The sequence below is a fragment of the Anguilla anguilla genome, chromosome 3 (genome assembly GCF_013347855.1).
Source record: "Anguilla anguilla isolate fAngAng1 chromosome 3, fAngAng1.pri, whole genome shotgun sequence".
Lineage (NCBI taxonomy): Eukaryota > Metazoa > Chordata > Actinopteri > Anguilliformes > Anguillidae > Anguilla > Anguilla anguilla.
Window position 1 is genome coordinate 53,457,464 of NC_049203.1, and position 237,022 is coordinate 53,694,485.

A 237,022-nucleotide genomic window follows, 5' to 3' on the forward strand; every position below is an offset into this window, starting at 1 on the left:
ATTCGTCGGTAAAACCACATTGGAACTTTTGCGTGCAAATGCTGGAATGTGATACATTGTACACATCTGGAGGGATGATCTGTTTAATTGCGCAGTCCTTCTACTCATTAGAGGCTCAAAGACTAGCTTGTTCCAGGGACCCCCCTCCCCCCCCCCTTCTTCAAAGATCTGCCTTATGAAAGGGAGGGATACGCATCAATTGAAATGCACTGGATTAAGTGAATCCTGCAAGGGAAAAGGCTCACCTGGAGGAGCTTCACAACGAGGGCACAGTATGAACCACCATCTTGAGATCCCTTGCCCGGTCCCACAGGCATCCCGTGAAAAGAGCATGGTGTACTTTTTCATCGAAAGCTGACACAATTATGTAGCAGATTCTAAAACAATGGTTCAAGCTAAAATTGTCAAAAAGTCAAAAATGACGAGAGAGAGTGGGAAATCCTCAAATCCTTCAAATCCGAAACCTCAAACCATCACGCTGCCCAGTTTACAACTGTGGGCCCATTTGTGAAATTGCATGAAACTAGTTGGAATGGAAGGGACAGATGCTGCATTCCAAAGTGCGAACAAACTGCATGCATTTGGTGAGCATAAGCTTCTGACTTCCACATTGATAAATAGTAAACAAACTGTTGCACCAGGTTCTGGGGAAGCACACACACTGCAAAGGCCACTTAGTAGCTTAAAGCTTCCGCATGGCCAAGTGACAGTCTAGACTCCCTGAGGATGAAGCAGCTCCCAGTCTACGTTGCACATGAAAGACATACAGGGGGCGCCAAGGCATTCCTGCTCAATGATTCAGTTTGCGTTTTATTCTCAACGCCACGCACCATACTCATCCATTCACATCCAGCTGCCTGCCACCACTACGGTCTCTGCCATATTGACACAGAGGCACATTGCCTGTCTCCCCCACCAAGCAGGGGTGACAGGGTGGCTTTTGACACCCAACCAATCAAACGCCGCTCGAAGCGGTGGAACAATGACGTCTACCCATCTTCTGGAGCCAACTACGCGATTAGCATTCTGTAAAACTCCCTGCGGACTTCCAAACAATAAATATGTAAATCTGAACATAGCAGCAGAGCTTTTTTGCCCATTGCCATCAACTATATTGTGAGTCAAGTATCACTTCAGCATAAATAGAGTGATAGTGAACAGATTGCCATGCCTTTTACTGACAGTGCCATGTAATTTCAACTATTGCTTTATCTGTAACCGCAATGAACAATCATTTTCTTGTCAATAGTGCAGTTATTCTTTCCATTCAATGTACTGCACTGTTACAAACAAGACTGTTGCAGTCACACATATGGAGTACAGGCAAAGCATTTGTGGAAACAGAATAAAGCATACTAAAACTCTCAAAGCATGTCTACATCAAAATATCTTAAAAATGCTTGTAAATATGAGCTGCAGATTTAAAAATTTTCTTTTTTTTCTCTTCTCTCTTATGCCACCAGAACATAATACAGTATTCAGCTTGTGGTTGAAATGCTTTTTTCCCCCTCTGTTGGATCACATCCTTATTTAAAATTCAGCCAGCTTCCTTTGAAGACTACCTTCAACCTTTATGTGCCTGAAGTGGAGTTTTTTCTTCCTACAAAATATGTCAATGATTTTTCTTCTTTCAGAAAACCCCTCAATAACATGACATGTTACGTTGTTACCATTCCGGATTGTCAATATTTTGCACAAAAAGTGACATTTTTCTTCTCTTGGATATCAGAGAGACTGGTATATCTATCCTTCAAAAATTAAACCGCACCTCTTCTCCAACACCGCTTCAATAAAACCCTCTCATGGAAAAACCAGCCTGAAAATGTAGCCTGTTCAATGGTATGCGTAAATAAAAAGAATCATATTTTCAACATATGTGCTTAACATATGCTGCATTAGGGAATTGGGGGGGGGGGAGGCGGGGCGGGACATAAAAACTGCTTCTGTATCTGTGTACTGTATCTACTATATCTATGTACTGTATACACATATAATTACACTATATATCAACTTAAGTGGTACTGATGAATTCACATTTGGCAATGAAACCCAGGGAGACACAACACGAGACACCATACCAGAAAAATGATAATGACAAGGAGGATTTATGAATGCTTGTACATTTACCCAAAGGCTTTCCAAGATTTTTTATTTTCTCAAAGTACAACATGAAAGTTCATTGTAATGCTGCATCTTACCCTCCATGCTGCATTTAACCTTCTAGTAGGCAACCTGGGCACAAATTCAATATAACCACATTGTGCTTTTTTTAAATTTTATTTTGACAAAGAATTGCAAGAATCTTTTAACACTATAATAGCTTGAGTTATTGAAATAAGCATCAACACAGAAATTATTTGAAAGAATTAAGGACATAATGTATAAAGAAATATATAATTTATCGTTCAAATTAAATGACAAAGGATATTTACACTAGACTGAATAAGGGCCTACAGTATGTTGCAGCCTATGAAAATACTATACATAGAAAATCCACAGTTGCCTTCTTTAGATGAAATAACACACAAAAGTGTGACTTCTCACCCTTCTTCTGTTTGTGAATAGGCTAGTCTATGTGTTGCCTGACGTACCATTTTATAGCAGAAGTGAACACCAAGGACCACTCACTGTTTGTGAATCTTGGCAAAAATGTGTACATTCAGAGTGATATTCCAGCTCCATGATACCATTTCTGAAAACAGACATATTACATAAATGTATCCATAGAAGTTAAAGGTTTATGAATCTATAGACCCCACTCATGGCTATCAAAAACAAGTTTGCTCCAGGATATAAATACTCCACCAAGCAATAAACCCTTATGCTATTTAAAAGCACCTCATACACTGTCTGTTGCCCTGAATCCAAATGAAAACCTTTTGAACCAGAATTTCCATCCACATCATGATAACACCAGCTATCAAACTGGAAGACATGATGAAGAGTAACTGATGTTCCATTTGAATTCCAGGGACTTATGTGGACATAACATTAATGTACTAGTCTCTAGATCTTGGGTTTTCAACAGGGAATCCTTGAAGGTAATGTAGGAGGTTGCAGGCCAGACTTGATATGTAATCAGTATATATTGAGAAAATATTTGACTATAGCCTATATTTGAGAAAATATTTTAAAACATGAAATCACATGAAAGGAATTAAAAAAAAATAATAATAATAATATTTTTTAACTAATGATGGTGATCCCCTGGGTGCATTTTGGGGCAGGGTGGGTGTCCCTGGATCAGAAAAGGTAGAAAACCCCTGCTCTGTATTATAAATTAAAATAATAAATACTGAACAATAGAGAATGCAAGTTATATCAAGGAAACACTACCACCAACCAGTAGGCTACTGTAATGCATGATGGCTCTATTTGTATCAAAATATATTTCAGTTCACCAAGTCGAAATATGAAGAATTATTTTCTTTGCAGAGAGACAAACTGGAAAAGACAACAAAAACATATTAATTCAGAATCAAATTGAATGTTAAATTAAATTCCTGTAAACCCTGAATAAATCAGTTCACGCACCAGGGAGAGCGAGACAAAAATGTTTGCTTCACAGCAATTTAGTGTTTTTAATAAACCTTTTTCATATTGAAATCCAATTTCACAGGAATGTGAGTGGTAAGATCTGAACAATGGTCTGAGTCATGCATTTGAATACCAGTGAGAGTACCATTAATGTATTAATTGAGTGTAAAGTCAGAACTAGGTTTTTATCTGATTCGAACTACTTCTTTTACAGAAAGTATGATTCACCTGGGGAAATACCAGAAAACAAAAATACATTTCGCGACATTCTTACCTATGTTGTCATATTGCCTTGGGCTGGGAGACAGGCTATTGAAACATATTGATTAATCTTTTGATGAAAGAATAAGGAAAATACGAGAAATCTATATATGCACTGCATTTTAACATGTGAACCATTTTTCTGTAGAACCAGCGAGAGTGAGATCTAGCTACCGCAAATGAGGAATCCACGCATATTAAGTGTAAAATTAATTTCCGTTCATTTTCTAGCAGGCGCGGAGATCCAATGTCCTTGACGTTCCAAATGATTATATATCCATTTGACATGGTGATCTCTGAAATGTGATACGCTATAAAATACTGGAACAAAAATAACCACTGAATGAAATAGACCTCATATTCACGCTGTAGCAAAATAAACGCATGCTGCCTTTACTCAACGTAATTGGGTTAGCCTAACAGTAATATGTCTGTGTAAAAATGAATAGCATACTGGGTAATTTTAACACGACTCAGTTACGACCCACACCAAGCCCCTTAAAAACCAACGGAATATCTCTTGAGCTTGAAAACAGTAGCTAAGCTATATTGCCGCCCCCTCATTTTAAAAAAAGAAAACTTCATTGGGTATCCCTACAGTATGATGTGGACATAAAACGAAACTGTTATAATGTTATTTGTGTGTTACTTATGATAGAAAGTGGACAGAAACGAGCACTGAAATTAATTATTTCTGTTTAAAACCGTCAGCCGCAGAATTCCTCGCTCAAATTCTTCAATGCAGACTGCAAGTGTAACTGCTTGTACCCTTGGTTGCCTAGGAACGCGCGTCTCCTTCGGCGCTCCCGACAGTAACAGCCGTGTCTGCGCTGCGCGTACACACGAAGAGATCTCACGAATGGGCAAGATACGAGCATCGAAACGGATGATAGTATCCGGGGATAAAATCGAAGGAAAAACGTGAAAATGTGAATGGAGTAAGAGTATTAAAGGATATCTTCATAGACGAACATCAAACGAAACGGCAGCACAACCAGTTAAAGGGAATTCAAGGGGGAGAAAAAATACGATTTAACATTCCTAAAACAATAACGTGGCTTTAAAGGAAAAGACCAGGAATGGGGGATTTGATACTTCGCCAAGGCAGGTAAGTCTCATGTCTGTGATGACATTATATCGGGTATGAAATACTCGGTGAAAATTAGATCAGCCATGATGTCAGTTAAAACATTGACGTAGAAATATTCATAAATTTGTCTACATAGCCGAATCTTGCCGATGTAGATTTTATTTTCCAGTGGGGTAATTCGTGATTAGCCTAAGCAATCTTTGATTTGAGATGCTGTCAGTAGATTGCTTACAATTAAACTAGTACATGTACGAGCTGGGGTTTAGGTTGATTATGGTCCATAAGCAGCACTTAAATTTGGAGAGTTTAAGGAATATCATGTTCTTTAAAGTTAGCTTAATAATATTGCTACGCGGTGCCCATCTTAACCGTTGTGTCCCTTTGCCGGTAAAATAGGACTCGCTCTTCATTGCCTCAGGGAGAAATAAATAAATAAATAAAACCGTAGATGGCTTTCCTCTTACAAATCCTCAAACTGATCACTTGTAAATCGCCGATGGGTCGCATATTTCGGATGTATTCCAACAGAAGCATGGTCCACAGGGGCATTGCAGTGATTAGCTGTTTAGTCCTCGCATGAAGCTAAAGCTCAAATACGATGTCTTAAAATGAATCCCCGCAACAGTAGCTAAATCGTGCGAAAAGTGTGCGGCTTCCTAATACTGATGTTGGTTAAACCTGTAGAGACTGTATTGTCCTTGACCTAAGTAGGATTTAGAGAGAATTGATGCTTCGGTTTACAGTAAACTCTAGCGACTGCGTGACGGTTCTGATACTAAGTTAATAAAAACCAGCTACTTTCCTTGAATAAAACGCTGCGCAGTTTTAATCCGGTGCGTGGTTTGGTACGTTTTCAAATATGGAATCGACACACAATATTGTATTATTATTATTATTATTATTATTAGCGGTGGTAGTAGTAGTACTAGTAATGGTAGTAGTAGTAGTAGTAGTAGTAGGCTAGTAGTGTAATAGTAGCAGTAGTTGTATGAACGGTAGTGATAATATAATAGGCTACTATAATAATAATAATAATAATAATAATAATAATAATAATACTCAGTAGCATATAGTCCCCATTCCGAAATCATTGCAAGTTTTCCCGTCTCCATTAATCACTTCGAATAAGTAAATCCTAAAATGTAGCTAGGACCTTAAACGCTTTTTTCGCCGTCTCTGGCGCGGGTGCTCAGCAGCACAATCTAGCAATGACTGCACTGCTAAAATCTTTACAAGGATAATTAAAATTATGGTCATGTACATGCCGAGTGATAGCCCTACCTTTTCAATTAAGACACATGAAGTGTTACATGTAACCATAATCGTAATGTAGACAAACACTTGTTGTAAATTGACGTTATCTTTTTGAGTAATATATAAATACTTGTGCATGAGCCAGTACAGCTCATATAATGTAGTCAATTTATTTTTTGTAAAATACTTGATGTAGGAGTCTGCGGTCTATGAGATACATGCATTCAGACAAGCTTCAAATGAATTTCCTCCTAATGGCATGATTTGCAACCATCATTCTATTAAAAAATCAAGAAGTCGGCGCTGTCCCGGGATCCAAGCGGTTACATTGTCATTTAGAGAGAGGGGGTGGGAGAATTAAAAGGAAGAATTGAATTGCAAAGGAAAGAGGGGAGAAAAATGTCAGCCTCGGAGTTGTCATGGTGATTTTGTGAATACGCAATTGTGCCTGTTGAACTAAAACATTAAAGAGAAATTCTTCACATCACTATCAATGAGAATACTATCTTTTGCAACATAAAGCGGTTTTCGAATTTAAGAGCTTTTCATGTACTCAACAGGAAATAACCACCAGTTTAATTATGGCTCTGTGAGCAGAACGATAATGGCAAAAATAAGTTTGTTATGAATGCTGCAACCCCCCCTCCCCCCCATCAAAAAATAAATAATAATACAACGTGCTTTAAAAAGACTAAGATTCATACTACACTACCCTGTGATTCCATTGTGGAGACGTCTGTATTACTAATGAAGTGTGCTCATTAAGCATTTTGTTAAGATTTTTCACGGGTTTGAGCTGAGATTTTTTTTTCTTCCTTTTTTTGGTGTCTATTCTTATTCTTGTCTCGTAGACTGGTCTGGTAGAGGGCCCCTGTCACTCCAAATCCAATTCAGTTCTCGGGCAATATACAATGTTTCACTTTGTGGTGCTTTCCTAACTTGTTATACTCACATTTTAAGAAATAATTTACCAGTTTAAAAAAAACTGTTTTCTTAGGGGTTTTCTGCCCTGTTGTGTACCATTCATTGAAGGGTACATTCCATTCAAAAACAGTACATTAAATCACATACTTCTATGGTTGGATTGGATGAGTTAGCTTCTCAAATATTTTGCCTGGGTGTCAAGTGTGTTATGCATCATATTAAGTACATTCACCAATTAGCACCCCTCGACCAGCTTTTGTTTGCATGTTGGAAGATTAAGTAAGTTTCAGTTGTCCTGGTATTTCTTGCAAATGTCATGCGTGCTGTAGATCAAAGTATGACCTACATGTTTTACATGAAGTTCTGTTTCAACAGTGTCTGTTGCTTTCAGTTTGACTCCAATTTAAACAATTACAACTAATGATATTCATTACATACACTGCTGTACTCATGAAGAGTACACTACAGTGCTGTGTTTTAACTTTACAAGGGATGCTGAAAGTGTGCCATTCATATGGTGTAAATGTGGCAACATTTGTAATTAACATTAAAGATTTATTTTTTTAAATGGCTGCACCGTAAAACATTTAAGAAGTGATATTTCAGAGTTTACACAGTTAAAGTCTTGTGAAACCAGATATGGAAAGACTCATCCCATAGAACTTGGGCACAGTGCATGTCAATAGGGTTAAATCTTATTGAATGGATCGTCTTAAGGCTTTACCACAAAAAGCCTGCTATCACATTTGTCAGAAGTATCTGCTTTCCAAATAATTTTCATTCTGACTGTAGCACATCATTATTGTGTGAATACTGGTTTTAGTCTCATCTAAAGAGAACACTGAGACCTCCTGTTAATTCAACTCTAGCAGAGTATATTTGGTCCCACTCTGGACCACAATCGGACTAAATGTACACCGTTAGAGTTGGGTTCAGTTGGATTCAGACTGGTTGAAAGACCTGATCACTCAAGAATTTTCCTGTTTTTAGCCTTTAAAAACACTTCAGAATGAATTCTGCTGAAGCTTTCAGCAGTTACATCATCAATGAAGTCAAATGAGGCAGTACCTGTGGCAGGCATACATGCCCAAACCAAAAAAACGGCCACCACCATGTTTCATAGATGAGGACAGGTACATTGGATCTTGGGCAGTTCATTTTGGCCTCCACACTTTTCTCTTGCCATCACTCTGATAAATTGAATCTTGGTCTCATCTGTCCACAAGAACTTTTTTTTCCAGAATTCTGCAACTATTTTAGGTAAGTCTTAGCAAACTGTAAACTTGCCATCCTGTTTTTGGTGGCTAACTAGTGTAGCAAACTGTAACCTTGTCATCCTGTTTTTGGTGGCTTGCAGTGTAGCCTCTTGAAGTCTTCTGTGGACAGTAGTCACTGACACATCCATACCTGCCTCCTGAAGAGTGTTTCTGATCTGTCGGACAGGTGTTTGAGGGTTTTTCTTCATTATAGTGAAAATTCTTTGGTCAATAACTGTAGAGTTCTTCCTTGGCCGACAGGCCCATTGCAATTACTGGGCTTACCAGTGCTGTCTTTCTTCTTAATGATGTTCCAAAGAGTAGATTTTGGTATGCCTACAGTTTGGCCTGTGTCTCTGACTGTTTTTATTTTTTTTATTTTCTCAGTCTCATAATTGCTTTCTTGATGTTCAGAGGCACAGCTTTAGTCGTCATGTTGACAAATGGCAATAACAAACTCCAAAGGCATCCAAAAGCGTATAGGCTAATCCAGACTGGATGCTGAAAGCTGTCTTATACCTGCACTAAGTAAGCAATTGAACACACCTGACTAACCAGAAACACCTGTGAAGCCTGATGCCCCAAAAGTTACAGTGCCATAAAATGGGGGAACTGTATATATAAAGTGCTGTAATTTCTACCTGGTGAAACCAAAATGTATGCAAATACCCTTTAATAATAGGTGGGAATATGCACTTTAACAACATGTGAATTGATTGTTTACAAATCTAAAATTGTAGAGTACAGAGGCAAATCAAGAAAAAATATATTATACAAATATTTTGTCCAAAATATTATGGAGCTCACTGTATGTACTGCATATGCATACATATATATATATATATATATATATATATATATATATATATATATATATATATATATATATATATATCCTATACATACATATTTAAGGTCTATATTTACATTTCATGGAGGCAAGGAGGAGGAACAAAACAGAATGTCCAGGTGAATGCAGGTCATGGAGCAGAGAGGGCAGAGGGCTCAGTCAGGGGGGTGGGGTTTCATGATGGACTGAAGGTCTGAGGGAGCCATGCCCTTGACTGCTTTGTTGGCAAGGAACAGTGCCTTGAATTCAATTTTAGCCGTAGTCGGAAGCTAGTGAGGGGAGACAAGGAGTAGTGAGGCATGGCAAACTACAGTTGGAGGTCGACGGCCAGCCGACTAGTGGCAGTCTCAATGAGTGGAAGTGGTCTGGTGGCTTAGGCAGGGAGGCCTGGCCAATAGGGAGTTGCAATAGTCAAGGAGAGAAATGGGAGGGCCTCGACCAAGATCGGGGATGAGTAGGTTGTGAGAAGCACTTAGATTCTCATGCATTCAGCAGAATAATCTGCATTGTGATAATGAAAAAGGATTTTATTTACCATTATTTGTGTACTCAGCATAACCCGAATGAATGGAATGAGAAAATATAAGTAAAAAAGCTATTTAATTAAGACATGTTTTACTAATGTTATATCACTGAACAAAGACATGCTTCTTTCTAAAATCATGTTTTACTAAATACAGTGGTACTATACTATTCAGTATGATAATTGCATCAATTAGCCTATTAGGAGTGAGTATTTTCTGAGGAACCGCAATACATATTTTGCTAAACGCATGTGACATTGTGGCACCCTCCGCTCAACTCTAACAGAAAATGAATGCATTTTATATAGATGTTGGTTGTTGAAAGTATTTTGCTGAATTTCGAACTTATTGTAAATATGTGGCAAAAATCATTGCCAAATGAGCTTTTGAAACACAATGAATTGTATGATTCGCATAACGTAATTCCGACTTAACACCATTACTCTTCGATAACCTTGGCAAGTGTAAAAGACAATTCCTTCCTGTTTTTTAATGTCCAAACCGGCTGTGCCAGTTCACATTCATTTTCTGTCTCTCTTATTTCACGATTTTGTACCTGTTTTGAGATTTTAGATGTAAATTTAGGGTTGTTTTGATACTCAGCACCTTTACTTTTCATTTCCATTTACAGTCATATTATTGATGTAGGCAACATTTTTCACAAGCTTTCTATTAGCCGCTTTGCTGTAGAACAGACATTTGTTTCCTGTGATCTTGTTTACCTAAACATTTTACCTGAGGCCACAAGATATTGGGCAGGTTACCCAGGAGGATACACAGATTTCCTATGAAAATGCCTTTTACTGTTCATTTCTTGTTCTTGTGAAATGTAAAGGAAAAATAAATCATTACCTTGGCAATGAAGCAGTTGCGTAAAATATGCCTTCTATCAGAACCGATAAGAATGATGGAAAATGCTACAGAAATAAGACCCAGGTTGAATTATCCTTTGATTATTTATGCATTCTGTGACTACATCTTACAAGCAGGGTCCCCTGTATATTCTGTAGATTTGTTCTATATAGTTGACAATGTTTTAGTAACAAGGGATCCAGGCTTAAAACCTGCTCCTATCCAGAAAAGAGGGATGACTTTAAATGTTTTTTTTTTTTTTACATTAATTTCATTGACTGATGAGCAGATTTGTTTGTTTTTTATTTGTTATGATCACTCCTGAGAGTAGTAGTTAAAAAGCCATGCAGTGGATTACATGACTTTTATTATCATTGTATGGAAGTAACAAGACTCACTCCTGGAATCAGTCAATATTTGACTATACTTCAACTTTGACAGTAAATGAAAGTTTTTTTTTTTCGTGACAGTGAAAGTATGTCGTGTTTTGCATTATGCTTAGTGCTTACGTACTATGACACGAACCATACAAATGATCATATTTTACAATACTCATGAAATCAGCCAATTAGAGAAATTGTCGATACTCCAGCAAGTGTCACAGAATAATATATTAAATAGACGTCCATTTTATATGGCTTTAATACTGTATGTAAAATCAAGCAATAGTGGCACTGCTATAGTAGTAATGTGCCAGCAGAATTTGTGATCTAAGTGCTGTATGGCAGGATGTAACACATGGGAGTGGCCTGAATGGAGTGAGCTGGCTCTGCGAAGACAGGGAAACAATTGTCAAGACCCCTCTAGTGTTAATTCTACAGTGCGCATGCCTGTCCTTTGCTGGATTTTAAAAAAGCCAAAAGAACCTGACTTATTACTAGCCACTTTAAATCTATATCATGGGTGGACAGGGATTTTTAAAAGAGAAGCCCTTTTTGAAGGTGCACGTTAGAAATTTTATGAAATGGAACAACACAGCATGCAGTACCTTCATTAAACTGTTTCCTGCTGTCATAGGGTTGCCAGATCCATGGTGCTGCTTTTGGAGTTTGAAATGCCATCCAAGGACGGATTTCTGACTTGATGCTTGCATGTCCTTGTCATATTCAAGCGTTTTGGCTGCAGCACCCACTTAAATATGAACACTACATGGGCATTATCATAGAAGATTGTCACCAGCTAATATGCAAACTCGCAGCCAGCCTAATTGTCAGTGGTGATGACAGTTACGTCAGTTTTGTCTGTACATTTTCTGTTTTGAAAAGTATTGCTTAGTCATGCAACATTGTTTCGACTGAATTTTCACAACATATCCTCCCAACTTTAATAAGGTTGTCACATCCTTATTACGGCATCTACCGCATATCAGAATAATAACAAAACCGCTAGGAACATGTACGGTTCTGCATGTAAACAAGGCAGATTTTTACTCTTGATTCATCGTGTCTGATATTATTTGTGGCATGTTTTTGCTGCCGTAGCAAAATGCATAGTTTGGGCTGCATTATTTTTATGTGTGGTCAAATAAGTTTGTGATATCTTGATTATAGACTCACTGGATGTGCATCACTGATCATACAGAGTTTGCTAAACCAGATACAGTTCATTCATTCTGTGGCTGAAAGGTCAGACTCACACTCAGAAGGTCATTGTATAAGAACTGGAACAGACTGTTTCAAGCTGAAGTAACATGTGGCATGTTGCAGTGGAGGTTTCCTTATTGTAAGGGCGAACCCGATTACTTGCCAACACTGGCACATCACCCCTATTGACCTCTGCTATTGAGCAATTTTGAAACTGTCCTTTTTCCTACCTTTGGGTATTTTTGAAGCTGGTCCTTCATCTGTTGTATTGATTTTTTGAGTGATTTTTGGCTGATGAGCTTGAAAGTGATTTACTGACTCTTCTTTCAGCCTGAAGTTCACTAAAGTAAGGACCTGAATTTGGGGATGGTAAATTACCATATTTTGTATGGTAATTTGTAGTAAAAAAAAGATGGGTTTCTTAGAAATTTTAATTATTTACATATACAGTTCAACTGAAAATAATTAATAAAGGACAAATCTGGTATATTATGCATGGGTACTGTACATAGCTACAGTATTTTAATAAAAAAAAAAAAAAAAACATTTTCATCTGTACTGCCATTGAAAAGGCGACAGGCTCTATTTTTGAATGAATGTTTATGCTGTTCTTTTTCCAAAATTGAGATGAACTAGATTAACAAAAAGGTAATTTCCTCAGCATGTCACATCTACATAGTATCAGAGAATGGCATCATCAACATGGATGCAAGTGTGATTTATTCTGATTCAAGGCAAGAGAACAATTAGGAATTGAAAAACATCTTGAACATCAAACATAATGTTTTGCAAAGGGATGCCTGTTTTAATCTATCTCTCTTACTCTGCCTCGCTCGAGATCTGTATTTTCTAATATATGGTAGCAAGGACTGAGGAGCAAAAAATGCTAAAGTTGCTGTGTATTATCTGCTCCTCAGTGTTGCTGCAGGGAAACTCCTGAGGTACAACATTACCAGGAAAGGTGAGCTTTGGCTAGGGCCTTAGTTAACATGGACATAACATGCTTTATTTATTGCAGCTTATGACGTAAGGATACTGAACATAAGCAACAAAATGAAAGATAAAAATGGAAAAAAATTCTATAGTATTCTTGCGGATGTCACAAGGAAGCAGTGGTGATGGAATTCAGATTTCCCCTGGCAGCATTTCCCTGACCTTGTCTGAAAACATCCCTTATACTTACGTAAACCACCCCTGATCTTCACTCTTCCCAAAGGACAAGGCTGCCATTATGATCACGGTTGTAAAGACGAGGTAGCTGGATTTATGATCTGTACACCAGCTACACATCCCAGCATTCCTGATTTCACCTTGTATCATTGACTACAAAGGATGCAGCTGTCATCTCGCTGTCCTCAGCCAATACAGTTCCACAAACGGAATTTTAAACCGTACAGGTAAAGGGATGTGTGGATGACCCATCCAAATGAAAAATGGCCTGTTTGTTCGGAGATGGAAAAAAGTTTTAATAATTTAACAGGGAGGGGGGGAAAATCTTTAAAAAAGAAATTGCAATCGAACCATTTGTACTGACATCTTCATGAGAGGTCTTGATGCAGAATGGCAATTGCAACAGAGAAGACGGCAACTTTCAATAATCATTTTTTTATATACATGGGCATATTCTTGGAGAGAGCAAAACCATTTGAAGGAATTCAATCTTAAGTTGTTAGCACTTAAAATGTAAATGATCTCAACTCCTTTGGATTTTAAATTGGTTTCTTGACAATAGTGGTGTAAAGTTGCTGTGTAGGCTGACAAAGCAAAAAAGTCCAATCTTTTTAACTCCAAGTCAGACTGGTCTATGTCAAGAGACACTATGTGAGCAAAAGCTCATTGTCTGGTGTGCATCGATATGCAATTTAATACAAAAAGATGGAACATTGCATGTATTCTGAAGTTTCTTTTTGCATTATTCAAAAAAGACAGCACGTGTTCTGAAAACATTGCTCTACATTTATTTTATATTATAAGAGTGTTTTGGGAAATTGCCGATATTTAAGGAAAACGTATTATGTAACAAACAAAACAAAAACAAAAAGGACAAACAGAAAACAAACAAAAAGACTAAATATAAAAGAAGATTAATGCTCTTGCGTAGTTACGTTTATAGATTCTTCCCCTGAAATAGTGCTAATTCCAATAATCCAGTAAACATTCTGAGAAAATATTTAAGCTTTTCACATCATAAAAATATAGAAGTGTGAACTCAAAATGGATAAGGTTAAATGGAGTATACTTTTTTATCTCCATTTCATTAAGCATAGGGGTGGGACTAACCTGTCATATATATGGGTCAGAGGCATGATGAGAAATAGGACATCATGTCTAGAATAACACAAAGAGGGACTGAGTCCATTTTGAAGGCACGATATGTTACTTTAATACTGATAATGTCACTTGTCACTATTCATTAAATTATTATTTTCATGAATTAGGCCTCAGTTAATGTCTCTGCTTGGGTTCTCTGGTGGCTCCCCCATGGCTGCTCATATACAGTAGGTGCACCGTATTAATAGTTTCACAAGCCACTTTTTCCAAACGGGGCTACCACGATAAGCATGAGACCCAATGAAATCACACATTAGACCAACAAGCTTAGATTAAAGGTGTTGCTGGTTGGCTTGTTTGTGAAAGCAATGCTCTAGTACATGGATGGACCTCACAGTCTGGTATCAAATCTGGACCATGTTAGTGTTGACTAGACCGTAACACTGAAAGGGAGGGATGTCAAAAATATTGATATATCAAATATTGATTGGTACACTGTCATATCGAGACATTTTTCAGGCATCGGTATATTACAATTTCAGTACAGAGGGTCCTTGCTATATATCACAGTTGCTGTACTTTCCAAAAACCGATGATGTTGTATAAAACAACATATCGAGGGGGATTTTCTCTGGGAAGAATACACGTTAGAGGGATTGTGCTCCAGTGTGTTGTTTTATGTCCTCTTGGGCCAGATAACGAGTCATTTAATTAGAATCAATGGGAAAAAGAAGAGAGATTCTACATTGTCCTTTAAGCAAACCAGTGAACACTAGCCTAGCCTAAGCTCATGATGCAGTAGGCTATTCCCAACACACATGCACATGATAAGCCCTCACATCCAGCTCTTTCACTCCATGTTTCTTACTGTATCCTTCATCGCAAGCACTTTTTTAAATGACGTTTTTGTAGCCTAGTCTAGGTTCTTGCACATTAAACAACAGTACATAATTATTCTTAATCACTGTGTCTACATATTTTTTACAGTCTTACCATGGTACATTTAACAGTAATTACTGTATTCCTAAGCACCTTTTTATAGTCATACCTTGACACATTAAACTACAATACAGAATTATTTTTAAACACTTTTTCTCTCTTTATGTGTTTTTATGGTATTACCTTAACACATTAAACAACAATAAATACTGTAGTCGTAAACACATTTTTATGTTTTTATGTTTGCGGTCAACATCGATTGGTTGCAGTTGGAACGAAGTGCAGGGACTGATTTGACGTAAAACCAAAAATGGTCCTATATAGCTTCTCAACATAAGTATAGCGAGGACCTCCTGGAAAACCAAATTTTTGGTGTTCTGTTTTTCTATATAATTGCTTTTGCAATGTAGCCTAATAGGCCTATATTGGGTGGCCACGTGAAGGTAACGTAACACACCACCACCACCAGCGCACCCCTCCTGTACCACCCCATTTTAGTTGTCAGTTTGACAGAATTTGATTGATACAGTGCTATAATATGATTAGACTAGGCTATAAATCTTTCTTGACTTGTACAATAGTTGCTTTTGGGCTGTGGGCCTAACGAAAGTTGTATTTTGAATCGAATTTGATTCAAGTACTTTCTGTTTCCTTATCCTTCTCCGATTATATTTATTTGAGAAAATGTGTGGTTGAATCCAACGGAGATGTTATGTCCCTTCTTTTCTATGCATGAGTAAGTTTCACCTAAATTTCGCCAAAACATTTAATTATATGAGATTTTGTTTCCTTTCTTCTTATTATGAGCAATATTACTATAATTAACTAGACTATTTTACAAATGTATAAGCTGGTCTACAGACAGTATTGTCATTTGAAATTTTCCGATATACATCAATATTTGGAAATTGTTGCTTGAAAGAGTCATCAATGCCAAGTCTACTGCAATTGGAACAGTGGGCTCCAGCCTCTCCCAGGGATGGGAGGTTTGCAGTCGGCTGGGAGGACAGTATCTCATTGTAGGCACCCACAAGTTTGCCTGCTGTGCTGCATGTGAAGTCTCTTCCTCTGATTCCTGTCTGTGTGAGCCTAACTTGTGAGCTCGCATTTGGGAGGAGGGCATGTGCTTGTCTGGACTCTCATGAATTGCAGTGGAGGCAGAGAGGAGCATTGCAATGTAAGCTTGATTGGGCATTCAAATGTGATACAGAAAGGGGGAAAACACAAAAAAGAACAGTTATTTGAAAGCAGAACTGCAACTCAGTGGGAGGATGATACATATTTCTAGAATTTTGAACTATGTCATTAAAACAAAAGGTAAAGATGCACTTTGAAGATTAATATGAGTATTGCTTGCTTTTTGTACACAACGAGGAAAGATTTATTGATTGATTCATTTTTTATGGAGAGTAGTATTTTACAGGCTGACATACAGTATAGTTGGATTTAGTTTCTTTAGTTTGCTACACAATGATGCATTTGAAAACAGTACATGAAATGAAGGTACAATAGAATCTAACTGAAAGTGTTGCTCTCAAAATCGCAACTTGATATCCATGGTTTTCAAGGTCATTCATAATGATAACATAGCTAGTAACCTCAAAACATTGGGTGCATTATGATATTTTCTGACAAAGCCCTGAGATAACACATTATGTTGTCTCATAATCCCAAGATAACATATCAAGTGCACTTGACACAACCATTACTTGGCCATGATGGAACCCTGACATTATTAGCTATCATATAATCTTAAGATAAGGAATACCCAAAAATGTAATCTTATATAGGCTTTAATTAATTTACAGTGAAAGCTTATACAGCTGCGTACGGAAAATGAACCACAATGCACAAGTTTCGAAAAGACATTTCAAGTACATAATGCAAACCCTTTTAGCAAACATAAAGTGCTACAGAGGATAAAGGACGCATAGTTAAAATGCTGAAGCAGTTTCCTCTCAGATCATAGGGTGTCTGCACCTCTGCAATTGTCATTTCAGATCAAATTTATACCAGGCAGTGAGACTACAGTATGGCTGGTGAATGAGGGATGAGGCATTAAAAGGATGCAGCCTTATTCACGGCATGTGTTCGGTGGTAGTTTTGATTATTTTCCATTTAAAGAGAAGTAAATGGGTTTTTATTCATTATTTGTAGAAAGGGGAGATAAGACGGCAGAAAAGATGTCACTGGGTGCAGAACTCAACAATGTAGATTACTGCACACAATCCAGCTGAGTGGACAGGAGGTAACGTTTATACCTTTCTGTGATTGGGATACCCGGACCTCCATCACTTTATCATTTTTAATATAAGTGTAGATGGAGAAAAAAGGGCAGTATAGAACACAGCTGTTTTTAATTGGAGAATTATTCAAGAATAAAGGGAACGATTACAACAAAGGCGGCTGTCATGTTATTGTTGTTTCGGCAGGCACTGAGAAGCATGTTTGTCCTTGTTGCATGTTGATAACAAGCACACGCACACACACACACACACACAAATAACACACTAAATAAAATGAAAATATAAATGGAAAATGCAGTGTCTATTCAAAGGTTGGGGGGTGTGGAGGTTGTGATTTTCTGGATACAGAACAGCCCTTAGAACAGACAGGGACTTTACCACATTTCTAAAAGGTCTAGGGAACCTAATAAGGCTGCAGTGGGGTGCTACCAGGCTCTTTCCACGTGATGTCACACCCTGCCTGCTTGGTGGCAGATGTAATCGTTACACTGTCGTCCCCTTAATTCAACATGTCCCTGCATTACTGGTGGACTGTCCTACAAGATCCCTGTAGCAACAAGCTGGGCACACCTCACCACCACAGCCGGTCCCACTTCTAACAGGAGATGGGGACTGGGTTGATCTGCTTTGAATCAAACCACCACTACAGGCATTGGCTGTACCTAAGGGTCCAAGAGAGGCCTAGAGATAAGCAGAGAGATATTCTAATAAGGTATTCATAAAGACCGGAACACCTGTTTGGATATGATTGTAATTTATTATTATTTTTATTTTCTGACTCTCAGGCCTAGAAATCGATACTAAATTATCATCTCAACACCAGCGCATTCTTCCTGTTGCTTCCAAATTAATTTTTTTTTTACAAACTAAAAAGCATCCGACCATGAATTATAAGTGAGCAGTTAATCTTTGTGGAATCAACATACCGACATATTTGTTAACCAGCTTTATAAGATTCAACAAATTTCCTCTGTTGTCTTCTAAATCTGGTAAATCTGAAGAGCTAAAAATTTGAAATGTCATTTAGCTCAGATTCTAAAATATTGATACAGCAAAAATATTACCCATATAAGGAAATATGTTTTCTTTACAATGTTAAATGGGAAACATATATAAATGTGTTTGAGCAATAACAACAAGATAATAATCATTGGGAGCAATACCATTCTGCAGTCATGCCATAGGATTGTAATACATTTTCTGTCACATAGATTAGATTGTAACTGTCATTTCCTGCGACCATGTTAACATTGAACCTGATTATAGATGTGTTCACACAAAATACCAAGAAAACATTAATGACTACTTGGATTTTGAATTGATCTGGCTTGCAAGCAAGGCCGGACGTTAATGCATCATTTAGTCTGTCATTTGTCAGACTTGTACAGTGATATCTTTAAGATGATTAGAGCCATGCATCACCATTCCGTTTCACTGTTTCACCATTATGGAAATGGGCTGCATGATATTGCCGAACACAGATAATTCATTAAGTCTTATTATTTATCAATGTGTCATAATATCCCGGTGCAGATTTTGAACAATCAATCAAACAGTATTGCACGTGTACCATTCATAGTATTACAGGTCCTTCAAGCTGTGGTTTGTTTCTGGTTTCCACTTTATCTCTACAAAGAGTCCAAAGGAGGTGTGGACCACTCCTGAGGTTTCATTTCCAGTTTCAGTTCGCAGTGAGATGGTGGCTGGGGGAAAAGACCATTTTTACAGTTGCAGGTGTGTGACAAACCCTGGCTGTTTTTTTTTTTGACAGAATAACCTCATTCGGCTGTCAGAAGGATGAAAGGAAAGCCACCTTTGAAATGCTGCTGTCCCCGACCTGTCCTTACTGCCCCTGCAGCAGGGCCCTTTGATGAGCCGACCCCTCTGCTCACATTTTGATTATTTCGCACGTGGAATGCTACATGCCGAGGAGCGAGGCTCCAAGAAACGACAGTGGCGTCCATTTTCTGCGGGACCCTTTTTTTTTTCCTCTCTCTACGTGAAATAATGAGATTTCTCACTTTGAGTTTTAGAACACGTGTGACATCTTTGAGGGCACCGAGTGGCATTAATGGTTTTGGGCTAAATTAGCAGAGATGAGGCCTGTTACCTCAGAGCTAACAGCTTTCCCGCGGGTCAGCCTTTTAAGCAGCTTACTGAAAGCTGGCAGCATAAAGACGTGGCAGGAAACCCCTGTAAATGGGATACAGCTGACTGAATTCCACTGACCTGCATATGGGTTATTACCATCAAGGTCTTTATAAAATTCTTTATTAAAATGCTTTTTGCTCCTTACAAATTGTAAGGACATAAACAATTTGCAGTATAACATATTATTTATTTATGCATATATATGTATATTTATTCTTAGCATTATTATTATCATTCAGAGTGCTGGTTTTCTGGTAGTCTGATCTGTGTCTGTCAAGTTATAATCCCAGATGAGCATGGTTTAGTCATTTCCTGTTGTATAGAGCCACTGGTGAGCACATACTACTAGTGCTGCTAGTCTTTTCTCTCTCTCTCTCTCTCTCTTTCTGCAGTGTCTACACACAAGCACTATTTTTTGATTACTTCCTAATAGGTGGTGACAGTTATTTAATATATGCAATGTGTTGCATATATGTATGTAAATACAGCTTTTGCAGAGTTCCTGTCTCACACTACACCTCCATTTTGTGTGACACTGGAGAGCAACACACTTCAGAGTTGTAATTTCTTTGTTGTAATTTCTCCCTCCCTCAAGCATGTTTGACTCTAGACTCCTGTAACACAGGCCCAAGCAAGCTGTTAAGAACATGAACAGTAGCAAACCCTAAAGTCTTGTCAGACAATGAGAGGAAAGAAATGGGTCAGGGCAGTGTGACATGTCAGAGCATGTGGAATGGAAAGTAGGGTGACAAATGGGATGCTGGTGTCATCAGTATGAGTTAACTTCGTAATGCTGACGGATTGCGGATTTAAATATTTAAAATCTCAAATACTGCATGTTCATAGTGACGAACAGAAAGCAAACGAGTGTAGTCTTGCAGCAGATTTACAGTTCCTTCTCTCCAATGGCTGTTGCACATTCACGGGGCCATAGACATCGTTGCAAGGCCTATTTATTGCGCTGATTCAATAGTAGTAGGCTAAATACTACATCTCCGTTCAGTCCATTCGGTTCAAAACTCGTAGCACGTCTACCCCATTACGCATGCACCATTTATGTTTTTTTTACTAAAACAGGTCAGTTAAAAATAAGAAGCAGCTCATTAAAATGGCAGCAGGTCTACATTAGTCCAATTATAGATGCATTTCTCTTTTGTAATTTGATGCCTACAAAACTAACAAAATCATTATTAATTTTTACTTTCCAGTTGTAATGATGAAACAAACAAAATGTACAAATGATTTCTGATCTTCAGTCAGTCTTGCCAAAGTCATGAAACACGGTGACAATGTGCTATAATTAAAGAACATAGCTATAAATATTCTCAGTCTATTTTCTTACCCTAGAAATTGCCTTGAGTACTCAATAACAAACTTCTTCATTGGTATTTTCATGTTACTCTCTGACTTTTTCTTCCTGCTTTCCCTTTAATGTCCATAATAAAATCCCTGGTATTGACTTAAACAAAGCTATGCATCATCATCGAGGATTGCCTTAACAACGCACAGCAGTCATTTTATGCCCAAAAACTCACCACACATCAGCAGTGGAGGTGGACGGAGAGGGAATTTTTAAGCCAATTAAACGGAAGAATGATTAGGCGGCCAGGTTCAGAGAGCCAGGTTGGGAATTTGCCAAGACACACAGTGAAGTCCCTACTTCTTGCAATAAGTACCATGGGATCTTTAATGACCACGGTGAGCCAGGACCTCGGTTTAACGTCTCTTGCAGGGGATGGTGTCTCCTATATCACAGTGCTTCTCTTGGTACAGTAGGAAGACTGCTGGCCCACTGGAACCACTTCTAGTTGTAACTTTTTTTCCCAGGAGGATGTCTCTTATTCAAGTATTAACCAAGTCTAAGCCCCACAAGCCTCTCAGGGAATTCAGGGAATCAGGAACATGGTTGTGTGGCTGCTGGCCATTATAACAGTCGATATAAACCCCATGACTTCGAGCTGTTGTACTTTTTAATCCTAAGTGCACAAACAAACTGACTGGCAGTGTTTGGCGCACAAATGGTGTTAAGAGCAGTGGTTTGTGTAAAGGATAGAGGATTTTGTCTGGGTGTGGATCTGAAAACGCAAAGGTCAGAGGACTCAACCTTGCTTCCGTATGGTGCCACAGCCCTGAACATCAACATTTTCCCTCTTGAATTACATCCTTGGTCCTAGAGCCTGTGCGGTGACTCTCCATTGGAGATGACGCGTGAATTTGGTTATTTTTAAAATAACCAAATTCGCATAATTAAGCTCATTATGTTGTAATGGGCTGTAAAACCATTTCATAAAGCTGTTTGCTAAGTGCGATAAACACCACAAGCACCATTAGCAGCACTACAGGGACATTTCAGGTAATGAAGTGCAAGGATTGACATGATAACACGCCTGGAAAGACAAGTATCAAATACTGCAATGCTGTGACGTATTTTCAAATGTGCCTCCTCTGGCATTTATTTGAGTCCTGAGTTGTTCCTCAGAACGTCCATCACCAGTAGCAGTCTTCATAATACTTATTGCGGTTTGTTTCTATTTTTGTAGGCCTATAATAAATAACAGAAAAGAAGAAAGAAAATAAAAAACTAAAACAGGTGACAAATACAAATTATATCGCAGATGAGAGAGAAGCACATTAAGAGGTAGGGGAGGGAAGTGGGTTAAAATAAAACTAAATTCAATCTTTTAATCAACTGAAAGTGGAGAGGGAGGGAGGGAGAGAGAGAGAGATACAGAGAGAGAGAGAGAGAGAGAGAGAGGAAGAGAGAATGTCATGCTATGTGGTGTACCGCTTCTGACCTTCCCCATTATTAGAATCAATACTAATGTCCAGCAAGACTGGCCCTATCTCTGTAGGCTGCAAGTGATTGAGAGAGCCAAGAGAAGGTCTTCTGCCGCATGACTGATATGGCAGCGGTTCTCCTCACATCTCCCCACTGTCATCCCATAAATAAAACCGCTGCTGCCTCTCTTAAGCTGCCCCTTTCCTTCTGCTAAACCTGTGAGCGGGTGAGAGATTTCACACAGTTATTATTAGCAAAGTGTCATTTCTTATTTTAAAGATTAGCACTGCAGATGTGAACCGATACGGTATGGAGACTGTGTTCTGTTTGATAGATATTCGCTCCTGTCAATCTCTCCAAGGTAGAGATTCTGAGGGACTTTTCATTATTGTCAAATTTATATGGAAAAAAAAGACTGTGATATTGGAGTTTATTCCACGGTGATTTCTGCCTGTCATGCTTGGTAGGCACAGGTTTCCATTATGCTTTTAAACCCTCAAAATACCTTCAACAAGAATACAGTCAAATTACCAAGAATAGCTGTAGATTTCAAACAACGGCAATTAAGGTACTGGGGTAGAGCAAAAACAAGTGGATGTGAAGACCCTTTGGGGCCTTATTTGTGAATACTTTCAGAATACTTTTCAGATTCTACTTCCAGTCCCAGTAGTCTGCAAATTCTGCAGGCAAAACATTTGCAGTCAAGTCCACTGGAAGACACTAGTGAATCATCTTTTGTCCATAATTTACCCATCATTTGGGAGGCCATGTGGCATAGTTTTAGAGTGCATTATGTAAATATATTTTAAACTAAAATGTGTGTTTTTTTATTTTTATTTTTTTTTACATTTTTCATTCCCTAGTTTGTTTGTAGAATTTGAATAAGGCTATCTTTTTCGCTGACTTGTTTTTTCAGTCAGTGTATTCATTACAGTAAATAATGTCAATTTCTCGTGAAAATTATTCAAAATTAATTTTATTTTGCCCTTGTAAATGCCTGGCGTTAAAGAAAGCACGTAGTGATTCCTCAGTGAGAGCGTTAGGTAGTTACTCAACCATGGGGTAATAGCAGTCTCATTGGGAAATTGCTGCAACAGAATGAGACCTGCTTCCCCCTTCCACAGTAAACTGCGCAGGAAGACGTAACAGAAACAGTGTAGCGTGAGTGTGAGCTACAAACACATAACTATAACCATTTCCCCCCCCAAAAAGCAATGGGTTCCTTAATTATTTGGATTGCTCCTAAAATTAGCATTATGTAATTCGCCATTAAATGTCAACAAGTTTCAACAAGGTTATACTGGTTCATGCCGCTTTTTCTTTTAATTTTTCCTCATATAGTTTTCACATGTTCATGTTCAATTAAGTTAGTTTATTGTAATTATGTACACAGGACTCTACTGGCAGCCTTGATTAAAATGGAGAAAAAGGCTATATAAAATAACACAGGTAATAAACTATATTGTATACTCACAAAAATGAGAAAATTATATCCTGTTATGACAATACGGTTGATTATTTAAGTAATTATTTTATTTTCCAAAGTCATGGGTGTTAAAATTATTGGCACCCCTGTTTTCAGTACTTTGTCTACCCTCATTCACAAGGATTGCACTACAATTGCATTGGGCCTGGATGTTATGGTAAGATGAGACCAAAAAGTAACACCTGCACAATTTTTACACTTATCGTTTTGGAAAAATAAAATTAGTACTTCTTAAAAAATGTTTCTCTGAACAGTTGTATTAGCAAAAAAGAATGTAGCCATCCTGTTCTTTTAAACCATACAGTACAGCTCATCATCAGTGTTATTTTATACCGCCTTCTTTGGTCATTTTCAGTCAATGGTGCCAATTATCGGCAGTCTATAATGTATCATTTATTAAGCTTCACACAAGGAGGGAGATATCAATTCCTGTCCTAGAGCAAATGTATGACAGATTAATAACAATATTCAGAATCTAGATGTATGTACAGTCTTCTGGGTGCATTGTTATAGGCTCCTTCATGCTGCATATGGAAATTCAATTGCTCTTTTTGCCATTGTTTATCATAAGACCATGCTTAACTGTGTTGTCAGTGTCTATGACTCACAATTCCATTTGATTTTTTTGTATGCTTTCCTCCCTTTTTTCCCCAATTTGAAATACGCAGCAATGCTCATGTCCTTTTCCAAGGAGCTTATACGGATTACTTTGTCTACACTGAAAAAAAGGAGAAAAACAAAGAAATCTTATTTAATTAATTGGTGTAATTAAGAATAAACAAGGCTTTCTCTCAGCTACAGCCATAGAGGTTGGCTGGCCATGTGAACACACACACACGCACACAGCCCTTCACACTGTTTCTTCTTTTCCTGAAAATAATTGATTTTACTGACATACACACAGTTCACTGATACCATTCGTAAGAGAAATAATAAAGCATGTTTCTCATTGCTTTACATCCAGTGCAAATATTCTGCTCTTCCTAGTTCAGATTTTTGTCAGTAATGCCTTCTCCGTGTGTCTAACATTCTGTTCAATTGGTACGTGCTTGTGCAAACTAGTAGAATGGACGTAACAAAGCTTTACATAAAAATGAGAAAATACCAGTATGGTTTGACCAAATGCATATTCCATTATATCTTATGATTAACTGTTATGGCCTAAGATAGTAGCCAACTATACAATCAGTTTGTTTGTGACTCCATTAATAATTCCCACCTCGTGACAGTTTTATTGTATGTATTTATTTCATAAAAAGCTTTCTCTGCTACAAACATTGTAACAATGCAATGAAGTGACATGAATCAATACTGTATGTATGTGTTAGAAATGAGCTAATATGATGCCTATACCTGAAAAAAGTAAAAAAAAGTTTGTGTCCATGTGCATTCATGCGCTATCATATAAAGTATAATGCAACAATAAAGCTGATAAATGAGTACCAATTTTTTGAATGCCTGCAAAAGAGTTTGAATATGTAAGAATTATTCTACATTTCTACACACACACACACACACATATATATATATATATATATAATTCATTACCATGTTTGTTACTGAAGACTTTTTACATAGACTTTCATTTACCAGAAAATATTGGCACATCACTTATCTGGCTGCTGCTTCAACAGCCCCCATTGGAAAGGCAAATCAAAGATTATTTGTAAATATATAATTTCTTATTTTATTTCCATAATTGTCACTTACCAGACGTGTCATGAACTATTTCACTATTTCACCATTACACAGATTTGATGTTAAGTCATTCAAATTTGTATGCATTCGGCATGTTGAGTCTCAAATTCTCCTATTACGCAGGATGAAGGAAGCAGACTCTTTCAGTCTAATCCCATCTAAAGATCTTTCTGCTTGTGCGCTGTTTTTCAATATTGGCATTTTGGAGTAAAATCTAGTACCTCGAATGGAAACATAGCCACTGCATCAAATGAAAGGTCACAAGCGTATTGTATAGCATGTTGCAATTTTAAGACCAGGTGCGTAGCAATAGCATTGTTTCTTGTTCCACAGTTCCAAACTTTGAAATAAAAGCCCTTTTACAGCACGGGGTCCTGTAAAATATATCAGAGGCCATAACTGGATGAACTAGAATTGATTTTATTTTTATATATACGGCTGCAAACAGAATGTGTTTTTTTTTCCCTCTTGCCCTTTAGGAAAGAGATACCGTGCATGCAATGTGTATACTCCGGGTCTTTGCTAATCGCCGATGATTTTTTCCGCCATGAAATAAAATAGTGGTCAGTGTCAGTAGGCTCAAAACAGTATCCCCAGTGATTCTGTCGTTAGCTCTCATATCAAGGACCATGTCAGCACTTCACATGCAAGGGCAGGTATGCTTTAAAATGACTGCAATTGGCAGAGCATGATTGCTGAGTTCAGAGGAATGCCCCCTTCTCATTAGACCCGTGTGACTCACCTTCTAAGGGGGTGAAATGTTTACAAAATGCGGTAACATTCCAATGTGTGTACAGTAATGGAAAGGTCTTGTAGCCACTGTGGCTGGTCTTGATCTCATTGAAGAGACAGACAAATAAGCTGGCTTCCTATTAAGTGAATGCAATCCAAATGAGGCCCAACCCCCCCCCCCCCCTTCTCTCTCTCTCCCTCTCTCTCTCTCTCTGAATTGCTTGCAGCTGCTTTTGTAACAGGAAATGGAAGGACATGGAATTTTTGTGTTATGACAAAAGATGGAGGGAATGTGACACATATCTAGGGGGAGAGCATAGTGGCCCACTTTCTCAGATATGCCTTCCTAGCAGCCGATAAAGGATATTGAAGCTGTGAATGATTTTCCAGAATGTGCAAAAGAGAAGTAATACGGTTGTTGGTTTTGTTCTATCTATATTAAGGTTGTTCTCATATTTAATCCCCTATAAAAACTTGAAATGAGAAAGAACTTGATATGTAAATGCATGAAAAGTTTTAGCAAAACATGGTTGAAAGGATTTCATTATTTCCTTTTTTTATTTTCCAGAAAGACAGAGCTGTTATTGGTTAATTGCATAGCCGATTCACATTTTACATTTATGAATCCATCAGTACATTTCCTGAAACAATTCTGACATACATATAATGAATAAAGAATTTTGTGTCAGAGACAGTTGTAAGAACATTTTGTTTCATGACTTTATCAGGGCACAAATGCTCTGAAACAAGAATATACTGATTTGGACCTATTAGCTGAAACATACAATCGGTAGGGTTCTAGTTTGATCAATAAATAAATAACCTTATGGCGGCGTTGTCTAGCATTGCCAGGTTGTTTTGCGCTAATGAATAAAGAATTTTGTGTCAGAGACAGTTGTAAGAACATTTTGTTTCATGACTTTATCAGGGCACAAATGCTCTGAAACAAGAATATACTGATTTGGACCTATTAGCTGAAACATACAATAGGTAGGGTTCTAGTTTGATCAATAAATAAATAACCTTATGGCGGCGTTGTCTAGCATTGCCAGGTTGTTTTGCGCTTGCTAGAAATATCCCTTCTTAGCATCACATCTGACGATGCTGCCTGCAGTGATGCCGTGGTAGATGACTGGACTTTTCTTACTCTTACTGCTGTCTCAGAGGGAAGTCCAAGGACAGGAGCACATTTTCTTAATATGTGGTTGAGCCTGAAATTTGAGACACGCAATACGGTTATAAAGCAAAGCTCACACCATTTGTCTGGAGAGCCCACACAACTGCTGTCCCAGATTTACAGCCTAGAGGCCCCAGTGGCACCAAATCTTCTGGCAGTCGTTGGCAGAGATATTGATAGGACAATGTGCGACTGAATACACCAGAGGCTGCCACACGGGTATAACTTAGTAAAAATGTATTACACATTTGGAACAAAAAAAGGCATTTCCTTTGAAATATGAGTAACGCATTTTCAATTTACAGTATGAATTCTGAATCATTCAGTTGCATAACACTTCAGTAATCTAAAGTATTTTTCACGTGAGATCCAGTAAGTACGGTAGCATAAATTCTCAGTCTGTACATTGTTTCACTGCTCATGTAGGCTTTTGCTGCAGTATCCTCCAGAGGGTGAGAGAAAGAGAGAGAACTGAAGCAGTTAATGGGAATGTGTTTCATTTGGAATCCGATTTAGTTGGCAACTGGGGACTATCAACTTTGTAGAAATTTCTATTTACATGTGATAGTCATTGAGCAGTTTAAAAAATGTTTCTAAATTTACCTCGCCTTTTTTCTCAATTCATACTATGACTCATGAACACAAAGCACAAACAAACACACACACCCTCGCGCACACACGCGCACACACACACACACATGCACGCACACACACTGAGCCTATCATTTTTTCTTGCTTGTGTTTTGGCATACCGGAGGGGAAGATCACAGGAATATGTGTCATGCTGATTGACATTGATGGTTTACCTTCTGCTTTCTGACCACAAGAGAAAACCCAAGGGGTATTGGGGGTGCTTGTAAGAAACCAAGCTACAATTAATCTTCTTCTATCACCGCAGTGCAGTGGTGCTGTCAGTGCCCACAAAGGTATGCAAGTGCCAAACTTGCATCTGCTGCGTGTGAATACCATTAGATTGTTGAGGCAGTTTTAATCCATGATTGCTATTAATTTTGATTTATTACTTCTTAAAAAAAATAATTTAGTAAACTTGGCTTCTGGAAGTCTTCCTATTCTTATTCATGAAATATCATGGAACATTTCTGCTCAGAAATATGTGTAGGTGTCCTTGAATGCACTGCATATTTGAGATCTCCCCAATAATACCGAAGTCTGGGCACTATGATGGCCATTCCAAAACCTCCATCTTTCTTTCCTCTAAGTGATTCAGGGTTGATGTTGAGGTGTGCTGCAGATCATTATCTTACTGAAAGATCCATTTGTGGCCAGGTTTCAGCTTCCTGAGGGAAGTTTGAAATGAAAGGGGCATCCTCTAAGCATAAAACAAAGGCTCTTGGACGTTTCCATATGTATAATAGTGAAAGACCTCCTGCCCCACCCCCATCTAATATGATCACTAATCTCACAAAATACTCCAGGAGGTTTACAGGGCTGCCAATTATTTTGACACCTAGCCTATAATTTTGTGGAAGAAAATTCTAGTTAAATACTTTTTTTTAAATATTTCTCTGAACAGTTGTAATGAACAGTGGGCAACAATACTATATAGTTAATTAACTGCATTGTTTTTATGCAACCGGTTTTATTCATTTTATGCAGTTATCAAGGGTGTCTGTCGCAACTCGCAACCCTGGGAGGATTCCTCATGGCTGCCGGGCAGAAATAATAAACTAAACATTTGTTCGACTGATAGAAGTATCCGTGTTTCTATTTGTATTCAGACCTGAAGTGGCCGTGGTTTACTGTACTGTAATAGAACTGTAATAGAACCGGGTTCGCGGGTGGTGAGTGCTGCCACCACCTTTGGTTTCCCAGTGAGCTCTCGGTAAAAGAGGGCTTGGGCTGGGAGGCTAAAGGTAGGAAGGAACTTCCTTGTATAAGTAAGGTGTAGCAAGATTAATAAATTCTTATTTTTTGAAAATAATGGAGAGTAACTATGTATTAAAACACTGAGAAGGTTTCAACTCAATGAGAGAGAGGTTAGCTCAATCAGCTACACTTCTTACAATTCAAGTAGATTGTGCAATACAACTTTCCGCACAAGGTGAAAGCACCTATCATATGATTCACATCTTAAATATTTAGTACTGCCCTCACAATTCCTATAAATATGTAAGTTAATCTATTGTTCATAGCACACAACTCTCTGCACTGCAAGCCTTAGGCTACAAAAGCAAGCATGAGTAAAAAAAACAACGGATTTTAAAATATCCTAAAAATAGCTGCAACTGACTATAGAATCTCCCCCTCCCCAGCATTTCACAGACCCACTTAAACAATATTTTAATGTAATACAGAGTAGTGTAATGTAGGGGGAGCAATGCTAATTCTGTGCAGCTAATGTAGATTAATATTGAAGTTAAGTGTGGTATCGTCGGGGTAGCAATACAACTCTACAAAGAGCCTGTGTTTAAAAAGATGTGTTTGAGTGTGTGTATTTGTAATGTGAAAGGGGTATGAATGTCAAAATGTGTTAAAGGTACTTCTGGATGCATGTGTTTGGCCTAAGGGAGATGTGCTCTGGTGTAAATTCATAGGCAACACATATATCATAGTATAATCACGAAAGGAAAATGTCCACCGATTCACATATAAAATAAATCTCATGTGACCAGATGATGTGGAATTTGCATTATGTTGTTGTTGTCTGTCAATATGAAGACCAACAAGTGTCAATGTCAGTAAAACAAGCCATCATGGGGTGAACAAATCAGAATAAATCAACCAGAAACATAGCCACAACATTGGATGTATCAAAATCAACTATTTGGTACATTGTTAAGAAGCAAAAACAGACTGGTGAGCTCATCAGTAGCAAATAGATCAGGAACACTGTTCAGGATGTATGCATGTATGTATCAGAGTCTAACATAAACAGAAGACTACTCCAGAACAACCTTAGAGGGTTCACTGCAAGATGCAAACCACAGGTGAACCACAAGAATAGAACAGCCAGGTTAGAGTTTGCTAATAAGCATGTTTAAAAACTAGAGAGTTCTGGAACAAACTCTTTTGGACAGATGAGATGAGTATTAACCTGTACCAAAAGTGATGGAAAGAGAAGTGTGGAGAATCGTTCAGAAAGGTTCAAAGCACCCTCTTCATATTTGAAACATGGTGAAGGTAGTATTATGCCTTGGGCATGTATGGCTGCCGCTAGAACTGGCTCAGCTGTCTTCATTGATAATGTGATGGCAGCAGTAGGATAAATTCTTAAATCTACAGAAACATTTTATATGCTCAGATCCAACCAACTGCCTCAGTGGAAAGTACTTTACCTTGCAGCAGGACAATGACCCCAAACACACTGCTAAGCAACCCTGGAGTTTGTCAGGGCCAAAAAGTGGAATGTTCTTGATTGGCCTAGTCAATCACCTGTCCTGAATCCAGTTGAACATGTGTTTCTCTTGCTGAAGACAAGTCTAAAGGCGAATGCCTCAGAAACAAACAGGAGCTGAAGATGGCTGCAGTACAGACCCTGCAGAGTGTCACCAGGAAAGATACCCAGCATCTGGTGATGTCTATGGGTCACAGACTTCAGGTAGTCATGGAATGCGAAGGATTTGCAACTAAGTACAAAAAACGATGACTTTATTACAGATTGTCTATTTGTCCAATAAATCTTGCTCCTGTAAAATTAGGGGGGTTGGGGGGTGGGTGGCTGTAATTTGTACAGAGATTGTACATGAACCTAATATGGATACAAATACAAATACTCTCAAATTAAAGGTGATAGTCTGCACTTTAACGTCATTGTTTCGTTTCAAATTCCACATGCTGGAATGCAAAGCCAAAACAATAAAAATATGTCACTGTCCAAATACTGCACAAAATATTGAACTATATTAGAACAATGTCATTTGATGAGTCAAGCCCCCCTATTTCATGTCAGAATACATATTGGGACAAAGTAAATTTTGACAAATTGACAAATGACATGCAAGGTCAATATTTTGTTGCATACATTTGAAGACTGCTTTGAGTCTGAGACTCTTGGACATCATTAGCTTCATGAAGTGATCCTTTGTGATGCTCTGCCTCTTTCAGTTCCTAGTGTTTCAGACTTAATTTTCCTCTTAGGTAAATCAAAAGCATGTTCAATTGAATATAAATATGGTGACTGACTTGGCCATGTAAAACACTTCCGCCCTTTCTTCCTAATAAGTTCCTTTGTTATGTTTACTGTGTTTTTGGTCGGTGACTTGCTACATGATAAACTTCTGTCCAATGAGTTTGGTGGCATTTCTCTGAATATGTTCATGTATCTTTAAGCTGCCATTCTGTTGCTGGTTACCTCATCAATCAAGAGCACTGAATCAGTTCCAGATGCAGCCATACAGGCCCAAGCCATCATACTGCCTCTACCTTGATGGAACATCAAGGACCACGATGAAAATAAGTCCAGGACTTTTTTTTTGTTGTTATCCTTGACAATTTCTTCACATGCAAGTCTTTTGATACATGTGTTTTAATTTTGTCAAATAAACTAAACTGAACAAAACACCATGCTTGACAAATGAAATAGTGTGTCGAGGGACCAGAATAGTCCACACTTTCACCTTTCATCACTCTGCTAAGGGTTTTTTGTCTTTGTCTTATCTGTCCATAAAACTTTCCAAAACAGATATAAACTTCTTATCAGCACCTGTATCCTCTGTAATTTGCCCCTCTCAGTCTTCTGCGCACAGCATAATACTTTCACCCCCCAACTGTATAGAGATCATTAGCAATTACTTAAGCTGACAATTTAGGATTTTTTTTTCAGTTTTTAATCATCCTGTACTCACTTTCTTGTCTTCTATGGACGCCCTGATTGATGGTGATTCGTAAGTCCACCGGTAGTTAGTTTCTTCTTTGGGACATTCCATACTTTGGAATACACAACATTTTGGAATAGCTCTAATTGATTTTTTCTTTTTTTCATCTTTACAATAGCTTTCTTGGTTGTCATACTCAGTTCTCTTGTCTATAGTTTTCTTGTCTTGTATCTTTTAGCTTATAAGCTAGACTCTACAAATCTTCCAAAGGATATAACACATGCCCTGACACTCAAAGCTTTCAATTCATAAATAATTACAGTATGGTACATTATGGTAAACCTGTGGAATTTGGAACAACTGATTTTCCAGATCCTTATGCTGACTTGGAATAGGGGGTCTTGACTCATTGAATAAAATTGCTGTAACATAGTTCAATGTCTGTTTAAAAAACACTTAAAATGAATGCAGAAATTGTGACGTTTGTATCAATAGGGTGGCTTTTGCTTTGTGGTTGGGGTGATGCAAGCATTCAATGGCGTTAAAGGATAACAGAAGACAGCAGTGTCTTCTTCAGCTATAAACTATGCCTACGTGTTAATGTGAACGCTATGTGGGGATGGGGGGGCGGGGTGTTCACCCATTTTATGTTTTGTATTTTACAGGGTGTGATGCAAATTACTAGCTTGGGACATGTACTGATGGCTAAACCTAGAAGATTGCTCCTAATGGGTAGAAATGGCACCCGGGGGAAATCAGTCTTGTTAGTTTTTGATTATGGCCTACTTTTTTGGTTGGGATTGCTTCTTTTTTGCTATTCTTCTGGGATCCGTTTTATTATTAAGGAATATCACTTCTATTTATGCTTCATTCTCTCTCCCACGAATTGTCCTGAGAGTTTGCTCTAGTGTTGCTGACTGGATATATTTTATATGGTGAGGGAAGTGAGGTGGTTTTGGCAATGAGTTTATGCCTCTCAAAGTCGCCGTTCTCACCCTCTGTGCTTTTAAATCAGTTGCCACCAGGATTGCTGTGCCAAAGCTGTATGTCATCAACATCCTAAAGTGTCCCCTATAACGTTATTACTGGAGATTATTAATGTTCATTGATTAATGCGGTGTTGGAAGTGTAAATCAGGTACTGTGTGTATACATTTAAGAGTTATTATCTGGAAAGTCATACAATAGCATAAATAATAAAAATAGAGCAAATAAGTAAAAATCTAACATGATCCTACCCTCATTTATTTTTGTATGTTGCAAACATTGATTGGCTACACCTGTAATATGTACTTGAAAAACTATAGATTATTGCTCACTTTCTATCTCTGTATTGAGTAAATCTTTTAGCATTAGGCTACAGCAATCTTTTTTAGGTCACATAAATATTTTTAGTCCACAGGAAGATATGGAGGTAACATACAGAATAATAATTGATGAATGAATTTGAATGCAATTAAACTCTTCCACTAAAACAATTCTTATTCTTCTTCTTCTTCTTTTATTATTATTATATAAACAGCATCATCATAGTCAAAATTTTAAAACGCAAGGATTTCCTGGACAGATTTCAATAATACAGTTGATAAGTTAGAAACTAAGTCATCCTTTATTAAACAGTTTTGGTAAGAACTACAGAGGGTCAGCTACTCCTTAGAAATATAAATTTAGCTTTTCTGTTTTTATTTACAGCATAGTAGTCCAGGCTTTAAATTATATTTCCACTATTCTTACAGTATGTTGCACCACTGTACATATTACTCTGTTTTTATATATGTAATTATATATAGCCTAATATATGTCATTAAATCTTGGGCAGTTACTTTTGGCCTACACACTGCTTGCCATCACTCTGATATGAGTGAGTCCTGGTCTCATCTGTCCACAAGACCTTTTTTCCAGAACTCTGCAGACTGTTTTAGGTAATTCTTAGCAAACTGTACCCTGGCCATCCTGTTTTTGCAGCTAATTGGAGTTTGCTATATATATATATATATATATATATACATACATTTTCCTGTTGAACTCAATGGAAAAAAATATTCAGGAGAAACAATGTTTGTAGTATCTACTGCATATCTGGCAGCAGCACGGTGGTTTGTGGCTGATTTGATACCTTGGACCCTTGATGACTTAAAGCCATTTAGCCAACAAATGTGTTCCATACTGTATCAGCATAATTTACCGCTGAATCTAGTCCCACCCCCCAATTCCCATAGAGATCCATTCAAATGCAAAGAGTTTTTGTATCGCTTGTAGGAAAACCTGAAAATAAGATATCCAGACTCTGATGATGTTGATAGGTCACAGACATCAGGAAGTCATGGCATGCAAATGATATGCAACAAAATACAAAACATGACTGTTTTATTTGACATGTTCATTCGTCTAAAAACACTGAAATGGGGGACTACATATAAAAAGTGCTGTGATTACTACATGGTGAAACCAAAACGTATAAGAATACCCTTTAATAAAAGCTCTGAGTCTGCACTTTGACCAGGTGTGAATTGTTTAATTACAGAGAAAATAAAATATTAAATCAGAAAAATTCAGGCGGTTTTAATGCTGTGGCTGTACGGTGTATGTATATATAGCCTATATATAGAGAGCAAGCTCCATACTGTTTGGGACAAAGAGATATTTTTCTTCATTTGGCTGTACTCCACATACATATATTAATATACTGTATATTAAATTATGTTATATATATAATTAGTTAATTAAATTAGTTTTATAAAACCAGTGATTTTCTGAGTAGACACTACTAAGGTAATGTTTCAAGTTGAGCATTTTCCCATATTTTAGGTTCTAGCACACAACCTCTCATTAAGAGAATTTCAAGGCAATTAAAAAAGAAGTAATTATACGCTCAGGGACACTCAGCCATCTACAGAACGGCATTCCCCAGTCTCACTTTAATTGTTAATATGGAAAAGAGGATTATTGCGGGCTGCCATTCAGGAGTTTCTTATTAACAGCTACTCATTGAATTTAAACATGCATTACCGCTAATAACTGCCATTGTCAGCTTCCAACTTCTGTTCCCTAAAATAATTTCCAGATATCAGTGAGTGCGGTCCAAACGGTTAAATCATCATGAGGAAGTGTAGTCTGTAGTAGTGATGGAAAAGCAAGGTTTCATGATCTCCATAATGGGTGGAGCTTCAATGAGCTGTCAGTCACTGACTCTGTTATTCAAAGATATTGCCCTCCACAGCAGAAAACAATGATTGGTTCACCTCAGTGAGCACATAGCTCCTCCCATTCTAGGTTTTATGTAACCTTACTCCTCCATTACTGGTCTATAGCACTGAAGTCATTCTTGAGCTAGTCTCCTGTCCTAATGCTTTCGTTCAGGGCCCTATCCTTGAGGGTCATGCAGGTATGGTTCAACATGAGAGCCAATTAACAATGAGATACTGCACGTTGGCTGGATTAGGCTGTGATGCCGCCCACTATGTGGCGCCTGAGAGCTTGACCTTGGTTACCATGGCACACCCATGGGGTTTCTGGTGCATTGCTTTAGCTTTACTGTGATCAACATGCCGACTGCGAGTTTGAATAATGACCTGCAGAAGATGCGCTTAAGTGCTTTTCCCAAGACCCAGGAGTCAGCAGTAATGACAATCCGGCCTCTATCTCTCTCAACGTAGGACACCACCGCCTCTGTCTCTCTTTTTTGTACTTTCATCCACTATCCAAATGTCACACCATTCATCACTCACCCCTGTCAAGAAGCTCAACAGTGCACTAGTTCTCCTATACTGTATATGCTATATATATATATATATATATATAGTGTAAGCAGATCCTAACTTTATCAAACACAGCCACATTTGGTAAGCAAGGCATTGCCATGCCAAGTGTTCTTATGTTATGGTTTTGAAACATGCATTAATGTTTGGTGCATCTGCAATGTGCAAGAATTGTCCCAAACTAAAAAATGTGTGGACTGACTAAGGGATCAACATGTTGCATAAGAGACAAGCACATTTGGTGCAGCTGGTGTTTTAAAGGGATTTAACAAAGATTTTGTGATGAATAGAAAGGTGATGGGAATGCTGAAGAGGCATCGCATTGAACTCTACTGGGAGGTGAGACAAGCAGCTAAATGTTAGGTGTATCATTTGAGGCTAGGACACTAGATTAAATCATCTAGCTACATTCTAACTGTGTAGTTGTGCAAACCATGAAATTTGACGTTGTTCAATGTTTAGTGTTAAACCACCGGCCGGTCACCATGTGTTGCTAGGATGCTAGAAGTTACATGGCTGTTATTGGTGGTCTGTCTGCTATTAACTGTATAGTGTTGCACCCCTCAACCCCCACGATTTTCACATGTCCCTTACGATTTGTTTCTGGCACCCCCTGGGCTTGCCACATACAGAGAGCTATTATAGACATTCCATTACACTACAATAGGGGTTCATTTAATGTCGAAGAGTCGACTCCAGCAGCCCTCAGTGTTGGAGGCGGAGTCATACATCACCGCTAACAACGCCCTTTAGCCATGAGTATATTCACAATATAGCAAGGCCTATTGTGCCTTATTGCTTAATTATAGCGTAGAAGGTGCATGACGTAGAAGGTGCACAGGCCAGATGCCAAGCAATCTGGGGTAGGGGGGGTTCAAACTTTGCCCTCAGGCACCGTTAAAGCTAGGGTGAACCATTTAGTTTTCAGTTTGCTGGGAAATTTTGAAAATATATTTTGCTATATTCTTGAGGGATTTGTATTTGAGATCAAAAAAGGAATAGGAGATAAAAGTACAGACACTCTGCTCTTATTTCTTTGTATCTACAGTACATGTGCACCATGTTTTCCATTTTACAGAAATAGATGTTTACTGGATATTATGACTAATTTCCATTAAATTTTCATTTGCTGAACTTAGAACTTTTACCTACCAAAGTCCGGCAATTGGCGACACACTGCCACATTTTTTTTTTCTTTTTAACTTAGAACTGTGAGGATGTAATCACTGGTCTCTATGAAATATATACACAAAGCATAAAGAGTACTGTTGGCCAGTTCATGTCACTTCATATAGGGGAAAATATTGTTTAAGATGTCCGGTTACACGTCCTCCAAATTGAGAAAAATAAAATAAAATTCTACCTGCCCTGTGACAGAGGATGCATTACCTAATAGATTTGGCAGAAATACCGAGGTCAGGGCTGTCTGATTAAGAGGTTTGCAGTACTTTAATCAATCACCGAGACCTCAAACCAGTTTTGGAGATAGTCTGACATCAGGATGGGTTTTCAGAAAGGATTAGAAAAACTGTACAGATTTTAAACATTTGCCCAGGTCTACCAGAGTGGCGGGCAATTGGAATTGTCCACCGGATGCAAAGTCGAGGTCCTCAACCTCCCCAAAGACAGAGCTTCTATGACTGCGGCCCTCTGTATCTCTGTGTCTCATAATAATTCAGCAGCGTGCCTCCTTTCTCCCGTCTCCCTTCCCACAACTACAGATAAGCATTTCACTTCAGGTTTTCCCAGTTCTAGATAACGCGATTTATCACAACAGCAGCTGCTCCCTCCTTCTTGGGGAATGGGGCCAAGTCATTATGGATACTCATTTGAGCTTTTCTTTGGGCACGCCCCCACCATCTCGGTCTATAGAGCCTGCATGGCACAGGTAGCAAGAGATCCGCATGTTACACAGAAGCTCCTCTTGAGAGCCCAACGTTGGATGAGTGGAGAGAAAGCATGTTTACTGTGAAAATATGAGTGTACAAGCCACAGTGACAGGTCGGATTTTGGAATCCGCCCCCCACCAACACCACCCCACCCCCCCACCCCATTTTCCGAAGCCCACGAGCTGCTGTAGACACAGATGCCCTTCCACATTAATTTCAGATGAACCTTTTGAAAGCTTTAGGGAAATCCTAAGCATAATCACAGCTTGTTACCAGGCAGGAACCAATGTGGAGAGCAGCCACTGCATCTGATAAATTTAAAAAAGGTGTTGGATCAACTGTGGAGGTTGTCTTGGTCCAGTAATCTGTCTGCTTCTCATCTAAATACATTTAATTAACAATGGTTTTGTTAGGCATTTGATAAGATTTAGTTTTAAGTGGTAAGTAACATCTTCTGTTAGCATAGCACCAGTCAGGTAAAAATATATTATTAATTTAATTCAAAGACAAGCAGGTTTCCAACCATATATTTCAGAATAGAATTAATGCTTTTTATTTTTATTGCTTGTGTTCTAGGAGTACTTAAGGTCAAAAGCCAGCTGAAATTAAATAGTGGCATTTTTCATGCCTATCAGTTCTTCTATGCACCACTGTTACATAAGCATACTTTTTATTTGCTTGTTTATGAAGTGAATTAAATGCCAAAAATGAAAAAAAGAAATGATGTTATTGCTCTAAGTTTTAAAATTACCAATAGTAGATAACGTTGTAAAGGGCTAAGAGAATTTAGCTAGTCAGCTTCTCTGGTCAGGAATGGGGATCGCTGCAGTATGGATTTAGAGTACTTGGTCTTTGTCTTTTACTGGCATAGAATTGTAGCATTCTATTTATGAACTGTAAAAAAAGATGTGGGGAGAAAAGGTAATCAAAGCTATCTAGCCATGACTGCTCACTGTTACAAGTTAGCTGAGAGAGAGGGACATATCGCTAAAAAGTTTAATGAGATTACATTATCACATTACATTGTCATAAAGTGAGGGTTAGACACCTAAGTATACAGACTGCATTAACTGATAATGACTCTAAAACTTTTATGGCAAATTAACACTGCGGATCTTAATGTGTAATACTTTTAAAACCGCAAGTGTAACATTTTCAGACTCTGTATCTACCCGGAAGCATCAAAGAAATTCATACCAAGATAAACATAGATAACTGTAATGCTGTACTACTCCTACTTTAACTTATATTTCTGTTGGGTTCCTAAAGGGGAAAGTGCTACTAGTAACTTATAAGGAAATATGAAAAGATTCAGGACAGAGAAGAAGCTGGTAGTTAAGTGTACAGTATATCTGCAAGTGCTTGTTAAAAGAATAGAGGATTTTACATTGGTATTGGATGTGTGCCTTTTGATAGTTATTTCCTGGTTCAGTCTTTAATAGCAAAAATTACTTGGAATTAAGTATTATCTATTATTAACCAGCAGGCAGTACAGTGATTCACATTTCATAGGAAAACTTTGGAAATTAATTAATTTTAATTTTTTTTTGCAGTGCTTGAAGAGAAAAAGTATTCATTGCCACTTTGTTTTTGCTCATTACCAGTTTTCTTTTAAAATTCCTTGAACCTGTTCAGTTATATCAGAAATTCAAAACTGTAAGAGCGATGTTGAAAATGCGTTCTATCAGAAAATGACATTTTTATTGTGTTTGCTCTATACTGACGAGATACACACTTACAAATTCCAATCCTCCCTCATCCTCCTGTCTTGGGTTTTTATATATAAACACTTGAAATGTCCTTGTATGCCCCTCTTTTTTATACAGCAGTATCAGCTATCAGCATATTTACAGTAATATATGTACTGTACTACTTTTTTCATTGGGCCGCAAAGCCAAAGAAGACATTTTCTAAGCTGGACAAGGAACACATACGCTCTTGTGAAATGTTTTGTAATTTGAATGCAATTCCTAAATTCAATTTCAAAGGAGCTAATTAGGTTTTGGTTTGTGTGTAGTCATGTTTCCCATCAAACAAAAGGGTTATTGTAGCCACAATAATGCTAATTACGCTCATTATTCCAGAATACTGCATTGTTTTGAGATGTTCTTCACTTGCTGGTTTACAGTCACAGTTTCACATGACCTACCTTCAAAGAACTGTAATTGGCTGAAATGTAAGCCAGTTGGACCTCTTTGGAATGTATCCTTGAGAGGGTGCTGTACTGTTGATCAAGCCTGTTCTTTAAACACTCAGCTTATTTTGCCTTCCTACTATGCATGGCATTAATGGCAAGGCTGTGTTTCAATATGGAATATTATTCTGTCAGCATATTAATGTAGTCATGGTAGGTCAAGCACATATGCCAAGATGCATGCCGCTATTAATAGCTCTCTAATTTTACAGTTAACATCTGGGTCATGTTTTTTTTCAACACCAGTTATTGAGAGGAGTTAGAGCAGACTCCTTTCATATGTTTCTGAGCAGCCATTTCCAGCTATTCTTGTGAAAATGAAATGCCATTATACAAAATATGAAAAACCATGGATTACAAATTAGAATTATTAAATCTTTCTATGTTCACCTATGTTTTTACATTGTATATATTTGTTTGAAAAGATGTTTTATCATTAAAAATAGAATTACATAGGCTACATCAATTGATATTATGCCAACATTTATATTGTAGGAACTATAATTTACATATGCTGTAATTGCTATAGCTTTGGGGGGAGGTTGTAAATATGTGCTTTGTCATTTGCAATATCATCATCAGGCCTCGCCTGTGTGACAGAATCTGAACATTAAATAGAAATAAATGTGGTTATTAAATGCATATCTGTATAGATTTTGCCAATGAAATATATGAAATGTCATGTGGCAACAGCATAAACAATCTGAGATTCGATCTTAACCAAATGGCGTGACATGTAGTATTTGTTCTCAGTGTCATATGTATGAATTACAAATAAGTTGAAGTTGTCATTTGCGGTCACTGTATTTACAGATACTTCTTTAAAATCATTATTTTTTTGTATTTAGATTCTTTTGTATTTTGTCTTTCTTTAAAAGGCCAGTTATTCTTTTATTCCTAAAAGGCACCATGTCTCAAAGGGTTGTGATTTTGAACTGCATACCTCTGCACACTGCATTTCATTGGGTTTTAAAGCTCTTTTCAGGAGGAGGAATCATTTTCATAGCGCTTAGTCAGTGGACACAGTGCAAATGTCTGTGCCCATACTCCCTTTCTCATTGCATACTTGATTCTGTAAATCCTCTCTCATTCTGTCAGAGCTCAGCCCTTTACCCTTCTGAGATCCACAGTGGTGGAGTTTACAACCTAACCCAACATCTGAGCATCTTTGCCTTCCTCTACTCTGATCCTTCTTAATTTGTGTTCCTATGACAACCAGAGTGATTATCAAATGGCCGTGTTGCTAAGGAACATTGAATACTCAATGAAAAATTTTTTCTGGCCCATCGAGCCAGAAAAAAACCTGAAATAAAGAAATAATGATATTAACAATGACTGGCATGTATTTGCGTAGTGCCGATCATCCAGGACTACGAACGTGCTTTACAGTGAGGGATACCATAGCTCTCCCTGCATATGAACACTGTAATGCCTAACAGGGCGGCATTAAAATTCTAAATTCATACAAACTTTTATTTGGATAAAGAACTGTGGAGCCAGAACACATAAAGGTGCCGCATGCGTTTGGAAATTCTCAGAAAGCTGGACACGTGATTGGGCACTTAACCCAGACGCTTCCCCAGATGATGGCTGTGTACAGTAGCGGAGCGTACAGTGTGAAATCCGGGCCTATCTAATGAGCATGTCATTTGTAATACCTTAATGTGTTTACATACCGGCGGATTACGGAGAGGCCTGGAAGTTGCCCCTATGGTTTTTGAAAGGGTCCCTGGAGTTATCTCCAGCGATTAGCTGCTTTGAATATTCTTGTGCGCATTGTCAAGTGGGAACCACTCTGCTGCAGATCAATAGAAGCATTAGGATGATGAGCTGTTGGAGAGTTTTTTTCTCTATCAGTTTTTTATTATTTATTTATTTATTTGCAGATATAAGCCTCCTCTATCTTTTTTTTTTTTTTTTTTGCAGTTCAGCCAGAGACTCCCAACGATTAAATTCTCTGCACCTTCCTGTTTTACATATCAATGCGCTCCTTGTAATGTGAAACAAAAAGGAGAAACAGGAAGGAAGTGTGTGCTGAAGCAGGGCTGGAGAAACTCCCTCTGATCCCCAGGCCTTCCACTATCAATACCCCGGCTACACTGGGATTAAGCGAGATGTTATTGTGCAGAACATCCTATTTGCATGTAATAGTGAAAGCATGGGCTGGGAGGATGAACCAACATCCTGTTGACTGCATGTGGCAGTATTCAAAAGTATGGGGGCATGGGAGTGTTGGACTGGAATCTGCCTGTAGTGTTATGATCAAACATTAGTTTTATGAACCAGGATGTTGCACGTGTACAATGTACAGTATCAGTGACTATTATTATTATTATTTTTGTGTCATTAGGATCTATGAAATGGCTTGGTTAAGAAAAGCTGAATCTGCTGGCAGACTACACAGGGCTTTTTCTGTGTTACTGTGCTAAGTCCCTTATAGCTATTTATATAAATAAACCGTGGAAAATGGCTGGCAGTAGGACAGCCTTATTATATAGAATCTATTGGTACACTCTGGCTGAAAACAAATGAATGGTTAAGTTGCTTGATGGTATGTGTCTGGTCTGTGAGGTGAGAATACAGTTATTTGCATTATTTCTTAAAGACTAAATTGGGTTATTGACCCATGTTTCCTGACGCTTGATCAAGAGTAGATGGCATTTACCAGACAGTCAATAAACAGCCTTCATTCTGGGAAGCTATTCGCTTTTTGGAACAGTAACACAATTCTACATGGCTAGAATTAAATCTGAGCCTGTGCCCTCTACGAGTTAATGACCTAATTATGGGATATTTATAGAAGTCCATTAAAGATCCTGTTTCCATAACCATTTTGAAATTTCTACCTCCCTGCTTCCCAACTAAGATGGATAGATAATAAATAATTATTTTCTCAAATGAAACAAAAATATTCAAAGCTAACCTTTATAAAAGTATATTTGGTGCCATCTGCCAAAAAGCAGACAGAAAAACAAAACAGAAGGAAACACTGCCCCCCCCCCCCCCCATCTCCCTACATCCACTTCTACCTCCTTTGGTCCTAAGTCACGTTGGTGCTGTACGTTGAACTGTACAGCTTTTTTTGTTATATAGACAATGTGGTGTCATTTGAAATATGCTGAAATTTAATCCTGACACAAATTGTTTCCTTTTATTTTTTCTAATTATTTTCCTATTGTGGCTTTCTTACAATTATTTCCAAGCAACTGATTCTCTGATTAGCGTATCTGCTGTCAGGCAGGCGAAAATTAATGATACTGAACATTTTTAATCTGCAACAGCAAACTGTGGCACCTATAAAACGTATTTATAGCAAAAAAAGGTGTAAGCTTAGTTTTCTGTTGCCTGAATATAAAACACAGAAAATAAAACCGGTTAATTCAGTTCAGCAGTTTCCACTGTTACACATAAACACCACACGAACACATCATTCGGAAGTTGTCCAATTTTGACCAGTTAACATATATCTAGTGCAAATACCCTGGATATCTGAAGGTGTTGCCAACATTACAGTCATCTCAGTGTGTGTTTGTGGGTGAAAACACAAGCATGGCCCATTCCAGCAGGGCCACTGAAACACGCACTTCATCCCCATCACTGGATTTGTGTAAATGTCTGGAAATGTCAGATTCCCCACTCTGCTCTCCCCTTCTAAATCTGAGGCTAATTAAAGCTGTGCTGCTCTCTTGCTGTAACCCCCCTGTCACTAATCCCCCAGCACTTTAGCTGCCTGATGCTTTAGCCCACAATCACATCGACAACATTGAAACTCACATTGTTGCCCGAGTGGAAACCGGCAATTAACTCCTTTTGTGGTTGAGGAAAAGGTCACTATCTGTGAGTAAATGCAAGAAAAAAGGCACAGAATATAGCACTTCATGACCTTTCACTTTAATGGATGCACAAGAGAAAAGAAAGCCACACTTACACACTGCCGAGGAAATGAATAATCATAGACAGCACTGGCATATCACAGCTAGTACTGGCATTTCATTTTCCTGCATGGAACATGGTTAGTCTGCCATGTTGTTGACTTGTACTAAGTAGACCCATACAGTAGTGGTGTTGATATCAAATCTGACTAATTGTAATTGTAAACAGAAACACACTATTATTTGGTCTGTATAGAATATCTTTGTAAGCTTACATTAAACTTCCAATGAATTCATTTGCTGATGAGACTTCTCTGGATTTTGTGCTGACCTCATGATGTTTACATTACTCATATGATGCAACATTTCTGCATTTCCAGAACATGCAACTGAGTCAGAAAGCATGGGTCTTAGTTCATTGTACTCAGTGCATTTGAAAATAGTTATTGTTGGAATAAATAGGCTAGCTGTTGTTTTATGCCCTTTTGTCTTTATGTCCTTATTTGTACTAGTTACCACTTAACATTGTAACATTGTGTTCAAGAATGTATACCAGTTAAACATAGATAATAGACTGAGAATATTTTAAAAGATAATGCTATTTTCATAAATAGCCCACAATTCATTTTTAATTAACCCTAATTTAAACTGAAAGCCAATTTTCATTTATTTTGCTGAAAAAAACTAAAATTATCCCATTAAGCACAATAACTGAGATTTGCAAAAAAATTGTTGCAAATTGAGGAGCACAAATCTAAAGAAGAAGAATTAACAGATGCAGTTCCCTCACGAGAACATGATTTTTGTTTTAGACCTGCAGTGGTAAGAGTGTATTTTTGTATTTGTTCTGAAACATTTTGAAAGCAAAACAAACAGGGAGCACATACAGGGGATATACTTCAGAGGAAGCTTAACCCAGGGATTCTTTACATATGCTGGCTTGACAAAACCTAACAGCCGCAATCAGGCTTATCTGGTATTATGAAGGTGGTTATCAACTTGCTGAACACAAGCTTTATCTGCAACAATGAGCCAATAGAGGCGTGGTAGTCATGTGACTAGATTTGTTTACACTGCCAAGTTAGCAGTAAAGGGTTACTGATATTTGGAAGACTAAATATAAGTGTCCCATACCATGTTCCTAGCGGTACTTTTTATGATGATCGAAAACACAGAATTGGAGAAAGTTTCCGATGTGCAATATCCCAATATTTTTTAACTAGCCTACCTAATAGAACTTTCCCTTCACATACTCCTGTGATTCTTTATAGGCTTACAAAAGCCTGGAAGGCTACACGTGGGCAAAGGCTGGATTTGTCCTGAATATTCAGCTGTGGAGAAGGCTTTTATTTCTATAAACCACACTGTTATTACTGAAAGAGTTAGCAATGGAAAGAATAAAGGCTTTATCCGCCAATAAGTGCTAGCTTGATTTTAAAGGATAAACCCTCCATAACTTTACACGAAACCTACAATGAATTTATCCTACCAACAGGTATTGTCCATATAACCAATGTCAGATATAGCCAATACCCTGTTAGTCATAGAACTCCATGGTTGTCCAAAAAACTATTAAACCAAGTCAAAGAGACTGTTGCTTTGGTCAGCATAATTAATTATTAATCATTATGATGAACCTTGTGGTTTGTTACTGAAACACCTTCATGAAGTGGCAGCTATTGCTTTTTCGATATGTGAAAAATAGTTCCATTTTCACACTGACTTATAGTTCCCATCGAATTGAACAATTTGCTCCCTTCTGAAGTAGGCTAAATTTGGTTAAAACTACTCTGGCTATGTTTTTCATGATAATAGGTTGCATTTTCTGAAAATGAAAATATATATTTCTGAGCTGTATTTCATTATTTTATCACATAATTTGAATCAGTGGTTTCCTGGTCAAGCGCTAAATAGAATGTCAGACAGTCAGAGAGTTGGTCTGAAGCATTCAGGTTTAATAGTATATCTTGCCAATAATAAACATGAAAAAAAATATGCTGGCCTTATCCTTTAATGTTAGTGCTATCACAAGCTCTGTCTTCAGTTAAACTTGGGTAAAACACAGGTCATTGATGTAAAAGGGTTCATGCCAGAAATCCATTTATTTAGCCTTACAGGATCTTTTTGGATACAAAAAAATCTCCCTTTTCCTTCCCTCTTCTTCTTCTGACATCCTGGGGCATGGCAACTATCTACCAGTTTAAAAATAAAGTGACGATTAAACTCAGTTGAGAATCTATATCTTTCTTATAACGTGTCCTTGGAGAAAACCAGAAGATTCATTTTGTCTCTAACTAATATCACCCCCGTGAAGACCCCCAAGCTCTACAGGATCCTCCAGGAATGGAGACTCCATTTTCCAAGGTGTTGATTGTTCAAAGCCTGTTGCTTTTATATATTTTGACCCAATAACTTGAACATGCCCCAGACCAGGTTAGCCTTGTGTTTACTTCTATGCTTTTCCCCCTCTTCATTCCTCTGTCACAAACTCAATTTTCATTGGCCATTGAAGATTCCTGTCGTGATTTGAGTCTTTGACGAACACAGACCATAGGATTATGCAAAGATCCACCCCGACATAATCAGATTTTGTGGCGTTGTCGACTGGGATTGTGTGAGAGTGAGTTGAGTCTTTCACTCCCACACACATAATAATTACAGCTGCAGCGCGACTACCCTGGACTACCACAGAGGGACTCTGCCTAGTGTCAAATCATTGCCAAATTGGGCTTAAAAATTGTGTAATGTATCCCTAGCTTTATGGCTTCCATACATTAGAAGACTTTTAGACAACTACAGTCTGACAGACTCTTACGTTTAACAAGAATCTGTCATAAGTCATGGGTTTTTAGTCCTAGCGGTGCAAGACTGGGACTCATGAAGCTTCCCACATTATAAGACAAATTAAATTTTTTTGAGATTCTTTTAGCCCTGCTCTTCCTGTTGAAAACTCACATCAATAAGAAAAAGAAGAAGACAGTGTAAACCAAATGGGCAACAGAGTGGCAGCAGCAACAGCTTTTGGCCACCGCTGCACTTGTGTGTGCAATGGTCTGTGCTAAATTGGCCAAAAAGATGCTTTCCCGTTGGCATTGCTCTGTTACAGCCATGTAACTACTGGTGTGCTGATGTCAGACAAAGACAGCCTACCTATTGGCTGTTTACAGTGTTGGATTATAAATTGCATAGTTGACCTTTGGAGCCAAGACTAGATTTATGATAATGAACGTTGATTTTGTAGACAACAAAAAAGACTGTATTAAGACAGCTCCAACTCCAACTGAGTTTGCGTCCATCTCACACTAATCGTATGTGGTAATGCTGGGCTTTGATTAGACAATATTTTAAGTGATTCCACAGTCTTACTGCACCTTGTAAGACAAGGTCTAATCAAAGACCAGCATTACTTACACACAACTTACACACACACACACACGCACATGCATGTACGCACGCATGCACACACACTAATACCTTCATGGCAATTGTCTAAGTTTTTCTAAAAAGAAATAAAGGTACTTATATCAAAAGACAATTGCATTGATTCAGTAAGCACTTCATAAATGTCTCACATAATTAGAGTACTTTGCTATATTAAATGTTTTCGCTCCGGCAAACCGATGCTGGATAATCACAGCATGAGGTATATGAATATTATACAGTGAAAATAATTAACTAGTTCTGCTGATTTTGGGAGTGTACAGCCACCCATGCTGAAGCCTGTGCATGGCTTCCTTCCTTCCACAAAAAGATAATGTTTTGATGATGATAAAACAATTAGATTACATGCACAGATTTGAGATGTGCCAAACATAAATAACAGCCAAATGAGTGCTGCAGTGGGACCTCAATGAACCTTGATTGACTTAAACCTATCTCCCCAAGCCAGGGCTTAAATTTGTAACTATAGGGCCTTGCCTGTACTTCTGTCATGGGAAAAAAATTGATAACAATTGAAATAACATGACTAGAAATATGAAGGACAATGCAGAGGCTTGAGAGAGCACTCAAGATATAACATCTGGCAAATTTATTCAACACACATGTAACTTGGGCACAACTTTAGAGCAGAACATTGAGTGCGGTGCTGGCAGAAAGCAATAGTAAAGGTTGGCCATAGCATCAGTAATCCAGTTATATAACTCAGACATGAACATATGCATAATAAGAAGGAATACACGCAATATAATATTGGATAGCATGGATTACCCCCTGACATTTAAAGAAGCTGCTACATTATTAAATGAAAATGATATGATAACAGGTAGGTTTCCTTAATTACTGATCATTGAATGTTCAATTGTGTCAGTTACCCACAAATATGTTTCATAATGCAACCAATATAATAACAGGAAATATGAAGACAATACAGTTTGGCCAATATACCTAGTAATGCTACTGCTCTGTTTACAAGCAGGATTTCATTTTTACCTGACATGGATAGTGCTGGTATGGAAAAAAAACAATAACTAATATAGCCTAAACAAACACAAAACAATCTGCACCAATCTCTGTTCTGTAAGACTACATCTAACACTGCTACTACCCTCCCTACTGCGATTGCCACTGAATCAATCAAGCTGCGAATGATAGCAAACCCTGGGGATTTAGGCCTAAATCCACATTTTCACTGAGGGTGGAACACAGCCATTTTTTACTGAATATGTGCCCAAGCGGCCAGTATCAAATGTATCCCACATTCATTCAATCTGCAAAAATAGGGGAGAAATTGATTCTTGTGTCTGGGCGCCCAGCTCTATACAACTTGTCTTTGGGCACATATGGAGAGCTGAATCTAAACATGCTGCTTGGAGAAGGGTCAGTAAAACAAAATATGTGTTTATTAGGACATAATTGTTAATTGATTGCATGCTAATGGGGTACAGTCTGAACACTTGCAATGACAAACAAGCTTGCTAAATTGACATAACTAGCTAATATGGATGATAGAGCAGGCTAGACTGGAAATTATAGCACAAGCCAGTTTTACAAATTTCCTGATTTTTAAAGCCTCGTTGCCAGATTTTTTATCAGTATAGCTAGATTGCTTAAAAGTTTTTGTATGTGCCAGTTCTACTTATTGCCAGGTTTTTAGTAACAATACATTATAGTTAGATAGCAGGATTTTGCACGTGTTAGTTTTAGTAATTGCCAGGTTTTTACCAAAACAATTGCAGAATTACCATATGTTAGCCAGCTATATTTCATGTGTTCATTAATTAAATATGATTATCATTCATGTCTCCTATGAGTGTATCAATTCTCAGTCAAAATAACGTGTTAACCAATATCTTTATACTCCAGTCTGTCCACATTACACTGTATCAGTCAATAAGACAAAAACATTTTTGATTTTTAATTTTATTCCACTGCTAAAAGAAACAAAAAAAAAAACCAATAAAGTATGAAATTCTTAAATGACCAAGTAACCTTTCTCTTATTTATGATATATTTTTTTTATAAAAGCGTGGCAAGCCTTTTTACAAATAGCTGCAGCCTGGATGTCATGTTGCAACTATCCATTGAAATAAATGACATCCGGGCAACTGTAACTCTATTCAGCATTCAATAAATGTTGTTAGCAAACATTTACATTACAAGTGATTCACTATTTCAGTGATGCACACACTTAATGAAGAGGTTTGGTATAACAAACATGCTGTTCATTCAAAGCAGATATGCAAATGTGAATTCCATAGCACCTTGTTCTGATTGGGCAGAAAGTTAGGATGATTTGCTCATCAACAAACAGGTGCGGGTGCAGGTGCAGTTCTGGTGGTAAAAGATGAGCTAAAACTAGAACTGTTCTAATCCTGCTGACAATTACTCAGCTTAATGTCCTGCATTCTCGGCTACCATTGGTCCCTTTACGTAATGAGGTATGTCAAATACCCTATGACAGCAAGTTGTTATAAGCCTGTCATAATATTATGTGTCTATGATATGATATGGTGGCACGTAACCTTTTAGAGAGTAGGTCCTCACACAAATAATTATTTATCCTGGTAGTGCCATTCAGAATAAGTGTAAGAACAACATACAAACTTGAAAGCCAACAAGTTTAAACAGCTATTCTGGTGCATATTACACTCTAAAATGTATCATTGTAATGTGACCCTGTAAAATGAATATAATTAGGCTAGTCTTAACTGTCTTAATAAATTCATAATACAGGATAGTCTGTTTTACTATTAAATGTGGTTACTTGCCTATTTAATTTAATTTTTAGTTCACCTTACTTTATCAGTCAGATTGCGATTGGTTTTTGTGTAAATTTGTCACAGAAATGGCTGGATGACTGAACAGACTCATGAAAGCAATGTTACCTCAACCTTTTTGACAGTCAAATGTGTACCGAGTTGGTCTTCATTTTTGTTCAAACTGGTATGTTGAGCAAACATCCAATACTGTCCAATCCTGCCACTCTCAGATGCTGAGAAAGTAGGAAAAGTCTCTTGTATCTTGGATCATAAAAAGTATTTGGCTTGTAACATGTACAGTACACATTAGTGGTGGCAAATAGGTCATTATTATTCATAGCCTTAGAAACAACTGACTTGAATTGCTTGGGATGCCCCATGCGTTTATTTAGCTGTGCTTCAGAATGCTTTTGGTCTTTGTGGCCTCTGTCAGTTTGGAAGACATCTGCTGTTTGTTATACAATGCAGGGGTGTGAGCAGGTGTGGGTGACATGGGGATTGCAGTGAGGTAAAATTCAAATGGCTATACTAATACTGCAGACCATTAATCATGGTCTTCCTGGTTCTGAGAAGGAATCCTAGTTTGCAGTTTGAGTTTAAAACAAAATGTTTTATGATGTCACTATAGAAGATTGTTGGTCAAATTTAGTCTATGGTCACCATTCAGGACTTAGGATGTAGCCACCATTTGCATGGCTTTCGATCCAATCAGTTCAGGTAGTCCTTTATGTCACTAGAAAAGCATCTGAATACATTTGTTGTTGGGCTTGAGGCTCCAGCATAAGACAGTTTTCATAGGCTTTTTCAAAAATCTGGTGTATTTCAAAAGAATGCATATCCTTTTGTGTTTTGGTGTCTTTGGAGTGCCTGTCTCCTTTGGATTTTGGATTGTTCCTTTGATATTTCAGTGACTGTTTTGTTAAGCATGCCAATCTTTTTGATTTAATATTTCACTGCAGTGTTTGTCAAACCTTGGAGCTTAAACAGCGAGTGCCTTAGAGAGTGTTTTGTGTACAGTGCATACCCCCAGTTCACAGGCTTTGAATGAGATCTCCTGCATGTAGATGTCTTCTCCGTAATGTACTCTTGGTTTTAAAATTGACGTGCTTAAACTGTCTATTTGCAAATGATAATGGTAAGGTACTGATGCATTTAGCTCATAAGGTGGTGTTTTATGATCCATCTAAAGGCATACGCGCTATGAATTTGGATTGTATGGATGAAGAGTGTGAGTGTTTTGTTTCGTATAGGTGCAATATGTAAGATTTTAGGCTTGTTTCAGTATTTACTAAACGGGTACATTTTTTCTTATTCATTTATTGTTGACTATTGTTGACGTGTGCTCCCATTTGTTTTCAACTCAAAAGATAGCAGTTCCCCTGTAGTCACAGTCAAACTACTGCCATACAGGCATATGAGGACCCACTGAGAACATGGTAGCCCTTGGAAGATGTGGCTGGAAAATCACCTGCAAAAATGACAATTTATTTTCTTTTTTTTAGTTGGGAGCTGCGAACACCACATGGACAAACTAGAGTCAGAAGACAGTTACAGTTATAGTATCTTTTGTAGCTGTTATGGTTTATGATGGAAAAAAATATAAAAAAAATATTTTTAGGTGAAACAAAAAAAAAAAGAAAACTGATTTAGATGAGCGTGAAAGCCCAATATTCTAAAGTTATTAGGCTTTGTAATAATTTTGTATTCATAACCTGTATTATCTTACTACAGTATATATAGTGTGGTGGCAAGGAAATTAGAGCTGTTGGGAAAAGGTTACAGTACAGGGGTAATTAATACTGATAAGGCTATTGTCAAAATACCAAGTGATGATTTCAGTTCTAACATCGTAAGCTAATTAACGTCCTTCAACAAGCCCCAAGTTCATAGAACCAGACCAGTGAAAGTAGCTGTGTGTTCACAATCCATATCTTTGATTGTTTATTATTTAATTATTTTTTATATTGGGTAACTGAGTACAGTCAGCACACAGTATTGCAACTCCAAACCAGATTAAGCACTTTAATTATTTTTCACAGATCACATTTATCTTGTATTGAATAACAGAACTTTCTTGAAGGATGAAAAACCATGTGAATTCAGTTACCACTATTTCTGATATTATCTCTTTTAGCTCAAAACTAAGTTAACAATGTACAAGGGGGGGAATGACAGGGAAGTTAATTTTGCGAAATGCATGGAATATTTATTTCTTCCACTTCAATTAATATACATGAATATAAATGTAAACACATATTTGCCTAATAATGACAATTTATTTTCACATATGCTTGGATGAAAAAACAGATATACTTGAGTTATAAAAGCATGGCTTTAGTGGCAATACATATAAATCAACCCAGCAAATGTATTCCTTACTTAAATTGTAAGCCCTGTCATTGCCATTTTCTTTTTATTTAAAAATTATTTGGTGTGTCCTACTGTATGTGTACATTTTAACTGAATCATTTTCATAGCTCACAAAAAAGAATATTATTGCCCTTTGGCCTGCCTGTCACATTGCAATTTGGAAGGGTGTAGATACCATGTAAGAACATTAGAACTGATTTTTTTATTCTTCATAATTTTGATGTTGCATTCGCCTTCGAGTGATTTACAATGTAGGAGAACACAAGTGCGTTCACCTGATTTACAGTATATGAGCAATGTTGTCTGACATTCCCACTCACCCGTGAATATAGATGCAACAACACTGAATCACTAATGCAACAAAGACTGGCGAGAAGGCAGTTGCAGTAGTTCAGATGTGACAGTACCAGGATCTGGACTAAGTGTGAAGAGTAGGTGGTGTGGAAGAGGATGGTTCCTTGGATGTTGTATGGAACAAATCTGCACACAGAAGTCACTGCTGCTACAGGGAAGAGTTAGTCGTGCAGTATTACCCTTGGCCTATTGCAGTAGAAGCACTATGAATGAGCTCTTCTGTACTGTCTGCATTTAGGAGAGATCATGCGGTGGTGAGGACCTGGACAGAATGTAGATCACCTCAGTCTTAGCCAGGTTGAGCTTTAGACAACAGTCTGCCGTTCAATGCCAGATGTCCGTCAGTCAAGCTGAAATTCAAAGTGAGAGCCATATCGAATGGAGGAAAACAGGAAAGACTTGAGTATCATCAGCATATAATTGATATGGGGAACCATGGCGGGATATGACAGACCCAAGAGATTGCATGTAAGGGGGAAAAAAATGGGGGCTAATTACAGAACCTTGTGGGACTCCCTTAGGATGGTCATGGGCATGAAACAAGCCATCATCCTAGAAGACCTTTGAGGATTGTCCACAGATGATTGCTGTAGCAGTAGTGCTTTCATCATTCCCTCCTGAGGCATACAGTATATCCACTACAAAAAACATTGATTGCAGTATGTTCTGCTTATTACACAACATTTGACAAATTATATCCCTTATTAATGAATTATTAATTCATATTCATGAATCATTAATAAATGTATTGATGTGAATTAAGTAACAGTAGAACCATGTGGAAACAAGTGAGAACAATGTTAGGGAGGAAGAGAAATGTCAAGTTTTCTGCACAGAAGGTGAATATTTTGGTGATGTTGGTGAATAACAAATTGGCAAGATTAAGAAATTTACAAATTTACAAAAAATCTCAGATATGGAACTCAGTTACGCATAATATCCGCACTGTTGGTATTACTAATTCAACAGTATTTTTGGAAACTTGCCTGCCACTTTACAAGGAATTCAATTTAATTTGGCACACTCTGGAGCAAGATAAATGACAATAAAAGGAACCATAGAGCTTTCTTGGAAAGACTACTCACTTTGAATTACTGAAAGACAAAACATTTTTTATCTGTTAACCAAAAGATGGACACCCTTGAAAAGTATTTCTGCTTTTTATATACCTGTACATGTTGGTGTGTCTTAGTCTTGCAGTTATGACAGCTGTCATATAAAGTAGTTAGTGTCCTGTCTATACATTGCACCACTTTTAAATAGAGTACGGCTAATTACCGCCAGGTGTCAGGTGTCAAAAATCCATTCCAATCGTGAGTAGTAATTTGCGATTATCGTTGTGAACTGGACATGACCCGTGTGGAGCGCTATTTTCAAAACAATCAGTTTGGTGCTGAAATGTATGTGGGTAACAGTTGGAATGTGCGTGACCCGTAGTGCACCGTGTCGCTTTTTCTGGTAGTACAGTCGCCTGTGCTTTCCACCCACACTGGGTGCTTTGTGAGGTACATTTATTTTATATTATTCTGGCACCTGCAGTAGTTTAACAAGCAAAATATTACAAATCTTTTTTTTTTTTTGATTCCCTCCTTGGATGTAATTGCAGTAATTTAGTGCTAATTCTATGTTAATCTATAAGAGTTGTCAGTACTCTGGACAGTTATCACCCACACCTTCTCAAAAGCAGTTCGTGTCTGCAGTGCGCCATGCATTTATTGTATAATATTTTAAACAAATATGAAAGGTCTCATTAAAAAAAAAAAAAAAAAAATATATATATATATATATATATATATATATATAAAATAACACCCTCATATAAGCATCTCATGAACATCCAGAAATACTTATTGGAACTGCCTTAGTTTATGCTACAGTTCGGTTTGTCATTATCCATTGCAAAATTGGTTTACTGTTTCGGTACATGTACACTGTCTTCATAGCATTGGTTATGATGTGTACAGTGCGTAGTACACCCTGAGACAATCTATGAGCTTGAGAAAGAATTTATGAATGTTTATGCTATGTTACACCATTATGCATTGCAAGTACTCCTGGTAACCTCAAAAAAAGGATCAGATGCAAGAAATACATGTTCTTATTTATTTATTTGTTTTACAGAAAATGTATTTACGTCAACACATTCTTTCTCCCATGAACCAAATGTTGATTAGGTTAGATACTCCATTTTCATTTGATTTTTCATTTGTTCAAAGAACGGTGTGAGTCCAGCCATGAAATGTGCACTAGTTTGAACTGTAATTAGTTTGTAAAGGGCACTTACGTACATGCTTTTATATCTAGTGTGGGAGCATCCAGACCATGTAGGGTTGGGTTCCACATATTCACTTACAGTAAATTGAGTTTTATTTGCATAGCACTTTTCTCAGAGGACCAATATCTAAAAGCACTTTTTAGTCCTTCTGGGCCCAGACCCTCAAAAGCAAGCCAAGGGTGACAGTGGCAAAGAAAAAACACCCTTGGGGAAATAGAAAGGTACCTAGGGTGCAACCCAACTGTAAAATGTGCTTAAACAAGTAAAAAAGTAAAATCATTTGGTGTAAACAAATGTTTCATTCAGCCACAAAATGAGTTGCTCTTGATTACACTGACTGATAACAGACAATTGTTAAATGTATTTAAACAATTTGCACAGAGAAGCCTCCAAGAAGAACACTCATTCATAGGCGATGGGAGAAAATATATCAATATATTATAGTCTCAAATACTTTTTCCAGGTAGCAAATATACATTGCTTGGTAACAGGGAAACAATTTGTCAATTTCTCATGGTAGTACAGTTGTGGTAGCTAGCTGGAATACAGACATTGGCACTGTGTAGCATAGGCAATTTGAAATTAATTTAATAATGAGATGTTATCAAGTAACATAGTAAACTGTAATTGTTCACATAATCAGAAACTTAAGTGTGTGTGTGTGTGTGTGTGTGTGTGCGTGTGCCTGTTTTATATAACAGAAAGATTACTGGCATTGGCCTGGTACATATAATGGGGCGAACTAGCAAACACACACAACACTCAAGTGAACTTAAATATTGTTTTATCAATTATTTTCTTTTCCCCCTGTGAAAACAAGTGAGACATTGTGGGTGTTCATATCTGAATTGTCGAGGGCTTCCTGCTTTATACTAGCTACAGAGCATTGATCAACGTTATCGGGGGCACCATTCTTTCTGAAATGAGACATATCTGCTTAGTTCTCTCACACTATTGGCTATACTTGTAAAAAGAACTGAAAACTACACGCTCTGATGGACATCTTGACAATCCATTCTTATACTGCAGGCTATTTAAATCAAGGGAAAGACTTACCCATTTCGGAGAAAATCTGCCTTCCTCTGAAAAACTGTGTAGTTTTCCCTTTATTTAATAAATCTTGATTTAATTAATATACTTAAGGAAGACTTCTAGCAAGTTATTGAGCATGTGTTAGCTACTTTCTGTGGGAAAAATTGGGAAACACTGTCTTAGTTTCATCTCTCTTGGCCTTTTACCTCCTACCTCACCTCTCTCTCATTAAAAGTTGGAGGCTGCTTAAACACATCTTGTTTAAATTTGGAGAGCGAAGATGAACAGAGATCTCTTAGTTAACTCCTGCCAAAGTTACCCATCCCTGGACAAAGACCAGAGATGCCAGCGACCCAGTGCAGAACCTGGATGATGCATCACCTCCTGGGCCCTGTGTTATACGCTGCCAACAAGAGAGTGAACCTTCCTCGCCTACAAAGACAGACACACAGACTTGTTTCTTCACAGACGTTTTTCTGTCACCAGATAGCAGATACCCATGCGTGACTTTGGCATCTGGGCATAGCTGTTTAATGATCGATGTATACATCACAATGAGTGTGATTTTATGCATTTCCTTTGTAGATGAGCTGAAAGAAAATTGCTGTGGTTATACTGCGCTAGCTACGTAGATATATATTCCCTACAGCACCAACCTTCTGTCTCCTTTGTCTGCTGTACATGAAGCCCCACCTACTAATCTAACATACGTAGCAACTAATCTAGTTGGCTAATGCCAGGTAGCATCGATAGGCTACTAACCAGTTACAATAGTTAGTTTGATCCATAATGTTGACACAGCATATTTTTTCTTAATACAATGTGAGGTACTTTTATCATCTTTGATACCATAGTTTGGATAAATACTGTACTTAACCAATGCTAACATGCATTTTGACATAATTCAGAGTTAAATAAAACATTTCTCCCTTTTCATTTTGACTGCTTACTTTAACAATACTGGTGGCCTTGGCTGTTTGCTAACGTGATATATACTGAACTTTACCAAATACTGTATTTTGCAGATATACATTTGTGATTATTGTTACATGATAACTACTTTTGTTGCAAATGTTTTAATGTTTATTTATTGTAAGTAGTATAAATGGAACAAACCATTCCAGCTCGTGCATTCCCTGGATATATATATACTTCTGCGGTAGAAGCTTCCAGCCTTGATCCGCATTACCACCCCAGACATGCATGTAATATCCAGAGAATGCATGGCATTTGGATTCTTCCTTACATAAAGCACGGCTGTCTGCAAATCAGAGTCAAGTATTAATCAAAATCTTGATATACATATACATTAATATTACATTAGTGCTACTGGTACAGTTATTATCTCACTTGCCCATGTACAAATTTTCCCTATGGCAGTGGAGATTTTGAGTGTCATTCTGTTTCTATTCCAGCTTTGTGTCTTATTTGGTATTTATCTTAAAAGGACATCAATGCACTCTAATGGTTCGGCACACAACATGCAGGCCATGATACTTTAAAATGGCAGACATTAGCAACTGTGGTGGCAGTGCTGCGGTGAGCGCGACTCTTTCTCTGCTTGGGGAGGCTTGTTTTAACATGAAAGGACTCATTCCCAGAGAGGAGTAATGCAGTCTCTAAGTGCCAAGCTTCTGTCGCAGAGGGAATGATAGCTGATGAGAACCAAGGGCCGCCACCCTTTTAGAGCATTCATTTTCCGCCGTTCTGTCAATGGGGCAAGTTCAGTATGTACAGAAAGCAGATTGCCTCACAGATTCATGCTTGTCATTGAAAAAGCGGGCGATGCTTTACTGCAGCAGGACACAAAAAGGTGAATGCAATGTTTATGTGACTGTACAGAACCTATTTGTATTGTGTTTTTCCCCCCCCTTTCTTCTTACTCATATCCAATATCGATTGATATATTTAGTGGCAGCAGGCTGTCCGTGGTCTTGGTGAAGGGTGATAAATGAGAATTCCCCCACCTGCATTAAACCCGCTCAATTAATCTGATCTCAGTGGCACAAGGAGGTGGCCATTGGACAGAATGTACATGCAGGAGTGCAGCCCCGCATTAGGCACTAATAACCCCTCTTAGAGTCAGCAGTGTGTCTTTCTGTTGTACTTTATTACTGGCTGCAAGGCCAAAGAGATGGGAGGATCGATACATGGGGGGTTAGACGTGGATGACAGGAGAACGAATGCAATCCCTCTTCATTCCTTCCCTAGTGACTCTCCTGCAGGTCACCAAGACCAGAACTTGACCCCCGTCACCCTTACTTACCCATGTGACTTTAGCAGACGTTTCATCGGAGCAATTATAGCTGCACATTGCACTGTCTCTGCCGTATCCCTGCTCTAGGGTGTGTAATATACAGCTCTGTTCACACTATAACACTCATGGACAGGATTTCAGTACATCCAAAGCAGCAGTACACAAATTGTGTGTTCTGACATATATTTTGGTCTTTACAACGGTGTCAGGATGATTGTGATCTTATGATATATTGCTAAAACAATCATCATACAAAGCAATTACCTTACTCACAGCTCCTGTAGTTGTCAAAGTGCTTTTTTAGTCTTCAGTCACCGAGCCATTCTCAGACGGCAACAGCAAAACATATACTGCCTGCAGTTTTATTTCAAAGCAGGAAAAATAGCGCATTTTAGCACACACAATGCTCTGCTACCTAATATAGTTATGTGGTTATCCTGATGCTTATAAAAGTGGAAAAAATATTAACCTGATTGAAGGTCTACTCCTGCATGCCCTGAAAGGATGTGAGTGGTGCTTGCATCCCTAACAGCACACAGCCTGGGGAAAGGACTGGCCTTTCAAATTCAACTGAATAGCTAGTATTCTGAGCGATACTAGCACTTGAGAGATATTGGATTGACTGCCTAGAGAAACATATACAACGCACTAGAACAGTCAACATTTATTGTGCACATACATCAAAGCAAATTAATAGTTTAAAAATAATTTTTATGTTTTCAAGAATTCCTTTAAGTGGTAAAAAAAAAAAAAACACTTTCATGCTGAAACTGCAAAATCTGTTGCTATGACCTTTACATTGGCGAGTATGTTTGCAAATGTATTTGATATGTGGTGTGTGTGTGTGTGTGTGCGAACAGCAACAGAATGCTATAGACACAAAATATGAAGAGTTCCATGGCTAAGCCACGTATTCCTAAGTCAGTAGCTTTACTAGGTAGTGAAAGAATACATGATAATATATCGGACTTACTGTCCTGCCAAAGCTAAAGCTACAATACAGTGGTAAAAAGGTAATGTTGGTGCTTCTTTCAGGAAAATACAATAATTATTCCATACAGAGAAGATGCTTAGTCCATGGAAGTAAACAGGCTTGTCAAATAAACTAAAGGACAGCACTCTTCTTAGGAGATATTGTTAAATCCAGGGAAAGTTACTTATGCATTTCGGAGAAAAGCTCCCTTCCTCTGACAAACTTTCTAGTTTTCCCTTGATTTAATTAATATACTTAAGGAAGAATGCTGTCCCTTAGTATTTCATCAAGCTACAATACAGTGAATCTGTGTCTAAATCTTGCAAACTGTTATCTCTAGTCTTTTCACATGGAAAATGATTTATGTCAACATATGCCACATCACTTCATCTAAAGATTACATCGTTCCACCTATTTGGATGACATTATTTGTAGTAATAAAACTGAATTTAAAAAAAAATATATATATAGTGGAATAATGGCACAGTTTTTGGAAGATAACTGTTTCAAGCTTGAACGGTGTGCTTAATATCTTACTTAATACTTAATACTTCAACAAGTCATATATTAACAGAAAAATGTTCAGGTGATGCAGTTAAAGAAAAAACTGTTCACTTATCAAATCTATATAGAGATTAGTTTATGTTATATGGAATTATATAATTACATTAATTATATATCACAAAATAATGTGTGTTGTGGCACTGCTTCCACACGCTTTTAGAATGGCTAAAGGCTAAATGTTTTAAAAATAATTTTATTTAATACACCAATGTCAATCATTTTCAGTATGCTCATCTTCAGTTATCGTAAATGTCATCAATCTATTAAATAGTGCGTTTGAAATAATTGTAATAAATGGTAGAAACGAAAAGGCAGAGTGGTAACAGGAATAAGCCAGAATTGTGATTTGGAAACGAAGCAAGATGCACTTCACCGACAGTCATAAAGCACATAAACCCATGTAAAAGTGAGGCTAGAAGTGCGTTTCTGGTAGCAGGGGGGCAGAGAGGGAAACGGAGAGTGCTCTAAGCCTTCCTCTCACTGAAAATAGCGCAGTAGCTCAACAATCAGTCCGCCATCATTTCTTGTGGCGTGCTGCTCTGTCTCAATTTATTTTCTCTCATGTGTCCCCTGGTATCACGCCTCCCACTCTTTGGCTGAGCCATGGGCAACACTGTCTTTGTCGACAAAAGAAAAATAATAATTTATTTTTCATTCCTGGGATAGAGGGTGATATTTGCCATTTGGGACAGAAGATATTAGGTGGGGACACACAACTTGGGACTGCACTTAAACAATAGGGCTCCAAACATTTTGCAGAAGTGTCATATAGGTAGATCAGTCAGTAAAGGTAGATCATTGACAGTCTAATCGTATGTGTATATATGATGTGGTAAATCTGGGGAAATCATTTTCAGAGAATTAGTTTTAAGTTTTGTTTTTAATGATCCTCTTGTTTGATGTAATTTAATTATTGTATTTCCCCCCCCACCCCATTTTTTATTGGTGTTGTTTTGTTATGTTTTGTGTTAATATTGTATGCGGTTATCCCTTATGTTGTATGACCATTGCGGGGCATTGTATGCTGTCCTAGGGACTACGCCAGAAACAAATTAAACCATGAATGCATAATTCAGTACAAATAATTGCTTTCTTCTCTCACAGTGTTTGAACATATTTCCACCTTTGTACAAATTTCTCATCTGAAAAATAAGCTTCCTTTTACTGAAGCTAAAATGATAAACGCTACATTTCAGAATCATGTGATTAAGAACGTGGACTAGTCTTGTTGTCATTTTCTGCGGTAACCAAAACATAATTATTACAGAAAGGTACATCTGTTATTTAACATCTCCTATGACTTGTAGTCTGAATGGTTGGCCACACATTATAGTGGTTATTAGCTTTTTTAGACTGCCTCAGTGTAATATCTAGAAGATGATATTGCCTCGTATTCATTCATGTGAGATTTATAAAGTTTTTCAAATACTTCATTCTGCTGTATTACAGTCATTTATAAATTGATATTTTCATAGTCAGCTGTTAGTACAGCTGTGACCTCATCACACGTGAAGCTCTCAGCGATGTACATTCTACGTATTCAGTACTTATGCGGGTGTTCAGCAGAATTAGCTCGGAAATGAGACTTTCCGAGGACTTCGGTATGTCATCCAATTTCTTAAATCAATTTAACCAATTTATTATTCTCTTGTCTTGTCATAAAATCGTCTTTAATGTACTTTTTAGAGTTACTTCTTCCTTCTAAAATTTTTTTTATGGATTTTATTCACTGTGGGGACCTATTACCCAGCTTGTTCTGTTTTGGAATGTGTCTATGATCAAAACTGACACCAGTTTCATTTTAGTGCTCTGCTATAAAAGAGTGCTGCCAATCTGTTATGGGTTAAATTACATCCCCATCTTGTATGAGTGATGAAATATAAATGTCAAATACCAATATCATTATTCAATTATATTTGTTTTGCATTATTTGATATTTACAGAATATATGCACAACAAAAACAACAAGAATAATCAATTATATTTGTTTTACATTATTTGATATTTACAGAATATATGCACAACCAAAACAACAAGAATAATCAAATAAACAGATCTTTGCGGAGATTTGTGTAAACTCGCTCTCGACTTCTTTAAGATTTTATTATCTATTCCAAATATGCGTCTCTTATACAGTATATGTGTGTGCATTGAGGAAGGCAACAGTATTATGTATGTCAGTATTATGTATGTCTTTTCTGAGGATTGCAGAACATGAACTTAATGCTACAAAATTAAAACTGTAAGGGGAAAAATGCACTTTGAACTACTTGCATTAAGTCTTTTTTCTTGGATATTTCAGTTTATAGCTTAAAATAAATACAAATACAGAAAAATAAAAATAATAGTGGAAAATAGATGCCTGATTTGTATTGCAGTTTTCTGATGTTTTTAATGTCCACCTCATTGACACAGTGCTTTGCTCAAAATCTCTTTGAGGTTTGCTCATTGTATAAAATGGAAATGGAAGTTAAACAAATGAACTGACAAATGAATATGCGGATGAAATGCTGGTTTTGATTTTATTTGTTTCTTGCTGACACGCCCTAATTTTTTTTTCTATTTCGGGTTAAAAAACCTATTTCAAAATGTTTGGAAATTTAAGTGTTTTAATTTTGAGCTATATCGCCTTGAGCTCATGTTTTCAAATGGTGATATTGCTGGCCTCTAGTATATTCCAACCAAGAGATAATTTCAATTTTCAATCCAGTAAATTTATCTGGATATCCAGACATTAGGGTCAGACATTAAGATCATTCACACCAATTTCTGCATATTACCTTTAAGGTAGAAGGCAACTTTTCTTTTTCTTGTTTTTACCCCTTTTATATCTATGTCTAGTTACGTTTTATTAATGCCGATCCTCCTGTTTTAGTGAATCACTTATAAGATAGCTTCTTTGTTCACACAAGCCCTCACATACGTTACTTATGCCGCTGGTTTTCAGTTCAGACCCTTCAGTGAGTATTACCCGCTGTGCGTTTATCCCTCTCTGCCCGTGTGCTGTGCTGTACTCTGTGAAGTGCCAAACGCGAGCAGAACGGAAACAAAGCGGCTGGTTTTCGAGGTGCCGGCACTGCTTCGGCCGCCTCTCGCCGCGTGAGTGTGTGTTGCGCTCCGTGCCAGTTCGGGAGCGGCGCCGTATCAGACGAGAGCAGGGGGGAGCGGGGGGGTGGGGGGGGGTCAACCTGCCGGGGCTCGCGCACCTGCGCCCTCCGTCTGTCTCCGTCTAGATCACCTGTGCCGCGATTTCCGTGCCTTGTGAGCTAGTGAGCGTCAGAGCGAGCATCCGACCGGGGCGGGGGGAGGCTGTTAGCATTTCGGGGGAATTATAAGCGTGTATTTATGATAAGGGAACTCGCATTTATGGGGAAGAGGTAGTTACCGGTGGGCTTTGGTGGAGTTGGGGCGCAGTGGGCGGTGTGTGCTGTGGAGTGATAACTGCACCCTCAGGAACATTAATATTGCGTTTCCGAGGGTTCTGCGAGTGAGACACCACAAGATGATGATACATTATAAATCATTCACAGAGTCATTTTTGGAATGCAATATCCACGGCTAAACCCTGGCTTTTCTTTCCTTTGTTGCTCAAATGCATCAGATTGCCGTGGCGGGCTTGAGATCCCGAAGCCATAAAAAATTGAAAATTGATCAGTTTGCGTGACCGAGGTGATACGCTCCCACACCTGGGAAACCTCCTTTCGATGTGCCCTAGTGATTAGCATTCGCTGGGCTGTCATACTCTGCCCTTTATAATGTGTAGCATTTGTGAATTTGATCTTTAAAAGAAAAACTGACAAGAGAGAGCTCATTGCAAATGCATTACTTCACATATTTGAATCTCTATGGAGGGGAGAAACAATCAATACGCTAGAGCTGAGAAGCTAACTGTGGGTATATATTAACATATTCCTGGTGGAAGATAGTGTACATGGTGCTTGTATCTCTGAGTGACTGAATGTGAATCATAAAAGGGCTTTATTCTTCAGTATGTTCTCTAAAATAGTCCATTCTCAAAGCAGAGTTACAAACTGATTTTACTGTTGGACTTACTGATGTATTTGTTTTACTGTACACTTGAACCATATAGAATCCATGATAAATACACAGCCCTAACAGACATATGAGCAACTTTGCATTCAGAGGTTTACAGATGTATTATTATTAAAAATGTTGAGAAAAAAAGTTAAATCATGTGATTTACATAGCTAGATGCTGCGTATGCATAACTCATGGGACCATTCCTAGTAAGTCTTTGAGTCAGTGATTGTACTGATTGATGGCAACGCTGAAAAAACTGTCATATTTATGTGTTGTGTTTTATGTCACTAGAGAAAAGGGACTCTCCAAGTCAATAAAAATATGAGTGTGAAAGAAGACAGAGAGTGAGCTGGTTGGCAGTTGCGGGAGTGGTAATTAATTTACCTGTCTCCTCCTTTTGCAGCACAGGATAAGAGACCTGGCAGGACCGGACCGTGAACGAAGACGAGACCTCATCCCGATTGAGATTTTTGGCCCAGTTTTGTGAACCCCACCCCACCCCCTCACCTCCCCCTTAACAACAGCCAATGACAGGATTAGTAAAGCCCTGACTCCATGACTGAGAGCCTACAGCATTAGCAGAGGGGGCCCTCGTGTGTGTGCTGGTGTCTTACAGCGGCAGTCATTCGTACGGACCATGTGGTTTGCACCGAGGGGAAACCATCTTCTTGCACACCTCCGGGACTGTAGCGGAGCCAGGACGAGCACTAGCTGCGGCGCCGCCCTGTGGATAGCGAGTTTCTGCTGGTGCCTCACTGTGGTCGGAGGCCAGAACTTCCACCCTACAGTGAACACACAATATGGGAAGCTTAGGGGTGTGAGGGTCCCACTCCCTAGTGAGATCCTGGGACCAGTCGATCAATACCTGGGAGTCCCGTACGCCGCCTCTCCAGTGGGTGAGAAGCGCTTCATGCCACCTGAGCCGCCCTCCTCCTGGTCAGGGATCAAGAATGCCACCCACTTTGCACCCGTCTGCCCTCAGAATATTCATAATGCCGTGCCAGAAATAATGATGCCCATATGGTTCACCTTCAACCTGGATATAGTTGCCACGTACATACAGGATCAGAATGAGGATTGCTTATATTTAAACATCTATGTTCCAACTGAGGATGGTGAGTCTGTTGGGTACCCTGGATAAAGCCAAAAGCCTACAGTCAGACTTCCTGTCACCTTGGTATCGTGTTTGAAGCATGAGCTATTGTTTGGTGCATGCATCTGTGTCTGTGTCTCATGTTGATCTCTTCCATCTTGACTTGATCTTCTCATGAAATTTTTTTTCATCAACTACCCCTACACTCATGCCACTGTTATGGGTTCCTCTTTTGTTTACAATTGCAGAAAAGAAAGAGAAAAAAAATTAGTCGAGCACAAAAAATGATGAATCAAAAACGCAGAGAAGCATCAGGCAAAAAAAAAAAGTAGGCAAAAACAAAACACAAATTGGACTTGATAGCCTTGTTGCATCTTCTTCGTACTGTCTGGAATGTTCTGGGGGTAACCGTTAGCCTGCTCAGAGGAGGATGCTTTTTTAGGGTTGGTGAAATATTCTGTCTGGTTCATGGGAGGCCTGTGGCATCAGTTTACACAATGTAAGACCCCTTACTGTCCTGTTGGTACAGTGTCTATACCAAAAACGCCTGAACCGTTTCTTACATGCAGAAAGAGATTTAGTGTGTTGAAGTATGTTAACACCATGGTGCTGTACCCTGCATTGAACATTCCAAGAATCAATGTAGACATTTTGTAGAACCACCACCAGGACTCAAATAGGTAGGATTACCCCTAACATTACCAAATTTATTCAAAGAAAAATATTAAATAGATAATTGTTTCACAAGTTTGTTCTGTCTTCAGCTCCAAAGTCATGCTCATTTTACATCATTTATTTCCTACATTTATGATAGCACATAACTATACTGCAAGAACAAATATACTTTGTATCTACATTTCTGTATATCCTACTATTGTAAGTACTGTAGATGAAGTCTACCAGAGGGAGATTGAAAGACTGTCTCATCTGTATGGTCCTAGTTGTTTCTCCTGCCGCCTTAATGCCCAAGTTATTTTCTGAAGACTTTTAACATAATATACATTTTATGACAAAAGCAGCCTTTTGAGAAAGTGCTGGTCACATTTCCCTGGCGTCTTCAGTGGAAATTACACCTATGACCTATAGTCACCTACCAGAGCTGCAGGTGTTTCATTAGATATGACAATGTGTGAAGTCAGCCACATATGATTGAGTGAAATGTTAAAAGCAGCATCTGGTGATATTTCATCATACAGTGATCCAATGAAATCTAAGGCGATTGATGTATAAAGTCAAACAAACTCTAAAATACACAAAAGTTTTTGAAAATTGAAAATACAAATAACCAAAAATATTTCTCCTTATGTAAATGAAAAAAAAAAAAAAAAACAGACATCATACACTAGAAACTGGGATTATGTGCAGTTCCATGACTTACTCACATATTTGAATTGTTGCACATTGTATTGTACTACATACATGAACAATGTCCTGGATTTTTGTTGCCATGAACATTTATTGCTGTTAATATGGCCATTTTGAATTTATTATATACATGATGGTAATGGGTCTTACATAGAAGTGCATGTGAAAGCAGGCTTCTTGTGTCCCAAGGTGCAGAAAGTGTTCTTTGTCACCATTTCTTTTGGAATATTTCTGCAACCAACACCCCCGTTACTCTCTTGACAGGTGTTCTGTTGTTTTTGTTGACTGAGGTTGACAGGGTGGGGTTGTTGGGTGAGTTGTGGTGGTGGTAGTGGTGGTGGGGGGTGGGGTGGGTCAGTTAAGTTGTTTGCATGTGTCATCTGTTTTTTCCAGAGCCTCCTGTTATTTTGTAGTCTTTTATTCGTTTTACAGTCAAAAGAATATCCAAGGAATGTGCCAGAAAACCCAACAAGAAAATATGTAGAAAAGGAGGTATGTAAGCAAGCCGAAATGGAGCGAAACAGAGAGGAGAGAGCGACTGGTACGTCCTCTCAAAAGAACGGCAAGAAATCTCCATCAATCAACTCTGAAATTAACGTGCTGAATGGGATGAGCAGAGCCGCGCAGTTCAGATGAATTGGTTCTGTTTGTATTTGTGTGTGTGCGCGTGTACATGTGTGTGCGTGTGTGTGTATGTGTGTGTGCGTGTGTGTGCGTGTGTGTACGTGTGTGTGTGTGTGCGTGCGTGTACATGTGTGCGTGTATGTGTGTGTGTGTCTGTCTGCCTGTCTATCTTTTTGTGCATACAGTAAGTGTGTGTCCATGTGGGACAGTGATACATTGTTCGTTCTGATTCACTATGTCAAATTTAGGTTTTAATTCACTCTCAATTAAAAAAAAATAAAAATAATAAAACAAAATTTGATTTTGACTGTTACATTTAGAAACAAAGCATGGTAGCCAGTGGAAAAACCCACTTCGCGCAACTTCACATTTTATAATTTTCCATTTTCAAACTGGCTGCATCAAATTAAATATAACGTTTTGCTCTTGCAAAAGTCTGGTTTGTATGTAGCTTGCATGTTCATTGCACATGCAGTTTTTTACACAACATTATGCAGCATAATTAGATTTAATACTTTCAGTACATATTTATAAAGATGAATGCCGTAGAGATTTCTCTGAGAATACAGTTAAAAGTTAAATAACTTTCAATTGTGTGTTATTTTCAGAAAATAATTTAAAAAAATAAATACGGGTGTTATTCATAATACATAATATGCTTTGGATGTTTAAACATACAGCATTTTGCATTAAAGCATTTTGCATTTGAAATGGCTAAATTGCAAGTACACATCCACCATTTCTTTAAAAAGAATTTTCACACACTACAGTAAGTAATATATGTGTGTGTGCGTGTTGTTCTTTATTATTTATTTAGCTAGTGTTGAATTGTTTGCACTGAGAGACAAACTTCAGCAAATTTTTGTAGGTGGTTTTTTGTTGTTGTTTTTTAGCTTTATGAGTATGATGAATTTTGAGGACATACTGGGGAAGGCTGAAGTTTCAAAAACCTGTGACAGTGACCTTGATATTGTGAGAAACAGTTAAACCTGACTCCATCACTGGAATCCACCTTCCCCTGGTTCAGTGATCCACACATTCTGGGTTTTGTAAACCAATTTCCATCTGAGACAGACTGGTGCTGAAGGCAGTTTTGCCTTTGACTTTATTCCAATTGCAGGACATTTTTTGCAGAAAGTTTTCCTTAGATTCCCCCACAGTTGATTATGCTTAAAATAGATCAGCTGTTTATATTGAGTAAATGAATCAAGTCAATATAATTTGACGTGTGTCTACCATGCTTAGTTTCTGAGATTAAACATATACAATTTTGTATCTTAATATTGGTTGTGCCTGTGAGAGTGTTCCTGTTTAAGTGTCAGTATTTCTCTTTTTTGCCTTTATTTGAATTGCACTACTTGAGTTTTTTTTTTTTTTTAATTAATAACCAAAACCTTCATCTATATAGAAAAAATGTTATTTTTATTAAAGTAGGCTATTTCAAATATCCCTATGTACAAGCACAGAAAATTGATATCGAAGGTCATTTTTTGTCATTTTGAATTGGCATTACTTTCTCAAACTGGTTTTGTTGCTTAGAAACCATGTTCACCGCTTTCTGGTTCTGTATTAAAAGCATTTGAGCTTTCACTTCCTCGGACATTATGAGAATGATAATGGTTGGTAGGGACTGAGACCTGTACAGTTTGCCCATGAATCCGGTATTGTTCAGCATTGCAGCTGGTTAGCATCCTCTGCTTCAGTTTCCTCTATATTGGACTCTAGCAATTTTATAGAAAGCCTGAGAGCCTTACTGGAAGGTTCCAGGCATAACACTGACTCCGTCAGAGGCACTGTAAATCATTCTTATTCTGATAGTATCATTAGATGTGATGCAGTAGCTCCAGTCTTCGAGCTCAGGGCCGTGTGGAGAACAGGGCTTTGAGTGCTGTCGACACATCGAGGGAGTGCACTGGTTCTTCTCTCTGTCTCTGTCTATTTACGGTGTCAAAATAAAAGAGGTTTGATGTAAACAACCATTGCTGATCAGGCCGTATCTCTGTTCAGTGTTTTCTGTGACAGCTGGCTTCCCTCATAAAACTTTATTAACTGCGCCAGTCCATTGCAAAACACTATACTTCTCGGAAATCTCCCCATGGGTTTGGGTTATAGTTAATTCAGTGCACATTGAGACTGAGATTCTCAGAAATATAAGCCAGTGAAGATTAGTGCACTTCTCTGTTTGGGTCAGTTACTGGAAGAATGACTTTTTTGCCTCAATCTAGATTATGTGCTACATTCTAAAAATCAATTATATGCCTCTACTCAAACAATTTCTACCAGTAATGCTATGAGCCCATCAATTTTCAGACTAACATAGCTAGTTTAAGAACAATCAATGTTGGTTTCCTCCATATTTAAAAACTTTGTTTAACCTACTTAAATATTCATGTTCATATTCACTGAGATGAACTAACTAATCATTAGAAATAAAGGTGCAGTATATACATTTGGTGAAACGAACAAGATAAATCTAAAATGTTCCATCCCTTCCCCTCAGCTCTCTGTCCAAAGCCCCACCCTCCAAACACATGCACACATGCTGCCTGACACTGAGTATTAGAGAGAGGGGAAATATGTGACCACTTCTATCATAATCAAAAAACAATGTCAAAAATGTTTATTTCAGCAAAATAATATCTTGGCTTTCACAAACTGTATGTCCTAATGCCAAAAAATATAGTTTTGAAGCTTTTAAATGTAAGATGACAGCACCAAGGTTTTGCATCATTTGGAAACTTTAGTCGCCTTATTTTGTCATCAGTCACACAATCACCTCGGCAGCTTTCACAGCTACAAGCTAATGGATTTCATCCTGTTTTACTTGAAAATGTCTTTGCTTTCATTATCTGTGTGTCTTAATGTCAAATTCAGAGTAAAAAAAAAATATTTTTAAAGGTTTTAAACATATTGCATCGTTTGGAGGTCTATCTTTAGCACTGCCTCTGCAGTAACGTTAGCTACATCTGGTCTGTTCTAGTCTGTGTAGCCCCGCCTTCCCTGTCTGCTCAGTGCTCTGACGGTGCTGTGACCACACAGCGGGATAATTGACCAGGTTGTTCAGATGCTGGCGTAATGAAATTTGGAGTGGCTTATTTCAGAGCCTGGGGCAGTCAAAGAGATTGGATATTTCTCTTAGACCTTTTTAATTTATTGATATTTGGTGGGATGTGAAGGAAATTTAACAAAATATGAACAAAAGTGTTCTACTACAAACTTTACTGCACATTTAGTTGAATCATCAAGTAATCTTTTTAATTTATTTCTACTCAAATCTTTTGCAAATGGTTGCTTGAATATTTTTGTATAAATTTCACTTCTGGGAAATCAAGAAAAAAAGAAATGATTTAGATGATTTCTCCTTTTTATTTTTAATTGGTCAACTTTGGAGGTCTGTGATATGTGGTTCCACATCTCAAGTTGGTGACAACATACATCTAGCTAATGAACTCGGCAGGGAGCCGGCAGGAACTGAACTCGCTTCTCCTGGGTGAGAAGCAGCTGTGCTAGCTAACCACCACACTAAAGATGAATTTACTGTCAGCGCAGTGGCTAGCCAGCACACTGAGCGTATCGCTACACTACTCCCCACCTAATCAAAGCAGGATTTCTATTTGGGCCTTGATGAATTTATCTTAAGCTCAGTGGCTAGCACAGCCACCTATTACCCAGATAGAACTAAGTTAAATTCCTGTCTGTTCCTTACAGTGTTAATTAACTGCATGTATATGTAACTCAAGATCTGTTGTAGTGTGTCATGGACCTACAAAGACCAATATAAAATAAGAAAGGTGAAATCCAATAAATGACTACTTCTTTCTTGATTTCTCAGAAAATGGACATTTGTACAAAAAAATAAAAAATATTGAAGCAAGAATTAGAAAAAAATTGAGTAGAAAAAAATACTAGTTGAACCGACTTTTTTAAATTTTTTTTATTTTTTATGAGTGGTTACCTTAATATGAGAATAAATATAAACATATTTAGGTTGGTTCAACGTAATTGAACTTTTAAATATGGAGAAACACCTCATTAGTTGTAATCTCAATGTAAACTAACTGTGTTAGTTGGCATTTAATTTGTAGACATGTCAACGTTGACTTAATTACTGAAATTACTGAAAAACCTCAATGCAAATCCTTGCCTTATTTTTTGAGTACAGTGAATTATTTTTACAGTGCATCTAATAAACAAAGGGCTCTTGTTATTGTCATTTTTTTCAGTGACTTTGTTCAGTGATTCAGTCAAACTGCACTCTTAAATCCAGGCATAATTTCATGACTTGTTAGTCTTGATTCTTACAGTCCCCGGATACATACAAAATGTAATTTCTTTTTGAAGACAGAACAAATAAAGGGAAAGTCCAGCAGCTAGTCACTGAGAAAAAAAAAACTGACTTTTTGCATATTTTTTGTTAAGCAAAGTAACCAATGTGGAAAAGAATGTGCGCTTAGCAATGGTGGTTAAGCAGAAAGTTTGGATGCATTTATTTGCACTGAATCTAATGAAGAAAACCATATTGAGGGTGTTTTGTCACATGCTGTTTATACACTCAGAAAATAGTATTCCTTCAAATTAATATTGTGGAACACAATAGAAACAAAACAATAGATAATTGCATTCAGCATTTTTTAGTTTTCTCCTGTGTGTGTGGACTCCTTTTGCCTGTAAATTGCATCCTCTGTCTATGCATTGACATTTTTATTGGAAAATAACATGGTAGATGAGTCTGGGAATTCCCAAGCAGCAAATCCATTAATTCAGTTGTTCACAGTTACTGCTACTCCTGTCTTTCTACTGGTGAATATTGGATAATGCTGCACGATTCCCCAATTGCTCTTTCTAAATTGGTTGTTGTTCTTTATTTATTGCATTTTATATTTAAACAAACTCAAAAACAAACAGCAGAGTCTCACAGGTAAAACCCTGCAGAAACCGTGAAACGTTTTATTGATGCTATACTAATCCTACATGATTATTGACATGGATTGCAATGAGGTTGAAATCAATGCAACTGCATTCACATCACGTTGCAATGATCATGATCATTTTTAAATGAGACTTGTTAAAATCTGAAGTGTGACCCTTTTTTTAGGTTGGTAATACATTTACATTTGAGCTTTGTTACTTCTGAATGCCATTTGCTTTCACTTCAGAATGCTCTGTTGGAATGCTATATGGAAATTAGAACATGTGAATTACATCTACATCTATAATTATACATCTCAGAGATATTATACTCTTAGAGATAGTGCCAGATCATATACTGTATGCTATGCAATGGCAGAATAAGTTATTATGCTGTATGTGATGTGCAAATGCATGCAGTCCACAGTAATTGCATTAGCTATTATTAACATCACTACTGCTATCCGTTTGTGTTTCAGATGCTGAGTATGAAGTGTGGGGCATTTTGCAGACTTAATACCTTGCTTTGCATACTTGCTTTGCAGAGAGAAAATATAACAGTGAATTTTTAAATGGCCTTAAAATGATAACATGCATTAGTAAAATGTAATTATGAAAAGATAAATCATGATGTATGATGTTGCATATTGAAAAGTGTGCTATGGTAAAACTGAACAAGAATTTCAGTTGGAAATATATAAAATATCTATAAAAATATAAATATTTCCCGTTTCAAGAACCTTGAATGGTGTCACCATGAGGAACCACGTTTGCAGAATTTTTTTAATGTAACCCCATGAACAGAATACTAGTTAACTGTATGCTACTTTATTCATATTTCTCACTGCAATGCCTGTCACTCTGCATTGCATGTGTAGCCTGAACTACAGTAGTTCTGTCTGTGAAGATTATGAAACACTTTTCCTCGTTGCACTCTACCTGAGCACCAAAAAGTACCCAAGGTGCCCCCCTGACATCTCAAGCTTAGCTGCTATTCTGGCTACTCGAGACAAAATCCAAGGGCATAAGAAAGTATAACACAGTAATCCCAGAGCAATGGGGTGGAGCTTAGTTTCCTTAGAAGTCAAGGCATGCTGGTTGAGCTTGATAAGTCCTTGTTCGTTTTTAACACAGCTATGAGAGTACCTGAACCATAGACCTGTCCTTTTCTTTTATCCTTTCCCCTGAATTTAGGCCAGCTGTATGAGTGGGTGCACCATTTAATCGAGAAGTGTAATTTTTCTGTTCTGTTTATTAGAAATTATTCTTCTTTAAAAAAAAAACAATAAAAAAAAAACAAGTAATGAATCGTGGTTTCAGGGGAAACTTTTAAATTCCTTTCCATCACCTAATCTGGATACCCTGAAATGGCAGTGAGCTGCAGGCCATTGCGCCTTAGATGGTTTTAGTGACAGTAAGAGTTGACAATGCAGAAATGTCTGAGAAATTCTAATGGCTTGACAGTGTTTTCCAACACACACAAGTTAATGCCAATGATATGAACTCAAAATTAAGAGATGGTTAACTAACCATTGCAGTTGCAGTTATCATCTCAGTCTTCAGACTTGAATTTGATTGCTCATTTTTGGGTTGTATTCAGGAGTTCATTCCTTAAGTGTTGTCCAAAGGATATGAATGATCTTGAGCTAAGCTAACCATATTAAGTTTTTGCAAATATACGATATGTAGGAATGGCTAAATAGGGATTTAGAATGTAGCAGTATATGCACATGAGCAAGAAAAGACAGTTCTCTCAGAAAACAGGTTGTTCGCTGTTCCTACTTTTCTGCCATGGAGAAAAAAAAATACTGAGGGCTAGAATTTTGTTAGCCTTTGATTGCACTCTATGAGGCCTAGCCAAGTCAAGTCAAACTTTATTTATATAGCACATTTCATGCACAGGCAACTGAGTGTGCTTCACAGAATAGTGAAAAACACACAGGAAAAAAAAGACAGAAAATACAGTACACAGAATACAATGAATGTGCTTCACAGAATGATAATAAAAGAAAATAAAATGTATTAATTAAAATGATGATAATGATAAAATAATAAAACAATAATAGGCCAATATACACTAAATAGATATGCAGACTCTAATTAAATGCTCTGGAAAAAATAAAGGTTTAGACTTACACCACACCTCAGGTCAAGAGGTAGCCTGTTCCAACAACTGGAAGCAGAGTGACTAAATGCCATATTTTGATTTTATCTTAGGAACAACTAGGAGGTGTGATGACCCAAGAGGCCTAGCTGTCTTATATTAAACAAGGAATTGTGAAATGTATAATGGAACTAGGCCATTTAGTGCCTTACAAACAAGTAACAAAATGCTTGATCGTACAGAAAGCTAGTACGATGTTTTAAGAACAGGTGTAATGTGTTCTGCCTTTCTTGTGCGCATTAAAGCTCTAGCTAATGCCTAGTTAGCATTAGCTAACAGCACCAGTCCGTTAAAATGTTTTATTTTTTCCCATTATTTCTGTAACCGTATGTTCAATGTGATGCTAAAAATTTCAATCACATCCCTGATAAACATCAAAAGTATAGAATGGAATGATTGCGCATGATTCTGAGTGATCTGAGTCAGTCAGAATTCACTGATCTAACATAAGCCAACTGCCAGACACGAGCACGTAAAGTCATGAAAGAAAAGGCTTGCAGAACAATGTTCCAGAGCCCAATAAGTCTGAATAATGGAATACTTGCCAATGGCTACACTTATTTTTAGAGGGCATTCGGGGGTATGTGAAGTATATTTTATAAAGGAAGAAAATACACTTCAAGTAACTCCAAAGCAACTTGTAGAGCGACATTGTGTCTCTACAGGATATACACATGTATATTATACAATAATCTGTTATCTGTTTTAGCTTAGCCTAGATTTGGTGTTTGACATTAGATGATAGATAACCAGCAACTGAGCATTTTAGCCTCCGCTAAAACATGTTTGACAGTTAACTAATGGTAGTTAGAAAGCAAATGGCTTATTATACCATTTATGTTTGTCAGTATGGTTGATTCTGTTCAAGTGGGGAAGTTCTGTGAGAAAAGGCCCACAGAAATAGTTTTAGGCAAAATCCTACCAAGCCAGCTCCAGTTTTGATAATATGGATGCAAGATAAATGCAAAGAAAATCAAATGACACACAGGGGACAGCATGCATTTTCCCTCAATTTGTAGCTTAGCTTTGAGTAGAAAAATTCTTACCGGCACAGACAGAATGTAGTTTGCAAAATTTCCACGCAATTTTACCTATTCTTCCTGAGAAAGCATACCTCTCAAAATAGCCTGTAGGCCTAGTAGCATATTTAAACTTGCTACTTTTGTCAGCCATTAAAACAAATACTGTACAAAAATCTGTCAGCTTATTTGAGCTTGCAAACCTAAAAGTAAGTTACAAATAAGTTGGTAGGATTGCAGGGCAGTGGAATAAATTAAATAGTATATTTGAAATATTTATCATTGTCTATTGCCAGTGTGCTGTATATTAAATTGTCTGTTTACCCAGATGCTTTACTCTTTGCAAATGTAATATAAAAATACATGCTGTGTATTGTGATTACGTTTTCTGTAATGGATTTTTCTATGATAGTTACTGCAGTAACCAGGTATCTGCATGGTACCTTCACAGTGCATTCATTTATTTTCTCATAATCACCACAATGAAGTATTCTGTTATTGCTAGTGTGCCCTGCATTAGCACAAAGTCCAACGTTTTGAGGTCAGATTTTGCAAACCATTAAAATACTACTGTGCCCTAGTAAGTACCAGTCTGCACCCCAGATGACCCATCCAGCTCCCTTTACCTCTATTCAGTACAAGCACTTAAACCATACAGAGGAAAATAACAACCTTGGAATAACTGCATTTTTTAATGAAGTAGCATTAGCTTTAAAAAGCAGTGTATGTAACTGCATTCCCATCTGCATTCATGGATATTGCAACATTTAAGTTAAACCATCTTATTTTCCTGCTCAATTGTAATTTCCAGTGACTAATTATAATATAGCAGACACACACACTGCACATTGGCAATTGCATGAAGAGGAGAAAATTGATATCACTGTAGATCTTGGCTGTACTGAATGGGTAACACAATTGAAAGACAATGTAAATGCACTTTTGGATATGGAGTTGCAGTTGTGTGGCTAAAGTCCTAGTCACCCTTGGAACTACAGTATAATAATAGCTACAACGATAAAACATTTTGAAATTGTTTCAGTTATAATGAACAAAGACAGTCACACAAGAAATTCTGATGCAGTGTTTGTACATAATTTTCTGCATTATTTGTAGCATTTGTTTCAATGAGAAGTACTGGCAATGAATAAATAATTGTTTTGAAATTGAGGCAATCCCACAGTTGTATTAATCAAACAGAAGGTGCGCGATTTAACATTAGGAGAGGAAAAACGGAAAGTGTATGTTATAGAAATAAATCTTGCTGCAAGTTGCTTAGACAAAAGGGACTTATGAGAAGCAATAGGCAATCTCCTGGTAATTAGTGGTTAGCAGCTTGTTGGTTCAGTCTTTACAGATATCTGTAGTTAGAAGGCATGCTGAAACCTAGAGGGGACACTATCTTTCTAACTGTTCAGTTTGTAGGCACAGAAGGAACTTATCCTTTTTTTATTAATTCTCTCTGTCCTATGTGGCTCTCTGCTTGCTTTCCCTCTTGAAAGAGAGTGCCCAAAAAACGGATTTGATTGGCAGGTGTGTCGAATGATAACATTCTCTGGTGACTGTATTGAAACATATTATGTTTATGGATATTATTTCTGTTCCAAATGTGACCAGGGCTTAAGTGAGGGAATTAGCTTCAGCTATTGAATACAGGATTCTTGTTTATGTGGCTACTTGTGTGCTGGTAGTGATGGAACTTGCATAAATAACAATGCAGTCTATCTCTGGAAGAAGACTAGATTTAAGGAGAGCTAGTATCTGATGAAAAATGCGGCATCTCTGGGCCAGTTTTATAATTTAAAACACAGCTGAATTGAATTGATTAATTATTGGTAAGGGGGTGAAATTATTTCAGGTGAATATGCAATTGCGTAATAAGTAAAGCAAAATATATTATACATATTATATCTATATTTTAAATTGTCAATACAGTATATGTTTGTTATGGTATGTAGATGGTCGAAGTTTGGATGTTATGTTTTGAAAGGAAGTCATTGTGTTACATGGACATCAAGTATGCATAAAAGTAAAAAAAAAAAAAAAATGCATTTTTAAAAATAACTGGTTTTTATCATCAAATCGCCACCAGTGCTGATGGTAAGGTTTACATATTGTCAGTACGTATAATCTTGGAGGTTTTGATGGATAACATTCATAATCATATTTCATATCTGCGAGATTAGATCTGATGGTACTTTGTTACACAGATATTTTTTGAAATGGTTGTGTTTTCATGCTACAAACATATCTCATCTGAACTTAAATTACAAGTGCATTTAAATGATCATTTTGTATGGGAGTTGATTTTACTTTAATGAGGTAAGACTGATGTCTAATCATGTTTTTTTTATTTATTTGAAGACAGTAATAAACAAACTGCAGTTTGCAGTACTTTTTAATACTACCTTATCAGGTGGTGAATTCCTCCTTAATTTTATGCAAATCATGCTTGCAAAAATACTGATTTATGCAACTGCAATTAAAATCTCTCTTTTTTTTTGGTAGGGACATTTACACCGGGAACATATTGCTTTATGCTTAAACATGTTGGTTTATACTTGTTTACTGCATGAATCCTTGTTCCTGCATTATTATATATTATTATTATTATTATTATTATTATTATTATTATTCAATTAGATTTTTGCCTACAGATGAGTGAAGTTGTTTAAATCTTTTTCAGCGGTACTACAACATGTTGGATGCTTTCAGTCCCAGTTAATTTAGTTCCAACTCCGAACAATCCACCAGCAGATAACTAATGAGCTGTTTTATGAACACTGATTTTTATTTTGTTTTCGTGACCAGATATTATATTAGAACGCTACCACTTTGGTTTGTCAAAACTCCAGAACCCCATTTTCCGAAACCATTTAGATCACCATTAGTACCCTAAGATCAATCACTATTAGACTATGTATTTCCCAAACCCTAACATTGCATGTGTTTTTAAATCCCTCCCAAGTCAATAACTGAGACAATGACTCAAACACATAAGAAATGTCTTGATCCTTGAATGATGGCTAGTATTGTAGCTTCTTCAGCGATTGATTTAGAAATTGCAAATGCGCAATTTAGATGTAATTCAGTTAAATTCAGTAACGCTCATTCATATTTTCAAGTTAGCTACGATCGCACAGCTACCCATCATGAAAGCATAGATTCCTTCGTTATCTGGAAACAGGGTCCATTCCCGTTTCTTTGGTCTTCCTGAAGCTCACCAAAAATGAGTGTGCTTCATTTTACTCGGATAGCATCTGGTTTCCACATTATTCCTGGCTTTGTTTAGAAGGTGAGAGGTGATTTTCATTCTCTCCCTTGTGTAATATACCTTTGCGTTCCCATTCAGATGGGTCAGTTAATTTGATGAATTCATTATTCATATTTTACGGTGCCAGCACAAGAAGATGGAAATGCTTTGAGACTCAAACCACAGACGAAACATGTAATCCTATATGAATAAGAATTCATTTTAGGTTGCACTGATATCATGTTGCTGTTATGATTTGAATTTGAAACTTCATTTGAAATGCTTCCATAATATTTATGAAGTGTTATTTACAATCTAATCTTTAGATACAAAATAATGTACAAAAATTAAAGAGTTTGTTTTTGGTACAGTGCAATGGAATAACATTTATTTATTTATTTTCATCACAGAGGCCCAAATTCAAAATGACATGTTGAGCCTTACACTGTATATTGCACACCATCTATTCATACAGCTGGATATTTACTGATCCAGTTGAGGTAAAATACCAATGAGACAGGTTCATGGGATTTGAACCTGAACCTTTTGTTTTTTTTAATCCAGTTCTCTGGTGCTACTAACAGCTATTGGCATTTACACTATGAGCAACAATCGAAACATGTCGATTTAAAGTCTTTCATGTTATGATGGTGGGCATTCAGTATAGTTTTGTTGACCGCTCCATGAATAGAGGATGTGAGTTTAGCATCTGGCCCTGAGTTGCAACTGTAGTATTTTACTCGGTGGACACAAATACACAATCAGAGTGGAGGGCGGGGTGAGTAATCATGGAATATTCCCACCTTACTCTTATTACGCTTCAATTCAGATACCATTTATGCCACTTCAAGGGAAATACAATCACATCTATGGATGTGTTGAATTAAATTTTGTGGGAGTAGTACTGATAATCTCATACAGTTCACATGCAGTGCTCTTCAATAAATGCAGCCTATTTCTAAAGGGAATTCCCACCTGCAGTTGAGTGAGATGGAATAATATATTTTTAATGTACTGATATATTTGCCCGTATGGCAATGCAGGATGTCTGTGACGTGAGGGCAAATACAGTTGGTTAGCACAAGGCTTGGTATTTTGGAGTGGACAAAATGGGGGCTGGATCAGTCATCTCAGGTGATTTTCATTGGTGCAAATGTATGGCACTTTAGGGCTTTAATGGTCTTAAGATTGATGCATAGAAAACCTGTTCTTTACACAATCTGAAATATGTACTGACTACACCACAATACTTCATATAGGTGAATATGACATGATTTATAGATGCATCTACAGTAATAGCTACTTTTACAATATCACGTACAAATCTGATCAAAATATACAATGTGTTCAATATGCTTGTTCTACAAGTGTTCTGTGGTATATTTGCGACGGTAAAAAGTATATTGGTAAATGCAATATTTCAAACTGCACATAAACAACATGTAATAATTAAAAATCAAACCTCACAATGTGCGCAATCACGCAAGCAATGTGTATATAGGCAGATCAATAAGTTAATAGCAGTGCCCATTTCACAGAGAGGGTTCCTTAGTCCAAGTGATGATTCAAGATGCATTTTATGTCCGGTGACACAAGAGCAAACAATTCCATCTTGAAGAAACACTCTTTTAACAGTTTTCCAATTCTGTCATTTTTTATCTGTGCTAGTACTTTTGTTTGCCAACTCCGTGTCCTTAAACTAAGGCCCATAAACTCTTGTGTCCCTGCAATGCTTTCTATGACAGAAAAAGGGCAGATTGTTCAATTAGACTCAAAATACGGCCACATTTTTAAGGGGAATCGCCTCTTTGTGCCAGAGCCAGGAAAACGACTTTGCCATCCCAGTCTGTTAGGCACTGTCTAAGCAGTGTGGAAATGGCTTTAGACAGCTGACTATGTCCAGCCCTGGCTGGTGTTGGGTCTATGGAACTGTGAGAGGAAAAGTGGTGCACCGAAGAGCTGCGGCCAGACCACAAACAAGCTGCGCCCGTATCAAGCGGGTAGGGTACAAAGACAAGGTCCCTTGTTTTTGATAAAGAGCTGTTTTGTACAACATGCCATGGATGGCAGTGCTAGTGACAGCAAACCACAGCCAGTGGAAGCTAATGCTTCATAAGAAAAAGCAAGATCTTACTTATCCGGGAAAGATGTCCCACTACACTCAGAGCTCAGTTTACATGAATGTATCCCTTGATTTTACCTGATGATGCAATTAAGATTTTGCCCTGGATAAGGCTTTTGCGCAGCGAAACTGCAAAGTATTGTGGCATCAGCTGACAGAGAAAAACAGGAAAAGTGTTCCTCCGGGGTACTTGAGTGGCATATTAAGACTCTGCTGTCTTGATTACATTTATACTACTAAAGATTGCCAATTATCTAGCAGTTTTGTCTCATATTGAAGTCAGCTTTAGTGGAAAAAAATAACATATATTTTCTTCTGAGAGATCTGTTCTGTGTTTTCCAAAGTAATCCCCATGTTATTACTTACTGAAACTGCTTGCTCGGCCAGTGTACCTCAGCCTGTGGTTCTGTATGGAGACTCGGAGAAGGGGCTTTGGAAAGGGGCTCTGACTTTGTGATAGAGCCATTTTTATTTGCCTGTCAGCTTGTGCTCTTGCTGTATCCCATTTCTGTAGTCTTGCTTTTGATGACGGAACAAATGGAGGAGGGGGCTTGATTTGATTGCTCCATTGCTGCTCCATCACTGTGTAAGAGCTGTCCTTTTTCTTCTCATAAAAAAAAAAAAACTATAATAACATTGGCTGCAAGACATTTTATGCTTGGGCAGCTGAGGCTCTGTGAGTTTTGGCTGTCCTTTACCAAAGGATTACAGTCTCCTGAACCTTCTTAGTAGTATTTTCAGTCATTCTTCCAATGTGTCCTCTGTAAGCTGTTTGTTAACCTCACCTCTGTTGAACATGGATGGATAGAAATTAATTGGAATTGCAGCATTTTCAATGTCAGAGAAAATGCAAGAGTGAAGGCAATAGAAAACATGGACTAGAGGTGCATGCAAGAATGTCTCAGTTGGTTGTGTTGTTAAATATTAAGCATATTTAACAACACAACCCTGTTGACTCTTCTGACCTGCGTATTATTTAACTTTGTCATCTTATTGCCGCCCTGAGTCATTTTCGGACTGAATCAAAAATACTTGATATTCAGTGAACACAGCCACTGTCCACACAGATGATTCTTGTGTATTTACAGCATTTAAACGACATTCTGTCAGAGGGTCAATGCAGCACATTTAATAATTTCCATACAATATGGCTTTCCTACTACACCCACACACCCAACCCCACTCCACCCAACATACACTGGCTCTGTGTCTCAGGTCCACACAAGGGCACAAGCCTCTTATGTGGCCACTTGTTTTACAGGTTGAAAGAGGGGTGAAAGTTCAAATGTATTTTGGACAGTACTTGGGACCAATGCAAGAAAAAACATGAATGAATAATAAATAAATAAATAAATAAATAAATAATGTACAGAGAGAAAAAAGTGCTGTAAGTCGCAAACACATCCAAAGGCAAAACAGACCCACACAGAAACGCTCTCCATTTGACTTCCCTTTTGATGCTTGCTGTTTCTCATGAATGCAAATGTTTCAAATTCCCTATGTAACAAGGATTCTTCTCAAAGGGTTGTAGTATTTTTTTCAAAGTGATACAATAGGTTAAATAAGGCCATTGTATTTGTTTTGTTGTCAAGAAACAGCAATAAAAGAAGTTGTACATGAATACAGTAAAAAGTTTCAGGCACCAGATAATATTTCACTATCTTACATTTTGTCAGCAGTTGCTACTTCTGAAAATGTACTTTGTCATATAAAATTTGATATTATTTGAAACTGTCACTGATAGTCTGTGATTCAGAGCGTTAGCGGATATTGTATGTGAGCATTTTCGATTAAAATAACAACATGCAATACAGATCCAAATTTATATTAATATGAAATGACAGTGCAGCTCAGCGTGAATTAGCAGACATGCTAGCTGTATCAGACCTGTCTGCAGCAGTTCCACATTTAGGAATTGCCATTGTCATTCACAATGCTAAAATGGCATTGTGGATACCATTGTGAATACCTCGATTTTGGATCAAGATGGTAAGAGGGAAAGATCTAAGTGACTTGAAAGAGGGTTCATTATTGGGGCACGGATGGCAGGAGCTTCAGTCACAAAGACTGCTTAACTGGCCAGTGTTTCGATATCGGAACATTGACGAAAGTGACATCTGCATTTAGTTCTATGGGAAAGACATCAGTTAATGGGGTCGGAAATTGTGGTCGAAAGCACATATTCGATGACCATAATGCTTGTGCATTAGTGCGATATGTTAGGAAAAACAGAAGGGCAACTCTTCCTCAGGTGACTGAGAATGTCAATGCAGGACATGATCAGACTGTGTCAGTAAGAACAGTCTGTCGACAACTACAGAGAGAGGGATATTATAGTAGGGTTGCAGTACATAGACCTGCATTACAAAGAAAGTTAAAATTAAAGAATGGGTGGGTCCGGTGGCTCTGTTATGCTGTGGGGGGCATTTTCCTGACATGGTTTGGGTCCACTTGTCATCTTAGAGAGAAGGGTCACTGTAAAAACCAGTACAAAGTTAGTCAAACGTTAGTTATCTTATGATGAAATGTTTCTATCCTGACTGGAGCGGACTCTTCCAGGGTGACAATGCCCCTATCCATAGGGCACGAGGGGTCACTGAATGGTTTGATTAGTATGAAAATGATGTGAATCATATGTTATGGCCACTTCTCAACACCTATGGGAGATTTTGGATTGGCGTGAGACAGCACTCCTTGCCACCAACATCAAAACACCAAATGAGGCAATATGGTGTTGGTGTTCCATCCTTCCAGTAGTTCCAGGGGCTTGTAGAATCTATGCCAAGGTGCATTGAAGCTGTTCTGGTGGCTCGTGGTGGCCCAGAACTTTACTAAGACACTTTATTATGTTGGTTTTCTCTTTAATACCTCATAGTCAGGATTGAGAGGAGGTGTCAGAATCCCAGTCATGGGACCTAACATGAAAATAATGAGCCATTTTAGACCCCCTGCATTAAGGTACCTGCTAAACAACTTAAAATAAAAGGAATCAAATTAGAAAAAAGCATTCCAACAGGCATTTGTACTGTAGATAAAGTTATTCATCCAAATGAACATAGAAGGTGCTCAAATGAAAAAGTTTTACCATCATTATCTAATACCATTTTCAAATGTTAATATGCTCATTTAATGTTTTTTTTTCTATACTATTCAAGCATTCTTGAGTAAGTGAATTGGTTTCAGGAGCTTTAGTTCATATAAATATTTAACCAACAATATTTTGAATATTCTTTAAAGATGAAATTTAGTTTAGTTTATTTATTTATTTATTTTTTTACTTTGGGTTTTTAATGTCAGGCAATGCTAATTTTAAGATTCATGTTTAATGTCTTCCTTGTTCTATACTGACATAACCTGGGACATATTTACTCAGATGTTATTCTAATATTATATGTATTAGCATGAATAGAAACCTATTTAATTAACTTGACAAAAAAAAAGAAGTGGTTTTGGGTTTCATCAGAAGTGTTGCAAGCATTGGTATCTTTTATTTGAAATAATTCAACTTGCTGTGCTGCTGGGTTTACGGTTTCCAACAATATGTGCTTTTCAACTTTTCTAGTGTAGAACATGTAATATTAATATCAACCCAGAGATGATCTTATCTAATGTGGCATTTAATAAATATTGTATTACTGTGATTACACCCACGTGTAAACAATCAATGTATGAAAAGTTCAAATCAAAGATGCCAGTACAACATATTTATTTATTTGTTTAATATATATTTAAGCTGTATAAGTGTGTAAATATTTTCGTTTAATGTACTGGTATGAATATATATTTGAGGAAGATTTTTTATTATTTTTTTTTTTTATGGAATTGCTTAGTTTCTGTTATATTTAATTATGGTATATGCATATGTTGACTTTAATATAAAGTACTTTGTGCATACATTTGTAGGTACAGAACTGTTATGTCAATACACAATGGCCTACTGTGACAGCTTTCTCTCTCTTGTGGTGTAATTTAATTTGAGGCTGCAGTATCCTGCTGTACTTTGGTATTTCTTCTCTTCCCACTCTTTTTGTTATCAATCATGCTATTTTGAATTTTCTTGTGTTCTTTTGTGTCTTCCCTTCTTCCAATTGTAGGGGCCCATGCCAAAAAACAGGGCGAGGATTTGTCTGATAACGATGGTGATGAAGATGAAGGTATTTTCCGCGGTGGTTTAAGGCTTGCATGTCTTTATTTTAAATGCTGACTTTTATTTCTTGAATTTTATTTATTCTCAAGCTGTTTTCTTGAATGTCTGGTTGTTTAGATTTTCTGATTTTGAAGGCACCACATCTTGCATTTTTTTCAAATTGTTCCTATTCCATCAATGAATGCAGTCATCGGGCTAATTCATGAGTGTGATTGGTGTTTGTCGCAGAAAATAGAACATCCACGTGCCATATGAAAAGTATGAAATATTTTCTTTTGGTTTTGAATATAGAAAGTGCTGTTCTCTAAACTGAGCTCAAGTCAGCTCAGCCTTATTGTTTTATTCGGGAGATACTGGGACACAAAATTGGATGTGTAGATGCTTTTGGGGAGGTCATGTATCTGATATTTTTCTTTTTTTGCATTAAAACATTTTGCAGGTATCAAGCCACATAATCAGATGCTGTAAAAGTAGCCTGAAAGTTTCTGAAAGTGCATATAGGGATAGTCCTGGAGGGGAAACGGCCATGTTTGATTAATGGGGTTGCACCAGTGTTTCACAAGAAAGAAGGACTTGGCAGTAAACTTCTGACTACCTCCTAAGTCCCTGAATGTGCTCGAATCTGCAGTAAATTAGCTCCCATACCCCTAAGCAGCAGGTATGTAGTTATTTATTTATTTATTGCTAAAACCCACACTATATTGATCACACACAATGGGATCTAATAAAAGGATGCTGCACAGAAAGGATTTTTTTTAAGGGAAAGCCTTCTCAAATTAGGCTAGGTGAGAGCCAGTGTCTTGGAAAATTGGGCAATGTCTACTGGGTAACTTACTGTATTGTAAGCCGCTGCTCTGAAGAAAATCTCCCGGATTGTTCATTTTTATTGTTTTCTGAATATTCAGTAATGTAGAATATCATGACATTAACTTTCAGTACCTTATACAAAATACATGTGCACCTATTGATTTTGTGTAATTTAATATGAGAATTCCTGGTAAATAATGAAACTATTGTGTTGTTCTTTACTACAACAGGCTCATACTATATTGCGTGTTTTTTAGAACCACATATTTAAACATTGACTCATGTAATAAGCCTAAAGGGTGCCTAAACTTAAAATTTAGAATTTAACATGATAGTTAGCAAATATGTAACTAGCTAAATAACTTTTATCATTTCAATAGCTGTCTGTGCTTTCAGAAAAGAAAATAAAAAACTGTGACTATACTCTCGGATGGTCGATTTCCGAGGTGTAATGTTTCCCTGATGATGGGCACGTCAGTTGTTCTTTCCTGTGTTTCCCTTTGCACAGTTTTAAATTATTTATCTTTTTTTCCCATTTGCTACAAGGGGAAACACTGTGCTTATGTATACATTTATACTGAACAGAGGAGGCTGCACAGTTGGGCATTGTAAAATATAACTACTGGAGGAGATTTGCTGACAGTCTCTGGCATTAGGCTGGGTTGAAGCTGTACAGGAGATGACTGAATAGGAAGAATATAATACGGTATTTTGTGCACACATTTCAGAATTAACTGAAGTGTTTTTCATAAATGATGCAGCTATCTGAACTTACATGAAACAATGAACATGAGTGATACATTAAAATGTGAGTGTGGAGGCACGCATTTGCATGTTCATACTGTACACTACCTGCAAAAGTGAAAAGTGATACTCATTTTCCATCCTTGGCTAGCTAAATTATATAGACTAACTTTCAACAGTAATGCATAGCTATTCATATTAATATTAAATTACTAGATGTGTGTGATTAAGTAATTGTTTTTACATTGAAATATATATTTTTTCATTTATTTAGGGAATTTAGCAGAGAGGGAAGTTAATTTCATCTGTAGTCTCTAGGCAGGCGAAAACCAATAACATGACAAAGTCAGCAGTAATTCCAGAAGCTATCATACAATAAAATGTAAAAAATGAAGAAAAAAAAATCTATATGACCCATATTGCATTTTATTATAAGACGAATGAAATGAAAAAATGTATGCTTATTTATTTATGTCTGGTTGAAAAGGGACAGTGATACCTATGGATACTTGGAGAAAACAATCCATAAAAATGAAATTTTATGTAGACAGCATTGATTTTTGAGACATATTTTCAGCTTATTTTTAACAGGATGATAACTGGCACAGTTCCCTAGGCCCACAGGGAGTGTGGTCCAAAAATGACAAGCTTCTGTTGCAAATACACTCTAGCTACATTTGCTTTGCCTGAAGGTCACTACACAGTCACCTGCTGTGGTCACCCTTGTTGTCCATTTACTTTTTTATTTCTGCTTAATGAACGCTTACTGGAGGAGGGCCAAGCCATGCAATATTTTTAAGATCAATAAACCATCTGTGCAATGTCAGAATCTCGTCAGACTCAGGTAAAAATTGCAAACAATTACAATTTGGTCATTTAGCACATGACTTTACATTACAGGCATCTTACCCAGAGTGACTTACACAACTTGCATTTTACATGCAATCCATTTATACAGCTGGATATATACTGAAGCAATTCAGAAGTACCTTGATCAAGTGTCCAACCTCAAGAATCAAATCAGCAATGTTTAGTTTTAACCCCATGCTAAACAAACACCGCAAGAGCTAGAGATTACAATAGAAATCCCTCTGGCAAGGTTCCTGCCTCAAGACCAGTGAGATAAAGGAGAGGAGGATTCATTTTTTGTTAAATAAAAACATTGAGGTGTAGTTTGAAAAGGTGCGTTTTTATGTATTTGTGGGAAACAGCCAGTGAACCTCCCTTCCTGATTGATTGGGGAAGATCTTTCCACAGGGCAGAGAGAAGAGAGGAGTCAGGGCCATGAGCAATGGCTGCTGGGAGATGGGACAGCCTGCTGCTGAGAATATGCCGAATAGAGAGGTCTAGTTTGGAGTGTGCGGTGTAGTCATTGTCTGAAGGGGCGTTATCTGAAAGGGAAATATTATTTGCAGCTTGGTCTGTCACTGTGAGATAACTGATTTGAATACAGGCAGCCACAAGTGACCAGGTATAGGGTGCTTGAAAGTGACGTGGCATGTGTGAATTTAGGCAGGTTTAAGGCCAGGTGGGTAGCAGCATTCTAGACCAGTTGCAGCTGCCTGATGGAACTGGCCAGTCAGGCACTACAGTACTGTAAATGAAAGATTACAAGGTAATGCACTAGCAACTGAGTAGTCTCTTGGATAAGGAAGGGGTGGATTCTCCCAACGTTGTGCAGGAGAAAACATTGTGACATTAATGTTACATTGATGGTGATGTTTGAGACTTGCTATCTAAAATGTGTGTGTACAAATAGGCCTGAATTCTGTTGCAGCGGTTTGAAACCAGCTTGTCCGGCAATAGATAACTACTTATTAGATAATCGATGGACGAAAGTTTGCTGAATCATTTGTTAAATAGCATCTTATAAGCCTAACATTTCCAGTCGATGCGATTTGCGATCACTTTAATATCATGTTTGTTTGTTTGTTTTATTAGAATCTAAAATAATGCCATGGTACCTCAAAGCAGACACCAACTTAAGTTTCCCCCTTTCCTGTAGAAATTGCTGATGCTTCAGTTAATCATTTTGGAAAGAACATGCTTAATTTTATAACTTATAATCTATATATAACGTGCATTCCAATGAAGACATGGTAGGGTCATCCAGTTAGGTGCAAGGGCCATACCTGCTGTCAGTGCATTTCCTAGTTCTTGTCAGTTCTTTGGAAGTGCATAAAGAACTGTGTCATCAGCCCACATTTGTGTCTAAGCAGAACGGCAAGCAAGAGGCAAAGAATTAATATTATAAGCTAAATACCAATTGGTATAATTTTGATTCTTGTAGAACCAACATTTGTACAGTTGAATGCACCTAATGTCTATTGCAAATACAAACCCTTGGCTTTCTATTTGTTCTAAATTTGTCAGGTCTGATGTCATCCACAGAGAAGTAAAAATTTGAGAAATTTTTTTTATGTATTGTAAGCTTTGTTATGCCGAAACAAAAAGTCCTATATTTAGAGTTGATATTACAAAAATTGTAATATCAATTTAAATGAAATTATAATTGATCAGCAACCAGTTTCTGCAGTTTTAGACACAATTGACTGTGCAAGTATTTCACTCCTAAGTATACAGTTGCTTGATAATGTGGAATCTCCACATTTAAATATAGGTTACATACGAGATAATTTTATAAACCCTTGATGAATTGATAAATCAATCATGAGTAATTGGGCAGTTTATTGAACATTTATCATTTTGCATCTACACCATGAATATCATTTGCTCTCTAATTGTTTGAGGGAACCAAGCATTCTATTTACTGTTTAGATTTAAAATGTACTGACAAAGGTCAAATAATGGCAATATGTCAAGATGATACAGTGCCCTCCAAAATTATTCACATCCTTTGTGTGACAAAAAATGTGACTAGATAAACTTGTTTTAAATGTTAGCTACCAGCTACTGTAAACATATCTAACAAGTCAATAGCAACTTTACCTACTGCTGGCTAGCTCTTGGAAAACTTGCCATGAGATTGAGAGCAAGACAGAACAAGTAACTAGCTAATTAGAGCACAGTCTCCGTCCAAAGATAAGATATATTAAAGCAGGTAACAATAAACATGTTGCCAGTTTTCCAAAGTATGCAACATTGGGTATTTCCAAACACTGAAGTTCCTACTTGCATGTCGCTTTGGAAATGCACCTGGGCTAGTTAGCAGACTAGCCAGCCTACAGATTATACCTTACTGGTTGCACAGCAGGAAGGTGTGGTGCAACTGCTGCTTCTGTTACTTGCCTGCCATTGGTGCATAAGTGGTGCTGTGGCTAACAGTTACCTTAACCTGTACCAAGCTGATGCTATCCCATGACAGTGCTTTAAAAGCTATAAATTGAATTCTTTTTGAAAGATGGGTACCTCCCATCCTTTTATTTCTTTAGTTTCTATTGTGCTGCTCTAATTGGTCGATCCATTGCTAAGCAAGGCAAGCAAGTTAAGGCTAATTTAATCCTAGTGGTCACTTGCACTCACTTGCTACCTGCCACTAATGACTTCTTTTTTTATTTAGAATGTTTTATTTATTTAGATTATTTGCAAACAAATATAAATTCATGTTTTGTTGAATTATACTGTCATTACTGTAATAGAAAATGTGCATGAGAGGTTAAAAAACCCAAGAGGGCTAGTGCAATGACCTCCCCTACAGAGAGCATCATACAACTCAATAATTAAAACAGAATGAGCAATATGAGAGAATATAAAAATAGTGATAATAATAGAAATATAAACAAATAAGCATTCACTTATACAGAAGTGTATAGAATGTGCTAAATATTCGTCTGTCCAGGAAGATTTTTTTAAGTTATTGGCCACTTCATATCACTCACCACAAAACAATAATACTTTTTTATTCAAATGAGAATTATTGTGTACTGTCATTGATGTATAATTATTTAATTTTATTGAGTTCCTTTTTGTGTGTGCCCCAATAGGCTCATGTTATTCTGGCCCTGCTCGCATGTGAGGAACAAATATCTTGCAAAATCAAAAATGGTGGATGTGACTTGTTAGTAACTAATGTCATTTCAAAATGGGACCAGATCTCCGTATCAGTCAATTGAGCAGTTTCAACTCTCCTAGTTAAACCCCAGCATTCAGTATTATCATATCTGTAACATTTCTGAAGAATCATAACTAGTAACAAAGGTCCTCCCAGTACTCGGCTCCAGAGCCATTGGGTCCGATGGTCTGACCACTTCTCACAAGAATGCATGAACATGATTTTTAGAGTGCATTTTCATGGAAATACTCTGATGTCATCATCAAGATTGCCTACCTCTGACAGATTTGACAAAGTAGCATAACCAATAGACAGTGACAGTGACTTCAATTGCTGTTCATGTGGCCTAACCTCACAGTAACAGAGACTACTATATTCTACAAAACTCTCAACCTCCCTGAAATAGCTGTAATTTAGTAGTACTTTGCCTCTGAAGAAGGGATCTCACTTCACAGGGGATCAGCCCATGTTAAAAATAAAAAAAAATAGGGAGCGGTTAGGGGATGGCTTACTGTGCATGCTGACATATCGCGACAGAAAATCACAGAAACAGAAATTCCCAAAGGCCAAAGATGGAGAATTAGCTCTTCTGATCACAAGATGAACAGTGATACTGTGAAAGTGTTAGTATATCAACAGATCAGAGGAAGGGCGATCTCTTCTTATTTATTTTATTGATTTATTATTTCTTTTAAGTACCCCAAAAAGAAATGTGATCAAAGTGTTGTGTTAGACAAGGGAATGAATTTGCCATGTTAAACAGTTTTTATTTAGTTTTAAACAGATTTAATTTACAGTTCTGGGTTAAGCAAATGCTTGTAAAATACCACTGCATCCAATGCATGAGCCGAAGCTCATAAATGCTCTGTTTACTTATTGATAAGTTTGCATATAGCCGATGCTGATACCTCTCTCCCACCACCCTCAACAGCGCACACACATACACACACATGCGTACACACACACATGCACATGCACAGATATGCACACACACACACACACTCACACAGGGAAAATCCACATGAGTTCAACCTTCTCAGAAGCACATAAATCCATTTCAATAGTTTCATCTCCTGCTGGGTTTAAAATGAAAGGAATTGTCACTTAAGTAAAAGGGAAGACTGTAAAACATATGTTTTTGCTCATATTTTGGACAAGGTGTTCTGGCTGTTGATAAGATGCTCCTTTGTAAGTCTCCAAATCTGAGGAGTCCTGGTGATGGAGCTTTAAGTTCAACAGTGCAGGGACAGCACTTTAATGTAAATAACAGTGAACCCCCACATACACACCTCAATCTTCTTACTACTGGTGTATTCTCTGATGATGCCCTCCTTGCACTGTGAGGTGTCTCATGTTTGTACCTCATGCTGGAGTGAAGAGTTCAGTGCTTTATAAACAGTGGTTCTTTCAATTTCTAGCCAAGCCATTGGAAACTATTTCGACCTCATGGAAAACACTTTGTCATGCAACATCCATATAAGACATTCCAGCTTTGTCAGCAACACCTTGCTTTATTTTGAAGTATACTTTGGATCATTGTCTCCCTGAAAGATCCATTTGTGATTACATTTGAACTTCCTGGAGGAGGACAGTTTTTATTTTTATCTTTTAAAAATGTTTTGGTAATTGCTGGAGTTTATGATTCCATTGACCATAGCTAGAGTTCTAGGACCTGTGGGGCAAAACACGCCCATACCAACAATCATGCGCCACCATATTTAACCCCAAGTATGTGTTCCTTTCAACATAATTGTCTCACCTCATACACTGAACCCACTGATGTGCTTGGCCAAAGTGTTGCATTTTTGTTTTTGTGTTTTCCTTGTATTTAAAACATTTTTCTATGTTTTGAAATTGAAAACCATTTTAATTATGGGTTCCTTTCAGCAAATAAAAATTGTGATTATTCACTGGAAACCCTGTGATTAACTAGATGATTGCGTTTTAATCATATGATACCTCTTGTATTTACACAAATGTTGACCAAGTCAAAATTTCTAGGGGACATTATTGAGTGGTGCCCCTTGGTAGGGGGTTTATCCCAAAGTGCCCCATTGCTGCTCCACTTAAATTTTCCAATAAAGATCTTACATGATAACATTTAAATTTAATATCAAATTGTCTATTCTGTCAGACTTATCACTACTATTGTACGTATGCAAGCTAGTTGCCACATGTTAACTGTACTGTACATTGTTACCAAGTGATGTATATTTGCTACCTGGAAAAAGCATTGGAGCCCTGATTTTGTTGTCTTTGATAGGTTTTTGTTTTCAACTATTTAAATGCATAGTAAAAAGTAGTAAGGCAACTGTAAGATACTGTAAGGCAGCAGATATGTACCACCCTTTTCACCCTGCATAGTCTCATGTTCTGCACTTACATATACATTTGTAAGATGTATTTTATGTGCTAAAAGTTAAATAAATTAGGTATTTAAATTGCTATCAGTCAGAATAACATTTGAAATCCTTGTGTAACTGCAATCAGGTTACACCAAATTACAATTTTCCTTATTTAATCAAATATAACAGCCAATTGTTTTGGTACCTATTTCAAGTCATTACCTTGAATTAAAGTATGTTCAATAAGCATGTCTGAAAAATTAAAGGTTTTAAAATTTAAGTTAAATATTTCAAATGATGCGTAGCTTTGTGTAAAGTATACCGAGGCTGGGAAATGGCATTTTTCAATTTTTTCTTTAGAGAGACTTGTTAGAATTTGTGAGAACTAGCAGTGAGGCACTTTGGCATAGATCCCAAGAGTCCATGAATGGAATGGACAACAAAAAATGTAATAAACATTCCGTATACTGAATTAAAATGAGGTGTAGCCATGTAAGTGGAAAAACACTGTAGTCACCAGTTGTGAATATGTGGCAGTTTAAGACAGACAATAATCACTGCCTCCAGCAACCTGCAAGAACAACCAGTAGCAACTGATAACCTCCCAAAAACAAGCTTAGTGGATATCAGCCACGAGGCACGGGGAATATATAGATCCCTTAACAGGACAACTAGCAGCTTAATCTGACAACAGAGGGCAGGCCAGTATTGAAGGGCACAGCAAGACAGGAGCCACCATCCAACAAGCATGAACACGATTAACAGAATTGATTAATGATGTCCACACATGCTGAATATCTTCTCCAAGTCTAGTCGGCTTTTTAGTTCAACTTCACAGTGTGGAACACGCTGATAACCATTAGCTTTTCTTGGTGATAAGTAATGTTCTTTTGTGATTTCCTCTGGCATTATAATCCACTGATATTGAATACCCTTTTGTCAGCCATCTGAAGTGAGCCTTTGTGAACTCGATACTGAAAGGTATTTAAATTTACTCTCATACCTTCTCATTTAAATAATTTCAGAGTTCTGAAGTGTTTCCATAGTGATTTACTGTATCCATGTGTTAGAGATCTATGGTAACTAGGGTTTATTCTCGTCATTAAATTGTGTTCAGCATAAATAATGATTTTACTTTTAACATTGGTCAGATGTTTATTTTTTAATTAATTACCATTGGAGTATGCATCACAGTCACTGTTTCATTATTGTTAATGGAGTTCCAAACTGATTTATTCATTATTTATTCATACAGTATAACAGTGTATGAATAAATGTTATGGATGTGTATAAATGTTATGGATAGTTGTGGAATGGTTTTGTAAGAATCAAACTATACATATGAATTACTGTATTGGGGTTTCATAGAAACATTTAGAAGAGCCATGTTTGGAAAGACCTTGGTCTTTGGAAGTTGTTGTTGGCCTAGGTCTCTTCCTGTGTTTCAGTGCTTATATCATAAGAAATTGCTTCCTAGGACAATGTTTACCCTCCTCTAATGTCACAAACCTTGACATTCACACTATAGAAACAAATGAAATGTTCTGCTTTTTCTGCAGCATTTCAACAAAACAAGAAATAGAGACTTTATTTCAAGGAAAAGTGCTGATCCTATAAAATATTGTTACATTATGCAATAACTTAAGATAACGGAAACATGCATAAACTTGTTGCCTATCATACATAACACGTTTTCCTTATATTTTAACTGAATTTTGCACGTCTAATATATTGGCTCTTCCTGTTATAATGATTCTCATCCCAGTCACCAGTTTGGATTCTTTTCCATTCTTTACATGCATTAACCGATGACCTTTTGTCAGGACTCATATCTTGTTCTTTTTTCAAAAACATTTCTATTGATATCATTACTTGTATTTCTTTTTTGTGAATCTGCCCCATATTTTTGGTTCTCCATCTATTTTGTTTACCATTTTCTTCTTACTTTGTCTCTCATACTTAATTGATTTCAATGCAGGGAATCACTCTGTTCGTGTCATTTGAGGCTCTAGCATCCTTCTGCTTGATTCTCTTCTTACTTTGCTGATAAAGTGCTCCTGAGAAAATGATACCACGCTCTCTGCTGGGGTACCCCATGGCTCTCTTTAGGACCCACTTCTGATTTCTACTGACTCTTTACAGCTCTTTAGTTTCTATCCAGAATTTGAACTGCATTCCCATATTTTTGGAGTCCATCTCAGACTTCTTTCTTCACCTTATTTTTGCACCAATGTTACAGTTTGCTGGTGCAATACACATAAAGCTTAAAAACATGTGTTCTCATTGGACTTCTCCATAGTGTGTTACTTTACTAATTAACAGAGGTAATTAGATATAGAGTAATATAAAGAGTCTGCTACTTGGACAAAAATAACATAGTCATTACCTGACCGTTGCATAGCTACATTTTCAATTCAAATGTGTAACCATAAGGGTAGGCTATTCCAAAACTGCTCACATTGCACACCAGGCTGATGAATTGCTACTGTTCATTTTCTAATCATGGTTGCACCAGACATAGAGATGACCTTATAAAAGGTGACTTAAGTACACATTATGTATCCAGTGGACCTGATCTGTAATAAATAAAGAAAATGCCAGAATTAATGCTAAATTAAGACATTGCTCATGAGAGAAAGCAGGAAGTCAGTCAGTCTGTTGACATGTAAGGCTACTGTAAATGGACATACAACCTGTATATATATAGTTTTGAGGAAATGAGATAATCAACCAAAAAATGCCAAAAAAGTTTTCCATCCCAGTGTCCTGTGCAAAATCACAATTTACACAGGGTATCACCAGATATATGTCCGTCAGACACTACATATAAAGCAGGGAATGGGAGCTCATGGCATAGGAATGGCATCAAGTTGTGAGAAAAAAAGATGGTCTGAAGTTGGCCAGATTTGTTGACAATGTCTGTATATTGCTGCAGCTGCCATGTACAGAGGTATAGACCATCACACATTGCATTAGCTTCAAACAGGCAGTCAAATTTGCACTAATATTATGTTTGTGTTTTTTCTGTTTGTTTTTTTTTTGTTGTTTCTTTTAATTATCCCAAACCAGTTTTTTGGAGGCTGTCTATGGCCAACACACCATCCAGAAACTATTTTACCATTTTAACCAAACAGCAAAGAACTACCTTTAAATACTGTTGAAATAGAACACTTTGAAAGTTGAATATTGCTTTTATTTTCCTGCCTTTTCTTTAAACTACCTACAAAGATGGAAATGAGTATTTTCCTTCTATTGTTGTGGACCTCAGAAGTTTAGGCTGTTATATGCATTTTATAGATGTGAGGGTCAAATCAGAATATTCAGCATATTAAGTTAATGTGTTAAACAGCATACGTGAAACACAGTGTTAATATTGGGTGGTCAGTGGAATAGGTCTTCCACTGACTATTGGGGTTGTTTTTCTGCAGGTGGTTTGAGGGGAGGCTGGTACTCTTTCTTGGAGGTTGGGTGTGGGCTGGCATCCAATGGTTTTCTTCCAAAAAATGTGTGTACATGTGTATGTAGGAATGGGGGGGACCATTCAGCCAACAGCAAAGAAGTGCCACTGTAGTACATGATGACTCAGACTTCATTGGCTGCTAATCAGAGAGACTGCCTCTGTGCTTCTCTTCTTGTCTGCACAGTGTTGGGGAGCTCTGGTTCACCTACTTGGGGGCTGGATTTCATTCCACTCTGTGTCCCTCCCAGGGGATCTGTCCACTTCAGGCTTCTGCTGCCACCACTCAGATGGCCTAAGGTTTTGAATCAACAAGAGAGTGATTCACATGTACTCATTCACTTTTGCATTCCCTCTGATGTGAATAGAAAGGGGCTAATTATGCCCATTGAAGTCAATTTGTACTGGGCTATTTGGGACTTTATTATTTAGACTCTTTAAAGATAAGCCTCCACATCTGGTATAGAAGTTCCAGGAGCGCATTCTTTGAACTCTCCAAAGGGGGTACAGAATGCTGCTCAGCATCTGCCACATTACGTACATCATCAGTTCATTAGCATTCAAAGAAACAAAAAATTACACTCGATGCACATTTTAGAAAACGTGCAATTTCAGGAATCAGGATGTGATCCACGTGTTTAATCTCCAAGAAGTGTATGCCAGATTGTATTTTCAGCTAACACAAACTGTTTCCAGAATGTTTGGGAAACTTTACCAGTCTTACAATATTTTCTTGTTCTACATAAAAATGTTCCAGGCATATTGTATAACAAACTTACTTGCAACATTCCCTAGTGGTTATCACTTACTTATGAAGAACATCATGGCGGACATGTGTCCTCAAGGGGGAACCAAAATCCCAACCCAAAGCATGACACCGCCTCACTAGTTGCACTCAATGGAAACTTGTCCCCGCAAGTGGTTGCCAGGTTCTCTCACAACCTGTGTGTTTGTGCATGGTGTTGGCACAACGCCGAATGTAGTGTTGTAGTATCCAAAATGTCAGGCGACAAGTCATTCAAGTAATTAATCACAGACGTAATCTGCTTATCTGCATTCTGTACAACACAACTGCTGTTCCAAGAGCTCCATGTTAGGCTACATGTGATGTTTTATTCACTGAAAAAACTAGCTACTACACACAAGTACTATGTAGCTCTAAAGTTGTAATTTTGCAAAATACAGCAAATGTTCAGATGTTAGCCTGTCAAGGTTTTATCTGACTAATGAGATCATTGATATCGCTAGGCTACAGAAAGCAAAATGTTATATTACAATTACATAATAGGCAATACCTTTATACCTCGAGCCAACAGAATGAATATGTTCACATTATGACGATGTGAGCAAAAATGTTAACTATAACTAGACTATAGCCTACATTTTAATCACACACATGGCTTACAGACAGTAAAACTTATTTGAACTTACAAATTCATAAGCAATATTTTTTTTTTTTGTGGAAAAGCAATACTTTTACTCTTTCTAGTCTGTTTGTGTCTTATAAAAATTTTTAAAAAAAAGATTTGCGTGTGTTAAAATGTTAGATATAGCACCTTTTAAAATAATGTTCACGGAAGGTCCAGGAAAAATGTGCTGAGATGTTCCAACTTTCCAAGTCTTTTCTGAGAGCTAGAAATTGTACACTACTGCGAGCATGATATTATGCAGGTAGACTGAGGTGTCCTAAACTGTGATTCGGGACAGCATTTGAGTCCAATCTTTGTGGTATCCCAGAAGGATGCAGTCTGCTTTGGCTTTCTCTATGCAGCTGTCCCCCCTGTCCCCAGGAGTACAGCTTCAAAGAGCAAATCACACCACCTGTCTGTGCTGTTATCACCATCATATTTCATGCACAAACAGGGTGGCCAGTGCTGGAAAAAGTCACCTTCTTCAAAGGTCACTCTTCCTGAACTATGCTCAGTTTGAAACCTGAGGAAACTGGAGGATCCACACACTGGATGAGAGTACAGTTTAGCACGCAGAAGAGGAAAGTTGGGTTTTGTGCAAGTTCCTTGAAATACAGGAATGTGTACAAATGCACTATGATACAAAAGAGAAGCCCTGTTGTTGCAATTACAGTTCTTTTCCTAGACCATTGATGTCTCTGTTACTTCCATTCCATCTTTTTTCACCCCATATTTTACCCTGTGCCATGCTGTATATAGATTTACTTAAAATTGTGCTTTTGAAATTAACATTATTACGTATTCTGTTTCGATCCTGTGCAGTTTTCTTACAGAGCACAGCATAGCACTGTCATTAAAACTCTTTTGAAAAAATAATATTTCCCCCCATGGTGTTTAAAAGAACAGAACATAACTGAAACTGTATAATTTATCATTTTTGGAAAATGTGGCTACAAATATATAATTAAAGAATGTTTCAGAATCAATGCACTTCATTGCAGTTGTAATGAAAATGTTGATAGTATTACATTTTGAGATTTTAATAATTTAATCACCACACCTCACTTTTTGGGAAGGTCTAATCTAAAACTGCTTTACATGCTGGAATTTAAAATTAGGTTCAGATGACGCATTAAAGCACAATTTCCATTTAACCAGTAATGATAATAAATTAGTTGTACAAGAATTCATCTTAACATCCCTTATTTTAATGTATGTAAGCATTTATATATGCATACTGTGCATAATGATGCATATGATTTAATTTGGATAATTGAACTCACAGGAGACAGGAGCTTTGTCAGTATACAATATATGTGAAATGCACTTAAAGCCACAAGATCTCCAGGTATCATGTGATAACAAATAGAAATATGAAATTTAATTTTATATTTTGTATAATATGCATTGATTTTATTTAATGTTGACACTATATTCTAAGGGCTTTAGATTATTAGTCATCCCTCTCTATAAAAATATCAAAGCTCACTTATATTATATGATCATACTTATTTCTTTATGGTTTATATTATCTTCTGTATTTCCATATATTTTGGTACATGAAGGTTTTTTTTTTTTCAATTAGATTTCAAGTGAAAAAAAATTCAATTAAAATGGCTTACATATACTATATAGTGGGATCACAATACCCAGTGTTGGTTTGAACCTCATGTCAATGTCTGAATAAAAAATATTGCGTTTAGTAAAGAGGGAAGACTGCCCATACTGACCTATAACAACACACCCAACAGCAACTTACTTTAGACTCATCTCTTCAGACTATACCTAGACTAACCACCACCACGCTGTATATTTCACTCTTTAAACCCCCCCCCCCCCCCCTTTTTTCATGTCACTTGTTACATGTTGCCCCATCCCAGCACTTCTTGGTAATTTGTACTTGTCCTAATACTGTAGCTTATTCTTCTGCATAGTTGAATTTTCAGAGGTTAGGCCAGAACAGTGTTCACTGTGTTCTCAGCTAGAAATAGCTGTACAAAATAAGTACTGTACCTTACTGAACCCGTGTTCAGCAGTTGTCTATGACCATGAAATGCACTTTTTGTACGTCGCTTTGGATAAAAGCGTCTGCCAAATGAATGTAATGTAAATGTAAATGTAATGTAATGTAAGACACAGAGTGGTATGGCTGCTGATGTTTCTGAAGAATTTCCACCTAGCTCACTGAACAGAAGAAAGCCAGCTTTAATGCTTATGGTATTATAAGACAATCAATAATAATTTGCCAATACCACACAAGTATTTGAAACAATGAAAAGCGATTAGACTATGCTTCTCTCTGGACTATAATGTCCTAACACTGAACACCTGCTATTGGCTAAGAATGTATGGTCCGACATGGTGAGGCATAATGTCTCAATGGCCTCTTTTTAAGGATGCAATAAGGGCTAATATGTAATTGAAGGAGGAAAGTGTGTCCTCTCTATCTGTTAATAGCCACAAAAGACATTTTAAGAGTAGGCTGTAACAGATGCACATGATCCACAGTATTTCCGGCTGTCAAATAGAAGTAGAATGGAAAAGAAATAGATGTAGAATAGGAAATGAATCAGGCCCTGAATAATGTTTGAGTTCCATAGATCTGGAAGAACATGGGAGTTGAAGTGGCTATATGTAGCATCCAGGTGCAGAAAATGTGAAACAGGAAAAAAGATAAGAAACGGGGGACCTGTTGACCCTTATGTAATAAGTGGTTGAAAGCAGGAGTGTGACAGATTTACAGTTTCATATTTCATCCCACACCCATGGTGACATGTAGGAACCTCAGCAGAAAATTATGGCAGCACGGCTCTGGATAAAAAAAAAACGTTATGCTCTACAGGGTTCTAACCATGAGAAATGTTTAAAGGATAATGAATATGTATTTAAATCAAATATTGAGATTTGCGTGTGTCTGATTCTGACACACTGAGTCATACTATAATTTTGGGTTCTAGAAGCAAAAAACCCGGGCTACCCGTATTACATGGCCTACATATAAGACTGTACATTATTCTCTGGTTCCTGTCAAATGTCGTCTCTTTTTTTCAATCCAAACAGCTGTATCCGTTAATGTCACATGCACGTAGCCTAAAGTTAAAGTTGAGTTAAATATACTTGCAAAGATCTGGTCTGAGTTGAACACATAGTCTACTGACAACAAGCTGTGAATCTGAATTTTTGTATTTTCAACATATCAAAAACCTCCCTGGGGACCCCTGTCAGTGGTTCTCTTTCAATTTCTCATTTTTTGTGAACAAATACAGATGATTGTTGATTGTTTGAGCTATCGATTCTGCATTGTGTAGCTAAATGTCTTGTATTTATAATTAATCCTTGAAATTGGCTATTTTGTGCACTGTATTGTCTGTAGATCAGGATGGGAAATTAACACCAGCAAACGTCACTCATCACAGATTTTCAAATCTTAAATCAAAATACAGCTGATTCCTTTGTCTAATAACTGGATGAAATGCAGTTCCAATATTTAGATATCACATGGTTTAATGACAAGTTTAGTGTAAAGACCTCTTTTTTTTTTTTTTTACTTTTGACACAAAAAATTGATGTTTGCTTCACAAAAAAGGGAGTACTTTTTCAGATGTTTTAACATGATACATGACTGCAGTTCAAGAAAACAAATAATTTAATGTAACATATTTTGTATCTGTGACCTTCAAAGGACAAAATATTGCTGTGCGCTAACCAACCCCTGTTCCAATCATCCCCACTCTCCTCTAGTTGCATACTCTAGTACTTTCGGTCACTTGCAGCATGAATGAAACACCCTGTTAGGGGGGTGTCTGCACTTCTGCCTGGCTAGAAATTTCAATAATTCTGCACATTTACCCTGAAATATGTCATTCAGTGCAACCACCTAAAAAGTCCATGTTAAATGTTGTTCCATGTTACATTTGGCCCCACTCTCCCCTACTATTGTACGGTAGGAATTTTTGTGGAAGTGCAGGTTGGCAGCTGTGTGAGACAAGGAATGTGCGGTAGGTTTGTATGCAGTAATAGGTTTCAAAAAAGCAAATCCTTTCAGGTTTTTGTAGGAGCAGATCTCAAATGATGGAGCCCATCCATTGTGGATGCAGTGAGACTCATTTTTCTCAAAGACTTTGGTCTCTTAATTTTACAACGTTTCAACAGTGAGAAAGGACAACAGTAGATATGTACTAAATTTAAGATGGCTCAGTCTCATACTGCAACAATACCTCCACAGTCTCTGCTTTCAGAGTTAAAAGCCACACATATGAATTTTGTTATTAAGTTAGTCACCTAAGAAACGTTACTTAAGAAACTGAGAATTTTTTGCCTCAATGTGCAATGTGAAAATCCAGAAGGGCAAGAAAAGAAACATGTATCAGAGGACTATAATGAATTTTAAGGACTCATTATTTATGAGTCCTTAAAATTCATTACAGAAGCATTTATGTGCCAATAACTGATCAAAAAGGCTCATTGGTAATTGGTTTAATAAATGCCACCATCACAAGTACGTGAATAATGTTGCCACCACTGAATCACCTGGTTTTTTTTTTTTAATAAGCGAAAAAATTCAATATTTGTCTGTGAATTGTATCTTTTTTATTTAATTACTCATATAAAATGAGGGGCTGGGTCCCAGAGCCTGACACATATCCTTTGGGCAAAAGAAGTGTTGGCTATAATCAAATTAAATAGGCACAGAGGAGATTGCAGTTAATTTACAAGTTCCATGGCATTAGGGTTGACAAACATGTAGACAATGTACTGTGGGACTTTTCTATTTATAAAATATTCAGAATTTAGCAGCACCTTAGAATATTTAGCATGATTACCAATTAATATTATTAAATATGATATTAAGAAGGCAGTCGTGGTTTCCTACACTGTATTACAATCAGTAATTCGTAATCACTTGTCAGTACTTTTGCTTCGGTACAAGTACTCCCTCCCAACCTATACCCACTATCATTTGTAATACTGTGGGGATGGTAGGGAGTAAAGTGGTCATCGTTTCACACCTGAGTACATTGCAGGAGAGATCATGCTGTAGTGCTACTAGCACAAGTGTAGGCACAACAATAATATCTGAAGAGTAACTGTCGCCAATTCCAAATTAGGTCTAAAAAGAAAGAAATGTGGAAAATTATTTCAAGACATGCTCCCATGCCACCAGTGTATATTATAACACTTCATGGTGTACTGAATCCAGCCACCCTGGACATCTGCTAACATTTATTCATATTGACTAACAATCAACAATGTATTTTTAAGTGAGGTATAATGTATTATTGATAACTCATTAGGCATTTGTAACTACACAAGATTATAAAGATTGTTTCGGCCCTGTAGCACAAATAATGACGTGGTCTAACAAGATTGCAGAACAGAAATTATTGTTTTAATAGTTTTCAGAGTTGACAAATTCATTGACTGCTTGTACTTCCAGCAGAGAATTAATTTCAGTCATTCAGATTAATGCGTTGTATTTGGAAGTTGTCAGTATAACACCTACTGTAAATTAGATGAACTGTAAATACAGCTCGCAGCTATGCCTAACTCATGAGCTGACGTGCGCCCCTCACTCTCTTGAAGTCTATGGAACTGCTCCCCTGAGCATTGTACTCACTACAGGTGAAGTGCTCGGACGATGACTTCCGCTACGTACGGATCAGTTACTTCCATTGTCGCCGGGTGCACTTCAGATAAGAGCCAACGAGACGGGAAGCAACGTGCGCGCTCAGTCGTGACGTTCGGCTCACGGGGCCCCTGCGTCTCGTGCGTCCACGGCGATGCGTGTTGACACTAAACGTGCCTTCGTCCGAGCGGCGACAGCGGTGATGCTGGGTGGCACTCGTCTCCTCCTCCATTGTCCAGTTTCCGCGGAGTGGCAGGGGTGACACGATGCAAAGCGCCTCCGTGAGATTTATGGCTGGCTTCCGGAGAGCCTGACGTGCCCTCAGCGCTAAACTTTACTGACGGCGCTCGGACGGCTCGCACCTGCGACGTTTGAGTTATTTCGCGATGTAACACTTCAATCAGGAGAGGGCCTCGGTGATGAGAATGCAAAGTGACCCCGGTTTTATGAAGATGAACGCAATGATTCATGGTCACCAGCTGACAGTCCTGAGTGCACTGCATGCATGTGTGTGCCTTCACGTGTTTCACTGTAAAACATAATATTCATCCTTTAAATTTAAAAACGCGTGTACAATAATGCTCATGAGAATTTGTGCACCTATTCAATAATCTAGGAGAACTGATTGCGCTGTGGCATGTGTTTGATTTGAATGGAAGCATGGTTAAGCATACAAATAATTACTGTATGTCACCTCCCCATATCACCTATCAGCACACATTTGCATGTGTATCTACGTGTTATTTATTTGCTAATTATGTTGTCAACTTCATCCTCCAAGAATGCCATGGTATTGTTTACAATTGTTTCAAGTTCATGTTAATGAAATGTGGTATAAAATGTATTTTAATCTTTGAAACTCTGTTTTGCTCCCAGTACAAAATCAGTAGGAATTCTTTGAGAAATGTTTCGCCTTATAATTCTTTGTCTGCTCCAAACCCCCTACCCCCCACCCCTGCAGGTGGTGAGACAGGTTTTAGAGGCACAACCTGCCTTTGGTGCAAACCAGTTACTTGTGTTGCTGCCTTCTCTTAAATGTGACCATAGACTAGATTAAATAGAGGAAGCTTTTGGGACCATGAACACCTACTCTAGTACTTCCCTCAGATAAGCTGAGGCTGTTGTCATAGTAACCTACCACCAGAATCAACAAAAGAGGCAGCTGATAACGATGACCGTGACATGACTAATCTGTGTTCTTATTTCTCTTTCCTTCTCTTTCATTTCTTCTTTTTTACATTCGGATCCATTCGTTTTCATGTGTCAAGGTTTTTGGTGTAGGAAATATTTAGTTTTCATTTCTTTTTGTCCCTCTCATGCATTTCCACACTGTGTCGTGCCTTAGTGAAAAAGATGATCAGTGCTTTGCAGAGAACTGTCTGGCCGTGTCTTATCTCCGCCCACTCAGATACCAGATAAAATGGCAAAAAAAAAAAGTACAGAACACCTACAAATTGCATATGCCACGCTACAAGTAATTCCAACCGCATTTGTCCTTGCTTTTTGACAATGAAAACCTCACATGCTCACAATTCCAATTAAGGTCATTTATGAATGCACATACATATTAAGACCCTTATGCATTTGAAACCCACAACGGCAGACAAAGCCTCACTGCTGCTCTCTTTATGAAACACTTCCGCATAAATATGCTCTCATCCCGAGCATGCAAATAAGGAGTGGGGGGGGGGGGGGCATGTGCAAACAGAAGCGCAGCTTGCAGATGGACGCAGACTCGTCATCCAGGCTGTTGTTTGTGATTAGCTGTTTGTTCTTGAGGATTTTGAATTTCAGGCCCTGGTAACCATGGCAACCGGAACACAATATGGGTTTTTGAATCAGAGCCCGGTAGCTATCTTTCCGCTCTCAAGGCTGAGTAATACAGAGCCACTGTGCCTGAGAGAGAGAGAGAGGGAGAGGGAGAGGGAGAGGGTCTTAGTACTCACCCCAGACCACTCAAACAGTAACCCCCTTGCACATTTTTTTCTACTTTATTCTATCTCGCAAAATATAAGTGCCACCTCAGGGAGGCAAGAAACCCTCTGCTCAAAAACTGAATGTTTTAGACTGACATATTCAGTTATACATCTAGGAGTTTTAGGGGAAAATAAACGTCGGTTCTGTTGCAGTACATATTTAGAAATGGCATCAGGATTATTTATTGTAATGGTGAGTTAATTTGACAACAAGCATTCAAGCTCTTATGCAGTTTTTTGTTTTTTTTAGTTTTCATTTGGATAGAGACAAATTTAGCCCTAAATCCTTCAGTTTGCTGTTCTATCTGCAGAAATAGGCAAGGGACTGAAGACTGCAATTCTTCATTTTGCGAACCATCAATCAACACTTAATGAGTTTTCCCACCTTCAAAGTACATACTATTAATAAGGAAAGGAAAACAAAAGAAACTACTTTTCCCATCACTTTATTGCGATGGTACAGTTTCTGGTATCTGGGCAGGCTTGCCCCCCCCCCCCCCCCCTCCCCTCCCCTCTTATGTTACGCTGCATTGTGTTGAGCCACTGCCTGCTGAAATACTGCTGGTGAACGTGTCAATGGTGGCCACTCTTGCAGACATCCGAGACACCGGCGCCAAGCCCGTGATGGTCTATATCCATGGGGGGTCCTACATGGAGGGGACGGGGAACGTGATTGACGGCAGCGTGCTGGCCAGCTACGGGAACGTCATCGTCATCACCCTCAACTACAGGGTCGGCGTGCTCGGTAAGCGCAGTCTCACAGGCGATCTCAAAGACGCCCAAGCATGTTGCTTTTGGAGAACTGTGGGGTGTTGTAAAAGTGAGGGGTGCATTTCTTCACGCACAGTGCTGGGATTTCCCATGGGGCATTTCTCCCTAGGCCCGTAGAGTGGTGTTGCTCCACTCATTGTGTGTGCCTCACATTTGACTGTTTTATAGCTAGATTCTAGTAGCTAAATCTGGTATTCAAATGGAAAGGACTTGTATCCTTCTGTCATGTGTGAATTTAGAACATGCGTGCATCAGTAACTTTCAGTCAACCCACCAATTAGGTTAAGCTCCATCAACAGATTGTATTGCGTGCACTCTTAGCACTTAGAGAAGGAAATACTACAGAATCATCCATTTTAAAATGAAAATACAAATAAATGAATTCCTCAATAATATTATATACACAAATAAGAAATGGAAACTTTGGCTGTGTGTAATTATGGCCTCAATTTTTCCCTTCATGCATAAAATTGATGCCCATTTGGAGCAGAATTTTCTAATTTATTGCTAGTTTTGTTTGTCGTTCTGCTCATTGGCACAAATTGCTCTCTGATGATTGAGCATAATAGATTAATTGATTGAAAATAATTTCTGCATGCATGTGATAATTAATACATTGTGTCTTTAGGATTAACTTTAATGTCATTTAATGTCCTGTTGCACTCAATAACTTGGGACACATATGTTTTTATATCATAAAAATGTTATGAACAACGGATTAGTGTGTGTGTGTGTGTGTGTGTGTGAGAGAGAGAGAGAGAGACAGAAAGAGAAGAAAACAGAGACAAGAGTGAAGCCAAGCTTTACTCACAGCAGAATCTTTTCACAAAATACCATGGAAACTGCTCCAGAAAATCAAAGCAGAGATGAGTGCATCTTTGCATTCACCACTGCCCCTCTACTGACTAAATGAATCAGTCATGCTTTTTACGTTCAATTATGACAATTGCTTCTCTGTATTTCCCTGAAGGCTGTAAATGTCTAAACAAGTTATATAATGGGTGAAAAATTGTTTGTGGTGTGATATGATATGATTAGAAAACAAACCAGTTTCCCAGTGGCCATAAACCAGATGCCCTAACACTTAACCCCATAGTCATTTCCCCCTAATGTCAGACTCTTTACCTTAAGTTGGACACGATCAAGTTTAATTACTGTAACAGCATCGGAGACGGCTATCTTCATTAGTCCATGATTAATGACAGGCCCTGTGTTCTTGATGGACAGAAAAAAGGAAAAAAAACAGGGTGTACCTACTTGGTTGGGTGGAATAGTTTGAATGTGTTGGGCGTAGGAGTCAAAGTAGGATACGATTGCATTGTGACTTTTACGAAGGCAAAACAACTTTAAATCAGAGCAAGTGTGGCCATGCATGTAGGCCAGAGGTATGAACAGCCATTATCATGATCCTATACCGATTTGAACTGTTCCCATTGTGCTGTTCCTGGTGTTGCTACACATTGTTATGTCAGATGAAAGCAGGAGGCTGAGAACCTTGAGCATATTGCCATCTGTATTAGTTACGTTTATAATATAACAGTATATAATGCGTTTAAATAATACATATAAAATTCTTATATAAAATTGTGACAATTTATGCATTTTTTCTGGTTTATAACTTGCAGTTGCACTGAATAGAGTCTATTGTACAGATATTTCACTGCCGGAGAACAGGCTTTGAGCATTGATGGACACTGTTCCTTAGAACAGGTCATTCATTTTAAAGAAAGTACTGATACACTGTGTACATGAGATGCAAAATTATACATTGAGATACCAGAATGTAGTGCTTGGAGAGCTGAGGTCGTAACCGGAAGATTGCAGGCTCAAATCTGAGAGCTAAGATGGTTCAAAAAATGTTTTAAATATCTATGCAAAGTGTAGGAATAACGGTTTACACAACTGACAGTGCTGACCAAAGGTGATGGAGAAAGCCAAAGCCAATAATAAAACAATGACCTCTGCCATATTGTGTCTCTTGCCGTGCTTGGAACTTTATTGCTTGAAATAATGACATACGTTTTGGACATCTCAACATTGTTCTGTGGGATAGAAAAACTAAAATGTCCTTCAAAAGGCAGAGACCTTGACTCACTATTAAAAAATGTGAGGTCTTTTGGATACTGTAGTTACAGTACAAACATTAACATCGAAAGGATTAATGATTAATTACTTGTAAATGTCATGCTTATTATTATTAAGAATTATATTATATATATATATATATATATATTGTGAGTTCCATAGTGTTTGGAACAAAGACATATTTTCTTGATCTGGTTCTGTGCTCCACAATTTTAGATTTCAAACAATTCACATGTGGTTAAAGTGCAGATTCTCAATTTTTTTTATTTAAGGGTACTTTTACACACTTTGGTTTCCCCATGTAGAAATGACAGCAGTTTATATACATAGAGTAGCCCACCCCCCCACCCCATTTCAAGGCTCTATAATGTGTCCCAAAAAATGAATTCCAAGACTCTGATGAAGAACGAGTTGAGATGAGATGTCCTAAACAAGTCATTATTTCAAGCAAGTTGAAAGCACAGCAACAGACACAGTGCTGAGTTTAAATTAAATTAATGTATTATTGTTATTATTATTATTATTATTATTAATAATAATAATAATAATAATAATAATAATGTGTATAGGTAGTATCTTATGTATTATAAGCATTAATAATATGTTTAACTGAATAATATTATGGAAACACGCTAATGCCTTGTTTTCTAAATGTTATAAATCTAAAAATGCAACAACAACAACATTGAAAGGACAGCTTTTACATTGGCCGGGAGCATTTCCATCTCTTGCCTTGCCTTGTACTTGTATTTTAATTGTACTGTGCTTTATCTTGGCTAATTATATCATGAGCATAAATATATACAGTTGTCTTCCTTACACAAGACACCCACTCTTTATGTTGGAGCTTCCTTAAAGATCCCAGAAACACACAGCAATACGCGTTGCATCTCAGTGAAAAAGCCCTTCAGTCAAGTAGCCCTGTGTGTGAAACATCTGTGAGGCTCAGAGAGTGCCACGTTCTCTCCTCGGCTCTTAGACCCGCTTCTGTTTAAGTGTCTTCTAGGCCTTAAAGAACAAACCAATTAACCAACGGAAATCCACTCCAACCAGCCCCTACTCTCACCCGTACAGAAACAGAAACTCTGCACCCACTGACAGGCCCAGTGCTCTGTCGGACCGGTGCCTAATTGTAATTTATACAGTGTCCTTTCTCCTGAAAGAAAACATAATTAGTTAGATGCTCTATCTTCTGCTGTGTTGTCCTCGTGCACAGAAAGACAGTCTCCTTTATAGGAATGTACTCTGAGGATAACAAAATAAATTAATTAACATAATTCCATTACTGTCAAGCCGCAAAAGAAAGGAATGCATTGTTGTATAATAATGTTCCTTGCAATGGTGCAATTTTAATGCTTTCCCTTCAGGCCTGCCTGGTTTCACTTTTAAGACGGAAAATTGAGGGTACCCAAAACAGGCCAAATAAATTGCGGAGTAAAATAAATGACACATGCCAGCAGTCAAAGAAAGAACTGCTTCACGTATACAGAGATGTATGCTTAAAACCGAGCCATGATTTTGGATCAGAGCTGAACAATGGCACTGGGATGCTTCCCAGAGTGATTGCGGGCATAAAAAATTGTAATGGCATTAGACAAAAAAAATAAAATGGAGGATTACATGACAGCATAACTTCTGACTTTGTTGACAGCGCGAAGGCTGGTGAAAGTTTAGCGCTTTCGGTATGAGAAAAGCGTGTTATAAATAAAATTCATCAGAGCGCGGGTTGAAGACAAGGGAATAGCGGTTAACCATTCCAGCTACTCAGCTAAGTGCCCATGGAGAATCTCTTTGGCCAAATCATGCCCAGCAGATATATGCTGCCTCAAACATTGAATGGCACAACAAGCCAAGGGAAATAAAGTGGAATATATAAGACAGAAATAAATGCTTCTTTAAGACATGCGGTGTCATGCATGGTATCCTAGTCCAGTTTCTCATATCTCTGGCATCCATTATTTATGTTCTGTTCTTCTGCTTAAGCCGACATTTTGCAAATAAATTTAAATCGCGTAATATTCCCTCGGTAAGGACACTCTGAGGTAGTGATGTCATTACAGATATATAATTATAAGTTGAAGCTCGAGGTATATTTGTTTGTTGTAGTAAACTAAGCAGGTGTGAGATATCTAGTGAAATGCTAAGGGGTGCGTCTGGAGTGGATCGAGCTTGTGTAACAACATGCGCAACTAAAAAAAAAATGAATTTTTTTATTTTTTTATTGCCATTTATCAACAACCAGTTTACTGTGTACCATGTTCTTACTGCACTGTACTGCTTATAATATGAGAATATTCATAAAAGACACCTTGTTCTGTGAAAAGGCAAAACCCAAGGAAGGTACTTGACTGATTTAAGAATTCTTACACTTTGCATGACATGCATGGCTACATTAACTCTCCACAGTACAGTGGTGCTAATGCATAAGCATTGGAATCCCGTTTTGATGCTCACACATGCCACAGAATTTAAAAGTGCAAGGGCAAATGCCTCACTACGTCTAAATTCTAGACACAAACACAAATCTCAGCAATGCACCCATGCTGACAACCAGAGGTGGCAAAACGTTATTGTATGCGACACAAAGATAGGACACTGGATATTTTTGGAAGAACAGACTACAACTCTCGGCATCCTCCTCGCCTTGATCAGATATAATTGCCATTGCTTTGCATGTACAAAACTGCTAGCGCAGAGCAGTTTGTTGATTGGGTTTTTTTCCCCCCACTGCAGACAATGAATGCTTGCTTCCTCCTTTACCCCTGTAGGATCTTGCGGGAATCTCTTAATTGGTATACAGTCAGCTGCAGGACAACTGATTTAAATTCAAAGCCAAAAGAACACTTTCCAGCAGAAAAAGGAAGGTAAATAAATAAATAAATAAATAAACAATACTAATGAAAAAACCGCAGTCTTTTAATTAGCCGGCTTAAAAGGATGAGGAGAAATAATTGAGGTTGAGCGAATTAGGCTAGCTAATTAATATACAGCAAAAACAGACAACTCTAGCCATGCTCACTAATACAGGTCCCCCTTTTCCCTGGCCAATCATAACAATGCATTAATAATAGAACCAAAACGGAGACACGCAGCCATTGTAATATTCAGGGCCTTTTTCAACTTTGTTAATGCTAATAATGAATACTAGAGATGTTTCCTTTCTCCATAAAGAAAGGGTGTTCTGAGCAAACAAGGTTAGAGACTTTTGAAAAGAAAGGGATGCACTGCACACTGTAAATGTGAAGTTTTTTTTCTTTTTTCCCCTGAAAGTTGGAAAATGTCATTGCACTTCGCAATGATGGAACTGCGTAGAAGACGTCTTGCATCTAATCAACAGACTAAACCATCTTAACAGAACCTTGTAATGGAGAACACAATTAAACCCCAATTAAAGAAATTCCTTCAATGTCTCTGCGGAATTCTGCATGCTGGGTGTGTATTTTCATCTGACAGTTTCATTCCAACAGTAACAGTAATTATTGCTTCGAAGTGCGGGCTCCCATCCTCCCGGGGCTCCGTTTAGAAAGTTTCACAAACGAACTTGGGCAATTTCTCCGTATTCAAATGAATGAGAATTCATTACAGGTTTGATATGTAATTAGAAGTGGGGAAAGACCAGAATGTCTCAGAGAGAGAGAGAGAGCATTCTGAATGGGAAGTGATTACAGCAGTCATGTGATTTCCTGCTCCATGATGTACGACCAGTTAGGTTGGGCGACCTGAGGAGCGGGGTTTGTTTTCAAAACGCCAATCTTGTTTACCCCCAGCCCATCGATCCATATGTGCATGAAATGGGTGAGAGTGGGTCTAGGCTACTGTGTCTCTTTAATGATGTGTAATGAGTCACTGGCAGAGGGGTGTATCTTGTATCACTGCTCTTTACAAATATAATTACTCATTCACTCTCTGGAGCACGTCAATTTCCTGTTCCTATGGGGAAGACTTAATTACTGCTTCCAACTGCATTAAAAATTAACAAAGCCTGCCTCTCTCGCCAAAAACCAAGGTGAGGCTTTTCATATCAGCCAGCTGTTATCTAGTTAAACCAGCGTTGGTCCTGTGAAAGCATAAGAGAAAAAAAGCAATTAGGCTCTCCTGTCAGCCCACGATTTCAGCTCTTCTCTGAAATCATTTTACAGTTGCCTCCATCGGTTTCACTGCTTCGTATCCCATTGCAGGGGAGAAGAAGCAGAAGGAGACATCCGTGGCTCAATCCCAAACCCGTTACCTTGCATGCCCCTCTAAACCCTATTGGCTGTAATTTTCGAGACTGGCCCAGTTCTGTGCCTGTAGATCAAGTGGGGCGGGAGAGCATTGCCTGACGTCCATCGCCCCCTTGGACAGAATCTTCATGCGCGGCCACTTTACGGAACGGATATGATGCCGGTATCTACAGTCACCAGCTCTCTCCCTCATGTGCAGTGAACCAGGGAGAACAATAGGAAATATTTGCAATTGTTTGCCAGCAGAACCGAACTAGCGACAACCTTGGTCATCAGCCATGATAATTGATCATGACCCCACCCACCCCTTCGCTGTCTTGTTTCTGCTGCACAAGGCAAGACTCAGAGTGGTGGAACAGAAAAAAAGGGTTAAAGGAAAGGCAGTCAGCTGTCAGAATTATCCGCAGGCTGGGTCTAGCACCGTGTCCTGCTGCCATGTAAGACACTGAGCCAGAGATTTTCTTGGCTCCACTGGCGCTTGGATGAATTCATCCAAATTAAGCAGTGGAGAAGAAAAACATTTATTCATCCCATTAATGTCAGCGAGCAAATGATTGAAGTAATGTTTTGTTTTTGTATTTTTCTTTTATTCGGGGAGTGCTCCTCCATGCCTTGGGCATGTGTTAGCATACTGCTAAATCACATTCTGGAATTCAGGGATGCTTGTACGAGGCCTTGGACAGGTGCCGTCCTCCCTGCACTCACAGGATTTGGAAGACTTGCTGTTGCTGTATGAAAGTGAATTGCGTGTCCGAGTCATATTAACAAAGGCCCTTTCAGTGCATTTCTGAAGTCTCTATTTGACTTTGATCATAACTGCCTGAGCAGTAGCCAGTCCTTTCTCTTTTTTCCCTCATGATTTTTTCTTCACAATGTTCTGTATTAATATGACCTTGAAAAAACCTTATTACTCAAATAATACTATACTAATAATACCATGTTGACTGTTGTGATTGTTGTAGGAAAAATGACTTATTTTTCATTTCCTGCGTTTCATTATGTAGGTGTGTTGGCATCTTGATCAATCAACCTATATTCTTTAATAGCCTCCCTTATTTATTTGCACAAACACACATATCCAGGGAGCCTTTACACGTTTAACCTTTCTTTCGACATATACATTCTCTTGAGCCTTACATGCTAAGCAGTTTTATGAAATTTAGCTTTAGCTCACCTCAATTTTGTGTGTTATCCTTTGCTTACTTGCTTAGTTTCTCATCCACCAAATTTCTATACTGCTCATGTCTGTCTGATACTCACAGAATGCCTTAGTTTCTGTGGTCAAGCACACTAGGTATAAACCATAGACATGCATATTTAACTAGACAAGCAAGCACTCCTTCAGCTAATTTAAGCTTGTGAAGCCCTTGAAGTAAGCCTATATTGTGCATTTTGAGGGTAAGCTCCCATTAAAATGAACCCTAAAGAAGCATGCTCTCCCCAAGGCACGGTTAGCCAAGTAATCCAAAAGCAACAAATAACCCATTACTAAGTGGTAGGTTGGTTTAGCATATGGTAGTCTTTAAAAAAAATAAAAAGTGCATGAACAAGACTAAACTAAAACTACCAAACCTGCTCTTAAAACTAAATAGAGCTAAACTGAAATTGAAGTCAAAAGCTAGTGAATAATTACAAGTTATTCAGATAGGGTTAGGTAATGTAGTTAATATTGATACAGAAATCATATTAATATAATAATTGTATTGATAAACACTTGCCAATATGGGTTCTGTAACTACTTAAAATGACTCTGCATGAATAATAAAGCATTCTAAATAGAAACAACTTTGGCATATGCCTTTATGCATGTTTCCAAACACACATATTTTTATCTTACCAAAGAACAAATGCACAAAGAAATAATCATAAATGCCGAAAAGTTTGTGGAAATGCTTGTAAGCACAGTTAACCATGATTGATCTAATACATGTTTTTGTGAATGAGGCCCAATAAAGACATGTGTGTGGCGGCCACTTACTCATAGTACTTGTTAAGTTACTGTAGGTATTCACAGAGATCTTGTCCATTTTATATTACAGTAGTATATGTTAGTGTTATCTTTCTCCCTACTGTTGGTAGTAATTCTTAAACCTACATTTCCCTCGTGGGGGGATTACGTGTAAAACTGTGTTTTCATTCTGGTTTTTCTTGTGAAATAAACGGAGAGCCATTGTCTCTCTTTAATGCCAAAAATGTGTGGTCTCGCTACTACTACACATGCATGTTTTTGGCAACAAAACAAACTTGGAAAACAGGCAACGCAAATAATCATGAGATGCAACTGAACTTCCAAGATTGGGCAAGTTATCTAGTGAACTTGCCTCACCAAGCGAAAAAAATCATATCCCTACGATATAACCAAGATATCACGAAGTGGGTTAGTGGCCAGTTATGCGCTTGTATTCAATTAATAAACCTAGCATATACACGTATACAGCAATAAATACAAAAGACTGACATTTTCTGTATTTAAGATGTCGGATGGACAAACTCTTCCTGGCAGACCAGTCTCTGAAATATCAAAGCATATACATCTGTTGTCAAAATGCACATGCATGTTTTTTGTGACTAGTCCGCAAAGGCGTTTATTAGTCTCTCTGAGCTTGTTCCAATTGCTTATTTTATCCGTCCTCGTCCCCATCTCCTGACCTGGAATTTTTTTGTAGCCGTACGTGCAGAGCCTGTTAGAGAAGAGCTCATTTGTATTCCCAGAGCTCATTCCAATCACTTATTTTGAATTCTTGCATACCTTCCCCGTGTCCTTTCCCGGCTCCTTACAGTACTTCCACCCAGTGGAGGACACAAGTAAAGGATGCGAGAAAAAGATGCAAGGACAAAGGAAGCAAGGAAACATGCATTAGACAAATGGAATGTCCTTGCTCGGTCAAGCATCGGTTTGAAGTCTGGTCGATTACAGATGTGGAGAGGTGGATCCACAGTTCGATCATTTATACATGTTCCAAGTACGTCCATTCATGCTCAAGCATACGCAAATGTTATCCCAAATGCTCAAACAGCAGCAAATGCTATTTGCGAAACACTTTACAAAAAACTCACAATTACGTGGTATATTGAATTTATGTGTAAATTCCGCTTCAAACCTTTAAAGACCAATGGCCATGTTTTAAGAACGGAAACCTCTATGGAAAAAAATCCCTGTCACCGTCTTTGGTAGTGCCTGAGGCTCTGCCTCATTTCATATAGCTACTGTGTGCATACGTAAATTACAGGGCTACTTACAGCTGGTTCCCTCTCTCCCCTTCCCCTGACAGTTGAGCACAAGTAGGTCAGAGAGCACAGCAAGGAAACCAGGTGGTTTGTGTGTGTGATACGCAACCATTATGAATGGGTTTGGGTACAGAAGCTCTCCAAAAGGACACCTTTTGGCTGAAATACAGACTTAGCCAAATAGAAGAAATGTGGTTTGTGTATTTCCAGAGGGTACTACCCATGACAGTATTACCTACTGGAAGTGGAAGTGCATCGTCTGTCTGACCAGGGCATCATCCGTCTGCTTTATGTATATCTCCCACACTCCAGTGCTGCTAAGTAAACACTAACAGAATGGCAAATCCATTGTTTCTTCTTCTTCACAAAACAACACCTAAAATAACAGGTGTCAGCCACACATATGTGACTCTGACTATGACATGATTGGCTCAGGCATATAAATTAAACGGGTTGCTTCCAAGGTGTAGTTTTATGTCCTCTTGGGGTAGAAAATGACCCATTTATTATCATAAGAATCTATGGGGAAAAGGAGAGGGAGGCTCTATGTCATCCCTCATGCCAACCAGTGAACACTAGCCTTGCCTAATCTCATGATACAGTGCACAATTCTCAACATACATACATATACACACCTTCACATCCAGCCATTCCACTACATTTTCTTATTGTATTCTTCATCATACTATTCATTTTAATTAACACACCAGCTTTTAGTCATGCATTTGGCCGAGCTAAGTCAGTGATTGAGCAAACCTTTGGAATGTTACAAATGTATTTCAGATGTTTGAATGTGTTGGGTGGTACATTAAAATGCAGACATCAGAAAGTCAGTGCATTCTTTATGGCGTGTGTTCTGCGCTACATAGCCATACACCTCGGATGTGACAAAGACCTAACAGCGAACACATTACATGACTATCATACGGAGAGAGGCAGAGTTGCATTGTGCCCATTGCAATGGAGATTTCAGAAGCACAGAGTGCACGAGAGCCTGGACTTATTGGCAGTGCTAGGTTTGTGGCATGTGTTCCCAAGTGGTGTCTGTTTCCTTAGTGTGTGTACATCCATCTTAGAAAGTGCATGTCTGAAATTAATTCAACTTAGTTTAAATGGTGATTATTTTATATATGGTATAAAACAAAAAATCAACAGCAAAGACAAAAAAAAAAGATAATTAAATCAAACTATTGTCTTATTTTCCGTCCTCTGGCTCGCAACTGTGGTGCCAGCCACCATTTTGAAACAGTAGCGGCAGCAGCAGAATGGAGTGGCTGACTGGAGGGTGTCTCTGCCAGCTCCCTCTTGCTCCTGGCCAGTCTGGGAATATTCACCCTGCGGAATTGTTCACGGGAGCCATTTATTATCATATTTTTAGCGCATGTAAATGGAAAACGCAGGCCTACATAATGTTTGAAGGGGAAAATACATATTGAAATTAAAACTGTTCAGTTCCATGTTTCTTTTGATATCACTAGTAATGGCCATGACGAAATTAGCTGTTGACCGTGTGGCCACTGCATTGCTTTTCAAGGAAAATAAATGGGGCAAGCTGATTGGAGATAATGATAACAAACCCCCCACCACATCCCCGGTTTAGTTATTCTTATCGAACCAGCCTCTTTTACAACTGCAGCACAGAGCCTGGAGTCACAAAATTACAGAAATTTACACTGCATGAAAAACAGTTTCGGGAAGATATCTGACCTGTTAAATTTCAGTGAAATTTGGGTGTGTCAGTTGTGAGTGGCAGTTTCCCCGTGAAACATGTATTTCCAGAAACGACTGCACACTCACAGGCCATGTCTGTGATTGGGGACTTCTGGACTTGGATATTCCTGATTAATTCATGGACTGTGCCCTCACTGGTATTTCATGGTGTGTCTTGAGACGTGGACAGCCACGTCCAGGAAATTTATGTTCAGTGTCTGGACAAGAACACCTCAGTGCACAAAATTATGTCCATTTCTGACACAGAACATTGACACATGCGGCACACTGCAGGAAATATGTCCGTTTTAGGATTTGTGTCCGCCTCGTAAATGCACCTTTTCACGCAGTGTTAGTTAGTCGCATATGACCTAATTTGCCAGTGCATTGAGTTACCGCTAGCATTTGACAATTCTGCCTTAATTGTGAAAATAGGGCCCTTAGATAGCATGTGTAAATATAGTTTCCTCATGTGGTGGTAAAGAAGGCATATTTATACTCAGTGACCACTTTATTAGATACATCTGCTGTTTAACATAAATAGGCTGCTCCTCAAAATATTTAAATCAGGTGGCTGCATTTCAATATATTAAGCGTGAAGACATTTAGTTTTTGTTCAAACAAAAATTAGAATGGGCAAGATGCGTTACCTAAAGGACTTTGACCGTAGTATGATTGCTGGGGCCAGATGTGGCGGTTCCAGTATCTCAGTTCCACGAACATGACAGTAACTTCAGTTTACTCCAATGGCTTGCACTGTCCCCAGACCTGAATCCAATAGAGCACCTTTGGGATGAGGTGGACTGGGAGGTTTGCAGCATGAATGTGTGGCCGAAAAATCTGCCAGAACTGCCTGATGCTATTGAGTCAGCATAGACAAAAATCCCAGGATTCAGGCTGTTTTGGAAGCAAAAGAGGGTCCTACCCTGTTGGTGGCCACTGAGTATATATCACAGGGAGTAAAAAAACAAACCTGGACTACAAATTAAACCTGGTTAGTATACCTGGCTTTTGTCTCAGTTCGTGAAAAAATTAATAATTATCAGTATGGAGGTTTAATTTTTAAATGTGCACAGAGCCATACCACAGCTTCTGAGACATCAAAAGGCCCAGATGGAGGCCAATCAGTCCCCAAGGGCTTCAAGTGCAATGCATACATAACGCGAAATGCTTCATTGAGAGTGGCTATCGGGTAAGCCGGAAACTGGTTCAACTGAATCAGTGTCTCTATTTCTGCATTTATTTTGAAATGTAAGGTAAAACTCCCCACCCTCTCCCCATTATTTATAGTTTAAAATTTTCCAGAAAAAAATAATAAACGCTTCAAAATGAGTGGTATTTTCTTGATCCATTGTTGTTGCTGCTGCTTTGTCATATTCCGTTTAATCTTTATTTATCACCAGTTAGCCTTCTCAGGCACTTTGCAGTTACCTGACAGTGAGGCCACTGAAAATGAATTTTCCCAGTGCTTGGCATTTGTCAGTTGTGACAAGTTTTAAGAGACATATACCACATCATTTTTAAAGTGTAGCATACATCTACAGACTATTGTGAAATCTTTGTGCCTCATCTGATTTTGTGGACATGTGTTACTTGCATATACTTCTTATACATACAAGCTGCTCTCAGTTGAGAATGAGAGTAGGCTGAAAATGGACACTGTAATAGACTGCCCTGAGTCCTGGTCATATCTTTTTCTGTCACGATACATCATGAATTATTTCACAGGATTCTGAGAAATCCATTTTCACTTCACCGCACAAAAAATTGCTACATCTGATTACAGAGGCAGGATTCCACAGTTATCAGTTGTGCCTTCAGAGAGAGTGATCACTGTATGTGATGTGATGTGGCATCGCCAACTAATAATCCCAGCATCCCTGAGAGAAGATTTGATGGTGCCAAGAAAAAGGGTTATTCTTGAATGCACCTTCAAAGTATCATTGTTCTGACATTTTTGTCTTCACATTTGCCAGTGAATGGATCAACTACCATACTGGTAATGGCATTGCACTGTAGCATTGGTGACAATGAACATGTCGTTATTTCCTAGTATTTAATTTGACAAAAAAGTGGTATTGTCAGGAATTCATGTAAATGGGCCAGGATAAAATATGGTTTAACCAGGGCAAAATGTTAATAATGTGCCCCCATATTCCATAAACAAGGCTGTGTAATGATATTGTAGATGTTAATCTTGCAGGATTTAGTTTCTAATAAGGTGGTGATATATTTAACCTTATTAACTGTTTGTATGAGACACATACTATAGATAATATTAGAGTTAGACCATAACTGGTTCAGAAATTAGTTTCTATGGCATCCCCAGTGCAATATATGGTATATAAAAAAGTAGTGGATATCTGAGCCTTGTTCAAGCAAGAGTGAAACTGGATACATCCAATGAGCTATTTAAAACATAGTTCATAGGTGGTTGAAGAATTTGAAGAAATTACCTTTGAAAACAAAGAATATGGGTAGTGCCTACTTTAATGCATTGTCCAAGCAGTCAAAGTGGTCTGAATGCAAAGTCATAATTTCATCCTCAGGAGCTATTTCAGCTTTTTGTTCAATCTTCCTCTGCCATTACTCTAAAGGTTTGGATCAGAATGATCCATATGATGGCATTGCCAACTTGTGTATTTCTTTTTTACAAAACTGTGATCTTTGGTTGTTTCATAATGTGTAAGGTTGTTTTCTATCCCAAACTATATTTAGTGGGCAGCTGTTTTGACCTGAGCTCTCAATATTTTCAAATTATAGCTCTTTTCTTGGCAAATACTATGGCCAATGATTTACTCTATTCATCACCATGCTGTAATAGCAACAGGGTGATGAGAACAACTTAATACAGCACAGACTTCAGGTCGAAGTGTTTGTGCTTTAAATGCATTTTGTGTGTAACTGTATTGATGATTTGTTTGTCCCATAAAATGAATGCTGGATGTGGCAGTGTGTGTGTTTGTGTGAGTGTATGTGTGTGGGTGAGAGCAAGCGCGAGAGCGAGAGAGAGAGAGAGAGAGAGAGAGAGAGGTGGGAGAACGGCAGCGGCACATTTGTTGATGCTGATGACTTGAGAATTCATCATCGAGGTGAATATTCCCCACCTCTGCGGCGCAAGATTCAGAGCGCCGATGACACCTGTGAGGGGTGCCTCATTACGCTGTGGAGATTTAGGAACAGCATGTCTCTTTCCTGAAGACTGGTCCCCGGAGCACCACAACCCAGTTCTAAATCCTTCATCCAACCTCGACATTGCACCCCCCCATGCCCCAAACCCCCCACCACCACCCCCCCACCCCAAAGAAACTGAGCAGGCCTTGGCTCCCTCCAGCGGACACCTGCCCTATCCAATTTCTTCCATCTCATTAAAACCTGAGGTCCTTTTTGGAAGGAGCTAAAACCATTAAAAAGAGAAAAGGTCAGGATATCCAAGCTAGTGGGGTGCATTAAACAAGATATATGTATGTTTCTGCATGCTTTTGAAGATGTCTTTTTTATTTTCATTTTTTGACTTCACTCCACTACAGTTTGTTTTTGGAGTTTTATGGTGAATCACAGCAAGGTTATCTTGGTTTGAGTTTTTGTTCTTAAAAGCAGAGACTTTTTCAGCAGAGACCGAGTCATAGGAAATTTATACCTGCATGTGCCCATTTACAGTAATGCATCTCTGCTGTTAAATCCATATTAATTCTGCAAGGCTATTTGCAGGCACTGGGTTTCATTTCTGCTAATGGCCAATAATGCATAATGACATAATACTATGTCCATTTGTTTATATCTGTGTTTATGTACTGTGCTGTTTGCCCTAATACAACTGAGGTCAGGAGAGTCTGCTACAGAGGGGGATATCAACCCCATTGGGTCATGTCAAGTATATGATTTGTTCCCTTAGTTATGGACCTTGTTCTTTAGGTTGATACGCTTTATGTGGATTATCTTGATGTGGAGTGTGGACACCAAGGCCAGACATTAAAAGTAGCATCAGAAAATCACAAGGACTCATAGCAGATGGTTTGCAAATTTAAGATTTGCAGACCAAAAAATTGGGAATCGCACATGACTATTTACAACAACAACTTTTTTACAATAACAACATTTTTAACACACATTCACTAAATATAAATAGCTATTATTAAGAGGCACTTACCCAAAGTTTGCAAAAGAAAAAGCAAGCTCTGGTTTTCAAGGCCAACACCATAACCACTACACAACTACTTTGCCACTTACAATGTAATACACTGACAGTAAATGCATTGTATATATGCAAGTGTGTTTTTTTTTATTTTTTAGAGAGGCTGAGTAGCTTTTTGCTTTTCCTGTGAAAAAAATAAATAAATTAGAATTTATTTGTGAATTGCTTGTATAATGACCCCGCCTGCAAGCTTCTCTACCCTGAGGAAAGCATTTGAATTTTTAAAAGTGTTTTAAACTTTGATTTCAGCCCCCCTTACGTTTTCAGCTTTTTGTTTAACGTTGCTTGAAATATTAATCTGATGACTTATTTTTTTGTTTTGGCTCAAAAACTTTCCACAAAGAATGATTTAAAAAATAAATAAATAACGTAACAAAACACTGTAGATTGTTTTTCCCCACAGCTTAAATGCTCAGTAGTTTAGTCCTTGAGGACCCTTTAACTTCAGAATAGAACTGCACAGTAGTGTGCATGCATTCCTTGGAGCAAATGTACAAACAGGTGGAGCAGCCTTATCGTACAGGAAACATAATGGCCCACTGCAAAAAAAGAAGCAAAGAGCACAATGCAAAATGTACAGATATTCTGAAGGGAAAAGGGGACTCGCGTTGCAGACGAGTGTGAATTTCTCTCTGCGTTGTTCATTTCTCTTTGAAGGGGAGACAGAAGGAGGTGGAGGGTATGTCAATCATCAGATGTGGGTGTTTATTTATTTATTTATTTTTGGTCAAAGAGGTAATTTTTTTTTTCTCTTCCTGACTGAGGAGATTTATATTGGCCTGGCAACCCAGTCCTGTTGCTTGTCTTGCTGAGAGATTAATAATGGTTGAGCCGTACAGAGGGGCCAAGGTCAGCGAACCGCGTGTGTGTGGGAGTCCGCGGCCGCCACAATCCACTGCTTCAAATGAGGAGGGTGGGAGGGGGGTGGAGATGGGTGTAAATAGGGGGAGGGGGGGGGGGGTGGGCGTAAGGTTGGAGGCGGGAGTGAGATTCACTTGCGCTCTCTCATCATCTCTGCACAAGGCTAGAGAGAAAATGGTGAAATAAATATAAAATGTGGTTGAGTAGGTGTTTTAATCATGAAGATAACAGGATGCTGAAAATTCAGTCCAGGCAGGCTGGAACACTTACGAGATTCACAGGGAAAAATTAGACAAAAGCTTTTTTTTTCCTTTCAGATAAACTGAGAGTGGTCAATCCTGTTGCTATATTATTATTATTATATCATAGTTGTTGTTTTTTTTTTGTTGATGCTGTTGTAAGAGAGCTATTATCCACCGCAACACAATAAGTATATGTTAATGCGTACCGCAGTGCAAAAAAAAAAAAAAAAAAGAAGCTAACTCCAAAGTGCAATTTCAGAGAGGAGTATTATCCAGAATTACCAAAACAATCTCATTAATACCAGTAATACCCTACAGCTAATAATGCAATTCAAGCCAGTCACATGTGAGTGCACAGGAAAGTGCTGATTCCATAGTGCAGTTTCAGAATCTCAGCCTGAGCACACCGGTTCAGTACAGCTCCAGGTTAGGTGAGCTTGGATACAGCCAGTAAAGGTGAATTCTCAGCAGGTGATGGATTACTGTGTGTGACTGCTGTTCTGGGGGCAATGACCAGCTCATTCCAGCACTAAGCTTCCAGAGAGATGAGAATGAGCGGGCCCTTCCGAAAAAGGCACAGGAAGCACTGCGGCCTTTTTTGACCTCATCGGACTTATACAGCATTTTAGCCAAGTTTACTCACAGAAATGGATGATTTTTGTTAATCCAAGTGTAAAATATGATGGATTCATTTCTGTTCATCATTACAGAAGTCCCTCCCCCCCTCCTCCCCTCCCATACATACATACACACACATACACACACATACAACAGTTTAAACTTGGAGGACTACAGTGTGAGGAAAAAAAAATTTTGGTTGAGGAAAGCTTGCGTAAATATATAGAGTATGCAGTGGTTGGAGTGTCTGAGAACAGGGAAACGCAGTGTCACAGTTTTTGAAACAGATCCTTCTTTTACATTCTACTGTGCTATTTCAAGAGCAAAAGGCAGGCTAATATTGGAGAATGATTTGAAAGCAGTGAAGTGGTGGAAAAAAATAATAAATAGTGTCTGCATCCCTATATATCATAGGCCAACCCAAAGATTTCAGCAACAACGGTGACGACGGCAAAAGCTATGAAATGTACGATTTGCTGCCTGTGCTTTGTTTAATCTGAATAAGGAAAGAGAATCATGGCAGGGCAAGTCAAGATTAATACTTATCCCAGAAAAGTCCTTCTGGCAAGATGGATTGATCATTAATCTTCTCTTTTCCCTTTCCTTATCTGTTTATTGAACACGTACCTGCCTGAGCTGTATATTGCTGTCTTGGAAGAAATGCTATCTGTTGGCTGTAACACAATGTTACTGGGGATAGGAGCTGCTTAGCTATATATGAGATTCAAAAAAAAAAAAAAAAAAAATTCAACTCACATTTTCAATTCTTTGTACTCTCTGGTGACCTCAGCTGTGCTGCTGGCATATTGCGGTTCTGAGCAGTTTTACAGGTACATGATTGCTGGTAAACTCTGCCCCTGGTTTCATTTGTTCCCTGTTGTTATTAGGGTTCGGACCATGTTGAACATGATGTAAATGTCCTAAAGAGGCCCTCAGACTTTCTTGCAAATCAGCGAAAACACACGGAACCTGTTTGTTGAATGTGCCAAGCATTTATTAGTCAGAGTTGCAGGACCCATTTTTCTGTGTCGTTGGGATTCTCAACTGAAACTTGGGATCTGTTTTTAAAAAATGTATTCCTAAAGCTTAACGTTGATATACAAGCTTAATGATTCATAGCAATATTGCACTATGCCCAAGATTCAATCAAATTCACTTATCTAGTTTAAGGGAATATTAAATTCAGCCAAACCAGACTTTTTTTTTTTTTGATTAAATCAAGCACACCTTAAAGACAGACTATGCAGGATTTTTTTCATGAAAATATTGCAAAATAACTATGCTAAGGTATGTCTGTGATGCACTGGCAATCTATATCTTAACTTAGTTTCGCCAAATTCGTGCACCTTTTACCTGCATTTGTTATTCTCTTTTCTGTGTGGGGAGGAGTGGGTGTGGCTACAGAGTCTGTGGTTTGGGATCAGATTCCAGAAGTGTTTGTTGCTTGTGAGCTGCGACAATGACGGATGCCTAGATACAACTCAGCAAAAAGACAAGGCGACAGGGCTCATTCAATAACTAGAGTCAACCATGGACTAGCTTTTCTTCAGTGGTGTCAGTTGAAGTTTGCCAAGGGGATGAAAAGTGATGCAGCTAGCTAGCTAGCTAGTTACGTTAGGCAGCTATATGTCCGAGGGTGTTGGAACAACTACAGAACACATGCCAGATAAGGTAGCTACAATTTACCTAATGTACAATTACCCATAGCCATAAACATATACAGTACATATTTGAGAAAATAAATAGGCTAATATTTGAATAGGATATGGATAACTGAAAAAGTCGTTCACTTACCACGTGTATTAGTTATCTATAATGTACCAATGGACTCTAATGTTACTTCTTCCACACACAATTCCATGTTTACATCCCAATTCTAACTAAATGTCCAGAACAGCTAAATACCAAACAAGGAAAAACACAAAATAGCTGGACTACGGAGCATGTTCTCACATGCTAAGGGGTGCACTCAGTGTAAAGATTGTTACAACATTTCTGTATTTCTGACCACCTCACAACCTCACCTATGTGCTTGACATTTTGCTTGTAGGTTGCTCAAGGGTGTGTCCAAAATGTATGTGGTGTTTTGTGGGTGTTTGGAGGTTTTTATTCATTATGGTGAAAACTCTTTGGTCATCAACTGTAGAGGTCTTCCTTAGTCTACCAGACCCTTTGCGATTACGGCATTCACCAGTGTTTTCTTCTTAATGATGTTCCAAACAGTTGATTTTGGTCATTTAAAAAATATGTTTTCTGTTTACTCAGGTTCCATTCAGACTTGAACCTGATTAAAATGGTTAGCATTACAGTCGACCATACAGAAATGTTTCTGTATAGGCCACTCTACTTCACTGTACGTTGCTTTTGCGATCAGTTGTTTGTGAACAATGATCTGTGGTGCCACATAATGATAATCCTTTTTCACAAAATATAGGGTGTTCGCTTCATTTTTATATAGCACTAAAGCAGGGCAGACCATAAAATTCAATGACCTTGGACCAGCAATTACTAGATTGTTGAAATATAATTTAATATCAGTTTCCAGATAGCACTGCAAGGAAAGGGCTCCCTCAAGACACAGTTTTTCCTGCTAAGTTAATTTTGTAGGAACAAAACAGAAATCTCGATATGCAGTTTCATCTAGTGTACATAGAGATTAAAAACAGTTGTAAAAACAATGCCAGCTACTGCTATAGGAATACCATATGTAACTACGTTATCTAAATTTGTGTCTGTTGATACTCTTTTAATATTGTGCACCTCCAAGTAAGCCTTGCTTTTATGGGTCCATGTACAGGCCAGTCATTAAAAAAGTGGCAACTAAAACCATTTAAATAAAGAGGTATAGTCATTAAATACCAATACAAATATTTGTTGATATAGGATCATAACAGAAGAGTGTCAGAACATTTATAGTGAGCACAAACAGAATGGACCTTGTCCTGTTGATGTTTTATGAAATAAAATGAAACCAAATGGTTTCACTAGCATTAATTCATTTTTATCTGCTTTCATTTTTTGATACTGCCTCCACAACTGTACTTTTTCATTACCACAGGACAAACGGATTCACAAACTGTAAATCTATTCCTTAATTCATTAAGATTAAGTTTGTTTTTTCATTATCGGGACAGAAAAAATCTTTTTCAAGAAGTGACAGTATATTGTCACATGGTTTAATTTCATTCTTATGCTACCTTACACAGATATAAAGCAGTGAGCATGCTAGAAGTGACACGTGAAGCATGACAGACGCCCTAAGCAGGAATAAGCAGATCTCTTTACTGGTGTATGACCAATCAGTCACAAGCCTAGGTGTCAATCACTCAAAAAACTCATTTTCATTGGAAAGAACCTCTCACTTCCACCACTCTATCACAATATGACAAGTCAAGCAGACTTTTTTTTTTTTTTGCCTTGAGGAAACTGCATTTTTCCTTAATGTCACTTTCTGTATTTTTTATTTTTATTATTTTATTTGTATTATTCATTCATTGGAGTATACTTCATTAATTGGATCAGTCAATTTGTGGGTGTCATGGACATTATGTTAGATACATACAAATGTCTGTAGTTTCAAGCAAGAAAAAAAGTAACTGAAAAGCGGAGTGTATGGTGATGATACAGTGAGCTCCATGGTGTTTGTTTCCAGAGGCTGTACATATGAACACATTAATTTTATTGCATTTATTCACAATTATAAACATACATATTCATTTTAATATTGTGTCAGAACTTATTTCCTTGAGCACAACAGTCTCAGGTTGGATATGCCATAGGAAACATATAAAGCAAGATTAAATGTCTGAAGAAAAATAATAAGGTTATGTGTGAATGTACAACCTCTGGAAGCATAACTTCATAATATAAGCTTCTTTTCAGTTTTCTTAAGTTGATTTCTTTAAACCACAAATTCACAAATGCCCCTTATGCCAGCCATATAACACCTGCAGGTCCTCAGAAATATCTGTATCTAAAGTATCCTTCATTGCACATTCAAACATACACTAAAAATGAAATGATATGCATGAACTCCAGAAAGTGACATATCCCTTTAAACAGACTGTTATCAGTTATACTGTTTTAAAGGCAATCCAACCAAGCCCTCCCAAATTAATGCACTGCCATCTCATAAGGTCTGTTTTGTTCACTGTATGATGATAAAACAGCAAAATGTAGAGGTATGTGGCAATTAAAATGAGTTTTCATCAACTAATTGACAGTGTAGATTCTCATTGGTCAGTTAACAGATGTCAGTACTGCATTTTTATTCTTTAGCATGTTGTTTGGGTTGCAAATTTCCAGCATGCTAAATTCAGCTCAATATTCTCTGTGGAATAAAGGAATTTTTTTTTCTGATTGGTTTTATTTTCTTACATAAAACATGGCCAGGGCATGGTGACAAAATAGCCTAATGTTTAAATCTACCATGGCTGATAGGAAGATTTATAGCCTATCTGGATTTAATTGCTACAACTTGTGCAGTTGTAAAAAGTGGGAAATGTCTACATTAGTTAATTGCTTGATTCCTAAAATGTTACATGCTGTGAATCAAGTATGATGATATTGCCCTGTTCACTAAATAGTTTTTTACACTTCCTTGCTTGATTATACTTTATGAAATGTATTAAAACAGTGGGGATTATAAAGGTTGGAAGTGAAAACTCACTTGATCTTTAAAAAATGCTGCTGCCTCCAGCGCAGGCACCCCTGATTTCAGGCCACAACTTTTCTCTTTCTAGATTTTTCTAGATTTCTTTATAGTCTGTTTGATTGGACCCAAAATTAAACAAAGTGCACTTGACCGGTTACAACTGTATGACCTTTTAGAAAAAACCTTTCAATACAGATTTACTACAAATATAAGCCAGTTTACTTTGTTTTCAGCCGTTCGTGAGTCCTTGGCCTAGAGTGTAGTACACAGTAGTATCTGTGTACAAAACAAATGAAACCCCAAAGCGTAATCATAGACAAAGCAGGAAGGTTCAGAGAAGAGATAGATCAAAACAGGAAATACAGAAGATTAACTGTTTTCAACTGACCCCCCCCCTAGCTGATAACTGACCTGCAATCATAAATGCAAAATGCATTTAAGTGGAAAGCAGGAAGTCTACAATATTTACATTGGTTATTATTTAGACAGAAATTGAGATTTCACAGTCCTCTTTCTAAGAACACAAAAATGTTGTACATACAAACATTTAAGGCACTTGTGTTTATTATACATATATATTTTTTTTTTTTATGAAAGGAGATGAATGCTTATTTCACAACAATCTCCTGAGAAAATACCTCTGTAAAAAAACTTTGGTCATTTTCTTTAAAGATGGAAAAGCATTTCAATAAAATATGATGGCTTCAATGGACATTCAATTATAAATGACATCTTCTATTAGGGTGATAGTTGCTCTGCTGATATCCATGTCAGGTCAGAACATATAGTTTATTTATGCAGTGGTGTGTACTGCTGTGAACGCCGATGTGATGGGATATTTTGGACTTGGCTGCATTTCCTGCCTTAAAGCAGAAATCATTGGTCACCTCGAACCCTCAACCGCAGTCGTAGAGACAGCAGAGCCCCCAGCCCATCAGTAGTGAGGAACCCTCAGTGAGGTTACATCACTTTGCCCACATGGTGTATTTTCAGAGACAGATGTGGGCTTGGTTGAGATTCAGGACTGATGCATCCTGGGACTTGAATCTGTGATTAGACAGCAGGATGTTGAGCTGCAGGGGAGTGGTGGTGGTGGGTGGGGGGGAGTGGGGGGGGGGGGTGCTTGGAGATCTCCGTGGCAACCATGGGAGTCCCAGCTGTGAGTGTTGCGGGATGTGGCCAAAGCAGAAGGAGGGAATGGAGCAGTGATGTGTAATGTCATGTGAGTAATACGAGAGGCACCATCGAGGGAGGACCATGGGCAGCCTTCTCCCAAAGTAGAGGACAGAACTGGGATCAGAACAGCAGCCCAGGGGACCACCAGTGGAGACAGTGGGGCTGCAGAAGGATTATGGCAGGCCCCAGATCTCGAGAGCAACAGGAGATGAGTGGGGTTTTTTTCCTCATGAATTTATTTGCATATGATTAATAGCATAAAAACATTTCTTCTTATTTATTTATTTATTATTGAAATATGATAAATAAGAAGTAATACATGAATCTATTTATTTACCAGTTGCTTTTGTTCAAAGTGACTTACAAGGCCATTATGGCAAACAACACCAAGGGCTCTATTTTGAGGATGTAAAAAGCATCTTGCTAACCTAAATGCAGCTGTCACAAAGGAAGACTGATATTTTTGGGGGCGGCACAAAGAAATGCAAGAACATCTGTATATAGGTTTGCATTGCTCAGTGGAATGTTAGCGGGTTTGGGGGGTCTATTTCTAGCAATAGAAATTTAGAATTAGAACAGGCTACCATGCACTGACAATACCACAATCCCTGGGAGGGGGCTATTATGAAAATTTGCAGAATCTGTTGTGGGGAGGATCAATACATCAAGGCTACAAGAGCAATAATATCATATCAAAATAATGAAAAACCCCTCTTTCTTTCGAAGGATTAGTATTGACCCTTAATAAACCAAAGGTATCACAGTTAACCTTTGAAGGCCAGTGTATGCATCTGTGATCCATGTATAAGCACATTTCAATATAATGTGCCTATATTCAATAAACTCCCTAAAAACTTAAATTCTGACATAATGTACCTAGTATTGTATTGTTGAATTCTCTTACCTGTTGGCATAAAAATGGCTGCATGTGCAAATGACAAAAAAGCTTATTTTGGAACTTGAAAGGAGTCTTTAATTGAAAATCGAGAGTTGGGGTCAAGACCATATCTAGACCAAGAGCACATACCTCAAGACCAGACCCAGACCAAGAACAGACCCATAAAGACTAAGACTAAGACTAATGTCATTTTAAACCTGGGCTTTCCTAAATTTTAACAATGTTTACATTGAAACCAGACTAATTAAATAAATCTGGCGACACCAAACAGTATTTTATTTATGTTAGCTAGCTAATTCTCGTAATCTAAAACATCATTTAGAAGCTCTTTAGAGGTTGAATGTATGTATAGGGGAAAAAACACAGGCTGGTTATGCCTTATTACATTGTCTAACTAAAAGTCCCAAGTGAGCTATCGTGAAAGCTGAACGAATGAAGCGGGGTGATTTCATGCAGACCGGGGGATGAAACTGACACTTTTGAGAACAGTGACAAGAACAGTCAAGTTCAATGTTGGCCAGCAATGACTAATCACATTGTGGGTTTAATTAGACCACCTAACTGCTTAACATATCTTGTTAACAAGCCCAATAGCTGGGAAATATCCTGTTCAAGTAACGTTAAAGTTTGTAAACTTACCTTGTGAAAGTGGATGTTGTACCTTGCAATTCGCTGAATCTCTTAACAATTTAGCAAGTTGTTCCCCATATCTTGTTTGCACAATCCTCTTCTAAGTTTTTGATGGTGAATTTCACAATGACCAACTCCATTATTTCAACAGCAAACTAAAACAAAATCCAATCTATCGTAAATGGTATGTTTGTAGCAGACAGCTAAACGAGATACAAGCAATTTGACTTGCAATTTTCCAGTTCAAGAGAAATCAAAGAACTAGAATATGAGTCAATCAAGCAGGCTAGTTTAAAGACTTTGCAAAGGATATCATATTTAGAAATATAACTTACACCAACAGTAAGAAAGCTACAGTAAGAACAGAAAGAGCTATTGATCTATTGAAGACATTTGGAATATTGCTTGCCGCTTTAGTTTGCATCAATGTTAGCTTTGGTGACATGTATTCTTATCTATAGCTGGCCAGCTATGATAATATAGCTATCATGTTTCATCTGCAATTCATGATTGTATTTAGCTAAATTTATGGTTAGCAGACAGGTATTAATTGAATTTACTTGAGTTACTTGTGTTTCGTTATTGTACAATCAAGCCTTTTGTCACTATGTAACAAACAGCCTGATACTCAGGCCTAGTCACTAATACATCCAGAGAGCCACTGTATAAAACCATGGGGTGTGAGGACACTGCTTAACAAATCACCAACACAGTATATAGATACCCATGAAAATAATGTATTTTTGAAAATGTGCACCCACTATATACAACCAAACACTATACAGTACCATATAATGCATATGCATATACTTATACACAATTGAAACATGAAAAGTCCTTTAGAAAGTTACATGCACAAAAAGGTTTCCACTGGGTGGCAAGGTAAGTCTCAAGGAAAAAACAATCCAACAAAAAAAAGGAAAAAACAATGAGGAGAGAAAAAAAATGGAAGGAAAGATCTCACCTGGCTTGGAGATTTCCCTGGTACTTTCCCGGCCAATAGCTTTGTATTAATATGTGCATGGGGTCTTTTCCTTCCAACAGAAGTAACTTAACATATCACCCCACTTTTAGTCCCAGACAGGCCTTGAGGATGCATGTAGAACCCCCCAGTTTGTTCACAAACTTTACACCATGCCAAACACATTCAAAATGTCATAGGCCCCTCCCCCTCCTTCTTCCCTACCTTTATTACTTTACTTCCTGCACATCACTTCCTCTCAGGGAGCCATTTTGGAGGGTAACCGCTACTTAAAGGGACCAACGCTTATTTAAAAGTTTGCCTGGTGCAGCAGTAAAATGTATCCTGTCTACATCCCAGTATTGGATTCAGACATATCTTTCTGTGGTTCACAATGACTCATTTACCCGTACAAAGATCATTTGTTCTAAGGGAAAATCCACTATAATAAAACAAAATAAAATATTTAGACTGTAACTGTGGCAGTGTCACAACTACTCAAAAATAGTTTATTATTTTGCAAAAATATGCATTAAAATGTTTGAGATCACATATTATTTGATATCAAAACTCTTTGCTTTGCAAACAAAATATATATATTGAGAACAAAAAAAAATTGCACAGCAATAATTTGAGTGTGGGTGCCAGACTGTGTAAAGTTGTTGACGCATGCACAGTAAATGTACTCTCACTGCAGGGACACTGCTCAACTGCTGGGTGTTTTCCTCAAACTGAATGTCTCTCCTAAACGGAGTGGCAACCTTATGGCTCAGACTAGTGGTTGAGTGTAGTGATTATTATCTTGAGCATGCTGAAGAGAAAGACCTTGGCCGAGACCACAGTCTTTCCCAAAGACCATATGCCCAACACCCAGACCAAGACTTTGAGGGTCGAGACCAAGATCCAGACCAAGATCTCTTGATACCAAAATCAAGACTCCATCTCTGCAATATACATAATAAAAATAATTAGAAGTATTATGATGATGATAGTGATTATTATTACTATTAGCAGTAGTATTATGTATTGGCAGATTAGAATATCTCAGTGTATAACATTATCGGTTAAATTAAGCATTTATTTTAATCAAAAATAAATAAACAACCTTTACCTGTAGTTATTTTACTTGAAACACTAAAACATTCTTTTTATCATAAAGGAGAGTCTGTCAGGGCAGAGAGCATGCACTTCACAAACAAAGAGTAACAAGGAAACTTGGTGCCAATGTTAAATTAAAGGGAATATGAAAGGCATCCTGATTGGCTATTTAACAGTCACATTCATACGCTGCAGCACCTTCAGCTCATTACAAACTGAGATGCTGCCTTCATATGCTGTGTGCTGGCTTGCTCCACTTCTGCTAGTGTGCTTAAAATATCCAAACTGATTTGGAAACACCTCTTTTTTTCCCCTGTGTTTGCCCTAGTGACTGGTTTTGTGTCCTCAAAATAGAGCCCTGAGTGTTGCTCAGCCAGCACACAAGTTATCTGAGCAAGGCATAGTGTGAATAGAAGAGTAAGAACGGAAAAAAAATGCTTCTTATCTAGGGTGACTTTCATAGCTTACATTTAAATGGCATCCATGGGTACCATACAGCTGGGTGTTTATTGAAGCAATTCCAGTTAAGTGCTTTGCTTTGTTCCCCACCTGGGATTCAAAATTGTAGCTTTAAGACTGCAAGCCCTGCTCTTTAACCACTACACCATGCTGCCTCCCAGCGCACACAGTACTGCCATTGTCTAATTAACCATACCCTTGAAATGGGATACTTTATTTGTGGCAGCTTTGCACCGAGGCCACTTGCATTAGAACATTTCCTTTAGGTGCTATTTTATAGCCCCTGTGAGGAGCCGTCCCGCTCATTTTGCTGAACACCGCTCCTCTGGAGTCTGGATGAACATCTTGAAAAGAGCATCTGTTGCACTTTCTTAATGGCGTTGTTGTTTGGTGAAGCAGTGTGCCCATTTGACTTTATTTATTGTAAACGGCGTCTGCCTACCTCTCCCTGGTTGTGGGTTTCATCACAGTATGGGACTCGCAGAGGGGATGTCATACTGACCTACTTCCATGACTTCCATCTTGTAGCTTGGAAAATGAGCAGCTTCATTAGAGCATCCCATTTGTATTTTCTTTCCGAATGACTCATCCTCCCCTGTGAAAAAAGGGTTGAGTGCTCATTCTGCCGATGCCAGTTATGAGACTCAAGGTTTAGGGAGGACTTTGAGGACAACCTCCCGCAAATGTAGATGAGGTGAGCCGAGGATTATGGGAACAGAAGGGCTTGATGTATTGGCCTGACGCAGTGTGCTTCCTGACCTCATGCCACCTGCCCTTTACTCTCTGTGACTGCATGCTGATGTCGTGACCTTCGCGCATTAACCCCACTGTGCACGCTTCTGTCATTTGAAGTATATAGATTATGCTTAGGCTCCCACTGGAATAAGGAGACTATATAAAGAGCAATTAGTGAGCGATGCATTATGTTCTGCATAATTACACCTGGAAAACTGTAGAACCATTGAAAAATGAAGCAAAAGAAACATTCCTGTGCCATTTGTATAAATTACTTAATTATTTATATGTATTTTGTTTGCGCATTATTTATATGTATTTTGTTGTATTTGAACCTTACTTTGTGAGAATCAATGCAGAATTGGTCGGGTAAATTAGGTCAAAGAAAGCTTGCCCAGTAGGAGGAAATGGTTGAATTATTTTGTCTTCTACCATGAGTAAAAACGCATTGGGTAGAACTGCCTCTCAAACCATAGGAAGTGCATCCACTTGCAGAGAAAAAGCCCCCCCCCCCCCCCCCCCCGCCCCAACACTGTACCCCATCACCACCCCACTCACACCCCCATTCATACCCCCACATGCAACTCCCCCATCCACCTGTGCTTCCTCTTTTCCTCTCTTCTCTCTCCCTCACACTCACACAATGCACAAATGCCATTACATTGAATATGCTAATTGAAAACAGAACAAAAAGAAACTTCAGTTACTTGAAGGAGAATAAAAGCTGCGGCCCATCTCAGAAATTTCACAGGGCTTTCTTAGCATGTCCAAAACTGAGGCTGGGCAACGAGTTACTGTAAAATTCCTAAAATGCACAGTAATGGAAGGTTTGCGTCGATGCAAAGAGGCATTCTATTATGTCTGTGTCAGAATCTGCCACACATTATATAACTCAGTGATATCTGCTTTGAGGATGGTCATAACCTGGACAACAGTGTAGATTCCATTTTACATGGTATAGCCCATTTATCCAGTGGCATATTTACTTAAAGAATTTAGGTCTAAGTGTCTTCCTCAGTATTACCTCAACATCCTGAGAAATTCTTACCCAATGTCAAGTTTTCATGTAGCAGCTGTACACGGTTAATACATGCTGCACGAAAATAACTGCAGCACATGGCATTCCAAGTGATTGTGTAGTAATGTGCATTATTACGGTGCTACATTAGCACATTTTGGTTGTAAACTGTAAATAGAAAAACAATTAAATACATTTTGGCCATGATAGTGTACTTTCAAAGTAGATTTGTGGCAGAAATCCCAAGAAGACACAGCCAAACCTGCAAGGAAGTATGAAGTTTTTGGCAGCAACTAGAGACGATTCAGTGTTTCTCATGAACTTCACAATAGTCTTGCTATGTGTAAATAAAGTGGAAAACTGACTGTGGCAGCCCTATACAGAAAGAGCGAACAAACATTAAGTGGATATTTTCACACTCATTTTAGGGTGATAATAGAGTGCAAACAAACAGAAAACTTTAACAAAAAGTAAAGGTTAAGGACACTGTACACACTGTTCTTTTTAGAAGAGTATCCACCAAGGAGTGAAATAATGGGGGGAGGGGGATTGCCCTGCCACTGCTTGACAAATTTTCATCCCAGGCAAGGATGCTCATTCTCATGAATATGTGTTCTAATAAATCCCAAACAACATAACATTCACTTTTTTAAGCTATTTATACCAAGAAACATACAATCATTTACATTAGAGGGAGGAAGGGGGTAATTAATAAATAAATACAGAAAAAAAAGACAAATACCAAAGACTTTTGCATGCACTAGGATAGCCAATATTGTTTGTTGGAACTTGGCCTCGTTTTGATGTCAATACATTTAATCGCAGGCCTAGATCTTGTAAGTTTCAATACGTTTCGATACGATTGTTCTTGCACCATTTATTGTTATTCACAGTCCACAATCCAAACCCCCCAACCCCCCCCCCCCCCCCCCCCCCCCACACAGCCCATGATAGCTTCTGCAACATACCCCCCATCCCAACCCCATGATTGTTTCTTTCCTTACCCGTCCCAACCTCCACACAGGTAAATCAAGTAAAAACATAAGGGTGTTCCCCAGGCTGCATTTCAATTTGTATTTGCACATACATTCTTGTATTCCCTGTAAAAATGGATGTGTGGTGGATCATCTGGGCCACTGTGAGTTTACATGTTAGTGGTCATTATGTAATTTATCACCACAACCCCAAACTTCCACACTTCAAAGTACCTAGCATACAAATGCAACACATTCATAATAAAAACAGTGACTGTTTGAAATGTGTAGCATAATTATGCTATTAAATCTCTCTTACCAGGTCATAAGCCCAGCTTATACTGCATCTAAATGTGATAAGTGCCTGATGGAGTTCTGTATAAGTTCAAGAGCTCAATTTGTTTTAAAACAAGTCAATTCTTGGCGCGCACGCACCTTTGGTGTTATTGACGATGAGCTTTTCCTCCTGTGCATCCATTATGTCTTTATCACAACCATTTTCATCATCAGCTAGAGCTGACACTTTGGCTTCCCACTAACATGGCTTATGAGCCATCCAGTCAGCACTCTTCAACAAAAACTCTCATCTCGGTATCTGCCACGTACCATAATGTACTCCTCAATACTTTTAATTGTGTAACCAAGTGGGGAGAAAGAGAGAGAGTGCATGCACAACTGTGTGAACATGCATGAGAATGTGTGTATCTATCTTGGTTTCCTGTGCAGTGGAGAGCTTGCCCCTACATTTTTGCAAGGGAGAAATGTAGTTTTAGAGTAAGAATATGGTTTATCAATGAGCATTTATTTCTGCATGAATTTATCTTGTATGTGCAGTACTTGTACAGCTATGTCTTTTCAACAAATAAAGATTCTTACAAAATTATTCACTTACAAATGTGTTCAAAGCATTAATTAAGATCAACAAAAAACACCTCAATATTTAATTGGCCACAGTGTCCTGGGAGATCCAATCAATGGAGTACTCCACTATCTCATCACATAATAGCTACCACTCTGGTTGATTGAGGACCTGTTGTCTAGGAGCAGTTTACCTGCACAAGCTGTGCAGGGATTGAAGTTGCCTGTTGTCAGTGACTGTGCAGCTTAGCCTGTGGACTGTAGTCCAAATAAATAATAGCTAGCTGTACATGTATCAGAGGACGTGCATGCTTGCCTTCCTGAATTTCTAGAAGATGCTACAGCAACAGGACATGCTTAAATATGATTGGCCATTACAAACTGGAGAATCACCTTTGGTAGGTTATTTATGTTTTGCATTATGCTTGTCATAAATATTTAGAATAGGATTCCCTTCCTGGACACTCTTCCAACACAAAAAACATATTTTTTACAATATGAAATAAATCATAAATGAGCAAGCAATAATCTGCATATGCTGAGAAATGCATAGTGACTCACTAAGCTAATGTACACAAAACCAATGTAGCAATGCATGTCAGTAATTATGCTTCAAATGTTCTTATCAATAGAGCACTTTAGACATTTCACTTAGGGAAGAGATGATACCTTGGGTATTTGTAAGTGTATGTATGTAGGTATGTATATCTTCGTAACTGTGGAAATGTTAAGAAATTAACAACATCTGAAAATATGTCAGTTCGTCCCCTGGGACATTGGGTTTAAATGTAGTGCAACGATTTGCAATATAGATTTTTTTAAATTGGTGCCGCTGGGTATTGATTTGGCATTAAATACATTTGAATGCGAGTGTTGATGCATTATTACAAACATTAATCTTATTTTGTGTGTGTGTGTGTGTGTGTGTGTGTTTCTAAACCAATCTCTACTCATGTTTGTGATAGAACAGGAAGCTGTTTGTGTGTTCCATTTGGGTCCATATGGGTGTAATATCAATATAACTTATGAAGTATTTATGAACTATTGAACAAACATTTTGGATCATTATTACGAATGAACATATTCAGTAATCACCCAAAGTCTAGAGTGAAAACCCATCTTAAAAAGAGAAGTCCCACACAGAGATGGGTGTGAGAGAAAACATGACAAAGGCATCTCGTCCTTCACAATTTTTCCATCATTAAAGATGGAACAATAGAATGGCATTCAGATTACAAAACATATAAATTCAAAATGCTTTTTTTTTTTTTTGCCTGTCTGAATCAATTGAGCAAACTGGCACATTATTGGACAGCCTCGTAGCCCCAATTATTGGGACAATATTATGGCTTGGGTGGGTGGGTGGGGGAGGGGGGTGGGGGGGGGGGGGGGGACTCCTATGGAATTCCAATATCTTCGTGAGGCTATTCACATTGCTGACAGTCCTTCAGGGTCCCAGCAAGGGCAAGCAGCTCAACAACTCAATTTTTAACAATTAGCCCCTGTCATGTCATACTGAACACAGAGATATAGGGCTCTTGCAGCATAATCTTCCCAAGGCTCAGAGATTAGTTCTGTAACATTTTTGGTGCTTGGTCCTTCTTTATTAGAATGAGAGACACCAGGAGAGTGAGGGACAGACTGGATATACAGAGACACATGAATAACTATAGTTATAGGGAGCTTTTAGAATCAGTGTACATGTTGGTACTCTTGCAGATTTTGAGATTGATGGCTGTTTTTTGTACCACTGTGCGTTAAATGTTTGGGTGTGATTAGGACCACAATTGAGGGTGAGCTGAAAACAATGGCCCTATTCAGCTTTCCAGGTGTCACGCGTCATTAATTAAAACATTTCCACTGTTTTTTCTTCTTTTCTCTGCAACCATAAAGACATGCAAATGTATACATGTGTTTAATGATTCTGCGGCATCATTACACTAATGTATTCCTCTTTAGTCAACTTGGTCAGGCTAAAGAGACTGGCCTCCTCTTGATGGTCCCTAGTTTCCCCCACATGCCTGTGCTGACGTGCACAGACCGATCAAACTGCGGAACGACCTTGGGCGATGACCGACCTTGTCGCCTCAGAGTAGCCTGATGTTATTAGATTCCTCAGGATTTTAAACAGGTTGAAAAACAGTGCACTCCATTGCATCTCCATTTTTATCCCGTTTCTGTTCCTGCCACAGGCACAAACAAATGGCATTTTGTGAAGTCACACAGAAAGAACTGACAATGGGGAAGGGAGTGAATTCTTTGTATGGATTCACCAGGCAGGAGCTTTGACAGGCACGGATTCACCTCCATGGCGGAAGGGTGGCTGGCTATTTTCCTTTCCACACAGAGGAAAATAGAACTTGTGAGGCAGTCTCTACTAGCTAAAACAGAACACCCAATTATGGCTCACCAGAGACAAGTAAAAGCCATTTTGCATCACTATAACAGTCAGAAAAGCTGTTTTCTCCCTATTTAATGGTCACTACCATACATTTGTTGTGCCAAAATTGGAAGTATTATTACGATGAGAAAAAAAAATTATACTAAACAGACACACATCTGGTTCAATTTTTGGTTTATTTCAAAATCTATCAAATCAAACAGTTTGATTTTTTTTTACAGATTTTTTTTTGATTTGCAATAGAAAGGACATTTAAATAAGAACTAACTTCCTGTGATTTCCTGTACAAAAGCCAAATTTTAAAGACTGAAAAGATACTGCTGAACACTTCTCCTTCTCTGTGCCAGCCTTGAGCTTCTACCATTGCACAGCTTGGTCTGCCATTTTGGCCCTGATTCTTCTCATATCAATGCACATTCATCTCCTAGTCTGCCATGCATAACACTTGCTTAGAATTCACGTATTTGCCTCTGGCATTTGTTGGCAGCCTTTGCTTTGATACATAGAATTGAGAGGCATACAGGAATGCTGTGATTCCAAAGGTCATGTCTTCAGTCGCATCTGCAAATCTGTTGTCACGCTGCGTTTCAGTATCTTATTTGAGTCAGTGATCAGAGATTTGATTTGTGAGTTATTCACACACAGTATTTACACTGGTGCTTTTCAAAAGGGGTTGACAATATTACACCGTGCTTTGATACATTGTGCAGATAGGCCACACTCCTGCGGTGCTCTTGAAAATGCATAGTGATTTTGAATTGCAGGCTGTTGTGAAAAGGGGAAGAAGGCAATGGCATGATTTAAATGCATGAGCGAGGTTCAGTCACCTGGATGGAAACATTTTGGGATCGCTAACAAAATAAGTCAGCCGTTCTGCTAGTTCTGTGCAAGGACCTGTGTGATAACCATCGACCGGCTTGCCTAAGGAAGTCCACTGTATATCTTTTATGTCACAAGCTGGTGGGCTCTGTACAGAGGCCGATCCAGGAAGACATCTGACCGTTAAACCGTGGTAGGCCCAAATTGATCATTGAAGAGCACACAGATGCAGAAAAATACTATGAGGTATCTGCAACGTGGACCCTTTTTTTTTGCTTACAGGTGCTTGCAACCTTTGCAGGCCTTTTGGCCACAGGTTGACCTTTTCATTGAGAAATTACTAGAAGCAAAAGTGCAATCTCCACCAGATTCAGTGTTCCAGTCACTGTGGCCATGTCTATGAAGAACGCGCTCCATGCAATGTCAGTTAAAACAACCGAGATAGTATCAAAACAAACAAGACTACAGTACTTGTGATCCTACTGCTATTTAGTTGCATCACAGGCAACCTTTACCCCGGGTAACTTTTTAAGGTTACACTTGGCCTGTTGTCCCATTATCTGGCCAGATGGCTTACTGAAGGATTTAAGTTATTTTCATTGTTCAAGGGTAACGGCCCCCATGTGGCAATCAAACCTGCGGTCTTCCAGGTAGCAAGCCCCCCGTTCCTTAACCACCTCGCCGGCGCGCTGCCGGGAACGCGCCAAATTAAATGAGTGACGGGCTCGCTGATCCATATCATGTTGCCTGTCATCTAATAAAGGCAAGATGCCCTTGGAAGGCTGGCTTTAATACCGGGCGAGGCTTTATCCGTGAGCTCAGCAGAGTGTGGAGGAGAGCCTCGTCAGGACACGGGTCATGTAAGAGCGCGGTGACAATTTCTCCTGACAACGTCCCGTCTCTTTCTGCTGCGTCAGCACGCACTTAAACCACCGTTGTCGTATTTAATTGTATTACCTGCAGAGAGCTGCAGTTCTTTTATTAATTTATAGGAGGGAGGAGGGGGGGGGGGGGGGGGGGGGGGGGGTAAAAAAAAGTGCTGGGATGAGCTTTTGAGGGTGAGGGTGTGTGTTTGTGCTCTCAGGAATCCATATAAGCTTAAACTTAAATTAACGCAAAGCTGCAGCAGCTAGTGCCCCAGTGCTCTGCTGTGAGAGGACCAGTTGTCTGCTCTCCTTGCTCATTAGAGGATTTCTGAAAGGAAATTATCTGTGGCTTAGGGACAAAGATTGGATTGCAGCTCTAGGCTGGTTATAGGATTTCCTTTTATATTCATCGTGAAGTCAAGATTATAAAGTCCTGAAAAGGGCAATTGTAATTAATGTAACACACACACACACACACACACACACACACACACACACATACCAACACATTTCTATTTTGTTGATTATGTAGTACAATGTTTGGGCATCAATTTTCTCTTGTACTGTTTTTGCTCAAAATATCAGTGCTTGCTGAACAGTTTTTTTTTATTTTTTAAAATTATTTTTATGTTTATGGATGAACCTCAATGTGAAAGATTCTGAAGCACATGCTTGGTCCCAGAATTACACATTGTTTCGAGGAAGGTTGAATAGAGATCTTCAGGTCAGTGGGAGTAGCACAGGTAATGTTCATCAGTTCACCCAAGCCCCTCCACACCCCCCTCTCTCTCCCTCCCTCTCTCTCTTTCTCTCTCCCTCTTGCCCCCCTTTTCCCTCTCCTCCTCTCTCCCTCTCTCTCTCTCCCTCTCTGTTTCTCACTTGTTCTTTCTCTCCCTCCCCCCCTCTCTGCTTCTCTCTCCCTCTTTCTCTCCCTCCCTCCCATCTCTTTCTCTCTCTGTCCTCCCCCCACCCCCCCCAAGGCATGAGCTTTCAGGTGTGCGATGTGCTTGGGCGGCCAGTGTGGAACAAACCCGCGATGGCATTTCGTCCGACGGCGACTCCTGCGGGGGAAGGAACTGTCAGGCAGATCTTTCTGAGACAAACAGGGGAAGGGAGCCAAACAAACAGATCCCTGGCAAAAGCTCCCACCGCCAGGCAGACAAGCCGAGCGCAGAGAGCGGTCTCAGGGGGGATGGCAGGAGGCAGAGATGAAACAGAAAAGGGAGATCTAACCCCTTCCTGGGGGAACGGGCTTCTTTTAGTGTCGCAGATTAAAAGGGAACAGCAGAGTGAAATATTAAAAAGGAATCACCTCCACTGTTTATTTGCTGCAGTTCCCAGCGGGAATGAGGCTTCAATATCCATCAAGATTGAGAAAAATAGGGGAAGCTTTGCTCACCCATGCTTCCTCCTTTGTAGCGCCTCGTACAAATGGCAGGCGCGCTTTTGTAAAGGAATGCCGTTACACTCCGAAGCCCTTCATGACTCCGTGTGTTGGACTCCCAGTGCAATACAAGAGATACAGTAAACTAACAGAGAGTGCATGAAAAGCTTTCATTTTCATGTCGCTGGTTTATTTTCCCTGTGTACTGTAGCTCAGGCATAGGCCTGGGTCCAACAACAGCGGCGTAACTATCAGCGATGTCAGGCAGGTGCAGATCCTTAATCAGATCAGAGAGCATGCAAACAGGGGGAAGAGCTCCTGCGATGTCTGTGGGGATAATGGAATAAATGGAAGAGCTTTTCCCCCAATTCCAATTGAAGGGGAGAGGAAAGAAAGAAGACAACAGCTCATATGGTTCAAGCAGCTGTCTCATTGCCTAAATTAGATTTTTGAATGGGGAAACTTGGGAAGCTGAAGACAGAAAGTGGTGTTCCCCAGGCTTGTAGACCACAGTCTTTACCATTATCACAATGCCCCAGGGCACCAGGTTGAAGGTCGATTTATAAAATTTTATCCTTTCTATCTGTGACGCGCCACTTCTGTGCTGGATCTCCATTGTGGTTAAAAAGTTCACGCCCGGTGGACTGCCACTATCACTGACGTACATCATGTGCTGCTCTTCCAGGTACTGTACAGTAACTAATTCCCCAGTCCACATTGTGTAGGAATACAGACAGCTGTAGAGGTTATAAAACAGCCATGTAGAAAATCACTGATCTTTAGAGCCACTGCATAAATCCTGAAGCTCAAACCGTGCTCCATGCAACTATCAAATGCTCTGATGGGTTAGTGAGATGGCTTTTTTCCCCCTCTCTACTCTGAGTGCTTTGAGAGCAATATATACCACGGTGATTCGCTCTTAAGAGGATGGGTCAGTGCATTGAGAACTGGCCTATGAACTGAGCTTGTGGCAGTATCTGGGTTACAGGTATGATTTTTATCTCTAGGGGAATCATATTATGTAATCCTAATGCATGAAATGCATTAATTCATCTCAGCAAGAGAGCAGTTTGATGATAGAGTGATACAGTACAATCGGGTCACAGATCCTTTCTCATCTGATAAATCTTAGCATACACAACGGACCTGCACAACATTCCTACACAACTTGATGACACAATTGGCTTACACGACTGTATTACAACATAACAGGGTAGGACAATAGTAATAATAATACAACAACAATAACAACAACAACAACAATACTACTACTACTACTAATAATAATAACAATAATAATAATAATAATAATTATTATTATTATTATTATTGCTGTTGTTGTTATGTATGCATTGTATATCAGGAATGGGCTGTGAGCAACCCATGGTGCAGCAGTGCAGTGGGTCAGGTGAAACAGTCCTAGTCTATTAAAGGGCAGTGTGTGCTGCTTGCCCTGCCTTTTCATACACTCAGGAGCAAAGGTCTCTTCTACTGATTGGGGAACTCTCCGTGTGCCAAAATCAATTCTCATAAGCAATCTGTTAATCCCCCCTACCCTACCTCCCCTGCCCCACCTTCCAGCTCCCCCAGACCCATGACTGGATTTCTTTCCCCGTGCCTCCTGCACATGCTGTGCTGCTGGTGTATTAATTTTGCCACGACAAAGGTACCAAATGGTTGTCTATTCAGTGGGGTGTGTGGGGTTGCTTGACGTGAATAATAGCAGCACGCAATTCAATATGAGGGCACAGAAATTTGCACCTTTTAAGGGAGGTCGATTTCATTAAGAGAAGGCCAATCCCATGGATCAGCGCACCTTGCATGCTAAGAGGCAGCGGTGCGAGTCTCGCGCGGTTTTGGACGGGGAGGAGGGCAGAGATTTCGTGGAGTCTGTGTGTCTAACCTGTGACGGTGTGGAGCGGGGGTCCTGCAGCGGCGGGGGAGCTAATTGAAATGAGAGGCGAAGTGCGAGTCTCAGCCAGTCTCGTAGGGCCATTCGTCAGGGTGACATCACTGCACTCACACCCCATCCATCTGGGCCGGGCGGCGAGAGCGCGGTCCCCTCCCCGTGATTAATAACCACGCTTCCCCCACCACCCCCATCACCCCACCACCTCCGCCTCCACCCGCACACCAACATTCCCGGCCGCACAGGGAGACGCATCCTCCTTCCGAGTCTTCTTCGAGACAGTGAGAGTGTGTGTGTGTGTGTGCACGCATGTGTATGCATGTTTGTGTGCAGGAATGAAAAATGTCATGTGATGCACCGATGGACAGTTGATGGGCATGGATGAGCTGAGTGATGACGGTTGAGTTGTTGGGTTGGCAGCAAAGTAGAATTCCTGGGTTCAAATCCAGGAGCAAAACTGACCCAGTTATTTGCAGACCTGATACATTATTTAATATCTAATGCACTTGTGCCATTTCTTCTCCAAGCTTTAAAGACAGTAAATTTGCCTTGATGCCCCCTTCTGAGGGATGTTCAGTCAGCGAGAGAAAGAGCAAGCGAGAGAGAGGGCGAGAGAGACAGATGTTCATAGCCACAAAATGATGGGTAACGCTTCAAATCTATAGCTGTGCGCTAACCTCCATATCTATCTACACGCAGGTGGAACAGCGATAGTGATCAGGAAATGTATCGGTGCAGAACGTTTGGTGGAGAGTAATATCCTCACACGTCTGCTTTAGTTCGGTCATTCTGATAACCTCTTGAGCTGGGATGCCTCAAAATCAGCTCCTCTTCCCGAGCTGCTAGACATCAATTGCGAACTCTAGTTCTGCCAGAAATGCATTTGTAACTAACGAGCAAAAATCGATTCTTAACTGTAAATTAAGGCCCCGCGCGCCCCCATCTCCAGATCGCCGGTTCTTTTTTGCTCTGATAAGGCTGATTTTGCGCTGAGCGACGCCTCTGCTTTCTCTGTCCATTTGCCTTGCTGAAGTGCGTGACAGCTCGGTCTCTCCTTTCATCTGTGTGATGTGAACCACCACTTAGAGTAAAAGCATTTCGCTGTCTCCGAACGCAGAGTGGCCCGACATTCGGGACGGAGTTGCCGCGGTAGCTGGCTCGTGATTGATTGAGCGGTGCTCACATGTCAGGGGCATTAGACGCAAACTGCTCATTTGTAATTTCATCCCGGTCCTAACAAGTACGAGAGCTCTTGACAAGCTCTGGCTGGCCGAGAGAACGCGTCATGCAATAACATTAAGAGGCTCCCACTTTCGCAGGCCCAACGCCCAACAGCTGCTCCAGCTCCGGTGATTTATTTATTTGTTTTATATTCAGATTTCCTTCTGTTCTTCTAAACCAGGCCTGTTTGTTGGGAGGGATCTGGATTTCAGGGGCATGACACAGGAAGAGATTTATTGTGGAATTTCCACCATGAAGGTCATTCTACTCAATGGTCAGTGCGCCCATTGCACAATCTTTCATGCAAACGGTTCCAAGGTTGTAAAACTGTGTGACATTGCAGCTTGTAGCATAGATTTTAGTTAATTTTTTATTGATTTTATTTTATTTATTTGTTGGGGGGGGGCACAGCTTGGCAGAATTCGTACAGGGCATCCGCCTTTTAAAAAAGCATAACTACAGTCTTTTTTTTTGTGAACATGGGGACAATCAAGCTAATATCTAAGGAATGATTCAGCTTTAACCTTTGCTGCAGGTGGTCATTATTTCAAACCAGTTTAAGAATGAACTGTGGTTCAAGACACACATTTAGTATTTTGACTGAGATATTATTTTTAAGGTTCATCAAGACTAAATAAATAAATAAAGTTAAACGAGAGTCCAAAGGCAAAATCTGTCCTGTTTCAGCAGGGTATATGGCTGCTTCTCTTTGAATAATAATAGACAAACGTAATGTGTGTGAAATTGCCTTGCAAGATCAAGTATAAAACAATCAACAGATCTCTTTTTGCCTCTCACCCACCAAATAGCACGTAAATTGAATGCAAATGAAAGATTAGCTCTGTCCCTGAGCTACAAATAACGTAAATAAATTCAATAATGTGTAATCTCAGGAACCTTCTGAAAATCTGTGTTCACTCCTCAATACATACAGGGTAATTCTCCATCTGTACAAATCCATTAAGATATACTGGTATTAATTCTACTTGTATGTCTGTAATTCTTATGACAGTAATGCTTATGAAATGACCTGCCCACTGAAATTGATATTTAACACATCACTGTTAATTTGTCACTTTTTCTCATTCAGTCGAACAGCATTGTGCTGCATCTGTACTTTTGCCATTTTAGAAAGTCCTTTAAGCCAGTCACACACTTAAAATGGCAGAGCAGCGATTCATTTATTTTCTGAAATGAATAAACTTGCCGCACAATATTTAACAAAAGTTCGATCTCTTCATTGTCCGTGGAGAATATTTGCAACGATTGGATGTATAACATGCCTCTGAACTCCAAGATGTTTCCTCAGGCATCTCTAACAAATCTGGATCATTCGCCATTGCAACACAACTGCATGATAATTCATTTCCACACTTCATAGGTTTAGTCCCCCTTTTCCTCAGGGGGGAAAAAAACAGGAAGAAGCTGGAAGTGAACGGAATTCAGTGTGTGTGTGCGTTTGTGTGTCTGTGTGTGTGTGTGTGTGGTGACTGTAGAAAAGCTTGCTTGTTCTGGTCTCTTCAGAGTTCTGAGCAGTGTTATTGACCAGGGTGCAGTAAACAGATGAAGCATACAGCAATACCATTGGTCGATGCTCTCATTCTGCAGCTCACGCCCCACCCCCTCCCTTTTTATAAACCATGTGTTTCGGAATTCAGGAATCCTGACCTAAAACTGACTAAACCTTGTGGGAATGGCGCTACCCCAGAGGGTTGGGAGTTGTGTGGGTGTTGGGTTGGGGGGGGGGGGAGGGGAAGCTGAGCGAGTCTCCCCATCACATCGTGAGACCATACACTGGAGCTTTATGCTGCTGCGTAGGAGGTGGCCTCACCCCTCCCTCCCCCCCCACCCACAGCCCAGAGTGTCCCATTCAGCCCCCGGTCTGGCCAGGGGAAGTCGGGGTCCTTTTGTCACAAGGCTCCTTTTTTTGTGAAAGTGTCAAGGCAGTGATTGTGTGGTCCTTTTCAAATCCGATCACCCCCCCACCCCTCCCCCACTAAGGACAGCGGGCCTCTGGAAAAGACTGGTTCGGACACACTGGCGGCCTTGTTAGCTGATACCCGCGAGGAGAGAGAGAGAGAAAAGGAGAGGGAGAGGGAGCAAGAGAGAGACGCGAGCAAGGGACACTGGCAGGAGGCCAATGCGGCTCCTCCATTGCGTCATCAGATTTCATCCCATCTCTGTCCTCCTCCTCCTCTTCTTCCTTTCCCTCCTCTCCATTAATCCGTGCCAGACTTTCCCCTGGGGCACAGTGACAAACATTAACCCCCCCCACCCCCCTCAACTCTCAGCCACCCCCCCCCCCTTCCCCCGCCCCATTGCTTTACACACATTCCATTATCTGCCAGCCTGAATGTAAGGAGATGTGCAGAGAAATAGACAGATCATTACAGCAACCCCCCCCCCCCCCCCCCCCCCCACAACTTCTATAACACTCGTGAGTTATGACCCCTTGTTAAAGAAACAGACTTTTAAATCATAATCAATATCAAAATATCAATGCCAAGAATCATGGCAAAATGAAATTGCTGCTGAGCTACTGTGCCACTGCAATATATTTAGCCCTCTGGAGACACAGAGGGGGGAAAATATCCCACTTGGTAAAGTACAGAAAGTCTTTACTCATCGACAGGAAAATTCTCGTTTCACTTCTACGATGAATTATTGCAATTTGTGGCAGTAATCATGTGTTGTGAGGCCGTTGCTGAGGGTTCTGTAAATATGCCGTATTGATTTTTTTTTCCACACTTTGTGTTTGAGATCACACAGAGAGACTGTGCTGTACAATACAATACTGTGGCAATACAGTCAGTGTCAGGGAGGCAATTTTATATTTCAGGCATGTTAAACGTAAGCATTTTCCTGTATGTAAAAGTGAAACGTTTGGGGCACTGTTGTAGTACAAATAAAGGTATGCTAATAATGGTTTGGAGATCAAGTGAGTGAAGGATAATGAATTGCATAGGTGCTTGAACATATTTTTCTACCTCATTACTATCAAATTAAAAAGAACGCATAACAAATGTAAGCTGTTATTAATTTTGGAAAGCAAGGTTTCTGTTCCTGAAATATATTTTATATGTTTTCCATTGAGTTGTTTTTGCTTTTTTTTATCTCTGTAACCGAGAGACTGTGTACCAAGATGGTCATCAGTTATTTGAGGTTTACGTCTTCCTAGATTATCACATGGGGCCTCTGGTTGTGTCTGAAAGGTGGACCTTGATGGCACTACTGACACTGGGGACAGCTTACTCAGAATCATGCCCGTCTACCCTAAAAAAGCACTCGAGATTCATTCTGCAGTGGCTTCAAGCAAGGAGGTGGTGTTTTTCTGTGGCTTTCCACAAATTTGGCCATAACCCTTTTTTTTTCTTCAAATTTATCGAGAGGGATACTCTGAAGCTCAGGTTATCTCTTGAGGTCAAGGGTAATAACCAAGGCCCTTAGCACAGGGCCCATTGTGACAGTGACCAGCACACCTTCAACACTCCCAATTTGATGAAATCTCAGGAGAATGGCTGTGTTTGCAACGTTTAATCATGTAAAAGAGTCGGCTGCAGACAGCTAAGAGCCCTGAGGTTGGCCCTGCTCGATGGCAGGGTGCTAATTTCACACTGATCAATGGCTGTCATTCCACTGACATCTGTAGGTAGCCTCCATGATTCTGAAATCAGTCACAACACAGAACCAAACTCACATTGCTTTTGCCCAATCTGGTTCTCTGCATTGAAATGGTCAAATCGACCAACACCTTCAAGGATGCTGACGTGACTCCAATTCCAACCGTGGAGTTATATTAGTGGTTTTCGGTGTAAAACGTATTCAATGTGAAATTGCAGGTTTTGCAAAGTGTATTGCAAGACATGACTTTAAAGGCCTCAAACTAAAGAACTGTTAAAACTATGTCTACATCAATATTCATAATGAACCCCTTGGGGAAATTCTAGCCTGTGCTTTTGCAATGATATGTAATATAAAAGATTGATTGTGAGTTGATATATATCCCATCAGAGGCTTGAGATCCCACATTAACAAGTAGACTTGACAGGTTGTATTTTTTCTCCAAATTTAGACTGATATTATTCTTTACACCATTTATTGTGGATTACACAATGTCACACAGCCAGGTGCTGTTGATTGTTTGATGTCTTGAAAGGTGTCTCTTTCCATCCCTTAGTTAGGGGTTTTGAGAAAATTATGTACTGATTAGCAACCATACAGCTTTGAGAAGTAAATGTTCACTGTGACCCATCTCATTTTAGCTGCAGTGTTATTACCACTGGGGGAATAGAAGATTAGGTTTGGCATTTTTAAAACAATATTTCAGCCAAACATATGTCAATAAAAATGGCATTGTTAAATTTGGCGTAACACTAAGAAACTGTTTTCACAAATTGACAAGTTCATTGTCACACAGTGCTAACATAGATGCTACATGCCTGCAGTGTATAATTATACAGTATACATTACATGCTAAGTTGAGTGCATAAAGGCCGTTCCTGAGGACATAAATAATGCATTTGTGATAACAAAAAAGTCTCTTCATCATGGCTCAAAGCTACCTTCTGAGAACTTGTGATAAAAGATATTTTAATGGTTATGGTTATGGTAGAGATGGTCCAAGATGTATAATTGGCTTACTGTCCTATCATGTACAGTATGCATCAGCAACGTGCTTCCTCTCATGCTGGCAAATTAGCCAATTAAGCCTTCAAGATCCCCAGCAGCTGAGTTGAAGAGAATTACAAATGATGTGTATGAGTTGGGAATATGATGGCACTCTACTGATGCGGATGTCTTTTTAATGATTTAAGGCTGCTTTTCAACATTGAATGAGAGCCAGATAGAGCTATAATGGTCAGGACAGTAGGCATGTGTAATATATCATAGCATTGCTAGTGTAATAGTTTGTCATCATGTACCATGTCACACAGTTGTAGTTCCATTCAATTTCCCTATCACATAATTGCAATCAGCAGACTCTGTAGATTGTAAGAATATTTAAAAAATATATTTCAACATCTGTATTACTTGCTAATATTTATAGCAGCTTCCAAACCCAACTGTGAGATTTACAATAGTTAGGCCCACAGCAATAGGCAAAGACTAGTCCACATACTCAGTGACTTTCCTGAAATTCTTAGATCATTTATGATTTGAAAGAATCTTGGATTCAGCTCTGAACCCGATCTGAAATGAATAAAAATTCAAAAATAAATAAATGCTGGATTCACATGTGAGCAGTAGAAATGTATGAAAAATTATCCTGTAGAAGGCGAGGACCTCATAGGAATACAAATTCATAAATAGGTTTATTTGCATAAACAATTCCTGTACTATGCAATCTTAATTGCATTGTGAAGGTAAAGGCAAGATACCACCTTTTCAATTGGAAGAATTAACCACACGCCATATTAAATACATTAGAAAATATCCTTGTATGCTTGCTGCACTTCATATCAGACTGTAAATTACCTTAACACTGTATCTGTGCTATATTTCACATTTAAAACAGTCTACATTACCAAGAGAAAGAATTGCAGTGAGTGAAAGGGTTGAAATAGATTTCTGTGGCTATTTACATGTTGCTCATACAGCCTCAGTTTGAAATGTTGCCCATTTGTTGTTTCAATCCATTACATCAATTGGCCATACAATTGCAGCAAAACCATTATAATAATGGACTATATAATTCCCATTCATTTGTCATGTCTGATTCTATGCGATGTGCGAGAACATTCATATAATAATTCCATTCAGCAAGTATCGTGGATGTAATCTCCAGTGTTCTGATATGCGCAACACAGGTTTTCCCCTAGGACCGGAATGAGCAAGGCTAGAAAAGATGAGGAGATTTTCACACTAGCGAGATGGCTCACAGTCACCATTCCCGTGGAAAGAAGAAAAAAAGAATCTGTCGCTCCCGAACACTCTGTCATCCTCGGAGGGCTTCTGAAGGAGAGCATCTGTTGATCCATTTGTCTCCTGCTCTGCTTCCTTTAGCGGCAAGGCGCCTCCATCAATAATCCGCTATAACCATTTTTATGTTTTATTATTTCGCGGCCTTACCGAAGTGCGTATGTGTGACATGAGGAGGTCAGCGTTTGGTAGGCGTGGCTTATCGCCTACAGCTGCAGCCTTTAGCCTCACAGTGATTAAGCTTTTTTATTTTTGTGGAGGAAGGGGTTGGGTGGGGGGGAGTGGTTTAGGTGTGTTCCACTGACATTAATCATTGTGAAGTGTTCAGCTTAGCACTATAAATACCAATATCACGTTGCCGGGTACAAAGGGAATTTGTGCATTGCCAACAAATACAAAATTTGCTTTTGCTGCAAAAACATGAAAGTTAACTCAATCTGTCTCTGTGCTCACCCAATACCCTGTTTTCTCATGTGACTTCGAAACCACTTCACTGTTTCAAATTAAGTTCTGTTGAGACATAATTTAAAATGAACAAATCAGTTTACAAGGGTTTTGTGAAGAAAATAATTTTAGTCTGGGTGGAAAGTACCTATAAATTAATACTACATGCCAATGTTGGTAATGGGACACTTTTATTACACACACTATACCAATTTTCAGGTTGAAAATATAAATATAACAACAAACATACAAATACGCAAATCAATGATAATGCTGGTCTTATTTATTTATTTATTTATTTATTCAATCAATCATTCATTTATTTAATACAGCATTTTCAAACATTTAAATTCAAAGCACTATCCAACAGGTAGCCTGTAGCTTCAATGTTTTGATTACTCATAAAATAGCATAGACAGTACTCTTCTTGTGATAATGCTAAATGTATTTATGTCTGGCAGAATATATAAGATATATTTTCAAGTTTACCAGTACCTACATTATAAATGTCTGATTTAATGGATCTGTTTTTTTTTTCTGTAATGTTACATGTAGTGTTGTTTCCTAGGTACACTACATACTCAGATGTGTGAACATCCAACATCTAATCCAAAACTATGGGCATATGGAGTTGGTCCACCCTTTGCTGCTATAACAACCTCCACTCTTCTGGGAAGGCTTAATACTAGATTGCTGCATTTGATTCCATTCAGCCAGAAGAGCATTAGTGAGGTCAGGCATTGATTGGGTGATTAGGCCTGGCTTGCAGTTGGCTTTCCAATTGATTGCAAAAGTGTTGGATGGGGTTGAGGTCAGGGCTCTGTGCAGGCCAGTCAAGTTCTTCCACACCGTTCTGGACAAAACCATTTCTATATGGACCTGGCTGTGTGCCCAGGGGCACTGTCATGCTGAAACAGGAAATGGCCTTCCCAAAACTGTTGGGGAAGCACAGAATCGTCTAGAATTTGGTCATTCTCTTTATCTCAGCTGCTGGGGATCTTGTATGCTGTAGCATTAATATTTGTCTTCACTGGAACAAAGGAGGTTAGCCAAAAAAAAAAAAAATAGCCCCAGACCATGAGGTGTTTTATGTATACTATATGTATACTATACTTTTGGTCATATAGTGTACCACATCACACTGTTGAACTTTCTTTTGAGCATTACATCATTTGTGCATTTATTATTAAATGTAGAGATGAGGCCAAGATGACTAGCTTATTGCAAATAAAGATTAGAGAGTGCAAGTGCACGGAAGAGGTAGTTTTAACAATGTTATGCCAGAACCTTGGTTTTTAAATGTGCCTAGACAGTGGTAAGCAGTGGTGGTGGATGAGAACTATTGTGGGATGCTAGTGAAGACACCAGCTAAGTGACAGATCCCTCTGTGAAGTGGCCAAATAGTAATTCATAGATTCATATCGTGTCACCCATGAGAGAGAGAGAGAACCAGTACCTTCAGGGAGTAACAGGATTTTTGAATGTTTGAACTGGTGATACAGCAGCAGGAGATGTATTACGTGAAGTATTGGGTATTGGGGTGAGCAGAGACAGCTATGTACTAAAATCACTGAAGACTTGGCTGCATTGTTATGGGATAACAGGGCAATGGATATGATAAAACATTCCGCTGATCCATAAACAAAGTACCTGAGTTTAAAAGAAAAAAAAAAACAGAAGATTTGTGATCTTTGTGGAGAGACCAGGAGAGAGTGCAAACTATTTGGGGTCCAGACAATATTTTTGGTGAAAAAAAAGTTATTTCAAAAAGGAAGGGCCGGAGTGATAACTGGACAAAGAATCATTTTCAGCATTTTACTATCTTTTTAAGGTAGGGATTTTAGACCTGTGTGAAGTTTGTGGAAATAAAAATAGATGAGGGAGTTTTGGGAAATAGATGAAAAAGGGGAGGGGGGAAGGGTCAGGGGTTCCCATGTATAACAGATTAGATACCTCATCTCAAAATCAATTTTGGACAAATTTGCACAAAGTCGCACAGGCATGAGCAGGTTAGCATGAATTATGCGCCTAATCTAAGGTGTTGAAGCTGTCTGTCGTGAAGATGCTAAGGCAGGGACAATCACTTTTTTTCTGGTTCTTCCAGCAGTTTGAGTTAAAAAGCTTGTGAATACCAGTGATTTAGATGATATGCAAGGGCAGAACTGTCAGAACAGTGGCAGAACTGGCAGAACAGTGGTGGAGGAAGGCAGGGATTGGGGGTGGGGGTGCAGGGAACTGTTTGTGGGGCTTCTTGGTAGCAGCTTCCATTATTGTGGCATAGTAAATTTTCTTCCAAGGCTGGCTTTGGCAGACTGTCAAGGTTTTGTTGCTCTCATTTACAGTATTGTGAACCACTGTATACATTTCTACGTGGTTTATGCTTTGTAGGCAAAATGAGAAGCCTAGATGGACTGGTAGGAATGCTCTCATCATTAAACATCCTCATGTCCTTATGAGTATACTGTTACTGAACCCAGAATGAATGACTTAAGTCTAGAATGGGAAGTTCTCGGCTGTCTGTGAGGATAAAATGGTGCATATATTCATTTGCAGTAAGCACTGAGAAGAGAACTATAGATGTCCCATTTTAGCACAGTGCTGATGTTAACAGATACTGAGAACAACATGTAACATACGAAGCTTGTGTGTCGGCTGCTCAGGTGCAATTCCAGTCTCTTTTGTGAAAACCTGAAATCCTTCTCAATCCACTTCACATCACGCGAGTAAATTTCCAAAGAATTCCCATTAAAATCAATTTCACGTACAGATCAATTCTTTTATCACCTGAAATGCATATCCATCTGCTCCTGCCTATACTGTATACCAAATGAGGCATATAATATAAAGAATGGTTTTCTTATACCACGTTTACCCTCACTGCCATTTCTCTCACCACCAGTCAAAGCGCATGCATTTCCTCTGCCATTCTGCAAACATCACTTGAATTGGATCAATGTACAATGGCCCATTCTTAAGATGCATGCTGCCATTTTCTCACTATATATTTCACTGGCAGGCCTTGAAGTATTTCAAATGGACATAAATCTCTTAGGGTTTTAATAGTAAGAATTAATTAATCCTCATAAGAAATCCTACAATTTCCCTTATTTTCTCCAGGAAAACTAAAGACCTTGCAGCATAGCCAGGCATTTGTTTTTACTCATTAAAGGCAATAAAACATTGGAATTTTATGTGGGTACAAAAACAGAGAATATTATTAATTTAATTGCAAGATTTACATTACCTTACACGAGTCTCCACTATATCTCTTATGCATTATGTTACAATATCTCAAAACTCACTGACCAATTACTGTATTTTGGAAAGACTGTTGGACAGAAAAAAGTATAGATATTTCCATGTGTATTTTGAAATGCATCTTTGGATTATACCAGAGGATAATTTGCTGACATTTTGATAGACAGCTAAAGTAGGACTCACAGTATTGCAAGCAACAGCAATTTTCTGGCTTTCACATTTGATGTACAAGTATCAAGAAAATAAAATAGTTTTAAGAAAATAATAATTTTCTCTTTTTTCCCCAATGTGGAAACTTCTTTATTCCCAGGTCTTTATCAGATCTTTAAATACGCAGAATTTTATATTCAGAATGTGTAATACAGTGAGATGAACAGACTGATTAGACTATAAAAGTGTGGCTGTGCATTGGCAAAAACACTTTAAAACTTTCCAACTATGCATGACATTGCAGTGCTAGAGAGGGTCCATATTTACAAATGGTATGGTATAAATAGATGGGCAATAATTAAAAAATCATGTGCCCAGTAACAGATTGCTCAGTCTTGCAGATGTAATAAATGGGCTGAGAATCTCAGCTAAGGATCTGAGAATCTGAGCTCACAAAACCAGATGATATCCTGTACCTATTTAGTAGTAATGCATCCAAGCATATTTTAAACATGCCTCCGATGTTAGAGAGTGAAACAGAGAAACCACTCGCATGTGTAGATCCCATTGATGTCATTTCCTTGATTCGTCTTCTTGCTTTTGATTGAGGTTGCGCGCGCAGTGTGGACAGCATAAATCTGACCCATTTTAAGCAATGTCGTGTTGCTCATCCTTTACAGACCCCATGCTTTCAAAAAAGGTTGCATTGTGAGAGACTTGAGCAAGCTGTGTGACTTCAGATGGCCTCAAGGTACATGTCAGCTTCCCACCCCACTGCTGTCACGTCACATCAGGGCGTTGCATGTTAGGTTTGAGTCATAATGGAAAAATAATAGAATATAGGCGGTAATTCCATTTAAGATTATCTTTCCTACGCTCCCAATTTCTTCCTACATTTTTTTTTTTTTTGTTAGTTTTGTTTTTGTGTGTTGGCTTTGTCATTTTAACCTTTTACAAAACTGGAATAAAGTTTAAATAAGCACATTGACCGAATATCTCTCCAAATCCTTTAATTAACACAGGGAGTGACATTCTTCCTCATTTCAGTAAGTTGATCAGTTGCCTAACTGTAAAGGTCACTTGCCCAAATTCAGAAACAAAAACATGATTGGATTACAGATTTTCTGTCAAAATAAAAACTAATACCATGACTTTCTTGAAAAGATGGCTGAGCACAAAGATGTAAAAGAAAATAGGAACTATTCACACAATATTCCCAGAAACTACTTTATCTTTGTATGAAAAGGCATGCTTTATATTAAAAACACAAAAGGAGAAAGAATACATCTAGGTATTTCTTTGTGGCTACCCTTTCCTTTGAAGCAATTTTCCTAGTTTATCACTTTATCAAATCTCTTGTTGTTCAAATATTTTGAAGCAATCTCTGTGAAACATAAATCGCTGTCTCTGACCTCTCTCCATTTCACGCTTGCCCATTGCTAGGCAACAGTGCACCAGAGAAAGCAAATGCAAACCGTGGACTAGTATCGTTTGCTGTGTCCAATTCATTATTATTATTATATAAACGGGTGTGGTGTGTTAACAGACAGTTAATTAATTATGCCAGCTTGAGCATAGATTTGCATCCTTCAAAGTTCAGTAACGCAATACAAAAAAAAATGGTGAACAAAATCTGTAGGGAATGCAAGTCACAAAGTATATGCAGGGCGAGGGTTTAAGGTTTTAAACAATGGAGGAATGCTGCACATAAAGCCATTCTTATGCAGCTTAGTCTTATTCAGTGATACTCATTAAAGTGGAGTGACATCTACATATATATTATTTCACATGATTCACTGCTAAGCTTAGGTATGTATCGTCTGAGTGTGTGCGTGGTAAACGTGTTATCAGTGCTAGAGGTTTGCATTCACAGGGCATAATATTTAAGTTTTCTTTTCCTTGAGGTATTTTAAGGCTTTCATTCCCCTGTGGAAATTTCCAAGACTCAGTGATTAAAATATATTTTTTATTTCTGTAATTGATACAATGCAAGTACCTTTGCACCTGTCACATCATCTTTTTTACTCTTGACTGCAGGAACATTAACAGCCACAGGAATAATTAGCAGTAATGACACAAACATAAGCTTCATGTAACTTTTTGGTAAAATTCCAGTAAAATAAGTCTTGCTTTACTTGTCACAATGTTGAAATTAACACACTTTCAACACATACAGTACGGCACAGTACCAAATCAGTGCAGTGTTACATTGAGGGGAAAACTATGTTGCCATTGACGTTTATGTATTTATTGCAACTGGGGGGTGGGAAATTGCATTAGAGGAAATGAACAGCAACAGTGGAATTTAAAAATGGAATTTAAAAATAGACTTTTCCAGTGCAATTGTGGAACAAGTTGATATTCATCTCAGAAAAACAACCCTAAATTGGAGAACATCTCTCATCTGATTAGCTCTCATGTTAGAGTGTGCAAAACCATCTTTGGTTGCACATGTCATGAGTATGATGTAATTAGGCAGAAACTGTAATAAGTTAAAGGGGAGAAGATAAATGGTGTAATAGACTAGTGTTACATTAGGCCTCTGACAACATTATGTATATATACAGTTATAAAATAGTATCCAGACTGTCTTTTGAAAATATATATTTCTGAAAATATTCAGTTTCACACTACTTGCGCAATTTTACAAAAGTTGCTGGTACTCTTAACAAGGGCCTTGCTTCCCGATCATGATGGAACGTCAAGGTGAACATCATTGATCAGACCTGACTGTGTTGGGTTTCCGCGAGAATCTCTCAAAAACACCTCAAAAAAGTGTCACCACAGAATATCCTAAACTGTGCCAAGGACGCTATGGATCATTGTACTCAAAATCAGTGTTTTATAGGATGTAGAGCGGGGCTGCTGGGTAGCTCACTCTGTAAAAAAACTCTGCTCGCGGCACATGAGCGGCCACCGCAGTCTCAGATCAAATCGTTTCGTGCCACTGCCAACTGTGACTGGAAACCCTGCAGGGGCAGCACAAAATTGGCTTTGCGTCGCCCAAGGAATGTGGCGGAGCGATTCAGTTGGTGGGGACAGCAGTAGTCATTGCTCAGGTGCCTCCTTGTTGGCTGCCCAGGTGCCCTTGGCTTGCTCTCGTGTACGATTGGGTTTCCTCGCCTTCCGTGTGCACGGCTTGTGGCAGTGGTGTGAAAAGAAGCAGCTGGCCGACACTGCGTGTTTCGGAGGACAGCTGCAAGCTGTCTTCACTCTCCCAAGCAGGGGTCATATATGAGCACACTTGTACATAGTTTACGAACTGGACATTCCAAATTCAGGTGGGATTGGAGATGACAAAATACATACATTAAAAATGTATATAGATGTAGAGATATAGAGTTTGTTGAAAAATAATCAATCAAAAATGATTTGATGATTTAAATTTAATCCTCTACAAACATAACATAATCTTTGCATGTAGCTGTGCTTTATAAAAGCCTGTGTGTTTCAGAAATTAGTGTACACACTAGGGCTGTGCCAGTAATTGGTGAACCAAGTAACCAAGGTAACATGCCTATGAACCTAAAAATCTATTAACATGCAGTTTAAAAGGCCATTCATTTACAGTATTTACTGTATTTTTCACATACCAAAGCAAGACACTAATGGAGCTATTATTCCCACTTGACACACAAGAATGTTTAAATATGTTGGATTGTTATTTGTCATTTATTTGAAGCTGCTGTTGTGACTGTTTACTTTTGTAATTTTATTTGGTATAGTTATTAATAACCTGTATGACAAGTTCACAAAACATTGTTTGTTTACACAGATTTTAATGGTAAGTAATCTATGTGAAATTTTTTAAAAAATAATGTGTTTGAATAAAAAATTGAACCAAGTGAAATGTCAAAAGAAAATGAGCCCTGCATCAACTGAAACTGCCTCCCATTTTAACCATTTACTGTGGTTACTTCATGCATGTTTAATCAAGTATTCTGTTACTGGCACAGCCCTAATACACACAAAGATCTGTCTTTCGCATTTTATCAAGAATGGACACTTGTTGGGACATTTATTTAAAAACCCAGTGCTAAACTGGTAACCCACCCCTGTGACTGATCACTTGCAATGATATTTTACAGGATTCCTCAGTACAGGTGACCAGGCAGCTAAAGGAAACTACGGTCTCCTGGACCAAATCCAGGCCCTGCGTTGGATCAGCGAGAATGTGGGATACTTCGGTGGAGATTCCAATCGCATCACAGTTTTCGGATCAGGAATCGGGGCCTCCTGCGTCAGTTTGCTTACCCTATCCCATCACTCTGAAGGTAGGAGCTTGCTGGACTGACTGTAACATGCATTGCTGCAGTAAACATTTGCCTTTTTAGTGTGTACACATTAGATCAATAATTATCTCAGATGACTTGTAATGGTTTCACACCTTGTAGAGTTCATTACCCCTCAACAATCAGAGCTGGTGAATGTAGAAGCAAATACAGGTAACTGCCAAAATAAAAGAAACACTTACTGATGTATAGAAAGCATACTGAAAGCAGATGCTTCCACAAAGGTGTGGTTCCTGGATTCATTATGCTATTAACATCCCAGCGTGCAAACAGTTCTGTATCAAAATGCTGGGCATGCCCATTTTCCCATTACTCGGCTACCATGGCTAGCAGAAGAGATCTCAGTGACTTTGAAAGAGGAACGATTGTTGAGATAAATTTGCAAAAAGGCTATTCAGACAACTGGACAAGAATACTTCTCCAATTTGATAAATACTTCTATTAACAATCCTGGAATATGCTTTAACACAACTGACTGTTTAATAAGCCCTTTCATAAACCCCAGCGCCCAGTTGTCTGAATCCAAATCTGAGGAATATGCAGACTGTTTTAGAGACACGATTACTATCATCAGGTCTGGTATCTGCCAACAACACAAGGCTCCTGAGTTCCAAGGAACACCTATTACACCATGTGAGGTCACACTGCAATGTTTTACCCTGGTTGATGCTGAGATGCTTCGGACGGTGGTAACAGAAACTGAAGCCTTAAACCTGCCCCCTTGACCCCATTTCCACCACTTTCTTTGAAACCATTTTTAACTGTGTGTCTGAGGAACTGCTAACCACCGTGAATCATTCGCTACAGCTGGGTGTTTTCCCTAGTGCACTTAAGACCGCAAAGTATAGGCCCCTTTTAAAGAAAAACAGTATTGACCCTTCAACATCCAACAATTTTAGACCACTATCTAATGTAATGTCATCTAAATTGGTTTTTAAAGAATTAAATGATTTTTTAAAAGTCAAATACTATATTAGCAATGATTCAATGAAGCTTTCGGGCTCATCACAGCACAGAGACAGTACTAGTGAAAGTGGTATGCAATATCAGATTAAATCTAGATGCCAAAAGGCTCTCAGTTCTTATACTTCTCAGTTCTACATTCAATACAGTGGATCAACAAATTCTTGGAGACAGACTGAGGAAATATGTAGGCCTGTCCTCAGATGGTTTACCTCTCTGGTAGAGATTTCTTTGTTGCAGTAGATGAGTATTCATCTAAAAAATCAGAGTTAATCTGTGGTGTTCCTCAAGGATCAATTTTAGTGCCACTACATTTTAATCATCAGCAGACATGCCATTTTCTTTCACACTTATGCTGATAATACACAGCTTTATGTTGCTGTCTCTCATGATGACTCAAGGACTATTGACACCCCTTTTCAATGTCTTTTAGATGTTTTATGTAATATTTTAGATATCTGGATGGCACAACCTTAATTAAGAGGCACACAGACCGTAAACCACCTGCAAAATTATACTCACTAGGACTTACCCCCCCACCAACAAGCTAAAAACTTGATTCGAATTAAACTTTGATTCTCATATCAGGAATATCACCACATCTGCCTTCTGTCATCTGAAAAATATTACTAGAGTGCAGTCTTTTCTCTCTCAGAGCAATACAGAGACACTGGTGAATGCTTTTATTCCTAGCAGGCTAGACTATTGCAATGCTCTTCTATCTGGTCTCCTCAAAAAACCCATAAATCAACTACAATTAATTCAGAACTCTGCAAAATGTTCTGACAAGGACCAAAAGGACAGCACATATTACACCTATCTGAAAGTCTATACAATGGTTAACAGTTAGTTTTCATATTCTTTTTATAGTTCTTTTACTAGTTTATAAAGCGCTGCATGGCTTTGCATCAGGCTACATGTCTCAAATGCTTGTAATGTATGAACCAGGAAGGCCCCTCAAGTCCTCTCGGAGCAACCTTTTAAAGGTCCCAAAAAAGCGAAACCTTTGGTGAGGCAGCATTCAGCTTTTATGCTCTTAGTCACTGGAATAGCCTCACTGAAGATCTGAGGGCAGCTGCAAATATTGATATTTTTAAATGCAAGCTCAAAACTTACCTTTTAAGCTTGGCTTTTATCTGATTTTCTATTTTTTATCAGGAAACTTGTATTCATTTATTTCATTTTTCATTTATTTTATCATTTTTATCTAAAATTATTATCTTAAATTTTGGTTTTTAGTTGTCGCCATTGGTTTATTGTTTTACCTTTGTTCTTGTTTTACATTGTTTCTTGTCACATTTTCATTTGCATGGAAAGCACTTTGAACTGCATTCACTTGCATGAAAGGTGCTACTGTATATAAACAAAGTTTGGTTGATTGATTGATTGATTAATTGGTAGGAACTTTGGTGACCAATACTGCTGAACTTGCTGATGTTTCACTAGGAACAGTGGCAAAGGTGATGTTGATATGGAAGTCTGAGGGAAAGACATCAACAAGGGGTAACTGCGGCTTAAAGCACATAATCCTTGACCATGATGCCTGTGCACTGGTTTGAGATGCTTGGCAAAACAGACAAACAGCTCATCATTTGACTACAAATACCAGTCTAGATGGTACTATGGTTGGTGTTTCCCTTATTTTGGCTATTACCAGTTACCCCCTGAAGGCTGAAAAAACTTCACCAGAATCTATACTTACAACCTTTAGTTCAAGAGAGCATTTCTCCAGCCAATAGACCACCCGTTGCCCCAAGGTACCACTGTATATAGATAGAGTTGTCACCCTTTATGAATAAGCTTCTTGAGAGGTTCAGTCAACATTGTACCACAGGCAATTCTGTGGCATATCTATCAGCAGGCGTAACATTAGCTTAATGCTGACTTGAAGATGATGGCTTGATGAGCCTTTTCTTAAAGTACAACAGTTTGTGAATTATCTTACATTGTAAAAACTGTAAGCAGAGAACAGTAACCCCTGACATTCTTTTTTATCATGAGAATGTTGCTATTCAGATATGTTGGAGGGTTGGTTACGAGGCTGCATCCATCTTATGAACATAACTTGTCTTATCATTCCCTGTGTTCACCTGTTTCACTGCATTTCAATAACTGTTATTTGCATAATAGAAGCGCTACAAATTTGATTTGTTGTGTTCTTTGCTGCTTGATTTATTTTCCTTTCTGCTCGTTTGCTCACTTAACACTTTACAAAATGAATTATGCACCATATCTCCTATGCTGTCCGCTCTTGTGCTTTGATAAGAATGCAATAGTAAATGTGAGATAATCATTGTAGTACAAGATCCCTTGTACTACATGCAGCGACTAGAGGTGCAACTGCTAAGAAAAGCATTTGGTTGTGTGTGGCCGGCTGTACAAACCACAACATTATCTCACTATGCTTAAAAAAGACAAATCATTGAAATATTGTGGATTGAGTGTGTTACAAGAAATATCTGTAATCACAAGACCAATAAATAACATTTTTTTCGGTGTTGACACTGCAGGTTTTGAATTCAAAAACCCGCAAGCGGAACCTGATAATGATCTCCTAGTCCCACAAATAAATGCAAACCACAATGGATGAGTTCCAGATCGTGCCAAACAAGCACTATTTAAATAAAGTTTTGGATTTCAGATAGCATAATGTTTCTTTTTCTTTCTTTGTTTTTAATGATGCTTGTCAGATGCCTAACCAGTTGCATGTCCCTGCATGCGCTCCTTGTTTATTCCATGACACATGATGGCTAGGTTCTGGTCAAAATGCTAGGATGCATTAATGTACCTATACAGATTGCCAGTGTAAAGACAGTTGTGTCTTTTATGCACATATAAATCTGTGGCTCAAAAGTCAAAAGTGAGAATTAGGACTATTAACATACAACCAGGAGGCAGCAGGTCTGCCTCCAGAGTGGGTCTCAGCAGTGTTACTTTTGAGTAATGCCCATCATCGAGCATTTATTGTCTTATTTTATTTGTTCTTTTTTTGGGGACAAATGCAATAAATCATTGACATATTGTTAAAACCATACCCTCAGGGGCTTCAGCGCAGTCATTCAGTCAGTTAGGGCTGCAACTCACTTGACATGAATTTAAAGGGTAAAAATATGAGCACCCTCAGGTCCATTTAAAAGGTGGGTTTAAAGTCTTTGTTTCTGTGCTTGCTGTTTGTGATATTAGGCCTCAACCATTTTTTTTATTTGAAGGGATATTGGTATATTTTTGCTTAGCATACTCAAGGATTTATAACACTGTTTGTTCACTGTATCAGCAGTATATAGAGTATATAGTGCATGTATACGGTATATATACATTATATATATATATATATATATATATATATATATATATATATAAGCACACACACATACATATACTATATATATTTATTTATTTATTGTTATTTATTTATTGGGTGATGTAATCTGAAAATGATTTCACCAAATTAACGAATAATTCTCAAAGCTAACAAATCTCTGAAACATCGCGCATTTATCACACCATTTATTAACATGTTGTGAATTTTTCACAATTGCACAACTGTGCTCATTCATATAACAATTAGAAGCTGATTAAGTACAAGATTACAGGAAACCAATCCTGGGTTAGTACATTGGGAGTTCTTTATAAAACGTGTGTGCTCTGCAAAGTATGATGCTACCAAGCTAGATGGCTCCCTTATTTACTTGAGACACAAAAGTAGGAGCTAACACCCCTGTATGTGAGCAGCCTCTGTGTTCTCAGTCAGCACTTGCATGAGCGCAGGCAGTGCGGAGCTAGCATGCTGGGAGGCAGGCGCCTCCATAGATAGCTTCAGGCCTTTGTTTTGTCAAATCTTCATATATTCAGAAGCCAATTGCCTGGAATGTTTAACATGTTGGCACAGTCGCACACAACACCTCGTTAATTTTCCACAAACAGATGTTAGGCCTCGATAACCAGGTACTTTACCATGACTGCAATGTTATATTTCCTGTCAGTCAATTAATTAATTAAACAGTCTATCAATTAGGTCTATATAATTTAGCCCTCACTGAAGATTGCCGCTTGAATAATAACTCAGTAAATTATTAGTCATTAACCAAGCATACGTATACGGGGGACCCCTGGTCTGAGATGCTAGTAGTTTTGATTTCTCTAATTTTGTATGGGTTCATGGGAGTCTGCTGTCCTGTGAGATACAGTATCTACAAAGTATTTCTCTATAAAGACTCTCACGGAAATGTAAAATTTTGTGAGATGCTCTGGATAAGCATGTGCTAATTGTCAAGAAGTAAAGTTAAATAGAGTTGCAGGGATTGTTCAAAAGTGAAAAAATACTCGAAGGACAGATGAGTGGCTCTGACAAAGTGCATTGGCCGTGACAGCAAAACGTATAATTTCAACATATTGCTTCTAATCAAGTAATTTCACATTTGAAAATCTGGCAGCAACAGTGATTTTGCACATGTTAACCTTCCTGACCTGCGTACGTACGTCATCGCTGAGGGTTAAGGATACGCATGGGTGAAAAGGAGGGTACAGGATGTAGCAAATCTTTGTCAAAACAAGCACAATCTGAGCTGAGTGCCTCTGCATATATTGCAAGTAGATGATTCTTCTGCTCAGCTGTCGGACATTGAGGGATGCTTGGCTTGACTCTCCATTAAGAGGTCTCCATAGCTAGAACGAGGTAATTTCAACAGTTCCACTTTGATTCCTATTACGAGGGATTTTGTGTGTTCCCATCCTCCAATTTGCATCAAAGTGTTACTAATTGCCTTGATTTCCTCTGATGAATGATGACTGCTTTTGGATTGAAATTTTACTATAAATGCATTTTTTATTCATACTCTATAATGCCACGCTCCACGTAGCATGTTATTATACTGCCAGAGAAACCAGCTCTCTGCTCTGCAGTAAATTGGATATTACTGATGCTGATTTCTTTTTTTCCCTGAATGGAACAGAAAATGTATGCCTTAGTTGGTTTTTCTTGAAAGAAAAAGACCCAGAAAACCACATAGAATCTGGAAAATTGAACCCGGAAGCTTTCGACAGCGATAGGTGTGGGTTACCAGTGGTAATCAGCTTTCATACATCTGAACAATATTCACCAAAGTAATGGTTTCTGCAATCATGTGAAGTATTTGATGGAAGCGGGCTGCCAAAAGTGATAAGAAATCCGAGAGCAAAAGTCATACCAAGGATGTATTTACCACGCGTCAGCTTTTTGAAAGCAGTACCCTTTAACAAATGCGGTTACATTCTTGGTGCTTTCCTTTCATGGCCATGGCCAGTGAAATGATATCTTATCAGAAAAAAACATCAAATAATTCAAAGGTTACAATGTGCAAGTCACAGGATAATAATAACCCGGGCTAATTATTCTCTGAGCTTTTCTATAGCTGTGAGATTTCCTTATATGTAAGTCTGACAACCATGCAACATACAGTACATAAAAGAAATTAATCTAGAGTGCCCTTTACCATAGAAAGCTGCTAATCACATTTTCAGCTAAAGTACAATGTTTACAATGAGACTGACAACACTGGGTGAAAAGGATACTGAAACCTATGTCACAAATATATCCTGTCTGAGATAAACATAGAATGGCATTCAGATGCTAACACTTAAGTCATTTAACAGAGCAATATAAACACCGTTGTTTGAAATGAGCATCTGTTTTCATTCTCATTTTGCCTCAATTAAAAGAATGATGGATATCGAGCTGGAAATATATTTTATTATGGATGGTCCTTCATTGGCTCTTATGAGCAATATTTTTGAGTCCTGGAAGAACTTTCTTTTCCATGTATTTTGTTTTTGTTGCTATTTGTTTATTTACTTAATTTTTTATTTGTTTGCTTTGGCTATGTTCATAAAATAGTTCAGCAGTTCCTTAGGCGGGTGTAATATACGGTAACATTATTTTTCGAAATTTTCTCACCTGCATTTCAATCATCCCTCAGCTCGAGGTCAGTACAGCCTTCTTTGATCACACGTGCGAGACAATTATCGCATTACACCTCCCCAGTCATCCATTCAGTTTAGTTATTAGAACCACCGACATGTGACCATGCATTGTGTTATATCGATGTGCTGTATTGGTCTTTTTAAATCTGTGGAAAGTAACCTATACACACATAAAAAGTGCAGTTTTATCACATGCATGAAAAATTATAAATAAAAGGTAATGCATAATAATGAAATGAACTGCAGTAGAAGTAAGCTGCTCAAATATAAAATAGATTTAAACAGATTGAAATTAAAAGAAAATGTATGTTTTAAGTTTGATTTCATTTAATTTAATTGTGGTCATATTTTTTCACATTATCCTTTGTCATTCCTTTACAATGCTTGGTGTAAATTTGACCGTATGATTTCTCCTTGGAAAGATTTGTTCTCCGGAACCCCCCAGTGCCACTGCAATGCTGTTTTATTGTGCAAATAATTTGTAATGTGCAGCCTTAGAAGAAAAGTTCTTGCAAAATTGTTTTTGTCATGTGAACTGTGCAGACTTGCATGGGGTAAAAACCCTCAAAAATATTTCCTCAGTTCCAGCTGAAAGAAACAGTTTGGAGTATATTGGAGTTCTAATATCAGTTTCTTTCTAACTTCTCTGAATGTTTTGTGGCACTGATGCATTACTATTTTCACTGAGTTGTACATCTTCTGAGCATGTGCTTGGCAGTCATTTTAAATTGCTCAATACCATTGCACATTTCATGTATTCGGATTTCTATCAACCAGTGGATCATTTCACCAATTTTTTTGCTATGTTCCCCGATTAACATGAGCTATGCTCCTAAATCCTTGTCACACAAGAACTCGTCAAACTGTGCAACCACAGTCTTGGCAAATCGTCCATCTCCAGGCGCACAAATCAGGAATGGACATTGAGATACCAGCAATGGGACAACACAGCAAAATACTAACTGCCCCAATCTCACTTTGCATGGTGGAGTTTTAATGGCAGGCCTGAATCTAGCTTTGCTATTTTGTTCGTTAGAAGTACTGAGTAGTGCAACTTTCTGTTCCATGTATGCGGTGAAAACCCTTTTTAACAGCCTGGTAGGCTTTCGACATGTAACGTACATTATCTCAGACGAGCGCAGTCGCGTTGTTGAGATCCAAAACAAAGGCCGACAGGCATTTCTTGATGCTGTCCATGTCTAAACAGCAATTTACAGCAGCAAAGTAAACCCTATCTGTGAGGACTAGGCTCTTTTCAAATCGGATGTAATTGACTTCCCTTGCAAAAAAATTAAATATTCAAAATGCAATTATCTGTGCCATCTGTTGACTCGTCTTTGTCCACAGACGTGCTGTGAGCTGACATGACCACTTACTTTACATTATCATGTGCATCTGCAGCCTGTGGCACATACATCTGCCCAAGCTCTTTTGCAGAGGGGACTGCTCCATCATTGGTTAAATGATAATTGGGAAATGTACATTGCCTAATTTGCGGTTATTTTATAGAAGACCCCAAATGTATGACCTCTAAAAGGTATTGGACAAATCATGGATGGCATTCGTAAAATACCGGATTATCTTCAAAATCCTCCTCCTCACCTATACAGTAAGTCACTCCATGGCTTGGCTCCAGTCTATCTAGCTGACCTGCTCCGCCCCTTTACCCCCGGGTTTTGTGGTCTCGGATCCTCTGACTCTGCTCTGCTCGTCATTCTTTTCACTAGGCGATGGTGACTGAGCCTTCTTGGCCGCTGGCCCCAAGCAGTAGAACACCCTCCCACCCGCCACCCGCTGCTCTGATACCATCAACACTTCCAAGTCCAGTCTTCTGGCCCAGCTGTACAGACTCGCCTTCCCGCTGTCTGTCACGGGTCCGGGGTTGCACTATCCCTCCAGTTACTTTAACCATTTTACCTTCCCTTTTTGACTTTTAAGAACAGTGTCCTTTAGTTGGGGAAAGGCATTTTAAATGTAATCTATTATTATTATTATTATTATTATTATTATTATTATACATCCATCCATTATCTAACCCACTCATTGGGTGAGAGGCAGGAATACAGCGTCCATCACAGGGCACACACACCACTCATACACTCATACCTAGGGGCTCATACTCATACTCTCCAATTAACCTAACCTGCTTAAATCATCCGGTGCAGGCATGGGGAGATTATTAATTAATAATGCAATTTTTATTATTATTATTATTATTATTATTATTATTATTATTATTATTATCTATGCATGGTTCTACTGAGGACTCTCTCATGTTGCTGGTCTCCAACAACAACAATTTTATTTATTTATTTTAGTGTAAATGTTTATACAGTATAACATTCCATTCCATCATGCAAGATAAACCATTTCAAATTCACCAAATTAATTTGCAAAACAGTGGTGCATACACATTAGCAGGATTATTCACGCTAGTACAAACACAAATTAAGTGGTCTTTACTAGAAATTAATAATATGATCACTGTCAAAGCACAGTGGGATTCTCATACAATAGCAACTAATATCTACAAATATTGTTTAATCGGGTAATTCATTATTGTAGGTTTGTGCAAACTTTTGTTTTTGACAGCTAGTGTAAGTAGGGAGATGGTTGTCTTATGTACATGTATTAGCCAGTGAAGCTACATGCTGCATAGAATAATAGACAGCTAGAGTAAACCATTTTTCTCACACTGTGAGATACTTGGTGTGAAAAATTGAGTTATTTGCTAAATAATATAGGTCTATTATATGTTCTACTGAATTTCTGTAATTTATTTATTTATTTACTGACTTGCTTCTTCACATTGCTTGACTTGCTGTATGTCCACATTTCTTGACTGAAACAGCACTGCCTACAACAGAAAATAGAAGTTCTACTTTTAGAGGACCAAAGACCATGGGTGTTGTCTTCTTCTTCTTCTTAAACTTCTCTTCTTCTTCTTCTTCTATCATTAGGACCTTCCATTGTCCTAATCATACCCTGTCAATCTATTTTGCAGAATGCTATTTTCAAAATGAATTGCATTTTATTTTATTTTTTTGAGATCAATAATTTTATTATTATTGACACAAGAGTACAGGCATATGAAGAAACAGTTGCTTTTGTTGCTTTTATAACCCCCATAAACGGTGAAATCAATGTATTTTAATTTAGACATTGTATCAGTAAGTTCACAATCTACAGAAGAAATGAATCTTCACCACCCTTATGGCCAGTGTATGGATTGGAATCTGGATTTGTGTTTAATTGTTACGTTCTGGGAACCTGAATGCAGGGTGGGGTCCCATGGCATGTGTGCATTGTTACCATATTTACAGAGTTACCTCACAATCAATATTTTATTCAATTTAACACAACATGCAAAGTAATCCTTTGTTTTGTTTTCCCCATTGCCTCATTTGTACTCTAATGAATGCTTTTTGTGCTGATGTGGGCAGGACAGTAAGAAGTGCATTGTGGAAGATGCCAGAAGAAAAATTTATTTTCATTCATTTTAGTTTGAATACTCCTTATTTCTTAAAAAAGCAATGTCTATACCATTGGCAAGAGTCAGGCTTTGTGAGCGCACTGGCTCCCCCATCTGGGTGTGCCGTGGCTGGACATCCATGGGTTGCCAAGGTGATGCGGCTCTCCTGTGAAGTCCCTGGCACAAAGTGCACTGCAGGTGCATGCCTCAATATTCCAAGTGTTATAGAATATCCTTGCACATTTCTCAGCGCATCATTTTATCACAGTAATACTGTACATACGCTGTTGCGGCAGCACTCAGGTGAGTGCATAACCCCGACAGCCTCTGCAGGTGTCAGAGTAGCGAAAAAAATGCTTTGATTCGTTTCAAGTTTCTACAAAATCTATGGGTGACATTTTCAATATTGCTGTACAAAATGACAAGCAGGGAGTCAAATGCACAGTAAGAGGGTGATTACACGGTTTTAGTGACAGAGGTAATAAGCATTTCGCTCTGTCAGATTTCTTTTATTCTTTTTCCCCTTTATTGGATTGATTAAAGATGCATGGATCTTATTTAACGAGGCAGTACCTTGTGTGGCTGTAATGAATCTATTGAAACATCTAAGATGTGAAACTTAAAACCCAGTCATTAAAGCAAAGTCACACACAGCTGGAAAGAGCACAGGCTTAATAACAGGATTCAACAGTTGTGGCCCCACAGAGAATATATATATATATTTTTATCCTTGTTCCAGCACCCAGCATCAATTGTGAGAAAAGTTCTGAAGCAAGGACATTAGCCGATCCCACGTTGTATTATCTTTCTGGCATCGGGCTCACTCTAATTGAACATGCAGATTTTGCTTTTTTCCCCCTCTCTCCTAATAATAATTATGATGTAAAATGAGAGATGGCTGAAGACTGTGCCAGCAGAATATTAAGTAGCTGGAGATTTCAGATGCGAGCAGGGGCGGGTGGTGTGTGGTTGTTGTGGAGGGGGAGGGGGGGGGGGCGGTGGCTGTGGAACCGGTGAAGGTCATTCTTTTTTTTTTTTTTTGCTTTTTTTCTGTTCCTGTAACTAATCAGCCTAAAAGCCTTGCCTCTAAAGAAGTGCTCCCCTTTTAATGGAAAGTCTCCGACATTAAAGAGTGGGGATGGGGAGGATCCCTCATGCCTGTGTCAGCTTTCATTTTTATTAAGACTTCTGGCTTATTGAAGACCATAAATGTACTCGCTAAATGGTGCAGTTTTATTACAGGGACGCAGTCTATGGGATGCTTGGTAGTTCAGAGGACCGCCTCTTGGGCAGTGGCGCCTGGCGCATTCGCAGATCGCTGACACAATACCTGCTTGCTTTTGTTGATTTTAGAATTGGACCGGAGGTGCATAAAATCCTACATTATTGTTCTTATTTATTCATTTAATTGTTTATGCGCTTAACAGTTATTTTTGAAATCAAGGAGTTGTAAAAATGTGCTATAGGCAGCTCGGTGAAAATAGATATTGGAAATAATCTTACTTGCAAGGAAAGAGGAGTATGGGTAAGGACTGGAGTGGAAAGTAAACAGAGAGCTCAAAATCTTCGCCTGCAGACGTTTTCAGGGTGAAGACATTTCAGTGAGCCTGCACTTGACTTTCATGTGCACACCCACAGCTCTACAGTTGCAACTATGATACTGCTATTTTCTCCCCCTGCACACGAACTGTCTCAGTTTCATTCTTACAGTTAAGTGCATATTTTATCATTTACATATCTCCTTTTTCTTCTAGAGTAATCATTTCATTTCTGTAAAATAAATGTACCTTGTCTGTACTCTTAGAACCATATCTCCCTCTCTCTCTCTCTCTCTTTCACCCTCTCTCTCAAATGGGTTTTCTTACTCCTCCCTCCTGAGCTCTTGAAATATTGACCATCCGTTTACCAAAAATTGCCCCACTTGACAGATCAGTGATATGAATAGACAGAGAAAGGATGGCTAGATAAAAAGTGAAATGTACATCAATACCTAAATTGAGATATTACCATCTGGATTTGACCTCAGGAAATTGCACAAGTCTATCTGTATTGGTGAATTGCTCCCTAAAATGAAATCCAGAAGACCTCACACTGAGCTGATTCACTGACTTGCCTGGCTCAGACACACATCTAGATTTTATGCTTTTACTGCACATGGATCGGAGCCAGTCATCTTAGCTCTGCATCACTGCCGCCCACAGATAAATGAGAGATATTATGCCAGCTGAAAGGAAAACATGGATCAGAGCTCCAGTGATGGGAATTTTACCGGTGATCATGTGGAGGTGAGAGCTTAAAGTGCAATGCTGTTAGGCTGGGGAGTAAGCACTAACGATGCTAAGAGGTTGACTGCAACACTGTAATATGTAAGCGTATACTGTAATACATCACTGTACATGTGCACATATACAGATATACACACACATCCTCACGCACCCACACACACACACACACACACACGCACGTACACACACGTACACACACACCCTTACAAAAAATCTGATGTGTTCAAAAATCACATGTGACCACCCAACATGTGAAGAGTACACATGTGAACTATAAAAACTATCCCACCTATAAGATGAGAGAGGGAAAAGGTAACCTATGCTAAGTCACATGCTTTGTTTTTACATTTGAAAATTGTGGTTCACAGTCAGTCACACGAGAAAGTGGAATTTCTCGTGATTTCATGCCACAATATTTTATGTTTTATTTTTTCATGTGGGAATTTTCATTCACATGTGAAAAAGCCAATCGCGTGTGAAAGTGTGCAGTTCACTCGTGACATTTTCTTTTCACATGTGATTTAATGTTAATTAATTAAAATGTTAATTTCACATGGGAAATTGTGATTTTTACATAAGGTAACACGCATGCGCACACACACACACACACACACACAGACATGCACATACACACTGGAAGCCTAAAACGATCGCATCTTTAAAACCAGAGTCAAAATACACAGGTTTTAATTGGAATCATTTATTGGAATGGGTAATAGGCGCTCATTGCGTAGCTGTAAATCGGTTTTGTGAGTTAATGATCAATAATGAAACAAGCTGTGAGAGGAGCTCATTAGAATGTTATTTTTTTCTTCGTCAGCTTTCCGACAGACAAAGCCTAATAAGAATCAGTGCAAAACTAACCTGTCTACAGCTGACAAACTGCGAAAAAAAAAAAAAAGAAATTCTCAAAAATGAAATTGTTAGCTGCAAGTAATGTCATAATGAATGCTGCATATATGTATCAGAGAAGCTGAGAGCTATTGGCCAAGGAAAGCACAAGAAGGATACAAGAAGAGAACTGAGTTCAAAGCAAGTCAGTGATGGTTCTTGCCTGTCAGAAAAGAAATATCAGTGAGGGAAATAACATTCTAACAGGAGCAGCGGTCTGCAGACGAACAGGCAGCTGCAGTCGAGCTAGCCATCACAAATTAAACCTCTTGAAAAGTTAAGAAATGTATTTGTCAAAGTGAAATGCTTTAAAGAGAAAGGTAATGTTTCTATGTCATTATGCAGCTCTGTTGGAAACTTGGTCCTAACTCACTGATTTTAGATAAACCCAAGACGCAGATATATAGGGAGAGGTGTATGTACAGTTTTTGTCAATAGAAAAATTTGACTCATCCATTAATGATTACTTTTTTCCATCCATGATAATGAAGGCAATCTATGTATTGCACAATACCCATCTCTAAACGGAATAACTGCTAATTCTACTTTTGGGTACATACCCTGTTCGGTAGGCCAGCTTGTCTATAACTGCCGTATTACATATATATTGTGTGCGTTTATGTGCATTTGTTTATAATGTTCCACCACATATACTCACAGACGTGATGTATTAAAGCAGCAGAGATGTGAAAAGTACATGCTTTTATGTGAGAGTATACACCTGTGCACAAGGCGCCATTGAGTCTACAGCCTCTGAGCGTATCTGTGACACATCAGAGGATTGTGACACTCCCCGGTGTCAGGTGTTGTTTGCTTTCACCTTGATTGACAAAACAGATAATTAAACCTCGGGGATTGGCTGCGAGCAGGACGCGCGTTGGACTGTTTTACATTTCAGTTGTGTCTGTAGACAGCAAGCTGCTTCCCACATTTTTCCTTCGCCTTCATCAGCGCATTTTAAGCCTTGGCTATGAGTGAAGTGTTCGATTGCCACTGCTTTTCTTTTCAAATGAAAAGGGGGATAATTAAAAAAAAAAAAAAAAAAACAGAAAAAGAACTTGAGGCAAAGATGTGGAGAGACGGGAAACAAATCCCTCCCACGTATTCACATCTACGGTGGATGTGTGTATGTGTGGTGAAAGATGTGCGGCACAGCTATGACCGTGCTTTTTGTTGTAAAGAACAATGCACTGCCGCATCTCTGCAGTCACTGTGCTGATTACCATGAGCGTTAGCTACATGGGCACTTTTGCTCTGCAGCTCACATCTGAGTCATACGTGTGAGCACAGCTTCATGAATATGAACCGCTTTTCCATGTGAACATAAATGTCATCTTTTTATAGCATGGCCATGTACAGCTTTTCAATACCAAGGCACATGTGGTCATATTAAGCCCCCAAGATGTGTGCTATATTCACAGCGTGTGTATGTGTGTGTGCGCATGCACGTTTGTGTGTGCGTGTGTGTGTGTGATTTGCCACAGCACACAGTAATAAGAATCCTGAAGCTATGCATTACAAATACATCCATAAAGGACACAGTGATTTTTTATTATTTTCACCAAACACAAGCTGGTCTTGTGTTCATGAGGACAGTAGCAACATAAAGGTCAGGTGGCTGTGATGTGTTCTTACAAGTCTTACTCTCTAACACGCATGGCAGTAGCATATAGACATTCCCATCTGATTGCACCAGCTGTAGCCCTACGACTCAAAACGTAAGAAAGGAAAATATGCGTGAGAAACTTGAAAACATTATCATATAGCTTCATCTACATGAATTGTTTCTCTTTTCTTGAGTATAGAATTTTATAGAATTTTGTTTAGTTAAAGGGGAATTGCACTTTATAACACTTCTGCTTCTCATGACTGATATTGTCCTTCTAATGAATGTGTCGCCCTTCATTTTTCGATTAGTTATTTCATTATGTTAATATTTTATGCTGTTTTGTTGTTTTCCTTTACAAATGCAGGAAGTAGACCCAGACAGTTTAGTGTCGAACTCGAGGATGCATAACATTGTGCGACTTCTGATGTGGGCGTACCTGCAGACAATAACATTAGTTTGGTCGTAGAAATCATAGACATATATACATATACAGTATATGTCTATGGTAGAAGTAGTGTTGTATGACTACTAGCTAGCGAAACCAAAAATGTCTGAGGACGAAGGAGATTTTGTTTTTGATCATGGGATTGTTGTGCCCTATCGATTCAAGTCGGAATACACAAAAGAAGAGTTGGCTAATTTGCAGGCTGATTGTGCAAGTGCAAGTGCAAGTCAGGAGCGGGCCGAGATTGAGGAACCATAGGCTATTCCCAGGACAAATGGCAACTGGTGGTAGACATCCTATGTATCACAGCTACAGCTACAGGCTTCAGACGATCGCCTTGGTAGTCGATGGCTTCAAAGTGGTCGCTGCATACCCTTAGTCCTCGTTTGCAAACTTCTTCGGCTGTTATGTTGGTGTATCTAATTACATCCAGCCATGTCTGGCACAAAATTGCATCACATGGAAAACTATGAAAATGTGCTTTCATGGCAAGTTTAACGGGGGCATTATAACAACCGGGTACAATGCATCTCATTATTACACTGATATCGCATCAAACAAAAGAACGTTAGTTCGTTCGATTTCAACGCTAAGTTAACGGAATGTTTTGCTTCGCTTATTCTCGGTTTTGCCGCGAAACAAAATTGAAGAAGAAGAAAAAACCGGAAACCGTACTACTATGTGGACTTGCGCTTAAAAAAAATAGATCTTTCTTTCTAAGGTTAGACTTAGGTCTAGTTATATTTAAAATGAAATAACTAATCAAAAAATGAAGGGAAACGCATTCATTAGAAGGACAATATCAGTCATGAGAAGCAGAAGTGTTATAAAGTGCAATTCCCCTTTAAAAGTTATCTATGTCTCAACTGGTGATAGTGCCCAAAAAACATCATGTAAAAATCTCTTAAATATTTTTTTAAAAGAAGGATATTCAATTCAAAACAGGCCTTGTGCTTTCTTACCCAGAGGTCTTCAGATATTCTCTTCAATAGTTTTTTTTTTTTACAAGTGTCTCACAGGCACAGCTAAGATGTGGCCAACACTTAACAAGCTTAAAACCAGTTGTACTTTAAACATGTTTTCTTTTTATGCACAACAAAAACATAATCATATAAAAAGGTTTGAATGCAAACAAAGCTGCGTTTTAAGTGAGGGCGTAAAGAGGATAACAGGCTGTCTTTGACAGCCACTGTAAAATGAAGGAGAATGAGTACATGAGTAGGGGTTGAAAAACACCATGGGAACACAGAGATGGTGAAAGGGAGGATGCAGAATGAATGGAGGTCAAGGTGAGGGCTGAGTGCTACAAAGGAGGGAGATGGAGAAATGCAGATGAGGTGGAGCTGGTAAGATGGATGGAAGGAAATGGATGGATGCCCAGAGCAGAGTAGATAGTATACAAAAGCTGCACAAATAATGGTGGGTAGAGACTGTAGTCATTCTGGGTACCTCTCTTCATTGCTCTCCTTCCCTGCAGGGATGGAGGGAGAGATGAGGAAGTGAGAAATTGCCCTACCGCGGGGAAAGCGGTTCATCCTGCGACTGTAGCCTGTCTGTTATCCACTTGGAGCAGTCAACCCTCCCCATAAGGAGATTCATGCCCTTTGTTCTGAAAACAGCGCTGAGTAGAAAGGCCAGGACACTGGGGACAAGACAAAAGCGCACATCAGACTGCGCAAACACATAATATCTTCGCCATCTTCAGAAGTTCTTACCCCTAACTGTCGCGCTTTATGCGCATTCTTACAGCCCCTCCACAATTACCAACAGTAATGGCTGGAAATCTAAGCAACAGACTCTCTGAACATTATGTTTTCCTTTTTCTGAGCTCCAAGCTGTGCCTTTTCAGGCTTTCCTGAGTACATTATTAGTTTTAATATAAAGAGCAATACATTTGGGGGAACAATGGTGTTGCACTTACTTCGCCTCAGTCGGCCCCGCAAGGACCTTTTGTACACAAGAGAGTCGAAGCTTGACTGGCAGAAAGCAATTCTGAGCAATGTCCCCAGTCATTTTATCCAATGAGCTATAGCCCGTCTTAAACAACTGCGAGAAGGAAGCACAATGCTACCCACGCCCCCTAATAGGAACTGTTTCTGAATGCAAAAGCAAATGGCGCAGTACAGAAACATGACTTTAAAAAAAAAAAACACTGCTGGATTCAGCACTAAAGCACACCAGGATGCATGTAGTTGTAGCCTGCTGTAGTTCATGTCATGAAAAACATTAAAGGCCATCTTATATTGCAGTGTCCTGGGTTTTAAAAAGCACAACAATTACTCTAAACCCTGTTCTCTGATGTACAGAACGAATGTTCTCCGGTCTGACAAAGTCTGCATTATGGGAATGCAATGCAGCAATGCCAGGGTGCTGTGGAGCATTACGAGTGTATGGATTCATTTGTGCATTTGTGGGCAGTCATGCAAGTATTTGTCTTGCCTATGGAAGCCCTTCTTATTGGACATTGAAATGTGTTTTTTCTCCCTTTTTTCTTCTTTTTTTTGCCAGTAAAACAGAATACAATACGCCAGAAAATAGAGCCCTACAGTATGTATTGGGTGCCAAATGTAATGTTAAATTTTGTGCGCAAAATGCATTTCGTGCCTGGCCAAGATGTCCCAGAAAACTGTTGTTCTTGCTCATATTTAATCCAGCATTAAATGGCTGGTATTCGAGATATTCAATTCATTTCATGGCACAAAAGTGCATTTAATGGCCACAAAATACCACAAACTGCCAGCCATGTGTCAAAAATGTGCATTTCATGACAGCTAACATACACCATCAATAAGAATGTTAAGCTATAATTTATTGATAAAGGCATTTTGAATCTTGCTTTTGGAAACTTGCAAAAAACAAATTCTCAACAACAACGAGACCATGGCTTTGCCCCTCTACCGTGTGCTAAGTCCAAGACCCTGATAATGACTTTGAGGGTTGAGTGCAAGACCACAAAATCTTATGTGGTCTTAAGACCTTATGTGGTCTCAAGACCTAGCATGTTTTTCTGTCTCCAACAGAACAAATGCTAGGTTGGCCTACTATGATCCTTCCAATTAATTTTGTCTTTCAAAGCATGGCTTGAAAGAAAATGTCTAGCTTGTTTGAAAGGCTTATATGTGCCAACATTTGATCTGATCTCTTTTTGTTGGTGAGTGCCATGTACTCCTCTTGGGCATTCAATTGCCAGTTTATTTTGAGATATTATATCATTTTGTATTAACTAAGCATGACTTAAAAAGTCAAACCAAAAATAAAACTAAACTTTCCATGAAATTTGATTTTTGCTGTTGGTTAGGAAGGAAATGTGCTTTAGTAAACTATAAATGTCATTGCTAAAGCATCTGATTAAATCAAAACAAATCACATCTTATCACAGGTTCATTTTCAGAAAAAAAACATTTTAAAATTGTTGCTAGCTCTTAAATGGTGAAGTTTGTTTGTCTATTTCCTGATTGCTCGCTGTCTGTTTGTGTTAAGTGCATTTAAAAAGTAAGTCATACTTCATTAACAGGTTGCAGTGCAATTATCAATGGTCTTCTAAGAGGATAAACAGGCCCCTAAAATAAAGTGTGACAGAAGGGGAGGGGTACAGGAGATATTTCATTGCCTGTCTTTTCGGATGTTCAGGATCCAGGTCAGTGCTTCTGAACAGGTGCGAGCAGCAGGAAACCAGCTTCAGTGATGCGTTCTGACAGTGTGACCCAGCAGCGGAGGGAAACACAACAAGGAAGCGCATATAAGTCATGGATTCACAATGTGCATCACTTTCGCTGGCCCCTTCTTACAAAGAGACCCGTAACTGTGCAGGCAGTTTACAAACCAAACACCCCTCCATTTCAGTACAGGGGAATTATTTTCACGCGAGACAGACAGACACATCCTGAAAGGCTCAAAGCAGCTTTTGTAACTCAACAAAGGACATGCTGTGCATTATCATGAGCTATGACTTTATCATGCTTATTTATGGCCCTTAAAGTATTATTGGAGAGGCTTCTGCGCCTGCGGAGACTATGGTCATGACCGTATGGATGCCGTTTCTGTTTCCCAGCCGCATGGCGTGATAGCTCTATTAAGAGAGCTTTAATCTTGCATCGCTTCCAGCGAATGCTGGCTGTTCACTTCCTGTCCTATTAACATGCATTCTCCGCCTTACGCCTGCGACCGGTTGGGCTGTGCCTCTCTCTCTCTCTCTCTCTCTTTCTCTCGCCCTCTCCCTCTCTCTCTCTCTCTCTCTCCTGCTCTCTCTCTCTCTCTCGCCCTCTCCCTCTCTCTCTCTCTCTCTCTCTCTCTCCTTCTCTCTCTCTCTCTCTCTCTCACTTTTTCTCTCCCTCTCTCTCTCCCCTGCTAGTGCAACTTCTTCACTTCGCTCTTCCTGCTTAGAGTGGGATGGGTGAAAGGCTTCCATTATGAGCCAGTGCATGGGTGCCTGTGTTGGGAGAGTAGCTGGCAGAGTCCTCTTCAGCCCACCTGCACAGGAAGCCTCTGACAAAGGCAATGACAGCTGAGCACTGCAGCCCAGTGCTCTGTATCCCTCCCAACCCCCCAGCATTACCTCCTGTCAACCAGCTCTTTGTGCTGCATCTGATGGCATCAAACAGCGCGGAGAGTGAAACACTGACTTCTGAATCTATACGCATCTCTGCAATCATGTGTGCAAGGAGGGCCCGCCTTTTGTGGTTTTCGTTTCCACCTTAAAAATCAGCAGCCAATTCAGTCCCAAGAAACCAGGTGAGGTGAGTTTGCTGCGTAATAAACTGCTTTAATTGATAAATTAGGTAACAGCACAAAACAAGCAGTCCCCCCAGGACCAAGACCAAGAACCTCTGCCCTATATTAATAAAAAAGAATTTAATTGGGGGTCATACATGTGCAGTCAAGATTAAAGAGCACATGGGTATTTCGTTTCAAGGGGCTTTAAATCTCAGCATGTGCCTTTGTGTGCATGTACTGTAACTATGGCGATTCATACAAAGACACCAATAAATCAAATCTCTCATTATTCATAGTTTAAATGCTGTCATTATCATTAGACCCACAGTTAGCGGGTCATTGGCTGCCCTTCTGTCAACTTTTTAAATTTATTTATTTTTCTCCATGCCTGGAACTACTGTACTACCCTGACCTTCACAACTGTTCTTTTTCTTGCTCCATTTTTGGAAGCAACTGACTGGCTTTCCCATGACACCTAAAACGAAAATCCCAACTACCCCCACCTCCCGGCCCCCTCCTGGCCCCCAGTCTCGCTGCAGCATCCCTGCAGACATGTTGCTTTGCTGCCTCATCTCCTTTTTCATCCACGCATTGAAGACGCTGTTGTTTTCTGTTTGGCTGCTCCCATTCAAATCACTGAACACTTCCCCCATTGGTCTAAAGTGGTCTTTAGTTGCATTGGAATTATGGTAACAACATTTGTTGTCATGTCGTTGCTGTTGCTGTCATACTCAAGGTTGAATTTTCTTTCTTTTTTTTCAAATTCTCATGAAGAAAATAGCCAGACAGTGGAAGATCGATATTACCTGTAGGCTTTTGACAGCTTCATCATCTAACTAGCAGCTTCATGAAAAGCGTTTAAAAAAACCTAGTGACTTTAGTAGTGGATCACTAGGGACATGTCTTCATGTGCTCATGGTCAATTGAACAATGTTGTGTGGAAAAGAACTGAGAGCTGTTCTGTTGACTGCACATTTGTTCTTTACATTAAAAAAAAAAAAGAGTACATCTGCCAGCAAAAGAAAATGCTCATTCTTGTGTGAGCTGGACTTCATACTGCATATGCCAGTGTATTGATTGCACACTGGTTGCTCAGGTTCCTAAGACATACATTAGCCAGAAACAGAGAATGCTCATTTTCATGTGAGCTGGGTTTCGTACAATGGTAAATGGACTGCATTTATATAGCGCTTTTATCCAAAGCGCTTTACAATTGATGCCTCTCATTCACCAGAGCAATTAGGGGTTAGGTGTCTTGCTCAGGGACACTTCGACACACCCAGGGCGGGGGATTGAACCGGCAACCCTCCGACTGCCAGACAACAGCTCTTACCTCCTGAGCTATGTCGCCCCCCCACGTACTGTGCATGCATGTGTATTTTTTAACAGAGAACAGTCAGTTCAATGTAATCCCAAATGGAAAGAATCAGGTTAATCATGATGAATGGCAAATGCTGTCGTTCAGGGCCTGTTGTGTGCATGCTTAACAAAAAATAAATAAATAAAAACAAAAACGTATCAATCTTTAGCTATGGTGGGCATTTTTACACAATTTTTTTTACAATACTTTTGAAGGACAAGTCGTGCTCAGAGCTAGACATGCACATTGCCAGGAATAATGCTTAAATTTATAGCCTTGATGAGTCAAGTCAAGCGAATTTTTCAGCTCTGTTCTTCTGTTGTCTGTTCCACAAAGAGCATTGTCCTTACCACAGCAAATTTAAAAGGTTTCTTTTTTTTTACTTTCCTGCCAGGTTTACCATTGAGCAATTAATGTGGCCCTTTCAAGGTGCCTGCACCGCGTGTAAATCAAGTCGGGTCTCAGGAGCCAACGTAAACACACTTCACTTGGCGTTTCCACATTTGTCATGCAACTTTGCTACTTTAATCTTTGGTGAAGGACAGAGTTTGTGAAACTGCATCACCCCGCTTGTCTGCTCAGGAGACACGTGGGCTCTCAAAGGTCAAGCAGTCTGCTATGGTATTGACCCGGGGAAAACTCGGCGTTCGCTGCCGGCAGGTCTCGTAGATGCCCCGCCCCAGGAACAGTAGATAAGCATCTCTGCTTCACTCTCCGCAGCAAACGCAGATGTGTGTTTTACCGGCAAAACAAATTCTCTGCCAGGCCGTCAGAGGTGCTCTCCAGAGTGTTCTGGGATGGCTGCAAAGTGGAGGAGGCTTCCTGTTAATTGAGATGGGGTCCAAATCAGTGGGAACATCTGTTTGCTAACCGCTGGTGTTGTTTCCCAGCCTTCTCCGTATGCCTTATTGCTGCTGTTGTCCCCTGTCTGCTAATATTATCCTCATTAGACGGCTTCTTCTGGATGAGAAGAGGCACTGCTGTTCTCTGACTCATTCCTGTGTACTCCTCCCACAGGTCCCCATTAAATTCCCATCCCACATTACACCGCTCTCTTCAGCGTCTAGATCTTCACTCAGAGTGACCAGGGCGGGGGACACGGGGGTGGGGGACATATGCTTGAGCCCCCTGTGGAGATAAGTTTTAGGTTAACTTCCTCCAGCATATGGTCCTTTTTTTGTAGATTTAACCATACATGAACTTGGCAAGCAAATTTGACTGACCTTTTTTTTAAATTTAAAATATTTATTCATGGACTCATTAACATTACAAGCATTTTGTTCTGTGATTCTTTCTTTATGGGGGTGAGTCCATGTTATCTAGCTTTGGTACCACTCAAACTTTTTTCTTTTTTGTAATTGTGTTTTAATTCAATGAGAGTCTAAGCTTCAGAAATGATAATACCTTGCTCCGTAAGCAACGGAGACAGGAGGAGACAACACTTAGAATGCATGATCCACAGAGCTTCCCCCCTTTGTGTGATATGCCTGTCAGATGCAAGCACTAGGCCTGAGTTTAGCAGCTGAATGGTATATAACACTATGTGCTGATAATGAATCTGTACAATCACTTTTTTGAAGAATCATCATATCATTCATGTCCTCTATTTTGCATAACTTTCAGCAGTGCACTGTTGGACAAGAAGGTTAGAACCTGCACATGAGAGATGGTGAACAATCATATCTTAATAAATCCAGTCTTGGCTCCTGCCTTCAATATTTTATGTAAATATGTAATCATTAAAATGGTTTGCTATAATGATTGTATTGAAATATCCTGAAAGATGCAACACCCTAACCTATTATAGTGGTATTATACCACCACCTGCGATGCATGCTAAACCTCAAGGTAGGTTACTGTCTTACGTGATTAAGTTGTCCTTGAGTTTTCAGAAAAAATTGTGGGCATCATCCTGTCTATAAGTATGGTTCCATTTTAGCTAGCTATCCATTCATTTCAATGATAATAATGTCAAAAAAATTAAAGTGTGATAAATGGTGTGGCATACATTTAAGATGGCACAAATTTAAGACTGCCCATGCCTGTAGCCCCCTTCTAGCAGTGATGAATAACTTAATGTGTTCATGGCTATGAATAACTGTTACGTAATGAGTATTGTACCTTATCGGACGGTGTTTTGTAGTTGTTCCAATGACCTTCGGTATGCACTTATTGTATGTCGCTTTGGATAAAAGCCTCTGCCACATACATGTAATGTAATGTAATGAATATTGATCAAGCAGCACAGGCACTAGCATGTTGACCACATTCAGAAAACTTTTTCAGTCAGCTAAGGTAAAGAGGTGACATCAAGTAGCTGGATAGCTAGTCAACTTATTAGCAAGCAACCTGCGTGCTACCTTAATTGTTAATGAAATGTCCACTATACAAGCTGGTTAGCTTACTAAAAGCTCAATTCTTTTGTCGGTTAGCTATGTAACAAGCTATGCTGATAGCGAGATCCTGTTAGCAACCCTTAATTCATATCAATCCTCTACATTGTTTTGGTGAGCGACTTTTGAAAGGTACCTGTTTACAGATTTTCCTGTTGTCCATAGACTGATTGCTCCCAGGGCTCAGAACTGCTGTCTGTAGTAATACTTTAAATTCACCCTGGATTGTATATTGCTATATTTAGTCCTGTAGCTCCTGTCTGTGTGAACTGTGTTACATGAGAATCCATCTGCCTCAACAAGCTCACTGCTTTCCAGATTATACATTTTTCATGATTTTCTTGTCATAAACATGTTGTTGACTTTAATGCTATGAACACAATAAAGGGATGCAATGGGTGGACTGTATTATTAGTAAGGAATCTTTTGGAAAAATCTGAGCTCAGGAAATATGTGTACAGTGACACACTTTCAGTAAATTCTATTATGTTGTGACCTCCCACTTCCAAAATGATTTCCAGAATGCTTGTCCTGGATGCCTTTCTGATGCTATCTGGATTAAATTGGTCATATACCTTGTTGAATATTCATTAAGCTCTGACTACAAAGTATAACCTAAACACCATTTAAGGTGATAGTGTCACCTTAAGTCATTAAAGGAAACATCTTGCTATTGTGGACTTCAGAGGATCCTGAATGGCTCAAATCAATGTCTTTCCTCTTCTCACAAGTTGTCAAAACATGGTATCCTCACCCAATTTTCACCTCTGGCACCCTTCGCCTCTTAATTCACCTTCTTATAATTGGACATCTTGGATTTTTTAAAGTCAAATTGCATTAGCACTCAAATTGCATTTGAGCCGATTTGACGTGCAAGATTGAACAATACACTTAAAAAGCCTTTTAAGTCTGAAGTTAAATTGGGCCGACTGTTCTGACAAGGATACCAAAAAAAAATCTAAGCATTTATGAAGCAATTAAAAGAAGTGGCAGGCAAGGAGTTCTGAGCTGGCAAGAAGGAGGTGGTTTCTTTTCAAGCAGAGGAGTGGTTTCATTAAATGTTTTATTAGTATTTACTTATTGATTGTTCACCCCCTGGGTGCAATTGAGGTAACCATAAAGAATTACAGTAATGTAGGTAGCCACACAAAAGTGCAAAAGGCCTGCCTTCAACCATATCAATTGGAGGGGAAGATACATGGATTATTCTCCATCCATAACCCACTCTGTTTCTCCTCCTGTCTTCAGTCGAGCGCTTAATGCGAACTAAGTTATCTAAACACAGCAAAAGTAGACACTGTATGTTAATGCCCTATTGCTCGGTACCCATGTGCCCATATTGAGATATCAGGGCACGCTAGAGACTGCAGCTGTGAGCCTGTTGGCACTGACATAAGGCAAGAAGAAAAAAATCAAACCCTCGCTTTATTGGAGAGGAAAAGGGAAAAAGCACAAACAAACTCAGGGCTGTTTCCAGGCCATAATCTTTTCTCTTTTTTTTCATTTTCTCCCTTCCTGCCTGCAGCCTGGTTTTGAATGTGTGAGACTGATAATCTCAGATGTGATCGCTGAGGCAGAAAGGCGACTATTGAATGTCTACCATTCTTCTCTTACGAGGCTGGACCACGTCGGTCCATGGGTCATGCTAAAGTTCAGCTCCGAGCTGAACTTATGGAGCCATGCCTTGTCGTTTTGCGTTAAACCCTCTGCAATGATATTTGCCCCTGTTTGCCAAGCACTCACTGCATTGTGTTTAAGCAACAGTAATGGGAATAAGAGCTCTGCTCTGTCAGAGTGCCCTTTCAGTTCTGAATAGAAAATACATTAAGTATTCGAGAAAGACATTTCCGTGGAATCGTGGGAATGCCATGTCAAACACCAGCGATCAAGAATGGAGGAATTCTCATGACCTCTGACATGTGTTAATCCATTGAACAGAAAAATTATCTTATTTATCAGAGCATATAATGACTTTTACACCCCACTTGGAATATTTTTCAAGGAAGCATTGACTGTGGCCATTCTGTGTGACTGCAAAAATTTATATTTGTTTTATTGTGTTCTGTTAATATAAGTCTATTCTTTGAGATGGAATGCAATCACTCATATAGCCAGGGTTCGAATTACGGGGGGAATTGGGGGAGGTCTAGCCCCCCTAATTATTGCTTGGACCCCCCCAAAAGAAGTAAAAACAACAGGTTGGGGGGTTCAAAACATATCCTTCTTACCTGTAATCGTAAATATTACAGTATATTTCCCATCAGTGGCGTCACTAGGGTTGTGTCTAATGACACCACTGATGGGGAACATATTGTAATATTATTCTGACAAGGACAAGTCTCTAAAAAAGGATATTAGCTTTCTTGGAATTTCTGTCTTGCACAAAATCAAGGATTTACAGCCTTGAATCCTTGGATGCTGTCTACTTCATTCTTCTGTATTAGCCTGTGAAATATGATGACACCATATGATTTTACTTTTTTGTTGTAATTACAGCATGTGCCTGGTTGTGAGTAGTCTAGAAGAGTGAAGCCTTCTGACGTACTGTCCCACAGAAAACAGTATTGTTTTTTCCATTAATAATAAGTGTGGCTGATCCCTCACTGGCCCATCAAAATAGCTTAAAGTGTCAAGTGAATTTTCTAAACTGGGCAATTTATGGATTAGCCAACCATACATAAGAGAGAAACAGCACTTTCTCTCACCCAGCCAATCAGTCAATAACTCCTCCTGGGCAGGCACCCCCAAACCACGTAATCATTCAATTAATCAACACATTAAGCAAGTCAATCAACTATGATTGACTTACTTATTGAACTGATTGAACATCTCTGTGGGCCCTGGCCACCAAGTGACAACATATTGTCAAGGCTTCCCTACCATTTAAAATACAAAAACTGAAAGTATTTTGTCAAAATATGGCCGGAAAAATTTAGTTTCTTGACTCTGTTTTGTCATATAATGAAGTCTTTTTGCAATAACTAATTCTTTATTATTATTATTATTATTATTATTATCCATAGTAGTAGTACACAGTAAAATGTCCAGTGTTAATTCAACTCTTAACAGATAACATTTCAATTAATACTGATACAGCTGATTTAACACCTGGACGTTTTACTGTGTAGTAGTAAAAGTAGTAAAATATGTTAGATAAGAAATATACCATTGGGTCAAGAAAGTGCCAAATTGTTCATTGTTTCATTTTTCCCAGCTCTGACCAACCATTCTTAACCAGTATAGCAGTGTCATCATCATCATCGGTTAGCAATGACAGGCTGCTACAAGGCATTGGCGACGATCATCTTTAAAGCGGGTTATTTGCTTTTCTAGTCAGGGTACACCAGTGTGACCTGTCAGCGGCAGCCTCCTTGAGGTTATGAGGTGCCAGGCCTGTCCATCTGAGGTTCATCTCCAGGTTGCCCCTGCACCTCTTCTTTGATTGGCCGTGGGTGCTGCACCAGTTCCCCATAGAAGAGGCCACAGTGATTATTTTGCCCTGGGCCTAGGCATTATGCACCATGGCTCTGCCCGTGAAATTAGACACGCAGGTGACTGACTGGCTGTGCAATGCTGTATTTTCTACGACAATTTGTGCACCACTGCCTCATATTTTTTACTTTGTTGCTTAATTGTTTCCTGTGTGTATGTGTTTGTGTGTTTTCATTCAACAATTCCTGAAAAAAAGTGTGCAGCAGTAGCCTAGTAACTAGTCAACACCAAGCTAGAACTAATTGGTCCAACACTTTGGTGATGTAATTATTCACCATTAAGGAAGTTATTAAGCATATTTTGTATCAGGGCCAAGAAATGCTACTGAGAGTGTTGATCTCTTTGGGTTAGTAGACACAGGCTAATGGTGCAGAAGCAGCAGTGTTTTAGTTGAAAAAGCAAGAAGAAGATTATGATTGTCACAGATTATTAGCAAAAGTACTGGTGCACACCCCATAGCCGGAGTTGAGAGAAACACAAAATAATTCTGTGAAAACTGCACTGTCATCTTGGAAGTCACACAGCAGAGTTCAGAATAGAAGGAACTATTTTGATTGTAGCTTTGAAGGAAGGAACTGAAGGACGATTTTATGAGTAACTGAGAGATCAGGTGTATTTGCCCGTCATTACATTCATTTTTTTTTTCCATACCCCGCCCCTCCCTATCATAAACATTAGAACAAGAAGTGATATGAACTTCAGGAAACAGCCTGCCCAAGAGAAACAAAACAAGTCAATTTCCTTTTTTTAAGAATTCGAATAAACTGTTTATGTCTGACTTAGAAAATTATGCAATGTCATTTTACCTCTCAGGACATTTCTATTCTATTTATTTATTTATTTATTTTTACTATGCAGACAGCCTTGGTATGCAGCAAATAGAATACATGGCTCATTGGGTCTCAATGGGAGAATTTTAACAGCAGTCTACTTGCATTATGCTCCCCAGCCATGTGAAACACAGTCCTGCTACAGGTTCGGAAAAGCCACTTGTTCCTCTGAAGCCATTGTAGTCCTTTCTGTAGCAATGCATAGGCTACCTTGTACTCAAACATGATTCAGACAGGGACCAAACCCTTGCTAATCCATTCAGTGATAAATCAAATGCGTCCATCCTGCTCTGCCTAACGCGCAGCTCCCTAATCTATCAAGCTGCTGCTAATAATTTGCCTGTGTTTTACCAGATGGACAGATCGTTTCATGCCAAAATAATTTATTTGCTCAGATTTGAACGTGTCAAAGCATAACTGGGTTTTCTCCCACGCAAGTCATCCAGTGTCCAATGTGGAGCTGCAGCTTGCCTTTCCTTTACCTTTTCTTTTTGTGCCCGTGTCAGTTCAGCCTACTCACATTTCTCCTAAGGACTTCTAAGTGGGCTGGGGGCTTCCTTGTGCTCTGAGCGCTTGATAGACAAGTGGTGGGCTTGCATTTTGCTCTAAAAAATGGAATTTTTGCATGGTCCCTGGCTTCTGTTGCAATGTTGCGTGAGTGCTACTAAAATTAACTCATCCTCTAATTAGTAATAAAAATTATTACAGCCAAACCTTTTATGGAAGATTTAGAGTAATAATTTAAAGTTGAACTTAGGTTTCTATATACAAATGGGATTTCTACACTGTGCATACCCTCAGGATATTAATAAATTCCACCATGGTTTTTGACATGTATCCCTCCAGTGTGATTTACACAAAATGTTGCCGCGAGCATATCATATTATGCTATGGTTTTTGTTTACTGTTGTGTGGGTTGATTCAGTACAGCTTGGCAATAGGCTTAACTCTAAATACATGAGGACCACAGTGACTCTGCAATTGCATGCTGTTGTTCTGCAACCTGAATGTGTGGTAAAACTCTTGAAGCACAGCTTGGTGTATGGCCGTTCTGGATTTGTCAGTCTTTTTTCTTTTTTCCCATGTGGACTTACATCCCCTCACATCAAACACTTTAAACTGATATGCGTCAAGGCACTGCACTCCATGTAGGTGTTTAGGGTAGGCAGTTTATGCCTCTTAAAATGTCTTTGTATTAAATTACAGTAATTAGTGGGTGAACCGTAATGAGTAAGGACATTATGATTTATTTTTTGGCTCTGAACACATTAACTACTGAAATTATTGAACATATTATTTAAAAATTCTATAAAAAATATATCAGTTCTTGTGAATTTTTTTGTTTCAAATGTGTCACAAAGCTCTGGATAGAGTAGGCCTAGTTTTTTCTAGAGGAAAGTGAAAAATGAAAAACCCTGGACCATTCAGGGGGGAAAAAATGTTTCTTGACCTTAGAAAAGGGCAGTCTAGAAATCATCCTAGAAAATGGTGAGTATTCAGTATACAAAATATGAATATTTGAATATATCTGCACATATATCTGATAACTTATGAATACCTCAGTTCATTGCATTAATTGAGAGACTGTTAAATAAAACCATTTTGTTGGATGAAGGCTCATTGTAAAACAGGAAGTGTACTACAGAGTGCCAGTGGAAGGAGACCGAACGGCGGCTTCCCAGGTGTAGTGTTTACCACGCATCATCAAGCAAAGATGGCCGCACTGGCTCCTCGTTATCATCCATTTCAGTGCCTTCATTACCGCCGGAGTGAATTGAACCTCTGTTTGCCGATAGACTTTTTCAATCAAGCGGCGTGTGTAAATGCTGGGTGCGTCGGGGGCGTCTGCGTGCGTGGGGTGCGCTGGGGGACGCGCGGGAGCGCCGCGGGCTGCGTGGAGCGAGCGGCGAAGACTGACAGCCCTCCCGGGTTCCGTTCGCCGCTCGACGCGTGCTGCGCGGAGGGGGGTGGGGGGCTGGCGGCCGACTTCGGCGAAGCCAATTCCGCATCAAGGGCTAAGGGATCACGGCGCAATCTCACCGAACCTCGGTAGCTCTGTTTCAATCATTAATGAGCGCGAGAGAGAGGAGGCAGTCCTCCTATTTTTGTCCACTGTTTACAGAGAGTGTCTGCTTGAATTAGGCGGAGCATGTGCGCTCTCTCCCTTCGGGGCGCGTTACCGCTGGCTGGGGGGAGCGGCCTCAGTTTAGCACGGCTACGCTCTGGACCGGTGGTGTGGTTCACATGCAAATACCTCACGCAGCCCTGAATAGAAATTATTTTGATAAATGTCATTTAAATGTCATTTTAACCAAATTAACGCTGCATTTGCAGCAATGATTTTTTTTTTTTTTTTAAACACGGACGTATTCATTAGCACAAAGGTAATCGATAAAACATAGTGTTTTTATTCGAAGGGAACCTTTAGGATGAAAGCTTCACCGAAGGAATTTCAGAGGGAGACTCAAAGAGCTTCTTTCATCATCTTTTTTTTGCGTCATCTTTTTAAATAAAACATGCCGTTCCCTTAGCGAGTCCTGGGAAGGGGGGTATCTAATGAGGACGTGCAGTGTGTGGGTGAGGGAAGAGAGAGCACATCACACGGCACAGATGGCCGAAAGGTATTTCTCTGCATTTCATCGAGCCAGTCAGGGTAACAGTTTGCCATTTACAGTCAAACACCTACAAGAAATAAATAATAGTGTGTCCGTGCATGCACAAATTTGTGTATGTATGTAAATGTACATGTGCACAAACATGCATTTCAATCATGTCAGCATTTTCCATAGATACATTATTATTATTATTATTATTATTATTATTATTATTATTAACTCACAAAGCTCTTTTTTGTTACACATTACTGTATCTATCTATGCAATTGGATATCAAGTAACTCTCTGTCTCTCTCTCTCTCACACACACACTCACACACACACACATGCTCTACCTTTTGAAAATAGGTCTGCTTTTGATCAGTGATGTTCTCTGAAACTCGTGTCTATTTCTTTAACTGAATGTCAGTATTTGAATGAGCTACTGTTGTAAAAAATAAATTGAAACCCTGTGGAGCTGTGTGACTGTTATGAAAGTCAGTTCACCTGTTTTGGTTTTGAAATTAAACTCCTCCGCACCCCACTGCCGACCACACCAACCACGGCTGCATTCCCTGGCTTTCTGAGTCAGGCTCAGCCATTTGGAACAGCAGAGCTGTTGGCTCTCCCCAGGTAATGGTCAGGATCCAGAGGTGTCCAGGATTGCTTCCTCGTTGTCAGGCTCCCCAGCACCCACCCCCAGCCACCTCTCTCTGCTGCGGTCTCCCTGTGTCCCCTCAGGCGTTTGTATGCAGTTTCAATCATTTATCTGTCACACATTTAACTGCCCTCTCTACAAGGCTCTCTTAACAACCAAAAATGTGATTCTGCCACCCCATCTGGCTCGCTAAAGCAACACACGGCCAGGAATAGAATCCTACCTCCTCCCTCCCTGCGTTCTTTTTTTTTTTTTTTTGCTTGAGTAAGATTTTTATCCAAAACAAGCCCTTTTCAGATTCATTTGATTTATAGTTTATTAACATCCTGACCATTTTAAAGCTGCTCATTGTTAGCATCAAGTGTTCTGGTGCTGAGTACATACAACTGCAGTGATTCCTTGGATGCTATGGCGGAAATGTGCATGGAAGATACATTTATATTTGGAGAGGAATTTTGGCAACATAGTCCATTTTTCTTTTTATTTGTCATCCCCTGGTGCTTGCAGCATGTCTTGTTGTCTTGTGGTGCCTGAATATATATAATAATTTTCATCCCAGAATCTATTTTTGAGATGCAGGTAAACAGAGATAATAATTGGTACACAATGGTTGTGTGAGCACAGTTGTGTATTAAACATAGAGTGAAAATGGAGAACGTTTAAAAGGGGTGTGTATGAAATTAGATTAGCAGGAGAATTTATGCAATCATGACGTTGAGATAACCGCGGATAACTTTAATTATTCCTCCCTTCTCAGCATCGACATTTGCAGCATCGTGTTTTATACACAGAATTATCATTTTTTCATTCCGTTGCACCATTGTTTGTTTTTTTTTTCATTTCGGTAACCGCAACTGACGTGCAGCAATAGCCCAATCAGTGCTCATTAAGCCTGAAGTTCCTCAATTATTTTGAGCAAATCAGGCGCGCTAACCTGTTCATCTGACTTGGCTATCGTTTGCTCGCCTACGGTCATCTTCAGAAAAAAAAAAAAAATTGCATTCCTCCACATTGCAACTGGTTGATAAGACGGTGCACTTGTGATGGCATGCCGATTGTGCAATAATATCATCACGCATCATGTAATAATTAGAACACACGGTATGAAAGTTTATGATGAGAATAGCCATTGTACTCATTCCGCCTGTGATTACACCCATTTAGCTCATCATTTTGCCTACAGTCTAGAGATTACCCGGCCCTGTGTTAGGCCCCGTCTCGAATAAAAGATCTAATAATAATTGCATTTAATAATGCAATAAAGATTTCCGTCAAAAGGGAAAAGCAGCCGTTTGGGAGAGACTGAGAGCCGCGCGGAGTGACACGGACGGTGGGGGGCAGCGTGCTGATTGGCCCGCCGGGCGTGTGGGCATCGACTGCTGGACGTCAGGCTGTGATTAGTGGGAGATATCACTCTCGCGGGGTCCGGGAGGGGAATCGATCCTGGGGCCGCGGTTCTGTCGATCAGCTCGTTTTTACTCCTCTCGCCTCCCTCCCTCTGTTTCCTGACTCTTTATCTCGGAGCAGCTGGTAGCCTTCCCAAGAGAGAGGGCCAAGCTGGGGCCGGTATAGAGGAAGCTGAACTCCGGATCAGATCAAGACAGAGAGCACCCCGATTTTAAGAAGGGGAGGGTGCTGAGGGAGGCGGGGGGTGGGTGGAGGGGGCTGGTGTCTGGTGGGGGTGGCAGTTGCTAGACTGGGTCAGGAACTCATTCAAAACATTGACCGACTACCCGCTTCCAGATCTGGCGCCAAGGACAGCTTTTTTTTTTTCTTCTTCTGTCTTTCTCTCTTTCTTTTTCTGCCTTTAATTTTACTGAGCTGCAGATATCACAGATAAATCTGCAGAACCTCACTCAAAGATCTGTATCAAAGCGTGTTCAATTTGTGCGTGAAATGTTGGATTCGTTTGGTCTCAATGATTTCCACTCACTCTCATTGTTTCACAGCCAAGTGGCCCTGTCTCTCTGATCAGCTGTGATGTCTCACACCTTACTTGAAGGACTGGGTTGTTTCTGAATCATCTGCTACGACACCAAAGTACAAAATGTGTTGTAATTGTATGCAATAGTATAGTTTTATAGACAAGTAGATATATGTCATGTCATACATGTGCAAAACAATACAATTCTATGAAGAAACAGTATATAATCATTTGGGACAATCATCATACATTGACCAGTTGCAGTGTGACATTGCTGGGTAATGCAGGCTGTTGCAGAATCCACCCAAATGCATATTTGGATAAATCTTTATGGTCTTATTTTTGATTTTCAGAAAAGATTTTCATTATTTTTTTCAGTAGTTTATAAATGTAATTATATTTTCAATAAGCCAATATAATCCTAGCTTTGTTGCTCAATATTTTCACAATTATCAATTTGCAGTTTGCCGGTTGAGCAGTGCCTTATCAAATTAGTATGCAAATATTCCTGTTTTATATTCAGTGAATGTTAAATGAATACACACCCATTTAATTAAGAGCATGCAATGTTGTGTAGCATATACATATCTGCACCAGTGGCAGAATATTTTGACGTCAAAAGTGTCATATGATTGACATTCATTTCACTGCGAAGGAGTAATATCTTTGCAGCATTTTTTATTTGAAGAACCTCACATGTGCAGTCATCAGCAGGATGCTATAAAAAATAAAGATGACAGATAATGTAAACTCCCAATATTTGAATCATAGAGATCCTCATTATCCTTTGAGTTGAAAGAAACAGAGAGACACTAATACTGTAGGAGCCACAGAAATGTTACTGATGCTTTGGATAGAGATATTAGCATCCTAATATTAGAACATAACATCTGTAATCTGTGCCAAGTTTAAAGTTAAGTGGGCAATGTACTTTTCTTTAAAACTCCATCTTACTGTGATGGTAGTGAGCAGACACAGTTACTATACTCGCTTATAGACAGAATTGTGGATGCTCACAGTTTTTCCAGCATGCAAATGCTGTGGAGAGAGAGGGATGTATCTCCTCTGACCTTCATTTTGACCTCATGGGGCTTACCTGTTATACGGAGTGTCTGTAACAGATTCAGGAGCTGAGGTAATGGCTGCCTCTTTCTGTGGTCATTTGTCTGATGGTCCAGTCCTGTTCCATTTTTTTATGATTTAAGTACAAATGCAAATGAGCTATCATAACCCTTGATGCGGTAACAGATTCATGACTTATTTAAGACCTAGTATAACCAAATTAAGCAAATGGATACTTGTGGTGAATCATGTTTCCGGCTACCAGATACAAAAGATTTAGATATAAAAAATTCTGATTGAGCCTGTAATAAGAGAAAAAGGACACAAAGACTGTAACACAATGGACGACACAAGGAAGGGGAAGAAAATGATGTTCTTTTGAGAGATCACAGGCAGGGCTGACCTATTTTTTTTAAGCATTTGGAGCCACTTTTCATTGTTAATAACGGAGCGCACAAAGAAAGAGCCAGCCTTTCAGTGCTCATTCCCTGCCAAAACGTGTGGCTCAAACCATGACCCGACTCCACCACCGAAACTAGGAACTATGAAATATTCAATGGAGCTGTCAACAGTTTGGAAAATGGCTCTCACCCTTTGTAACAGAAGAGAAATGGATTAAGATTCCCGAGAGAGAGATAGCATAAAGGGGAGTGTCTTGAGTGTAAGTGGTAGATGTACTGTAGGAAAATACAGCCTGCTGTAATTGTGGCTAAGCCTCGCAGTGCTACTTACACATAGCAAAGCAGGCTGCAGCAACAGACACAATGGGAATAAGATGAAAAGCACAAAGAAAAACTGTAGGAATTAAGCATGTTAATGATTAATCGATGATCAAGTAGTCTTCATTACACATTCACATTGACCAAGCTTAATGATTAAAAAGAATAATTGTATTTTGGGTAGCCTACCATTTTCTCATTCTGAGAAATGATGTCATTTCTCTTTCAGAGAAAACATAATGATTTAAATAGTAGTGATGGGCGAGAATCGGGAATCGATTCCAGGGAACTGATTCCAAACACGGAACCAAGGAACCTGTTCAAAATTTTAGAACATAACAATTCCAATCTTGTTCGTCGTCTTGTTCCAAGTTATTTCTTCCTGAGTGCTGATGCAGAGCTGGAGGTAATTGGTCTGACGATTCTGTGAATCTGACAGAGCTCAGAAGCAACTTCTGGCTACTTTTGATAGATGATTGGAAAGCACAGCGATCAGTGACACTTCACGTGACGCAGCACATGCTTGAAACCACTGAGCCGTTGAAAGAGAGTCGTGAATACAGGGTCAAAATGACATAGCTGTTCTCCGGTCAAAACCATACAGTTCTGTGGTAAAAACGCTAAACCCTCACATGATTAATGTATTCCAAATCTTGCTGGTGATTTGAATGCACGTTTTTCAGTAGGAACGCAGAGAGCTTACAGCAATTTATGGGAACTGGTAAAAACATATGCATTGATTTACAATAATCATATATGCCGACAAATTAGAGACTCTAAATTTCCCATAGGTATGAGTGTGTGAGTGAATGGTGTGTGTACCCTGCAATAGATTGGCAGCCTGTCCAGGGTGTATTCCTGCCTCTCGCCCAATGCGCGACCCTGCCCAGGATAAGCAGGTATAGATAATGGGTGAATGGATGGATATATGCCAACATATATTGGGTATGTGTATGTAGTCGCAAGAATATGGCATGAATTACCTCAAATTAGAGGATTAGTGTAAACAGCTGACTGTTGAGTCATATTTTCATTATGCTATTCACCGTACACCTCCACATGTAGGCAACCGTTGATATTATTCCCATAATGAGACTTGACTAACAAACTGTTTGTGAAAACATTTATGCTCATGACAGTGCAAATTGAGGGTTACATTTAGATTGACGGTGCAAATTGAGGTTCTTGACCCAAACACTGTAGTCAGTGTAACTACATGTGAAGCGGCTAAAAACCCTATTGAAAACATCTCATTTTTGACTGGCAGTAGAATCGGTGGTACTGCAAATTGATTTCTCCGATTTGTCTTCATTCCACTAAAATAGCAGCAGGCAGAGTGTGTTTCACTGTTGATGTGCCTTTTAAAAAACTTACTTTAGTAACGCTATGCATTAAAAGGGAGTAAGAGTACGCTACAAGTTAAAACCCATATTGATTGTTATTCGACTATGTGTTGCTAACTTTATTCATTATCTAACATTATGCTACCACCGAGTTTGGTAGAAAATAATGAGCTAACATGCTTTAACGCGCACTTTAACTTCTTACTTTTGAAAATTTAATCATATTTTACTCTACAGCACTGCTGCTACTAGCTGCTGCCACAGCTAGCGTTTGGAACTATTGAGACAAGCAGTCATCACTTTAAAAATTCTCTGAGCTGTGTTGTTCACGTTTTTTGCATTTAACAGCCATCTAAACAAACATTGTTCTATTTGATCTAATGCATTTTGAATGTGGAAGAAAAGAAACCCATTTGCAAAGGAAAACTACTGCGTCTTGTGTCACTTGCATTTTTATTGGTGACCTATAGGGTAGACCAAGGCAAGATGCCCCCAAATTACAAACTAGCTAGCTATACAATAAGCTAATAGTGCACACTATAATGTTATTGATGTTATAATATGAAGTTAATTAGCTATTAAACTGATAATAATACATTTCTTACCATAGGTTAGATATTGGATTTTTTTTTTAGACGAAGGCTTACCTACTTGCTACATTAGCTTGGCTTCTTACTCACACTGAGGGGGGCATATTCCCTACTACTTAAAAGTCCTACTCTTACACTCTCATAGATTCCAAAGAAATATATGTACCATTTTTTTGTTAAAATTAATGGATCACCATCCATATGATTCTCATATTAACAATAAAAAAGTATGTGTACATCCTTATAGAAAGCACAGGGACTTATTTCATACTGTCAAAATATTATATTACCTTAAAAACCATTTCTTTTGATTTCTTCCCGCCACTAAAATCAGTTGGATGCTATTCAAAGATTAGGAAGGCCACCATCCAAGAAATGTGCTGAAATAAAACTGGCTCAACCTAGTGGTCAAAAGGTGAATTACAGAAGGGGTGCATCCTGCCCCAGCTCACCCTATAATGTTAGTAAATAGAATTTACCTTAATGCCTATCGATTATTCATTTGTTAACGTTGAGATTAATTGATCAAAAGAATTATTGCAAATTTGCATCCCTATTTGGAGTGCACTTCAGCCAACAGCACCCCCATGTGGCCTGCAATGTGACCCAACAGCTGATTTAGTAATGGAGCCTCCAACAAATTTGCGAGAAAAAAAAACAAAGAAAAACCAGAGCAAATGTTTCTGAAAACAATGAATGGCTTGGTACATGGAAGCAGACAGGTCTTCAGTGTCCTTTCCTATTGCAAACAATGTTAGGGGCAGAGTCCAGTTTTAGGATGGACAAGGCTCAGGGAATGTTTTGTGGTTTGGGAATGCGCTGTGCTCAGAGGTGAGTGTAAAAGGCAGAGTGGCTAGACATTCAGCTGATTTCATATGTAGGAGAGGCAGATTTGCCCTAGTTCAAGGTCAAGAGCAACAACTTGAGCAGGGAATGGGAATCCTTGTTTCAGCTGAACAGAGGAACAGCAGCACAAACAGGGTTTGATCTCTGGGACAGCAAATCTTTTGCGTTCACGCCAACTCAAGACGAGATGAAAAGATGGGGAGAAGACTTTAAAGTGATTATTCGCTCCACCGTAGATATCGTGCTCAAAGAGTACTGCATGCGCCGAGATACAAGCCTAAAGCGTGTTCATACCAACATCCAAGATGGAGAGCGAGTCGGATGAATTTCAGCTGGATGTCGGCCAACCTCTCAAAAAAAAAAGAAAGGAGTCTGAATTTGGACGAACTGAAAATTTTTCTCAGCGGTTTGGCAGCCTGGCAAGGTGTCAGTTTTCAAGGTCACCATGACCTCAAAACCGCCTGTACAGCATAATTGCTGCAACCCAATAATATTTTGGCAGCACAGATGACTAAATGATGCCCCGATTTAGCAGAGTTATTCTCCTCCAGCCAATGTTCCTGAGGGCATGGTTTTATAAAGGGAGACACGCACGTCGCATTACCTACGCTGCTATGACTTTCACCCCTGCCAAAAACGTGGCAATGAGATCATATCATAGGTATCGACACGATGCTGTTTGAATGTGAGGCAAAAAAGTGTTGAGAATTGTGTGTAAAAAGCTCATGACAGAAGGCAAAATTTAGGCAGAATAGACATTTTGCTCTTAAAATGTAATCAATGGGGAGGGGGGGAGGGGGATAAAAATATTATTACAGGAGCAGGTCTCCCCACTCCCAGTACACGTAAAAAATGTGACACCGGGTCACCGTTTTACAGGTGTAGTAAGTTATCCGAGATTTTCTCCCAACATGGAATCTGCTTTGCAGCCATTTAACCCGTGTCCTGAGAGTCGCAGGTGGCCGGGGCTGACAAACCGCACTGAAGCAGCGTTTTACTGGGGCCAAGTGAGTGATCACCTCAGTGCTCCAGACATAACTCACTCTGACCTCAATCTGCCAGCAAACCCTCCGTCTGATGGATCTCCTCACGCTTTAGGTACCTCTCCCTCACGTGTCACCCGTAACGCCGCCTCGTCCCTACTGTCTGTTGCCTTTTACGCAACCAACAAACAGGAAAACATAAATGACACAGAGGAAGAAGTAGCTCCGAGCTTAAAGCAAGGCGTTACAAGGTCATAATTCAACATTGTGGGCCGGCAAAAGAATTTCATGTAAGTCAAAAGTTTGATTTCGGACCATTCTCCTTTTCCAAACTCATTCACGACTAAATGTCATGGATATTGTCCAAAGGATATTAAAGCAATCCAGGCAAGAAACACAGGGCCATGGTGATTGAAATGTGAGCAAGTGCTTACATTTTGCTTTCTGCGGGCTTCACAGGTTTATTTCAAAAGGGCTTTGTTTCTTTGTTTGCTTTTAAGAGCGGAAACCATTTAAAGCTATACTAAGCAACCGCTAACACACTTTAAATTCTTTTATCCTTGTATAAAGTGGTGACTGCCGTGCTCTTGCTTTTTTTATTAGACTGTACAGAACAGTAGCAAAACATATTTAGTCCTTCATTGTGTTGAAAGCCAAGAGAATAGCTTCAATCTGAAATTAATGTTTTGGTCCATTGGTCCTTGCTGTCGGATTGTGGTGGATGTTTTTGGCTCGTACTGAACTTTGTATTGAATTGGTCAGTGTGACTGCAATTTGGACTACAGCAGCAACCAACATCCCATTTCAATCACACAAAGTGGGATGTCAAAATCCAATGAACCTTCATCCAATGGAGTGAGCTTCTACAATAACGCCACACCAAAAGACATTCATTTGATTTAGGCAGGGATTAGCTAACAATCAAATGAAACAGGAACCAGTAGGTAATAGAACATGGGGTACTTTCAAGCAGCCTGGTTTACCAAAAATTAGCCTTAAAACCATAGGCTATTTTTCACAGCTGGACAGTAGAGACATCTATGAATTCAGCATCTTAAATTCTGTCAGGATAGGACTGTAGTCACTGCTGCGCCAGCATCCCTATTAAAATATTTTTCCCTTCTCCTATCCCAAATTCAAATGTTAACAGGGCATTTAATAAAATAATTAGTTTTGTGAATAAATGGCATGCACGTGTCATTCAGTTTTTCCAAATGTAAAGTGGAATTATATAGTGAGCATTCATAAATATGTGTTGTACTTGGGCTTTGTAACAGTCGTTTAATACAATTCAAATGGTGTTAATAACCTGGTAAAAAAAATTACATCTATTATTGATGAAAGGATCTTGATTACCGTGATTAAACATCGACAGCTCCCAAGTATTCAGCCGAATGGGACATAATTGCAGTTAATGAGGGTGATTCACATCCTATATAATGATATGTTACTATATTTTCTTAATGGCAACAATAAACATGTCAGCGAAAAGACATTAAAAAGAAGTGCATTCTGTTATTAAAATGCGTTTTAGTATGCAAAATGCGCATCCAAGGCCGCCGTGTCTGTTGAGAGCAAACGAGGTAGGGGTGAGTGGCGGGAGCACTACTGCCAATATTCGAGGAGGCACAAGATTAAGTTAGGGGCACTGGTGCTTGAGGGTGGCTATTTTTCATCTACCGTCCCCCTCTCTAAACTGTGTTCTAACTGCGGCATCTGCTTCCCTTTTCCTGGACAGATGTGAGGCTCTCTTCCCCTCTGGAGTAGCCCAAAGAGGGCCGAGCCACGAGAGTCGGCAGAGCTAGCGCACTGCCGCTTGCTGCTAGCAGAGAGTAGCTTCCTCGTATCAGGAGGCTGTTGCTGAAGCCATGTAGGTTCCAGTCTTTACTTCGGTGCCCTTCCTTGTTAGGCACCTTTTTGAGTTATAACAAAGTCAAATTCCAAATTCACACAAGACCAAATTGCACGCATATGGGATTTTACTTCAATTTGACTGAAATTAAATTTCTGCAGCCCTTAGTTTCAAATATTGGAGAAAATATATTATGTGCAATTTATTCAGAATTTTTTATGTAAAAAAATTAATTATGAGAGTCGTTCTGAACCTGCTGCTGCGTTTCCTGTGTTGCTGTACCAGCTATCTGATCCTGTGCTGAATTGTGAATATCTGCAATGTCTGTGTTATGTAAGTGGCCCATCCTCCACGGAGTTCTTAGTCGAAGGTGGTGAATGGCAGAAGCGCAGGGTTAAGGCAGTGTGTAAACTTCCACAATGCGCAGTGCACATTGGATTCGGGCCAACACAAAGAAGGCGGGAAGACGGATCAATTGTGCAATCAGGTAGATGATTGCGAGGAGGGGGCACAACGGGGGGACCGTGGGGGCTCGGGCAGAGCGAGGGGGCTTTTTTTTTTTTAAACGAGGTCCTGTCTTGCCGCAGTGTTCTGCGGATTCGGGCCGGTTTCTTCTGTGCTCTTCCGAAATGCCGTGGTGTAAATTCCACGTACAGACGGAAATGACCAAAAACACAGAACTCCGTCCCCCGGACATTTACGTCTCTGTTGGTCAAAAAATAAATCCATCAGCGCATTCAATCACAAAAATAGAATTCAAAACAAGAAAAAATATGTTGTGAGTGACAATTCAATGTGTGTATTCACATTGCAATTTTACTTATTTTTAAATCCAAAATCTTTTATTATTGACCATACTGTTTCTGGCATTGTGTGTGTGTGTGTGTGTGTGTGTGTGTGCGTGCGTACGTGCGTGTGTGTGGTGCGTGCGTGCGTCCGTGCATGCCTATGCATTTCTTATTTGTGTAATAGCCTGCATGCATATAAATCTGCCTCTCTTTGAATAATGAAGGATGTCATTTCTTTGTTCTGAAAAATTGCATTATTGAAATAGATTGTGACTCAGAATTCTTTTTAAACGGTTATGTGTGTGATGTAGGGGAGAGGCGATGATAATAATGATTTTAATAAAAATTTGAATTTAATGGATATCTTTAAAAAAACGTGTGTGTAATACAAAACAATAAAGAACTAGAAGCAACTACAGTAAAGAAAAAAACAATGCAGACGCATGAACTAAACTAAACCATTAAATAATAAATCATTTCTTACAGCAGGTTTAAAAATAAAACCAGGCACTGCTCTGATCTTCTCTGTTATTTCTTCTGCAGGCCTTTTTCACCGAGCCATTATCCAGAGCGGCTCAGCGCTGTCCAGCTGGGCCGTCAACTACCAGCCCGTCAAATACACTCGCATGCTGGCGGAGAAGGTGGGCTGCAACGTGCTGGACACCCTGGACATGGTGGACTGCCTGCGCAAGAAGAACGCCCGCGAGCTGGTGGAGCAGGACATCCAGCCCGCGCGCTACCACGTGGCGTTCGGCCCGGTCATCGACGGAGACGTGATCCCCGACGACCCGGAGATCCTGATGGAGCAGGGCGAGTTCCTCAACTACGACATAATGCTGGGCGTCAACCAGGGCGAGGGCCTGCGCTTCGTGGAGAACGTGGTGGACTCGGAGGACGGCGTCTCCGGGAACGACTTCGACTTCTCCGTCTCGGACTTCGTGGACAGCCTCTACGGCTACCCGGAGGGCAAGGACACCTTGCGCGAAACCATCAAGTTCATGTACACCGACTGGGCCGACCGCGACAACCCGGAGACCCGCCGCAAGACCCTGGTGGCCCTCTTCACCGACCACCAGTGGGTGGAGCCGGCCGTGGTGACGGCCGACCTGCACGCCCGCTACGGCTCCCCCACCTACTTCTACGCCTTCTACCACCACTGCCAGAGCCTGATGAAGCCCGCCTGGTCGGACGCCGCCCACGGGGACGAGGTGCCGTACGTCTTCGGCATCCCCATGATCGGCCCCACCGACCTGTTCCCCTGCAACTTCTCCAAGAACGACGTCATGCTCAGCGCCGTGGTCATGACGTACTGGACCAACTTCGCCAAGACCGGGTGAGTGCTGTCGGGGTCTAGGAACATTTTACTCTGTCACAGTTCATTAAGTGTATAATAACAGTGCGCTGACCTCCCCCAACCCTACCCCTCTCCCAAAGAAAAAAGAAAAACTGTCATTATTTTAGAAGATTAATGCGTGTTCATTTACCTGGCTGGGAAGGGGACAGATTACAGTAGCCGGAGGTCAATTTGGTGATTACTGAATTAGTCAATTTAAAGGGATAGTTCACCTTAAAACTGAGTGTTATTCATATATTCTTTAACTTGAAAAATGTCTTTTGACCTTATAATGGCAGCTCTCTTTTTGCAGATTTGATTAGTTCATCAAAAAGGCTTCACAAAACCTCATTTTAAATTCCAAAGGAAGTCTATGAAAAGAGCAGCTCCAGGTTCTACATTAAAATCTCTTCAGAACCACCAAATGCCATGGACACGAATGCCATCATTTGCAAAGCTTGTTCACGGGCTGTTTGCTCAGCCATATTCTTAATGGTATAACTTCTAAAACTTCTGAAGTTATGTGGCTATGCGAAAGCACATGATACATCATCAGAAGCCTGAGAAAGAGGACTATTTATAAAACCATAGTAAAACTGTTGACTGTGTACTTCTACTTAGTGATTGATTAGCCTACACAGAAAGTTGTAAACATCTTTTGTTTTGTTGACATTTTCTTGGTAAACAATTACCTTTAATAGTTAATGTACTAATTAACTTGCTAATTTGAGGTACACAGTCCATGGTAGTACTACCGTTTATAAAAGACCTATTTCCCCAGCTTCTGTTGATGCATCATTTGTGGCCTCTGAGCCTCTTAAGCTTATTAAGCAAGCTTCTAATGCAAGCAAGATAATTTAGTTAGAAGTTATATTATTGAGGACATGGTCTTAACTGCTCAAAAAGTCTTCATGATGTTTGGTTTGCATATTTTAAGATTTTAAGGCAGAACCTAAGTTGGGTCTTCCTCATCCATAGACTTCCACTAATTCTAAGATTAGGTCTCGCAGTGCTTTATGATAAGCTAATCAAATCATCAAAAGGACACTGTACAGCATCACCTTGTATGTTAGTTGGTTTTATTAAGTGAGCACATTCAAAATTATCTCATCGTAATTAAGATTAAAAATAAAAAAAAGATCTCACAATCGCCCTGCTAAATATGATTTAATATAATCTCTGAATGATATGTTATGATTAGTTATGATGGGCAATGGTTCCATATGCTTTTGTATTTCTTTGGGAAGGGGTAGTGCCATTGTTAAGTGATTCTAGTCCCTCAAGAGACAGAATGTGATTGGTGAAACACACAAGGACACACACACACACACACACACGTACTCACACGCACGCGCACGCACACACACGCACACACATACAAGCACACGCACACGCACACGCACACACACACACACACACACATACAAGCACACGCACACGCACACGCACGCACACACACACACACACACACACACACACGTACACACACACACACACTCACACTAGCCTACAGCAGTATCGATCACACATGCTCCCTTCAGTCGATCATTGTTGCCTGCAGCAATTTGACTATCTTTCTTTTCTTCCTTATTTGCAATTTTTTCTTTTGAGCTCAGTTTTGCCCAAAGCACAAAACAGCTAAATCCAGCCCAGTGTAGGAAGCACCGTTAGAACTTCGAACGCCTTATCACACCCTGCAATTCAAATTCAATGTGACAACCACCTGTACAAGAGGAAAATTGATTGGCAAAGGCTGGAGTCTTTAATTGTTTCCCTCTTACAACAGTCACCATAACATTGTTCTATAAACAGAAATGACATTCACGTATGATTTTGAATGACTGAATGTTCCCGATGTGAAAAGAAAGGTATGCGATTAACCTTTCATGAACTCATCTGTCAGGGACATCTGCTTAATATGTTATTGCACTTTGCATTCTGGGATGCAGAATAAACATATTGAAGTCCGGTTATGAATATTTAACCATGGATATTTCAACATTTTTAGAACTACAAAATAAAGATTGCTGCGTGGGGCTGCTGCATGGCTCATTCTGTTAAGGCACTGTTCTTGTGTCAGCGTGGGTCCCGCAGTCTGGCGTTGGCTGAGGACTGTGCCAGTGCCAGCCGCGGCCGCCAGCCCCGCAGGACAGGGCATAATTGGCAGGGAGGGATTTTAGACGGCAGGACATCCAGTGGCTGCCCACTAATCAATCAGGTGCCCACTGTCTGCCCACAAGTTACGCACGAACCTTTCCTCTCGGCCTGTGGGAGCTCATCTGAAGGACCGCTATGAAAAGTAGCAGTGGCTTGACATCGTGCATTTTGGGGTAGGCTCATTTATACATAGAGTGCAATTAAATACGCCCTTTGTTGAATTTGATTAAACGCAGTCGGGGACAGTGCCCACCCCACAGTAGCAACAAACATGTGCCCGTGTACAGTATTAAGTAACATTTAAACCTTGCAGTCAACAGGCTGTAATATAAATTAATCATGTCCCGCCTCATTAAAACTTGATTTTAATGTCGCACTTTGGTGGCTGCAAACTGGCTAATGACATTGTATTAAAAACCACTTGTCTGGCCCTGGCATTTTCAACGGAAATTAAAGCAAGAACTCTCCTCAGACGCATTGATTTCAGAAAGTTTTTAATTGAGGTGGAAGGAGCACTCAGTACTGGTGACTGCTACAAGGATTGCTTGGACAGGTTAGCTAGTAGCTTTGAAAGTGTTCCTGTCAGTCATCTTCCTGGCTATAGCTGGATAAGGAGTGTATGCATCCATGTCTTCTAATGGCCCGCCCTCACCAACAAAACAACGTTCACTGATTTAACATGATGTTTAATTGGGGCAGTGCTATTTAGCATGACGTGTACAAAATGTACGTTTTTTTGCAACTTTGTCTTGGCCGCAATGAACTGCATTGGGCTGAGTGAATAAGTGCACTTGGACCCATTGCACTTTTGTAAACACCGCCTGTGAATTAATTAGCTGCAAAGGTCTACCTGGCACAGATAAATCTATGCTTACTGTATGAGATTAATAACTTTTTAAAACCGGTTTTTAGCTTCTCTGCCTTGCACTGTTAATGTACAGCTGGGCATGCAGGGGGAAAAGACTACATTTGTTTCCTACACAACAATGGCCCATTTCCATATTTTGTGGTTTGTAGACATGGACACAAAAATAAAATAAAAAGATAAATCATTTTTAAAAAGTTAAACATGTCTCCGTAGTTTTGGTCTGTGAAAAGGTGGCTATATTGTCGGCTGTGATCTCTTTCAGCATCAAGTGATTTTAAAAAATCCACAGAAATGCGTAGGCAATAGCTAAACTTGCATTGGTCCATTGCTCTGAAAAGCTGATGATGTTTTATTTAGATTTTTTATGGTTCTTGATCACTTGAATTCATAACCATGTCTGATAATTGCAGTGTGTATACTAGTATTATCTGTTTACATTCATGTATATGTCCCTATATGATATATTTCTAATCAATACACGTGTATACTTTTTGGCTGGACCACAACAGCGGGGCCAGCCCTGTAAACGTGAATGTCTGTGACTGAGTGAGTGATGAAGTTACACCGTACATGTCTGTGACTGAGTGACTGACTGATGAAGTTACACCATTGGTCGGCCGGTTCGGTCCAGCCATATACTAGGTTTTGACCTGGTCTTGTCATCTATCCACACAATGTATTGGACGATCGTTACAGCTCTACCCATTGTGTGTGCATGATTGTAAAGCCCCCTTCATTTTTGGGGTATTCGAGGGGTTTACTGCGTGCCTGCACACGCCCCATCCGTAGGCATTCTGGGGGGCCAGCGTGCACCCCTCTCTTTCTCCGGGCCATAAGCCCGGGTGGGAGGGTGGGGGGGGGGGATGCCTGACAGGCGTAACTGGCACAGTCTGGGGACAAGGGGGCTCCGAGACATGGCCATGGCGAGTCCTCCTGCGGCAAAGGTATTATTCCAGATGGGGGATTATGTATGGTCTAGCAGCGGGGCCTGAGCTTGTAAAGAGCCAGGGATTAGATGGCAGGATAATATAAAAACGCTGAGTGCTTCTCAAAGGGTAATTTTGCACAGCTGACTGTAAGGATCCCGACGGCGCGTGTGGGAAGGGGGCGGCGGGGATAAGGAAATAAAACCGGTAAAAAATATACACAAAGGACACCCCTCCAACCTCACACCCAGTCACCGCTGCCCGCGGCACAGCCAGAGAGGCGCAGGGATCAGGCCCGTGAACAGAAAAATAAAAAGAAGCCGTGCTGTGTGTCGGTGAAGTCTCTGAAGATGTGCAGACTGCAGGCCGGGCCCAGGCCGCTGTAAGACAAGCGCTGGGCGCAGCTCTTTGAGCGTTCAGACAGATGCCACTCCCCGCTATCCCTCTGAAGCAGAGCCCTCTGCAGCCTCCGCAGCGCACGTGAGTAGCATGTGTACCTCCTGAGCCCCTTCTTCCCGTTTCCCATTTCTCTTCATGTCTGTTGTCATTTTTTTTAAAGGCCAGCTCCCTGCATCCGATTGTCCTCTGAAATCTTTGTTTTAAGGGACGTGAGGGGTAACGTTTTTTTTTTTTTGTTTCTCGAGCGGAGCGCAAATGGCGCGTCTGAGACGGGCCTGCGGGCGCTGCTTTGGGCCTGCGGGCGCTGCACGTGTTTGGCGCGTCTCGAGCGCGTCCCGCGGTCCTTTGGTTGGGCTCGGCTCAGAGAGCGCCTCTGTTCCCGCTTCCTCTCGCCCTTGTGCTGAGATGCTGCATGCGCCGTGCCTTGCCAGGGTCGTTAGTAAGCAAAACACGAGCACATATGGCTCCCCTTCTCCCTCCCCCACCTTTCTGTCTCTCTTCTCTCTCTCCCTCCCTCCCTCCCTCCTCTCCCCCTTCCTTTCTCTCTCTCTCTCCTTCTCTCTTCTTTCCCTCTCTTTCCCTTTCACCCCTTCTCCTCTACCTCTCCTCTCTTTCTCTCTCTTATCCCCACTTCTACCCTATATCCCTTGCTTTTCTTTCTCTCTCTCTTTCTCTCTCTGCTCCCTCCTATGTCTGTTCTCTCATGGTTTTTTCTCTCTATCCCTCTCCCTCTCCCTCTCTCTACTTCCCCTCTCCTACCTCCTTATTTGTTCTATTTTCCTTGCCCTCTCTCTCTCTCCTCTCTCCCTCTTTCAGTCTCCTGTGTCTGATTTATGAACATAAGCAACTTTGGAAATGTCACACATCTTAGGACTCCAGTGAGGTGAATGCAAATCTTTGTATTTTTCAACCCTCACACCCCCCCCTAAAAAAAGACATTTAACCCCCCAAGCTTTCTGCTTCAGCCCTTGCCTCCTCCATCTATAAATAAAGTTCAGTGTTTTCGCTCACTGCTCAACCAGGACCGAGAGGTTAACCGTTTCAAAAACATAATTTTTTGCCTGGTTATGTTTTCAGAGGAAAACCTTGCGAAGCTCTCCTCGCACCAGGTCCCCGGGGGGGTTTTCAGCAGATTGGCAGTAATTAAACCCCTGGGTCCTCCCGCACTCGGCCTCTCAAGCGCCTGTTGTTCGGCTTGGACAAAGTCCTGTTGCATTTGAAAGGATATGGTTTGTGGCTCCCCGCTGCCCAATCAATTAAATTGAACACTCGCGGGTGTGAGATTTGTCGCCAATATCCTGATTTGCATGAAAGAGACAGGAAGTCACATGGCTTATTACGGGGCGTTGAAGCCATTGATTGCGAGCTGAATGTAATGAGGCGAGGGAGAGAGATTTCTTCTCTTCCTCGAGGCCTCTCATCCTGAAAACGAAGCGCGGGGAAGGGAGGGGAGGTGGAGGGGAGGGGAGAGGAGCGGTGGCGGGAGAGGGGGGAGGCGCTGAGACACGTGTCGGCTGTCACTCACGCAATCCCGCCGATCGATGGCGGCCATAACGAGGGGGGAAGAGGCCGCGCGTCCTCCAGCAGCCCTCCATCGTCTCGTCGCAGCCTCCCCTGCGCCATAACTACATCTAAAGCCTGTCATTAAACATTAACCGCACGTCTGGTCTCAGCTAATCCCCGTTCCGAAGGCGCTCCCGGGCGCTCTGCGCCATGCTAAAGGGGGCGGAAAAAAACAGGCTTTAAAATCGGCAGCCATGTTCGGTAAACAGACCAGCGCCGGCCATGCCCAAGCATAGACTGCATTTCAGAAAGTCTCCGTTCTTTTCTTTTGTTTTGTATTTGGATGGTTTGTTTATATCCACGTCGTTTAAAAAATAGAGGACATAACATAGCGAGAAATGTACATATGAACACAGACAGTGCAAGATGGAGCTAAAAACCCAGAAGGACTTACGTGGCACCTCACCCTTATCAGCAATAAGCAGAAGAATAATAAAAATGAAAATACAACATAACAATACAAAACTATAAAAAGAAAAAAAAAATACCAACAAAAAAGACAATATTGTAAAACAAAAAATAAGATCTCTTCAGCCCTAATGGACAGACCCAAAACAGGACCCATGCTTACCCGTTTGCTTGCAATGCCATGAGTGGAGGCACTTTATTGGTGCATAACTTGATAACCTAAGAAAACAGAACAAAGGACATATTACAGATGCAAATGCATAATATACGTACATGCATAATAGGAACCCTGTAAAGTGAATAATGTGGATCCACTGCTGTGCAAAGTTCCGGTTATGTCCCCAGTATCACAAATAAAGGACACCTGGGGCAAACTTGAAGAATTAAAAAAGGGGAGAAAAATAATTCATTAATAAATTTAGCGTGTTATTTCAGCTTAAGTTAACATCAAAGCCACTGATTTAGTGTGGAGCAGTGAGTCCTAATTAAGAGAGTAAACTTGATACAGGAATTGAAAGGCTACGGAGTGAAAATAGATGCCTATTCTATGCCTAGGGGGTTACAAACGTGTGTAGTTTCAGATCGGCTGATTGTAAGGCTTATGTTTATTCAAATGATCAGAATTAGTCAAGGATGGAACAAAGGATAAATCACTGTTATAAATGTTTTTGCATTTGTTTTTGTTTTTTTACATCTCGGCCCTTCTTTTAATTGCTAGAATAGTACATTATTGTTAGGGTGACATACATGCATTGTCTTATTTTCCTCAAAGGATTATATAACAGACGCACTATCATGTCCTCTACATTCCAGCACAGATCAATGAATTATGCATTTTTAAAACCGTGTAGCGTTGGGTGTATGCGCATTCGTGATGGATGAGCATGGCTTCATGAATACCCAACGAGATGTGTGGAGCTCTGGTGCGCTGTCAAAGGCTCCCTCGTTTGAAGCATATTTTGTTGGCTATGACCCATCGTTTGTTTGATTCATGTGAGTCGGTGGTGGACAGCACATGTTAGCTCTGCACATCAGGGACTCTAGAAGCTTCTCTATTCCGTTCTCATATACTGTACTGTACACGAATATGCTTATTAAAGGATCCGGTTGAGACACCATTGGGGTTCTTAGTACCAGGCTTGATAAAGTGCCAGAGAGTCCAAACAGTAGGCAAAATAATGAGCTGAATGGAATGTTCTCGCCTCCAAATATTATGTTCCTATGTTCTTGTGAGATGAACTCCTTCATTTCCTGTTAGTTATAGGAGCCCAGGAAACCAACAACCCCCGCCAACCTCCCCCCCCCATCCCCGCCACCCCCATCATGCTCAATTTTTTTTTAACGCCCCCACCTCCCACACTCTGAGCTTTTTTGCTCCTCGGCTGCCTAGGGTCACTCATGGGCCAACCAGGGGTCAATCAGCGATCACCCGGGGATCAATGAACGCAGGTGATGGGGCAGAAGGGAAATGAAGGGCTGCTTTATTGCGCAAGACCGAGTGCCCTCGCCATATGAAAACATCAGAGGAAATCTAAAACGGCATTAAAACGCCGGGTTTTACGACCATAATAATGGGTCGGCTCTGCCTTGTCACTGACTGGGATCTAGAGCGGCGCTTAAGTGGGAGGCAGAGCAGGCTGCTCGCGGCTAATGCGAGCGCCGCAATGCCCAGGCTGCGCTAGAGGCGGAAAAGCGAGCCGACCGTTCAGTCATTAGCTCAAACGTTCCAAAGGGGCAAGTCAGCTGTTTATTATTGACACGGCGGCGAGCGCCTAGCATGTGTATGTGTGTAATTAGATAAGGCAAGCAATTGTTCTTTAATGCTACCGATCAAATTATCCAAAGACGGCGGATTGATTTTTTTTTTTTTTCTCCCCACCCTCCTTTGTTGTGAGTGTGTGCGCTCCTCGTACAGGAGCTCTGGGTTTCTCCTCCCTGCTCGCTGCGAGGCGTCCGAGGCACGTGCCTGAGACACGAAAACCCACACGCTCCCAGCGCCGGCACTGTGGAGGACACTCAGTTAAATTGAACAGAAACTGCTTTGCGTTTCTTTGCAGATTGATCATCATGAGAGGGAATTTGCTGTGTATTTGCGAGGCCAGGAATTTCCATTAACTGAGATTGCTCTGGGGGTGGGGAAGGGGCGGGGGGGGGGGGGGGGGGGGGGTTCAGGCTGTTGTTGACATGTGAGATGCCTCCAGAATTCAGAAGGAGGGCGTACGCAGCCACATTGACATCCTGTTTGCTGGCATGTTGCACACAGAAGATCAATATGACCTTACCTCCTGTGCTTCCTCCTTTGAAACTTAATTACTGATATTCAGCTACAAAGTCATCATACTCCAGCTGTCAATATTCATTGGGGATCATTACTGGCCTAATAAAAGAGGTTATTTACGGCGCGCTCCACTGACATCCAGTGGCACGAGGGATTTTTCTTGAGCCAGCTCAATCTGCCCCAGTGTTCCCAGAAGCATTGACCTGAAAAGGGAAAATTGACACCGGGATCGAGTTGGAAGATAAACACGTTAACTTCTGCTAGGCTGATAATGTTCTATGCGCTTAACCCCTAACTATATGACAAACGACGAGAGGCTTTTTCTTGTTTTTCTCCCCCACAGTGGTGTCAGTGAGCAGGGCGATCGGAGATCGCATTTAAACCCGTGTCCGTGCTTGATCGATTGCGGTTGGTCATAACTGGGCGGCGTCGTTGCGTCTGTGCCGCTAAGGGAGGCGCGCGGCGCGCGCAAACACCCTCGCTGTCTCCTTCCTCTCTCCCGACGCTTCCTCCTCTCTGCATTGCAGCACTTCATAAATGCAACTGTGATCCTTTCCCAGGAAAAACAGCAGGCTCGTCCAAATTCCCCCTGCCTCCCGGACGTGGCTGTGTTACGACAAAGAGCCTCGTGGTGCCTTTTGAATGCCATATGTTAATACAGTCGATAAATCAATACCGCCATGTAATTTTAATGGATGGCCAGACGAAGCGCGCGTGAGTGACACTCAGTGGGAAACACTGACCCCTGGAGGAGATTGTGTGCCACTGTACCTTTAACGCCCCCACCCCGCACGCCCACAAGCTCTCCCACTCTGTCTTGATTAATCTGGTCCACAGTACATCAGCGCAGTTGTTGTTAATGCATACTGCGCCGCTTTCCCAAAGCAATTAGCAAAGGGGCTGCCCTTCTCTCGCGTTATCAACAACAAGTTGCTTCCTTAAGCATGTCTAAGCACATTGATTTATTTATATATTCACTTTTAAAGCCTCTACCCAGCTCTATACGTAACAGCAGGGATGGGCACTGTCAGACCTAATTCAAAACACGCTGCCAAAAAATCAGGCCTGACAGAGGAGGTCGAGTACAGCCATAGAGCAAAATTCACCATAGCTGGTGTTCAAACATACAGTAACAGTACACGGCTCATACTGTAAGAAGGCATGTACTGTTTTGATGAGTGCACTGACACTGAATAATTAAAAAAAAAAATGAAATTCTTTGAAATTTCTAACAGTTTTTTTTTCCCTGACAGTTTCAATTGATTTTGCTTCCAGAGTCCATAGCACTAAATTCTTGTCTCCTCTATCTCCCCAGGGATCCAAACAAGCCAGTGCCCCAGGACACCAAGTTCATCCACACCAAGGCTAATCGTTTCGAAGAGGTGGCCTGGTCCAAGTATAACCCCCAGGACCAGCTGTACCTGCATATTGGGCTCAAGCCTCGTGTCCGAGACCACTACCGGGCCACCAAAGTGGCCTTCTGGAAGCACCTGGTGCCGCACCTCTACAACCTTCATGACATGTTCCACTACACCTCCACCACCACCAAAGTGCCCCCGCCGGAGACTACCCAGAATTCCCTGTCCACCAAGAGGCCCAACGGCAAGAACTGGCCCTTCAACACCAAGCGGCCGCCCATGTCGCCGGCCTACAACAGCGAGAACGGCAAGGAGCCGTGGAATGGGGACGAAGAGACGGGCCCCCTGGTGGTGGAGAACCCGCGCGACTACTCCACCGAGCTGAGCGTCACCATCGCCGTGGGCGCCTCCCTGCTCTTCCTCAACGTCCTGGCCTTCGCCGCCCTCTACTACCGCAAAGACAAGCGCCGGCAAGACTCGCACCGCCAGCCCAGCCCCCAGCGCCAGACCACCGCCAACGACGTGGGCCACGCCCCCGAGGAGGAGATCATGTCCCTGCAGATGAACCAAACCCACCACGACTGCGAGGGCGGGGCCCCACACGACCCCCTGCGTCTGGCCTCCCTGCCGGACTACACCCTGACCCTGCGCCGCTCCCCCGACGACATCCCGCTCATGACCCCCAACACCATCACCATGATCCCCAACTCCCTGGTGGGCGTGCCCAACCTCCACCCCTACAACACCTTCACCGCGGGGTTCAACTCCACGGGCCTGCCACAGTCACACTCCACTACCCGAGTATAGCTTTAAGGAGAGAGAGGGGTGGAAGGCAGGAGTCTCTTTTTATAAATATATTATGGGTCCGGGGGAGGGGGGAGTTGGGGGGGGAGTTGGGGGGGGGGGGTCAAAAGAAGTCATTTTAAAAAGACTTTTACTACAGAGAGTGAAGGAAGCTCTTTCAGGATGTCAGGTTGTGCAGAACTGCCAAAATAGAACTGCCTTTCTTCTTCAGACCGGATGGGAAGGCTTTCAGCAGTGTGTTTTTTTTTCTAAATATAATTTTAAAAACGGCCTTTTTAAGCAGATTGGGGAGAAATTAACACTTTATTCTCAAACAAAATAACAAAAATGAGAAGTGCTTTTTATTTCATCTTTTGGTCTCTTCTAGAAAAAAAAAAAAAAAACAATTGCCTGGAAGATGACATACAGTATGTGTATTTAAGCTGTTTTCTTTCAATGCCTTACAAAAAAAGAAAAAAAATGAAGAAAAAAACAAAACAAAAAAAGAAAAAAGAAGCTTGTTATTATTTTTTCTTGATTTCTGTTCTGACCTGCAACATGTAATCTGTGTGGAAACGTGGTGTGTTTCATGGATGACAGGATTCACTGAACAAAAGGAAACACAGAGAGAAGTACAGTGGAAGGCAACCAGTTTGTCTGTTGCATATCTTTAGAATAAAACCGCAAGTTGTTTTATCATTTTTTAAACTTACAATAAAGATGACTCGTCTGAAATAGACTCTGCCTAAGGACAAAGATTCAGAGATAAGGACAATGTCGGTGTGATTGTTTTGTTAAGAAAAAGTGCATCTTTTACAGAAAAAAAGTATCTATCAAGCTATATATCTTATCGCTCCATGAAATGCACACTCACGCAACGTGCCCTGGGCATCTGTGTTGTGAGTGTGTGTGTGTGCGTGTGCGTGTGTGTGTGTGTGTGTGTGTGTGTGTGTGTGTGTGTGTGAGTGTGTGTCTACGTACAATTGTGTGTGCGTTTGAGTGTGCATGTGTGTACGTATGTGTGTGTGCACCAGTTTTCGGTTTGTAGAAAATGTGTGTGATGGATGCGGGAGGGGCATCTTATCCTGTTGTTGATTTGATTCACCACATGTCGTGTTTCAGCTGCGTCTGTGGCTGTCTGTCTTTCCGTAATAGCACTTTTTTCTTTTCTTTTTAAAGTCATTTACATCTAATTTTACTTAAAACAAATGAGAAAATAAATCGATTATTTTAAAAGTAAGAAAAAAGTAGTTAAAAGTTTCAACTGAACTAACTGACACCATTATATTGACTTTGTAATTGCTCCACTCAAAAGGAAACAGTGGCCTGTTTGTGCTGAATTAATTTAGGCCAGCACATACATTCATTTCTTTTGAAATATACATACATATGAGCAGGCATACATATATATATAGGGCTTCTATGAAGATATTGCTCACATAGGCTGCAATTGGGTGTACTACTGATTAATTTTAAAACCGAAAGTAGTTATGAATGGAATATAAGTCTTTACTGTGCACATGCCATCATTGATATTTTGAACACCACAAACTGATGCTACAGCAGATGTCTTTATAATAGCTCTATATGTATATCTATGTACAAATATATTTAATATTTATTTATGTATACCAGATGTATACGTGCTAATTGTGCCGTGTGCCAAATTAGGTCCATCGTTCTGCCGCAGAGTTCTGTATTTTGATAAATATTCTGTTTGCTCTTATGCTTCGTTTTGCTTTGATTTATGTCAGGGGCTTGTGTTGAAATATCGCGAGTGGGGTTCTGATGATTTCTCAAGAACAAAACAACCTCTGCTCTGTTTTTTTTTCTTTTTTTTTTTTCTTTTTATCACTGCACCCACTGGAAAAACAGGCTAACACCTCTGTGAGCCCTTTACAGAACAGGTTTCAATTAGTGTGGGGCCTGGAGATTATGGGTGAGACTGAGGCGGAAGATGATACAAGGGATAAACTCTTCCCCTGCTTACGAACGGCATACAATGACTGCTGTACATGTGGTTTTTGTTTGAAAAAAAAAAAGAAGGAAAGGGCAACAAAAAAAATTTAATTTGTCACTGACAACGGTGTGGCCTCGATACATTGAGGGATGACACCTCCTGGTTTGATGAGAGAATGTCACTTTCGCTGGTTTGCATAATGGAGACTAATACTTAGCCTACAGTATGGGTTCTACTGTGACTGTGTACAGCTTTGTTTGCGTTGGATAAACAGCCCCACTGTACCTTGTTTTTCATTTATCTCAGGTATACCTGAGCCTGGCCAAACATGTCATATTTTGTATCTTGGTGCAATTGCCAACACAGTGCCCAATGTGGCTTAACTGAGTCGGGGTGAAATTTCTTCAGCACTACCATTGTCTATTACCATAAGCTGCCGATTACATTTCAAATGTCTCTTCCATTTATATTTAGCGTAATGTCATAGAGAGTTATCATTCCAGTAATTCAAGTGGCAATTTTAAACTGTGTCTCACATTGTATGTACTCAACTAAGGCAAATTTTGTCTGTAACAAAGGTGCAGTTTCATCTAATAACACCTACTTTCGCTTTCAAAACAATATAGATGACTGCTATTTTCTGCTATTTATTCTGCTAGATCACTAAAAGTTATCTAGAAAGCTATGGTTTTACGCAAACACGTTACCATTCACGCTTAGCTGGCTGCACTGGCTTTTGAAGTTTCTTCCTTGTCGAAATGTGGATTATGTTGCTTAGCTTTCCAAATGTTATTCTCAAACCTGTCTGCTCACTGGGGGGGGGGGGGGGGCAAGTAGCTAGAAAAACAAACCAAGACAGATAAACTTTTCATTTTGCAATATGACATTCAGGCAGTGGCTTTTCTAAAGATCTTACTTTAAGCCATATTAACATAAATGGAATTGCATAAACAGCAGACAAACAGCAGGCGACAAAACAGAAAAACTTTTATTTCACTGACATAGATGTCGAGATGTATAACAAAAAACTGGAATAGGAAAACCAACAATTCCTTTTTAATTTAATTTGACTCTTATATTCGAAATAGCAGCAAAAGTCCGAATGGCTATGCCACTGGGGTAACCTTCAGTTCTGAACCATAGTTACAGGTGTACACACTGTGGTAAAGATGAGCTTGTGAACAAGACATGAAATTGGAAGAAGTAATACAAGCAAGTAAGGAGGTCGGGAGGAGGAAATGATAACATGTCTTCTCCTTCATTCCGAACACACATAATCTTCAGCGTCCACTCTCTTCTCCCTGACCGTGTTCAGACCTCGTCAGCTCCATAATGGTGTTGTAGCCACCGCAGTTTCTTCACCATAAAGGGCATTTAGCAATGCTGGTTCCCTTCCCCCCAGGTCTTCACTAACAGTTAGCCTAACTGCACTGAAGTGGTATCAAGATTTATTAGCTCTGAGAAATGGTGATAGGTTTAAAGTCTCCCAACAAAGGTGTCAACACCACCGGGCAAATCAATGTCATCCCTGTCACTGCTCCCCCTCCTACACACATATCCATGCCCCCCACCCCCCCCCCCCACCCCTCAACCCAGAGGCCACAACTGTCCTTATCCATCCAATCAGCCTGTCTAAAACATTATCCGTGTAAAGAGCTAAAGTCTCCCATCGACTGGCTTATGCTCAGATTTTTGAAAGGTTTTGCCATCTCATATCAGCGAAAGATTTAAATAACATGACACATACAAGTTAGACATGTATATGCACGCGTGTTTGCACGCACGTTCGCACGCTCGCACGCTCGCAGGCACACACAGCCCCTTACTCAATTAGGGCTGATTGTGCGGAACGGAATAGGCACTCAGACAGTCACCAGCCGAGCCGAGCTCTTGCGCAGCTCTGGATGTGAACTTGGTTCCTGGTGAAGGCCATTAATTCCGGCCCATTTAAGTCATCAGTGTCAAACTGGGGAGAGTGGGAGCGGGCTTAAGGAGCGATGAGGAGTGCGCTCGCCGCCGTCGCGTATCTCAATCCACTGGTCCACGGCTCATTATTGTCCATCAGCTGGGGGAGACGGGGTAGGGGAAACCGAATTGTCCATGTCCTCACTCCTGGCATGTATTTCACTCTGGGAGTCTGCATGGACTGTAGACACAACTGCGAGGTCTCTGTGGTAGCATTGCAAAAGGTTGAAAAGCAGGGTACAGGTGCAGCCTTAGCACTTTGTGGACTGAGATGCACTGCGGGAGTGGAGGAGGGGTGAACAGCAAGATGAAGTCGAGGAAATATTGAGACGGTCTGTTCTTTTGCCGTTGATATCTACAAACAAGTGTCAGACTGCAGTGCCTGTAGACAGTGGCTGTGGTGCACAGCTGCCAACTTTTGCTATAGACACTGACTCACACTGGACAGTCCCCGCTCAACAGTAGACATCTGGCTGCAGTTAGTACAAACCCTAGTGGCTGTGATAGTATACTCTTTACTCAATAGTATACATAACAAAAATGAGAAATCAAATACCTGCGACACATGCAAATATGTTTAAGCTCAGAGACAGTGGCTTAGGCTTCCCAGAAATGCATTGCATATTCAGATTAAAACACTGTCATTTATTTTGTTAAACGGATTAATGCTCTCATCATAGGTCATACTGAGGTGAAAACTGTTGGTGAAAAATGAGTAAGCATTAGGAATTTTATCTCCATGTATTTGAGGGATGAATATGTTCGGACATTTAACAGTTACTTACCACATGCCTTAATATTACAGCCCTTTCTGTTTAGATCTTAGTTCAAAATTTCACTGATCATCAAACTTCAACCAATGCAACTAGGAAGAGCACTCGAAAGGAAATTCAGGCTCCAAAATTAATCCACGTATAGCCCCATAATAGTCTTCAGTGTCTGTGTCCACATCTGTAATATATTAAAATTATTAACATTATTATGAGTATTTTGTACTTTGTAACTGTATGTATGACATATCATTCAGAGTCAGAGCCACCCCCCCTGACCATGACTATATTTTCCACAACAGCAACACAGATGATGCCAAGCAAACGTGTTCTGCATGTGCCAAAAAAAAAACAAGTTTCCACCACCAGAAGGGACCTGACTCTGCGTGTGTGTATGCTCATGTGTGTGGGTGTGTGATTGTATGTGTGTGTATGCCTGTGTGCGCGTGGGTGCGATACAAGTCTCTCAGGTTACAGACCTGGGCACACTGCCAGTATACAGGCTGGTATCGCACATGCGCACATGCATACACACAGGATGTGCATTTTCCACATTGTGTCCACTGCAGCAGTATCATGCCACGTTGTCCAATCGCTGAGGGGGTGAGGGGGTGGAGGGCATTTGCAGGGTGTTGGAATCTGTACATGCAAGTTAATTGCAGTGGGATGCCATACAAAGCTATGAATTTCAAGCTGTTAACAAATATCATAATTAAAAATAATAAAAGCAACTGTATTATTATTTTGTTCTTCTTATGGTTATTTCAACTATTACTATGATGTCTGACCATTTTTGTCATTGGTAATCCTGTTAACCCTGCTCCACCATCTCTCTCTCTCTCTCTCTCTCTCTCTCTCTATCTCTCTCTAACTCTCTCTCTCTCCAGTTTGTTTCCCTTGCACGTCTTTGGTGTGTAAGAGAGATAGCGGTGTCATTGTATGAGGTGTACAGTAGATAGGTAAATGAAACTACTCCAGAAGTATTAGCCTGCTTTTCATCTGGGACAGTAATGGACATTGCCAAATGTTTCTGATGTTTACAGGAAAAACAGCACCCACAGTAGACAAAATTCTTTTTTTTCACAACAGCAAAGGTTTGGTATATTTTTCAGGTTTGTAATTGAAATTGAATAAGCGCAATGGTACTGGAGCTGTGTGAATCACCTACCTTCAATATTTTGAAAAAAAAAGACATTTGTAAGTGAAAATAAAGATTAAATCAATTTAAAAAATGGTCTGTGACTTCATGTACATGGTGTGATCATGCTAATTCTACACCTGATTAAGATTCAGTGTAAAAAACAATTAACCGACAAAGCCCTGTTTCTGAACATAGCCATTCCCAGTAACTCCATAGAATGTATTTATACCAGTGCAAATTGATCTTATTCAAAATAAACTATCTATATGTCTTTATATACTCCATTGTGACTCATCTTGTGATTGTGAAATGTGCCCCTCTTACACTCCAATTCATATTGTTCAATCTTCCAGGGTTTTTTTATGACAATACCATTCATGTTGTCACACAGCATCTTTACAATGTTGCCACCCTCTCCCATTTTGAAATGACTGATACAGTAGCAAAAACTCCATCAAGTTATTAATTGCTGAGGTGGCAGGCCCGTGTGTGCAAAGATATGCAAAGATCAGAAACAATTACATTTAGCAATTGAAGATACAATCCTGAACTTACTATTGTCTTGATCAACTGACATAGGTGGGTCATACTGCCCAGGTAGCATAAAGCCACTGATTCATCAGCAAGTAACAGTTCCTGGCCTAATCTGGAGAGAGCATCCAGCAATGAAATAAATGTGAAGGTCTGTGTGTAGTAGCATTGAGAGAAGCTACAGAGGATGTTTATAAGTGACCAGCAGAGGTCAGCCTATGGAAGGCTTTCACACACTGGAGTCATGTGATCATTGAGGGTGGGGCTCCACTCTCTGTTTCTCAGAGGAGTCTGGTGCTGTTCTGAAGTGAGTGTTTCCTGTATTGGCCTCAACACACTGCACTGAATATGAGTACTAGCTTTCCATATAATTGGGAAAACCAAATCACTGAATAATATACACCTATGTATATGATTGTTTTGCACACACACACACACACACACACACACAAACACACAGTGAATATCTATACAGTACCTCAGGAGTACAGTACAGTCACCGTTTTCTCGACCCGTGTTTTCATAAGGTTTCTCAGAACACATTGTTATCTTAACTGGTATGATACTATGGGTGGGTGTGCTTGAGACATTTCAATGGGAGGTCAGAGTTAGGTTACTGAAGACATTAGCTCACGCTGTATGTTGCTTAATTATTTAAAAAAAAAAAAAAAAGTATTTGTAATAGGCGCATGATGAAATTTCATCATAGATATTGTCACTTATGACTGCTGAATGGGGGGGAAAAGCTCATTTCGAGACTAGCTTGAGAAGAGACAGCACCTGTTGAACGTTTTTATTTATGAAAACAAATTCAATCTAAGCACAGCTATTCGCTTCAATAATTTTATTCTTTTGCAAATATTTTCTGAGCAACTTTTTGTAAGGAGACACTTTTATGCCATTGAATAATGTCCAATCGATTTTAATGAAAATTGCCAGAAAATACACTATATGGCTAAAAGTATGTGGACACCTGACATCCAACACCGTTCTCAACAAAACCATTTCTATATGGACCTCCGTGTGTGGCCGGGGGCATTGTCATGCTGAAACAGGAAAGGGCCTACCCCAAATTTTTGGGAAAGCACAGAATCATCTAGAATGTGATTTTATGCTGTAGCATTAAGGTTTGCTTTCAGTGGTACTAAAAGGCCTAGCCAAAACCATGAAAAACAGCCCCAGACGAAGTGGTGTCAAAATACTTTTGGCCATATAGTGTACATATAGTATATACATGAACATGAGCATGTTTACGCAGCCAGGGAAATGTTTTCATTTTATTTTGAATCCTTATGCCAGGCGACACTTACTGAAAAACTATAAATTAGGTTAAGCAGAAATACATCAATGCTGAGAATTATTTTTTTTTAACCCTGTGAAGTTATCACAAGTCATAAATCACAGAGGAAGTGAGATGATAGCCAGCTGGCGATGGGTATAGGACTTATATATAATTTTTCAGTATCTGGGCTAAATATTAATCGGCTCTGGTAAAGGCAATACTTTTTTTCATTTTCATTTATGTAGTTTCACTTTGTATCAAACATGTCAAAATCTACTTTATTTATTTTGAATGCAAACTGTGGGCAGTATTTGCTGTGAGGATACTTTGGTTGCGCATTTTGAGAAGAAATTGACACTTTGACAGTTGTAGGAGAGGGCAGATGATGGAGGTTCTTGGTGAACTAATTCCTCATCAACCATGCTGTACAAATCCACTTGCTGTGTAGTGATCTAACATGCGTTCTACTCTATTTTCTGCTTTGCTCTTTCACGCAGTGCTTTCTGGTCTCATTTCATTCAAAGGAAACATTTCCTCTGTAAAGCTCTGTATTCTTATCAGGGTTTAACAAGCCTCACAAATAAAAATGTATGTTTATCTGTGTGCTATTTTAAACTGTCTATGCTAGTTATATGTCATTGTTTTATGGTTACATGCGCATTTAGCTGGTTCTTTAAAAGTGCACAAGTCCACCTGTACAAGATCTCTCTCTCTCTTTCTAAACACACACACACACACACACACATATATACTATAGTGTATCAAAAGTGTTTTACATTAACATAGGAAGTGTTTATTTGCATATATGAAGATCCTTAACCCTGCCCCACCATCTCTGTGATCCACAATCGATAACACTGATTTGATTCAAAAGTAAGATATTGAATGCAAATACAGTCCCGTAGATCAATGAAATTATTCGTTTTTTTTTTAAGTGAACAAGAATAAATTTGAGCGATTTTGAAACAAGAACCAATTTTTATTCTTAATTTATCCCATTCTCTGCCTTTTCAGTTCATCTTTTTCAGCAGAGGCGCCCTTTAAGAGCTTAAGAAAGGTGTATTTTCATTAGCCTGCTGACTTCCCATAGATCGTTTGACTTACTGAGACAAATGTGCCTCAGTCTGTGTTGACTCCTTGAAGTTATCAGTAACATGATGATGCAATCATCCTCAGAAGTTATACTTCAAAGTTCTTTTGAAAATAAAAGCCCAAACTGCCATGAAATGTTGTTTCAATGTCGTTGTGAAATACGTTCTTTGAACACAAAGGTCTGTTTGTATAATTGAAAGGCACTGGGAAAGAGACAGGCCCATCGAGGCTATTCCTTGTACTTTTTGTTGATGCCGTTGTTAAATGCCTTCTGCTAACTCTGTTCATTAGTGAGAACAAATGCACAACATTCTGTGGGTCGTTTCCTGCTGAGAACTTCATGTGAAATGTGTGCATTCAAGCAATTGGTGCTGTCTTGGCATTCCGTTGGTCAGGCAGCATCATTATATTAACCAGTATTCATACTCCGTCTGTCACCATTACGACTGCTAGCTTTCTCTTCACCACTTAAAAACAAAAATAATGCTCTCACCAGCAATCCTACATAAAATATAAATAATTGGGTAACAGGCCTAGTCCATTCCCAGTAAATATTTACAGGACAAATGTTTACAGACAAAATGTCATGCAATTTCTTACACATCCTAGGGAGCATACTAAAGGTAGAAATTTATTCTGGAAACAGAACATTATCAGTTTTGTCTCTTATTTTCACAAATTGAATTTTTATCCATCATCTTCATACATAGACATGAATGGAATCATATTTTCTGCACTGATGTGCATTTTGGACATCCCTCACATTTTTAACTGTGCTATCTTTCTTCACATTACCACGCAGAAGTGATTTCTCTCTTATCTCATCAGTCAAATCATTCAAAAGCGCACTTTTAAGTCCATCCACATTTTATGTATGTCCTGCCACCATCTTCGCTAGTCTGTTTGTCTTGGCTCAATATCTAGTTGTAATATACAAACTTGATGGGATACATTTGGCTAAGCTACTCTGACCCAAGCCAATTTGGTTTATAATATTTCTATAAACATTTTTACAACTTAAGTATGACTTGTTTTTGAAACACTGAATAAACGTACATAAAACAGAAAGGGCAGAGGTGGATACATTTTGGCTGATGGTCATTGGTCAGGAAGTGACAATATGCACATGCAAATGTCAATGTTAGAATGGGCCATATATTGAAAATAATGTCAGTGATCTATGTGTTCACAACAGTAAGCATTTTTCAAGTATGAAAAGTCATACTTTGCAAATATATACAGTATAATGCTTTTATTAACCATAATAAACAATCGGAAGGTAGCTACACATCTTTAATGTCAACATTTTAAATCTCAATCAAATTTTTTGTAATTCATTATTGTAATTGTTTTTTATGTTTTTTATTCATTCGTTAATTTTTTTTGCTCTGTGGATGCGGATAAACGTGCTTCTGCTTTTATTGGTAAATATAGCACCCAGAGGATACTTTTCAAGCTGGTAGTTGGGTAGATCCATTTCTATTGTGCAAGGGGAGGAATCCTCCTCTAAGTCATTCCTCTCAGTGATAATGGATGGAATAATTAGAGGCAGAAGTCAGGCCCTTTAGGGGTGCGTTAGCGTTCCCCGCTCCAGCACACTGACGCAGGTCAGCTCTCCAGCCTGGCTTCCAGCATTGTTTTCACCCTGAAGAATGGTTTCCCTTCAGCTCCACATTAGCCCTCTCCCCGAGAGAGAGCCCATACGTCTCCACCCCCCCCCCCTCCCCGCAGCAAAAAGTGGGAAGTTCACAGATGCTAAAACCATAAGTTTCATGTTCCCAAAAACAAAGGCTGCTGCTTGGCTCACTCATCTCCCCTTGTTATTGGAATGCATCAGGAAGTTCTTTTGAGTTCTGGGGGGCCAAGTATTCATAAACAGCCCCCATCCGCCCCACCTTTTCCTCGAGTTGAGACCGCTTTCTGGTGGACAGCTCCTAGCGCGAATTTCCAGAACAATCTGTCTTCAGAGAGAAATGAACAAACAAAGTACAGCATGCAAGGAATGTCCAGCTTTCCTTCCCTGTAGGAAGCCACTGTTCCCTGGCCTTAAACAGCAATAATGTAAAGTGCAGCTTCTAAGTGATACATTATTTAACATTGTGCCTTGTAAGCCAACCCCCAGGGTAATCTGAGTTATGAATACATTATCAAAATTATTTTATAGCACAAATAACATTGTCACCATCTGTACGCTGCAATATCTGAACGATGAAAGAGGAAATCTGCCACCACCTTCGATGACTGACAATTCTTCACCGTGGGTAATTCAATCTACAGCCTTCAGCGGAATAAATGTTTATTGTAAATGCAATACAAAAGGAGCTCCTGAAAGAGGGATCATTGAATCATTTTGGAGAATGGCTGTTGACTTGTGAAATCAGGAGCACGTGAACATTGGGAGTGCATAACGGCCTCAGAAGTAGACGTGTTAACACTACATGGTGGACGTGATCCGCAGACTCACTCAGTGAAGTCACAGCAACTGTTTCTCATCGTGTGTGTGTGTGTGTGGGGGGGGGGGGGGGGGGGGAGGGGGGTTGTGGACATTACGGGTCAGATTATCAGAGGGGTCAGTCTGTATCCTGGGTTTCCCGTCCAGCTGTTGCCAGAACAACAACAGTCCTGCTATCCTAAAACTATTACGTAACGCATAAGTTGTATGGTGCAAGTAGTACTGTGATGTGGAACTCCCTAAAGAGTGGCAGATGAAGATTAGAGATTATTATTATTATTATTATTATTATTATTATTATTATTATTACAGTTCCAAGCACATAGTGATGGAACACTATTTTTTCTGCTGGAAATTCTTTTTCTCTTATAAAAGTACCTGTACCTCAGAAACCATAGGTTTTCGAACTTGTTTCAGGTCCTGTTTCAGATCCGGCCACAACATCTCTATTTGGTTCAAATCAGGACTTTGCCTAGACCACTCCATAAATAGAATTTTTTTCAGTCATTCAGATGCAGACATACTTTCGTGTTTTGGATCATTGTCTTGCTGAATAATCCAAATATGCTTCAGCTCAAAGACAGATGACTGGACACCTTAAGAAAATCCTGGTACAGAGCGAACCCTCTCCACACCATCACATTACTACCACCATGTTTGACTGTAGGTATAATGTTTCTACTGTAAAATAGTTGATTTACTTTACTCCAGAAATAATAGGACCTATGTCATCCAAAAAGTTCCACTTTTGACTCGTCTGTGCATAGAACATTATCCCAAAAAGCAGTGGTGTCCATCTTGCTACTCTCCCATGAATCCCATTTTGGCCCAGTCTCTTTCTCATTGTGGAATCATGAACACTGACCTTAGCTGAGGCCTGAAAGGCCTGCAGTTCTTTGGATGTTCTTCTGGGATCTTTGGTGACTACCCAGATGAGTTGTCTCGGTGGAGTCCCAGAACCTTGAAAAATGGTTTTGTAACCCTTTACAGACTGATATATTTCAACAACTTTTTTCCCATCTCTTCTGGAATTTCCTTTAATTGTGGCATAATGTGCTTGTATAACCTTTGTGGTGACAGCATCATTCTGATTGTAAGGTTCAATATTTGTAAGGTTTAGATTCAACAGGGCTGGCTGCAGTCTAACATGGCTGTGTTCAATCATTTGAATCTAATTATCAATTAGATTTGGTTAATTTATTGAGTAATTTATTGATTATTTGTATGGGTGATGTGGGCGTTTGATAACTTCGTTCATTATATAAATGATATCATTTTAAAAAATGCCTAAAAGTACATTTTGTCTAAAGATCTGAAACCATTCAGTGTGATACGTAATGATATAGGAAATCAGTCGAGGCAGTGGATCTTGCAGTGAAACTGGAGAGACTAGATCTTATGCAACCCAGGTGGGGTGTTTTATTTACAGAGTGCCTCACAACATATATACATGCATATATACACAAAACAACTAAATTAGAACATCAATTATATCTGACTCATGCCCACCTACTGCCAGCAACCCACTGACGGCAAATGACCCGCTTAAATACTTTGTATTGATGTACATTAGCCAGACTGTGCCATTTATACACGAAACAATTTGATTATCTCACTGAAGAAATAACATTGCAGCTTCAGGAGACTGAGATACACAAACATACTATAAACCATCAAATCACATGAACTCTTTGGCCGCTATTAACAAATTAAACCTAAGTGATTTAATACTGTTGTATCATGTAAAATGATCAACAAGAGCACCACAAGGTTTTAAAATAAATAAATAAATGTTTTAACAAATTCCCGTTAGCTCATTAGAGCTAGCATGCCAAAACTCGTCATAAAACCAACAGGCATGATTCAACACCAAATAATTTCATAAGATTGGGACTGGTCAGTGGCACTATAATCACCTTCCAAACTCAACATTGAAAAATAATCAATTAACTGGGTACAATATTAATCGTTAAACGTTGTGGGACAAATTCTTCCTTCAGTGGTTCCTACCGCTGATTCTGAAGTAGACCCACTCTCTTTATGGCTAAAACTGACTGTGATCCCACAGTGTTGTCCTCCTAAACTGCATATGCTGAAAACTGGGAGTATCAAAATATCAAAATATCTGTCTGCAATTAGATGAACTGACAACGTGAAACATTCCATATACATTTATCAATCTTAATCAGACTATAGACTTAAGATGTCGGGACACTAAAGATGATGTCTGTAAACCCACATTACATTGATTGATGGAAGGGGCTAATAAAGATAGAATATTCTTTCTGAGGCTTTCAACATAACTCCCTCCACCTTACAAAACATTAAACTAGGGAGTGGCCTAGTGGACGAGGATCAGGCCTTGTAACATGGTTGTTGGATCAGATTCTATAGCTGCCATCTCTAAGATATGAGCAGTCAGCTAACGGATGCAGTCAGGATGATTTTTATGATCCCACACGGAAATTCAAATGTCACACTAACCATAATACCACAAAAGTTTATCAGAAAAAAAGTTGTTTTTTGATGACCAAGATTCGTAAACATGTCAAGAGGACATTGCTTGCTTATTTGTCGGTCTACCTTGTTTGTGTTCCATGTTTTCTTTGTCTGCTTTCATGATGTGTGCTTGAAAACCATATAATTGCTGCTTGCAACTATTCTTCTTATTATTATTACTATCATTTTACTTTTTTACTATTTTTAGTAAAATGGTGTTATCTAAATTACATTTAATATAGGCCTATCAGCATATATCGAACTACTAACTGCCCCCATCACTCTTTCAACTGTGGATCCAGTCACGACCGATAAAACAGTAGTTGTAAGTATACTATAATTATACAACTGCTTGGTGAACCTGTCAAAATGAAACCAACTTGTCAACATGGTAATCCATAAATCATGAAAATAAGGATAAACAGTCCAAATAAAAACTGTTTTGCCATCAGCACAAATGACGAACGTCCTGTCTGAATCATCCGCTAACAGCCCTGGGCTTGAATTTGTGGATGTCCTTGTTTGTCTGCAGGCACGGTCTGACAACTGAAACAAAACTCAAAGGCAGAGAGGAAGTTGGGGTATTTTGGCGGGGGGGTTGTCATGTGTTCTGGCAATGACTCTTTCCCCTTTTCTAGAAATGATAGGGCACTTGACTGAAATGAGAATTCAATGAGAGTCATAGCAGGGCTGCAGCTGAATGTTTGTTTGGCAAGGCCCCTAATCCAGGACACATTTTCACTTTTTATACAGGTGGACATTTTGGTAAATAATTTCATTTGCAGTGTGTAAGTTTTTTTTAGCCACTCTATATTTCACCTCATCTGAATGTTAACCAATCAGGACTGCTCTCTGCAAGGAGGTCAATTAGGACAGGTACCTGCCTGTCAATCATGTTGCACGTTTGCAGCACTGTCAGAGCAGAGATACAAAAGAGATAGTGCTATAGCTTGCTAAGTGCCCAGAAAACAAAACAAGAATGGCAGAGAAAAATCTGCCAAAATTACCAGTTTCGCCTTTGACGACAACGGCGTATACTGATTCATTAATTTTTTTAAACAGGTAAGAAAGAACGACAAAGATGAGATTATAATGATCAAAAATGAATTGAAGCAAGTGAGAGACAAGACTCAAATGAACATCGATTTGGCTTTTCAGTGAGAGCTCAGGGACTTGACAGGCTTCAAAAGTGACTCTGAGATTGCAATATTTCTGCGAGACAGGTGATTGTCTTGCTTGTTCTATGTCTGTTAGAATTTATTTCCCCGAACTGTGTAGCCGATGCATTTAGAAAATGTTAGCTAGTTAGCTGATGTATTATAGATGCTGTACATTAGGTGTTATCTTGTAGCTAATCTGTAGCTAGCTAGATATGTTTATAGGTAACTATGCTGTTCAAGCAAAAAAGGAAATTGCACACTCCAGTTCCAGATGCATTTAGTAATGTTTATTTGACCGTTGTTTCACCTGTAACTTTGTCTGAGTCTCATATAAGCAAAACGCTGGTGATTGCATTTATCGACTTTAAATAAAAACTATAGCTATGTCCATCGTTTATATTCATTTCAATGGTATGTGTTTTATTTTCTACCTGGGAATGATGCATGATGTGCTTCACTCTCTCTACTTTACTTTTCAATGCTCTTGTCCTCTCTGCAGTACTCAGGCCAGCATGCATATGTTTGGAGGGCGAGGATTTGGAGGAAGAGCTAAAGATAGAGGATGGAACATTTTTCAGAATCTAGCTGTCTCTCACTCATTTCTCCAAGCTTGCATACTGCACCTTTAAATGGCAACACCAAAGGCAGTGTTCCACCCTGGATATGTCCAAACAACCTCCTACTCGCAAGCTCACTATCAAAACCATGAAGGAGCATTGATCAGCATCCCCAAGGCTTAAACATTTAATCCAGGTTACTGTAAGATTAACACTTTACCATACCTGCTACTCCCATTTCTCTGTCATATTTCAGCTATGCCCTGACCAGCTATGTAATGTTACACCAAGTAACATTAGCAAGTCCAGGAGGTATGCAAAATGGAGAATGGTCCTGCATTTTGCCTCAAAGTAGAACATTTTTTTACACCTATTTTTCCCAATTTTGCTAAATGGTTCTTGGAATTCAGTTTAAGTGTGCAAATGATTTGACAGTGAAAATAAAAATTCTAGAACCCCAGGGTCAGCAATGTAAATGAGGTTTTCAAATGAGGAAAACAGGAGTAATATCATTTTTCTTTAAACCTAAGTATTTTATTACTTTCACATAAAATATGTACATCCTTCAGTTCAGAAACATTGTCAGACATTCTCAGCTCAGGCAATATAAACACACCTGCTAAAAATGCAGGCAACAATACAGTCACATATAATGTATTTGATATTTTACAATTACTGTACATCAGGTTCATTGTAGGACATACTTTTAAAACATCGATGAAATACAAATTTGGGCTTAATATTGGAAAGCATTTAGTTTGAATGAAATAAATAATAACATTTCTCACATTCACTGAAAAATGTAATGAGAAATTGGAAATAAAATCAATTAAAAGTAGGTTTACAAAAAAGTGTATGACCAATATATTTGTCACAGATCACAAAAAGGAATTATCATTTCCGATTAGTGGGTGGGTCAAGGGTTCTGTTCATGCATGACTAGACTAATCAAGGATTCTGGGAATGGCAAGAAGTTGACAGTGTGTGTCATAATTTAGAGGGAAAAAAACCTTTTAGGAAAATTGATAGAATGCCTAATTTCCTTCACTTATTGCAGTAAGCCTGTCTACTGAAACAGTGCAACTTAAATTCAAAGCCCTTCACAATGTAATTAGAGCAGGATTTAGAAACTTTGGAGACTGTCACAGTTAGCCAAGTATTTTCCTCAAGGCACAAGTGGGTGTCTGGAGGTTTAAAATACAGCAAGCGACTTAATATCTAAATCTATAAGATTATTTCTTTAATTGATCAATGCTAATCTTTCCCCGAGGGCAGCACGGAGGAGACGGTCCTTTTCTGCACACTTCTCTCCATCTGCTACAGCCCCAGTAGCCCCGTGTCTGTTCTCCCATTCACCTGGGCCCTGGCAGCTCACATCTCTGTTGGGGAGATAAAGTTGTGACAGTTCAGCATAGAAACGGTGGCCCGATTTGCATATCCGATTTGCATATCCAAGCCCCCAGCACAGACGCCTGAGGGGGAGTTATGATTCATGAACAGTGCTAAGAGGTACACCTGCTGATAGTGCTAGCAGGCGAGCATTGGCCTTGTAATGCGACAGGCCTTTTGCTGATAGGGGAGACAGGCACCCACTGCAGTGTTCACTGAGGTAGGGATGACAACAGCATGCGGCAGTGAGAAGACTCAACGTGTGACCAGAAGTCCTGCGAAGGGCACTGAGGTTGCACCCATGACCAAGCAACTTAAACTAATGTGCTTCAGAAAATATACAACCATACAAATGGCAATAATCTGTACCATGAATTTGTTTCCCCTATTTTTAATCTTCAGTATTCTTGTCACAACCCTATTCCCCATTCATTACATAGCACTGGGTGTATGTTTTAGGCTTATATATAGGTAACTCACAGGCAATTTCCATTCAAAACATGCTTTTCTGTGTAGAATTTCCCGGTCCTTGTCCTAGTTGATCATCGCGTATGTCAGGTTTGTCTCCAACTGGGCTAAATTAATCAGGCTTTTGCTCACAGAAAAGGCACAGATATGTACGGAAATAGTGGGTTGTGCAGCTTTATGAAAAGACACCAAAAGAAGGCTGTGTGATGCAATCTGTGAAACTCCCCTTCTCTGTCTGCCAATGCTGCTTGTTCTGGTGTTTCACCACAAGTGCATGGCGGGCGAAGAAAACAACTGGAAACACCTGTGGCCAGTGCTGCTAGAGACGTTAAGATGCGCCTCTCGCTAGTCTGAGACACATTTTGGTTTCTGTTTATGCATCGGCCTCCTCGTTCTTTTTCGTTTTACACCACACAGCACCGCTTCACCACATACTTCACACTTCCGCTAACCTACATCGCGGACGAAACTGACTTTCACAGCCCACAGTTATCTTCTTCTTTTTTGTGACTTTAGGTTATTTTTTTAAAAAAACAACATTTGAACTTTATAAATGCTTTAATGGGCATCTCCCTTTTTCCATGGCCACTGAGCCGAGTTGGGACAAGTCCAATGGCAAAGCTGAGGGGCTGTAAACTAGCCTGAAGTTGTTTATTTTCACACAACTGCTCTGCCAAGAGTGGTTTATTCTGCTAATTCCATGGCTACTCACAGCAGAAATAGTTCAATACTGAAATACAATTAAACAGCCATTACTTGGCTGTTAAAGCCACATGTAGTATATTTCATTTGTAAATAGAATGTTCAGTTGAAAGAGAAGAGCTTGCATATTAATCTGAAAACATGATTAGGCCATTTTCAGAAATGCCCCAAAACAATGCATTATACTGTTTATACACAGTATGTCCACAGGACAGTAAGGGGCAAATTCTGAACCAATCAGAATTCAGAATTTATATGATATTTACAAAAAAAAGCACATCACCATGATCAATATGTAGATTTAAAATACACGCCAGCATTCAAGTGAAAGTGTACTCAACTGATTAATTGAACCCAGATGGAAGAGCATACACAGTGGTCTACAAGAACCAGAAAACGCTGACTACGGATGTTTATTTTTAACATTTGTTGAAATACATTTAATCTTAGGTCACGAATACTAGTCAGATACCACTTGTCAAAATGAACCAACTTCCAAAAATAAAGAGTTCCTTCCCCCACACTATTCTTGAAAAAAAAAAGAAGCCATACCAGCAAGCTCTTTGTCCAGGCTGTCTATGAAGCTCTGGAGGTCCCCGGTGTCTCCCAGCTTGGCTGCAGAAAAAGAATGAGAGGAAAGAACGTGAGACGGCAAGAATGCCACGCTCTGCACAGAGACCACACCAGTAAGCGCAGTGGAATTTCCTCTGGAATATTCCGAGTGGAACAAAGGTTCACTGCCAAAATTACATAACGGGGGGAGAAATTCACACCCCCCACTCTTCTATTTTTCACTATTACAATACTCAACAGATAGAATAGCAGATGACATAATGATATGAGAAAAGATAGAATGCATTTTTATAGCACATACAAGAAACCTCTTTCCCAGCCTATAAAAGCCTAGAGGGGTTTGGCGGTGGTGGGATTATATTTTTAAAAAGAAACTTTTAAATCAAAAGTTTTAAAAGGTTTAAAGAAGAAGCCATTTCTTTGAATCACCTCCTCCCTATAATCCCTCCAACATCTCACCTCCAGACTCCAAACATTGCTCCTCAAATAAACTTACATGTAGTGAATAAGATTAAGTGACAATCTTGTTTGGTAGAAGCCACTGGCCAAAAAATGCAAATGATGCTAGAGTAACCTTTATTTTGTTGTGCAACAGATGTGCTAAATTCAGTGAGATGTGCTGAATGATACCTTTAGAAGTGGCAGTCACGCCCGCAATGTCAAGGTCCTCCTCACTAGTGTTCAGGCTACCACCCAATGACTGATCCCTGCCTGGGAGAGGGAGGTACAATCACACAGTGGCTCAAAACTCATGGCCAATTACACATGCAGCAATGTAACCACAAACACACACCTACTGTAAAACCCATCACTTCAGCTAATTCCCTTTCCTACGTGTTCTGTTATATTTATTACGTTCGATTTTAGTAGGTGCTACATTTAGCACGCAAACATTAGAATGTGTAATATGAGTACACATAGGTAATGAAAACAAGTCAGGTCTGTTGAGAAACCAAATGTTTTGCTGACAAACTAAAGATTCAGAAGTTTTCAGGTGTCTGTTTTAACATTATCTGTAACATTTAAAAAAATGTATATGTAGGCTACTGCCAGGCCCCCCTTGCGAAAGTGATCATTCAATCTCAATATTAGGTTAAATTTATACTAATCCAGGTGTGTAAATATATTTATTCTACAACCACAACACTGATTGTTAAAACCCAAACTAAGCACCATTTTGGTTAACATTCAGTTTTTAATTTTGTTGCATATATAATAAACACACTTTGGAAATCTACAATGGTCATGTGTATCACTACTGTTTGCATTCTTTTAAATTACAACGTCAGAAGGCGCTGGACTGAGATGGGAGGCGCAGTAATCGATTGTGGCGCTTGTAGTTCTTAATTGCACATTAACATGGGCGCCAAGGGCGTTCAACTCGCGCCTAGGAGCTGAAATTTGTACCTATTGATTTGGTGATTGCTGACCCAACGTGGTACAGAGCCACTCTATTCTTAGTATAAATAATCTATTGAACTAAATGCGTTAAACCTGGAGTGTGGTATATGATCAAGTTCACACCTACCCACCTACCCAACCTAAATAGAATAATGTTGGTAAAGTTCAGCCGACGTGATGATAGTTTACTCACTGTAGTCTGAGTCTTCTATCCCGCTATCGCTCACTCCATCGTTCATGTCGTTGCGTCTTTTCGCCTGTTGCAGGTGCTCGTCGTAAAGATGGGGTGTACTCAACGACGGTTCCCTGAGCTCCTCCACCACACAATGAAACTCTTGGAGTAAATCGTCCAGCTCAGTCTCCAGTTCTGAAAGATGGGTTTAAAACGTTTAAAAGTTCTCATAGCATCCCAGGCCCACACAAACCACTTGACAATCAAAGTAACTTGCTGTCAGAATGAATGAGCAGTTATCACAATTTCTATATAAACATCAACGCAAAGTTACCTCCAAAGTAGGCTACATGTTGTCGAAACAGACAAGCAGATACATTTTACACCTTTACAATGTGTTCTGACTTCTGTAATATGACATTAAACATGGTTATTAGTTTTGGTCATTGATGAAGCCATTAGGCTACTGTGTAGTTAATTTGATTATTTGAATTTGATTTTTTCCTCTTTTTTTTTTTTTTAAATTTGCCCAAATGCTTTGTAATAGCTACTTGTGTTGTATCCTTACTTAGTGAGAGTAAAGATAGTGATAACCGGAACGACAAAAAGCGATCTGTCGCGAATAGCCATTGTTCAATCAATAAGACATTTCACTTACCTGGAAAGTTTACAGATGACATTATTAACTAAGGAACAAAATGCTTTCTATTAAGTCGGAAGTAGACAGTAGTCCTCCTGTATGTGCAAATGTCGTGTACGTGTCTCTCGTTCTACATTTATTGTATCAACAGTCTCCTACATTGCAGTGAGTTTTAGCTACGCCCAATGAAGTGTCAGATGCTCCGAGGTTTCAGTGCGTGGGTGGGCGTAACGGAAACAACGTGCAGAAAATTTCGCCTCTGTAAAACTTAAAATAGTTACTGACGCAAACCTCCTCTTCTCGAATGGGAAATTTTTTTTTTTACTCAGCATTGTAAATACTGTATATCCCTTAGGTGAAAACAAATTCAAGCATGGTGTCAGTAATATTATAATGTGTACATTGTGGAGGACAACCTTTGGTCCTCCTTTATGCAACGCTGCTCACAAATTACAAATATTGAAAGTCTTACCGAAATACTAAACAACCGGGAGAATGGAGGTATATTAATTTCAATAAACGATTCCAAAACAGTAGCTTGAAAATCATGTACTGCGCGATCTGCATTAGGTCGAGCAAAAAACCTCCATAAATATAAGTACTGAGTCATAGGTTGTGGTGATATGGCTATTTTCTAGAAATATGTGATTACTGTTCACTGTAATTGAGCGAATTATTCAAACATAAATCTACCTTTGCCGGCAAGTTAGTATCCAAGCATACCATGGCTCTGAGTATAACAACCGAGAGAATGGAGGTCTATTAATTCCAATAAACGATTCCATAACAGCAGCCTGAAAATCGTGTACCGCGAGATCTGCATTAGGTCCAGGAGCAATTGTAAAATAAATAAATAAATAAATAAATAAAAGCACTGAGTCATAGGTTGCAGTGATATCACTTGTTATAGTAAGATGTGATTACTTTTTACTGCGATTGAGCAAATTATTCAAACATATCACGCTTTGCCAGTGAATATCCAAGCATACCAAGCTGGAGGGTGCTTTTGATGCAAGGGAGGTTTGTTCATCTGCTGCATAATGCAGCTAGTCATGTCTCAGAGCATAAGTTGGTGGAAATTGAAGGTCACAGGGGTCAGTCATAGAACTCTAGTCCAGTCCACCTCCAGGTAAATGCTAATTATTGAAGTTAGCAATGCAACACAATTTATTTGTTTTCATGTATTTAAATTCAACATGGTTGTGGATCTTTGTTAATACCAGGTTGTTTTGTATCCTATTGTCCTGGGTCTTGTAGTAAAGGCAATGGAACCATGAACTCTAGCAAGTGCCAAGACATTTTGGCCAATAACCTGGCTTCCTCTATCAGGAAGCTCAAACATGTCTGCAAATGGATCTTTCAGCAAGACAACGATCCCACACATACCTTAAAATCAACAAAGAAACATAAACTGATTACACATTATTGTTTTGCAATGGCCTTCTGAGACTCCAGAGTTGAATGTGCCCCACAGTCTGTATGATCTTGGTAGATTCTGTATGGAGGAATTGTCAAAGATCTGCCACAATGTGTTCACAAATCTTATAAAACACTGTAAAGTACCAAGCAGTACTGTGGTCCTTGCAAAGAGAGGGTACACAGATGACTCACTGAAGACGAGGGAGTGAATTCAGCAGGACTTTTTTTTTTTTTTATAGAGAAATGCGCTATCACTGAACCATTATTGAAGTAAAAGATTTTCCACACCTGAAAATGTTAATATAGCTTAGTACTTGTATTACTTTATACAGTCTTTTTTGTTCATCTTTATTAAAGCTGTGAATCATTGGAGGGCATTGTGTGTGTGTGTGTGGGGGGGGGCATGTATAACTATCTTTGTGAGAACCAAATGTCCCCACAAGGATAGAACGATGAGGAATATTATGCAAGGTGGGGACCTTTTGCTGGACCTCCTCAAGTTCAAGAGGCTGTTTTAGGGTTAGGACTTAGGCTTAGGGTTAGGGTTACAATTAGGTTAAGGTTAGGGTTAAGGTTAGGCATGTAGTGGTTGGGGTTAGGGTTAGGGTTAGAGGTTACGGAATGAATGTAAGTCAATTGAAAGTCCTCACAAGTATAGCAATACAAACATGTGTGTGTGTGTGTGTGTGTGTAATGACTGGTTCATCTGTGGAATAAGACAATGAATACGCTTAATTGGACTTACCACTCCACTTCTGCTAGTTAATACATTGGAGCAAGAGAACCATCTAGGGGGAATTTAAAAGAAAAATGAAATGCACTAACAGTATAATTACAGTTAAGCAATATGTCAAATAAAGCTTCTGATCTATGTCAGTAGTGCAGCATTCTACCTGTAAAACATGAAATTTGACCACATGGTGGCAGCATTGGTGTTATCTGAGAAATTGGTATGTGTATTATGCATTTTATCCTTTTTCCATTTTTGTTTGATTACCTAATTTTTTAGACATTTTACAGTCATTAGCTGAAGCATTTTCTGTCTTCCAAAAGATGTCATTATACAATGAATTTTAAATGAAGTAGCTGGCAATGAACAAAATTGTTTATGCCTATTTATTTTGAAGAACAACAAGATAGCTATGTGATATGTGGCTATCCAGCAAGAAAAAAAAATGTTTCAAGAATGCTGAGGCTAGACTGTCATTTATCTGTGAGATAGCATCATCATGAGAACATTCCCCCAGACAGCCTTAGTACATATTTATTTTTCCAGTTCTGTCAAAATCAGAGGAAAAAATAACATTACCAAAATGCCCCTTTAAAACTTATTGGCAACATCCCTTGATGGTCTTTTAGTTTTGAAAAACATCATGGAGGAAATGTGTCAAAAACATTTTTTGAATATTGTAAATGAAAGTAATGAAATGGCTTTGAAACATAAAAAATTGACAACATTACAAAATTAACATGAAATATCTTCCTGATAAATGAACATGAAGGACCATCAACAGTACAAAGAATCATTTTTGATGGATTAAGAAAACTGAACAATGTTCTAATATTTCACAGGGAAGTCCTACAATGTTCCTTGTGATTTCATTGCAATGTTTGAGGGAAATCCAGGAAAAGGGATTAATGCACATTCTATTCACCCTAATGTTCCTCTTGCAAAAATTGCTAGATGCATATATGTTCTGTCCTACTGGGTGATA

General features: G+C 39.2%; 2 protein-coding genes and 1 long non-coding RNA gene across 5 annotated transcripts; 1 reads left to right on the forward strand and 2 right to left on the reverse strand.

The window, feature by feature from the left end:
• Window positions 1-4,594: 4,594 nt before the first annotated feature.
• Window positions 4,595-213,219, forward strand: nlgn3a (neuroligin 3a). 3 transcript variants are annotated; one of them, XM_035410161.1, is made up of 8 exons: window positions 4,595-4,906; window positions 64,567-65,278; window positions 67,054-67,113; window positions 84,806-84,865; window positions 105,830-105,979; window positions 159,088-159,273; window positions 201,605-202,394; window positions 212,309-213,219. In XM_035410161.1, the coding sequence occupies exons 2-8, from the start codon at window positions 64,801-64,803 to the stop codon at window positions 213,156-213,158; spliced, it is 2,574 nt and encodes an 857-aa protein (XP_035266052.1). In that variant the 5' UTR covers window positions 4,595-4,906; window positions 64,567-64,800; the 3' UTR covers window positions 213,159-213,219. The 3 variants fall into 3 exon arrangements, with proteins under 3 accessions (XP_035266052.1, XP_035266053.1, XP_035266054.1); XM_035410162.1 differs by lacking the exon at window positions 67,054-67,113; XM_035410163.1 differs by lacking the exons at window positions 67,054-67,113; window positions 84,806-84,865 and having other exon boundaries at window positions 4,596-4,906.
• Window positions 105,017-131,578, reverse strand: LOC118223516. The gene is made up of 3 exons (XR_004764457.1): window positions 131,490-131,578; window positions 130,535-130,680; window positions 105,017-105,154 (listed from the first exon to the last, which is right to left on the reverse strand). It is a non-coding gene; the product is annotated as an uncharacterized LOC118223516 (long non-coding RNA).
• Window positions 213,220-229,052: 15,833 nt separating the features above from the next.
• Window positions 229,053-234,063, reverse strand: si:dkey-27i16.2 (regulator of cell cycle RGCC). Its single transcript, XM_035407470.1, has 5 exons — window positions 233,907-234,063; window positions 233,270-233,443; window positions 232,306-232,386; window positions 231,655-231,717; window positions 229,053-229,922 (listed from the first exon to the last, which is right to left on the reverse strand). Exons 1-5 carry the CDS (start codon window positions 233,926-233,928, stop codon window positions 229,915-229,917), a joined length of 348 nt encoding a protein of 115 aa, XP_035263361.1. The 5' UTR covers window positions 233,929-234,063; the 3' UTR covers window positions 229,053-229,914.
• Between the last annotated feature and the right edge of the window lie 2,959 nt (window positions 234,064-237,022).

Excerpts from the sequence above, each read along its gene's own strand:
- nlgn3a (XM_035410161.1), top strand. The coding sequence starts at position 64,801 with ATGTGGTTTGCACCGAGGGGAAACCATCTTCTTGCACACCTCCGGGAC. Across the intron at positions 65,279-67,053 it reads CTATGTTCCAACTGAGGATG|TCAAAAGAATATCCAAGGAA; the intron begins GTGAGTCTGTTG and ends TTCGTTTTACAG. Across the intron at positions 84,866-105,829 it reads CGATGGTGATGAAGATGAAG|ACATCCGAGACACCGGCGCC; the intron begins GTATTTTCCGCG and ends CCACTCTTGCAG.
- si:dkey-27i16.2 (XM_035407470.1), bottom strand. The coding sequence starts at position 233,928 with ATGTCATCTGTAAACTTTCCAG. Across the intron at positions 233,444-233,906 it reads GTCATCTGTAAACTTTCCAG|AACTGGAGACTGAGCTGGAC; the intron begins GTAAGTGAAATG and ends CCCATCTTTCAG. Across the intron at positions 231,718-232,305 it reads CGTGACTGCCACTTCTAAAG|CCAAGCTGGGAGACACCGGG; the intron begins GTATCATTCAGC and ends CTTTTTCTGCAG.